Raw genomic sequence first — 277320 nt, 5'->3', positions numbered from 1 at the left:
CGCTCTATGCAAAAATGTTTTTACTTATCTGCTTTCTAAATGGCCTACCCCTTATTTGTAGACTGTGGCCCCCTGGTTTTGGACTCCCCCAACATCGGGAACATGTTTCCTGCCTCTAGCGTGTCCAATCCCTTAATAATCTTATATGTTTCAATAAGATCCCCTCTCAACCTTCTAAACTCCAGTGTATACAAGCCCAGCCACTCCATTCTTTCAGCATATGACAGTCCCGCCATCCCGGGAATTAACCTTGTAAACCTACGCTGCACTCCCTCAATAGCAAGAAGGTCCTTCCTCAAATTTGGAGACCAGAACTGCACACAACAGGTGCAGTCCCTGCCCTGCCCATGTAGATACAGTATTCATATAGCTATTTCAAAGAATGGCCAGGTGTTGGTGATAGGGAACTCAGTGTTTGTAATGTCATTGATTATCAAAGGAAGGAATCTCTCTTGATGGGGCTGGGCATTGCCGAGTATTCTTGTGGCAGGCTTGTTATTTGTCATTTACCATCCAGCACTTAAATGTTATCCCTATCCTGCTGCATGCAGTCATGGGCTACTTCATTTACTAAGGAGTTGTAAATTCAATAGAACATTGGGCAGTCATCAGTAAGTGACCCTCTTTCAAACTAATTGTAGAAGGAATCCTTTAATAAGGATTAAATCATTATTTAATCAATGAAATAACCAAGGATTATTTTACAATGTTCACGACAATACCATAAGGAACTGCCCTGTGACTGAGATGAGTAACCTGCAGTGACCGCAGTCCCTTGTGTAACCATGAGGTTAATCCCGGGATGGCGGGACTGTCATATGAGGAAACATTGGAAAGACTGGGCTTGTATTCACTGGAATTTGGAAGGATGAGAGGGTATCTTGTAGAAACATATAAAATTATAAAAGGACTGGACAAGCTAGATGCAGAAAAAATGTTCCCAATGTTGGGCGAGTCCAGAATCAGGAGCCACGGTCTAAGAATAAAGGGGAGGCCATTTAAAACTGAGATGAGAAGAAACTTTTTCACCCAGAGAGTTGTGAATTTGTGGAATTCTCTGCCACAGAAGGTTGTAGAGGCCAATTCACTGGATGAATTTAAAAGAGAGTTAGATAGAGCTTTTGGGGCTAGCGGAATCAAGGGGTATGGGGAGAAGGCAGGCACTGGTTATTGATTGTGGATGATCAGCCATGATCACAATGAATGGTGGTGCTGGCCTAATGGCCTCCTACTGCATCTATTTTTTCTATGTAGGACCAACCATTTGAAGTTTTCCCGCTTTGATGCCCATTGACATATTCCTTGATTCCACAAACGCAGCCTTGAAGTCAAGGTCAGACACTCACTTCAAGCCTGAAATGCAGCTCTTTGATCAATGTGGAGAAACCCAACCTTGATATCATCTTTAGTTGGTTTAGTTTAGTTTACTTTAGTTTAGTTTAGTTTAGGCAAACAATGTGGAAACAGGCTCTTTGGCCCACCAAATCCTCACTCCAACGATCACCCATACACTAGTTCTATCAGACACATTCGCGGCAATTTACAGAGGGCCAATTAACCTACAAACTTGCACGTCTTTGGAATGTGGGAGGAAACCCAGGTGGTCACAGGGAGAACGTACAAACTCCATGCAGACAGCACCGCTAGTCAGGATTGAACCTGGGTCTCTGGCGATGTAAGCTGTGTCACTACTGCTGTGCTACTGTGCCGCCCTAAAGGGAAGATTGCTTTGCCCAAATTGATGGTTGGTCTGTGCAGGAAGGAATTGCAGATGCAGATAAACTGAAGATAGACACAAAATGCTGGAGTAACTGAGCATGACAGACAGTATCTCTGGAGAGAAGGAATAGGTGACGTTTTGGGTCGAGACCCTTCTTCAGACTGGTTGGTCTCCTGCATTACAACCGGAGCGAAGCTGAGGATATTAAGGAACTACAAGTTGTTTGCGGGACATTTTTAGATTGAAAAATGTATTAATTGAAATGAACTACTTTTTCCCCAAACATTTTTGCTGTCAACAGATGCCCAATCTGTCCTCGATCCTCCAAGGATCAAAGGTCATTGTGGCCTTATATAAGAGCTGTACTTCAAAAGAGTTCAGAATGTAATGTAATAATATCAAATCTCTGTGGTTACAACCCACTACAGGTATATTTAGGATATAATGATGTCAAATGTTTATATATTCCTGGAGTCACTGTGGTCCATTCTGCATTGGGTGGGTGTATTTTCCAGTTACTGCCTGCTCTTTGATGAAGACATCGCTTTGTTTATTTGGTTGGAATTGTGGTTGGCAAACCTGTGCCTGCTTAGAACATTCACAAGCCACAAAGAAAGCAGCCAAATTGATATCGAAGGTAGACACAAAATGCTGGAGTAACTCAGCGGGACATGGCAGCATCCGTGGAGAGAAGGGATGGGTGACTTGATTGAAGTGACATAGGAGATTGATGAAGGTAGGGTGGTGGGTGCTGTATACATGGATTGTCGTAAGGTTTTGATAAGGTCCCTCCGTAGCGGCGACTACGGAGGGTCAAGGCCCCCGACCATGGGTGAACAAAGGAGGAAGACTGACTGAACTTTATTGCCTTCCATCACAGTGAAGAATGCTGCGGTGGATGTTTATGTTAAATTCTCTTGTGTATTGTGTTCTATTTAATTGTATGGCTGCATGGTAAAGGCCTGTCCCATTTGGGTGTCATATGCGCGTCACGCAGATGGCGTGCAAAGATTTTGTACATCCCAAAATCCTGGGGTGGCACACGCGACCGCGCGTCACTGCCTACATCATCACGCACCAGACGCGCGTAATGCACACCATGCGCGCATCACGTGCGCGTCACGACGCGCGCCGTGCGTCGTGACGCGTAAATTATGTCGCGTAAATGGCGCGCAAATGACACCCAAGTGGGACAGGCCCTTAACTAATTTCACTGTACCTTAGTGACAAATAAACATGAACCTTGAACCTTGATGGTATGCTGATCCAGAAGATTAAGATGTACAGGATTCACATTGACCTGGTCGTATGGATTCAGAACAAGCTTATTCATAGAAGATAGAGAATTGTGGTGAAAGTTTGATATTCTGGCTGGAGGCTATGACCAGTGGAGATCCACAGGGATCTGTGCTGGGGCCTCTGCTGTTTGTGATATACACAAATAACCTGGACATAAATGTAGGTGGGTTGATGAGTAAATTTGCTGAGGGCACCAAAGTTGGAGGAGTTGCGGACATTGAGGAAAGCTGTCAGAAGATGATGCAGAGTTGCTGCCTCACAGCGCCAGGTTTGATCCTGTCTACGGGTGCTGTCTATACTGAGTTTGTACGTTCTCCCCGTGGGTTTTCTCCGGGAGCTCCTGTTTTCTCCCACGTTCCAAAGATGTACTGGTTTGTAGGCTAATTAGCTCAAGTCAAGTCAAGTCAAGAGAGTTTATTGCCATGTGTCCCAGATAGGACAATGAAATTCTTGCTTGCTGCAGCACAACAGGATAATGTAGATAAATACAGATCAGATCAGTGTGTCCGTATACCATAGAATATATATATATATATATATATACATACACATCAGTAAACAGATAAAGTGCAATAGGTTGTTATAGTTCAGAGTTTGTTTGCAGTTGTGTTTAATAGTCTAATGGCTGTGGGGAAGAAGCTGTTCCAGAACCTGGATGTTGCAGATTTCAGGCTCCTGTACCTTCTACTCGATGGCAGCGGAGAGATGAGTGTGCGGCCAGGATGGTGTGGGTCCTTGATGATGCTGGCAGCCTTTTTGAGGCTGCGACTATGATAGATCCCCTGAATGGTAGAGAGGTCAGAGCCGATGATGGACTGGGCAGTGTTTACGACTTTTTGCAGCCTTTTCTGTTCCTGGACGGTCAGGTTGCTGTACCAGGCCATAATGCAACCATTCTCGCTACTGTGCACCTATAGAAGTTCGAGAGAGTCCTCCTTGACGTACCGACTCTCCGTAATCTTCTCAGGAAGTAGAGGCGAAATTTCGGTAAAATTGTAAAATTGTTCCTTGTGTGTAGGATAGTCTCAGTGTATGGGGTGATCACTGATCAACACAGATTCGGTGGATCACAAGGCATGTTTCTCGCTGTATCTCTAAAGTATGAAGTAAAGATACAGCGGCATATGAATCATCTACCAAAACAGGTGGAGAAATGGCAGGTGGAGTTTAACCTGAGCAATTGTGAGGTGTTGCACTTTGGGAGGTTGAATGTAAGGGGAAAACATACAGTTAATGTCAAGACCCTTAACTGCAGTGATGTGAGAGGGATATTGGAGTCCAAGTTCATAGGTCGCTAAAGGTGGTACCACAAGTGGTAAAGAAGATGTATGGTTTACTTGCCTTCATTGCAAGGGGCATTGAAAATAAGAGTTAGGAAATCATGAAGTGGCTATCTGGGACTTTAGTTACACTGCATCTGGAGTATTTCATGCAGTTTTGGTCGCCCTATTACAGCAAAGTTGTGGATGCTTTGGGGAAGGTGCAGAGGTTTACCAGAATGCTGGATCATTTTCTCTAAAATATTGGAGATTTATATAATTGATAGAAGCATATAAAATCAGGAGAGGCATAGAGGGGGTAGACAGTCAGAACCTTTTCCCCAGGGTAGAAATGTCCAGCACTGGAGGGCAAAGCTATAAGGTGAGAGGGAGGAAGTTTAATGGAGATATGCAGGTCAAGTTTTTTACACAGTGGAATGGGTGTCTGGAACGCATTGCCAGGGGTGGTGGTGGTGGAGGCAGATAGGTTTGTGGCATTTGAGAGGCTTTTAGATAGGCAATATGGAAGTGCAGTGAATAGAGGGATATGGATCATGTACAGGCAGATGAGGTTAGTTTAACTTGATATTGTGTTCGGCACAATCATTGCCGGCAGACGGGCCCATTCCTGTGCTGTATGTTCTGTGTCTATATCATGTCTCACCTATTCTAATCCTTTCTGGAGATGCTGCTGAGAAGCCGAGGCCGGAGACTCGGGGGGGCCAGAGCCGCGCAGTGTGGAGATGGAGCCTCGCGAGTCGATGAAGCCCGCAGCCAATGGCCCCTGCCTGGGTCTGCGGAGCACACGGCTGGCACCCAGGTCAGCACCACGGAGGCGTCTGGAGAGGACCGATAGTGGAGAGGTCGATGCGCCGGTCGATGATGGCGCCAACCGACGGACGAGGACGGACCACGTGGAAATGAGGACGCCGCTGCCGAGGACCCGGCGTGGTGGGACCACTGTGAGGTAGGGGATGGGGGGGGGGGGGGGAGGATGAACAAAGAGGGACCTGGTGCGATGGTACTTTGTAACTTTGTCAGCGCTCTTCATGGGTGACTATTTGCATAACTTGGGTATGCAAGCAAAGAATTTCAGTGTGATTTAAAGTATTCAATTCAATAATGAATTTTTTCAGGAGACCAAGAAGATGGTGACTGTTACCTCCATTGACCTTTGGTAGGTTGGAAGATGCGGGGTTCAGGGTGAGCTAGCTATTTAGATACTTTAGGATGGTGGTGAGAGACAACGTATGCTAGTGGAGGGTTGCTCTTCAGATTGGAGGCCTTTGACCAAAGATGTGCTTCAGGGATTGGTGCTGGGTCCCCTGTTGTTTGTCTTCCATATAAACTATTTAGACGAGAATGTAGGTGGCATGATTAGTAAGTTTGCATGTGACACTAAAATTGGTGGTACAGTGGATAATGAAGAAGCCTTTCTGAGGTTCCAACTGAGTTGATCTGGGAAAGTAGGCAAGGGTTAGGGTTAGGGTTAGGCCTCACCCACATAGAGACATTCTGTACAGCTGCATTCTTCATAAGTTCATAAGCCATAGGAGCAGAATTAGGCCATTTGGCCCATTCTGTCTACTCCACCATTCAATCATGGCTGATCCATCCTTCCCTCATTTTCCTGCCCTTTTCCCCATAACCCTTGACACTCATACTAATCAAGAATCTGTCAACCTCCACCAAACATACCTAATGACTTGGCCTCCATAGTCATTTGTGGCAATGAATTTCACAGATTCACCACTCTCTGACTGAAATAAATTCCTCCTCACCTCCTTTCTAAAGGTACATCCTTTTATTTTGATTCTTATGCCTTCTGGTCCTAAACTCATCCACTAATGTAAACATCCTCTCAGCATCCTTAGTTGTCTGATAATGACAAGCTAGGTGGATGTGTTGGTGATGAAGGCTTATAGAATGCTTACTTTCATCAGCTGTGGCATCAAGTGGAAAAGTTGGTATGTTATCTATAAAACGTTGATTAGATTGCATCTGGAATATTATTCGCTATTCAGTTTGCAACACCACAGGAAGGAAGGATACGATTAAGCTAAAGTGTGTGCAGAAAAGATTCACAAAGGTGACTTAATCTTGCTCCTATGTTCTGGTATTCTCGCAATTTATTTTCCTTGCCCGAGGGCTGAAAAACTACAGATCAGAGATAAACAGCAAATGCCAGAAGGTGAGGGAGGAGATGAGAGAAAAAATATTTCTCCCAGATGGTAATTGAGGTTGGGATTCACTGGCAGAAATGATGGTGCAGGCACAAATACTCATTTACACTTAGTTTAATTGGATGTGTTCATGAAAACTTGTGATCTGAAACGCTAATGACCTAGGCTGGAATTTGGAATCTGCCCACTTTCTATAAAAATTTATAATGGAGGCCTTGATTTTCTAGGTAGTTGACAGAATTAAGAATTTATTAATAAAGCACCCAAAGCATGCAGTAGATTGTCAATAGTAAAGTGGCAGCAAATCATGACATGTCATAAGTGATAGGAACAGAATTAGGCCATTCGGCCCATCAAGTCTATGCTGCCATTCAATCATGGCTGATCTATCTCTCCCTCCTAATCCCATTCTCCTGCCTTCTCCCCATAACCCCTGACACCCACTAATCAATTAGAATATAATTGGACATAAATCTGAATGATAAAGATTTTGTGAACTTATTTATAAAAAGTTGTCAAATCTTAGTGAAAGGTGATAGACACTAGAAATAGATGATAACAGAACTATTGAGAATTCAAAGAAGTAATGATTTTGAATTGGAATCCAATGTGCTTGCTTCAATAAGGAGAATACTGATATGCCTTCTAGGACCCCCAAAGCCCCCCGATGGCATTGTGATCTCTGCCACCTAGACTGATGTCAGAAGATCCTTCATGAGGATGAACCCTTGGAAAGCGTCTGTTTGCATCCTATTTGCATTCTCAAAACTACACGGTCCAGGGAACATCTTCAATCTCTCATGACTGAGGTCTGAGCTTTCCACCTACTTTAAAAATACATCAATATTGCTGGTGCCCGAAGAAGACTAAGATGACATGCCTCGATCACTGGTGGCACTAATATCTGTGGTGATGAAATGCTTCAAGAGAGAGGTTGGTGATGGCGCAAATCAAACAAATCCTACCTTACCAAAAATCTGGACCCACTACAATTTGCCTACCGCCACAATAGATCAAAGGGGAACGTAATCTCACTGGCACTCCACTGTGCACTGGGCCATAAAAATACATACAGTAGTTCATTAAGTTTAAGAAGGAACTGCAGATGCTGGAAAATCGAAGGTAGACAAAAATCGAAGGTAGACCAGAAAAATGCTGGAGAAAGTGGGTGCGGCAGCATCTATGGAGCGAAGGAAATAGGCAACATTTCAGATCGAGTCCCTTCTTCAGACTGATGTGAGGGTGGGGGAGAGGGGGGGGGGGGGGTGGGGGAGGAAGAAAGGAAGAGGCTGAGACATTGGGCTGAGGGAGAGCTGGGAAGAGGAGCCTCCTCCATGGCCTGAGTGAGGCTCATCGTAAATTGGAGGACCAGCACCTCATATTTCACTTGGGCAGTTTACACCCCAGCGGTATGAACATTGACCTCTAATTTCAGGTAGTCCCTGCTTTCTCCTCCCCTTCCCAGCTCTCCCTTCTTCAGACTGGGTCCAAGCTCGGGGAACTGGGTCTCTGCACATCCCATTGTAATTGGATCCTCAACTTCCTCATCAACAGAACACAATCGGTACGAATTGGCAACAAAACTTCCTCCTCGATAACACTTCCGAACCACGGGTACTTCAAGGCTGTGTACTCAGTCCCCTGCTCTACACACTCTATACCCATGACTGTGTAGCCGGACACAGTTCCAAGTCCATCCTTGAATTCGCCAATGCCACCACTTTTGTTGGATGAATTACAGGTAACGATGAGTCAGCGTTAAGGAGTGGGATCAATTGTCTGATTCAACGGGATGCACTGATGCAGCCAGCACCATCAAGAGCACACACCAATCCGGCTATGCTCTCATTTCAGTCCTGCTACAAGGAAGAAAGTGTAGTAGGCATCTGAAAACCGTGACTGGTATCAGGAACAGCATCCTCCCGCCATCCTATCAGCTTATGGAACACTACAAATGCCAACTAAACTCTGAACTACGAACTGTCTTGTGTAGGAAGGAACTGCAGAAGATGGTTTACACCAAAGATAGACACAAAATGCCGGAGTAACTCCAAGGGATAGGCAGCATCTCTGGATAAAAGGAATAGGTGATGTTTCGGGTCAAGACTGAAGTAGGATCTGGACCCAAAACGTCACCGATTCCTTCTATCCAGAGATGCTGCCTTCCCGCTGAGTTACTACAAACTGTCTTGTTTGCATGAGGGACTTCAGGCCTTTGCTTTGTTTTTGCACCAATATCTATATTACTAAAAGTCTGTTCTTGACCGGTTTTGGCCATCTGTGCTGCGATTTCCGAGAGAACGCCGCCACCTACGGCCGTCATTTTTGGCCACCTCGCTCAGAGCCCCCCTCCGCCGCATGTGTGCCAAGGATTTTTCCCGTCGATGAAAATTGACAGAGATATTAATATTTTTACAAAATTCCCCATTCTCTCTGCTGCCCCTGCTGCAAGAGAGGGGGAGGGACTATAAAACCAGGAAGTGGTGTGCCTCAATCAGTCTCTGCAAGTGGTGTGCCTCAATCAGTCTCTGCAAGTGGTGTGCCTCAATCAGGCTCTGAAAGTGGTGTGCCTCAATCAGAGCTCTGAATGACCCTGAACAAATGTCTACAGCACTGTGAGTACCCTTAATTTGGTTTGAAAATGAAAATATGGTTAGAGGTAAAAAAGCACTGCCTGCAAATGGTTGTTTGGGTTTGGGTTTGGGTTGAAGTAAAAAGGCACTCTCTCTCTCTCTTCCCCTCCTCCCTCTCCCCACCTCTCTCTCTCTCCCTATCACTCTCTCTTTCCCCCCTCTCCTCTCTCTCCCCCCCCTCCTCTCTCCCCCCCTCTCCTCTCTCCTCTCTTCCCTCCTCCCCCCCCTCTCCTCTCCCCCCCCCTCCTCTCCCTCTCCTCTCCCCCCTCTCCTCTCCCCCCCTCCTCTCCCCCCCTCCTCTCTCCCCCTCCTCTCCCCCCCCCTCTCTCCCCCCCTCCTCTCCTCCCCTCCCCCACCGACCCTCCCCTAAACACCCCTCCCCTCCACACACCCCTACCCCCTTCCCTCCACCCTCCCTCCCCCTTCCTGCTCCCCACCTCTCCCCCGCCCCTCATCTCACCCCCCTCAGCACCCCTCTCTCTCCCCTTCTCCCCCCCTCTCCTCACCCCCCTCTATCTCTCTCTCTCTCCTCCATTAGCGTGAGTGTGGGGGGGGGGGGGTAGTTAGTGTGTGACGCTGCATGCCGCCTTCCCCCCCCACAACCGCACGTTGGGGGAACAGACCCAACGGGTCTGCACTTGGTCTGGTAGCTTTTTAAAAAATGTATTGAACTTTTTTTGTTTGTTTTTTATTATGCCAACTATGGAGTTTTGTGTTTACAAAGCTGTTTTGTTGCTGCAAGTCTGAAGTCCAAAGTTGTGCCTCGGTACATAGGACAAGTAAACACACTTGACTCGTGACTTTATTCTTGGCTCAGCCAGTATGATGTTTAACATAGCATGTTTACTCTGTTTTGAGTGCTATACAAACTTAAGGCATTCACGTGATAAGCTAGAAGCTATATTATGTCTCTGCCATGAAATGTAATTATACTTGATGCTATTAGACATCGCCTCTTGTCCCTTGACCTTGTTCAACTTGGGATCGCAGTTTTTCATATGATTTGTATGGTATTATTTTCATTGTGGTCCCTTTGAGAGAGTACCAGCGATCATGCCATGTCGCCCAGATAATGCCGTCATCGAATCCACCTGTGGTCTGATCAGCTCTGTAAATTCCGCCTAAAATTGAAATGAACAGCATTCAGTTATAATTCCCCTGTTACACTGCTGTAATAATATCATGAGAACAGATGCCTGAGTAATAAATTATGAAGTCCCTAATTTTTCTCTGAAGCACACGACCCATCACAGTGTTACGGTGGCACAGTCAAGCAGCCACGGTGGCGCAGCGGTAGAGATGCTGCCTTACAGCGAATGCAGCGTCGGAGACCCGGGTTCGATCCTGCCTTCGAGTACTGTCTGTATGGATTTTTTACGTTCTCCCCGTGACTTGCGTGGGTTTTCTCCGAGATCTTCGGTTTCCTCCCACATTCCAAAGACACGCAGGTATGTAGGTTAATTGGCTTGTAATGTAAAATGTAAAAATTGTCCCTAGTGTGTGTAGGATAGTGTTAATGTGTGTGGATCGCTGGTCGGTGCGGACCCAGTGGGCCGAAGGGCCTGTTTCCACACTGTATCTCTAAAAACTAACAAAAAAAGACCCGGGTAGAACGGAGTATTAAGTACGGAGTTTGTATGTTCTCCCCCTAACTGAGTGGGTTTTCTGTGGGTGCTCTGGTTTCCTCCCACACTCCAAAGACATACAGGTTTGTAGGTTATTCAGGAGAAAGTGATAGAAATGTCAATCATGGTATTTTGGCACTAAGGTGGAGCGATTCAATTGACCAGCGTGGAGACATAGAATTAAGACAAGCATATGGGAGGCAAGCATTGAATTGGAAAGTTAAAGGGTTGGAGGTTCTTGCACACATCAACATCAACATCAACACTAACTCGTTGGGTTAATCAACAGTTTACTTTGCTGTCGGCTTTGTACAAGTGATGATGTGCTGGATAATGGACAAGGAATTCATGCTAGGATTATTACATTTTGTAGGATTATTAAATAAAATATTTAATCAGGATGCATCACAGCATGGTTTGGGAACAGCTCCATTCAAGACTGCAAGAAATTGCAGAAAAATGTGGACGCAGCCCAGACCAGCACACAAACCAACCTCCCTTCCATTGACTCCATTTGCACCTCATACTGCTTCAGTAAGGCCAGCAGCATAATCAAGGACCAGTCGTACCTTGGCCACTCCCTCTTCTCCCCTCTCCCATCAGGCAAATGTTTAGACGTGTGAAACCGCACACCTCCAGATTCAGAAATAGTTTATTTTCAGCTGTTATCAGGCAACTGAACTATCCTACCAACAACTAGAGAGTAGTCCTGAGCTACTATCTAACTCATTGGAGACACAGACTAACTTTAATTGAACTTTACTGGACTGTATCTTGCATTTAACATTATTCCCTTTATCATGTATATGTACACTGTGAATGGCTCAATTATAACCATGTATTGTTTTTCCGCTGACTGGTCAGCTTGCAACAGAAACATTTCACTGTACCTCAGTACACATGACAATAAACTAAATTAAACAAAAACATTAAAAATATCTTATCCACAATCTCATTCTTCATATCTATGTTATACTGTGAAAGTTGGCTGTTCATTATCCATCTTCATCTTTCGTCATCAGAGAGACATAGAGATTTTCCCCTCTCCCCTGACTCCCTGTCTGAAGAAGGGTCTCGACCTGATAAGTCACCCATTCCTTCTCTCCAGAGATGTTGCCTGTCCCGCTGAGTTGCTCGAGCATGTTGTGTCTATCTTCCATTCAAACCAGCATCTGCAGTTCCTTTCTACCACTATCCATCAGAGATAGGGAATAAATCCTAACAACCTAGAATTTCCAAGTTGCATTGGATTCATCTCCCTCCAGCATACAGGTTTCATACGAATCTAGAATGTGTTTCTAGAGAAGGAAGTCTGGAATGGTGAGGACCCTTGAGCAGTATGTACCATGTGAAAGGGACAAATTAAATCCTACCACAGAAATATTTTTACAGTAGGTCAACCCATGCGTTCAGGCTGAACCAGCTGTCAAACTATATGAATAGTTTTTTAAGGGACAATTAAATTCCTTCTCTGCTGCCTGTCTCGCTGAGTTACTCCAGCATTTTGTGTCTATCTCCGGTTCAAACCAGCATCTGCAGTTCGTTCCTACACAAATTTTTGTGACTGCCTCGAATATTCAAAACAAATAAAAGTGTTAAAACTAAATTACATTCTCATAGTTTAATAATTGTTTAAAAATTAAAAAATTAAAACACGAGAAGTATGTATTTAACTGAAATGAATGAATGCAACTGCAATGTAAAGTGCCTGCCGCACTTGGCCATCATTTGCGCGTCACGCAGATGGCGCGCAAAGATTTTGTACATCCCAAAATCCTGGCGAGCGTCGTGACGCGCAAATGATTTCGCGTAAATTACGCGTAAGTGACGGCCAGGTGGGACAGGCCCTTAAGTCCCTCTCTCACTTCTACTCCTCACCATTAAAATGAATAAAGTCGCTGAGTCTGCACCTGAGCAAACCTACAGTATCATGTTTCTGAAAGCAATTGAAACAATAGGCTGTAGAACTTCAAAAGGAGTCCAATGCGGGACTGAAGTTGGTATGCAAATGGTGAATACGTCTCTGAAAGCCCGGTATTTTGGGCCATACACATTTGAAGAGATATCGTGAGTTTCTGGACAGCTAAAGAGTCAAATACTGACAATTCCACATTAGCACAAGCTTTTCCCAGGAAAATTCAGACCACACCGTTACTCCCTGTGGAACTTCCAGAATCACCTGAGGTGACTTTCAAGATAACCATATAATATAACCATATAACAATTACAGCACGGAAACAGGCCATCTCGACCCTTCTAGTCCGTGCCGAACACATAATCTCCCCTAGTCCCATATACCTGCGCTCAGACCATAACCCTCCATTCCTTTCCCATCCATATAACTATCCAACCAGAAAGATCTGCCAGATATTTCCTAAGCAGGTGAAGTTTTGTAGAAAGGGCAAGGTTGTGTATTGGGATGAGAGGCAGGGAAACAATGGTTGGTTGTATCATTGACATTCAAGATCCTTCTAATAGAAATTTCAGGTGGGACTGTCATATGTTGATAGAATGGAACAGCTGGGCTTGTATACTGGAATTTAGAAGGATGAGAGGGGTTAAGATTAGTTATGTTAAGATTATTAAGGGTTTGAACACGCTAGAGGCAGGAAACATGTTCCCGATGTTGGGGGAGTCCAGAACCAGGGGCCACAGTTTAAGAATAAGGGGTAAGCCATTTAGAACGGAGATGAGGAAAAACCTTTTCACATAGAGAGTTGTGAGTCTATGGAATTCTCTGCTTCAGAAGGTGGTGGAGGCCAGTTCTCTGGATGCTTTCAAGAGAGGGTTAGATAGAGCTCTTAAAGATAGCGAAGTCAGGGGATATGGGGAGAAGGCAGGAACCGGGTATTGATTGGGGATGATCAGCCATGATCACATTGAATGGCGGTGCTGGCTTGAGGGGCCAAATGGCCTACTCCTGCACCTATTGTCTATTGTCTATTGTCAGGCAGACAGACAGTGCAAGTGGAACATCCCTGCTTATTTTGTTCCTCAGAATATATCCCGTGTTGTTACAAGAGCCAACATTTCAGAAGTTCCGCCAATATTTGTTTCAATTTCACTTGGCTGCAGGAATGCTACCAAAGGATTGGAGGACTGGAGAAGCTCATCAGGAAAGCTTGCTCCATCCTGGGTTTGGAATTGGATTCATTGGAGATGGTCTTGGCGGGGAGGATGCTCCTCAAACTGCGGTGCATCTTGGACAATACAGCTCACCCCCTCCATGACTCACTGGATCAACCAGAGGAGCACCTCCAGCAACAGACTGGTTCCACCAAGATGCAGGACAGAACGCCACAGGAGATCCTTCTTCCCTGTGGCTATCAAATTGTACAGTTCATCCCCCTTCTGTAGTGGGGTAAACTGACTCCCCTCTTCCCACCCCTCTCTACCATCTTGCACATCCCAACTTCACTCATCACTTTAATTTCATGTTTCATGTATCATGTGTTTTATGGCAGAACAATTCCTCTCCTGTGATTGTTCTGTCATATCGCACTGTATCGTATCGTATGGTAATGTACAGTCATAATAAAAATATGGAACAGATAACTTGATTAAATACAGACCAGTTAGTTCACAAAGAATCATGAGATTGTCCAGCATAGCAACAGTTCCTTTTGCCCATGACATTAATGCTAACTTTTTAATCTATCTAATGGTCTGATTTGTCCTCATTAGGATTGTATCCTTCTATGTCAAATATTTCTCAAAATATTTCCTTCCGAGGGAAATATTTCTCAAAATATTTCTTAAACGTAATGATGATATTTGACTCTACTGCCTCCTCTGACAGCAAGTTCTAGATATCAGACATTCTCCATGATAACATCTTTCCCTCAAACCCTTTAAACTCCTTCCTCTTACTTTAAACCTATGCCCTTTTGTTTTAGTTTAGTTTAGTTGAGAGATACAGCGTGGAAGCAGGCCCTTCGGCCCACCGGGTCCACCATGACCAGCGATCCCTGCACATTAACAATATCCTACACCCACTAGGGACAATTTTTACATTTACCAAGCCAATTAACTTACAAACCTGTACGTCTTTGGAGTGTGAGAGGAAACCGAAGATCTCGGAGACCCACGCAGGCCACGGGGAGAACCTACAAACTCCGTACAGACAGCACCCGTAGTCGGGATCGAACCCGGGTCTCCGGTGCTGCATTCGCTGTAAGGCAGCAACTCTACCGCTGCGCCACCGTGCCGCCCGTTATTGATGTCCTGATCAGATTATGACTATCAATCCAATTTATGCCTTTCATCATTTTAATATATCTTTATTAGGTCACCCCATCACCCTCCTTCACTCCAGGGAAAACAAATGCTGCCCGAAAACAAAATCCCCCAATCCAGGCAACAAACTAGTGAAATTGTGAAATCCTGCAGAGTGACGACCCGAATGGCACACACCACTCGCACTGTGGCCTAACCCCGTTTGTAAAGTTGCAATATAATGTTCCAAGTTTTCTACTCTGTACCCCAATCTCAAAGCCCTAATCTCAGTACCCCAGTCTCTGTACCCCAATCCCAATGTCCCAATCTCAGTACCCCAATCTCTGTACCCCAATCTCAGTACCCCAATCTCAGTACCCCAATCTCAATGCCCCAATCTCAGTACCCCAATCTCTGTACCCCAATCTCAGTACCCCAATCTCAGTACCCCAGTCTCAATGTCCCAGTCTCAATGCCCCAATCTCTGTACCCCAATCTCAATGCCCCAATCTCAATGCCCCAATCTCAATGCCCCAATCTCAATGCCCCAATCTCAATGCCCCAATCTCAGTACCCCAATCTCAGTACCCCAATCTCAAAGCCCCAATCTCAATGCCCCAATCTCAATGCCCCAATCAGTCTGAAGAAGGTCTCGACCCGAAATGACGGCCATTCCTTCTATCGATTTTACAAGCATCTGTTCTTTCTTACACATTTTGTCCACTCCACTGTGAAATTTCCTCAAGGTACGCCCACTTTGAAGAAGTTCTCTTCCTCTCTCCGACGAGAGTTCAGCAACACTCAGTCTGAAGAAGGGACTCGCCCCGAAACGTCACCCAATCCTTCTCTCCGTAGATGCTGCCTCACCCACTGAGTTACTCCAGCATTTTGTGTCTACCCCCAATCTCAAAGACAGGCTTGCCTCTTTTTCATTGATTTTACAAACCTTTATTCGGTTCCTCAGGAGAACCAACCAATTCGACAGAACCCATAACTAATTCACTTGGTTGTGGATTCAAGCCTCATTCCACAAGACTGAGCAAGAAAAGTTAGGCTAACACTGCAGTCTGTGCCTGAGAGTGCGCTTCACTGCTGCAAGTGCCATTCCCAATTAAACATGCCTGTGTTTGCCCTCAGTTAGATATAAGCATTCTCGTAACACTATTTTAAAGAATATGGGCATTAACTAAGACTCAAAGTAATGCATCTGGTAAAATTAAAATTGGAACAGAGACTTGGAATGAAGAACTGTTATTATTATGTTAAAATGATTTACACATAAAGATTATGTTAGCAAGCCTCTAAAAAACTCATTTCAGTTTTCTGCTCCTGTCAAAATTGTTATATTAAGTGCACTCCTGTAAATCGAGCATTGATGCAAGAACAACAATATTAATTTTACAATACATTTCTGTTCACAATAATCTTCCACACTGCTGCACTGCAAGGTTGTGTTCTCGTTACACACTCACAACTATACTATACTCGTTATACTCGCACAACTGTGCTGCCAAATACCAAACCAACTCAATCTACAAGTTTGCAGATGATACTACTGTGGTGGATAGACACAAAATGCTGGAGCAACTCAGCGGGACAGGCAGCATCTCTGGAGAGAAAGAATGGGTGATGTTTCAGGTCGAGAGTGGGGCCGATATTGAATAATGAGGAGGCGGGGTGCAAAAAGGAGATCGAGAACCTTGCAGCTTGGAAGCCAAGACAACAAATCTCCTTCAATCTCAGTCAGACAAAGGAAATTGTGACTGGCTTCAGGAAGTGAAGCAGTACACATTAATGGTGCCGAAGTAGAGATCGTCAAAAGATTTATGTTCCTAGGAATAAATATCACCAACAGTTTTTCCTTGACCACCATGTCGAAGCTATGGCCATGAAAGCACACCAACACCACTACAACAGCTTGAAGCCACGAACTGCGGGCGTGGCGGGAACTTACTTACTTACCGTCCGGAGCGGGATCCCTCACCGGGAATCCCTGGAGAAGAGCTCCGACCGCCGGCCTACGTCATCTTCAAGCCGCGGTCTCCGGTTGGGAGGCACCGATTCGGGACTTACCTTGCCTGTACATTTGGCCTGCAGCGGCGACTGCGGAGGTTTGTGATCCCGACCACGGGGAAAAATGGAGGAGGACTGATTAAATGTTGTGCCTTCTACCACAGTGATGAATGCTGTGGTGGATGTTTTGTGTTACGTTTTTTTATTGTGTGTTCTTTTTTGTTGTACCGCTGCTGGCAAATTCATTTCACTGTACTTCATTGTGTATGTGACGAATAAATCTGACTATTGACTATTGACTACTTCCTTAGGAGGCGTAGAAAGTTTTGTATGTCCCCAGAAACGCACACCAAGAGTCTTTTCTTTGATTGGATAGCACACAAACTAAAACTTTTCACTGTACCTCGGTACACATGACAGTAATGAACTAAACTAAAATGAACTCATGGGAACTGATTTCCAATCTTGTCTGTTTGCATTGCTTATGAAGCTGTAGTTATGCATGAGAAGCCTTACCTATGTGATATCGGCCATTAAGATTTCCTGCATGACATTTGTTCATCCACCAGCCAGACTGATCTTGGTAGGCACAGCTGGCCTCGTATTTGTCATTGTCAACGTCTGGTGTGCTGAACTGCATTCCATTGTGGGCTGTGTAGAATTTACTGCTGCTCTCATCTCCAAAGTCAAAACCATCAAAGGCATCTCCAGCGTCTCCTCCGTCATAGAAGCTGTAACGTAAGCGATAGCTGTCCGCTTCACTTCCCACTTTGAAGCCCATATAACGAGCAGTTCTGGATGGGGATAAAATAATGGTACACCAGGTATCTTCAGTGATCTTTCATATACCATTAAATCATGGAGTCATGGAAGGTGGAAGCAAACTCTGCGGCTTATCCTGTCCATACTGGCCATAAAGTGTTTATTTATCAAAATCCTACTTTCCATCATTTATCCCAATGGCCTTCTTTGTCAATGGCATTTCGTGATGTTAAAGATTACTAGTAATTCTAAATATCACTTAAATGTTGAGAGGATCTACCGCTACCAAATCTCAAGCAGTATGTTCCATATTTCAACCATTATCTGGATGGAAATATTATTTCTCGACTGATATCTCCTAACACTCCATCTTTAGGGTACCATAGGAAACAGACCTTAACGATCTATATGATCTATGAGTTCTTTAATTTTATATCCCTCTATCATGTCACTTCTTTGTTTGGTCCATGGAAAAAAAGCCTATTCAATGTCTCATTCAATACTCAAGCCTTCTGATCCAGGCCATCTTTTCTGCACCCTTTTTACCTTAATCACATTTATCTTGGTAAAGATCTCTCCTGGTCCCAGAACACTGATGCAATTACAAAGAAAGCACATCAGCGTCTCTACTTCCTGAGAAGATTACGGAGAGTCGGTATGTCAAGGAGGACTCTCTCTAACTTCTACAGGTGCACAGTAGAGAGCATGCTGACCGGTTGCATCGTGGATTGGTTCAGCAACTCGGGCGTCCTGGAGCGGAAAAGTCTGCAAAAAGTTGTAAACATTGCCCAGTCCATCATCGGCTCTGACCTCCCTACCATTGAGGGGATATATCGCAGTCGCTGCCTCAAAAAGGCTGCCAACATCATCAAAGACCCACACCATCCTGGCCACACACTCATCTCTCCGCTGCCATTGGGTAGAAGGTACAGGAGCCCGAAATCTGCAACATCCAGGTTCAGGAACAGCCATCAGACTATTAAACACAACTTCAAACAAACTCTGAACTATAACAGCCTATTGCACTTTACCTGTTTATTTATGTGTGTATATATATATTCTATGGTATGGACACACTGATCTGTTCTGTATTTATGCCTACAATACTCTGTTGTGCTGCAGCAAGCAAGAATTTCATTGTCCTATCTGGGAAACATGACAATAAACTCTCTTGACTTGACTCTTGGAAAATGGCAACTAGAACTGCATATAATACTCACGTTTGACATAATCAAAGGTTTGTACAACTGTAACATAACATGCCAACTCTTGTACTCAAAGTGCCAGCTTATGAACGTTATTCACCCCATCCCCCTCATGATTTTATACACCTCAATAAGATCTCCCTCAGCCTCCTGCATTCTAATAAAGTCTTACCCATCTCAATCTCTCCCCATAGCTCAGGCCCGGTGACATCCTTATAGGTCTTCTCTGTACCCTTTCAAACTTAATATTATATTTTCCAATAGAAAGGTGACCAACACTGAACACAATGCACCAAGGGCTGCCTCACCAATGTCTTGTACAGCTATAATATGTACATCCACTCCTAGATCCCGCTGCTCGACAACACTTTCCAGGCCCTACTATACATGGTGAAGGTCCAACACCACATCATGTAACACTTCACACTTAACTGGATTAAATTCCATTAGTCATTTTGGCACACGTGCCCAACTGATAAAGATCTCACAGTTTTTTTGATAACTATCTTCACTGTCTGTGATATCATCTATTTTAATGTCATCACAGATTCACTATCCTCTGACAAAATAAATTCCTCCTCATCTCCTTCCTAAAGGAACGTCCTTTTATTCTGAGGGTATGGCCATCCACTCTATCAACTCCTTTCACTATTCGGTGAGTTTCAATGAGGTCCCCCCTCATCTTTCTAAACTCCAGCGAGTACAGGCCCAGTGCTGTAAAACGCTCATCATATGTTAACCCACTCAGGAAACTTTCCTGAACATATATATAATTCCTCATGTCACTTGCCAAAATTTGTTGGCCATTGAGTTGGTGTGAGTGGGTTAGCATATGATGAGCGTTTTACAGCACTGGGCCTCTACTCGCTGGAGTTTAGAAGGTTGAGAGGGGACCTCTTTGAAACTTACAGAATAATGAAATACATACTGTAGATAGAGTGGATGTGGAGAGGATGTTTCCACTGGTGGGAGAATCTTGGACCAGAGGTCATAGTCTCAGAATTAAAGGGTGTTTTTTTAGAAAGGAGGTGAGGAGGAACTTCTTTAGTCAGAGGATAGTTAATCAGTGGAACTCATTGCCACAGAGGGCTGTGGAGGCCAAGTCAGTGGATATTTTTTAAGGCAGAGATAGACACATTTTTGATTAGAACGGGTGATAAGGATTATGGGGAGAAGGCAGGAAAATGGGATTAGGTGGTAGAGATCAGCCACGAATGAATGGTGGAGTAGACTCGATGGGCCGAATGGCCTAATTCTACTCCTATAACTTGTGAACTCGTGTCTCATGGCCTCATGACAAAACCAAAGCATTTAACTCCTTCACAAATATTTGTCAGAGGTCCAGCCTATTAGGGCTGTGTGGGAATATTAAGGAGGAGTAGAAACATAGGTGCAGGAGTAGGCCATTTGGCCCTTCGAGCCTACACCGCCATTCAATATGATCATGGCTGATCATCCATCTCAGTATCCTGTACCTGCCTTCTCTCCATACCCCCTGATCCCTTTAGCTACAAGGGCCACATCTAACTCCCTCTTAAATATAGCCAATGAACTGGCCTCAACCACCTTCTGTGGCAGAGAATTCCAGAGATGCACCACTCTCTGTGTGAAAAATGTTTTCCTCATCTCGGTCCTAAAAGATTTCCCCCTTATCCTTAAACTGTGACCCCTTGTTCTGGACTTACCCAACATCGGGAACAATCTTCCTGCATCTAGCCTGTCCAACCCCTTAAGAATTTTATAAGTTTCTATAAGATCCCCCCTCAATCTTCTAAATTCTAGCGAGTACAAGCCACGTCTATCCAGTCTTTCTTCATATGAAAGTCCTGACATCCCAGGAATCAGTCTGGTGAACCTTCTCTGTACTCCCTCTATGGCAAGAATGTATTTCCTCAGATTAGGAGACCAAAACTGTACGCAATACTCCAGGTGTGGTCTCACCAAGACCCTGTACAACTGCAGTAGAACCTCCCTACTCCTATACTCAAATCCTTTTGCTATGAATGCTAACATACCATTCGCTTTCTTCACTGCCTGCTGCACCTGCATGCCTACTTTCAATGACTGGTGTACCATGACACCCAGGTCTTGTTGCATCTCCCCCTTTCCTAATCGGCCACCATTGAGTAGGATCCTCAAAAGATAGCCACATCAAGGGACCAGATATCTAGTTTAATGTTGTGGTGTCAATAAAAGGCCCCGTGGCTGGAAATTGGTAAGAAACAATTAGAAGCTGGAAAAGGAAAAACGTAGATTGTATATATGTGACAAATTAAACCAAATAGCAAATAGCAGAACATCAAACATCGATGTTTTAAACGCGGAATCTGTACAGTATTAAAAAAATTATTTATGCATGATAGCACACGCAGTTTAGTGCTGATTAGAATAAAATCAAACATTACCTCTGTTCACGTGACCAGTCATTCAGAGTAATCTCGAGGATATAGGGCCCTCTGCCCTGCACAGTTATTAAATGTATCTTTTCATTGCCAAGCCAGAATTCCGTGCTATCATCAGGCGACAAGTATCCAAATCCTTCCTTATAGGGAATCCAGTTCTGAGAGAAGCTCACACTGCCATCGAGTCTCTGAAAAAAATGAGATCAAAGTTCTCAGTGGACTTAAAAAACCCCACCGGATGAACAGTTTAGGTGTGGTGACAACGTACCCTCTGCAGCACTGTCCAGCCTCTCCCAGCTGTGTCTATCTCACAGTACACCAGAAAACTACGGCGGGCTTTCAGTGGTTGGATGTAGTAAAGACCACTCGTTGTTGCACCCTTGTCAGCGATATCTTGGCAGTCTAAACAGAATCACACTGTAGCTCATTGACAGATTCCAAATTAGTTTATCATTTCATTCATATCAACTCAATATGTTTCAATGGCAAAACTCAGAAATTCATCAATGGCCAATTTATAGGAGCTTACTGTTCAACAATAACGCATTCAGGTATTGCCTCTAACATTGAGAAACATCACTAAGACCCTCGCAGCACTATTATCATGTACAATTTGTCACTTGAGGAAGGAGAGATTCAAAGAAAATGTGTCATTTAGAGGCTGAGTACAGTGTAGTGTTTACTGTGAAGACCATGAACCATGGATGGAATTTCTGATTCCTTGGGCAACTGAATGGATGCTTGGTGATGAAATATTGCAGATCAAAAATTGCAAAATGCAAGTTTCAACAAGGTTGTTAGATTTGCAAAGGATGGTTACGATACGATACGATACGACAGAACTTTATTTATCCCAGGAGGGAAATTGATCTGCCAACAGTCATTAAAACATTAAAAAAACACAAAATAGACAATAGAAAATAGGTGCAGGAGTAGGCCATTTGGCCCTTCGAGCCACACCGCCATTCATGGCTGATCATCCCCAATCAGTATCCCGTTCCTGCCTTCTCCCCATATCCCCTGACTCTGCTATTTTTAAGAGCCCTATTTAGCTCTCTCTTGAAAGCATCCAGAGAACCTGCCCCCACCGCCCTCCGAGGCAGAGAATTCCACACTCACCACTCTCCGTGTACATGAAACATGAAATTAAAGTGATGAGTGAAAAGGATTGAGAATGAGCAGAGATTGGGGAGGGGGGCGGGGGGCGGGGAGTCAGTCTACCCCACGACAGAAGGGGGGGTTGGGGGGGGGGGGGGGTTGTACAGTATGATAGCCTCAGGGAAGAGGGATCTCCTATGGAATTCTGTCCTGCATCTTGATGGAATATAATGAGTTTATAATTACATTAATATCAACTCAATATTTTTCAATGGCAGATATTCGACAATGGCCAATGTATAGATAATGGTGGAATATGGTGGAATAAATATAATGAAGAACTTGCCCATGGGAGTTGGAGACAGAACTGACATACAGGACAAGTATTTTAAATCCAAGTCATTGTTGGACTGAGGTTCATAGGATTTTGGTAATTTTAAGGATGTTTTGGGGAAAAAAGATCTTGAGTAACTGAGAATAAGTTAATAAAATAAAATATTAAGCCACCCAACTGGAGAATAAATTGAGTTCTGGGTGACCTTTGAAATACAAATAACAGTTGCTTCATCAAAGAACATTATTTATCTTTAGTTCAGAGGTGAGGATGTTCACTGATTATTACACAATGTGCAATTCCATTCCCAATTTGTTGGCAAAGGAAGCAATCCGTATTGTAGAAACAAGGAACTGCAGATGCTGGTTTACAAAAAAAAAGGCACAGAATGCTGGAATAACTCTGCAGTTCAGACAGCACTCCTGGGGAATATGGTTAGGTGATAGAGTCATAGAGTGAAAAAGTGTGGAAACAGGCCCTTCCACCCAACTTGCCCACACCGGCCAACATGTCCCAGCTACACTCGTCCCATCTGCCCGCATTTGGCCCATATCCCTCCAAACCTGTACTATCCATGTACCTGCCTAACTGTTTCTTAAATGTTGGGATGGTCCCTGCCTTAATTATTTTGTTCCAGACACCCACAACCCTTTGTGTGAAAAAGTTACCCCTCAGATTCCTATCAAATCTTTCCCCCTTCACCTTAAACCTATGTCCTCTGGTCCTCGATTCACCTACTCTGGCAAGATACTTTGTGCATCTACCCAATCTACTCCTCTCATGATTTTATACACCTCTATAAGATCACCCCTCATCTTCCTGCACTCCAAGGAATAGCGATCCAGCCTACTCAACCTCTCCCTATCGCTCACACCCTCTAGTCCTGGCATCATCCTCGTAAATCTTTTCTGTACTCTTTCCAGTTTGACAACATCTTTCCCATAACATGGTGCCCAGAACTGAACACAATGTGATGTTTTGGGTCGGGATAATCCATAAGCGCCTGCAATAAAACCCACACCGTGCTCGGGTATGAGGAGAGAGGTGGCAAAACCATTTGCACCGCCAAAGTGCCAGGCAATGACCACCTACATCGAGGGTGAATCAAAACCCTTGTCCTTGACCATCATCATAAATGCTTCCTTGCCAGCCTCATCCAGATTCAGAAAGATGAGTAAATATAAAACAAAACGAATAAATAGACAACTAATTATTTAAACGAGGATGCCAACCTTGACCTGTGATTTCATATATTTGAGTTGTGTCTTGACATGGCTCAATGCATCTGTTATGAAGCTGCGTGGTAAGTATCTTTAATCTTTTAATGTGTTCGTCATTTGATGAAACTATATGTTCCAATTGCCTGTTAAAAATAAAGAAATATTTAGGCATGTAATTTGTGCAGAGACAATAGGTATAATTACCTAATGACCAAGTGATGCTGTGCACTTTGGGTGCGAATTGTGTCCAACAGTACACCAGTTTCTGGAAACAAAACAGTACAGGAATGGTCCGTTCGGCCCACAACGTTTGTGCTGGACATGATTCCAAGTTAAAATGATCTAATTATTTAACCAAGTTAAAAGTCAGAAGGCTTCCCGACGGGCCACGGCTATGGACTGGGAATGCGGCTGGAGGACTTTATCGAAGCGGCGTGGTCTCAATGCCGTCCGAATCGCCGCATAAAAGCCCAGCCGGGGCCTGACGGGTCGGATGGAGGAGCCAGGACTCGCGGGTCGGAGTCCGGGTCGACGGAGAGGCTGACGGAGCCCGCGGCTAGGTCCCGGCTCAGCACCAGGGAGGTGTGAAGTGGGGCGTCGACAGCGGTGAGGCCTCAGTGGCGGTGAAGCCTTGCATCAATGGGGCCTTGCAACGGTGGTGAAGCCTCGCGGCGGCGACAATGTCTCGTGGTTCTACCCACGGTCGATGGTCGATGAGAGCGTGGAGGACCACCGTGAGGGAGGTGGGGGAAAGAACAATGGAGGAGCCGGTGTGGGAGGACCACCGTGAGGGAGGTGGGGTGAAGAACAATGGAGGAGCCGGTGTGGGGAAACCGCTGCGGGCGGCGAGGGAGAGAAGAACAAAAGGAGGAGCCGGTGTGCTTTGTAACTTCTGTCAGCGCCTTAGGTGGCTTCTATTTGTATACATTGGGTATGCAGCACCAAATATCACTGTGCCTTGTCATTTTCCATTCCAAATGATGTCCTTGCTCTCCATTAAGTTCTTCCCCTGTCAATTTATAGCTGTGATCTTTAGCGTTGGACATTTCCACCCTGGGAAAAAAGTTCTGACTGTCTACCCTATCTATGCCTCTCATACTTATATATACTTCCATCAAGTCTTCCCTCAATCTCCGTTGTTCTGGAGAAAACAATGCAAGTCTATGCAACCTCTGCTTGCATCTGAAACCCCTCTAACACAGGCAGCATTGTGGTAACCTCCTCTGCACTGTTTCCAAAGCCTCCACATCTTTCCTGCAATGGGGCGACCAGAACTGCAGGCCAAACTCCAAATGCAGCCTGGCCAAGACCTTATTGAGCTGCATTATCCTTCTAAACCTTTGATAAGGTCATGTGATAGGGGTAGAAAGGGGCCATTCGGCCCATCAGGTCTACTCCGCCATTCAATCATGGCTGATCTATCTCTCCCTCCTAACCCCATTCTCCTGCCTTCTGCCCAAAACCTCTGACACCCGTACTAATCAAAAATCTATCCATCTTTGCCTCCACAGCAAAGAATTCCATAGATTCACCTCCCTCTGACTAAAGAAATATCTCTTCATCTCGTTCCTAAAATAACCTCCTTTAATCCTGAGCTACGACCTCTAGTCCTAGACTCTCCCACCAGTGGAAACATCCTCTCCAAATCCGCCTATCCAAGCCTATCCTATCCATGTGAGTCCAAATCTAATTTAAATATTGTGATTGTCCAGCCTCAACTACCTCCTCTAGCAGATTGTTCCATACACCCACCACTCTTTCTGTAAAAAAGCTGTCCCTCAGGTACTCCCTTCACCTTAATCCTTTGTCCCCTGGTTCTTGATTCCCCTACTCTGGGATTCTGTGTATCTATCCTATCTATTCCTCTCATGATCTTATACAGCTCTGTAAGATCACTCCTCATCCTCCCTGTGCTCCAAGGAATAAAGACCAAGCCTGCTCAACCTCTTTCTGAAGCTCAGACCTTTGAGTCCTGGCAACATCCTCGTAAATGTTCTCTGCACCTTTTCCAGCTTAGCAACGTCTTTTCTGGAATAGGATGACCAAAACTGAACACAATCCTCCAAATGTGGCCTCGCAGGGCCTTGTACAGCTGTAGCATAAAGGGCCTGTCCCACTTAGGTGATATTTTTTGGCGACTGTCACAGTCATAGCAGGTCGCCGATAAAGCGCCGACTGGACCCCCTACGACAAGCTACAACAACCTACCACCTAGTCGACATCAAGCTACGGCAAGCTACCGACAACCGGCGACCCATTAGGATGTCCACCTACGACCACACCTACGACAACCTACGACCACACAGGCGACAACCTATGATAACCAAAGTAAACCTACGTCCACAAGCTACGACAAGCAACGACCCTGTCGGCGACAACTGAAGACAATTCAGTCGCCGGTACCTGTCGCCGGTTCATGTAGGTTGACGTAGGTCGTCGCCAATGGAATTCACTGAAGTCAGCACCCGGCGACAACCAACGTCACCTGGCAACAACCTGCGTCATCCTGGCGACAACCTATGACAGCACCTACGACAGGAGAAGATAAGCTACGTTAAGCCCACAGTCACCGAAACGTTTTGATCATTTCAAAATCCAGCGGCGACCAGAAAAACGTCTTTAGGCAACGTGAGGACACTACTCACGACCATACAGGCGTCACCCCGGCGACCATGTGGTGACAGCCTAGTCGCCTGTAGTCACCGAACAAATCGCCAAAGTGGGAGAGGGGCTTAACATTCCAACTTCCATACTCAATATTCTGACTGATGAAGACTAATGTGCTGAAAGACTTCTTGACTACCCCATCTATTTGTGGTGGCACTTTCATGGAACTATATGCCTACACTCCTTGATCCTTCTGCTATTCAACACTCCCTAGAGCCTTGCCACTCACTGTGTAGGTCCTGCCCTTGTTTGACTTCCCAAAATGCAATACCTCGCACTTCAGTCCCAGCCTGCTTAATCTCTCCCTATAACTCTGGCCCTCGAGTCCTGGCAACAAGCTCATAAATCTTCCCTGCACTCTTTGCAACATAATGCACAATACTCCACATGTACTCTACAATACTCTCCGCATCTTCAACAACTGTAACATAACATCCCAACATCTGAACACCTTCTTCACCACCTTATCTACGTGCAATGCCACTTTCAAGAAACTATGTACTTGTACTCATGGATATCTCTGCTCTGCAACACTACCCAGGGCTCTACTGTTCGCTGTGAAGATCCGGTCCTGGTTTGACTTCCCAAAATACAACATCTCACATTTACCTGAATTAAACGCCATCAGCCTGTCCACAGTCAACTTGCCCAGCTGATCAAGATCCCATTTTAATTCTTGATATCCATCTTCATTTTCAACAGTACCACCTATTTTATCGTCATCTCAGGCTTGCTAGTTATGCCTTGTACATTCTTATCCTACTCATTGAAATAGATGATGAACTACAATGGGCCCAACAGCCAGTGGCTGTCAACCCTGCCATCTTGTCTTCATAGGTAGCAAGTGCATTATATTGAAGATAGTAATGCTGGAGTAACTCAGCGGGACAGGCAGCATCTCTGGAGAGAAGGAATGGATGACGTTTCGGGTCGAGACCCTTCTTCAGACTGATGTCAGGGGAGTGGGCGGGACAGATAGAATGTAGTCAGAGACAGTAGGACTGGTGGGAGAACTGGGAAGGGGAAGGGGATGGAAAGGGAAAGCAAGGGCTATTTGAAGTTAGAGAAGTCAATGTTCATACCGCTGGGGTGTAAGCTGCCCAAGCGAAATATGAGGTGTTGTTCCTCCAATTTGTGCTGGGCCTCACTCTGACAATGGAGGAGGCCCAGGACAGAAAGGTCAGATTGGGAATGGGAGGGCGTGTTAAAGTGCTGAGCCACCGGGAGATCAGGTAGGTTAAGGCGGACTGAGCGGAGGTGTTCAGCGAAACGATCGCCGAGCCTGTGCTTGGTTTCGCTGATGAACAGAAGTTGACACCTGGAGTGCATTATATTGTTGGACAGAGCAAGTGTCTGCAGGATCTCCCTCACAGTCTCCAACCAATTCCTGGAACTCAACATCTTCTCAGCAACACACATATCTCTTCCTACATTTGTCCTTTTCTCTGGTGTGTGACTGTAGTCTGGCTATACCTGTCCATATATTTCGCCTCCACTCTTATACATCCATGTGTCTCCAATTCATATTCCAGCTCAATCACTCTGAGCTAGAGACTCCTGTTCTGGACATCTAGGTTCACAATATATTCTTCAGTCCACATCGGGCCCTCCTCACCTCCATACTATTGAGTATATTAATCCTGTTAAAGTGTCTGTTAATCGTGCAAGACTCATTTTGTTCTCCCAAATTTAATAACATTTTGCAGCAGTGGATCATTAAAAATATATTTATTGGCTCACTCTGAACGGCCATTCCAAGGGCTTCAGTTTTATGGAGACATCAGAGAAAATGATTGCAGCAGACAAAGGTAGGAGCAACAAACAATCTGCTGGAGGAATTGGTGTAAAAAGGAACTGCAGATGCTGGTTTACACCGAAGATAGACTGGAGTAACTCAGAGGGCCACCCAGCATCTGTGGAGAAAAAGGATAGGTGATGTTTCGGGTTGGGACCCTTCTTCAGACATCAAGAAAGGTCCCGACCTGAAATGTCACCCACCCTTTTTCACCAGAGATGCTGCCTGACCCACTGAGTTATTCCAGTACTTTGTGTCTATCTGCTGGAGGAAATCAGCAGCTTGAGTAGTGTTTGTGGGAGGAAAAGAACTGTTAATATTCCAAGTTGAAACAATGCTTCATTAAAGAGAGGAGGAAAGCTTCTTCAAGGTCAGCATGCCTTAAGAGACTTTGTGGTAGAAGAATGAAATGGAGACAGAAGAGGCTGTAGCTGCTACCTAATGGGCCTGTCCCACTCTACGAGTTCATTCAAGAGCTCTCCCGAGTTGAAAAAAAACAAACTTGTGGTAAGCACATAGAATGTACGTTGCGTGTACGTTGGAACTCGGGACGTCTCTTAGCGGCTTGTAACGCTAACAGCAGGTACTCGGGGCACGCGGTAAGCTCGGGAAGACTCGTGAAGATTTTTCAACATGTTGAAAAATGTCCACGAGAGCCCCGAGTACCTACGAGCAGCTATTACCGTAATTCTCCGAGTTCGAATCAGGGGAAACTCGGGAGAACTCTTGAATTACCTCGTACAGTGGGACAGGCCCTTTACAAAGGTGCTCCAGATCATCAATGATTTTGATAGATGTAATTAAGCAAAAGCTATTTCCAGGGTGAATGACCAAAGGACATTGACTTAAAATGATTGGGAAAAAGAAGTGGCATGAAGAAATTATTTTTATGTCACCAAATGTCGAAATAAATTGCCTGAAATAGTGACAGACAAGATTTACAAAAAGTAGTAACATTGCTTGGTTACACAGACAGCGGTGCAGAGTAAATGTGATAGCTCTTTCAAAGGCACAACATGAACAAAGTGGACTGATCAAAATCCTTCTGCAAATTAAAACTTCCTGGTATTGTATGTTTTTACACATAATTACTATTATTTCTGGCGCAAATGCTTCTCCGGGTATAATTTTCAGATTAGAAGCGGTAAGTTATTTTATCTCATTTATAAAAACACTTGCTGTATATTTCCACAAGATTATACTTTTACTTCAGATTTACAGATGGCCCCTTTTCAATAGCCTTTTGCAGTTCCTCTTTCGAGAAATAAATGTCAGAAAATTAAATAATTCTTAACACATTCAGTTGCTACTTAGCTGATTCATTACGCGCAGTTATTTAAAATATATTTTCTTCACGTCATCATTGTGACAATAAATAATGGTGAACTTACTGTAATTCATAATCTTTTTCCGAACTGATGGTTTCGAACTTCAGAATCTCTGACTGGATTTCGCTTATCCTTTGGATGTGATTATCTATCAAAATATAAGAAAGTAGAAAATTTCATGCGGTCTAGAAGGGAAGTCATTCTGTAAGAGTTTTATGGAAATAGATTGATATTTCATGTGTATGAAAGCTACTGGAGTTATTACCCGGTGATTGTTTCTTCATGATAGTATTTGTTTGAACGACGTTATCGATTGTATTTTTGGTTATCGTGGTCACATTATGAATACGATCCAAATAATTTTCCATATTCTCCAGTTCATTGTTCATCTCGCTTTGGTAATTTTGAAAGAAGCTACTGACACCACATGTTGTTGGGCAAAATTCTCCCTAAATTGTCACAAAAGAATACAAAAATGAATGATATATCGACACGTCTATCTCAAAAGATTGTGATAATATGTGAGAAAATGTCAACTTACAAAACGCTTGTCTAAGATGCAACAAGGATCTCCTGGTGAATCCTGTGATTAAAAACCAAGTAACAAGTTACCGTATGTTCTCTGTCACAAAATCAACCTTAAAAGAAAATGGGTACTAATTCCAGAAAGACACTTACAGCTTTAACAGATGAAAATGCAAGCAGTTGAACAAGCAGGAAAGGTAAGTATTTTCTCTTTGTTCCCGACATGATATGATCCAATAAAGATGCCCTCACTGTGCCCATTGAATGAACTGAGTCCCCAGAGCTGCTTTATCTTGTTCAGTCCCTGAGTATATATTAATAGCAGCTCACATTGATTGTGAAAGATGCATCACCGAGCACACATTGAATGAGTTCATGACCTCTGACTCACAGACATTGCTGCAAATAGCCAGAAGGATGGACAGAGCAATCCAAATATATACGTTCTCTGGGTGAAGAAGGTCCCCCTCATAGCCATTTGAATGATCTTCCCCTTTACCCTGAATCACTGGCAATGGTGTTAACTCCCTTTGAGGTGGAGAAAGGGTTCTTGCAATCTACCCTCTCTATATCCCTATTGTCTCCTCAACCATGTTCCCTCATGACCTTCTCCCATCCAGCGACAACAAACCTAGTTCCTCCAGTTTCTTAACTGAGCTGCTCCATTCCAGGCAACATCCTGATGAATCTCCTCTGCACCTTCTTCAGCACTATCACATCCTTCTTTTAGCATGGTGACCAGAACGGCACACTGTACCCCAGCGAGATCTGACCAATGTCTTACACAGTTGGAACGCAACCCAATTTCTGTGTTGAGTCCTCTAACTACTGAAGACCAGTATTCTAGATGTCATCCTAAACACATCCTATCTACCTGTATTGCCACCTTCAAGTACCTATGGATTTAAACTCTGAAGTCGCACTGTTCATCAATACTCTATGGTCCCCTACCATTCATGGTGGGTATCTTAACCTGAGTCAGCTGCCGTTCACATTGATGACACATGACTGTGTCGCCAGGTCCACTACTAACCATATCATCAAATACGCGGATGACACAACAGTAGTGGGCCTCATCCGCAACAACGACGACCAGGCATACAGAGAGGAGGTGGAGCAGCTGGAGAGCTGGTGCAGCAGGAACAACCTTCTCCTAAATGTGGACAAAACCAAGGAGATTCTCGTCGATTTCAGAAGGAAAAATCAGCCCAGTCACACTCCGCTGTGCATCAACAACTTAGCAGTGGAGCAGGTGAAAAGCATCAAGTTCCTGGGAGTGCATATAACGGATACCTTAACTTGGACTACAAACATCACATCTCTGGTAAAACGGGCACAGCAGCGTTTGTACTTCTTCCGCAGGATGAGAAGATCACACCTCCACCCTCCCATCCTCACCACATTCTACAGATGCACCATTGAATCAGTCATGACCAGCTGCATCTCTATGTGGTGCGGCGGCTGTACAGCTGCGGACTGGAAGTGCCTTCAGAGAGTGGTGAGGACAGCGGAAAAAATCATTGGGACTTCTCTTCCTTCCATCATGGACATTGGTTACAAACGCTGTCTGACAAGAGCTAAGGGCATTACCAGAGCCCCCACACACCCACAATATGGACTGTTTACACTGCTGAACTCTGGGAGGAGGTACCGCAGCATGAAGAGCGGGACAACCAGGTTCTGCAACAGCTTCATCCCCCAGGCCATAAGACTATTGAACTCACAATCAAACCGAGGCTAGAACATTTTTATACATTGCCACTTTTAAAAACTTTCCTACATATCTATTTTACAGAACTATGCATATGAAGCACTTTTTATGGACACACTAAGCACTTTTACTGATCGCTTGATATAAATGTTATATTCTGCTGCTACTTTGAAGAGTCAATGCAACGAAATTTCGTTCAATGTGCACTGTGTCTATGTGTATACCTGAATGACAATTAAAGTTAATCTAATCTAATCAAAATAAATCATCAGTCGCATTCATCTGGATTAAACTCCATCTGCCATTTGGCAGCTCATTTCACAAACCTCTTGATATTTCTCAGCAGCCAAAGACTGCCTTTCACACTATCAACAACTCTTTTGATCTTCGTGTCATGAGTGAACTTACTGCCCGTGCCTCCGTGTCCACATAACGTCATTCAAGTTTATTACCAAAGCAAGGGTCCCAGCACCAATCCGGTGGGGCATCCAATTGCTAAAGCAACCCTCTACCATCGCCCTCTGCCTCCTATTGCCAAACCAATTTTAGATCCAGTTTGCGGTATGTCAAAGGAGGACTCTCCCCAACTTCTACAGGTGCACAGTAGAGAGCATGCTGAGCATGCACAGAGAGTTGCATCGTGGCTTGGTACGGCATCCTCAGCGTCCAGGAGCGGAAAAGGCAGCAAAAAGTTGTAAACACTGCCCAGTCCATCATCGACTCTGACCTCCCTACCATTGAGGGGATCTATCACAGTCGCTGCCTCAAAAAGGCTGCCAACATCATCGAGGACCCACACCATCCTGGCCACACACTCATCTCTCCGCTGCCATCAGGTAGAAGGTACAGGAGCCTGAAATCTGCAACATCCAGGTTCAGGACAGCTTCTTCCCCACAGCCCTCAGACTATTAAACACAACTTCAAACAAACTCTGAGCTATAACAGCCTATTACACTTGATCTCCTTATTTATGTGTGTATATATATATATTAGTAAGATTAAACGAGAACTTACCAGTTTGAAGTTTGATCTTTATTTTATGAGGAGTTACGATGAGCGATTACGTGAAGAACCCCGCCAGTCCGCATGCACGTCAATCTTCAAAGCAGCGGTGTGAAATCACAGATAACAGTAAGTGAAATAACATAGTAAGATTATAAACCAGCCATACCAGATAACCTTTATGATATGAGGGTCGGGAGCAGTGGGCACGTAACTACTCATAAAATAAAGATCAAACTTCAAACTGGTAAGTTCTCGTTTAATCTTACTATTTTACTTCGGAGTCACGTGAGTGATTCCATGAAGATTTCAAAGCTCTGTGATTTCATGCCGTAGATACGAATCCAGGCGTCTCACACTGCATCAGTTGACTCAGGATGAGTGAGTAATGAGCAATGCATTGAAACATGGTACAGATTAACATGTTGATATTTTAATTCACAAAAAGAAAGAAAACACAATAGCAACCACTCTCTCCCAGGGGGAAGCTATAAAACAGAATTCAAAATGGAATGGGCGAATACCCCGGGTTCGATAAGTGGTTTGTTATAAAACCTCTAAAAAGTCAGTTCATTTGACCATCCTGCGGCCGCGAGGATATGGTCTAGAGGGACGTCCATTGCCCTCACTGCTGACGTTGATGCCGCCCTGGTGGAGTGAGATTTAAAATTGTCAGTATTAACTCCTGCACAAACCAGCACTTGTTTCAGCCATCTTGAAATGGTCTGAACCAACACTTTCATATGTGGCTTTTTGTGGCTAATAAACAATGCTACTTCCGAACCTCTGAGACTCTTGGTGAACTCGATATAATATTGCAAGTGCGCCACTACACACAGTCATAAATACGTGGGATATGCTGACAGTACAAGCTTGAATCCTGACACCCCTGGTCTGCTCTGTTTAATTAAATCATAGATGTAAAACATAACGTCATTCCCAGATGACACCATCCTGTCCAGTCGCAGCTTCTGCAAAGTCTGAACCTGTTGCGCTGAAACCAGCGCCATGAGCATGACCACCTTAAGGGTAATTTTGACCAAAGACAGGGATGTGGCTGGACCCCACAGTCGAAGCAGCGTGAGCACCACGCTCACATCCCAGATTTCAGAGTATCTGGGCCTGGGGGGATTGGAATTAAAAACACCCTTCATCAACCGGGATATTAACGGATGAGTTCCTACAGACTGTAGCTCCGACCCCAGCCATAAGTAAGATGACAGGGCACTCCTGGCACTATAGCTCAACCCTTCATCAAAATACAGCGTGGACAGAAATTCTAGCACATCTGAGATGCATGCTGTGTGATATGTAATGTTCCCACGTAAACAAAACTCCTCCCATTTCCTGACATGAGAGATGTACTGCTTTTTGGTATTATCCCTCCAGGACGATGTGATGACATCCACGGTACGATTGGATAGTTCCAGACCCAGGTATGGCCTCCTCAGAATCTGCAAATTAACAGATTATTACGATCATACAACGGGTGTTGATCCCCAGTCACAGGGTGCACCAATAGGTCATTACATTTCGGGACCGCCATAATAGGCTGTGTTATTATCTCGGAAATGAGAGAGAACCATGGCTGTGTAGGCCAGTCGGGGACCACCAAAACTCCTGAGGTGGAGTCCAGCTTGATCTTGAGCAAGCACCGACTGATGAGGCAGAATGGGGGAAATGCATATAAAAACACTCCGCCCCAATGTAGCGAGAACGCATCTACCGTTACTGCCCCTGGGTCTGCTTCCCATGAAACATACTTCGGTAACTGGTGATTGAGTCTGGATGCAAACAAATTGATATCTGGCATCCCATACCGAATGACAATATCATTAAATACATCATGATTCACCATCCATTCTGTGTTGTCATTGAATTTGCATTACCTGGTGTCTGCCACCATGTTAAATCTGCCTGGCAAGTAGACAGCTGAAACCCAAATGTTTCTTTTAATGAACCAGTGCCAAATAAGGTTAGCCAATCTATCACAAGATTCCGACTTGATTCCACCCATGTGATTAACATACGCCACTGCCGTGGTGTTGTCAATCTGAAGCTGAACATGTAAGTGATGCTTGGTGGTACAATAAGCCTTATGCCCATAAAATGCTCCCAATAGCTCTAAATAATTAATTCCATGTGATTGAAGAATAAATGCCTCATGCATATTCCATCTGCCTCCACAGCTAGAAATGGTATCAGTAGCACCCCAACCCAGGGCACTAACATCAGTCTGTAAAACAACTGAAGGTTCTTCAACCAGAATTTTGCTGGAGCAATTTGAAATGTTCCTTATCCACCACTGTACTTCAGCAATAGCTTAAGCTGGTAATTGCATGGGCCTGCCGAAATAACCTGCATGTATCCTGAGTGCCTGTACCTTTGCCTGTTGTAAATTTTGCTAATGCAAAGGTCCATACTGTGCAGCTGGAAAGGCAGCCACTAATTTGCCAATCAAGCTGGCCACATGTCTAATTGAAGGTTGTTACTTCCCCATGAGCTTGTTACAGCCTTCAATTAAATCTAACCTCTTGCCCTTGGGCAGAGTCACTGACATGTGAGTTGAATTAACAGTGAATCCCAAATAATCAATAACGTTAACTGGTATCAATTTTGATTTAGCTGGATGAATGAGAAACCCCAATCTCTCAACCATGAGTTTAACAGCTGCCTCCCGGGTCTTCCCAATTAATACGATATCATCCAAATAAGCCATTACAATATGACCCTGAACCCGGAGTAGCCCCAGTACTGGTTTTAGCAGCGTTGTAAATAATCTTGGAGCTGAGGTTAAACCATAAGGCAGTGCTTTAAATTGCCATTATTGCCTTATCCAGCTAAATTTCAAATATCTCCAATGATCCTTATGAACAGGCACTGAGTAATGTGCATCCTTTAGATCTATACATGCCATATAACAGCCTCTGGAAATCAATTGCATGGCAGTAGCAAATGTTTCCATTTTGAAATGTTTATACTGCACAAAAGGATTAAGGCTTGTCAGGTCCAGGATAATTCGACTCCCACCATCCTTCTTTGGCCTAGGAAAAATATTGGACATGAATTGGTGAGGTTGATAAACTGTCTTCTCAATTACCCCTTTTATATATAGTTTTTCAATTTCAGCTTGAACCTCCAAATTCTCTTTTTGTGAGTAAATGAGTGCCCGCCTTGGTGTATGCTGTGTGGGTGGACACAAATTGGGAAGGAGTTCAATTTGAAACACTTGTATACTGTGCAGTATAAACAAATCTGATGTTATCCCATAACATTCTTTCAGAAACCAGTGTAATCTCCCCCCAACTGGTAGGTGATTCTCACTCAATATGTTTCGACAAGAACCAGACCCACCTACCTCCATGGTTACCGGTAGAATTCACTGTCCCCTGGTTCTGGTGTGAAAAGGCATGTTTGCCCGTGCTCCTGCTGGAGTGCGCCAGCTGCGCACATTGAATGGCTGGCTTGGTCCTTGACCGGACCAGGTTTCAGCAAACCGCTTGTAGGGGTACTGCCTCCGAAGGGTTCTGCCGGTCATTGGTGCCTTAATGAGCCCGACGGTTCTTGCCTCGTCATCCAGCTCCTTCACCCGTTTTGCGAGGTCTTCCCCAAACAGCAGATTCGGTGGCTGGATGTTGCTAGGTCACACAGAGCAGCGAACTTCGGGGTGATGGTAGGGCGGATGGCGCTCTTCCTCAGGCAGTTTATCTCGAAGTGCGCATTGCACATGAGAGCCAGGGCATCCTGCTATACATCAGACAGGTGCCCACCATCCACCGACCTCCCGAATGCCGTAATGCCCGAAGCGAGCAGCTTCAGCACTCTTTGCAGCCTCATTTCCTGCACCCTGATGCTTACGCCCATATGGCCCCATATGGCGTGGTTTACTACCGGCACTTCAAGCAGGATACAATTAGCCGGGGTGTCGTACTTTTTGGCCATTTCATCCATGGTCAGCTCCTGAAGCTGGTGTGAGGCCAAGTAATTAATACTCGCAGCCAACTCTTCACCCAGCGGCTCTCCTGCATCTGTTGGGATGGCAAATCTTGCTGCCAGGAATGGTACCTCTGACTCGTGCCCTTCATCCCTTGGGGTAGCCTCCATTGCTAAACCCACAGACACGGCGTCAGAATAACACTGACCCCGCATACTCTCCTCCTCCAAGAGGGAGACATTAAGCAGCCCTGTAGTAGGTGCCGCTGGCACGGGCTCTTGGAGAGGCTGGCGCTGACACAACTCCTCCTGCTGGAGTGTATCTTGGTGGAGCATCCTCTCCATTAGGAGCTCCATCCTGGATAATCGACCAAACACGGTATCCATTCCCGGATGGGAACCCCCCTGGCCCGACTCGTCCGAGTCTATCGGCCATGCAGACTTTCTAGTGGCTTTGCGCCCCACAGGTGCAGCCACGGTGCTCTCAGACTCTCACCAAGTCTGCAGTCGCTGGTTGTACCATTAGCGACTCAGTAGATGAACTAGGCGGCTACCCGCTACCTACACTACCGCGGTCTTCTTTAGCTACTTTCGCGACGGCTCGCTCTCAATGCTTTCTCCATGCTTGGACTTGCCTCCTGAAACAAGAATTATCAAGCGCAGAAAACGACCTCTGATTAAGTTTGACACTTACCTGAGGCTTTTTAAACTTACAGCTCTAGGAGCGATGCACCTCCCAGCCGGTCGCTGCATGATACGTCAGACGTAATGACGCGCATGCGGACTGGCGGGGTTCTTCACGGAATCACTCACATTACTCCAAAGTAAAATCTATGGTGTACTAGACTAAGTGGGACCCGTTGGGTCCCAGCTTCACACGGGAGGGCTAGTCCCCCAACGCAATATTCCTCCTCTCCACCAATTACAATATTGCTGGCCAGTGGGGGGGGGGGGGGGGGTTTCTGGAGCGCTAGTATGTGTGTTGTGGGTCAAAGCGACTGGTTTCCAGAGGGCTAGTATGGACATTGTGGGCTGAATGGATTCTTGGGCTGGCAGCTCAGTCACTCTGGCCGGGCAGCTCAGTCACTCAGTCTGTTGTGCACTGAAGGGACAGGTTTCCAGAGGGCTAGTATGGACATTGTGGACTGAATGGATTTTTGGACTTGCAGTTCACTAAGTCATGGGTGGTGGGCTGGCAGTTCACTAAGTCATGGGTGGTGGGCTGGCAGTTCACTAAGTCATGGGTGGTGGGCTGGCACTTCAGTCACTTACAGCTGGTGCGCTGGCATTTCACTTACTCATGGGTGGTGGGCTGGCAGCCCAGTCACTCACAGCTGGTGGTGGCAGTTCACTCAGTCACCTCTTTTCCCTTCTCCCCCCACTCTGCTCCATGCCATTCCCCTCCCCCACGCGCATTCAGTCCATCTCCCCTCAATCTCCCCCCATGCACTCTTAGTGGCTCTCCGACAGCGCAACCATTCCTGCCTATTAAGTTTCTATTGTGATGAAGAGCACGCAGGCATGGCAAGTGGAAAAAGGATTTATTAAAGTTTAAAATGTGAATGACTTAAAATATAACAACAATTTAAATGTTAAAGATGAGATTTATTAAGTTATTTTTTGTTGTGTCTCTTGCTGTGTTCTGCTGCTCACTGCCTCTTGATATTAAAAAAAAGACAATTTTAATATAGAGAGATTAAGCGGTCAAATTAAAAAAAAGAAAATCTGAGAATTTACCTCAAAAGTCATCATGGAGTGCAGGTCGCAAGTCCAACCTCACAGCACTCCAAGCCAATTTCACAGCATTTCAAGCAGAGTGCACACACACACACACACACATGCAGCCAGACACACACACACAAAGACACACTCACACAGAAATACACACAGACACAAAGACACACACACATAGTCACAAACACGTACACACATTCAAGCAGACACACACACACACACAGATACTCAGACACTCACGCAGACATACAGACACACAGACACACAGACAGACACCCATACACAGAGACACAGGCAAACATTCACACACATACACTGACACTCACACATACACACACTCATACACAGACACTCACACAGACACAGCAACTCATACATACGCACGCACAGACAGACGACGCGCACACACACTTTAGAAGCAATAGAGATACTATCTGCAAGCATTTTAGAACCAATACATTTTTTTGCAAGCTTTAGAACCAAGACATTTTTTTGCAAGCTTTAGAACCAATAGGCATTTTTTGCAAGCTTTAGAACCAATAGTCATTTTTTTTTGCAAGCTTTAGAACCAATAGTCATTTTTTTTGCAAGCTTTAGAACCAATAGTCATTTTTTTTTGCAAGCTTTAGAACCAATGGTCATTTTTTTTTGCAAGCTTTAGGACCAATAGACATTTTTTTGCAAGCTTTAGAACCAATAGACATTTTTTTGCAAGCTTTAGAACCAAAAGAGACACTTTTTGCAAACATTGTAGAACCAAAAAAGACACATTCTGCAAGCATTGTAGAACCAAAAGAGACACATTTTGCAAACATTTTAGAACCAATAGATACTTTTTGCAAACATTTTAGAACCATTAGACATTTTGTTGCAAGCTTTAGAACCAATAGACATTTTTTGCAAGCATTTTAGAACCAATAGACTTTTTTGCAAGCATTTTAGAACCAATAGACTATTTTTGCAAGCATTTTAGAACCAATAGACTATTTTTGCAAGCATTTTAGAACCAATAGACTATTTTTGCAAGCATTTTAGTACCAATAGACATTTTTTGCAAGCATTTTAGAACCACATTCTGCAAGCATCGTAGAACCAAAAGAGACTTTTTGCAAACATTTTAGAACCTATAGACACTTTTTGCAAACATTTTAGAACCTATAGAGACACTTTTTACAAGCATTTTAGAACCAATAGATATTTTTTGCAAGCTTTAGAACCAATAGAGACACATTTTGCAAGCTTTAGAACCAATAGACATTTATGGCAAGCGTTAGAACCAATAGACATTTTTTTGCAAGCTTTAGAACCAATAGACATTTTTTTGCAAGCTTTAGAACCAATAGAGACACTTTTTTGCAAGCTTTAGAACCAATAGTCATTTTTTTTGCAAGCTTTAGAACCAATAGTCATTTTTTTGCACGCTTTAGAACCAATAGTCATTTTTTGCAAGCTTTAGAACCAATAGACATTTTTTTGCAAGCTTTAGAACCAATAGAGATACTTTTTGCAAGCTTTAGAACCAAATAGACATTTTTTGCAAGCTTTAGAACCAATAGAGATACTTTTTGCATGCTTTAGAACCAATATACATTTTTTGCAAGCTTTAGAACCAATAGACACTTTTTGCAAGCTTTAGAACCAATAGTCATTTTTTTTGCAAGCTTTGGAACCAATAGTCATTTTTTTGCAAGCTTTAGAACCAATAGAGATACTTTTTGCAAGCTTTAGAACCAATAGACATTTTTTGCAAGATTTAGAACCAATAGACCTTTCTATGCAAGCTTTAGAACCAATAGACACTTTTTTGCAAGCTTTAGAACCAATAGACATTTTTTTGCAAGCTTTAGAACCACTAAGGACACTTACATTTGAGTAGACATGTGTTCAGTGTTATTCACAGCTCAGAGAAACATGACCCTCTGCCTTCCTCCATCTTGAAGAGTGAGTGAGGCACACCACTTCCTGGTTTTATAGTCCCTCCCCCCTGCCGCCAGCGGGGGCAGCAGAGAGAATGGGGAATTGTGTAAAAACATTAATATTTATGTCATCTTTCATCTACGGGAAAAATCCTCGCCACACATGCGGCGGAGGGGGGCTCTGAGCAAGGTGGCCAAAAATGACGGCCGTAGGTGCCGTCGTTCTCTCGGAAATCGCAGCACAGATGGCCAAAACCGGTCAAGAACAGACTTTTAGTAATATAGAAGATAGATAGATAGATGGTCACACCGATCTGATCTGTATTTATGCCTACAATATTCTGTTATGCTGCAGCAAGCAAGAATTTCATTGTCCTATCTGGGACGCATGACAATAAACTCTCTTGACTTGACTTGACTTGACCATTTACCCTGGATCCCAAAAGTCTTAACCTTTTGAACCCATGGGACCTTGTCAAAGGCTTTAAGTTAATCTAAATCACACCTAGTGGTCTGCCTTCATCAATATTGTTTGTTCCTCTTTAAACCATTCATCTACATTGGTTAGACAAGAACTCCCCTTAACAAAGCCATGTTAGCCTTTTCAAATTAATACACGTGATCATTAATCCTTTCCCTCAGAATTTCCCCCAGAATCTTGTTGGGCTCACAGGTATATTGATATCAGGATTTTCCTGGCTGCCTTTCTTGATAAGGGAAGCATGTTTGCTGTTGGACAGTCATTTAGTTCCTCTCTTGTACCCAGCTGCAGTAAAAATCTGTCAAAGCTGTGGTAATATGTTCTCTTCCCCATTCCTCACCCCATAGCAGCCTTGGATAAATCCCATCCAGTCCTGTGAATTCATCCATTTTAACTTTGAACTTTGTACAGCACAGCACAAGAACGGGCCCTTCGGCCCACAACGTATGTGCTGAACAAGATGCCAAGACCAACTCTTATCTGCCTGCACGTGATCCATATCCCTCCGTATCCTGCATATCCCTATGCCTATTCCAAAGTCTCTTAAATGCCACTATTGTATCTGCGTCAACCATCACCCCTGGCAGTGTATTCCAGGCACTCACCACCCAATGTGTAAAGAACTTGCCCTGCTAAACCTACAAACTTTCCCCCTCTCACTCTAGAATTTGATTTTTCCTTTCTTGGAAAAAGGTTCTGACTGTCTATATTTATGCCCCCTCATCATATTATATCTATCTTCTCATATTATATACTTTTATCAATACAATACAATATCCTTTATTTGCCCGCACGGATGTCGGCGATGGAGGGACGCAGAACACTCACTTCTGCACCAGTGTCGACGAGGAAACGTCCCCCACTGCGGCGATCCCAAGCGAAAACGCGATGAATTGTGCCGGCCGCCAAAGGAATCACTAACGACCGACCCTTTTGTTTCCCGAAAACGATCAGGGTGGGCGACAAAGCCTGGCTGCAGCTCCCCAGCGGCAATGGTAATAGCACTGCACTGGTTGAACTGCAGGCAAATTAGGTTTGAGCGCCAGCGACCTCTGCTGGCTGGTTCGAACTGCAGGCTGGCCGTGCTGGAAGGACGTGCCTGCTGTGGAATGCGTAATGGCCGCCGGATTTTGCCGCGGGGGCCGACCGGGAGCAGCGGAGACGTGGTGGATAGCGGTCTCGACCTGCTCTGAGTCTCCAAACGCCTCGGGAAGGACGTCCACTGCTTCCAGGTTGTGATGGTGAGAATTCCACAGCTCATCGGCATGTTCACCCAGCGCCTGCATGTCGGTAAACGGATCCCTGGCGAGCTGCATGCGAATGTCGGGAGGCAGCTGCTGCAGGTAGGCATATTTAAACAGAAAGCACGGCTCATGGTCCCCCATTAGGGTGAGCATGTCTTTCAGGAGGGCAGACGGCCAGCGGTTGCCCAGGCCGTCCATTCTGAAAATGCGAGCTGCCCGCTCGGCGTCACCCAAGCCAAACCTCCTGATGAGAAATTCTTTAAGGCCAGTATATTTATTTGTTACCGGGGGGGGGGGGGGCCTGAGGAAAGGCTTAACTCGCCGCGCAGTTAGTCGGTCAAGCGAGCCAACCACGTAATAGTACTTAGTCTCATCCTGCGTGATACCTCTCACAGCAAACTGTGCCTCTGCCTGCTGGAACCAGGTTTCGGGTTCTTCGGTCCACAGAGTTGGGAGCTTCAGCGCAACAGCGTTATTATCCATCACGATGCGGGGTCACCAGTGTAGTGGCCTGGTCAAGGTCAGGAAAAGGCCAGACGCCAGGCGGATTCAAAAGAAGCTTTTTATTCCAACAGTCAGAGTACACACCACAACACCCTTGAGAGAACCCCTGACAGCGTCGTCAGGAAACCCCGTAGCAGAAGAGAGCACCCCTGACAGCGTCGTTGGGAAACCCCGTGGCAGACCAACGCCCCTGTCCCTCAATCGGCGAGGGGGATGATCCAAGGAGTGGCCAACCCCCCAGGGACCGCCACATTATTGTCATTCAAACAATAGTTTGAACGAAATTGTGTACCTTGCAGTCATGACAAAAAAAGCAACAAAACACACAATGAACACAATTTAACACAAACATCCATCACAGTGAGTTTCCAGGCACCTCCTCACTGTGATGGAAGGCAAAAAGTCTTATCTCTTCCTTGCTTGTTCTCCCGATGCGTCGAGGCGATCGAGGCTCTCGATGTTGAGGCCCCCCGCCAGGTTATGGTAAGTCCCGTGGCCGATTCCAAGCTCCGCGAATGGGCCGATTCAATCTCCGCAACCCGGGGCTGGCGAAGCTGAAGCTGTTGTTGCGGGAGCTCCCAAGAATCGGTCACCAACCTGGGACCTGCAAGCTCCTGATGTTACCGTCCACAGGGCCCGCGGCTGAAGACTCCGAAGTCGGGTCGCAGCCACAGCACCACCACAGCCTCCGAAATCAGCCAGCTCCGCGATGGTAAGTCCACAGGCTCTGCCACCAGAGCCTCAAGGTCGATTGCAGTTGGAGGCCGCCAGCTCCACGATATTACGCCTCAGCTCAGATGGAGACAGAGATACGACAAGGAAAAGGTTGCATCCTCGTGGAAGGAAGAGGTTTAAAACATTTTTTTTAAGTTTCCCCCACCCCCCACACAAACACAACTAAAAATAAACTAAAACAAACATCTACAACTAAAATAAGACTACAAAAAAAAAAAGGAAAAGAAGATCTCTCTGCAACCGCCAGTGATCCAGAGAAAACAATTCAAAACTGCCCAAGTGCTCCCTCCAGGTGTCATTTTGAGAAATCTCCTCTGCACCCTTTCCAAAGCCTGCACATTTTTCCAATAAAAGTATGACCAAAACTGCAGACAACACTCCATATATGGCTAACCAAAGCCATATAAAGCTGCAGCATGACTTCCTGACCCTTTTAATCAAATCCCTGACCTATGAAAGGGCGAATACCATATACCTTCTTTATCACTATCTATGTGTGTTGCCACTTTCAAGGAGTTATGGACTTGGTCCCAAAGATCCCTCCGTACATCATCGCTGTTTAAGGTCATGCCATTAATAGTATGATCTCCTCTTGACCTCCCAAAGTGCAACGTCTCATGCTTGCTCAGATTAAACTCCATCTACCATTTCTCCCTCCACTATTATATCAAGAGCCTCTTCTTTATTTATGGAGATATGCACCAGACATTTGCCTACCCCTTCACTCAGGCACGTGCTGTGAGTAATTACTCAGGGTAGGCACTAGGCAGTCAGTCGACTTTAAAAAATCTTAAAAATCCGTGCATGCCCAGAAAATTGTGAAAAACGCGCATGCGCAGATCGGTCCTGTCAAAAATGTCAGTCAACTTTTTTTTAAATCTTAAAATCGTGCATGCGCAGATTGGTCTCCTCTCCTGTGGGCATGCGCAGCACCTTGCATGCAGGCTGCGCAGCAACTTGCGCTCAGTCCACGGTGCAAAGGCAGAATTTCAGCTGCCTTTATGCCCGTTGTAAGTGAAGGCTTGAAGCAGTGTCCACGGCACGCGAGTTGAACATAGTTACGCGTATTACATGTTCTGCGGATAAAAAGCACAGGAGAATTATGCCTACCTCAGATAGATTATTAAAATAATAACCATTTAATAATAAATACTGAATTTAATAAACGAATTGGAAATCTTTACTATTTATATTTAATAATCACCTTATTATAATTTTAGTCAGGATCGGGACTGCCTACCTTGCCTACCCTGACGGCACGTGCCTGCCTTCACTACATCTCACACATAGCAAGTCTGTCAAACTCCTTTGTGAACACTGATGAAAAGTATTCATGTAGGATCTCACCTTTACCTTCTTCCTCCACAGACTGCCTATGTTATAGTCATAGAGTCACAAGCCCTTTGGCCCAATTTGTCCACACTGATAAAAACTGACACTACACTAGTCCCACCTGTCTGCATTTGGCTCATATCCCTCTAAACCTATCCTATATATGTACCTGTTTAAATGCTTCTTGAAAGTTGTGATGGTCCCAGCCTCAACTACTTCCTCTGGCAGCTCCTTTCATACACCCACCACCCTTTGTGTAAAAATGTTACCCTTGGGTTCCCATTAAATCTTTCTCCCTGGTTCTCCATTCCTCTACTCTGGGACAGAGAGAGGGAAAGCAAGAGTTACTTGAAGTTAGAGAAATCAATATTCTTACCGCTGGATTGTAAGCTGCCCAAACTCACTCCCTCCCCCATTCTAGTTCTCCGACTAGTTTCACTGTCCTCCTGATTAATTCCAAAGGTTTCAAATGTCATTTATTGTCACATGTACCACGTGTATCAGTGATATGCGAATTACCATACAGCCATACAAAAAAAACACACAACTATATAAAAGTTAACATAAACATCCACCACAGTGGATTCCCCACATTCCTCAGTGATGGAAGGCAAAAAAGTCCAAGCATCTTCCTCTTTATTCTCCCGTGGTCGGGGTGGTCGAAGCTCCGCGTCCCGAGCTTCCCGAGGTGTCTTGGGCCTAACTCATCGAAACACCAGTGAAGGGAGGTGCCCACTTGATAACCCCCAATTGTCCGCTCGTGTGTCAGACGATGTAGCTCGCTGTTGGCTTCTGTCGTCGTCCAACATGTTGGCAGAATCGTTGCCCGATGCGTCACAGAGTGCATCGCGTCATCGTTTCCAGGGATCGCCACGAGGAGACTTCTGTCATGATCCCCATAAACCCAATGCCATACTGGCATCTACACAATCAGTTTTCATGTGCTTGTTTACATGTAGATAGCTTATTATTGCATATGGAGTTAGTTATTGTCTTGAGCATAAGTGTGTATAAGCAGTTTAGATACTACTTTGTGCTTGGTTTTCTTGGTTGAGCGCATATCCTGCTGTTATAGCACATACTTTGTGTTTCAATAGTAATTTAATCGTTCTATCACCTGTTGACTGTTGTAGGGGAGGGGGGGGGGTCTATAATAAACCACAGAAAAGTTACACCTTTTTTGTTTCTAATCTCTACCTCGGGGCCTTGTTTGAGGACACGTCTAGGACATCATCTCTCAATGCTGAAGTAATGCAATCTTTGACTAACAGTGCAAGACTTTCTCTTTTATTTATCTGTCTCGCCTAATAATTCCATGCCCTGGCATGATGGGTTGCCAGTCCTACCTGCCCTTCATCCATGTGATGCCAAGAGAACCTTGTTGATTAAAACTTTAACTTTGTCACTAACATCTACTTTATTTGCTATGATCCTTCCATTAAAAATGATACAATTTAGCATTGACTTTCATTGATGTGACTTCCTTGCCTGTTAATGTACTTACTGGACACACTAACTAATCTCCTCTAGGCTTACTTTTTGTTTAGTTTAGTTTAGTTTATTCATGTCATGGGTACCAAGGTACAAAGAAAAGCTTTTCTTTTCATATTATTCAATCAAAGAAAATGTTACTCGTGACCACAATCAAGCCAGCCACAACACACAGATAAAGTGATCAAGGGACAACATTTAGTGCAGATAAAATCCGATAAAATCTGACTTAAGATAGTTCAACAAGCTGCAGTAGATGGGAGGTCAGGACCGCACATGAGCTAATAAGAGGGCCATTCAGTTACCTGATAACAGCTGGGAAAAAACTTTCCCCCTTTCCCCCTTATATGCTACGATACAATACGATAGAACTTTATTCATCCCAGGAGGGAAATTGATTTGCCAACAGTCATAAAAACACAAAATACATGAATCTGGAGCTATGCGTTTTCACACTTCACTACCTCTGGCCCGAGAAGAGGGAATGACCGGGGTGAGACTGGTCCTTGATTATGCTGCTGGCCTTGCCGAGGCAGCGTGGTGTGTAGATGGAGTCAATAGGAAGGAGATTGGTTTGCGTGATGGCCTGGATTCTACGTCCTCAACTCTGTGCAATTACTTGTGGTCTTGTGTGGAGCTGTTCCCAAACCAGGCTGTGATGCACACCAATAAAATGCACACAAGTTAGTGTGTGGGGAGAGTTGGTGGAGCCATGCAGAACTTCCTAAGCCTTCTGAGGAAGTAGAGGCATTGGTGTGCTTTCTGGGCCATAACTTCGATATGGCTGTCCGGGACAAATTGCTGGTGATATTTATTCCTTGGAACTTGAATCTTTTGACCAACTCTACTTTGGTGCCATCAAGGTATACCAGGATGTGTGTACTGCTTTGCTTCCTCAAGTCAATCACAATCTCCTTTGTCTTGCTGACATCGAGGGAGAGATTGTTGTCTTGGCACCAGGTTATGAGGTTCTCAATCTCCTTCCTTTCCTCCGTCTCATCGTTATTTGATATCCGTATATCTGGTCTGCAAACTTGTAAATTGAGTTGGATTGGTATTTGGCTGCACAGTCATGAGCGTATAAGGAGTCCAGTCGGGGGCTGAGAACGCATCCTTTCGGGGCACCAGTGTTGAGGATTATCACAGAGAATGATTTGACCCTTATCCTCACTGATTGTGGCTTATTGGTAAGGAAGTCGAGGAACCACTTGCAGAGGGTAGTGCTGACTCCATGATTTTGGAGATGAGCTTGGTTGGGATAATGGTATTGCCATTAATTGACTACATTCTCTGCATGCCAGAAGCTCTGGAGCATTGGTCCACAGCTCCAAATGCTCTGAGCGGCCTGCCAGGAGCTACCACTGGCCACACTTTATAGAGTCATAGAATCATACAGCACAGAAACAGGCTCTTTGGTACAACTCACCCATGCCAACCAACATGTCCTGTCAGTCCCACTTACCTCCATCTGGCGCATACCTCTATAAACATTTCCCATCCATTGGTCAGCCTCAGAATTAAAGGATGTTCCTTTGGGAAGGAGATGAGGAGGAATTTCTTTCGTCAGAGGGTGGTGAATCTGTGGAATTCTTTGCCACAGAAGGCTGTGGAGGCCAAATCTGTGGATATTTAAAAGGCAGAAATAGATAGATTCGCGATTAGAATGGGTGTCACGGGTTATGGGGAGAAGGCAGGAGAATGGGTTTAGGAGGGAGAGATAGAATGGTCATGATTGAATGGCGGAGTAGACTGGAAAAGGCTGAATGGCCTTATTCTACTCCTATCACTTATGGCCTCATGACCATGTACCTGTTTAATTGTCTGACATGTATTTTAATGCTACTCACCTCTACTCCTTCCTCTGTAGCTTGTTCCTCATATCCACCACTCTGTGTGAAGAAGTTGTCTCTAGGGTCCCTTTAAATAATTCCCCATCACCGTTAACCTGCCGCATGGTGGAATTATGCCGAAGATTGCGATGCATGGGATCCATGGTGACTAGGTCATGTGGACACTAAACTCAATAATTCATAAAACAACAGGAGGAAGATTGTTATTCAGGCAGGAGCTATGTGACCAGTGAGATTCTGCAGGGATTTGTGCTGAGCCCTCTGTTGTTTGTGATATCCGGTAAACCCTCATTTTAACAGACCCACTTATAACGGATTTTGGTTATTAGGCCATTCGGCCCATCAAATCTACTCAGCCATTCAATCATGGATGATCTACCTCTCCCTCCTAACCCCATCCTCCTGCCTTCTCCCTATAACCCCTGACAACCGCACTAATCAAGAATCTATCTCTGCCTTGAAAATATCGATTGACTTGGCCTGTGGCAAAGAATTCCACAGATTCACATACCTCTAACTAAAGAAATTCCTTCTCATCTGCTTCCTTTAATTCTGAGACTATAACCTCTAGTCCTATACGCTCCCATTAGTGGAAACATCCTCTCCACATCCACTCTATCGAACCTTTTCATTATTCGGTACGTTTCAATGAGGTCTTCCCTCATTCTTCTAAACTCCAGCGAGTACAGGCCCAGCGCTGTCAAAAGCTCATCATAAGTTAACCCAGTCATTCCTGGGATCATTCTTGTAAACCTCCACTGGACTCTCTCCAGAGCCAGCGCATCCTTCCTCAGATATGGTGCCCAGAATTGCTCACAATACTCCAAATGTGGCCTGGCCAGTGCCTTATAGAGACTCTGCATTACATCCCTGTGTTTGGATTCTAACCCTCTTGAAATAAATGCTAGCATTGCGTTTGCCTTCTTTACAACCAATTCGACTCTGGGCTGAAGGGGTGTTGTCACGCTGCATCTCTAAACTAAATTAAGCATTCTCCAAGGTCCTACCATTTACTGCGTAAGTCCTGTCCTGGTTCAACATCACAAAATGCAACACTTTGCACATGTCCAAGTTAATTTCCACCTGTCATTAGTTGGTCCCACTTTTCCCACGAATCTAGATCCTCGCAAGGCGTCGGAGGTCAGAGGCGTGTGTGCCGGAAGCACAGCCGAGAACAAAGAGGGGCCCGCTTGGGGGGTTGGGCCGTCGAGAAAACATATCGGGACCTGGCATGGGGAAGCCCACCGAGAACAAAGTGGGACCCAATGTGGGGGGGGCACCGGGAACAAAGGGGGACCACTGAATCATTGACAAACAACAGTGGACTTAACATCAATCTCTACGGGACACTGCTGGTCACGGGCCTCCAATCTGAAAAACATCCCCCATTACCAACCACCCTCAGATTTCTACCACCACGCCAAATTTGCATCCAATTTGCTAACTCTCCTTAGATCCCACGTGATCCACATCATTAGAGTAAATTGGGTGAAGATATCATTGACTACTCATTTCAAGGAGTTGTGACTGTGCTGGGCATTGTCGGTCTCACCACCATGGTCTCTATTGGTTTTATGTGAATATTGCTAGACTGGATCAACATCATTCAGGACAGCCAACTTCCCTTTCAGATACGGTAAGGTCCCAAACATATGAAGTTGTTTGCAGCCACAGGTGGGCTTGTCCACACTTGGTTAATGTTTGATGGTGCCATTCAGGGTTGGCAATAGATATTTTCCAAGCGGAAAAAAAGATAGTGAAGACATATGAGGTGGGGGTGGGGTGAAGTGACGAAAAGACAGCAGTTGTATAGGGCTCTGGCGAGACCACATCTGGAGTATTGTGTACAGTTTTGGTCTCCTAATTTGAGGAAGGACATCCTTGTGATTGACGCAGTGCAGCGTAGGTTCACGAGACTGATCCCTGGGATGGCGGGACTGTCATATGAGGAAAGATTGAAAAGACTAGGCTTGTATTCACTGGAGTTTAGAAGGATGAGGGGGATCTTATAGAAACATATAAAATGATAAAAGGACTAGACAAGCTAGATGCAGGAAAAATGTTCCCAATGTTGGGCGAGTCCAGACCCAGGGGCCACACTTAGAATAAAGGGAAAGCCATTTAAGGCTGAAGTGAGAAAAAACTTTTTCAACCAGAGAGTCGTGAATTTGTGGAATTCCCTACCACAGTGGGCAGTGGAGGCCAAGTCACTGGATAGATTTAAGAGAGAGTTACAGTGGCTTGCAAAAGTATTCATACCCCTTGAACATTTCCACATTTTGTCACGTTACAACCACAAACGTAAATGTATTTTATTGGGATTTTATGTGATAGACCAACACAAAGTGGCGCATAATTGTGAAGTGGAAGGAAAATGATGCATGGTTTTCAAATTTTTTTACAAATAAAAAACTGAAAAGTGTGGCGTGCAAAAGTATTCAGCCCCCTTTACTCTGATACCCCTAAATAAAATCCAGTGCAACCAATTGCCTTCAGAAGTCACCTAATTAGTAAATAGAGTCCACTTGTGTGTAATCTAATCTCAGTATAAATACAGCTGTTCTGTGAAGGCCTCAGAGGTTTGTTAGAGAACATTAGTGAACAAACAGCATCATGAATCCCAAGGACAGGTCAGGGATAAAGTTGTGGAGAAGTTTAAAGCAGGGTTAGGTTATAAAAAAATATCCCAAGCTTTGAACATCTCACGGAGCACTGTTCAATCCATCATCCGAAAATGGAAAGAGTATGGCACAACTGCAAACCTACCAAGACATGGCCGTCGACCTAAACTGACAGGCCGGGCAAGGAGAGCATTGATTAGAGAAGTAGCCAAGAGGCCCATGGTAACTCTGGAGGAGCTGCAGAGATCCACAGCTCAGGTGGGAGAATCTGTCCACAGGACAACTATTAGTCGTGCACTCCACAAATCGGGCCTTTATGGAAGAGTGGCAAGAAGAAAGCCATTGTTGAAAAAAAGCCATAAGAAGTCCCGTTTGCAGTTTGCCACAAGCCATGTGGGGGACACAGCAAACATGTGGAGGAAGGTGCTTTGGTCAGATGAGACCAAAATTGAAGTTTTTGGCCTAAATGCAAAACGCTATGTGAGGCGGAAAACTAACACTGCACATCACCCTGAACACACCATCCCCACTGTGAAACATGGTGGTGGCAGCATCATGCTGTGGGGATGCTTTTCTTCAGCAGGGACAGGGAAACTGGTCAGAGTTGATGGGAAGATGGATGGAGCCAAATACAGGGCAATCTTGGAAGAAAACCTGTTAGAGTCTGCAAAAGACTTGAGACTGGGGCGGAGGTTCACCTTCCAGCAGGACAACGACCCTAAACATACAGCCAGGGCTACAATGGAATGGTTTAGATCAAAGCATATTCATGTGTTAGGATGGCCCAGTCAAAGTCCAGACCTAAATCCAATTGAGAATCTCTGGCAAGACTTGAAAATTGTTGTTCACAAACGCTCTCCATCCAATCTGACTGAGCTTGAGCTATTTTGCAAAGAAGAATGGGCAAAAATGTCAGCCTCTAGATGTGCAAAGCTGGTAGAGACATACCCCAAAAGACTTGCAGCTGTAATTGCAGCGAAAGGTGGTTCTACAAAGTATTGACTCAGGGGGGCTGAATACTTTTGCACGCCACACTTTTCAGTTTTTTATTTGTAAAAAAATTTGAAAACCATGTATCATTTTCCTTCCACTTCACAATTATGCACCACTTTGTGTTGGTCTATCACATAAAATCCCAATAAAATACATTTACGTTTGTGGTTGTAACGTGACAAAATGTGGAAAAGTTCAAGGGGTATGAAAACTTTTCAAGCCACTGTAGATAGAGCTCTAGGGGCTAGTGGAATCAAGGGATATGGGGAGAAGGCAGGCACGGGTTATTGATTGGCGACGATCAGCCATGATCACAATGAATGGTGGCTGGCTCGAAGGGCCTCCTCCTGCACCTATTTTCTATGTTTCTATGTTAGAAGAAGGAACGCAGCAGAGAGAAGCAGCATGTGAGACAGTATAGACTGAGGGAAACACATTGGATATATGGTGACTGAGCGACAGTAGAGGGGCAGTGATGAAAGAAACTTGGTAGCGTGAGGCATCAGGGGGAGGAAGGATATTTTTAGTTTTTTAGAGATACAGAGCCCACCGCACCGACCAGCAATCACCACTTATTAACACTATCCCACACACTTGGGACAATTTTTACTTATACCAAGCCAATTAACCTATCAGTCTGAAGAAGGGTCTCGACCCGAAACGTCGCATATTCCTTCTCTCCATAGATGCTGCCTCACCCACTGAGTTTCTCCAGCATTTTTGTCTACCTTCGATTTTTCCAACATCTGCAGTTCTTTCCTAAACCTACAATCCTGTATATCTTTGGAAGGTGGGAGGAAACTGAAGATCTCAGAGAAAACCCACACAGGTCACGGGAGAACGTATAAACTCCATAAAGACAGCACCTGTGGTCAGGATTGAACCCAGGCTTACTAGCACTGTAAGGCAACAACTCTACCGCTGCACCACCATGCTGCCCTTAAGTTAACAAGATGGAAAAGTTAATGAAATCAATGGAAAAGGCATTGAGGGATGCATCAGATAGCAAAGTGGTAGAGGGGGAGCCACGGGCGGGGCGGATACTTAGCATCCGGAGCCTGCGATCCCTCGCTGGGGATCGCTGGAGAAGAGCTCCGACCGCCTGCCTATAACATCCTGAAGCCGCGGTCTCCGGTAGGAAATTGCCGATTTGGGCACTCCAAGTCGCGGAGTGTGTTTGACCGTCCCGACGTCAGAGTTTGGATCATCCCGACGAGAGGGCCTGTACGTCTGGCTGTTTGTAGCGGTGATTATGGAGGGTTCATGGCTCCGACCACGGATGAACAAAGGAGGAGGACTGATTGAACTTTGTTGCATTGAACCACAGTGAAGAATGCTGCAGTGGATGTTTGTGTAAAATCTTATTGTGTATTGTGTGTTCTTTTTAAGTGTATCGCTGCTGGCAAATTCATTTCACTGCACCTTTGGGTGCATGTGACTAATAAAATTGACTTTGACTTTGAAAACAGAGAGGCAGTGGAGAACAGAAAAGAAAGCAAAAGATGTAATGGGGATACGATTTAATAGGAACCTGATAGGCAACATTTTCCCTCAGAGATGGTGGCTATATGGATCGAGCAACCACAGGATGTAGTTGAGATAGGCATTCTTCTGCAGTTGTATAGGGCTCTGGTGAGACCACATCTGGAGTATTGTGTACAGTTTTGGTCTCCTAATTTGAGGAAGGACATCCTTGTGATTGAGGCAGTGCAGCGTAGGTTCACGAAATTGATCCCTGGGATGGCGGGACTGTCATATGAGGAAAGATTGAAAAGACTAGGCTTGTATTCACTGGAGTTTAGGATGAGGGGGATATTATAGAAACATATAAAATTATAAAAGGACTGGACAAGCTAGATGCAGGAAAAATGTTCCCAATGTTGGGCGAGTCCAGAACCAGGGGCCACATTCTTAGAATAAAGGGGAGGTCATTTAAGACTGAGGTGAGAAAAAACTTTTTCACCCAGAGAGTTGTGAATTTATGGAATTCCCTGCCACAGAGGGCAGTGGAGGCCAAATCACAATGGATTTAAGAGAGAGTTAGATAGAGCTCTAGCGGCTAGTGGAGTCAAGGGATATGGGGAGAAGGCAGGCACGGGTTATTGATAGGGGACGATCAGCCATGATCACGATGAATCGCTGGCTCGAAGGGCTGAATGGCCTCCTCCTGCACCTATTTTCTATGTTTCTATAAAAGCATTTAAAAGACATGGGGTCAGTTACATGGATAGGAAAGTTTTAGTGCCAAACTTGGGCAAATGGGACAAGCTTAGATGGGGCATCTTGATTGGCATGGACGAGTTGGGTGGCAGGGCCTGTTTCCATGCTGTATGACTAAAAAAAATAAGCTATAGTTTTAGATGATAAGGAGCAACTGAAAGCGGATGTCATGGAAGTGTGCGGAAGAAGCACTCGTTTGAATTTAGTTTAATTTAGTTCAAAGATACATTTGAATTGGGAGTGTTAGGGAATAGGGAATAGTTTAGAGATAGACAGCGGAAACAGGTCCTTCGACCCAATGGGTCTATGCCGGCCAGCGATGCCTGCTCACCAACACTATCTTACACACACTAAGACAATTTACATTTACACCAAGCCAAATAATCTACAAACATGTACGTCTTTGAAGTGTGGGAGGAAACCGAAGATATCAGAAAAAACCCACGCAGTCACGGGAAGAACGTATAAACTCCGTACAGACAGTGTCTGCAGTCGCGATCGAACCCGGGTCTCCGGTGCTGCAAGCGCTGTAAGGCATCAACTCTACTGCAGCGTCACCGTGCCAACCCTTAGTAAAGTTCAAACTCATGAAAAGCAATTTAGGATCCATATCAGGCCGCTTTCCATTTGAGGGGAGATCAGGCGGTTGTGCTAGAAGCTGATGTGAGAACTACGTCTTTTTCAATAGAAGTGTAAAGTGACCAAATAATCTTTCTCATTTTGATCAATTTGATGAATCAATTTTAAGTCAACTTGCTCATTTACTTGTATAGGAAGGAACTGCAGATGTTGGTTTAAACCAAAGATAGACACAAAACTCAGCGGGACAGGCGGCATCTCTGGAGCAAAGGAATGAGTGATGTTTCGGGTCGAGACCCTTCTTCAGAGATTAACTTACTCCAAAATAATAGAATAGTGAGAGTTTCGGATAATTAAATATTCCACTTTATAAACAACCTGCTCTTTGTAATTGCATATCTCTTCTCAAAGTACATTTTCTATCTTCCTGCCTATGTTTGCATTTAAACACTCAATCAGACTAAACCTGAATCGTCATCCTTCTCGCCAGAGATGCTGCCTGTCCCGCTGAGTTACTCCAGCATTTTGTGTTGTCCGGAGCTCCCGCGACAACAGCTGCGTCCGTTGGACTGGAGGATGGCAGCTTCGGCGGCTTCGACCATCCCGGGCCGCGGAGTTGAACCGGCCCGATCACGGAGCTTGGATTCAGCCGCGGGACCGACATTACTTACCATCACCCGGCGGGGTCACAACATCCGAAGCCTGGATCGCCTCGGCGCAGAGGGAGAATAAGAAGGGAAGAGACAAAGACTTAAGACTTTTGCCTCCATCACAGTGAGGAGGTGCCTGGTGAACTCACTGTGGTGGATGTTAATTTGTGTTTATTGTGTGTTTTTGTCATTTTTTACTGTATGTAGGACTGCAAGGCAACAACATTTCGTTCAGACTGCAAGGTCTGAATGACAATAAAGGCTACTTTACTTTACTTTACTTTGTGTCCATCTTCGGTTTAAACCAGCGTCTGCAGTTCCTTTCTACTATTCATTTAATTTCTATATTGCAGCATGACCTGGAGTGACAGCTGACCCTTCAGAAAATGAAGGCAAAAACCTTTAAAAAAAAAAAATAGTTGATTGGTACAACTGTGGAACTGTAAGACCTTTTGTGGGCAGATAGTTTATTTTTACTCAAATGGCCCTTTGACTGTGTTCATAAGTAGTCAAGGTTAAAATCCCCCTACGCTGTGAACATATTGCAAAATGAAAAGTGGACACAGCTTTATTTCATCTTAGATACTTCAGATGTTTAAATTGATACCAAGAAGATTGCTTAACTATATTGCATGTATTTCACTCCGTTGATTATGAACCCGTGAATGGTTATCTCGTGTGAACTTAAATAATAAACAACAATTAAAAAATAACCTCTAAGTTAGATTGAAAAACAAAGTTAAGGTGGTTTAGATATGCTTGTTAGGCAAATAGAGAAATTTGAGAAATACACGCAACTTTCATTGTAAATTGGATTCTGGCAGTTTGTCATAATGTTGAAACTAATTATCCATTCGTGACGACAGACACAAAAAGATGGAGTAACTCAGTGGGTCAGACAGCATCTCCTGAGAAAAAGAATAGGTGACGTTTCAGGTCGAGACCATTCCTCAGACATTAGTGAATTGCTTTCGTAGAAATCTATAATCCACAAACAATTATTAGAACTGATTATATAATGCTAATCATTACAATTATACATGTCAAAGCTGCGTCTTAATTTCACAGAGCTATAAAATGAGGATTATAATAGTGCAAGGTGCTTAGTCTGTGGAGGGGAAGTGTCTATGGAGGAGCTCTTTGGGAACTGTGACCAGAGTTCAGTGTGCTTCAATGTAGTCATGTAAAAAAATGACACAGGTCCTCAAGATAGCTCCCTAAATAGGGATAAGGTGAATCTTAATAGTGTACTAGACCAAGTGCAGACCCATTGGGTATGCTCCCCCAACTCACCCATTCCTTACCCGTAGCCCGCAATTGCACTTGTCCTGCGTGTTGCAATAGCAATTCGACCTCCCTCTCCTGTGAGGTGAAAGGTTCAGTGTTCCTATGTCACAACATTGTATCGAAGTGTGTTGGAAGCTGACAGGAATGATTTTAACAGTAAACATCTTGTGAAAGTTGGTCATTTTAAATTCAAAGTGTTTTGATTTTTTTAAACTTTAATCTGTAATGTCGAGAAATAAAGCAGAAAATGTTCAGTGAAGGTGCTCTCTGCCTAGAGGGGGAAAATGTGAATCAGAATATGTATATAATCTTGTGAAAGTTGGCATTTTTAAAGCTTTAATCGTAAATAACGTGAAATATAGGATCAAATCTTCAGTGAAGCTGATCACTGCTAGCCGAGCCATTGTGACGTCATCAGTGAAAGCTGGTTGTTTTAAATTCAAAGTCTTTTGATGTTTTTAAACTTCTTACTTACTTTTAATCAGTAATAAGTCGAGAAATAAAGCAAAAAATGTTTAGTGAAGGTGCTCGCGACCTCGAGGGGAAAAATGTCAATCAGAATATGTAATAATGTAATCGTTACCATGTAGTGTTTTTGCAAAGATGTAAAGACAACCACGTATATACACACATATACACACACATATACACACGTACAAGATCAGACTTTTAATAAGTACAGGCCTGTCGCTCTGACTTCTGTAGTCATGAAGACACTTGAAAGACTTGTGCTGGCCAAGCTGAAAAATATCACGATCCCCCTACTGGACCTTATGCAGTTTGCATATCAGGCCAATAGATCTGTGGATGATGTAGTCAACCTGGGCCTGCACTTCATCCTACAGCACCTAGACCGCCAGGGCACCTATGCAAGGATCCTGTTTGTTAATTTTAGCTCTTATTCAAACCATTGGGCCAGAGCTACTACACTCCAAACTTCATGAGTTGACTGTGCCTGAACCCCTCTGTTGGTGGATCACCAGCTTCCTGACAAAGAGGAAGCAGCCTGTGAGGCTGGGAAAGCACATCTTGGACGCGCAAACGCACAGCATAGAAGCACCGCAAGGCTGCGTACTCGCTCCTCTCCTCTACTCTCTCTACACCAACGACTGCACCTCCACAGACACCTCTGTCAAACTTCTCATGTTTGCGGACGACACAACCCCGATTGGACTGATCCAGGATGGGGAGGAATCTGCCTACAGACAGGAAGTGTCACAGCTGGTGTCCTGGTGCCATCGCAACAACCTAGAGCTCAATGCTCTTAAGGCAGTGGAATTGATTGTAGACTTTATGAGAGCTCCCCCTCCCCTCACCCCACTCATCATCAACAACACCACAGTCACATCTGTGGAGTATTTTAAGTTCCTGGGAACCATCATCTCTAAGGACCTTAAGTGGGGGCTACCATTGACTCCACAGTCAAAAATGCACAACAGAGGATGTACTTCCTACAGCAGCTGAGGAAGCACAATCTGCCACAGGCAATGATGGTCAAATTCTACATGGCCATCATAGAGTCTGTCCTCACCTTCTCCACCATGGTCTGGTTTGGTTCAGCCACCAAGCAGCGAATCGTCCGATCAGCTGAGTTTATTGGCTGCAACCTTTCCTCCATTGATGAACTGTACACTGCAAGGGCCAGGAAGTGAGCGGGCAAGATCATATCTGACCCCTCACCCCGGCCACAGACGCGGTAACGGTAACATTTTTACATATTCCGGTAGACATTTCCCCCCTGGTGTCCAAAATCGCCTTATCTGAATATTTCATGCTTTATTTCTCGTTATTAATCAAAATGTTCAAAAATCTGACAAAACTTTGAATTTAAAAATGACTGTCTTTCACTGATGACATCATAATGGGTCTGCGTGCCTTCTTCCTCACCCTCCCCCCCCCCCCCCCCCCACCCCCCGTTATTCCAATGGGAGATTTAAGTAAGTAAGTTTATTGGCCAAGTATTCACATACAAGGAATTTGCCTTGGTGCTCCGCCCACAAGTAACAACATGACATACAGTGACAGTTATGAATGACCCCGTTATTCCAAAGACGTAGCCGGATTTGTTTTATGGCTTTAAAAAAAACACTTTTCCTCAGACATCATATTGTGAATGTCTTTTCTATGTTTCTATGTAAAAGGGATTGTTACAAATTAAAATTCCTATTTTCACATTACTTTTGATTTTGGTTTTAATCAGGGGATATTTATCAAATTATAAGCAAAAGGAATGAGATGAGTCAATCTTTATTTGAAGCCCGGATGTATTTCTTAAAATGTCCTTCATTGTATTGACCTTTTGTCCTGTTTTTTGAACAAATATTTTGAAACATCCAAGCAAATGTCAAAGAACATAGATGAATGTAATAAAAAATGCAAATATTGACAAATGAGCCCCGTTTGCAAGAAAAGCAGATTAACTTTATTCTTGTCAGTTTTACATTAAGTGAACACGTTAATCATTTGTCTAAATGTTACGTTACGATAAACACAGCCTTGAAACCTGACCTGGTCACTCTTGCTTGACATAAACTCGCATGATTAGGACACAGAAGATCAATCAAAGAAATTACGTGTGGACGGATGGGAAAGACTTTTTGCATGCTGGCCTTCATCAGTAAGGGCTTTGAGCATGGAAGCTGGGATGTTGTATTGCAGTTGTACAAGACAATGCAAGGCCACACGTGGAGTATTGTATTTAGTTTTTGTCACCCCGTTTTAAGAAAGATGCCATTGGGCTGGAAAGTGTGCCAAACAGATTGACGAGGATGTTGCCAGGAATTGAAAGACTGAGTGAAAGGACGAGGTTGGGCAGGTTATGACATTATACCTTAGAGCGTAAGAGACTGAGGGAGGTGAATGCAATCATATGGGACACAGATAGAATGCACGCTGTCTTTTCCCCAGGGTTGGGAATCATAAACCAGAGGGCATAAGTTTAGGGTGCAATGGAAAAGATTTAATAGGAACCTAAGGGGCAACATTTTAATACAGAGGGGGGTAAGTATATGGTATGAGCTGCCAGAGGAAGTGGTTAATGCAGATACAATAATAAAATTAAGGGATACATGGATAGGAAATGTTTAGAAGTATATAGATCAAACACAGACAAGTAGAACTACCGTAGGTGGACATTTTGGTCAGCGTGGATTTGGGCAGAATGGCCTGTTTCCATACTGTGTGACTCAATGACTCTTACAATGGTGAAGCACTTTAATGACAAAGCTATGCATAACATTGATGTTTTCTATGCCAGTACTTTTTGTAACACATTTGCAATATGTGTCAACAGTTATCATGCAAGGTGGAATTAGGAAATTATAGGGTCCCAGGGTACACTGAGGATCAAAAGGACTTGGGTGTACGAGTTAGTCCTGAAGCTGGCAGCACATGTGGGTTGGGGTGGCGAAGAAAACATGCAATATGCTTGACTTTGGTTTGCCTGAGCGTAGCAGGGAGCAACTGTGTAAAACATTGGCCGCAATTAGAATGTTATGTGCAAGTCCAGTCACCACCAAAGATGATCCTCTAGTATCTTTGGTCACCACACTGTAAAAAGTATGCAATTGCACAGGAGAAAAGCCAAAGTCAAGCATAATATGGTTGTGTTCTTCATTAGGATGGAGAGTGACATTGTTAATTCAGAAACAAGGGTTCTGAACTTAAAGAAAGGTAACTTTGAGGGTATGAGAAGTGAATTGGCCAAGATAGACTGGCAATTGATTCTTAAAGGGTTGACGGTGGATATGCAATGGAAGGCATTTAAAGACTGCATGGATGAACGACAACAATTGTTTGTCCCAGTTTGGCAAAATAATAAATCAGGGAAGGTAGTGCATCTGTGGATAACAAGGGAAATCAGGGATAGTATCAAAACAAAAGATGAAGCATATACATTAGCCAGAAAAAAGCAGCCTACCAGAGGACTGGGAGAAATTCAGAGTCCAGCAGAGGAGGACAAAGGGCTTAATTAGGAAAGGGGAAATAGATTATGAAAGAAAACTGGCAGGGAACATAAACACTGACTGCAAAAATTCTTATAGATATTTGAAGAGAAAAAGATTAGTTAAAACAAACGTAGGTCCCTTGCAGTCAGAAACAGGTTAATTGATCATGGGAAACAAGGACATGGCAGACCAATTGAATAACTACTTTGGTTCTGTTTTCACTAAGGAAGACATAAATAATCTGCTGGAAATAGCAGGGGACCGGGGGTCAAATGAGATGGAGGAACTGAGTGAAATCCAGGCTAGTCGAGAAGTGGTGTTAGGTAAATTGAATGGATTAAAGGCCGATAAATCCCCAGGGCCAGATAGGCTGCATCCCAGAGTACTTAAGGACGTAGCCCCAGAAATAGTGGATGCATTAGTGATAATTTTTCAAAACTCTTTAGATTCTGGAGTAGTTCCTGAGGATTGGAGGGTAGCTAATGTAACCCCACTTTTTATAAAGGGAGGGAGAGAGAAAATGGGGAATTACAGACCAGTTAGTCTAACATCGGTGGTGGGGAAAATGCTAGAGTCAGTTATTAAAGATGGGATAGCAGCACATTTGGAAAGTGGTGAAATCATTGGAAAAAGTCAGCATGGATTTATGAAAGGTAAATCATGTCTGACGAATCTTATAGAATTTTTCGAGGATGTAACTAGTAGAGTGGATAAGGGAGAACCAGAGTTGGCGTTGGCGGCGCGACTCACGTTGCAGTGGCCCCTACAGCCTGTCTGTCTTTTTTTTTTTGGTCTAGTTAAATGCAGTTGTGTTTTTTTTTTAATTTATTTTTTTGTTTTAAAAAAATTTTTTTTTTATTAGAAGTAGACATATTATAAAGTATAGTTACATATTATAGTAAAAAGACTTTTCATATACATCAGTCATACATTATTAAAATTTTCAATTATCAATTACTTCTGCTTCTAGTGTTTTTATTTTTTATAGAAAGAGGGAGAAAGAGAGGGTAGAAAGTTACAAATTAAAAAAAACAGAAAAACAGAGGAGGTGGAATGGGTTACCTGTAATACGTCAATGGAGATAGGTTCGTAGATTATAAAGTATAGCTTTTCATCTGATCCTGAGTTCAAGTTTCAGTTGGGTCCTCGTGCTGTGCCAATCTATCCCTTCAGATAGTTAATGAATGGAGCCCAGATTTTATCGAAAATATCTTGTTTGTCCATTAAGACAAGTCTAATTCTTTCTAAGTATAGGGTCTCCGACATTTCCGTAATCCACATATTAATTGTGGGGGTTGTAGGGCCTTTCCAAAATTTTAATATTAATTTTTTCCCGATTATTATACTGTAGTCGAGGAAATTTCGTTTGGTTTGGTTTGTTGTGAGTGTTAAACTTTGTTCTGATATTCCAAGTATTATTAATTTTGTGTTTGGGTCCAGTTTTGTATTAATAACTTCTGAAGTTATTTCAAAAATATCAGTCCAGAAATGTTTAAGTTTTATACAGTTTGCAAACGTATGTGTTAAATTAGCCTCTAGATGTAGACATTTATCACAAATAGGAGAGATTTGTGGGAAGATTCTATTTAGTTTTATTTTAGAGTAGTGTAGTCTATGTAAGACCTTGAATTGTATTAAAGTATGTCTGGCATTTAATGAACATTGATGTATTTGTTGTAAACTTTCGTCCCACATATCTTTCGTTATAGGGTGACCTATTTCATTTTCCCATTTGTATCTATATGGTTCGGTCGGTGGTACCTCGTTGTTTAGTAGGGTGTTATAAATATAAGCTATTAGTTTTTCAGTATTAGGATGCTTGTTCAAACATTCATCAAGAATTTCTGATTCCCTACTCCTGTAGACTTGTGTATTAGATTTAACATAATCTCTAATTTGTAGATATCTGAAGAAATTATTTGAGTGCAGTCCATAATTCTGTTGTAACTCTTGAAATGAAAGAAAAGTGCCTTTCCCATAAAGATGTTCAATATTTTTAATTCCATAATTTTTCCATTGTGTGAAACCTTTGTCCATAAAGGATGATTTGAATGAAGGATTATTTACAATGGGAAGGCATAGTGGTATATTATTCAATTTTAAATCTTTTTTTATTTGTTTCCAAATTCGTATTCCACTATTTATTATGGGGTTTTCTTTGTAGGTTTTTTTGAGTTGTCGTGTTTTTTTAATACTGTTTTTAACTGTGTATATGTGGGAGGCGAGGGGGGGAAACTTTTAAAATCTCTTCCCTGCACAGGAGACCCGACCTTTTCCCTGTCGGGTCTTCGTTGTCGTTGAGGCCTAGCACCGTGGAGCGGCCTCCTGCGGGAATGACCTGGGGGCTCCAGTCACGGAGCCTGCGGACTTACCATTGTGGGGCTGGCCGGCCTCGGAGCGTGGGGAGCTGTGGTGGCTCGCTGTTGCGGCCCGACTCCGACGCTTGGAGGCTCTAGCTGCAGACCTGTGGACTGTGATATTGGGAGCTCGCGGGTTCGGGTGGGAGACCGCTTTTCGGAGCTCCCGCAACGCAACTTCTCCAGCCCATGTCGCGGGGTTGGAACGACCCAGAGCGGGGCCGTACATCGCCCGGCGTGGCTATAATGGCCGCGTGACATTCCAACGCCCGCTGGGGGCTCAACTTTATGGCATTTAAACCTGGAGTGGGGCCGTACATCGCCCGGCGCGGCCTTAAATGGGCGTGGGACTTACCATCGCCCGCCTGGGGCTTCAACATCGTGAGAAAAATGATGCACAGGGGAGAGAAAAGACTTTGCCTTCTATCACAGTGAGGAGGAGATTCACTGTGATGGATGTTTGTGTGAATTGAATTGTTTGTGTGTCTTGTAGGAATTGTTTTGTTTGTATGGCTGTAGAAACTGAGTTTTGTTTGAGCGTCACTGAGCTTCAAATGACATGGAATGAATATTGAATTGAATTGAATTGAATGTGTTATATCTGGACTTTCAGAAGGCTTTCGACAAGCTCCCACATAAGAGATTAGTATGCAAACTTAAAGCACACGGTATTGGGGGTTCAGTGTTGATGTGGATAGAGAACTGGCTGGCAGACAGGAAGCAAAGAGTAGGAGTAAACGGGTAATTTTCAGAATGGCAGGCAGTGACTAGTGGGGTACCGCAAGGCTCAGTGCTGGGGCCCAAGCTATTTACAATATATATTAATGATTTGGATGAGGGAATTGAATGCAACACCTTCAAGTTTGCGGATGACACGAAGCTGGGGGGCAGGTTACCTGTGAGGAGGATGCTAGGAGGCTGCAAGGTGACTTGGACTGGTTGGGTGAGTGGGAAAATGCATGGCAGATGCAGTATAATGTGGATAAATGTGAGGTTATCCACTTTGGTGGCAAGAACAGGAAAGTAGACTATTATCTGAATGGTGGCCGATTAGGAAAAGGGGAGATGCAACGAGACCTGGGTGTCATGGTGCACCAGTCATTGAAAGTAGGCATGCAGGTGCAGCAGGCAGTGAAGAAAGCGAATGGTATGTTGGCATTCATAGCAAAAGGATTTGAGTATAGGAGCAGGGAGGTTCTACTGCAGTTGCACAGGGCCTTGGTGAGACCACACCTGGAGTATTGTGTACAGTTTTGGTCTCCTAATCTGAGGAAAGACATTCTTGCCATAGAGGGAGTACAGAGAAGGTTCCTGGGATGGCAGGACTTTCATATGAAGAAAGACTAGATAGACTCGGCTTGTACTCGCTAGAATTTAGAAGATTGAGGGGGGATCTTATAGAAATTTACAAAATTCTTAAGGGGTTGTACAGGCTAGATGCAGGAAGATTGTTCCCGATGTTGGGGAAGTCCAGAACAAGGGATCACAGTTTAAGGATAAGGGGGAAGTCTTTTAGGACCGAGATGAGAAAAACATTTTTCACACAGAGAGTGGTGAATCTGTGGAATTCTCTGCCACAGAAGGTAGTTGAGGCCAGTTCATTGGCTATATTTAAGCGGGAGTTAGATGTGGCCCTTGTGGCTAGAAATCAGGGGGTATGGAGAGAAGGCAGGTACAGGATACTGAGTTGGATGATCAGCCATGATCATATTGAATGGCGGTGCAGGCTCGAAGGGCCGAATGGCCTAATGCTGCACCTATTTTCTATGTTTCTATGTTAAGATGCAGAGAACTCCCAGGATATTGACTGGGCTTAAATGTTTCAGTTATGAAGAGAGACTGGGATCGGCTGGTGATTCCTTAGAACAGAGGAAGCGACCTGATAGAAATATTCAAAATTCTGAGAGGCTTAGAGAGAGATTAAGAAACTTTTCCCCACAGAAGAGGAGTTCCAGCTTAGAGGGCAATGATTTAAGGTGGGGAATAAGAGGTTGAAAGGAGACCTGAACAATAACTGTTTCACCCAGAGGGTGGTTGCAATCTGCAATGCACTTCTTGAGAAGATGGTAGAGGCAGGTACTCACAGCATGCCAAGGAATAGTAGTTTACAGATCAAGTGGAAGTAAATGGGATCAGTATAGTTCAGTGCATGATGCTCGGCATAGATAAAGTGGGCCCAAGGACTGTTTGTTTGTTATATGACTATAACTTCAAAAGCTTCAGTCACAAATGCATACTTTATTTCCCGCATCTGAGTAGTCCGGGACATCAGAAGTGGTGACCATCTTCAAGAGACATGCCTGAATGTTGTAACTACAGGCAAATCTCCTTGCTGCCTGCCACAAAATATTCAACACCAGGGTCCCCTTAGTGGACTCCTCTCAGTGGTTGAAGAATTGCGTCTCAAATCACAGCATGTATTCCATCCATGCCGTGTATGTGACCTTCCTAACAGAACACTAGAATAGTGAAAGGCTTGGATAGAGTGGATGTGGAGAGGATGCATTCACTAGTGGGAGAGTCTAGGAAAAGAATGCCATATCCTCTAAAGACATTCTTTTAGGAAGGAGATGAGGACATTTATTTAGTCAGAGGGTGGTGAATCTGTGGAATTCTTTGCCACAGAAGGCTGCAGAGGCCAAGTCAGTGGATATTTTTAAGGCAGAGATAGATAGATTCTTGATTTGTACGGGTGTCAGAGGTTTTGGGGATAAGCAAGGAGAATGGGGTTAGGAAGGAGAGATAGATCAGCCATGATTGAATGGCTGAGTAGACTTGATGGGCTGAATGGCCTAATTCTATTCCTATTCCTTATGACCTTCACTGTGTAACGTCTCCAAAGAAAGATGCAGTAAACTGCGTGGAACACCTTCCTAAAATTTGGCAGTCCATTGAAATTTCCCCCCACTTTACCCCAAGATATTAAATAGAACCTTTCACGATGTCAAACAAGGTTGCATTATTCCCCAAAACTTGTCCCAATCTACCAAACTGTTTTATTTAATTTCCAACAAACTTGGAATGCAGTTAATTTTACAATCTAAAAGGTAGCTGATCAAATGAGATGACAACACTCCAGGTTTGCCCAAAGTTCAGTGGTCAAGTGACAGTCAGCAAATAATGATTACATTTGTGCAAACACAGAGGCCAAATTCCAATCCACGGTTGTAGCTTTAATTGAAGTATTTGAGAGGATGGGTTTTTCTCTGAAGATCTGCAAGACAAAGGTCCTCTGCCTTCATTGTAAAACATGTCCTCCAAAATTAAAGGTTCACTGTGAGATCTTGGAAAAAGTGAACTACAACCATTTCTTAAAAGTTACTGTCAGCTAAGGCAGATATTGATATTTAAATTCACCACAGCCCAGCCTTTGGCCAACTGAGGAAAAGAGAATGTGAAGATCAAAAATATAATTGAGAGATAAGATTAAGTTGATTCCAAAGTTCCACAAGTATGTTAAGAGGAAGGGATAATTAGCGTAATAAAGGGGCTATCTGTATGTGGAGCTGGGGAATGTGGGCAGTACAGTGGCTCAGCAGTAAATTTGGTGTCTCACGGTGCCAGATACCCAGGTTCGATCCTGACTATGGGTGCAATCTGTGTGGAATTTGAATGTTCAAAGTGTGACCATATGGATTTCCTCCCGTTGCTCCGGTTTCCTCCCACACTCCAAAGATGTAGGTTAATTGGCTTCAGTAAAATTGTTTCTATTGTGCAGGATAGTGTTAGTGTATGTGGTGATCACTGGTCAGTGCAGAATGGCCTGTTTCCACGCTGTATCTCTAAAATCTAAAGTAATGTCTTAAATGAACATTTCTCATCTATATTGCCTGAGGAGAAGAAAATAGTGGAGGGACAGTAATGTTCTGGAGCACGTTAGCATGAATAAAGTAGAGGTGCTGTCAGCCAATGTTAGGGATCAGAGCGGCATCCAAGGGAGGGGGCACTGTCACACAAGTAATATGGGCCAGTGGATCTTATGTCAGCAGGAGGAAAAAACTTTTTAATATGCAGAATTTAACTTCACTTGGAAATGCAGGAATGATTGGGAAGCCAGCATTACTATTCGGTGGAAATCCTGCCACACTAATTTAAAGGAATATTTTGAAATGTGAACTATACCAAAATTGACGATAGCAATGGGCTAGATGTTTTTTCGTGTACTTTGGCAATGACTTACATGGGTCGCTGATCCAAAATTTTAGAGCCTGTGAAATCCAAAACTGGCTGGCAAATTGGATCCAAAATTGGTTTGGCATTAAGAGGCAAAGCAGGGTTTCTTTCCTGACTGAGAATCTGTGCCCAGTGATGTACCACAGGGATTGGTGCTAGGAGTGTTGATGCTTGTGATTTACATTATTGACAGACAATCCAGAAACCAGAGGTGATAAGGGGAGACGAACAGTGAATCTAGCAGAATTACTTGGGTGGGTGAGGGAAAGAGAGCGAGGGAATGCAAGGGTTACTTGAAAGCCGAGAAATCCATATTCATGCCACTGGGTTGTAAGCTGCCCAAGTGAAATTTGAGGTACCACCTCTTCATATCCCTTTGTATTCACCTCCTCCACAATGGACCATTGTGGGGTTCTTGGCCATCGGTGCCAGCTCTGATTTGTTCTGTACCTTTTCATACCTCTAGTACCCCTCTCCCTTGACACCAAGTCTGAAGAAGGGCCTCAACCCAAAACATCACCAATTATTTTCCACCAGAGATCCTGCCTTACCCGCTGAGTTACTCCGGCATTTTATGTCTATATTTTGGTATATACCAGAGTCTGCAGTTTCTTCCTACATATTTCATTTATGGAGACAGACTTGGTTTGTTTTTATTTCATTGGAGAAGAGGAGGCTAAGGGGATCCTGATCGAGTTAGATAAAATCTAGGTAGATATTTTTCCATTGGCTGGTGCGTCTAAAACAAGAAGTAGGTTAAGGTGGGAAATAAGAGGTTTAGATGGGGAATTTCTTCACACAGACAGTTGTTGAAGTCTGGAAAATGCTGTCTGAAGAGTCAAAGACAGCTAGTCTTATAACAGTGAAGTAAGAGGCTTTAGGATAAACATGTGAATGGAGGATGGAGAGGACAGGGAATGGAGGGATGGATAGGGAATGCAGGGATGTCACCAACTGGAGAGTGGTCTAGAGCTACCATCTCTCATTGGAGACCCTCAGACTATTTCCAATTGGACTTTATTTTGCACAAAACATTATTCCCTTTATCCTGTATCTGGACACTGTGGGCGGCTTGATTGTAATCATGTATAGTCTTTCAGCTGGCTGCAAACACGCAACAAAAAAGCTTTTCACTGTACCTTGGTACACGTGACAATGAACCAAACTAAACTAGAAAGTACTTGAATCACAGAGGCTCACACAGGTCAGGCAGCATCTGTGGAGAGAATGGACAGATGACGCTTCGGGTTGGGACCCTTCCTCGGACTGATTGGATTAGGGAAGAAAATCTGGAAAAGAGAGTGAGGATGGAACAAAGCCTGGCAAGCAATAGGCAGAAATAGGTGAGGTGGGGTGGGGGGAGATTGGCAGATGGGTGGACATGCAAAGGCTATTTCTTCTTTTCGCCGTTCCTGTCCGGAAAAAGGCACAGAAACACACACCACACAACTCGGGAACACCTTCTTCTCCTTTGTTATAGTCTTCTGAATGGACCTTCCCTAATCTAGGGTACTGTCTGATTCATCTCTACCCCATTGTGGACATTGGACTTTGATTATAATGCTGAAAACTATATTCAGCACTCTGTATCCTCTCCTTTGCTCTTTTACCTATTGTACTTGAGTTTGACAATTGTATTTATGCATGGTATATCTGATCTGTTTGGATAGCACGCACACAAAGCTCTTCACTGTACCCCGGTACATATGACAATAATAAGCCAAAACCTGAGTAGGAGTAAAATGTAAAGCTGGAAGGTGGGAGAGAGACTAGGTTGGGATTGTTTACCTTCGAGAAGAGGAGGATAAGAGGGGTCCTGACAGAGGTAGATAAAAGTTCACATCTCCCATCCCTGAGTGCCCCTCTTTCCCATCCTCAGGAGGGAGGGGCAAGACAATACACAATAGGTGCAAGCCATTCGGCCCTTCGAGAGAAGGACGAGGACTGGAGATGAGTACACAAAGGTGGAGAAAGGAGCAGGTGACTAGTGAGGGAATGGGTGAAACATGTGCATTTCTGTGACACATATGGGCGAAGCACAAAATTACCCTCTCCAGTATTGTTATTGAACGCCTTAAGAATGTGCACCGGGAAACACTCTGAGAGAACCCAAAGTGTTACAAAGAATCACAGTACCTACAGCATTGTATATTCTCATGACATATACAAGGTTTCATCATAACCCCCAACACCTCTTAACCTCTTTCTTGCATCTTACCTCCAACAGGCTTCCCACTGGAGTGGAACTAATTTACAGGGCCAATGGGAAACTGTTCACTCAACATATCCACATCAGAACCAAGATCATCCTAACATCAGCAGCTTTGTTGCAGTATGCAGACAACTCTTGCACGTTTGTATTTGTGTATTTTTAGGCCAATCTCCAAGTTATCATCAGCTCCTTCACTGAAGTGTAGGAGTTGATGTGCCTTACACTCAAGATCCAAAAAACAAATTTAATCTGTCCTTCTGCCCCTGTGGTACTGCACTCCATGCCATGGAAAACATGGACCACTTCCTATATCTTAACAGCTGTTGCTCAGTGCAGGCAGATATCTATGATGAAACTCATCTTCACTTTCAAAGTGGCAGCAGAACATTTAGTCATCAGAGGAAATGGGCGTTTAAAGATCAAGCCATCAAACTGGGCACAAAACTCACGGTCTATTCAGCAGCAGTGATTCCTTGCTCCTTGTATATTTCTGATATATGGCCAACATACAGCAGGTATTTTAAAGCGCTGGAGGTACTGAGCCTACAAACCCTGTGACTTAAGCCTACAAAGAAAACAGAATAAACATGACTCAAATAAGAACTGCAAGATTTACTTAATTGTCAGCTTGACCAGGTCAGAAAACTGATTAGAGGATTAGAATACAGAAAGCAAAATAACAGAATTAACTTCTGCCTTCATTTATGTAAAAACAAGCAGCAGCGGGCCCTACTGGTGCTGACAGTCAGTTCTGGACCTGCCTTTCACTCCATACAGTGTATGCAGTCTGTCCAGAATTTCAATTTCGATGGCCGAATTATCGTACTTAAACAAATTCAGCATTGTATGACCCAGTGGGTTTTTTGTTTTATTCCTTTAACACTCTCCCAGTCCTGAATAACACCCTGCCCTCTAATGGGAAAGATTGTGCCAAGCAATGCTGATGACTCTCAGTCTGAAGAAGAGTCTCGACCCGAAACATCACCTATTCCTTTTTCTCCAGAGGTGCTGCCCAACCTGCCGAGTTACTCAAGCATTTTGTGTCTATGCTGATGATGGTCTCTTGAAAACATGGCTAATGTGAATTATTGTGTGGCCAGTCTCCAGAATATGATGAAGATAGGTACAACAAGCTGGAGTAATTCAGCAGGTCGGGCAGCATTTATGGGGAAAAGGAATAAGTAGCGTTTCTGTGGAAATCTGCTTTATCAGTGTAATTCTCTGCCACAGAGGTAGTGGAGGCCAATTCACTGGATGTATTCAAGAGAGAGTTAGATATAGCTCTTAGGGCTAACGGAATCAAGGGATACGCAGAGAAAGCAGGAATGGGGTACTGATTCTGGATGATCAGCCATGATTATATTGAATGGCAGTGCTGGCTCAAAGGGCCGAATGGCCTACTCCTGCACCTATTTTCAATGTTTCTATGGTGGAGACCTATCTTCAGATTTAAAGTCATCACCATTTATTGTCAGTCTGAAGAAGGGTCAGGGCCCGATACATCACCTAATCGTTTTCTCCAGAGATGCTGCCCAAAGATACTCCTCTAGTATCTTTGATGCTGCCTGACTTGTTGAGTTACTCCAGCACTTTGGTGTCTATCTTCAGTGTAAACCAGCATCTGCAGTTCCTTCCTACAGATTATCATCACTGAAGCACAGCGCACAGGTTGTCCATTCATACTCAAGATTTACAAAACACATTTATTCTGCCATTCAGCGGAAGTCATTTTTTTTTAACTGAAGTTCAAATGACAAAGAGAAAAACAATGCCTGGGGAAGTTTGCATCAAAGATACTAGCCTGCAGCTGCCATCTACCGTTTGTAAAGATTCATTACCGCCGAACCACGGCTGTACAGAGTCCACGCAGTTGCGTCCTTGTCGCTGCAAATTTTTCTCTCGACAAAAAGAGAGAGACGAGTTGGTCGGAGTTTTGACGGGTTGTACACGCCTGACGGCGCTAAGAGTGAAAGGAGGCGATGAACCGATGGTGTTGCTGGCGTCGACTGAGGCCTTGGCGGGCGGCCCGGGCCCGGGCATTTGGCGACCAGCGTTCCAGCGCCCGTTGGCCGGGCGGGCGCTGCCTGGCAACGGAGGCCGGGCCCAGACCCGTGCGGCTCGCCTGCGCCTCCGGCTTCTGGGGGGACACTGCGACCTCGGGTGAGGAGACGGCCACTGGACGCTTTGCAAACTCCCTGCACAACTTCTAACCGGCCAGTTAGTTATACACGACCCCCACCCCCCCTTCCAAATACATAGCAGCTGCAACCTCGGGTGAGGGGACGGCCACTGGGCCCTTTGCAGACTCCCTGCACAACTTCTAACCGGCCAGTTAGTTATACACGAACCTGTTTTATCCAAAAACAAAACAAAAAAACAACAGCAGCGTTTCCCAAAACCGAAAATGCTGGAGTAACTCAGCGGGACCGGGCATGATCTATGGAGGGAAGGAATGGGTGACGTTTCGGGTCTTCAGACTGAGCGTCAGGGGAGAGGAAGACACCGAGATATGGAAGGGTCGGTGTGAAAATGACAGTTCAAAGCAGAGATGCTGCCTGTCCCGCTGAGTTACTCCAGCATTTTGTGTCTATCTTCGGTGTAAATTAGCATCTGCAGTTCCTACACAGATCACAGCAGACGATGATCAAGGAAATGTGTACCTTGTTAGTTGAGGGGAAGATGACAAGCAGACATGCAATCTGTAAAATTAATCAGAAACTCCAGTTTAAATTCCATTTCAAGTCAAGTCAAGTTTATTCGTCACATACACATACGAGATGTGCAGTGAAATGAAAAGTGGAACATTTGGAATATTTTGGAGGACCAAGAAACCAAGAACCAAGAAGGACGGTGAAACGAGTCGGTAAACTAGAGAGGGAAAGCAAGGGTTACTTGAAGTTAGATAAATCAGTTTTTATACTGCTGGGTTGTAAGATGCCCAAGCAAAATGTGAGGTGTAAACCAAGAGAGTCAAGAGTGTTTTCTTGTCATATGTCCCAGATAGAACAATTACATTCTTACTTGCAGCAGCACAGCAGAATATGTAAACATAGTACCCTGTAAACATTATAATAAATGAGAGAGAAAAAAAAGTTCAGTGTTTGTATATACACACGCTTGCATACGTACACATAAAAACAAACAAACAATAATAGTGCAATAATAACAATAATAGTTTATGTAGTTCAGAGCTTATTTGAGGTTATAGTGTTTAATAGCCGAATGGCTGCAGGGAAGAAGGTGTACCTGAACCTTACAGTTTTCAGGCTCCTGTACCTTCCTCCTGGTGGCAGGGCTGAAATGAGTGTGTGGCCTGGGGTGGTGTGGGTTTCTGATGATGATGGCTGCCTTTTTGAGGCAGCGACTATGATAAATCCCTTTGATGGTGGGGAGGTCAAAACCCGTGATGGACTGGGTAGTGTTTACCACTTTTTGCAGTCTTCTTCGCTCCTGGGCATTCGGTGTATATCAGCATCTTTAGTTCCTTCCTACACATTTATCTTTGGTGTAAACCAGCATCTGCAGTTCCTTCCTAAGCATTTCCCAACCACTGTGGGGCAGCAGAGCAGCGCAGCTGGAAGAGCCGCTGCCTCACACTGTAGGGGATCAAGGTTTGCTCCTGACCTCAGGTGCTGCCTATGTGCAGTTTGCTGTGACTGCGTGGGTTTCCTCCCACATGCTAAAGACGCGCGGGTTTGTCAGTTAGTTGGCCTTTGCAAACTGTCCCACATGTGTAGGTAGTGGATGCCAACTTGGGATAACAAACTAGTATTTACGTTTATTGTCACGTTCACCGATGTGCAATGAAAAGCTTTGTTTTTCTTGCTATCTAACCAAATCAGATAATACTATCAAGAAATGTCCATATTCCACTTACACCCCCCTTTTTCTGACCACCCTTGTACGCCCCCATTCCTCCCCCACCATTCCTCCCCAACCCCTTCTTCCCCCTCCCCTTCTCTTTCTCCCCTTCTTTCTCCCCCGTCTACCCCTTCACCCCCCCTTCTTCCTCCCCTTTGCCCCCCTTTATTCTCCCACCCTCCCCCCCCCCCCCCCCCCCCCCCACACTTTCTTCCCTCTCTCTGGAGTTGTCGTATATACCTCTCCTGACACAATTCATGCTCCAGCTAAGGAATTCAGGTATGCTGTCAGCCTGCTACACAATCCTGCCCATCTGTGTTGTGACCATTCAGAGATCCTTGGACGAAGGTCCTTCTGCTCCTCAGTAAGGTCTGGGATCTGATCATTCAGTGTGTATGTCCTATCCTTATTAGTCATCCCAAAGTGCATCATCACAGTTGTGAGAGTAAAATCCAATGTGTTTTGCTCTGTTCATCTTGCCAGAAAATCAATATCTCCTGTAATGTACAACTAACCTCCATATTATCAAGTTCATCATCCATGTTGTGTCATCTGCAAACTGTATCTCTTGCATTTATATGCACATTGTTAATGTGAATAACAGTAATTAGGACTTTGGTTCGGCCGCATTTTTAGTATTGCATTCTCTTCACACTATTACAGGAAGGATGTAGAGGTTTGAGGTGGGTGCAGAGGAGGTTTACCAGAATGCTGCCTGGATTAGAGGGTTTTGGAGGTTTACCAGAATGCTGCCTGGATTAGAGGGTTTATCCAACCTCTCCCTACGGGGAGAGGTTGGGATAAACTTTGTTTTTTTTCTCTGGAACGTAGAGAGACAATATCATTATGAGAGGCATAGATAGGGTAGACAGTCAGAACCTTTTTTTACCAGGGTGGAAACATCCAACACAGGAGGACATAACTAATAGGCAATAAGGGGAACGTTTAATGGAGACTTGGGGGCAGTTTATATACAGATGGTGGGGGCCTTGTAAGCATTTCCAGAAGTGGTGGTGGAGGCAGATACGATAGGCTTTTAGATATGGAGGAGAAGTATGGAGCATGCTGACCGGTTGCATTGTGGCTTGGTTCGGCAACTTGAGCGTCCTGGAGAGGAAGAGACTACAAAAAGTAGTAACACTGCCCAGTCCATCATCGGCTCTGACCTTCCTTCCATCGAGGGGATTTATCGCAGTCGCTGCCTCAAAAAGGCTGGCAGTATCATCAAAGACCCACACCATCCTGGCCACACACTCATCTCCCTGCTACCTTCAGGTAGAAGGTACAGGAGCCTGAAGACTGCAACGATCAGGTTCAGGAATAGCTACTTTCCCACAGCCATCAGGCTATTAAACCTGGCTCGGACAAAACTCTGAACATTAATAACCCATTATTTGTTATTTGTACTTTATCAGTTTATTTATTCATGTGTTTTGTAGTCAATGCCTATTATGTTCTGTTGTGCTGAAGCAAAGCAAGAATTTCATTGTCCTATCAGGGACAAATGACAATAAACTCTCTTGAGTAAATAAAGGGATATGGATCATGCGCAAGCAGATTTAACTTGGCATCGTGTTTGTCACAAACATTGTGGGCCGAAGGGACCACACCTTGTTGTACTGTTCTATGTAAACAGTGGGAGTCCCAGCACTGAACCTTGTGGCACATTACTCCACACAGATTTCCAGTCACTGAGTTAGAGTCAAAGGATCATAGAGTCCTACAGCATGACATGGCTCAACTTGCCCATGCCCACCAAGATGCAGCATGAACACTTGTCCCACCTGCCTGTGTTTGGCCCTCATCCCTCTAAACCTTTCATATCCATGTATCTGTTTAAAGGTTTTTTCAGTGTTGTTATAGTACCTGTCTCAAATACCTCCTCTGGCAGCTTGTCCATATACCCAGCACACTCTGTGTGAAAAGTTGTCCCTCAGGTTCCCATTAAATCTTTTCCCTCCCACCTTAAACCTATATCCTCTGGTTCTTCATTCCCCTACTTAAGGGTAAAAGACTGTGCATTTACCCTTTCTATTCCCCTCGTAATCTTATTCAGCTCATTTTATATATGAGATCACCCCACCTCCTCCTACACTTCAAGGAATAAAGTCTGAATCTCCTACAGCTCAGGCCCTCAAGTCCTGGCAACATCCTCGTAAAGCTTCTTTGCACTCTTCCCAGCTTAACAGCATCCTTGCTAAAGCAGGGTGACCAAATGCAACTCACCAACGTTTTGTACAACTGTAACATAACATCCTAACTTCAATACTCAGTACCCTGACTGATGAAAGGCAAGGTACCAAAAGCATCTTGACCACCCTATCAACCTGTGACACCACTTTAAAGGAAGATATACCTGCACATCCTTCTGCTGTACAATACTCCCCAGGATTCTGCCATTTACTGTGAAGGACCTGCCCTCTGACTTCGTAAAAAGCTACACCTAGTCTCCTGTTTCATTTAGCACAATTGAATTGAATTGAAGTGAATACATTTTACTAGCCAAGTATGTATACATACAAGAAATTTGCATTGGTGCTTTGCTTGCAAGTACCAACACGATGTACAGTAGACAATTAAAAATAAAACATTAAAATTTAAACGTGAAGAATGAAATAAAATACCAGAGCACATGGAGGCTGCAGACTTTTGGCTGTTGAGTAGAGCTAATGCTCGTGGAAAAAAGCTGTTTTTATGTCCGGCTGTGGCGGCTTTGACAGTCCAGAGTCGCCTTCCAGGGGGAAGTGCTTCTCGGCTGATCGAATGATGCGCTGCAGCCTCTGGATGTCGTGCTTGGTGGCTGAGCCAAACCAAACCATGATGGAGAAGGTGAGGACAGACTACGATGGCAGTATAACGCTGGACCATCATTGCATGATTGTGTTTTCTCAGCTGCCGCAGGAAGTACATCCTCTGTTCGGCCTTTTTGACTGTCATTTTTGAATGCATTTACTGTCATTCACTAATCCAAATGGTAGTTGGATTCGTGAAATTAAACTAAATGATGAGAATTTCCTTGATATTTCTGAGTCTGGCTATTATAAACTGAAAGGAGGAGAAATTTCTTCACTCAAATGATTGTGGCCTATTGGAATTCTCTATGCAGAGTGCTTGGTGCACTGAATCATCAAGTCAAGAGTCAAGAGTGTTTTATTGTGATATGTCCCAGATAGGACAATGAAATTCTTATTTGCTGCAGCACAACAGAATATGTAAACATAGTACATAACAGGAGAAAAAAAAGTTTAGTGTGTGTATACACATGCACACATACTCAATAAATTAAAAAAATATTGTACAATAATAATAATGGTCTTTTGCAGTTCAGAGCTTATTTATTGTAGTGTTTAATAGCCTGATGGCTGTAGGGAAGAAGCTGTTCCTGAACCTGGACATTACAGTTTTCAGGCTCCTGTACCTTCTTCCCGATGGCAATGGTGAAATGAGTGTGTGGCCAGGGTGGTGTGAGTCTCTGATTATGCTGGCTACCTTTTTGAGGGAGCGAGTTCGATAGATCCCTTCGATGGTGGGGAGGTCAAAGCCAGTGCATTTGGGGCTCATAAGGTCATTCTTGAAGAATTAGGCCATTCGGCCCATCAAGTCTACTCCGCCATTCAATCATGGCTAACGTATCTCTCCCTCCTAACCCCATTCTCCTGCCTTCTCCCCATAACTCCTGACACCTGCACTAATCAAGAATCTATCTATCTCTGCCTTAAAAATATCTATTGACGTCCTTCACAGCCTTCTGTGGCAAAGAATTCCACACATTCACCACCCTCTGACTAAAGAACTTCCTCCTCATCTCCTTCCTAAAAGAACGTCCTTTAATTCTGAGGCTATAACCTAGACTTCTACACTGGTGGAAACATCTTCTCCACATCCACTCTATCCAAACCTTTCACTATTCGATAAGTTTCAATGAGATGCTCCTCATCCTTCTAAACTCCTGCTAGTACAGGCCGAGCAATGAAATTGAATTAAGTTCATAGATTGGCTTAGCTATTATACTTCTAAATGGAGGAGCAATATTGCCCATTTCTATTACTAATTGTGTTATTATAATCCTGAAAATTCAACATAGTTTTCAGTGCCATGCTATGCAAAATGTAGGATGATAACATGACTTCCACTGATCACCTAACATAAAGAATTAAAAGGTTCTGAATGCAACAGTGTTTCAATAAAATAAATTCAAGCAATTTTGTAGCATGACTGAAATACATGGTAAAATTACTGTTGCAATATCCGGTATCCTTCTGCATAGTAATGGTCCTGTCCCTCTTGGCAATTTTTTGGGCGACCACAGGTGACTGCTGCAAAATTTTCAACATGTTGAAAATTTTTCAGCGACAGTGGCAACAATTTTTGCTGTCGTAGGTTGTCGTAGGTAGACGTAGGTGTTGTTGTAGATTGTCGCCAGGTTTCGTAGGTGCTGTCGTAAGTTGTTCCTGGCAGTCGCTTAAAGAATCGCTAAAGTGTCGCCTAAGTGGGACAGGCCCATAAGAATACTTTTTTGGTGAAGGTAGGTGCTTAATAAGCGATTTTATATTACATTTCTCCATGTGGATTAAAAGAATGTATCTTAAAAGAACTCTCATTTGTCTCCCCTCAGTTCCACAGTTGGTGTCTGGTGGGAACCTGGATTTCCTGGTGTTTGACTACCTGTCTGAAATCACCATGTCTTTGCTCGCTGCTGCTAAAGCCAAATCACCCGTGAGAACATGTTTATTTTATAAAAACAACGTGCATGTGGTCAGGTTGCCGTACATAATGCATGCAAGAGATTATTTCATTGGAGGGAGGGTGGCAGAGGAAAGTGGGAATACCAGAATGCTATCTCTTTTAGTGGGACCAGTTAGTCCATTCTTGGACGATCTTCGCTCATGTTTCTTTGAAGCTCAGTGTTTTAAGAAGGGTGCCACTGGAGACGGATGAGTGAAAAATATTAACATTATGGTTTCAACTTACAGAGATGGTTGCTTGGAATAGTGTTATTTTTTTCTCCAGATCACTGGAAAGCACAAGTGAAATTGTAATCAGTAGGTTAGTGTAATTACAGACTGATTAGTCCCATTCAGGTCTTTGTAAATGAACAATGTGGTACGTGATGAGATAATAAAATCAGACTCTGCAGAAACCATCAAAATATACGGGCTCCCTGGGTTATGAATGACCTAACTTACAGAAATCGAACTTTTTCATTTTATTCATTAATGATGGAATTCAGTATAAATACTTGTCTAACTATGGGTAGCATTAGGGTGATTACTTGATGATTTTTTTTTAAGTGTAGCAGTGTACACCGAGTAATACGGTAATGGGTTACTATATAACTAATGGAGAAATCAGCTTATTGTTCCGTTCTCAGCAGTGCAACCGTATGTAACCCAGGGACGGCTGCTTTTTCAGTAATACGTTTTGTTGCCTTGTTGCTATGTGAATCTCCTGTGCCTGCCAATTCTCTTGAACATTCTGCATTTATGGCTGAACTTACTTGATGGTGTACTGTAATGAAATGAGTGCAGGATTCAAGGATTCGGATCAATGAATGGAGAAAGCGCATGCTAAAGAGCACAAATAACTATTTATTAAAGCAAAGTACATGTAAAACAGAAAGAACTATCAACTATCAATAAAGTAACAATACAAAATAGCAGGCCTCATGCCCCTCTGAGTATTCGATTCTCCATGTCTGGCTGTCACCAAGCTCGCTCGCTCTCTCTCCCCTTGGTGAAGCTCTTTTCTCATGGTAGAAGCATGTATTTATATAATTAATCTCTAAGAACAGCAGGTGATTATGTGTCAAGCTAGCTATCCTCCTTGGTACCATAATGGCGTGAGTTATGTGTCCTATCGGACACCGAGCTAGTCTCGGATGTCTCTGGGAAAGCAAAGCTTATCTCAGCGACCTCGCAGGTGTCCTCATGATCTACTGGTCCCTCTGAATCAGCCCAAGCATTCTTCGAAAACATCTAAGGTAGACAAAAATGCTGGAGAAACTCAGCAGGTGAGGCAGCATCTATGGAGCAAAGGAATAGGTGACGTTTCGGGTCGAGACCGTTCTTCAGACTGATGTGAGGGTGGGGGAGGGGGGGGGGGCGGGAAAAAGAAAGGAAGAGGCGGAGACAGTAGGCTGTGGGAGAGCTGCGAAGGGGAGGGGAAGGATGGAGAAAGCAAGGATTACCTGAAATTGGAGAAGTCAATGTTCATACCGCTGTGGTGTAAACTACCCAAGCGAAATATGAGGTGCTGCTCCTCTAATTTGCGATGGGACTCACTCTGGCCATGGAGGTGGCCCAGGACAGAAAGGTCGGATTTGGAATGGGAGGGAAAGTTGAAGTGCTGAGTCACCGGGAGATCAGGTTGGTTATTTCGAACCGAGGGAAGGTGTTGGGTGAAGCGATCGCCAAGCCTACGCTTGGTCTCACCGATGTAGAGCAGCTGACACCTAGAGCAGTGGATGCGATAGATGAGGTTGGAGGATGTGCAGGTGAACCTCTGCCTCACCTGGAAAGACTGCTTGGGTCCTTGGATGGAGTCGAGGGGGGAGGTAAAGCGACAAGTGTAGCATTTCCTGTGGTTGCAAGGGAAAGTACCAGGGGAGGGGGTGGTTTGGGTGGGAAGGGACAAATTGACTAGGGAGTTACGGAGGGAGCGGTCTCTGTGGAAAGCCGAAAAGGGAGGAGATGGGAAGATGTGGCCAGTAGTGGGACCCCGTTTGAAAACATCTACTTGTTTTCCTAAGCAGGGTTTGAAATGCTGTGCTGCTAATTTAGCTGACAACTACATTTTAGCTCACATTGTCTGTTTAACCATTACATTACATGTACCAGTTGCAGAAAAGTTGGTTATCATCTAAGATCCCTCATCATCTTGAGGTTTTGAAACCTTCTCCACTGCTTCTGCCTGAAGTTGATGTTCTCCAAGTTCCTTGCCTAACTGAAGGGTCTTTATCCTGCTGCTGAGGATTAGATTGTCAATGTGGTATATTTTCTAGTTCTATCATTTCTCACATCTTAAGCCGTGGTTTTATTGAACCGTAGACCACCCCGGGACAAAAAGGGGTGTCCGGTCACTTCCAGAAATACCCCTTGCCTGTATTTTCATTTTCTTTATTTCCGTCCTGCCCCGTAAAGGATGATTGGATATTTGGCTTTCTCTGGAACCTGCCTCGCATGAAAAGTCAAAATTTCTTTTCTCTGAAGGCATTGCAGAAACTGGAAATTGAAAACAGAAAACTGAATATGCTCAGCAAATCGGACAGCATGTGGTGAGAGAAAAACAGTTAAGGGCCTGTCCCACTTCGGCTATTTTTTAGGCGACTGCCGGCAACTGCCATAGCAGGTTGCCGAACGACCGGCGACTGGATCCACCTATGATATAAAATTTGAAATAGAATCATTACTTGAACAATAAAATAAAACAGAAGTCAGCACCGGCGACAATCTACGTCACCTGGCGACAACCTACGTTAACCAGGCGACAACTACGACAGTACCTATGTCAGGAGAAGTCAAGCTACGCTCATTGGCGTTAAACCCACTGTCACCCCCTGTCTCCGAAAATGTTCCAACATTTTGAAAATCCAGCGGCGACCAAAAAGACGCAACGATTCTTTGGGCGATTGAGGAGACGACTCACGACCATACAGACGACACCCCGGTGACCATGTGGCAACAGCCTAGTCGCCTAAAAAAATCGCCTAAGTGGGGCAGGCCCTTCAACGTTACAAATGAGCTGCTGGAGAAACGCAGCAGGGAAAGTGTACAGTCGGTGTTTCAAGTCAGACCCTTTATTTGAACTGGAAGAGTAGAGGGGACATATCCTGGAGCGGTTGTGCAAGAGGGAACGAATGGGTGAATTCTGAAGAAGGGTCTCAACCCGAAATGTCACCCATTCCTTCTCTCCAGAGATGCTGCCTGTCCCGCTGGGTTACTCCAGCATTTTGCGTCTATCTTCGATTTAAACCAGCATCAGCAGTTTCTTCCTACACAGAATGGATAAAGGCTCTTCGGCCAGACTCATTTATGCAGCATCCAAACTACTTCAATTTGCCCACACCTGACATATCCCTCTCCACCGTTCCTATCCATATATCTGAGTAAATGCCTTTTAAATGTTGTTATTGTACCTGCCTCAATTATTTCCTCTGGCTGCTCATTTCATATACCTACCATCTTCTGTGTGGATAAAGTTGCCCCTCGGTTTCCTATTAAATGTTTCCCCGTTAACTTTAACCGATGCTCTCTAGTTCCTACCCTGGGGAAAAAAAAGGATACCCCATCTATCTATGACCCTTGCGCTTCATAAGATCACCCCTCAGCCTCCTGCGCAACAAGCAACAAAGTCCTAGCCTTGCTATCCTCTCCCAGCAACTCAGGCCCTCTAGTCCTAGCAAGAACCTTGTAAATCTCCTCTGCACTCTTCCCAGCTTACCTGGCATCTCAGCTATGGTAGGGTGACCAATACGGAACACAATATTCCCAAGAGCAGTCTTACCAACATCTTGCTCAAGTCTTGCACACTACTGCAGCAAGGGGATCGAGTTGGATGAGCGTATGGGTGATGTACGGATGGAGTGGCTGGGTGAGGGAAAGAAACTCTAAAATAGGGGGACCATGGAGGATTGGGGGAAGGTTTGGAAGAAGATTGTGAGGGCCTGGGTAGAAAGGGACAGAGTTACATGAAATTAGAGAATTCAGTGTTCATGCCATTGGGTTGTAAGGGCAGAATATAATGTGCCATTCCCCTAGTTTGCATTTGGCCTGGCCCTGGCAGTGGAGGTTGCTGTGGACAGACAGATGGATATGGGAATGGGAAAGAATGTAATGTACAGACCATAATGTACAGAGCACAGGTGTTCAGCAAATTATCTAGTCTGCGCTTGGTTTAATCAATGTAAAATGTCTCCGTTTAACATTCTTGTGTATGGCGTGCACAGCCTAAAGTTGTAGGTCAACTTGTTCTATTTGATCTTATTTGATTGTGCACGCCGGGTTGATTGCATTCGTCGAAACAGGGCGGACCACGTGAAGGTTGCAATCTCTCACCCCTTCAGGTTGATGATCTGTTATCAGAAACCATTTCACAACTTGTTTTATATAAGGTCATAAGTGATAGGAGTGATATATCTCCCTCCTAACCCCATTCTCCTGCCTTCTCTCCATAACCTCTGACACCCGTACTAAACACACATATATGTGCGTGAACAGTCAGTATCCAGTGCTAAGTTTTAATTTCCGCATACCTCTGCTTTATGATTATTGAACAAAGTTTTTAGCTATTATTTATTCACAGGTTTTCTGAAATAATATCTACCTTTCTTACAGGATCTCGGTTATGTACCTGATTTTGTGCAGATAGCAATGGCTCCATTTATAAAGGAAATTCATAAAAGAGGTAACAAAGTTTCAGTTCTGATTTATTTTCTTTTGTTTCTTTTGAATTGATCTACGGTTTGAAATCTTTAAATCCACACAGCAGTATGCCTATAAAAAAGAAAAGTCTTAACATTTGAAGTGACTTTTATTTGTTACGTGCAATCATGTGTGATATCTTTCTAAATGTTCTAGAACAACACATTTAGAGGGGCATAGCGGTAGAGTGGAGACCCGAGTTCAATCCTGACTACGGCCGTCTGTACGGAGTTTGTTTGTTCTCCCTGTGACCTGGTTTTCTCCCACACTCCAAAGGCGTGCAGGTTTGTAGGTTAATTGGATTCTGTAATTAGTGTGTAGGATAGAACTAGTGTAGGGGTGATTGCTCGTCAGCATGAACTTGGTGAATCAAAGGACCTTTTTCTATGCTGTATCTCTAAACTAAACTAAACTAAACAACACGCTGCATTTAACACACATTTGTCTTGAATTAGAACCATTATTTACAGAGACATGAGGATTACTAGGAACATTTCGTTCACAGCTCAACAAGGTATTTTTTGAAAATATATTAAGATATCTATTTGGGACAGAATGTAGAAAACTAGCTCTGTGGCAGAGCAATTCTTTGCCTGAATTCTGACTATTGAACCATTTCGATTTTCTGAAGTTTGCAATGCTTTGTTATGCTGGTTTGAAACTTCTCATTGTGAAAAGTTAATAAAAAGTAAACATACAGTATGGCCTGAATTTCAATAATCCATTCAAAATTGAGAGTTCAATGACAGCCGATCAGCTTGAAGTACATCTTTAATTATAAATTCTTTATACTAAAGTTTGATGCACATACCCTTTTCTGCTCAGGCAGCTGCTTGAGAATTTAGGAAAATCTGTGGTGTTTGCCCTTGCGGTGATTAGTCGTCTTTTACACTCGTACCGAACACTACAGTGTCACAAGATAAGATAAACAAGTGAAGCTGGTCGACATAGGGGGACTGCAGATGCTGGGTTACTAAAAAATAACACAAAGTGCTCGAGTAACTTAGCGGGTCAGGTAGCATCTCTGGAGGACATGGGTAGGCGACATTTTGGGTTGAGACCCTTTTTCAAACTGATTGTAGCAGGTGGGAAGAAATCTGGAAGAGAGGTGGGGCAGGACATAGCCAGGCAAGTGATAGATGACTGCAGGACAGGGGAGAATGGTTGGTAGATAGATGGACAAAGGCCAACGATGAAAAGACCAAAGGCTGTAAAATAAGGAACTAAGGAAAGAAGGCAGAAAATACTGAACTTGATTCTCGTATCTTTAACTTGAATGAAATTGACTGTATGGATTTTTATGGATGAAAGGTTACCTAGTCAACAAAATCATCCAGTATTCAGTCCATACCGTTACTTGTTAGCACACAGACCAGTCCTAACAAAGTGTTGGGGTAACTCACTGAGTCAGACAGCATCTCTGGAGGACCTACTTCATGAAATAGCAGCAACATTTAAATAGTAGCCAATTTGCTACATGGAGCCTTATGGGTTCCTGAGTACAGGTGACCCCTGCTTTACAGCCATTCGAGTAATGGAAGATTGTGCTTACAGAATTCACAAATGACTGCTCAAATATGCCAGATGCAGAGTGACATTTTCTCTTGGAATTTATGTGAAAAAATAGTAAGTAATAAACATAAAATGAACAAAATTAATAAACAAACATGTGCAGATAATGCAGCTTTGCATGTTGCAAAGTCAAATATGGAGCACTTTTTAGGAAAACAACCTCCCCCAAGCCCCCTAGCCCCCATGCCTTAGTTTAGTTTAGTTTGGAGATACAGCGTGGAAACAGGCCCTTCCGCCCAACGAGTCCGCGCCGACCAGTGATCCCAGCACATTAACACTATCCTACACACAGTAGGGACAATTTACACATACACCAATCTAATTAACCTACAAACCTGCACGTCTTTGGAGTGTGGGAGGAAACCAAAGATCTCGGAGAAAAGCCACGCAGGTCACGGGGAGAATATACAAACTCCGTACAGACAGCACCCAGAATCGGGATCGAATGCGGGTCTCCGGCGTTGTAAGGCAGCAACTCTACCGCTGCGCCACTGTGCTGTCCTTTTTTGCAGAGATTGCCTGCACTTATCTCGACTATTAACTTGTTTATTCTTTCGGGATCATTATCCATCTGACTGTTGCAGGGGCTTTGCATACCTATACATTTTGAGCATTGATCAAATTGGTCAGCTATAAAGCCTGCATGATTGAGATCAGCTAATTTGCATTAGTGAGCGCTGAAGTGAAGAGTTACCTTTGAGACAAAGAATCAACTGGCTTTAATCAATGATGAACCAGAGATTTATTTTGGGGCAATGAAGATAGCCCATGTTTAGAGGTATAGAATAAGAATAAATTACTTAAAGTACTTTTTAATCAGTGTGTATGCAAAGGAAACAAATGTTTTCAAAACAAGTTCAAGTTCAAGTTTCAAAAAATTAGAAGAAGTTGTGATGATTGATAATGGAAGGTTTGAAAAGTGTAGGGATCTCTCGCAAGGCACTTACTTCATCATTGTGTACTTCAGGAATCCGTGTGGTCTGCAATGCTGGTGGTGTGAATCCTCTTGGTTGCGCAGCAGCTCTACAGGAAGTTGTTATGAAAGCAAAACTAGACTTGAAGATTGCAGTTGTGACAGGAGATGATTTAATATTTATGGTAAGTCTGGTATGTATGTTATGGTATGTATTTTCTTTAATAAATCAGTAATTATAGATACGGGTCAAATAGTTTCTCATGCACAATTCACTGTGAGATGCATATATATTTTTTAAAGGTAATTATCATTTTCAGTAATGGCTTATGTTCAAAACAGCTGCATTCATTTCATAATTTTGAATGAATGAATGAAATGAATGAATGAATGAAAAAAATGAATGAATGAATAAGTTTATTGGCCAAGTACATTCACATACGAGGAATTTGCCTTGGTGCTCCGCCCGCAAGTGGCAACATGACATACAGTGACAGTTAGGAATGACACATAAAACATTATTAACAAGTCACCTATTCCTTTGCTCCATAGATGCTGCCTCACCCGCTGAGTTTCTCCAGCATTTTTGTCTACCTTCGATTTTTCCAGCATCTGCAGTTCTTTCTTAAACATAAAACATTAAGCATTATTTGGCGTTTAGCAATCTATATTACTAAAAGCAAGATCTTGACCACTTCCTGTTTTTCTGTTTCATGATTTTAGAAAAAACGCTGTCACTTGCGGCTATGATTTTAATCCAGCTTACTCAGAGTCCCCCTCCGCTGTGCAGGACAAGAGGATTTTTCCCATCGATGAAACATAAAAGAGTTATTAATGTTTAAAAAATGTTGACATTCTCTCTGCTGCCCCTGCTGGTGGGAGGGGGGAGGGACTATAAAACCCGGAAGTGTTGTGCCTCAGTCAGTCTCTGCAAGATGGGGGGAAGTGAGAGGGTCACGTCTCTCAGTCTGAGCTGTGAATAACACTGAACACATGTCTACTAAACTGTGAGTGTGGTTTTACTGACCTTGAGTGCCCTTAACGTGGTTTGAAAATGGGGTTTTGGGTTGAAGTAAAGAGAACTGCAAATGGTTGGGGTGGGTTTTTGGGTTGAAGTAAAAAGAACTGCAAAGGGGTGGGGTGGGGTTTTGGATTGAAGTAAAAAGAACTGCAAACGGGTGGGGTGGGGTTTTGGTTGAAGTAAAAGGAACTGCAATGGGGTAAGGTGGGGTTTTGGGTTGAAGTAAAAAGCATTGCAAATGGTCGGTTGTTTAAACTTGACAACTTCCTGTTTGCACTGTACATTAAATTTAGATAAAACGCTACCACTTACTGCTGTGATTTTTGGACATCTTACTCAGTCTTCCTCCGCTCATCAGGTGCAGAGGATTTTTCCCATCAATGAAAAATAAAAGTGTTATTAGTGTTTCAAAAACGCTGAGAATCTCTCTCCTGTCAATCACGCCATGAAGGTCACACCTTTTCCGGTGGGAGGGGGGAGGAATTATAAAACCTGGAAGTGTAGATGTGGCTCAGTCTCTGCATGATGGGGGAGGGAGAGGTCACAATTCTGAGCTGTGAATCAACTGAACACACTGAATGTCTACTGAACTGAGAGTGTGGTGTTTTGTGTGGTTTTCTAGTGGTTTTCTGGTGGTTTCACCCTGCTTGAAATGGTATGAAACTGCATTTGAATGTGGTGGCCTTGCACCCTGCATGAAATGGTATGAAACTGCATTTGAATGTGGTGGTCTTGCACCCTGTATGAAATGGTATGAAACTGCATTTGAATTTGGTGGCCTTGCACCCAGCTTGAAGTGGTAGGACACTGCACTTGAATTCAGTGGCCTTGCACCCTGCTTGAAGTGGTAGGAAACTGCATCTGAATTTGATGGCCTTGCACCCTGCTTGAAGTGGTATGAAACTGCACTTGAATTTGGTGGCCTTGCACCCTGGTTAAAATGGTAGGAAAATGGATTTGAATTTGGTGGCCTTGCACCCTGCTTGAAATGGAATTTCAAGGAGGAGCCGTGAGTCAACTGCCAGCCCACCAGCCGTGAGTGAACTGCCAGCACATCAGGCTTGAGGAATTGAGCTGCCACCTCAAGAATCCATTTGGCCCACAATTTCCATACTAGCCCTCTGGAGACCAGTCCCTTCAGCCCACAACACCCATACCAGCGCTCCAGAAAGCCCTCACTGGCTACTAATATTGGAATTGGTGGAGGTGGAATATTGCGTTGGGGGACCAGCTCTCCCATGTGAACATGGGACCCAACGGGTCCCACTTAGTCTAGTTTTGTTATAAAGATTTATTGCAACCAAAGTATAAAATGGCAACTGTGTGAAATAGATGGGCAGGTATTCCAAATCTGTTGCTGCTCTCCCAATCTTATGGTTCAATTCCGTACAATGCATAGAGAAGCAAAATATACTGAAAATATGAAATTAAAACTGGTGTTAATAGAAATACTGAGCAAGACATGTAATATTGCGGTATGAAAAATAGGATTAACGTCTCAAGTTCATAAAAATCCTGGATCTTTGAAAAGTTGGAAATTAGATGCATACTGTAATTTCTCTCCCAAATACATGCCAGTATATTAGCCGACTAGAAAATATGTGTAAGAAGGAAATGCAGATGCTGGTTTAAACCGAATATAGACACAAAAAGTTGGAGTAACTCAGCGGGACAGGCAGCATCTCTGGAGAGAAGGAATGGATCAGGACCCTTCAGACATATTTCTTCTTCCCTTCTTCAAATATATTTGTTCTCTAAAGTTGTCCTCAATCACATTAATATGTAATGAGTAATAATTAGTGTTATAAATATGTTCAAAATGTCAATTGCCTACTAAACTGAACTTTAAGGGCCCCATTGCCAAGTTCATATTTTTCATTTCCTTAAGAAAGCAATGCTGGACAAGTAACAGTAAGTAGTTGTTTAGGATTAATTAGATATTTGTTGCGGTTTTCAATTAGCATCGCTGGAGGTGATGAAAATGTCAGAGGACAAAGTCCCCCTAGTCCTTACCTTTCACCCCATCAGCCGTCGCATACAACACATAATTCTCCGACATTTTTGGCACCTCCAACACTATTCACATCTTCCCATCTCCATTCCCTCCGCAACTCCCTGGTTAACTCATCCCTTTTTAGGGTTGTTGGTTGAGGCAGATAGAAGATTCTGTTCTTGTGCTGTACTGTTCTATGTTCTAATATCCGGAACTCACTAGCAGAGAAGGTAGTAGAATCAGGTACAATCATTGCACCTAAAGGACATTTAAGCTGGCACTTACATAGACAAGGCACTGATCTAAAGTGAGCAAATGCACAGTGTAGATTGGCAAAAAGGTGGTGGACGATAAAACCTGATTCTGCGCCGTATAACTCTATGACAATCAAGGGATGAGTCCGTGCCCAAACCTAAGGAATGAAGCCAGCCAAGTGGGTGAACTGTTAGTGGGCAGGGACTTTGGCGAGAATGACCATAACTCATTAAGTAAGACTAGAAAACTGTTTTAGAAAATTGTAGTAGGCGCATCACGTTCTCGAGGTTCAGGGTGAGCTGCCGGACGTCATTATCCACCTGCACATAATCCATATCATATTATCTATTATTATATAAAACTCTCGCCCCAGATTCCAAAACGGAACTCCGTCCGGCCGTCCGGCAGCCTGGCCCACTCCCTTTGCTGGCGCGCTCCCTTTGATTCTCCGCAACTCCAAAACCGGACGCAGGACCGCCCGCGTCTTTTCAACTTCGGCAGAGATTTCGCTTTTCTTTCTAAGTATGCGCTTCTCATTCCATTCCGTCGTGTTTAAGCGCACGTTTTAAATCAAAACCTTACCCACCCCCCCCCCCCCCCCCCCAAAAATCTCACAACTAAACTGGCTTCTCAACCACACAAGCCTCACCAGCACCAGCCCCTGCTGAACATTCCATCGTGTGATGTCACAATGCCCAATGCTCACAGATGACCAATCGGAATGGATCCATTTACATATGCCATCACCAGCCCCAGCCATTGGAGAACATTCCATCGTGTGATGTCACAATGCCCGATGCACACAGATGCCCAATCGGAATGGACCCATTTACATATGCCTATGCAGGAGCCCCAGCCAATGGTGAACGTTCCATCGTGTGATGTCACAATGCCCAGTGCTCATAGACATCGTTGCCATAGAGAGGGATTACAGAGAAGGTTCACCAGACTGATTCCTGGAATGTCAGAACTTTCATATGAAGAAAGACTGGATAGACTCGCCTTGTGCTCACTAGATTTTAGAAGATTTAGGGGGTATCTTATAGAAACGTATAAAATTCTTAAGGGGTTGGACGGGCTAGATGCAGAAAGATTGTTCCGGATGTTGGGGAAGACCAGAACAAGGGATCAAAGTTTAAGGATAAGGGGGAAATCCTTTAGGACCGAGATGAGAAAAACATTTTTCACACAGAGAGTGGTGAATCTCTGGAAATCTCTGCCACAGAAGGTAGTTGAGGCCAGTTCATTGGCTATATTTAAGAGGGAGTTAGATGTGGCCCTTGTGGCTAAAGGGATCAGGGGGTATGGAGAGAAGGCAGGTACAGGATACCGAGTTGGATGATCAGCCATGATCATATTGAATGGTGGTGCAGGCTCGAAGGGCCGAATGGCCTACTCCTGCACTTAATTTCAATGTTTCTGTTTCCCTCTCCTCACCCCTCTCCCCCACCCCCCTTCCCTCTCTACCACCACCCCCTTACCCCTACCCCTCTGTCCCTCTTTCACCACTCCCCCTACCCCTCCCTCACCACTCTTCCACTTCTATCCCCTTACCCGACACCTCTCCCTCCCCCACCCCTCTCTCTTCCGATCCCTTCCCCTCTCTCCACCACCCCTTCCCCTCTGTCCCTCTTCCACCACTCCCCCGTCCCTCTTCTACCACTCCCGCTACCCCTCTACCCTCCCTCCCTCCACACTCTTCCACTTCTCTCCCACTCTCTCCTCCCCCTCTCCTCACCCCTCTCCCATCCCTCTCTCCCCCACCCCCCTTCCCTCTCTCCCCCCACCGCCTTCCCCCTATCCCTCTGTCCCTCTTCCATCACTCCCGCTACCCCTCTCCTCCTCCCTCCCCACTCTTCCACTTCTCTCCCCCTTCCCCTCCACTCTCCCTCCCCCCTCTTTCCCCTCTCCCCCCACCCCTCTTCCCATCCCTCCCTCCTCCCCTCCCTCCCCATCCCCCCTCCCCCACATCTCTCTCCCCATCTCACACCCCCTACCCCGCTCTCCTTTCCCTCGAAGTTAGACATAAAAAAACCTCGATAAACTCAGCGGGTGCGGCAGCATCTATGGAGCGAAACCCGGAAGAAGGGGTTTCGGCCAAAAACGTTGCCCTTTTCCTTCGGTCCATAGATGCTGCTGCACCCGCTGAGTTTATCCAGCATTTTTGTTGTTGTACCAGCCTCTCTCTCTCTCTGCCCTTCTCTCTTCTCTCAACTCATGCACGCCCGCTCGAACCCCTCCACCCCCCCCCTTCACCTCTCTCCCCCATCCTCTCCCCCCCCCTCCCCTCCCCCTCTCCACCCTCCTCCTCCCCTTCCTCACACGATATTTTTTGTGGGGGCGGGTCCACAGTGTGTGTGACTGTTTGTGGAGGCAGCCACACGCTCTCCATTCAAGAAGACGCTCATCTGTTTGTGGAGGCGCGTGCTTAGTATGTGACCAAAGATCTTATAGCGGAGCTCTCCGCAACAAAATCTTTGTGTGTGACGACACACGCCCCCCCCCCCCCCCCCCTTTTGTGCAGGAGGCGCGCGCAGCATCTGAACGCTCAGCGATTATTCGAATTCTTCACTAACCGTCATTCTGACTTTGCTTGTGAAGAGAAAAGTCCTGAATTGCATTTGTCTGATGCAGGAAGATTGTTCCCGATGTTGGGGAAGTCCAGGACAAGCGGGTCACAGTTTAAGTATAAAGGGGAAATCCTTTAGTACTGAGATGAGGAAAACATTTTTCACACATATAGTGGTGAGTCTCTGGAACTCTCTGCCGCAGAAGGTAGTTGAGGCCAGTACATTTTTTATATTTAAGAGGGAGTTAGATGTGGCCCTTGAGACTAAAGGGATCAGGGGGTATGGAGAGAAGGCAGGTATAGGATACTGAGTTGAATGATCAGCCATGATCATATTTAATGGTGGTGCAGGCTCGAAGGGCCGAATGGCCTACTCCTGCACTTGATTTCTATGCTTCTATGTTTCCCTCTTCACCCCTCTCCCTCTCCCACCCACCCCTCTCTCCCCCACCCCCCTTCCCTCTCTACCACCACCCCCTTCCCCCTTCCCCCTACCCCTCTGTCCCTCTTTCACCACTCACCCTACCCCTCCCTCCCCACTCATCCACTTCTATCCCCTTACCCCACGCCTCTCCCACCCCCACCCCTCTCTCTTCCTCTCCCTTCCCCTCTCTCCCCACCCCTTCCCCTACCCCTCTGTCCCTCTGCCACCACTCCCCCATCTCTCTTCAACCACTCCCGCAACCCCGCTACCCCTACCTCCCTCCCCACTCTACCACTTCTCTCCCCCTTCTGACCTCCCCCTCTCCCTCTCCTCACCCCTCTCCCATCCCTCTCTCCCCCACCCCCCTTCCCTCTCTACCCCACCCCCTTCCCTCTCTCCCCCTTGCCCCATCCCTCTTCCATCACTCCCGCTACCCCTCTCCTCCTCCCTCCCCACTTTGCCACTTCTCTCCCCCTTCCCCTCCACTCTCCCTCCCCACTCTTTCCCCTCTCTCCCCCCCACCCCTCTCCCCATCCCTCCCTCCTCCCCATCCCCCCTCCCCCACATCTCTCTCCCCATCTCTCACCCCCTACCCTGCTCTCCTTTCGCTCTGGAATTCACTGGCACAGAAGGTAGTTGAGGCCTGTTCATTGGCTGTATTTAAGAGGGAGTTAGATGTGGTCCTTGTGGCTAAAGGGATCAGGGGGTATGGAGAGAAGGCAGGTACAGGATACTGAGTTGGATGATCAGCCACGATCATATTGAATGGTGGTGCAGGCTCGAAGGGCCGAATGGCCTACTCCTGCACTTAATTTCAATGGTTCTATGTTTCCCTCTCCGCACCCCTCTCCCACCCATCCCTCTCTCCCCCACCCCCTTCCCTCTCTACGCCACCCCCTTCCTCCTACCCCTCTGTCCCTCTTCCATCACTCCCCCTACCCCTCTCCACCTCCCTCCCCACTCTTCCACCTCTCCCCCTTCCCCCTCCACTCTCCCTCCCCACTCTTTCCCCTCTCTCCCCCACCCCTCTCCCCCTCCCTCCCTCCTCCCCTACCTCCCCATCCTCCCCCTCCCCCACATCTCTCTCCCCATCCCCCTCTCTCACCCCCTACCCCGCTCTCCTTTCCCTCCCAAATCTGTCCCATTTCCTCCACCTCCTCTCCCCTCCCTCCCCTCTTCACATCCCCCCCCCTCCCCCCACCTGTGTGTTTGGGGGTTGGTTAATATGAGTTTGATGCCGCAGCCCCCCCTCCCCCCCCCTGCAAAACGCCGTTGGGGAAACAGACCCAACGGGTCTGCACTTGGTCTAGTATACTTATTAAAAGTGTGATCTTGTACTTGTGTATATGTGTGTGTATCTGTGTGTGTATATGTGGTTGTCTTTACATCTTCGCAAAAACGCTACGCGGTAACGATAACATTTTTACATATTCCGATTGACATATTTCTCCTCGAGGCCGGGATCACCTTATCTGAACATTTTATGCTTTATTTCTCGACTTATTCTCGAGTTATTACTGATTAAAAGTCTAAAAAAAGTCAAAAGACTTTGAAATTAAAACAATCAGCTTCAACTGATGACGTCACAATGGCTAGGCTAGCGGTGATCAGCCTCACTGAACATTTCATCCTATATTTGATACGTTATTCGCGATTAAAGCTTTAAAAATGCCAACTTTAACAAGGTTAGCGTAGTAGGGGGGTCGAGTAACAGAGGACATAGGTTTAACGTAAGGGGCAAAGATTTAATAGGAACTTGAGGGGCTACTTTTCTTTATACAAAGGGTGACAGGCATATGGAGCGAATTGCCGGAGGAGGTGGTTGAGGCAGGTACTATTACAATGTTCAATAAACATTTAGACAGGTACATGGATAGGATAGTTTTAGAGGGATGTGGGCCAAACACAGGCAGGTCGGTCTCGTGTAGATTGGGCACGTTGGTCGGTGAGGGGCAGGGTGGGCTGAAGGGCCTATTTCCACTCTGTATGACTCTATGGCTCTATTAACGGATAAGGAGAGTCCAGAAATTAACTGTCTGAATCTATATGGTTTTACATTACATGTAAATTTATGAAAGGCATAGGTCGGATAACAATCAGAACCGATTTCCCAGTTTGGAAATATCATAGAAACATAGAAACATAGAAAATAGGTGCAGGAGTAGGCCATTCGGCCCTTCGAACCTGCACCGCCATTCAATATGATCATGGCTGATCATCCAACTCAGTATCCTGTACCTGCCTTCTCTCCATACCCCCTGATCCCTTTAGCCACAAGGGCCACATCTAACTCCCTCTTAAATATAGCCAACGAACTGGCCTCAACTACCTTCTGTGGCAGAGAATTTAATCAAATATTAAAGGCGCCTAGATTTAAGATAAGAGAGGCAAAGTTTAAAGCGCTGTGCTGGGCAAGTTTTGCTTTACTCAAAGGGTGGTGGGTGCCTGGAACGAACTGCCAGGGGTGATAGTGGAGGCAGATATGATAGTGGCATTTAAGAGATTTTTGGATAGCACCTGGAAAAAAGGGAATGGAGGGATATGGATTACATGCCCGCAGATTAGGGTTGGCCTTGGCATCATGTTATGCACAGACATTGTGGGCCGAAGGGCATGTTCCTGTGCTGTACTATGTTCATGCATAGATTGCTCCTTTGGCCCCTAGCCCTTTCCTTGGTTACCTCTTGCTCTTAGCATACTTATGAAAGTATTTTCTGGGATTTGTATATTTGAGGGATTTTCCTTTATATTTCATGACTGCTTTACCTTCCTAATTCCTTTTGAAGCATCTCACTACATTTACACTCCTCAAAGCCAACCCTTCCCGTTTTAGTTCTTCCTATTTTTCCTCACCAAATCCTCTATTTGGCATGCAGGGTTCCCTGGACTTATCCTCCTTACTCTTTCCCCTTATGGGAACATGTTAGCATTTTAATTTTAAAGAAAATCTACTACCTGAATGTCGATGTAAATGCAGTCTTTGTTTGCCAAGTCATGCCTAATAATATTGAAATCAACTTTCATCCTATTCAGCTGCATTATGACTTTCTGACTGAAATTCAATGCCTCGACCTGTAAAAGCCAAGCCAACCTATATGCCTTCTTTATCTACTTGTGTTGACTGTCAGGGAGTAATTGACTTGGACCTCAAGATCCCTCTGTATAACAATGGTGTTAAGGGTCATGTCATTAATTGTATATTTTTAATATATTTTCCCCTTACATTCCTTCTCCCAAAGTGCAACACCTCACCCTTGCTCGGATTAAACTGCATCTGCAATTTCTCCACCCAGTTCTGTCGCTGATCTGTATCCCACTGTATACTTTGGTAGCTTTCCTCGCAGTCTACAACCCCAGTAATCTTGGTGTCATCTGTAAACATTATAACCAACCAGTCTACATTAACGATGATAGACACAAAATGCTGGAGCAACTCAGCGGGACAGACAGCATCTCTAGAGCGAAGGAATGGATGACGTTTCGGGTCGAGACCCTTCTTCATAGAAACATAGAAAATAGGTGTAGGAGGAGGCCATTCGGCCCTTCGAGCCAGCACCACCATTCATTGTGATCATGGCTGATCGTCCCCAATCAATAACCCGTGCCTGCCTTCTCCCCATATCCCTTGATTCCACTAGCCCCTAGAGCTCTATCTAACTCTCTTAAATCCATCCAGAGACTTGGCCTCCACTGCCCTCTGTGGCAGGGAATTCCACAAATTTACAACTCTCTGGGTGAAAAAGCTTTTTCTCACCTCAGTCTTAAATGGCCTCCCCTTTATTCTAAGACTGTGGCCCCTGGTTCTGGACTCACCAACATTGGGAACATTTTTCCTGCATCTAGCTTGACCAGTCCTTTTATAATTTTATATGTTTCTATAAGATCCCTCCTCATCCTTCTAAACTCCAGTGAATACAAGCTTAACCTTTTCAATCTTTCCTCATATGACAGTCCCGTCATCTCCGGGATCAATCTCATCTTCAGTCTACATTAATTTACAAATCATTTATATGTATCACAAACAACAGAGATCCTAGCACATATCCCTGAGGAACTCCACTGGTCACAGTCTCCAGCCTGAATATTGGCTTTCCACCACAGCCATCAATAAACCAGTTAGTCAAGAGTCAAGAGTGTTTTATTGTCATATGTCCCAGATAGGACAATTAAATTCTTATTTAAGATTCCCTACGACCAATGCACTGTTAATCCCATGTCTCTTCGGCTTTTGGGTCAGCCTATCATGGGTGACTTTATCAAATTATTTACTAAAATCCATGTCGACAACATCCACCACTCTCCCCTTGTCACCACTTTACTGCTATACCTCTATACTGTATATTTAGAAAGCAGAATAGTTCATCCAAAAACTTTCCCATGGCAGAAGCGTTTAAGACCAAAGTTTAGAAGGGGTTCGAGGAAGATTCTTTTCACCAGTGAAGTTTACTGCCTGTGAAGGTGGTGGAGTGAGGTACTCTCACAATATTTAAGAAAAGTGCTTGAATCATGGTGTAAATGCTGGTAAATGGGATTAATATAGACAGGACCTGATGGTTAGCATGGACATGGTGGGCTAAAGAGCCTGTTTCTATTCTATGACTACTTGGACTGAATGTGGTAAGATGTATGCTATGACTACTTGGACTGAATGTGGTAAGATGTACATAGTGCAGGAACAGGGGCTGCCTGCACGTGATCAGAATACCTCCATTCCCAGCCTGTTCATGTATCTGTCCAAATACCTCTAAAACATTGCTATCATATCTGCTGGCACATCATTTGTGTTGAAAATAAATAAAACGTTTTTGGCAAATTATTTTCTTAATTTTTTGTAATTGCAAGAAAAAGTTCTATATATGAGGGGGATTATTGTTTTTTTTTAATTTGTGGGGAGCCGGTGGCTTGAAGTATCAGGAATTGGCATTTTACTTTAGTCCCTTACTTCAAACTTTACTTTAGAGCTACAGCGTGGAAACAGGCCCTTCACCCACCGAGTCTGTGCCAACCAGTCATCGCCTCCTACACTAACACTATCCTACACACTAGGGACAATTTACAATTTACAGAAGCCAATTAAGCTACAGACCTGTACATGTTTGGAATGTGGTAGGAAACTGGAGCACCTGGAGAAAACCCACGTGGTTGCGGGGAGAACATACAAACTCCGTCCAGACAGCACCCCCTAGTCAGGTTGAAACCCGGGTCTCTGGCACTGTAAGGCAGCAACTCTACTGCTGTGCCACCATGCTGCCCCATTTTGACTGTTGTCTTTGGTGAATGGTTGGGGAGAGTGTGGTTTTAAGACAAGGATCGGCAGCATAAATAGTGTTGGAGGAAGTGATAGGAAAGGAAACCATCAGATTCAATGGTGAGGGGGAGGAGGCTGTCAGATTGAGACCTGGAACTGAGGTAATTGCAACAGTAGGGAGCTTAGAAAGGAAACAACATTATCCTTGTGTAGAAATAAATTTAATATGGATTTCAACCGTGACGGAACACAGGAAGTGTCCTATTGAATTTCCAAATTCATCTGAAATGACGCGTAAGTGGTCATTTGTGAATTTAACACCAGTGAAAAACAATTCTATAAGTTTAAAAAAAGCATTACACAACTGAATGTCAGCTGACCTACATCGGTCAGACCAAGCGTAGGCTTGGTGATCGTTTCGCCGAACACCTCCGCTCGGTCCGCATTAACCAACCTGATCTCCCTGTGGCTCAGCACTTCAACTCCCCCTCCCATTCCGAATCTGACCTTTCTGTCCTGGGCCTCCTCCATGGCCAGAGCGAGCACCACCGGAAATTGGAGGAGCAGCACTTCATATTCCGCTTGGGCAGTTTGCACCCTAGCTGCTTAAACATTGACTTCTCCAATTTCTGGTAGCCCTTGCTGTCTCCTCTCCTTCTCAGCTCTTCCTCAGCCCTCGGGCTCCTCCTCTTCCTTTTTCCTTTCTTCTCCCCCCCCCCACCCACCACCCCCCCCCCCCACATCAGTCTGAAGAAGGGGTTCGGCCCGAAACGTTGCCTATTTCCTTTGCTCCATGGATGTTGTTGCACCCACTGAGTTTCTCCAGCACCTTTGTCTACCTTCGATTTTCCAGCATCTGCAATTCCTTCTCAAACAATGAATTTCTAGGCCATGGTGCCGAAGTTAACTTTTGCTCTGAGACGTTATCAGAACTACTTTAAATTGGGATTTGAAATTGCGGTTTACTTTCAGACATTAGATCAATGATGCAGCAACAATTAACAGAGCCTGGTTGGAAAACCTTCATGTATTTCTGCACTCCGGCCATTTGCAAGAATTGATGATGCTTCATACTTTATTGTCACTTGTACCTAGCTAGGTGCAGTGAAATTCTTTGTTTTTTGCACACAAATACACTAAAGAGTCACCACAATGGGGCCGACAAAGTTACAAAGTACTCCTCCGTACTTCGTCCCCCCCACCCCCCGCATGTCCACCTATGTTCTTGGCGGCCACCCCATGCCGGGTCCCCATTTGATCTCTGTAATGTGGCCCTTCCACCTCGACCCGACCTTGTCCATGATGCTTCATTCTCAGCCCGACTCCTTTCGAGTCTCCGAACCGACATCGTCCTTGGCCCAACCCGACCGCCAGGACTTGGACCACTCGCTCCGCTCCGGCTTCTCAGTAGGCCGCAGTGCCCTGTGAAGCGAGGCCTCCTCTGTCGTCTGACTGCACCGGGCGAGTTGGGTATGCTCCCCGGCAGTGTCCCAGCTCCCCGCTGCTCATCGGAGTGTCCCTGCTCACCATGAATGTTGATGCTCACTGGGACTGTCCCTGCTCACCGGACGTTTCCCTGCTCAACGGGAATGTCCCGGCCCTCTGTTCATCGGGCGTATCCCAACCTGCTGTTCACCGGAAGTGTTGGCTGATGTGTGAATTGATAGAGGAGTCCAGACCAAGTGGATTCAGTTGGCAAAATTGGATTGTAGTCTGGATTTAGGAACAGGGTGTGGCTGCACCGGTATTATTCAGTGCCTTCTAGGAGTTAAGGAATCTTGCAATGATGGATTGTTTACACCTCTTTGTCCTTTTGCCAGAAAGATTTGCTGAAAGAAGTGGGCATCACAGACATGTATAACGACAGTCATTTTCCTGCAAATGTCCAAAGCATGAATGCTTATCTAGGGTGAGTATGACTTGTTAATCACAGTGCCTCCATTTCTTAATTGCTGTCGACAGCTCAACCCTTTCAGTTCAAAATGAGCTAAGATGATGTAATTCTGTCCAAAATTAAATTGATCTGTTGAGCCCCCGCGCCACCATTTTAAGAAATAATGATGCAAACTATATTCATTGAATCAAATTTATAAGGAATAGGAGCAGAATTAGGCCATCCGGCCCATTAAGTCTACTCCGCCATTAAATCATGGCTGATCTATCCCTCCCTCCTAACCCCATTCTCCTGCCTTCTCCCCATAAACCCTGGCACCCGTGATAATCAAGAATCTATATGTCTCTGCCTTAAAAATATCCACTGACTTGGCCTCCACAGCCTTCTGTGGCAAAGAATTCCACAGATTCACCACCCTCGGACTAAAGAAATTCCTCCTCATCTCCTTCCTAAAAGAACGTCCTTTGTTTCTGAGGCTATGACCTCTAATCCTAGACTCTGCCACTAGTGGAAACATCTTCTCCACATCCACTTTCCAAGCCTTTCACTATTCTGTATGTTTCAATGAGGTCCTCCCTCATTCTTCTAAACTCCAGTGAGTACAGGCCGAGTATGTTAACCCACTCATTCCTGGGATCATTCTTGTAAACCTCCTTTGGACCCTCTCCAGAGCTAGCACATCCTTCCTCAGATATGGTGCCTAAAATTGCTCGCAATATTCCAAATGCGACCTTACCAGCGCCTTATACAGCCTCAACATCACAATTTGGTAATCGCAAAGGAGATGTTGGCCAGACATTGTCATATTTTTAAGAGAATTAGATATCCTGGATTAATCAAAGGCTGCTTAAATCATGCTACTTACTCTGCATGGCAGTATTCCAGGTTTCTGGGCTGCGACTGTGTAGATGAATGAAGAATTGATATCAACCTTTGACAATTATCCCAATTTTTGAGACGTGTTGAACTGAGAGAGAATATTTGATTGTGGATGATAAGCCATGATCACAGTGAATGGTTCGAAGGGCCAAATGGCCTACTCCCACACCTATTGTCTATTGTCTATTTGATATTGCTATGACATTAATTCTGGAGTGAATAGCAAATTCTGTAAAGAAATGTGAAATGTTACTCTCTGTGAAAGAAAATAAATCAGAAAAAGGAAATACTGTATGTCCCAATCAGTAATATTCTTAGAGTAAGATAAAGGTGTTCTTTTTTCATTCTTGAGATCTGGGCAATGCTCGCAAGCCCATAATTTCTTCAACATTTGTCATTGTGCCGGAGAAAGTTCTTCCAAAGTACAGCGTGGAAACACACTTCCTGCACTGACCAATATGTCCCATCGATACGGGTACCATGTATATCCCTCTAAACCTATCATATGTACCTGTCATCCGTGTACCTGTCTAAATGTTTATTAGGCGTTGTGATATTTCCTGACTTAACTACCTCATCTGGCAGCTCTTTCCATATACATAACACCCTTTATGCAAAAATAGTTGCCTCTCAGGTTCTTATTAAACCTATTCCACCTCACTTTAAACATATGTCCTCTGGTTCCCAATTCCCCTACTCTGGGTAAAAGACTCAATGCATTTACTGTATCTATTAGAGACATAAAGTAATACAGTGGAAACAGGCCCTTCAGCCCAACTTGCTTATACTTTCCCACACCGCCCAACACGTCCCAGCTACACTAGTCCCACCTGCCAGCAATTGGTCCATATCCCTCCAAACCTGTCCTATCCATGTACCTGTCTAACTGCTTCTTAAATGTTGGGATAGTCCTTGCCTCAACTACCTCCTCTGGCAGCTTGCTCGATACATCCACCACCCTTTGTGTGAAAAGGTTACCTCCCAAGATTCGTATTAAATCTTTTCCCCTTCACCTTAAACCTGTGTCCTCTGGTCCTCGATTAACCTACTTTGGTCAAGAGACTCTGTGCATCTACCCGATATATTCCTATCATGATCTTATACACCTCTATAAGATCACCTCTCATCCGCCTGCGCTCGAAGGAATAGTCCCAGCTTACTTATCATCTTCCTATAGCTCAGATGCTCTAGTCCTGACAACATCCTCATAAATCTTCTCTGTACCCTTTCCAGCTTGACAACATCTTTCGTATAACACGGTGCCCAGAACTGAACACAATATTCTAAATGCTGCCTCACCAATGCCTTATACAAATGCAACATGACCTCCCAACTTCTATACCCAATACACTGGCTGATGAAGGCCAATGTTGCGAAAGCCTTTTTGACAACCAGATCTACCGACTCGACCTTCAAGGAGCCATGCACCTGTACTCCTAGATCCCTCTGCTCTACAACACTACCCAGAGGCCTACCATTTACTGTGTAGGTCTTGCCCATGTTAGACTTCCCAAAAGATAACACCTCATATTTTTTCTGTATTAAATTCCATCAACCATTCCTCAGCCCACTTGGCCAATTGATCCAGATCCTGCTGCAATCTTACACACTCACTTTTGTATCATCAGCAAACTTGCTAATCTTGCCCTGCATGTTCTCATCCAAATCTTTGATATAGATGATAAACAGTAACGGGCCCAGCACCAAACCCTGAGGCACACCAATAGTTGCAGGCCTCCAGTCTGACAAGCAACCTTCCATCATCACCCTCTGCTTCCTTCCTTGAAGCCAATTTTCTATCCATTCAGCCTTCTCTCCTTGGATCCCATGCGATCTAACCTTCCAGAGCAACCTACCATGCGGAGCCTTGTCGAATGCTTTGCTGATGTCCATATATACAACATCTACCGCTCTGCCCTCATTGACCTTTTTGGTCATATCTTCAAAAAACTCAATCAGATTTGTGAGACACGACCTCCCACATACAAAACCCTGCTTACTATCCTTGATCAGCCCTTGTCCGTCTAAATGTCTGTATATGCTATCCCTCAGAATACTCTCTAGTAACTTACCAACTATTCAAACCTATTCCTCTCATGATCTCATACACCTCTATAAGATAACCCCTCATCCTCCACATCAATGTGCATTGGGGATGATCAGCCATGATCATATTGAATGGCGGTGCTGGCTAGAAGGGCCGAATGTCTATTGTCTATTGTCAAGGAATAAAGGCCCAGCCTACTCAACATCTCCCTATAGTTCAGCCCTCGAGTCCTGGCAACATCTGCACAAATCTTTTCTGCACCCTTTCCAGTTTAACAACATTGTTCCTATAACAGGGTGACAAAAACTGAACATAATACTCAAAATGTGGCGTCAGCAATGTCTAGTATATCTGTAGCATGAATTCCCACCTTTTATACTCAACATTCTGACTGATGAAGGCCAAAGTGCCGAAAGCCTTCTTGGCCACCCTACTTGTGATGCGACTTTCAAGGAACTGTGTACCTGCACTCCTAGATCTCTCTGCTCTACGACACTCCCTCGTGCCCTGCCATTCACTGTGTAGGTCCTGCCCTTGTTTGACTTCCCAAAATGTAACATTTTGCATTTCTCTGTATTAAACACCATTATCCATTCCTCATCCCACCTGCCCAACCGATCAAGATCCTGCTGCAATCTTTGACAACCATCTTTGCTGCCGACAATACCACCTACATTTGTGTCATCTGACAACTTACTAATCATACCTCGTACATTCTCATCCAAATTATTCAAATAAATAGCAAACAGCAATGGGCCCAGCACCCGACCCTGAGGCACACCATTAGTCACAGGCCTTCAGTCTGAAAAACAAACTTCCACCATCACTCTCTGCTTCCTTCCATGAAGCCAATTTTCTATCCAGTCAGCTAGCTCACCTGGGATCCCATGGGATCTAACCTTCCAGAGCAGCCTACCATGTCACATACCTTGCTGAAATCCATATATACAACGTCTACAGCTCTGCCCTCATCAACCTCTTCAAAAAAAACTCAATCAGATTTGGGACTCACAATCTCCCCATACAAAACCATGCTGACTACCATTAATGACTAGATGCTATAGGACTGAGTGCTTTGATCTAATCTGTTGGTTGTGAGATTGGTGAGCTCTGTGCATTGTATGCTGCTCTTGCCGTTTAGTATGTATTGCAGTATGCTGCTGACACCTTGCCATTTTTAGGTATGTCTGGTGCTGTACATGGCCAGTCCTTCTGTACTCATTGAATTCATGTTGATCCCTTGACTTGATAATAATCACCGAGTGATAGTTATTCCAGGGCCACGAGATCACAGATTGTAACAGCATACATTCCTGCCATGAATGATGATCCATTTATTCTCATCCATGTCCGGTTTTCAGTGGTCAGATCTGTTCTGTGCCTTTACCATCTAGCACATGTATAGTACCACACAATATGGTGGAGTGTGACTTCAGTATGAAGGTGAATGTGTCTCAGGGACACTGGCCGTCACACTCTCTTAAGAACTGCATTGCATTATGAGTCTGGATTCTGTGGGGTTGGGGGAGACTAGTTTAGTTTATTTTGAGATACAGCATGGAAACAGGCCCTTTAGGCCCACCGGGTCCGTGCTGACCAGCGATCGCCGCACATTAACACTATCCTACCACTAGGGACAATTTTTACGTTTACCGAGCCAATTAACCTACAAACCTGTTCGCTTTTGGAGTGTGGGAGGAAACTGAAGATCTCAGAGAAAACCCACGCAGGTCACAGGGAGAACGTACAAACTCTGTACAGACAGCACCCGGAGTCGGGATCGAACCCAGGTCTCCGGAGCTGCATTCACTGTAAGGCAGCAACTCTATTGCTGCGCCACCGTGCCGCCCTAATGAGTCTATGGTTGGGAACGCAGGTGTGAATCTTCCACAGATGAGGAAAGAAGTGCTTGAAGGGACAGGTGGTTGGTAGTTTGGGAACGTGTGTTCCTTCTGCCCTTTATTCTGGTCCGGAATTGCTCAATGCCATCCACACTGAGTGGAAGCCTCCTGCGAGTTCCATTACCTGAGCTTTGCATCCAAACATCCACAAAAGTAAGCATTGGCTGCTTACTCCAACTTGAACTCTGAGATTGAAGTAACATTCATTTTGAAGTGGAGATGTCTTGGAGCATTGTGCTGAACAAAATTGAAAAAACGATAGGAAAATGTTGCAGCCATGCTAGACACTAGTTTGTACTGAGATCGCCTCTATTATGGACCTGTTAGCCACATAGACTTTTCATCCTCTTGTGGAGGGATCATGTCGTGCAAAAGGTCATACAGTCATAAGGAATAGTAGAATTAGGCCATTCGGCCCTTCAAGTCTACTCCGCCATTCAATCATGGCTGATCTATCTCTCCCTCCTAACCCCACTCTCCTGCCTTCTCCCCATAACCTCGGACACCTGCATGTTATAACAAAACAAATAAAAGATTGAGAAGAATTTTGCAGATAGTTGAATATGAGGAGGGTGCTCTGTAATGCATCCTAATGGATGGACCCAAAAGCTTTGTAGAGTTTATTTATTTATTTAAAAAAAAAAAAAAAAAAAAATTATTAGAAGTACGGTAAGTTACAATAATACACAACACATATGTCTTAATACATTTTTTGTACCGCTTCATTTTTTGAGCTTTAAAAAAAAAAGATAGAAGTAAAGGAAGTAAGGAAAGTGCGCAAGAGTCGTGAAGGTGCAGGAGAATGTTGAGAAAAGAAAGACCCTTAGAAAAGAAGTTAGAGAAGGAAGTAAAGAAAGAAAGTAGACCCTAGAAAAGAAGGAAAAAGAAAGGAGAAACAATCGCTCTATTATAACATTAAACTCCGCAGAAAGGGGACTACCAACCAAGTCTGTTTTTGTTGTTTTTTTTACCCCCCGTTGCCAGATCCTGGTACCATTTATTTATTTATTTATTTATTTGTTTTTTAGATTACTATTGCACCTTATACTTGTAATAGTTCCAAAAACGTAGACCACGTCTTTTGGAAGTGGTCTGCTTTGCCTGCTAAGAGGAATCTCATCTCTTCCAGATGTAGTGTTTCAAACATATTTGATATCCACATTTTTATTGTTGGTGTAGGCGCATTTTTCCAGAATTTAAGTATGAGCTTTTTTCCCATTATTAGCCCGTAATTGAGTAAATTCTTCTGAAACACGTTTAGTTCAGGGTTACCTTCCGATATTCCAAAAATGATCCATTCTGATTTTGGTACCAGTTTTATTTTAATTAATTTTGTAAAGATGTCAAATATTTCATTCCAGAATTTTTGGATTTTTGTACAAAAAACAAAAGAATGCGCTATGGTAGCTTCTTGACACAGACATTTATCACAGATGGGTGAGACATTAGGGAAGAGTTTATTTATTTTAGTTTTTGAATAATATAGTCTATGTAATGTTTTGAATTGGATGAGAGTATGTCGTACGTTGATCGAACATTTATGCACCTGTAGTAAGTGATTATCCCAGCTCTCTTTTGAAATTTTTATAATCCTAATGGATGGACCCAAAAGCTTTGTAGAGTTTAGAATGGGCAATTTAAAGTTATTGGTATTGCATTTCTCTTGATATTATTGTAGGGGGAAACTCTTGTCCATCTTGTCTTGATATGGACAAATCCATGCTTTGATTTGGGGAGCAACTCTTCAGCCAAGTCAGGTTATAGAGTCATGAAGTGATACAGTGTGGAAACAGGCACTTCGGCACAACTTGCCCACACAGGCCAACATGTCTCAGCTACACTAGTCCCACTTGTCCTATCCATGTACCTGTCCAACCGTTTCTTAAACGATAGGATAGTCTCAGCCTCATCTACCTCCTCTGACAGCTTGTTCCATACACCCACCAACCTTTGTGTGAAAAAGGTTACCCCTCAGATTCCTATTAAATCTTTTCCCCTTCACCTTGAACCTATGTGATGTGGTCCCCAATTCCCCTCTGGACAAGAGACTCTGTATTTACCCAATCTATTCCTCCCATGATTTTGTACACCTCTATAAGATCACCCCTCATCCTCCTGCGCCCCAAGGAGTAGAGACCCAGCGTACTCAACCGCTCCCTGTAGCTCACATCATCTAGTCCTGGCAACATCCTCGTAAATCTTTTCTGAACCCTTTCAAGCTTGACAATATCTTTCTTATAACAGTACTGAACACAATATTCTAAATGTGGTCTCACCAACGTCTAAACCAACAGTTGGTGATTGTTTTTCCTGTGAAAGTCAGCATGAACCCCTCAGGATTTGTTTCCTTCCTTCAAGATGGTTATAATTATAGCCCCTCTGGTCCCCTGGAAAAACCTTTGCCATCCAGATGTAGACCATAATGGTCTCGACTCATGACTGAACCCCTTCATCACCAAGGTTATGAACCTCAGCAAAGGTACAGTCTGCTCCCGAGGCCTTGTTTATTCATTGTCATTTCAACCTCATGTGGATATAACAGCCCTCTGTGGGTTGACGTTAATGGTATTCAGGTCAAGGACAGGGTGAGGTGTCTTAAGTGTTATTGCCTCATTCTGTGATAACTTAACTTCCATTCTTGGCTTTCATTAGTGCGGACCTTGGATATTTGAGCTGCAGTGGCTTTAACAGCATTGAACACATACGTTCTTGCTGTAAAAGAGTTCCTGAGTTTCCATGAACTACATTCATTTTCTGCTGTAACTCGGTCTCCGGAAAATATTCTCTTCCCTTGAAATTTTGTGGAGTTGCCAATCTAAGAATTCCTTGCATTTGTAGTTAATTGACTCCTCAATCTCCTTATCAATGGTTCTATGTTACATTTAGGTGCAAGGTCATGGGGCACCTATTAATGCCAGGGAGAGAGCTGTATAGATGGCAGACTAGCGTGCTTCCTGACAGCAAGAAGATAGCAATCTTCTTCCATTTTGCCTGTCATTTCATATTCTTGAGCTGTGACAGCAGAGCAGTGTATAGCTGTGTCATTGTTGCGACTGTCCACAAGATTCTCCATGCCAAGCCTTGAAGTTTATACGGAAGAGTGAATTTTTCGTAATTTCTTTTAATGTGGCATAACTGGTGCACAACAGCTACAAAACACGTTCAATAGAGTGAGGATTTGATTCAGTACCAAGGAGACAGCAAGAGGTCTGGAAGATTAAGGTCTGCTGAATGACATTAATGCTTAAGCATTGGACACATTTGTAAGTGTTACTCGGCACAAATGCATTAATTACTGCAACTTGTGCACAGAGGCACAAATGCACACAAAAACACTCAAACTCACAGTCACAAGCATGCAAATGCTTACACGGATACATGTTTACTAAGAGTAAACCTAGCAATTATAGACCTGTTAGTTTGACTTCAGTGGTGGGCAAATTAATGGAAAAGATACTTAGAGATAATGTATATAAGCATCTGGATAAACAGGGTCTGATTAGGAACAGTCAACATGGATTTGTGCCTGGAAGGTCATGTTTGACTAATCTTCTTGAATTTTTTGAAGAGGTTACTAGGGAAATTGACTAGGGTAAAGCAGTGGATGTTGTCTATATGGACTTTAGTAAGGCCTTTGACAAGGTTCCTCATGGAAGGTTGGTTAAGAAGGTTAAACTGTTGGGTATAAATGCAGGAATAGCAAGATGGATTCAGCAGTGGCTGAATGGGAGAAGCCAGAGGGTAATGGTGGATGGCTGTTTGTCGGGTTGGAGGCAGGTGACTAGTGGGGTGCCTCAGGGATCTGTGTTGGGTCCTTTGTTGTTTGTCATGTACATCAATGATCTGGATGAAGGGGTGGTAAATTGGATTAGTAAGTATGCAGATGATACCAAGATAAGGGGTGTTGTGGATAATGAAGAGGATTTCCAAAGTCTACAGCGTGATTTAGGCCATTTGGAAAAATGGGCTGAAAGATGGCAGATGGAGTTTAATGCTGATAAATGTGAGGTGTTACACCTTGGCAGGACAAATCAAAATAGGACGTACATGATAAATGGTAGGGAATTGAAGAATACAGTTGAACAGAGGGATCTGGGAATAACCGTGCATAGTTCCTTGAAGGTGGAATCTCATATAGATAGGGTGGTAAAGAAAGCTTTTGGTATGCTAGCCTTTATAAATCAGAGCATTGAGTATAGAAGCTGGGATGTAATGTTAAAATTGTACAAGGCATTGGTGAGACCAAATCTGGAGTATGGTGTACAGTTTTGGTCGCCCAATTATAGGAAGGATGTCAACAAAATAGAGAGAGTACAGAGGAGATTTACTAGAATGTTGCCTGGGTTTCAACAACTACGTTACAGAGATAGGTTGAATAAGTTAGGTCTTTATTCTCTGGAGCGCAGAAGGTTAAGGGGGGACTTGATAGAGGTCTTTAAAATGATGAGAGGGATAGACAGAGTTGATGTGATCAAGCTTTTCCCTTTGAGAATAGGGAAGATTCAAACAAGAGGACATGACTTCAGAATTAAGGGACAGAAGTTTAGGGGTAACATGAGGGGGAACTTCTTTACTCAGAGAGTGGTAGCGGTGTGGAATGAGCTTCCAGTGGAAGTGGTGGCGGCAGGTTCGTTGGTATCATTTAAGAATAAATTGGATAGGCATATGGATGAGAAGGGAATGGAGGGTTATGGTATGAGTGCAGGCAGGTGGGACTAAGGGAAAAAAATTGTTCGGTGCGGACTTGTAGGGCCGAGATGGCCTGTTTCCGTGCTGTAATTGTTATATGGTTATATGGTTATACTAACACATGTGAGTTCAGCCATAGGTATCCCTGCCCATTATCTCTTCTTTGCTTCCCTTTGGTTCCACAAACCATTGCACTATCATGAACTTGTACAGCACAGAAACATGTCCTTGCTGAATATCATCAGACACATTTCGAAACAGTGGGAAGGCTTTCTGGCATGTGGGAATATTCATCCATACTATTACTAAAACTCTCATCTCGACCACTTCCGGTTTGCATTTTCTTTTAATTTACGCAAAAACGCTAACGTATATCACTCCAATTTTTCACCACCTTATTCACCGTTCTCCTCAGCTCCAAGCGCACCAAGTTTTGTTCCGATCGGTGAAATATTAGTAAATTTATGAAGGTTTAAAAAATCGTGAGATCAGCAGATTGGTCTTCTCACCTGTCAGTCACCATGAAGGTAAGGCCCTTTCCGGCACCCGCGGAGAATAAAGCCCCGGAGGCGAGGCTTAGTCCATGAGCAGCGTGAGCCGGGAGTTGTTAAGTTGAACCGGAAGCCTCTGAGTGAAGTTGGAGTGGGACCGGGAACTACTGCGTGAGGCCAAAAGCTGAAGGTGATCAGAGTGCGAGCTGCACCTGCTGTGACCACCCCCCCCCCCCCCCCTTCCCACACCCCCCCCTTCCCCCTCCCCTCCACACCCCCCTTCCCCACACCCCCCCTTCCATGCTGAAAATACTCCGCAGGGCAGATTGCATCAGAGTAGAGCGAAACAAATGTTTCAGGCTGATGATCTTACATCAAAAGGGTTGTTGATTATTATTAGAGAGGCAGATGTTTATGTCATCTGGAAGGGCTGTTTTGTCTCCTGGATGGATGTGAGGGGAGGTTAAGGGATGTGTTACACCTCCTACAGTTGCAAGGGAAGGTGCCAGGGCTTGGGGTAGGATGGGTGGGGGAGGATGAGTAGACCAGGGAGTCTTGAGGAGAATGGTCCCTTCAGAAAGCAGAAAGGGGGGAAGAGAAGATGTAACTGGTGGTGCAATCGTTGGAGCTGGCAGAAATAGCAGAGGATGATATATCGGATAGTGAGGCTGGAGGGAACCATGCAGGGACCATGCAGGTGGAATCATGTTGGAGCTGGCTGAAACAGCGGAGGATGATATATCGGATGGTGTATACTAGAGGGGTAAAAGGTGAGGACCAGAGGACATCCATTGCTGTTCTGTCTAGGGATGGGGGAGGTGAGGAGGGGGTTAGAGCAGACTCATGGCAAATGGATGAATATGTTCGAGGGCTTCACCAACTACGGCAGAAGGGAAGCTACACTTTCAAAAGGAGGACAATTTCAAAGCTCTAGAGCAGAAGGCCTCATCTTGAGAATAGAATGGCAGTGGAACGGAGTAAGTGGGATTGCATCCTCACGAAAGGCATTGTGGGAGGAGGTAGATTTGAGGGAGTTAGTGGGTTTTCAGAAGGTGTCAATGGATACTCTGTCCTTAGCGATGGAGACAGAGTGATTCAGGAAAGGAAGTGTCAGAAATAATTCAGGTGAATTTTGCGGTACGGCGAAACTTGCAGGAAGCAGCAACAATGTAGTTGTAGATATAATTTAAACTTTAGTGATACAGTGCGGAAACAGGCCCCTCGGCCCACCGAGTTCGCACTAACCAGCGATCACCCCGTACACTCTGGCTGATAAAGAATTCGAGGACTGGCGTGGGGAGTGTGCTGCTGGATGATTCTTGGATGAAAGGTCACAGGCAACAGAAAGACAGGCATAGCTAGGAGCTGTGCATGTGCCCTTGTTTACCACTTTAATCTGTAGAAAGTGAAAGAAATTAAAATAGAAGTTGTTGAGGGGTTTCGTTAGTTAACCCAGTGGCATCAACAGTGAATTTTCTAGTTTCAGATAATCCATATCCCCAGTGCACTCCTTTCAAACAAACTTTTCCCCTTCTCCTTAAACCTACGTTCTCGATTCACGTCTTTACTGGCAATCTTTGCTGTTAATGCTCAGGCCTGGTGCCAGGTTCAGTTTAGCAATACAGCGAGGAAACAGGCCCTTCGGACCACCGAATCCGCACCGACCAGCGATCCCCGCACACTTGCGCTATCCCACACACACATGGGACAATTTTTACATTTATACCAGGCAAATTAACCTGCAAACCCGTACGTCTTTGGAGTGTGGGAGGAAACCGAAGATCTGGGAGAAAACCCACGCAGGTCACGGGGGGAACGTACAAACTGCGTACAGACAACACCCGCAGTCTGGATCGAACCCGGGTCTGCAAGCGCTGTTAGGCAGCAACTCTACTGCTGCACCGCCGGTCTCAGCTTGAAACATCAATGTACAGAGATGCTTCCTGACCCACCATGTTCTTCCAACATTCTGTTTCTGTTTGAAGACGTTTTTGTTTGAAGGGTGGATATAGTCTTACATATAATTATTTTTAATAATAACCCTGTTGCACATGTTTATGGACTTCCGGTACAATTTGCAGAGTCTGTTTGACCATGTTTTTTTGCTTACATTTTAGCTGAAACAGCAAAACCATAATGACTCCACTTCAAGCACGTTTTAGAAACTTGGGAATGGTTGTAAAAATGTTAGAATAAAACTTTAATGCCTTTAAACTCATTCATCCCTATTAAACAGTACTTGGAATAATGAATAATTAACATAGTAAAGTTGAGCAGGGGAACAGGCCTTTTGGCCTGCAAATGATCCATACCCCTTCATTCCCTGCACATCCATTATTTATTCAATTTAGGTCATAAAGTCATGTGGTCATAAGTGACAGGAGCAGAAATAGACCATTCGGCCCATGAAGTCTATTCCACCATTCAATCATGGCTGATCTATTTCTTCCTCTTAACCCCATTCTCCTGCCTTCTCCCCATAACCCCTGGCACCTGTCTTTCTCTTTGTATAGAGCCCGACCGATCAGCAGAGCTCTGGATCTTGGTGCTGATGTAGTGGTGACTGGAAGATGCGTTGACAGTGCTATCGTTCTGGGACCTCTAATTCATTCTGTAAGAAAATCTTTACGTAACTATCATCCAAGCTTTTTTGAGAGAGCAAAATTGTGCATTTTCCAAATGGAATTGTTAACGGTACATTGAAGAAAGTATGTGTAAATAGGAAAATTGCATGCATACATTAACTATGTTTTCCCACAGATGTAAAATGTGTACACTTTTAAAGTGCAGACTTAAAACTTGTCAATTTTACATTACTGAAGGCTATTCCCAACATAAACACTGTGCCTTAAACATGCCACTAAAGTAAATGAGGGGCTCGAAAAGTAATTGTGTGCAGCACCTTTCACGATGTCATATTGTCCCAAATCACTTTACAACCTACAAAGTGTATATGAAGTGGAACTACTGTCACACTGCAACAAATGTGACAGCTAATTTGCACACAGCCAGTTGAAACATATATCAGATCATAAGGGACAGGAGCAGAATTAGACCATTCAGCCCATCAACTCTATTCCGCCATTCAATCATGGCTGATCTATTTTTCCCTCCCAACCCCATTCTTCCTCCATAACCCCAGACACCCGTACTAATCAAGAATCTATCTATCTCTGCCTTAAAAATATCCATTGACTTGGTCTCCACAGCCTTCTGTGGCAATGAATTCCACAGATTCACCACTCTCTGACTAAAAAAAATCCTCCTCATCTCCTTCCTAAGGAACGTCCTTGAATTCTGAGGTTGTGCCCTCTAGTCCTAAACTCTCCCACTAGTGGAAACATCCTCTCCACATCCATTCTATCCAAGCCTTTCACCATTCGGTAAGTTTCAATGAGGTCCCCACATATATGTAAATGATCTTGCCAGTGCTGTATTATTACACCTAATTGAACACCTTAGTGAAGTTGTGCCTGTGGAGGCATAGCTCTTTCGAGTTAAAGATTTGCTCAACAAGGCTATAATTTTTGCACACATAATTACATGCCTCTTCCCCAGGAAGTCTAACTTTGCCTTTGTTACTTTGGTCACCTATCATTAAACTCCTACTCAAAGAATTGCTCCCACGGTAAGGCCGGTGAGGCACCGTGAAAAATACATTAATCATGTATTAATTTTTTAAGTAAGCTTGAAATTATAGAATGAAGTGACTAAGAAGATTTGGAAAGTTTCTAAAGGGCCTGTTCCACTTTCACGAGTGGCTCACAAATTCTCCCAAGTTTTCTCCTTTTCAAACTCGGAGAATGTCCGTAGCGAGTCCGTAGGAGTCCGTAGATATATCGTAGCGGCTCGTTATGCCAGCCATAGGTACTCGGGGCATCAGGTAAGTCGGGACGTTTTTTCCAGCTTGACAAAAAAGTCCACGAGTAAAAAGATAGTCGGGAGGAGGAGTTCGTAGATCACAAAAATCTTGATTTTTCTTTTAAGGTCCTTTCAACTCAGCACAGGACTCGTGACAGGCCCTTAAGTCTGCCCAGGAAATGTCAAAGCCTACTGCAGCGTTTTGTATTATTAAATGAGGTGTCCTTTAAATGTCATTCCAATGGAACCCACTATACGTGGGGAAATTGCTTTAACAGTGACTAACAAATGACTAACAAAGTAATTTGGGCAACCTGTAACCTCCAATTTGTGTGGGCAAAACTGGAACTGGATGCAAGGTTATTGAATCTAAATGTGTGTCTGATGGGCTTAAACAATTTTAGATGCATTACCATGGATCCTGGCAGGAAATGCACTGTCAAATTTAACAATCGATGTTTCACAATCCAGAAGTGATTGTATTTACAATCAAGTCAAGTCAAGAGAGTTTATTGTCATGTGTCCCAGATAGGATAATTAAATTCTTGCTTGCTGCAGCACAACAGGACATTGTAAGCAAAAATACAGAACAGTTCAGTTCAACATACACATACATAAGCAGATAAAGTGCAATAGGCTGTTACAGTTCAGAGTCTGTTTGTTGCCGATCTTAATAGCCTGATGGCTGTGGGGAAGAAGCTATTTCCTGAACCTGGATGTAACAGATTTCAGGCTCCTGTACCTTCTGCCTGATGGTAGCGGGGAGATGAGTGCATGGCCAGAATGGTGTGGGTCCTTGATGATGTTGGCTGCCTTTTTGAGGCAATCAACTCCAAATAATACAATTTTTTCATCATGTAGCGGATAAACAAAGTCTCAGCAATGCTATCTTATTTCTTGGTATTTGTTTTTGGGGAATTTTAGTAATGGGTGTTCTCCTTGAACAACGATTGATCAGTCAATCTCCTCCACTTGGAATTTGTATTTCAGATTTTCACCACTTAATTTGAATCTGACAATTGGAAAATAACCTACCTCTCCGTCATAAAGTTATGCAGCACAGAAACAGTTCCGTCAGCCAAGCTCATCCATGCTAACCAAGATGCCCCATCTAAGCTAGTCCCATTTGGGGCATAGCCCTCTAAAGCATTCCTATTCATGTACCTGTCCAAGTGTCTTTTATGTGCCTCAACTATCTCCTCTGCCAACTCATTCCATACACCCACCATAGTTGTCCCTCAGGTTCCTATTAAAACTTTCCTTCTCACCATAAACCTACCGCCCTATAGTCCTTGATTCCCCTACTCTGGGTAAAAGTCGCTGTGCGTTCGCCCTATCATTTCCCCTCATGATTTTGTGCATCTCTATATGATGTAATAAATATTGTATTGTATTATATGTCATTTGAACCTCAGTGAGGCTCAAACGAAACTCCTTTTCCACAGCCATACAAATAAAGACAGTTTCCTACAGACATACACACAATTCAATTTACACAAACATCCATCACAGTGAACCTCCTCCTCACTGTGATGGAAGGCAAAGTCTTTTCTCTCCCCTGTTCTCCATTTTTCCCCCCGATGTTGAAGCCCCAGGCGGGCGATGGTAAGTCCCACGGCCATTTTAGGCTGCGCCGGGCAATGTACGGCCCTGCTCCCGGTCTAAAAGTCACGAAGTTGGAGCCCCCGGCGGGCGCTGGACTGTCCCACGGCCATTAAGCTGCGCCGGGCGATGTACAGCCCTGCTCCGGGTCGTTCCAACCCCGCGACATGGGCTGGAGAAGTTGCATTGCGGGAGCTCTGGAAAGCGGTCTCCACCCGGCCCCACGAGCTCCCGCTGTCACAGTCCACAGAAGCTGCGTTGCTGGAGCCTCTGAGCTCCAGAGTCGGGCCGCAGCAGCGAGCCACCACCGCTCCCCACGCTCCGAGGCCGGCCAGCCCCACAGTGGGTAGTCCACAGCTCCGCAGGACCAATCTCCCTGTAGCTCAGGCCTCCGAGCCCTGGCAACATCCTTGGCTGGTGTGTGCACTGAAATGTCATACTTGGCCCTTAAATGCATAACAAGAATGGAAAGGTTTTGTTATGAAGTGTTGGCATAAGTTGGTGAGCAAGTTGTGCCTATCTTCAGAAGCAGAATTTTGTGAAAAAGTTAGATATTATTCAAGGCTAGATGCAACTTATCATCTGGTAAATTATGTATGAATATTAAATGTTGATGTAAAAAGTTGCATGTCAAATATGTTTTCTTTCATCTTTGCTAGCTTGTTGCTCTTCATTTTGTTTCCATTTTTTTAGTTTTCTTAACATCCTAATTTAGTGTTTTATTGCAGTTTGGCTGGAAACAAAATGAGTTTGACCTGTTGGCTGCAGGAAGGTAAAACTTTTCTTTGTCTTTTATATAATGATTTCATGCTTCTGTGTCATTTCCTTCTGACATATTACCATTCACCTTCCTTTACCAAAGCTTTTTGCTTGAGAGATTATTTATTTTCATAATTAATTGCAATTTATTCACTGATTTGAATGTAATTTACACGAGACCTTTTATTGTATTACGATTTCTGTGAATGGATTAGAGATGTTTTAAAGAATATATAGAATCATACATGGAGACTTACAGTGTTGAAACAGGCCCTTCCACCCAACTTGCCGACACGGCCAACATGTCCCATCTACACTAGTCCCACCTCCTGCATCCTTCCAAACCTGTCCTATCCATATACCTGTCTAAAGGTTATTTAAATGTTGCGATAGTACCTCCCTCAACTACCTCCTCCAGCAGCTCGTTTCATACACCCACCACCCTTTGCGTGAAAAGGTTACCCCTCAGGTTCCTATTAAATCTTTATCCCCCTCACCTTAAACCCATGTTCTCTGGTTTTCGACTCCCCTACTCTGGGCAAGAGACTCTGTGCTTCTACCCAATCTATTCCTCTCATGATTTTGTACAACTCTATGAGATCACCCCTCATCCTCCTGCGCTCCAAGGAATAGAGTCCTAGTCTGCTAAATCTTTACCTATAGCCCAGGCCCTCGACTCCTGGAAACAACCTTGTAAATCTTCTCTGCACCCTTTCCAATTTGACATTTCCTGTAACACGGTGCCCAAAACTGAACACAATACTCTAAATGCGGTCTCACCGACGTCTTACACAACTGCAACATGACCTCCCAACTTCTATACCCAATGCTCTGACTGATGAAGGCCAATGTACCAAAAGCCTTTTTGACCACCTTATGATGCCACTTTCAACAAACTTAATATACTTAATACAAATATATTAGCACGTTTTTCTAATCATAAACCCCGATTGAAGCATAAGAAACTTAAAATGTTTGCACAATCTTATGATATGTAGGTGTTCATTCCGATACGATACAATATTACTTTATTTATCCCAGGAGGGAAATTGGTCTGCCAACAGTTATAAAACACAAGTGTCATAAGATAAATGGTTTATCAAAAAATAATATATATAATCATTTAAACAGTTTTAATTTTTATATAATCAATATTTTATAATTTATATATATAATCATGTAAAAAAAATCAATACATGTGTACCTTGAAGCGATCATTATTAATCTCTTAATTAAACAGATAACACTTTGACAGAAGTTAAAACATTCTTAACACTTACTTCAATGCTTCTTCCCATACCTTTGTGTGTTATAACCTTTTAAAGTTATTATTAATATGTGAGACATCTGAACCAAGTAAATGGTTTTGACTTGAACATGTTGAAGTCACTATTTAACCCATCTCTACCGCCATCTATCTACCTGGTTCCCTCACCTAGCCCCTCCTTGTCCCATCAATGGGTAGGCAATGATTGAGGGTGACATTTCTAAAAATCAAATAATCAGGAATTCCATCCTCAAGTTATTATGTAAAACTTGCTGCCATTTCTGCAATGGCCAGTAATGCAAGGTGATTTTTTTTTTTACAAAATATACAACTAAGGGAGTGGATGAGAAAGTGGGATGACATAGAAATAGTGTGAACAGGTAATCAATAGTCAGCGTGGACTCACAGGTAGTGGCATCACAGGTAGATAAGTGGGCCGAATAACCTCCTTCCACGTTGTGAATTGCTAGGCAATATATTACAGTGTGGTTGGGATTATAATCTGGGTACAAAAACAGCATTTTAGGTCATCATGATGATTCAATAGGAGTGTGGGATTCCTTCTATCATCTCCTCATGCAACTTCAAGACTCTCATGATCACAATCTTTACTCTCTGTTTATGCATCTAAATACATGCATTTAGGTGGACAAGGGCTGATTAGGGATAGTCAGTATGGGTTTGTACATGGGAGGTCATGCCTCATGAATCTGATTGAGTTTTTCGAGGATGGGACAAAAAAGGATGATTAAGGCAGAGCTGTAGTTGTTGTACACATTGAATTCAGTAAGGCATTTGACAAGGCTGCTGCCCATGGAATCTTTCACACACAGAGTTGTGAGTGTGTGGAATTCCCTGCCTCAGAGGGCGGTGGAGGCTGGTTCTCTGGATGCTTTCAAGAGAGAGTTAGATAGAGTTCTTAGGGGTAGCGGAATTAAGGGATATGGAGAGAAGGCAGGAACAGGGTACTGATTGTGGATAATCAGCCATGATCACATTGAATGGCGGTGCTGGCTTGAAGGGCCGAATGGCCTACTCCTGCCCCTATTGTCTATTGAATTCAAGGAAAGATAATTGAAGGGATAGGAAATTGTCTTCGAGGAAGGAAGCAGAGGGTAATCGTGGAAGGTTGCTTTTCGGACTGGAGGCCTGTGACCAGTGGTCTGTGTCAGGGTTTAGTGCTGGGCCCTGTTACTGTTATCCATGCCAATGATTTGGATGAGAACATACACGGCAAAATTAGCAAGTTTGCAGATGACACAAAAGTGGGTGGTATTGTAAATAGTGAAGATGGTTATCAAAAGTTGCAGCAGGGTCTTGATTGGCTGGGCAGGTGGGCTGAGGAATGGTTGATGGAATTTAATACAGAGAAATGTGAGGCATTGCATTTTCGGAGCAGGAACATGGGCAGGACCTACACAGTGAACGGTAGTGCTCTGGAGAGTGTTGTAGAGCAGAGGGATGGAGGAGTATACGTACATTGTTTGTCGAAAGTGGCGTCACAGGAAGATTGGGTCAAAAAGGCGTTTGGCACATTGCCCGTCATCAGTCGCACATTGCCCTTCATCACTTAGTTGCAGTTGTATAAGACGTTGGTGAGGTCACCTTTAGAGCATCGTGTTCAGTTCAGAGTGCAGAGTAGATTTACGAGGATGTTGCTTGGACTCGAGGGCCTGAGCTTTAGGGAGAGGTCAAGCAGGCCAGGTCTCTATTCTTTGGAGTGCAGGAGAATGAGGTGTGATCTTGTGTACAAAATCATGAGAGGAGTAGATCGGGCAGACGTACTGAGCCTCTTGCCCACAGTAAGGGAATGGAGAACCAGAGGACATGGGTTTAAGGCGAGGGGGGGGGGGGGGGGAGATTTAGTAGGAGCCTGAGGTCCAAGGTCAAAGGTCAAAAACTTTATTTGCCATTTGTGCTTACACACATAGGAACTCTTGTGCGGCTATTCAGAGAGTCAAGTTAAGTTAAAAATTAAAATTAAAAAATTTAAAAAAAAATTTTAAAAATTAAAAAGACACACAGAAGACACATAGAGCATTGTAACTTGCACAACCCCTATATCAGGACATCAGTTCATTTTGTTGTGTTTTGGCCAAGAGTCTCACTGTTGCAGGGAAACCTGTTGAGGGGTAACCTTTTCACACAAAGGGTGGAGGGTGTATGGAACGTGCTGCCAGAGCAGGTAGTTGAGGCAGGTACTTTTGCAACGTTCAAGAAACATTCAGACAGGACATGGATAGGACTGGTTTGGAGGGATATGAGCCAAATCTAAGCAGGTGGGACGAGTGTAGATGGAGCATGTTGGGCGGAAGGGCCTGTTTCCACTCTCTATGACGGTGTAATTGTCCCACGGTCCTCCCAGCTTATTCCCAAGCACAAGCATTGTTCCCTCCGGACCTCTGTTGTACCACCACCACCAACCAATGTCTCCCAAATATAGACACAAAATGCAGGAGTAACTCAGCAGGACAGCCAGCATCTGTGGAGAGAAGGAATGGGTGACGTTTCGGGTCGAGACCCTTCTTCAGGCTGATTCCCGTTGAGTTACTCCAGTATATTGTGCCTATCTTCGGTTTAAACCAGCATCTGCAGTTCCTTCCTACACACAATGTCTCTCAAATATTGGGATTGTCCGCAAGGATGTCCTGCTGTTATCTCTTAGTTTTGGTTTTCCCTGTCATTGTGGCTGGATGGCAGCGGAGAATGTCCATGATTTCCTTCCCGTGAATTTAGCAGCACACCAGGTTCCGTGTTTGGTGTGTTTCCCCTCCCCTAAGGCCACCTTCCTTCATATACATAACTGTACATAATTGTCTGAAGAAGGGTCTCCACTCAAAAAGTCACCCATTCATTCTCTCCTGAGATGCTGCCTGACCCGCTGAGTTGCTCCAGCATTTTGTGTCCATCCACTCTACGTCTTATCTTATGTACGTAGGAAGGAACTGCAGATGCTGGTTTATACTAAAGATAGACACAAAATGCTGTAGTAACTCAGCGGGACAGGCAGCATCTCTGGAGAGAAGGACGAGGTGATGTTTCAGGTCGGGTCGGGTCTGGTCTGCAGAAGGGTTCCGACCCGAAACGTCACCTATTCTTTCTCTCCAGAGATGCTGCCTGAGCCACTGAGTTACTCCATCATGTTGTGTCTATCTACTATTCTTGTTGCTTCTCTATTGTCCACATCATTCTTAATGATTTCTTCTAATGAGATTCCCGGATTATGTCCCTTTTAAGTGGAATTTGTCATTGTGTCGCAAGAACAAGGATTACACATCAATATCACACCAGATCTTGAAGCTAATAGAGGGTGAAGGTTTTCCAATCTGGGTTTGAATTAACATAAATCCCAGAGGCAACAGGAAACGATCGCGCTCATTACTTTACTGATTTCACTGGATTATGTATTTTGCATGCATGTGTTTCTGACACATTTCTAAGCTTTCTGAATACATTTTATGAATTAAGAATGCATTTTCTATTTGCCATCTAGTCTTGCAGGTCATCTGATTGAGTGTGGCGCCCAATGTACCGGTGGAATATTTACAGACTGGCACAAAGTTCCTGACTGGTATTAAACCAACTTTTACAATTTTTCTTTTTTATTCCAAGAATATTTGTATGATATAAATAAATATTATGTTACAATGTGGTACTTTTAGACGTTGGGTCCCAGCTTCACACGGGAGGGCTAGTCCCCCAGCGCAATATTCCTCCTCTCCACCAATTACAATATTGCTGGCCAGTGGGGGGGGGGGGTTTCTGGAGCGCTAGTATGTGCGTTGTGGGTCAAAGCGACTGGTTTCCAGAGGGCTAGTATGGACATTGTGGGCTGAATGGATTCTTGGGCTGGCAGCTCAGTCACTCTGGCCGGGCAGCTCAGTCACTCAGTCTGTTGTGCACTGAAGGGACTGGTTTCCAGAGGGCTAGTATGGACATTGTGGACTGAATGGATTTTTGGACTTGCAGTTCACTAAGTCATGGGTGGTGGGCTGGCAGTTCACTAAGTCATGGGCGGTGGGCTGGCACTTCAGTCACTTACAGCTGGTGGGCTGGCATTTCACTTACTCATGGGTGGTGGGCTGGCAGCCCAGTCACTCACAGCTGGTGGTGGCAGTTCACTCAGTCACCCCTTTTCCCTTCTCCCCCCACTCTGCTCCATGCCATTCCCCTCCCCCACGCGCATTCAGTCCATCTCCCCTCAATCTCCCCCCATGCACTCTTAGTGGCTCTCCGACAGCGCAACCATTCCTGCCTATTAGGTTACTATTGTGATGAAGAGCACGCAGGCATGGCAAGTGGAAAAAGGATTTATTAAAGTTTAAAATGTGAATGACTTAAAATATAACAACAATTTAAATGTTAAAGATGAGATTTATTAAGTTATTTTGTGTTGTGTCTCTTGCTGTGTTCTGCTGCTCACTGCCTCTTGATATTAAAAAAAAGACAATTTTAATATAGAGAGATTAAGCGGTCAAATTTTAACAAAGAAAATCTGAGAATTTACCTCAAAAGTCATCATGGAGTGCAGGTCGCAAGTCCAACCTCACAGCACTCCAAGCCAATTTCACAGCATTTCAGGCAGAGTGCACACACACACACACACACAGCCAGACACACACACAAAGACACACTCACACAGAAATACACAGACACAAAGACACACACACATAGTCACAAACACATTCACACAGACACACACACACACACAGATACTCAGACACTCACGCAAACAGGCACACATACAGACACACAGACAGACACTCATACACAGAGACACAGGCAAACACTCACACACATACACTGACACTCACACATACACACACACTCATACACAGACACTCAGACACAGCAACTCATACATACGCACGCACAGACAGACGACGCGCACACACACTTTAGATGCAATGGAGATACTATCTGCAAGCATTTTAGAACCAATAGACATTTTTTTGCAAGCTTTAGAACCAATAGACATTTTTTTGCAAGCTTTAGAACCAAAAGAGACACTTTTTGCAAACATTGTAGAACCAAAAAAGACACATTCTGCAAGCATTGTAGAACCGAAAGAGACACTTTTTGCAAACATTTTAGAACCAATAGATACTTTTTGCAAACATTTTAGAACCATTAGACATTTTTTTGCAAGCTTTAGAACCAATAGACATTTTTTGCAAGCATTTTAGAACCAATAGACTTTTTTTGCAAGCATTTTAGAAGCAAGACTTTTTTTGCAAGCATTTTAGAACCAATAGACTTTTTTTGCATTTTAGAACCAATAGACTTTTTTTGCAAGCATTTTAGAACCAATAGACTTTTTTTGCAAGCATTTTAGAACCAATAGACATTTTTTTTGCAAGCTTTAGAACCAATAGACATTTTTTGCAAGCATTTTAGAACCACATTTTGCAAGCATTGTAGAACCGAAAGAGACACTTTTTGTAAACATTTTAGAACCAATAGAAACTTTTTGCAAGCATTTCAGAACCACTAAGGGCACTCACATTTGAGTAGACATGTGTTCAGTGTTATTCACAGCTCAGAGAAACGTGACCCTCTGCCTATCTCCATCTTGAAGAGACTGTGAGGCACACCACTCCCACCTTTGCAAGCATTTTAGAACCAATAGAGACACTTTTTGCAAGCATTTTAGAACCAATAGACATTTTTTTGTAAGCTTTAGAACCAATAGACACTTACATTTGAGTAGACATGTGTTCAGTGTTATTCATAGCTCATTCTGCAAGCATTGTAGAACCAAAAGAGACACGTTTTGCAAACATTTTAGAACCAATAGACACTTTTGCAAACATTTTAGAACCATTAGACACTTTTTTGCAAGCATTTAGAACCAATAGACATTTTTTGCAAGCTTTAGAACCAATAAACATTTTTTGGCAATCATTTTAGAACCAATAGACTTTTTTTGCAAGCATTTTAGAACCAATAGACTTTTTTTGCAAGCATTTTAGAACCACATTCTGCAAGCATTGCAGAACCAAAAGAGACACTTTTTGCAAACATTTTAGAACCAATAGACACTTTTTGCAAACAATTTTAGAACCAATAGACACTTTTTGCAAGCATTTTAGAACCACTAAGGGCACTCACATTTGAGTAGACATGTGTTCAGTGTTATTCACAGCTCAGAGAAACGTGACCCTCTGCCTTACTCCATCTTGAGGAGACTGTGAGGCACACCACTTCCGGGTTTTATAGTCCCTCCCCCTCCCACTTTTGCAAGCATTTTAGAACCAATAGAGACACTTTTTGCAAGCATTTTAGAACCAATAGACATTTTTTTGCAAGCTTTAGAACCAATAGACATTTTTTGCAAGCTTTAGAACCAATAGAGACACTTTATGCAAGCTTTAGAACCAATAGACTTTTTTTGCAAGCTTTAGAACCAATAGACATTTTTTTGCAAGCTTTAGAACCAATAGACATTTTTTTTGCAAGCTTTAGAACCAATAGACATTTTTTGCAAGCTTTAGAACCAATAGACATTTTTTGCAAGCTTTAGGACCAATAAAGACACTTTTTTGCAAGCTTTAGAACAATTAGAGACACTTTTTTGCAAGCTTTAGAACCAATAGTCATTTTTTTGCAAGCTTTAGAACCAATAGTCATTTTCTTGCAAGCTTTAGAACCAATAGTCATTTTTTTGCAAGCTTTAGAACCAATAGTCATTTTTTTGCAAGCTTTAGAACCAATAGTCATTTTTTTTGCAAGCTTTAGAACCAATAGTCATTTTTTTGCAAGCTTTAGAACCAATAGTCATTTTTTTGCAAGCTTTAGAACCAATAGAGATACTTTTTGCAAGCTTTAGAACCAATAGACATTTTTTGCAAGCTTTAGAACCAATAGACATTTTTTGCAAGCTTTAGAACCAATAGAGACACTTTTTGCAAGCTTTAGAACCAATAGACATTTTTTGCAAGCTTTAGAACCAATAGACATTTTTTGCAAGCTTTAGAACCAATAGACATTTTTTGCAAGCTTTAGAACCAATAGACATTTTTTTGCAAGCTTTAGAACCAATAGACATTTTTTTGCAAGCTTTAGAACCAATAGACATTTTTTTGCAAGCTTTAGAACCAATAGACATGTTTTTGCAAGCAGTTTAGAACCAAAAAAGACACATTCTGCAAGCATTGTAGAACCAAAAGAGACACTTTTTGCAAACATTTTAGAACCAATAGACACTTTTTGCAAACATTTTAGAACCAATAGACACATTCTGCAAGCATTTTAGAACCACTAAGGACACTTACATTTGAGTAGACATGTGTTCAGTGTTATTCACAGCTCAGAGAAACGTGACCCTCTGCCTTCCTCCATCTTGAAGAGTGAGTGAGGCACACCACTTCCTGGTTTTATAGTCCCTCACCCCTGCCGCCAGCGGGGGCAGCAGAGAAATGTGAATTTTGTAAAAACATTAATATCTCTGTAATTTTTCATCTACGGGAAAAATCCTCGGCACACATGCGGCGGAGGGGGGCTCTGAGCAAGGTGGCCAAAAATGACGGCCGTAGGTGCCGTCGTTCTCTCGGAAATCGCAGCACAGATGGCCAAAACCGATCAAGAACAGACTTTTAGTAATATAGATAGATAGATAGTTGCAGTACTGTTCACCTGCCTTTTAAATGTTTTTTAGCCTCATAGAAAATAGATGCAGGAGGAGTCCATTTGGCCCTTCGAGCCAGCACCACCATTCATTGTGATCATGGCTGATCATTCACAATCAGTAACCTGTGCCTGCCTTCTCCTCATATCCCTAGATTCCATTAGCCCCTAGAGCTCTCATAGTGTCATACAGCATGGAAACAGGCCCTTCGGTCCAACTTGCCCAAGCCGACCAACACGCCCCATCTACACCAGTCCCACCTGCCTGCGTTTGGCCTGTATCCTTCTAAACCTATCCTATCTATGTACCTGAACAAATGTTTTTTAAAAGTGGTGATAGTACCTACTTCAACTACCTCAACTACCTCCTCTGGCAGCTCGTACAGTTTATATACCACCCATTATGTAAAAAAGTTGCCCCTCAGGTTTCTATTAAATCTTCCTCCCCTCACCTTAAACCTATATCCTCTGGTTCTTGATTCCCTTACTCTGGGTAAAAGTGTGCATTTAGCCTATCCAGCCCTATCATGATTTTATACTCTATAAGATAATCTCCTAATTCTCCTGCGTTCCAAGGAATAAAGTTCTAGCCTGCTCAACCTCTCCCTACAGCTCAGACCCTCGAATCCTGGCAACATCCTTATAAGTGTTCTCTGCATCCTTTCCAGCTTGACAACATCTTTCCTATAACAGGATGACCAAATCCTCCAATTGTGGCCTCACCAATGTCAATGTCAATGTCAATGTCAATGTAACATAACCTCCCAACTTCTATACTCGATACTTTAATATAGACCAATGTGCCAAAAGCCTTCTTGACCACCCTATCTACCTGTGATGCCACTTTCAAGGAACTATGTACCTGCACTCCTAGATGCCTCTGCTCTACTACACTTCCCAGAGCCCTGCCATTCACTGTGCAGGTCCTGGCCGGTTTGATTTTCCAAAATGCAACACCTGGCATTTCTCCATATTAAACTCCATTAACCTCAGCCCAGCTGCCCAAACGACCAATATCCTATCAGATTGTTATTGTATCTGCATACACTCGCCACCCTCTACGTGAAAAATCTGCCGCACTATTTCCTATTAAATCTTTCCCCTCTCACTTTGAACCTATGGACTCTCGTTCTTGATTGTCCTAGCCTGGGAAAAATATTATGTGCATTCACACCATCTATTCCCCTCATAATTTTATATACACCTTTATGATCAGCCCTCAGCCTTTTGCACCCCAAGGATTAAAGTCCTAGCATGCCTAACCGCTTCCTATGTTTAAGAAAGAACTGCAGATGCTGGAAAATCGAAGGTAGACAAAAATGCTGGAGAAACTCAGCGGGTGAGTGCATCCATGGAGCGAAGGAATAGGTGACGTTTCGGGTCGAGACCCATCTTCAGACTGATGTGGAGATGGGTGTGGGGGGGGGGCGGGAAGAAGAACGGAAGAGGCGGAGACAGTAGGCTGTGGGAGAGCTGGGAAGGGGAGGGGACGGAAGGAGAAAGCAAGGACTACCTGAAATTCGAGAAGTCAATGTTCGTACCATTGGGGTGTAAACTGCCCAAGCGAAATATGAGGTGCTGCTCCTCCAATTTGCAGTGGGATTCACTCTGGCCTGGAGGAGGCCCAAGACAGAAAGGTCGGATTCAGAATGGGAGGGGGAGTTAAAGTGCTGATCCACCGGGAGATCAGGTTGGTTAATGCTAACTGAGCGAAGGTGTTGGGCGAAGCAATCACCAAGCCTGTGCTTGATCTCACCCATGTAGAGCTGTTGACACCTAGAACAGCGGATGCAATAGATGGGGTTGGAGGAGGTGCAGGTGAACCTCTGCCTCACCTGGAAAGACTGCTTGGGTCCTTGGATGGAGTTGAGGGGGGAGGTAAAGCGACAAGTGTAGCATTTCCTGCGGTTGCAAGGGAAAGTACCAGGCGAGGGAGTGGTTTTGGTGGGAAGGGACGAATTGACCAGGGAGTTACGGAGAGAGCGCTCTCTGGGGAAAGCCGAACGGGGAGGAGATGGAAAGGTGCGGCCAGTGGTGGGATCACGTTGGAGGTGGCGAAAATGTCGTAGGATTATCTGTTGTATGTGACGGCTGGTGGGGCGGAAGGTGAGGACAAGGGGGCCTTTGTCCTTGTTACGAGTAGGGGGATGGGGAGTGAGAGCGGAGCAATGGGATATAGAGGAGACCCTGGTGAGTGCCTCATCTATAGTCGAACAGGGGAACCCCCGTTCCCTAAAAAATGAGGACATCTCCGATGCCCTGATTTGGAACACCTCATCCTGGGTGCAGATGCGGCGTAGACGGAAGAATTGGGAGCCCAACACCTCCGCTCAGTTCGCATTAACTAACCTGAGCTCCCGGTGCACTACAACTCTCCCTTCCATTCCGAATCCGACCTTTGTGTCCTTGAGTTTTGACAATATCCTTGTAAATCTTCTCTACGCTTGTTCCAACTTAATGGCATCCTTCCTATTACAGGGTGATTAAAACCAAACATAATACTCCAAATGTGACCGTGCTAACATGATGTCCCAACTTCTATACTCAATTATTGATACAAAATGCTGGAGCGTCTTCAGACTGAAGTATGTCTCCCATTCCTTCGCTCCAGAGATGCTGCCTGTCACACTGAGTTACTCTAGCAATTTGTGTCTATCTTCGGTTTAAAAACCAGCATCTGCAGTTCCTTCCTACACATCTTTCCTGTAATGGGGCAACCAAAAATGCCCCTAATACTCCAAATGCAGCCTACCCAAAGTAATACAGAGAAAAACACAAACAAAATTATGGAGCACCATCAGAGTAGGATCAAAGTTAAAGTTTGGTGGATATTAAGGATTATTATTTACACTGCTTGGATCTGATCCGTTCTAATTAAAACAAAAAATATTTTTACATCTCAAACTCATACTGGATAATCAGTTTATTGATTTCTAATCTAAATTGTATAGTTATTAATTTATTGTATTGTCATTGTATTTGTTTCAGATATTTGTGCCCCGTAATTCAAATGTACACTGATTACATCTGTCTTATCTATTTCCAGGGATAACATTGGTTTTCCAGTGGTTGAATGTTCCTCTGATGGAAGTTTCATCCTTTCAAAACCACCTAAAACTGGTGGCCTGGTGTCATTTGGTACCGTTACTGAGCAACTTGTATATGAGATTGGCGACCCCCGTAACTACCAATTGCCTGATGTTGTCTGCAACTTCTCTCAAGTTACTGTGTCTGAAATTTCAGGTCTGTTCCTTTTATTATCTCTTTCAAATGCACAAAGCATAAATAGACAGTATTGAAATCGATAAACATTCACTTAACATTCCAGGTTATGTTGACAAAAGACTACGATATCAGTTGGACTGAGGAATAGTTAATGAAGTTTAAATCAGATAAGTGCAAGGTGTTAAGGGCCTGTCCCACGTGGTAATTTTTTCGGGCGACTGCCGGCGTCATTGACTGACGTATCAGGGTCGCCGAAAGATTTTGAACATTTCAAAATCCACTGGCGACAAAAAAAATGTTGCGACACTTGAGGAAACGGTGCGCGTCAATACGTCATCACGCCGTGACAAACCGCCTCACGCTACGACTTTTTCGGTGACCTGATACGTCAGCCAATGATGCCGGCAGTCGCCGAAAAAAATCACCAAGTGGGACAGGCCCTTTACATTTTGGGAAGTCAAACTAGGCCGGGACCTTCACAGTGAATGGCAGAGCTCTAGCAATGCAGGCACACAGTTCCTTGAAAGTGGCATCACTGGTAGATAGGGGTGGTGAAGAAGGCTTTCGGCACTTTGGCCTTCATCAGTCAGAGTGTAGAAGTTGGGATGTTATGTTACATTTGTACAATATTTCGGTGAGGCCATATTTGGAGTATTCTGTTCAATTTTGATCACCCTGTTATAGGAAAGATGTTGTTCAGCTGGAGAATGTGCAGAGAAGATTCACAAGGATGTTGCCAGGACTTGAGGGCCAGAGCTTTCAGGAGAGGTCAATTCCTTGGACGGCAAGAGGGGTGGGTAATGTTATGGAGATGTATAAGATCACAAGAGGAATATATAGGGTAAATGCATGGTCTTTTACCCAGAGTAGGGAATCAAAATCCATAGGTTTAAGGTGAGAAGGGAAATATTTAATAGGAACCTAAGGGGCAATGTTTTCACACAGTGGGTGTTAGGTATATGGAACTAGCTGCCAGAGGAAATAGTTGAAGCAGGTACTATCACACCATTTATAAGACATTTGGACAGGATGTGGGCCAAATGCAGGCAGGTGGGACTAGTGTAGATGGGACATGTGGTCTGCATGGGCAGGTTCAGCTAAAGGGCCTGTTTCCGTGCTGTATGTCTCTGTGAGTGATAGTTGATAGAAACATAGAAAATAGGTGCAGGAGTAGGCCATTCGCCCCTTCGAGCCTGCACCGCCATTCAATATGAACATGGCTGATCATCCAAATCAATATCCCATACCTGCCTTCTCTCCATACCCCCTGATCCCTTTAGCCACAAGGGCCACATGTAACTCCCTCTTAAATCTAGCCAATGAACTGGCCTCAATTACCTTCTGTGGCTGAGAATTCCACAGATTCACCACTCTGTGTTAAAAATATAGGTCTACCACTGATACAGGTCTACCACTGATACAGGTCTACCACTGATACAGGTCTACCACTGATACAGGTCTACCACTGATACAGGTCTACCACTGATACAGGTCTACCACAGATACAGGTCTACCACTGATACAGGTCTACCACTGATACAGGTCTACCACTGATACAGGTCTACCACTGATACAGGTCTACCACTGATACAGGTCTACCACTGATACAGGTCTACCACTGATACAGGTCTACCACTGATACAGGTCTAACAACTGGTGGTCCGGCACCTCCTTTTCTATGGACAAAAATCCGAGAGCACACTTGAAATCCCCCAAGCCCCCTCCTCCTCTGGAAGTCCCCCTAGAAAAGGCGGCCAATCTCGACCTCATCAGGACTTCTGCGGCCGATTACCGGGTCGAATTTGCGCCCTGCAGCCGGGGCTCTAGAATTCCGGCCCGGCCAGAATAGCCGTTCCCATAGCCGAATTCTGAAGCCGACTTTGCAGGCTGGCATCTCAGCTACTCGGCTGCCTAGGTAGACCGTTACAGTACCATTGTGACTCCTCTCTGAGGCCGTGACCTCTATTGATCCAGCAAAATGGATAATATGGCCTGGCTCTGGTACCAAGGGTGCTGGCAAATTGGTTGTGCACCTGTATTTATAATAGACAAATTAGTTAGGTATTTTTCAACTTTGCTACAATTGAACAGAAATCTATATCACGGGTATTTCTCTGGCAATTGATCCTTTTTGATCAGCGATTCTGTGGACAATTTTAATTTGGGAAATTGGAGTATATTAAACTGTATGACATATTTTGGTTGAGTATGTTGTGACATACACATCTCGGGCAGGAAAAGTTGTATGTCTGAACCATGATCTAACTGATTGTTGCAAAATCAAGACACTGTATGACCTATTTATGTTCTTATATGGAAAAAACAATGTGGTTAGTTCTGAATTAGTTTGCATTAAGTTGCAGATGCTCCCCGATGTACGATGCTTCGACTTACGATATTTCGACTTTACGATTGGCAAACGCTCGCCAACGGCAGCGAGCCGCATGTCACTTCCGGTCACGTGATTGCATTGTATGCGATGCGTTTTCGACTTGCGACATTTTTGATTTACGATGGGTTTATCGGTCGAGCTGTAGCTGTATTGAAATCATCTCTCTCTCAGCTATCTGTGCTGGGACCTGGTTGTGCAAAGTTAAAAGCTGACGCATTCCTGAATAGTTAACGTTCCGCATAATGATGACATTCTGAAGTACTTAAAGGAATTCTAGTACAGGTTGAACACCGATTTTCTGGCACCCTCAGTTCCAGAGCCTTGCTGAATTATCCGTTATTTCTGGACCAACAGAGGTCACGTGATAATTAAATAATAATACACCCCTGGCTCGCTAATGACTCCCCTCCCATGTTTCTAAGGCACCACGGTGTGCCAGAAACTTAAATAAAACAAATATTAAATATAAACTGAATGTGAATGGAATGACCTGCGACCCATTCCCGGCTCCCACAGTCTCCACAACTGATTCAGTTTAGTTACTCCAGCACTTGGTATTTCAGTGGGCCCTCTAAGTCACCATGGAGTTCCCTCTACTCCCACCTGCTGTCACTTCCATGGTGGAGTTTGTCAGTGACTCCGGGGGAGAAGCAGGAGGTGATGGTGAGGAGGGGCGGGGGATGGAGGGGGTAGCAGCGGCTTACAACCTTTGGGTCTCTGCCTTCTCCCCCCACCACCTCCACCATCCCTTTCTCCCCCAGTCACTGACATACTCCAGCTTAGAAGCGACAGAAGGTGGGAGGGGAGGGAGCCCCATGGTGACCCAGGGAACGCGCTGAAACACTAAGTACTGAAGTAACTCAGTCGACTGAATCGGTCTGAGAAAGTGTCCTGATAGCACCTATACGTGTTCTCCAGAGATCCTGACCCACCGAATTACTCCAGTACTTTGTGTCCTGTCGGTGGGTGAAGAAGGGCTCGCTGGTGCACCTTGGGAGTCGGGAGTGGTGTCGGAACCAGGGCTCTATACGGGCAGGGAGACGGTGGGAGCCGGTGATGAGTCGACATGTCCGTCCTCTATGTCCAACATCTGTTATAAGGGGCTTGATAAAACGTGGGTTTACTGTATTGTCTTTGCGAAACAGAAGATTGAGAGTGTAGTTAACTCTTTCACGACAGAGGGACACGACCGGAAAGAGCGCACACCACTCGCAACGCCATCTGTGGCCGCTCAGGGAATTTCAACTGATCTCGTAATTCTGTCCGGATTAGAGTGGGGGGAGGGGGGGGGGGGAGGGTGTTTGGGGGGCGGACCATCAGGTGCAGGAAAATCGGTGTTCAGGAAATTACAATGAACTAACTTTTGGCTTATGGACCTTGCCCTTTCGCAGTTGCTTGAAAGGATGGGGTGTGATTCTTGAATTAAATTGTGCACTGAAATGGCGATTGGGCTCCCACAACGTGATTAGAAATGTGGAATGAATACACTGGGGTGAGATTGCATGCCAACCTCCTCAGCTGTTCTTGGATACTCTCTGAGTGGAGTGGGACAGACTGGGTGAGTGACTAGTGTCCATCTTTGTCGTATTTCTTAATCCATTTTATACTGGAAGTGTGAGATGCTGCAATGCACTATAAAAGCTACAGGGCCTGTCCCATGAGCATGCAACTGCATGCGGCAAGCGCGACCAAACCGGAAGCGGGGGCCGTGCGGAGATTGAGTGATCCCGAACGAGTTGACGTGAAATTCGAGCGAAGTCCGCGGGAAGTTCGCGCGTGACGTACGGCGTCAAGACGCTGCGTACGGCGTCGAGACGCTGCACACGCCCGTCAAGGCGGTGCGTACCGCCTCAATGTGGCTGCGGGCCGGCAGGCCGTTGCCGCGCGGAATTTTTGGACAGTGTCAGTTTTTCGGAGCCCCGCGCGATGTCGGGACCAGCTCCCCACAACTCCAACTCCTACGGCTTCAGCGACCACGTTAGGTCGCGCTTGCCGCATGCAGTCGCATGCTTGTGGGACAGGCCCTTAACAAACAGGTCAAATGATTGTGATTTGATTCTCGACCCGAAACGTCACCTATTCCTTTGCTCCATAGATGCTGCCTTTCCCGCTGAGATTCTCCAGCACTTTTGTCTACCTGTGATTGATTCTCATATCAGTCATCTTTCTGTAATCAACATCAGAGTCTGAACATGATATCAAATTCACTTTCATGTTTTTGAATCTTCAACAACAATAAAACCTCGTGGACTCCACAGTAAATAGTAATGTTTAATACTGTGTGTTGTCGATGTTGATCGACCTTATCATATACTTAAAAATAAGTCTTAGACTGAATATGTAAGAAAGAACATGTTCAAGAAGGAACTGCATATGCTGGAAGATCGAAGGTACACAAAAATGCTGGAGAAACTCAGCGGGTGCAGCAGCATCTATGGAGCGAAGGAAATAGGCAACGTTTCGGGCCGAAACCCTTCTTCAGACTGATGGGGGGTGGGCGGGAGAAGGAGGAGCCCGAGGGCGGGGGGATGGGAGGAGACAGCTCGAGGGTTAAGGAAGGGGAGGAGACAGCAAGGGCTAGCAAAATTGGGAGAATTCAATGTTCATGCCAACCGGACGCAAGCAACCCAGGCGGAATATGAGGTGCTGTTCCTCCAATTTCCGGTGTTGCTCACTCTGGCAATGGAGGAGACCCAGGACAGAGAGGTCGGATTGGGAATGGGAGGGGGAGTTGAAGTGCTGAGCCACCGGGAGTTCAGGTAGGTTATTGCGGACTGAGCGGAGGTGTTCGGCGAAACGATCGCCCAACCTCCGCTTAGTCTCACCGATGTAAATCAGCTGACATCTAGAGCAGCGGATGCAGTAGATGAGGTTGGAGTAGATACAGGTGAACCTTTGTCGCACCTGGAATGACTGCTTGGGTCCTTGAATGGAGTCGAGGGGGGAGGTGAAGGTACAGGTGTTGCATTTCTTGCGGTTGCAACGGAAAGTGCCCGGAGAGGGGGTGGTACGGGAGGGAAGGGAAGAATTGACAAGGGAGTTGCGGAGGGAGCGGTCTTTGCGGAAGGCAGACAGGGGGAGATGGGAAGATGTGGCGAGTGGTGGGGTCACGTTGGAGGTGGCAGAAATGGCGGAGGATTATTTGTTGTATTTGCCGGCTGTTGGGGTGAAAGGTGAGGACTAGGGGGACTCTGCCCTTGTTGCGAGTGCGGGGATGGGGAGAGAGAGCAGTGTTGCGGGGTATGGATGAGACCCTGGTGCGAGCCTCATCTATGGTGGCGGAGGGGAATCCCCGTTCCCTGAAGCGCGAGGACATTTCCGATGCCCTGGTGTGGAACGTCTCATCCTGGGAACAGATGCGGCGTAGGCGGAGGAATTGGGAGTAGGGGATGGAGTCTTTACAGGGGGCAGGGTGGGAAGACGTGTAGTCCAGATAGCCATGTGAGTCAGTTGGTTTGTAGTGTATGTCGGTCAGAAGTCTGTCCCCTGCGATGGAGATGGTGAGGTCAAGGAATGGTAGGGAAGTGTCGGAAATGGTCCAGGTGAATTGGAGTGCCGGATGGAAGTTGGTGGTGAAGTGGATGAAGTAAGAAAGAACTGCAGATGCTGGTTTAAACCGAAGGTGGACACCAAGTCTTAGATTGAATAGGGCTTTAGCATTTTCCTGATGCATGTAGTTCATATTTATCGTATCAGTAAAGGAACATAATGTGTTCAATAGATTTGAGGTGTATGTAATACTCCAAATGCAGCCTAACCAAAGTTCTAGAGAGCTGCATTATGACTTCTGATACCCCATTCAATGCCCCTAGCAATGAAGGCAAGCTTACCATATGCCTTCAGTGAGCTGTGAACTTAGACTCCAAGGACCCTCAGCACATCAAAGCTGGTAAGGGTCTTGCCATTAACTGTGTACTCTCTCCTACATTCAACCTCCCAAAGTGCAACACCTCACTTGCACAGGTTAAACTCCATCTGTAATTTCTCCACCTAAAATTACAATAAGTTCATTTTGATGATTTGAAAGTCGACACGAAGTTCAGGAACAGCTACTCTCCTGCAATCAGGTTCATGAACTGACCGGCAAAACCTTAACCCTATGGAACACTACAGGCCATCCCTTGCACTACCATGCATGGACTTGATTACAAATTGAGTATTTTACTTGTTTAGTTTAGCTTAAGATACAGCATGGAAACAGGCCCTTCTGCCCACCGGGTCCGCACCAACCAGCGATCCCCGTTTATTAACACTATCCAACACCCACTAGGGACAATTTTTTATTTATTTTTAACATTTACCAAACAAATTAACCTACATACCTGTACGTCTTTGGAGATATACTTGTTTATATCTTGTTTTTTCAGAACAAACCAAGTTCTGGTTCTCTTCACCCATGCACACTTTAAACTTAACACATCTGTTTTATGGTACTATTTCTTTAAAAAAAAAGTGAAATGTGTGTTGCATGTTGCAGGATTAATTAAAATAACATCCAATTGTTGGAAAATGTCTTACACTGAAATTCTGAGCATGTTAGATTAAGAGAGTTGTAAACTTATTTCTGCTGCCTGATCCATATCCATCTATTCCCTGCATATCCATGTGCCCTATCTAAATATATTTTGCATGCCGGTGTCATATCTGCCTCCATCCCTAACTGTGGCAGTGCTTTCCAGGCACCCACCACTCTGAACAAAAATGTTTCACTGCAACTCGGTACACATGACAATAATAAACAGATCCAATCCAATCTCTGTCTAAACAGACTTGGCATACACATCCCCTTTAAACTTTGGCCCTCTCACCTTAAAGCTGTGCCCTCTAGTCTTTGACATTTCCACTCTGGGAAAAAGGTTCTGATTGTCTAAACCTATCTATGCCTCTCATAATTTTATATACTTCTATCAGGTCTCCGCTCTTGAGAAAACAACCGTCTCCAAAACTTCTGCTCCCGTCCTGTAATGGGGCGATCAGAACTACACACAGTGGTTCAAATGCAGCCTAACCAAAGTCCTGTGTAGCTTCAACATGACTTCCTGACTCTTATACTCAATGCCATGAACAATGAAGGCAAGCATAACGTACACCTTCCTTATGACTCTACTTGTGTAGCCGCTTTCAGGGAGCTACGGACTTGGATAAGATACTCTGTACTTCAATGCTGTTAAGGGCCTTGCCATTACTCTATACTTTCTTCTCGTATTCGACTTCCTAAAGTACAATATCCCATATTTGGTCAAATTTCATCTGCTATTTCTCCGCCCATTTCTGCAGCTGATCTATATCCCGTTTTATAGCCTTCCTCGCTGTCCGGAGCTCCAACAATGTTAGTGTTGTCTGCAAACTAACTAAACAGCCCACACATTTACGTCCAAGTCGGTTATTTGTACTGCATCACACCAGAGGTCCCAGCACAGAACCCTGCGGAACTCCGCTGGTCACAGACCTCCAGCCAGAATAATAGCCCACCGCAACCCTCTGTGCAGGTTTACTGTCCAAAATGTGATCACTAAAGAATGGTAAAGTAGATCTTATATATAAACAGAAGGTAGACACAAAAAGCTGGAGTAACTCGGCGAGACAGTCAGCATCTCTAGAGAGAAGGAATGGGTGACGTTTCTGGTCGAGACCCTTCTTCAGACTGGTTAGGGACAAGGGAAACGAGAGATATAGACGATGATGTAGAGAGATAAAGAACAATGAATGAAAGATATGCAAATAAGTAACGATGATAAAGGAAACAGGTCGTTGTTAGCTGTTTGTTGGGTGAAAATGAGAAGATAGTGCGACTTGGGTGGGGGGGGGGGGGGGGGATAGAGAGAGAGAGGGAATGCTGGGGCTACCTGAGGTTAGAGAAATCAACATTCATGCCAAAGATCATAGAAGCTCTTGATCCATTATCTTTGATTCATACCACTGGTTTGCATAAACAATTCTCACAAGGCCCACTAGGTGGTGGCAAGGTGCAGGGATCTGACTGTTTTGCCTTTCATCAGGCAGGTTTAGGGTCTCAATCCAATATCCGCATCGTGCTTCCTTGCCTTGTACTACTCAGCTCCTCACCCAGGTGTAATACCTGAGGCTTGCATAGTCACTTAGTCATCTTTGAATAACCTAATTATAACGTTGATTAAAGGGCAATAAATCTTGATGCAACGCCGTTTATGGCCACCAATCAACAAAACTTGGTGTCGCGATGTTGTCGGGAGATGCAGCGCTCAGAAGCCATCATTCTGTATCATGGGAAATACTCCAGCATTTTGTGTCTATCTTCGGTTTAAACCTGCATCTGCAGTTCCTTCCTACACATTTCCCCTGTACAAAGCCATGCTAACTCTTTTTAATAAGTCCATGTATTTCCAAAAAATTCAAGTAAATTCTATTCCCAAGAATCTTCTCCAATAATTTCTCTCACCAGCCTAAACTTTGCTGATTTGTTCCTCTTGCTTTTCTTAAACAAAGAAACAACACTGCCTATACTTCTGGGACCTCGCTTGTTGCTTAAGAGGATATAAAGATCTCTGTCAAGGCCCCAGTAATGTCGTCCCTTGTATCCCTCAGTATCTTGGATTAGATTTCATCAGCCCCTGGGGACTTACCCACCTTAATTTTTTAAATCCTCTTTCTTATTATCTACATGAGGTAGAATATTAGCATATCCCCCATGTCCTTCTTAATTAATGCTGATGCCATGTACTCATTATAATCCACACCCGCTTCCTCGGGCTCGACACATTAGACCCCTCCTTTGTTCTTGAGTGGACCTATCCTCTCCCAAGTTATCCTCTTGCTCCTAATTTAGGTATAAAATGCCTGAATTCCCCTTGATCCTACTCACCAAGGACATTTTGTGGCCCCTTTTAGTCCTCCTAGTTTAGTTGTTGAAATCTTTCCTGTTTTATTTCCATTCCACAAGGGCCTTATCTCATTTCAGCATCCTAAACCTTACAAATGCTTCTTTTTGTAATCTACAATTACAATATCTCTTATCATCCAAGTTACCTGAACCTTGCCATCTTTCCCTTTTCATCCTCACAGGGACATGCTGTTTTTGAGTTCTAATCAGCTGACCTTTAAAAGACTCTCATATCCGATGCAAATGTGTAGGAAGGAACTGCAGATGCTGGTTTACACTGAAGATAGACACAAAATGCTGGCGTAAATCAGCGGGCCAGGCAGCATCTGTGGATAGAAGGAATGGGTGACGTTTCGAGTCGAGGCCCTTCTTCAGACTGAGCTCAGCATCTGAGTTACTCCAGCATTTTGTGGCTATCTTCAAATTTACCTTCAAACAGCTCTTTTCTGCATCTCCAACTGTTGTTATTATCCTTCCCCTGATTTAGCACTTTCCGCAGAAGACCAGTCTTATCCTTCTCCATGACTATCCTAAAACTTGCAGAATATGATCACTCTTCATAAATGCTTCCCCACTGCAACTTCCATCAGCTGGGAAGGCTTATTCCTTAATATAAGGTCTGGTACAGACTATCCATCGTTGAACTGTACTTGAATCTTTTCTACGGGCTACCTGGGATTCTTCTCTAGTAATAGAACGTAGTACAGAATATCGGTTTCGGGAGTCTGATGTCAGGCATACGATGAACATAGCCAATGCATTCTAGCCAACTGAGTTTAACTCAGGTTTCAGTACTTGGGACGTTGGTCTGGAAGAGGACACTGATGTTGGTTTGACTATCCTTCCAAACAATTTGGAGGATTTTGTGGAGACAGTGTTGTTGGTAATTTTCCAGATGTGATACATGCTAAAGATAGTCTGGGCCACAGAAGCACATAAAAGAACAGGGATCAGTTGGATTTTGGTAGACCTTATGTTATAGATGTTATAGCAGCGCATTTGGAAAGCAGTGGCAGGATTGGTCAAAGTCAGCATGGATTTACGAAGAGGAAATCATGCTTGACTAATTTTCTGGAATTTTTTGAAGATGTAACAAGTAGAGTGGATAAGGGAGAGCCAGTGGATGTGGTGTTTCAAAAAGCCTTTGTCAAGGTCCTGCACAAGAAATTAGTGTGCAAAATTAGAGCACATGGTATTGGGGTAGGGTATTGACATGGATAGAGAACTGGTTGGCAGACAGGAAGCAAAGAGCAAGAATTGACGGATCCTTTTCAGAATGGTAGGCAGAGACTAGCAGGGTGCTGCAAAGCTCGTTGCTGGGACCCCAGTTATTTAAAATATATATTAACGATTTTGATGACGGATTTAAAAAGTGACATCTCCAAGTTTGCGGATGACACAAAGCTGGGTGGCAGTGTGAGCTGCAAGGAGGATGCTATGAGGCTGCAGGGTGACTTGGATAGGTTGGGTGAGTGGGCAGATGCAAGGCAGATGCAGTATAATGTGGATAAATGTAAGATTATCCACTTTGGTGGGAAGAACAGGAAGGCAGATTATTATCAGAATGGTGTCAGATTAGGAAAAGGTGAGGTGCAACAAGACCTGGGATGTGCTTGTACATCAGTCATTGAAAGTAAGCATGCAGTCACAGCAGGTAATGAAGAAAGCTAATGCCATTTTGGTGTTCATTGCGAGATAATTTGATTTTAGGAGCAAGGAGGTCCTACTGCAGTTGTACAGGGCCCGGGTGACACCCCACCTGGGGTATTGTGTGCAATTTTGGTCTCATAATTTGAGGAAGGACATTATTGCTATTGAGGGAGTGCAGAGTAGGTTTACCGGGTTAATTCCCGAGATGGCGGGACTGACATATGATGAAAGAATGGGTCGACTGGGCTTGTATTCACTGGAATTTAGGATGAGAGGGGATCTTATAGAGACGTATAAAATTCTTAAAGGATTGGACAGGCTAGATGCAGGAAATATTGTTCCCCATGTTGGGGGAGTCCTGAACCAGGGGCCACAGTTTAAGAATAAGGGGTAGGCCATTTAGGACTGAGATGAGGAAAAACTTTTTCACCCAGAGAGTTGTGAATCTGTGGAATTCTCTGCCACAGAAGGCAGTGGAGGCCAATTCACTGGATAATAATAATAATACATTTATTTATGGGCGCCTTTCAAGAGTCTCAAGGACACCTTACAAAAATTGAGCATGTATAGGAAAAACATGTAAGGGGAATGAAATAAATAGTAGTGACATGACTAGTACACAAAGTAAAGACAGAATTCAATACAAAACACAGCATGAGGCAATTAATGCACAGATGAAAAGGGACGGGGACGTGGGGCTAAGGATAGGCAGAGGTGGGGAGTTCCAGAGCCTGGGAGCTGCCCTGGAGAAGGCTCTGTCCCCAAAACTGCGGAGGTTGGACTTGTGGATGGAGAGGAGACCGGCTGATGTGGATCTGAGGGACCGTGAGGGTTGGTAGGGGGAGAGGAGGTCAATGAGATATGTGGGGGCCAGATGGTGGAGGGCTTTGTAGGTGAGGACCAGGATTTTGTAGGTGATCCGGTGGGAGATGGGAAGCCAGTGAAGTTTTTTGAGGACTGGAGTGATGTGATGCCAGGATTTGGTGTGGGTGATGAGTCGGGCGGCTGCGTTCTGGACCAGTTGGAGTCGGTTGATGTAGGTGGAGCTGATGCCAAGGAGAAGTGAGTTGCAATAGTCCAGTCGGGAGGAGATGAAGGCATGGATGAGTCTTTCAGCAGCAGGCGGAGTGAGAGAGGGTCTGAGGGTCTGGATGCTTCCAAGAGAGAGTTAGCGTCACCCCCATACCTCCACTCAGCCTCAACAACAGTTTTGTTTCCAAAAAATATTCTTTATTTTTGAAGCACAAGATACTGGATGTGGCAGTGACGGGTGCGATTACGACATTTAAAAAAGACTTTCACAGGTATTTGAATGGGAAAGGTTTGGAGAAGTTTGGGCCAGACACAGGCAAGTGCAACCAACTCAGTTGGGCAGCTTGGTCAGTATGGATGAGCTGGGCTGAAGGGCCTTTTTCCGTGCCCATTGAGTATCCCTGGGAAAATAAAATATCTCGGCTAAGGATGTCAAAATAACTTTACATTAACTGTGCTCTGCTCCCTCGACCTGATCCCCTGATGCTCAAAAGTCTGCCACTGCCTTTTCAGTGACTCTTGACAACTCTCACATCTCTGATCCCCTCCACAACCTTCACTCACCCACCATTAGGAACGTTATAGGACATGTAATCACAGTACAGCTTTAACGGTCAAATCATAAGTGAGTAGGATGATATTCATTTTTCCTGTAATTAATGATATCCATTTTATGATCAGTAATTATTTTAAGTGCATCATTTGCTGGGATAATGAACAAGTTCAATGAATTTAATCTCTCTGTGAACTTGTGCATGAACTTTCTGTTTAGATATTGTTAATATAATTACTGGGAACCGAGCAGAAGCATTAAAACAAAACAGGATATGGTATCACTTGGTAAAGCAATGTGGTATCACTTGGTGGAGCAATGATATGTTTTGTGAGCTTTTAACTTGGTGAATTTCAGATAGAGTTTTATTTTATTTTATTCCATGTAAATAGTGACAAACTTGACATTTTTACAGATGTAAATGTCAAATGTTTGCAAATGACAGGGAAAATGGATGAATCTAATGGATCCCATGGTTAACAGAAGGATTAACGAGAAGAGATCCAGAAACGGAACATTTTGCTTTATACTACAGCTTTTTACAACTTTGGTTCAGGCTTAAGGGCCTGTCCCACTTTCACGACCTAATTTACGACCTCTGCGCCAAGTTTGCCCTTGACGCATACTCGCAGCATGGTCGTCACGAGGTCGTAGGAGGTTGTAGGTAGGTCGTAGCAGGCCGTGATGCTAGTTGTTGGTACTCGTGGTATCAAGTAGGTCGGGGTTTTTCCTAGCATGATGAAAAATGTCCACGAGTAATGAAGGTCGTGAAAGTGGGACAGGCCCTTTAATTTGACTATTGTGTACAGTTCTGGATGCACAAAGCATGGAGAATGCGCAGTAGAGGTTTACCAGAACGATGCCTGGATTACAGGGTATTGGTTATGAGGTTGGACAATCTTCAATTGTTTTCTCTGGAGCGTGAGCGGCTGAGCAGTGACCTGATAGCAGTATATAAAATCATGAGAGGCGTAGATCGTTTACAAAGTCAGAAAAGTCTGACATTCCCAGAATGGAAATGTCAGACCAGAGGGCATAGCTTTAAGATTAGAGGGGGAAAGTTTAAAGGAGATGCATGGGGCAAGTTTTTCACACAGAGACGTGGATGCCTGGAACACACTGCCAGGAGTGGTATTGAAGGAGAAACAAAAGTGGTGTTTAAGAAACTTTGAAATAAACACATTGAAATACAAGGAATGGAGGAATATGGATCACATGCAGCGAGGAGATTAGTTTAACTTGGTATCATGTTTGGCACAGATACCGTGAGACGAAGGGCCTGTTCCTATGCTGTTTACCATTCTGGTCATGATTCTCACGTAAGGGGTAGACTGATCGGATCACAATGTATTTCAACAGACTTCTCCTGGTCTGATTCCAGAATTCATTAAAGGCAGGCATTGTAAAGTCCCCTCAATGGAGGTCTTTGGACTGTCTTGACCAAACACTACTTGGAATTCAACCAGTAATATTTCAGGCCAAGTATCATTATCTAATGGTCTTATAAAGGTAATCAGACCTGACATAAACGTAGAGTGTGCATATGTGCATCTGTATTCTCAGTACATTTGGGAATTATGAAGTGTCAGTGGAGTTTAGTACTTACAAGTCCCTGTCACACGGGAGGCATGGTCCCCCAACGCAACCCGTTCCCCCAGTGCAATATTCCACCACTCACCCATAGCCCCCACGGGAGGGCTATTCCACCACTCACCCGTTCTTCCAACGCAACTCGTTCCCCCAACGCAATGTTCCACCACTCACCCATAGGCCCCAACTGTGCAGGGGCGGCTCATTTCCCCATATTCACCCTCCCTCATTTTAAACTTTTAAAAAAATGCAGCCAGGAAAAACATTTGGATTTCACTTGCTACCAGGACTCAGTGTCCTGTGGTTGCAACAGTGTTGCGGGCAGGGCCAGCAAGGATTTGGATTTTTGACACTGAGAAGTGAAGAGAAAAGTTACATTTTTAAAGTTTTAAATGTGAATAACTTGTACAATTCACCATCAATCTGAACAAACCTTGATACACCACACCACAGGGCAATGATGATTAAATTGGTCCGAAAATTGTAGCGCTATCGTATACGGTTTTGGCATAATTCAGGGCAGGAATCACACGCAAGCACACACAGACAAGATGAGAATTTTAGTAATATACTAGACCAAGTGCAGACCCGTTGGGTCTGTTCCCCCAACGTGCGGTTGTGGGGGGGGAGGCGGCATGCAGCGTCACACACACTAACTATCCCCCCCCCCCCGCACTCACGTTAATTACCCCCCTTGATATTATATTAATATTATTAATTTGCTCCTTTTACCCCATAACCACCCTATCTACTGACGCATAGGGTGGTTATGGGGTAAAATGGGGGGAAGAGGAGAGGGGGGGAAGAGGAGGGGGGGGAGGGAGGGGGAAGAGGGAGTGGGGGAAGAGGAGGGGGGGGGAGAGGAAAGGGGGAAGAGGAGGGGGGGGAAGAAGAGAGGGGGGAAGAGGAGGAAGGGGGGGGAAGAGGAAAGGGGGAGAAGAAGGAAGAGAGAAGGGGGAAGAGGGGAAGAGGACTAGGGGGGAAGCAGGGGAAGAGGGGAGAGACCGAGGGGAGAGAGAGGGGGGAGAGGAGGGGGAGGGAGGGGGTGGGGAGAGGGGGGGAGGGGAGAGAGGGGAGTGAGAGGAGAGGGGGGGAGGAGAGGGGGTGGGGAGAGAGGAGAGGGGGGGAGAGAGGAGAGGGGGGGAGAGAGGAGAGGGGGGGAGAGGAGAGGGGGGGAGAGGAGAGGGGGAGAGGAGAGGGGGAAGAGGAGAGAGGGGGAAGAGGAGAGAGGGGGAAGAGGAGAGAGGGGGAAGAGGAGAGAGGGGGAGAGGAGAGATGGGGGGAGAGGAGAGATGGGGGGAGAGGAGAGATGGGGGGAGAGAGGAGAGGGGGGTGAGGAGAAGGGGGAGAGGATGAGGAGAGACGGGCGGAGAGGGGGCGAGGACAGAGGGGGGGATGATGAGAGGAGGGGGAGAGGTGAGGGGGGGGGGAGAGGAGGGGGGAGAGAGGAGGGGGGGAAAGAGAGGAGAGGGGGGGAAGAGAGGAGAGGGTGGGAGAGAGGAGAGGAGGGGAGAGAGGAGAGGGGGGGGGAGAGGAGAGGGGGGGGAGAGGAGAAGGGGGGATGGGAGGGAGAGGAGGGGAGAGAGAGAGAGAGAAAGGAAGAGAGACAGGGGGGAGAGAGAGAGGTGGGGAGAGAGAGGAGGGGAGAGAGAGAGAGAGAGAGTGTGCCTTTTTACTTCAACCCAAACAACCATTTGCAGGCAGTGCTTTTTTCCTTCAAACTAACCATAACCATATTTTCATTTTCAAACCAAATTAAGGGTACTTACTCACAGCTGTGTAGACATTTGTTCAGTCATTCAGAGCTCAGACCTCCATCTTGTAGAGACTGATTGGGGCACACCACTTCCTGGTTTTATAGTCCCTCCCCCTCCCACCAGCAGGAGCAGCAGAGAGAATGGGGAATTTTGTAAAAACATTAATATCTCTTGTCATTTTTCATCGACGGGAAAATTCCTCGGCACACATACGGCGGAGGGGAGCTCTGAGCAAGGTGGCCAAAAATGATCAGGGGGTATGGAGAGAAGGCAGGTACAGGATACTGAGTTGGATGATCAGCCATGATCATATTGAATGGCGGTGCAGGCTCGAAGGGCCGAATGGCCTACTCCTGCACCTATTTTCTATGTTTCTATGTTTCAAATCAGCATAAGCATTGGTTTATTTTACAATTATACCGAGTCCTTGCCTTAATTTCCAGTGATAAGAGTAAAGCACTATCTTTGTTTACTCATTATATGTTTATTAATTGATATATGATTTGAATTAGCCTCGTAGTTTAAAGGAAATGTGCATGTATCTGATATTTATATTAATTTATAGATTTGAGCTTTTTATATTTCACCAATTTACTTAAAATATGCTAAATATTATAAACCAGCAGTTTTTTTGACACGCCCAAATGTTATTTTCTGAAACGTTGTACAACAGAAATCCATTCACACGTCTTGTGATTTTACACAAAAACTAAGCTGGCGGAATGCAACGTCAAAAGTATTTCACAGAGGGTGGTGGGCAAGTGGAAGGTGCCTCCAGGGATGGTGGTGGAGACAGAGACAATAGTGGTGTTTAGGAGGCTTTTAGAAAGGCACATGGACACGCAGGGAATGGAGGGACATACACTCTTCTATGTTGTAAGTTTATTGATATTGCCAAGTCTATTGATATTTAGAGGGGCATTTTACGAAGATAATCAGAGCTGACTGTTTTATTCCTTTATTTTCCAGTTACAGATGGTGGTGCTGTCCTTGTCCAAGGAGCAAAGGGATCACCTCCATCTGACAGTTACAAGGTGCTGTGGAAGGATGATTGGAAATTATTAAATCAGTTATACGGAAGTCACTGCTTTTATTGTAAAATATGATTTAGTTGGTTTCTTAAAATGAATGTCATGGAGAATAGTCATTATGGTGCTGCAGCGGTAGTTAGAAACATAGAAACATTGAAAATAGGTGCAGGAGTAGGCCATTCGGCCCTTCGAGCCTGCACCGCCATTCAATATGATCATGGCTGATCATCCAAATCAGTATCCTGTACCTGCCCTCTCTCCATACCCTCCATACTCTCCAGATCCCTTTAGCCACAAGGGCCACATCTAACTCTCTCTTAAATATAGCCAATGAACTGGCCTCAACTACCTTCTGTGGCAGGGAGTTCCAGAGATTCACCACTCTCTGTGTGAAAAATGTTTTTCTCATCTCGGTCCTAAAGGATTTCCCCTTTATCCTTAAACTGTGACCCCTTGTTCTGGACTTCCCCAACATCGGGAACAATCTTCCTGCATCTATCCTGTCCAACCCCTTAAGAATTTTGTAAGTTTCTATAAAATCCCCCCTCAATCTTCTAAATTCTAGCGAGTACAAGCCGAGTCTATCCAGTCTTTCTTCATATGAAAGTCCTGACATCCCAGGTTGCTGCCTTACAGCACTCACAGCGCCAGAGACCTGGGTTCGATCCCGACTATGGGCGCTGTCTGTACAGAGTTTGTATGTTCTCCCCGTGACCGCTTGGGTTTTCTCCGAGATCTTCGGTTTCCCCCCACACTCCAAAGACGTACAGGTATGTAGGTTAATTGGATTGGTATAATTGTAAATTGTCCCTAGTCTGTGTAAGATAGTGTTAATGTGCAGGATCGCTGGTCAGTGCGGACTCGGTGGGCCGAAGGGTTTGTTTCTGTGCTGTATCTCTAAACTACCACAAAAGATGACAGTTGATTTTCTTTAAATGTATTTATTCACTAGAGTAGGAAGGAACTGCAGACGCTGGTTTAAACTGAAGATAGACACAAAAAGCTAGAGTAACTCAGCGGGACAAGCTGCATAAAGTCATAAGGAATAGGAGTAGAATTAGGCCATTAAGTCTACTCCACCATTCAATCATGACTGACTATCTGTCCCTCCTGACCCCATTCTCCTGCCTTCTCCCCATAACCCTTGACACCGATACCAATCAAGAATCTATCTACCTCTGCCTTAAAAAATATCCACTGACTTTCTGTCATGTCGCAGTAGGCCAGGCAATGCAACATTTCGCAAATTTTACAACGTATGCACAGTCTTTTACCCAGGGTAGGGGAATCAAGAACCAGAGGTCATCGGTTTAAGGAAAGAGGGGTGGGAATAAATAGGAACCTGAAGGGCAACTTCTTCACTCAGAGGTTGGTGGGTATATGAAATGAGCTGCCAGAGGAGGTAGTTGAGGCAGGTACATACAATAGCATTTAAAAGATACTCTGGACAGGAATATAGATAAAAAATGTTTAGAAGGATATTGACCAAATGCAAGAAAATGGGGCTGTCTTAGATGAGGCATCTTGGTCGGCCTTGAGTTGGGCTAAAGGGCCTATTTCCGTATCATATGACTATGAAACCAAAAAGGTGCTTAATCTGATTTTAATTGCCCCTCAACTGGCATAATCCCATACCAACTCCCCCCACCCCAATCATACAGGTACAGCAGGCAAAGAAGAAAGCTAATGTCATGTTGGCCTTCATAACAAGAGGATTGAGTAAAGAAGCAAAGAGATCATTCTGCAGTGAGACCTTGGTGAGACCTCACCTGGAGTATTGTGTGCAGTTTTGGTCTCCAAACTTGTGGAAGGACATTCTTGCTATTGAGGGTGCAGTTATTGAGGGAGAACCAGGTTAATTCCCAGGATGGCGGGACTGTCATATGTTGAAAGAATGGAGCGACTGGGCTTTATACGCTGGAATTTAGAAGGATGAGATGGGATCTGATTGAACATAAGATTATTAAGGGATTGGACACGCTAGAGGCAGGAAACATGTTCCCGATGTTGGGGGAGTCCAGGGGCCAAAGTTTAAGAATAAGGGGTAGGCCATTTAGAACGGAGATGAGGAAAAAACATTTTCACCCAGAGAGTAGTGAATCTGTGGAATTCTCTGCCTCAGAAGACAGTGGAGGCCAATTCTCTGGATGCTTTCAAGAGAGTGAGATAGAGCTCTTAAAGATAGCGGATATGGGGAGAAGGCAGGAACGGGATACTGATTGTAGATGATCTGCCATGATCACATTGAATAGCGGTGCTGGCTCAAATGGGCTGAATGGCCTACTCCTGTACCTATTGTCTATTATCTATTGTCTATTGTCTATGCTCCACGGAGAATCATCAGGCCACCAATCCTCCCAATGCAAGACTCTGTTTGATTATTCTTTCCTACCTAATTCCCTCATCCACTTGGTTTATCTCAGCTGGCACCCATACTAGTTGTCTAATTGTTCCTCCCCCCTCTCACAGTGTAGGTACCAATATGTGCAACTACTATTTAGTGTCTTGGGTACAAACCAAATACTAGATTGAAATATTAGACAAACCGTTTTTTTTTAACGTACTGTCTTTACATCTTCTGAGATCAGATACTCCCAATTAAGGCATTTAAAATACATATAATCCTCCAACATTTTCGCCACCTCCCAACGGGATCCCACTACTGGCCACATCTTCCCATCTCCACCCCTCTCTGCTTTCCGCAGAGACCGTTCCCTCCGCAACTCCCTGGTCAACTCGTCCCTTCCCACCCAAACCATCCCCTCCCCAGGTACTTTCCCCTGCAAGCACAGGAGATGCAACACCTGTCCATTTACCTCTCCCCTCAACTCCATCCAAGGACCCCGACAGTCTTTTCAGGTGTGGCAGGGGTTCACTTGCACCTCCTTCAACCTCATCTACTGTATCCGCTGTTCCAAGTGTCAACTCCTGTACATCGGCGAGACCAAGAGCAGGATCGCCGATCGTTTCGCTGAACACTTCCACACAACACCTACCTGATCTCCCGGGTGCTCAGCACTTTAACCCCTCTCCCATTCCCAATCTGATTTTTCTGCCCTGGGCCTCCTCCATTGTCAGAGTGAGGCCCCGCGCAAATTGGAGGAACAGCACCTCATATTTTGCTTGGGTAGCTTACACCCCAGCGGTACGAACATTGACTTCTCTAACTTCAATTAGCCCTTGCTTTCCCCCTCTCTCCTTCCCCTTTCTCCCACCAATCTTTCTGTCTCTGACTACATTCTATCTCTGTCCCACCCACTCCCCTGACATAAACCGTAGTTAGACACAAAATGCTGGTGTAACTCAATGCCTTAGGTAGACATAAAATGCTGGAGTAACTCAGCGGGACAGGCAGCATATCTGGAGAGAAGGAATGGGTGACGTTTCGGGTCGATACCCTTCTTCAGTCTGAAGTCTAAAGAAGGGTCTCGACCTGAAGCATCACCCATTCCTTCTCACCAGAGATGCTGCCTGTCCCGCTGAGTTACTCCAGCATTTTATGTCTACCTAAGGCATTTAAAAAATACATTTCATTGAATTATAAACTTTAAAAGTGCTCAGTTTAAGAAGTAAAGTGGTATTTAAAAAAACTGATTTACCTGACCCTATATGATAGGATTGAACATTGATATTGATATTGATCCCACTGATAAAAGTACTAACCTGCAATACTGCGATTTTGCATAACACATTTGTTGAAATTTTACAGCACAGGAATAACCATTTGAACCATTCCACTACTACCTGTCCTTTTTTTTTCTTTCTTTATTATTATCCTCAGTTTTAAATTTAGATGAAGTCTAAATAACGCGGAGCCTGTTACACTTAGTATATAAGCAGTTGTATTTGACTTTGTTGCTGACATTCCACACTATATCTCTGCAGATTTGTGCCACGTATTTAGATGGCTACCGATCAATAGCGGTGTGTCCCGTGGCAGGACGACGATCTGTGGAGAAGGGAAGGAAAACAGCAGAGAGCATTTTGAAAAGGTATGTGCATTAGAAGGGTTAAAGTGAGCTGGGCCTAAACTTTCTTTATCTCATAAGATCATGAGATAGGAGCAGGATTAGGCCATTCAGTCCATCAAGTCTACTCCTCCATTCAATCATGGCTGATCTATCTCTCCCTCCTAACCCCATTCTCCTGCCTTCTCCCCCCATTACCCCTGACTAAATCAAGAATTTAACTATCCCTTAACTATGCCTTAAAAATATCCATTGCCATGGCCTCCGCAGCCTTCTGTGTTCATCTCCCTCTTCCACCCTTCCCTGTCCCTCCCTACCTCTATTTCTCTTCTCCTCAATCACCCCTAACCCACTTCGCTCACTACCCCACTTGCACCAATCCACATTTGTGCTGTTTTCTGACATCCCAATATCCCCATCCGCTTTCTCTTTCATTTTGTTTTTCAAGCTCACTTTCACCCATCCCCTTCTCTGTGCTCCCCCTCTTCTGCCACCTTCCTGCCTTTCCCTAGTCTCTCCCATTTTGTCATTTATTTTTTTACGCCCCTGACAGACATTGTCAAATGGAAAACCAACCACTTCCAAGAAGCCAAATTCTAACAACAAACTACTGCTGGAACTCAGCGGTTCAGGCAGCATCTGTTGAGGGAAATAGAAAGATGACATTTCAAGTTGGTATCATTCTTGGAGTAGAGGTGATATAGCTGGTAGAGAGAGGTGAGGGCAAGGATTGGGACAAGTGGAGGAGGACGAGGACAAACAGGTCAAGTTGGGAATGGGAAGAGGAATGGTTAACAATTATGCCGTCTAGCAGGTCCCTGTACACAGAGCGCAAGTGCTCGGCAAAATGGTTGCACTGATGCTGAACACTTCACAAAGGGAGCATTGAATGTGCTCTGGAGCATTGAGTCTGAAGAAGGGTTTCGGCCCAAAACGTTGCCTATTTCCTTTGCTCCATAGATGCCGCCTCACCCGCTGAGTTTCTCCAGCATTTTTGTCTACCTTCGATTTTCCAGCATCTGCAGTTCCTTCTTAAACATTGAATGCAATAGATGAGTTTGGAAAATCACCGTTGAACTGGAGAATTCAATGTTCCCATTGTTGGGTTATAGGCTAGAGAAGTGGATGGTTATTAATCATCCCAACTCCTATTTACATTCTTATACTGACCTTTCTGTCCTCGGCCCCCCCGCCATTTCCATAATGGGATCATATGTAAACTGGAGAAACAGCACCTCATATTCCGCCTGGGCAGCTGACAAGCTCACAATATGAACATTGAGTGTGTGCAGGAAAGAACTGCAGATGCTGGTTTAAATCGAAGGTCGACACAAAATGCTGGAGTAACTCAGCAGGTCAGGCAGCATCTCTGTAGAGAAGGAATGGGTGACGTTTTGGATCGAGACCCTTCTTCAGACTGAGTCTTGAGTCTGAAGAAGGCTCTCGACCCGAAACGTCACCCATTCCTTCTCTACAGAGATGCTGCCTGACCCACTGAGTTACTCCAGCTTTTTGTGTCTACCGTCACCTATCCATGTTCTCTAGAGATGCAGCCTGAGTTACTCCAGCACTTTATGTTTCATTTATAAACCATCATCTGCAGTTCCTTGTATTTATATTAATTCTGTTGCTATTAATGTACGTGTGGTTTGATTATTGTCATTTTTACCTGCTCTCATTATTTAAGGCATCAGAAGTTGCTGACCTAGAAATTATAATGTAACATGCTGGAGTGCTGCTGTTAGTTTTGGTCATGGGCCCCACCTGCACCATTGTAATGCCAGGGGCTGATCAGCCCAGCGGATTATGCAGGGCATACAAAGGCAAATCGAGAGTCTGCAGATGCTGGAATTTGGAGCAAAAAGTGGCTGGACACCTGATGAAAGGGAGGGAGAGATGGAGGGTGAAGGATGAGCTAGGAAGGTAAAAGGGAGGGATGAAATGAAGGCACTGATGGTGGAAGGAAGTTGGAAGAAAAAGGATCATGTTGGCCTGTCGACAAAAGTGCTGGAGAAACTCAGCGGGTGCGGCAGCATCTATGGAGCAAAGAAATAGGCAAAGTTTCGGGCCGAAACCGGAGAGTCAGGAGATTATTTGAAGAATAGAAACATAGAAAATAGGTGCAGTGGGATGCCATTCGGCCCTTCGAGCCAGCACTGCCATTCATTGTGATCATGGCTGAATAGAAGGTGAAAACATAGTTGGGAATACCAAGCAATGTGAAACAGCTGAGAAATGCATTTTTGCTTTGTTGCCAATATATTTTTAACACAATGCAATAAAATGGCCTGTACTGTACCAACAGATTTACGGGCCATTCTGTTTAAATATTAAACAGTATCAAACTGCAATGCAAGTTGTATCTTTGCTAGTTTTAATGATTTTAAACAAGTCTTTCAGTCGGTTTTGTTGATTCCATCAAGGACGCGACGTATTTTCAAAGAGGTTGGCTTAGATGACTTCAAATCGGTTAATGTGCAGATTCTGGGATCTGAAGAAACCTATGGAAGGCAAGCTGCAAAGACAAATAATGTAAGTGGAATTATCCAATTAAACTATGATTATAACTATAATAGTCAGATGCAGAAACAGTCAGGATAAATTTGACCATAAATGCGAGCACCTAATGCACAATATGTTAGTGATTGCGCATTTCAATCCGTTCTATTTATTTCAGTGAAGGTGAATTTTTGCATCGCTTTTAGTTGTCAATAGTGTTTTATTTATCACATATGGAACTGCACAGTGATATTCGTTTTGCACATATTACAAGTGCGGGTGCTGCCATTATTCAGAGTCCAATGTCTGGTCGGCCCGCACCCTGGAGCAGTTCCCGTGAACCGACGCCCCTCTCCTCGCCTCTCTTCGCCCGGCCATCCTTGTGTCCCGGGGACACCTCCTACAGCCTCCCTGGAGGTGCTGGAGGCATTACCCCAGTTCACCCCACTTACCGCTCCTTGCTCCTGTCTCTCCAGTTCCCTCCCAGTTACGCTGACCAACGGGCTTTCGGGCGGGTTATTCACGATCCCGCCAACCGACGAGCCTTCAAGCGAGGTCCCGCCGATCACTGAGCCTTGGGACAACTTCCTGATCTTGTCGACTGCTGAACCTTCAAGCGTTGCTCTGTCGACCGCTGAGCCTTGGGGCAGATTCCTGATCTCGTCGACCGCTGAGCTTTCAGGCGAGGTCCCGCCAACTGCGACCCTTCGGGCAGACTGAGACGAGCCTTCGGGCGGGTTCCTGGTCCCACCCCTATGAACAACCCAGGTGAAAATTCTACCACATTGCAGCCAACTCTTCAACAAATTTTGAGTTTGGACTTATGTAATTGTACAACCAACCATGTAGCAGGAAATGTCATAATTGAAATCTCTTCCCCATGTTGGAATGTTAATGGATTTATCACACATTGTAAATCACACCTTTTTATGCTGCTGTCATTATGTTTAACCAAATCATTCCCACTTTTCACCATATACTTTATCCTGCAGGTTTTTCTGATGTAACATGTTTCCATCACATGAATTGAATATAACTCGATTAATGAATTAGGGGAGCACTACATTCAGATTTAGGTTTAATATTGCCACATGTACCAGTACAGTGAAAAACTTAGTTTTGCATGCTATCCAAACAGATCAGATAATACTATACATAAATGCAATCAAGTCAAACTTCAGTAAAATAGATAGAGCAAAGGGGAAGATACAGTGCAGAGTATAGTTCTCAGCATTGTAGCGCATCAGTTCCAGAAACAAATTCTGTTAGAACGCATGTTTTAATCACGCTCTGAGTCCAGTGATAGGTTTCACGGTTTCTTTATTCATAGCTTTCAGCTCCAAGGCAAACAACAGACTGCTAATATCCTGCAGCACAGGGTTTCTTATCTATACAATGTCTACAATGGGGTTGAGGTGAATCAGACAGCTACCCGAGCTTGTAGATGGATAATTCTGAAGCATGATAACAGAAGGGAAGAAGCTGTTCCTGGATCTGATGGTGCAGGCTTTCAAGAACGTGTACCTTCTGCCGGATGGGAGCAGGGAGAAGAAGGAATGAACAGGATGGAACGTCTATTACCTTTCTCAGGCAACATGAAGTGGAGATGGAAGCAATGTCAGAAGTCTGGCCCACATCTATAATTCTGCAATTTCTTGTGGTCATGGGCGGAACTGTTTCTAGACCAACGATAGACACAAAATGCTGGAGTAACTCAGCGGGACAGGCAGCATCTCTGGAGAGGAATGGGTGACCTTTCGAGTCTCAACCCGAAAGATCACCCATTCCTTTTCTCCAGAGATGCTGCCTGCCCCACTGAGTTAATCCAGCATTTTGTGTCTATCCTTGGTGTAAACCAGCTATTTCTTCAAGATTCAAGATTCAAGAGAGTCTATTGTCATGTGTCCCAGATAGGACAATGAAATTTTTTGCTACATGTTTCAAGACCAAGCTGTGAAGCAACCCGACAGTATGCTTTTATGGGGTGCATCGATAGAAGTTTATGAGCGTTATAGGAGAAATGCTGTATTTCCTCAGTCACCTCTGAGAAGCACTTCTGTTACACAGACAGGATTGATCCTCATGTAATTTCGATCGGGAAGGAACCCGTACAAATCGGACACAGGCTATGACAGGTTTACTGCAGAAAAAAACTATCTTGGAAAAAACTCCTGATTACATGTACCTCCTCAAAGTAATCAGACACCATTGTCTCTTAAGAACACAGGCTGCCAGTTTCACAGCAGGAGGCCATTTAAGCATTATTTTGGAAATTGTGTTTTTCTCTCTAATGGCATAAGACCGCAATTGGTTAAAATTGTGAATGTTGCCAATTGCCAGAAGTGTTTGATAGCAATCAACAAATCAGTGAAGAGGAGACTGCATCATGATCACCAAATAGCTATGTTTTTGTAGCAAAGTACTCATTATTGGTAAGCTGCCGTCGTTTGCCCTTACAGAGCCCTCGGGAAGCTGTTATTTGGTTAGCAGTTCATCACATGCAGAAGAAAGCTCTGGAACTATTTTCCCGTGAAATTGCTCCAGCTGGCACTGGAATGGGTGAGTGGACTTTTTTTTCTGTGTCTGTTACCTCAGAAGAATATTATGTGGTTACATAAAGGGCCCGTCCCACGAGCATGAGACTCCATGCGGCAAGCGCGACCCAACGTGGTCGCTTGAGCCGTACGGCCTCGCGGGGCCGGTCCCACTTCGATCGCCGGAGCCGTATGGAGTTGTGCGGAGCTGGTCCCGACATCGCGCGGGGCTACGAAAAACTGACCGTGTTCCAAAATTCCGTACTGGAACGGCCTGCCGGCCCGCAGCCGCCGCTAGTTAGGTCGCTTCTGGTTGGGTCGCGCTTGCCGCATGGAGTCGCTTAGGTCGCGCTTGCCGCATGGAGTCGCATGCTCGTGGGACAGACCCTTAAGTCTGAATTTAGTTGGGGAGAGAATGATCACTATCGTATCTGTTTCCACCTCCAACCCTGACAACATATTACAGCCACCCACCACTCTGTGTAGAGCAAACCTTGCCTGGCACATCTCCTTTAAACTTGTGTAGGAAGGAACTGCAGATGCTGGTTTAGCCGAAGATGGACTCAAAATGCTGGTGTAACTCAGTAGGACAGGCAGCATCTCTGGAGAGAAGGAATGGGTGATGTTTTGAGTCACGAAATGTCAACCATTCCTTCTGTCCATAGATGCTGCCTCTCCTGCTGAGTTACTGTTCTCCAGTATTCTGTGTCTATCTCGTTAAAACTTTGCTGCTCTGACCTTAAGGCTGTGTCCACTAGAATTTTAGATAACCACCCTAGGAAGAAAAGACTTAAAATGTTATAGACTTTTATCAGGTCTCCTGACAACCTCCAGAGCTCCAGCGAGAACAATCACAGTGTGCACAATCTGAAGGGTCTCGATCCGAAACGTCACCCACTCCTTCTCTCCAGAGATGCTGCCTGTCCCACTGAGTTACTCCAGCATTTTATGTCTATCATCTTTCAGCTAAAACCCTCTAATCCAGATGGCATTCTGGTAAAAAAAAACAAAGTACTGAAGGCACTCAGAGGCACTCGGGTATCTCCGTTCAGTGGATTGGGGAAGCAATGTTTTGGATCAGGACCCTCCTCCAGACAGATGGAGTAAGGGGGAGAAAGCTGCAAAATAGAGGTGCATGGGGCAAAACCTGGCAAGTGATAAGTTAGACACAAAATGCAAGAGTAACTCAGCGGGACAGGCAGCATCTCTGGAGAGAAGGAATGGGTGATGTTTTGGGTCGAGTCGCTTCTTCAGACTGACGTCAGGGGAGTGGGCGGGACGAAGATAGAATGTAGTCGGAGACTAGGGTTGCCAACTTTCTCACTCCCAAATAAGGGATAAAAGGTCAAAATAAGGGACAAATTCCCGCCAGCAATTCGTTGACCGATTCGGCCATGGCTGGGTGAATGATGAGTTGGCCCGGGTGCTGGACTGCACACAAAGCCCAGCCAGCGCGCCAGCTGAGGGGTTTTGGCCCACGCGACATCGCGCGCAAAGTCCGGCACCCCATCCAACTCATGAACCGCCGATCGGCCATGAGAAGGAGGGGTGGTGGTGGTGTTGGCGGTAAGCGAAGATCCGAAGGTCGGACAGCTGGCCGGGCTGCCAGGGAAGGGGCGACAGGGCCACGGGTGAGGCGCTGCTGCTGCACTCCATGGGCTGCACTACGTCAGGCGAAAGCTCCTTTCACAGCGTTTGGGGAGTCTGGCCCGGGGTAAAGTGTCGGGGAGGACAGGAGCGTTGTGAAGGAGGGGATCGGGGACCATGCCAGTAACCACTTGCGATGCTCGGGCACGGAGCCACCGCATTGGTCAATTGGTCAACCTCAATTGGTCCCTTGATCGCGCAGTCGGAATTTAAGGATTTGCGTTGAAGCGGCTGACATGAGTGAGGCCGGCAAGCGGCAGGAGAGAGATGTTCAGACGGAGAATACTGCCAGAGGTAAGCGGGCCGGCAGAAAGCGCTGAGGTCCGGCGGCCCGCTCGCAGCCCCCTGAGCTGCTTCCCTCCCTGGCCACAATGCGGTGGCTCCACGTCCGGAGCGCCGCGGCAGCGCTGAGTGAGTGAGTTACTGGCATGATCCCCGACCCCCTCCTTCTCAACACTCCTGCCCTCCCCGCAACTTTACCCCTGGCCAGACTCACCACATGCTGTGAAAGGAACTCTCACCCCAATTGGTCCCTTGAACTAGTATTGTCACTTAATAAGATGACAACTAATTCAACTTGTCCCGGTGTGCTCCCGTTTTTCCCACCATCTCTCCACCTGCTCTTCACCCCCCACCCATTCAGTAATTCAAAATGAAAGCTGGCGAAAGTGTTGGAAGATTATATGCTGTCCGCGACGGCTGATGGGGTGGAAGGTGAGGACAAGGGGGACTCTGTTCTTGTTGCGAATGGGGGGAGGGAGATGACACCAAACCCTGAGGCACACCACTAGTCACAGGCCTCCAGTCCGAGAAGCAACCTTCCACCATCACCCTCTGCTTCTTTCCATGGAGCCAATTTCCATCCATTCAGCTATCTCTCCATGGATCCCATTGATCTAACCTTCCAGAGCAGACTACCATGTGGAACCTTGTCACGCAAACCTCTACATCCTCCTGCGCTGGGCCAACAAGGACGGCACACAAGACTCAAAATGTGGCCTCACCAGTTTTATAAAGCTGCAACCTAACTCTTATATTCAATGTCCCGACTGATGAAGGCAAACATTCCTTCTTTACCAGTCTATTTGCCTGTCATGGAGTCATATAACACGGAAACAGGCCCTTCAGCCCAGCTTGCCCATGCCGACCAAGGTGCCCAACTACACCTGCCTGTGCTTGGCCATTATCCCTGTAAACCTTTCTATCCATGTACCTGTCCAAATGTCTACTAAATGTTGTCATAGTTTCTGCCTCAACTATCTCCTACAGCAGCTCGTTGCATACTCCCACCATCCTCTGTGTGAAAATGTTGCCCATTTAATCTTTCCTTTCTCACTTTAAACCTCTGTCCTCTGGTTCGTGATTCCCTTTCTCTGGGTAAAAGACTGTGCATTCACTCGATCTATTCCCCTCATAGTCTTTTACACCTCTATAAGATCACCCCTCATCGTCCTGCGCTCCAAGGAATAAAGTCCTACCCTGCTCAACCTCTTGATCATATTTGTTTAGGGGTGGCACAGTGGTGCAGCAGTAGAGTTGCTACTAGAGTAGCAGTAGACTCTTTATAACGCCAGAGTCAGCAATCCTGACTATGGGTGCGGTCTGTGCGGAATATGTACGTTCCCCCCGTGACCGCATGGGTTTTCTCCAGGTGCTCTGGTTTCTTCCCATATTCCAAAGACCTGGTTTTATTGGTTTAATTGGCTTCTGTGATTTGTCCCTAGTGTGTAGAATGGAACTAGTGTGTGGGGATCGCTGGTCTGCGTGGAGTCGTGGGCCAAAGGGCCTGTTTCCACGCTGTATCTCAAAACCAACCTCCAGAGTTCAACATTTTTTACATCAAATTACCAAATTTGAATCACACTACAGATTTGCCAACTTAATGTAGTTACTTTAAAAGTAAAAGTAGCTGTCCTTCTTCTTTCTGTAACCCATCTTTACATTTCCAATGCAAAGATGATACAAGGGGAAGTTTCTTAACCAGTTACAATAAAATTCAAATGTAGCTCTGTGCGCCTTTCTGCCATTGATTTTCTTCAAGCCTTCTGGTTGGGCAAAGTTGCATGAATTGGAGTGTGTTAAAAGGATAAACGAGGCTTTATCTTGCTAAATCAAATGTGGTCGCTTCTAGTGGATGCTGAGCTGCAAGCTAGGGGGCATGTATTTAGGATTATTGCAAAATCAAAGGGAAAGTGGAACAGTTGTTTTCACACAGTTATTAAAAGGTGATACACATGTGTGTACTTGACTGAGAGCATTCATTAGAACGTTCTGTAAACCATCTATGAATTGTGGCATAGGTCCAAATTGTTCACAGTTGGTGTTTGCCGGTAATAAGGACAATGTTCTTATTGACATAGGCTTATAACTAAAATCCACGGAAGTCTTATTTTCTTTGCAACACTGAGAACAATATATTCCTTAGAATTTTCACACAATAAACCTTTCTAAGAAAGGGAAATACTTCTGCTAAATGAATTATGTGATGACTTATACAGATTAGATTTTTTTTTTAAACTAAACCTAAAAATATTTTCCAAGAAATTGAAGATCACCATTTTCGCACGCTAAATGTGTAATGCTGATGAAAAGCAAAATCAAAGGCAAAACGCTGGTAGAACTCAGCGGGTCAGGCAGCATGGTTGGAGGTGAACGGTGAAAGGCAACGTTTCAGATCGAGACACTGTGCTCTCAAGTAATGTGGCAACAGCGGCCATCTCAAACTCCTGGATGCATGTCTCCTTCCTACTCCTGCACTGACCTGTCTATCTTCAGCCTTCTCAGTTGCTATATAGAAGCTGAATGCAGGTTGGAAGAGCAACATCTTGCATTCCATTTTCATAGCTTACAACTCAATGGTATGAATGTTGAATTTTCTAATTGCAGGTGACTCACACACCCACTGCTCTCCTCCCTCACACACTTACCAGGACACACAGGTTTCTTCTCATTGTGTTCATCCTCCCCATCAGGCTCCATTTAACACTCGAGTGTTCAAAAGGGAACTGCAGATGCTGGAATATCGAAGGTACACAAAATTGCTGGAGGAACTCAGCGGGTGCAGCAGCATCTATGGAGCGAAGGAAATAGGCGACGTTTCGGGCCGAAACCCTTCTTCAGACTGATGGGGGGTGGGGAAAGAAAGAAGGAGAAAGGGAGGAGGAGGAGCCCGAGGGCGGGCGGATGGGAGGGTGGGAGGAGACAGCTAGAGGGTGAAGGAAGGGGAGGGGACAGCACAGGCTAGCCAAATTGGGGGAATTCAATGTTGATGCCATAAGGGCGCAAGGACCCCAGACGGAATATGAGGTGCTGTTCCTCCAATTTCCGCTGTTGCTCACTCTGGCAATGGAGGAGACCCAGGACAGAGAGGTCGGATTGGGAATGGGAGGGGGAGTTGAAGTGCTGAGCCACCGGGAGGTCATGTAGGTTAAGGCGGACTGAGCGGAGGTGTTCGGCGAAACGGTCGCCCAACCTACGCTTGGTCTCACCGATGTAAATTAGCTGACATCTAGAGCAGCGGATGCAGTAGATGAGGTTGGAGGAGATGCAGGTGAACCTTTGTCGCACCTGGAACGACTGCTTGGGACCTTGAATGGAGTCGAGGGGGGAGGTGAAGGGACAGGTGTTGCATTTCTTGCGGTCCACTCCCCTGTCTCACTCCAATCTTTCCCCCTCTGAACGCACTGCCATCGAATCTCTCCGCAAAAACCCAGACTGGGTCATCAAACCAGCCGACAAGGGAGGTGCCGTGGTAGTCTGGCGCGTCGATCTCTACAAAGCTGAGGCCACGCGCCAACTCTCGGACACCTCCTCCTACTTACCCTTGGACCATGACCCCACTGACGAGCACCAGGCCACCATTTCTAGCACCATCACCGACTTCATCAATTCCCACGCCCTACCTGACCAAGCCTCCAAACTCATCGTTCCCCAGCCCCGCACGGCCCGTTTTTACCTTCTCCCCAAAATCCACAAACCCGGCTCTCCCGGCAGACCCATTGTCTCTGCGTGTTCGTGCCCCACCGAACTCATCTCCACATACCTTGACACCATCCTATCCCCCTTGGTCAAATCCCTCCCCACCTATGTTCTAGACACCTCAGACACTCTCCGCCGCCTCCACGCATTCCACTCTCTGGGCCCTCACCCCCTCATCTTCACCATGGATGTCCGGTCACTCTACACCTCCATCCCCCACCAGGATGGCCTCAAAGCCCTCCGGTTCTTCCTCGACCAGAGGAGCAACCTTTACCCAGCCACTGACACTCTCCTCCGCTTAGCGGAGTTGGTCCTCACCCTCAATAACTTTACATTTGACTCCTCCCATTTCCTCCAAACACAAGGCGTAGCTATGGGCACACGCATGGGCCCCAGCTACGCCTGCCTCTTTGTCGGGTACGTTGAACAATCCTTGTTCAATGCGTACCAGGGCCCCATCCCCGACCTCTACCTCCGCTACATTGACGACTGCTTTGGTGCCACCTCCTGCACCCACACACAACTGACTGACTTCATCCACTTCACCACCAACTTCCGTCCGGCACTCCAATACACCTGGACGATTTCCGACACTTCCCTACCATTCCTTGACCTCACCATCTCCATCGCAGGGGACAGACTCCTGACCGACATACATTATAAACCCACTGACTCACATGGCTATCTGGACTACACGTCTTCCCACCCTGCCCCCTGTAAAGACTCCATCCCTTACTCCCAATTCCTCCGCCTACGCCGCATCTGTTCCCAGGATGAGACATTTCATACCAGGGCATCGGAAATGTCCTCGTTCTTCAGGGAACGGGGATTCCCCTCCGCCACCATAGATGAGGCTCACACCAGGGTCTCATCCATACCCCGCAACACTGCTCTCTCTCCCCATCCCCGCACACGCAACAAGGGCAGAGTCCCTCTGGTCCTCACCTTTCACCCCACCAGCCGGCAAATACAACACATAATCCTCCACCATTTCCGCCACCTCCAACGTGACCCCACCACTCGCCACATCTTCCCATCTCCCCCCATGTCTGCCTTCCGCAAAGACCGCTCCCTCCGCAACTCCCTCGTCAATTCTTCCCTTCCCTCCCGCACCACCCCCACCCCGGGCACTTTCCGTTGCAACCGCAAGAAATGCCACACCTGTCCCATCACCTCCCCCCTCGACTCCATTCAAGGTCCCAAGCAGTCGTTCCAGGTGCGACAAAGGTTCACCTGCATCTCCTCCAACCTCATCTACTGCATCCGCTGCTCTAGATGTCAGCTAATTTACATCGGTGAGACCAAGCGTAGGTTGGGCGACCGTTTCGCCGAACACCTCCGCTCAGTCCGCCTTAACCTACATGACCTCCCGGTGGCTCAGCACTTCAACTCCCCCTCCCATTCCCAATCCGACCTCTCTGTCCTGGGTCTCCTCCATTGCCAGAGTGAGCAACAGCGGAAATTGGAGGAACAGCACCTCATATTCCGTCTGGGGTCCTTGCGCCCTTATGGCATCAACATTGAATTCCCCCAATTTGGCTAGCCTGTGCTGTCCCCTCCCCTTCCTTCACCCTCTAGCTGTCTCCTCCCACCCTCCCATCCGCCCGCCCTCGGGCTCCTCCTCCTCCCTTTCTCCTTCTTTCTTTCCCCACCCCCCATCAGTCTGAAGAAGGGTTTCGGCCCGAAACGTCGCCTATTTCCTTCGCTCCATAGATGCTGCTGCACCCGCTGAGTTCCTCCAACAATTTTGTGTACCTTCCATTTAACACTCTCCAGCCTGCGTCTCACCCTCCAGCTTCTGTCCCACCCTCCGATGTACAGCAATACATTGGCAATCTTTCCTATTCACTCTTAAGTCCTGATGCAATGTCTCAACCCCAAACGTCAACATACACCTTTTGCTTCCACAAGTTCATAAGTTCATTAAGAGCAGAATTAGGCCATTCGGCCCATCGAGTCTACTCCGCCATTCAATCATGGCCGAACTATCTTTTTATCTCAACCCCATTCCCCTGCCTTCTCCCTGTGTAGGGGTTTCGTTTCCCTTTGCTCCACTTCGGGCCCAACTGCCCAAGTTATTCTCTCCCTTGTCGGAGGGTCAAATGGCCACCACTCCACTTGAGCGGTTTCCAAGAGAGAGAATACAACAAAAGGGATTCCCCTAGGTTCTAGACCTCGGAATTATGGTGGGATATGATAAAAGGTTGAATTGATCAGAGTGTGCTGATAAGAGAAAACAGAAACCAAGATGGACTCAAAGCAAGTCTAAAATTTACAGGCTTTATTAAACAATGAGAAATCGAATCTCACCAACACTACATAATACGTGGCTAAACTTACGCTTTAAACTAAGACTATGGACGGAAAACTATCGGGCACGTCGTAAAACTTACTTTACACAATTTTACTTGCAAGTATACTCCCCCTTTCCCTTTCTCCTCTCAACTATCCTATTTCGGGAACTTCACCAGGTCACCGGGATACTTACAGCTAGGTCGATCGGTTGGGCTCACGAGCCGTCCAGCAGAGCAGAAAGAGAGCAAGTTCTGGCTTGACTCCGGCTTTTATACCTGAGTTTCCTTTGAAACCCCCAGGTGGTCCTCTGGATAAAAGGGTTCTTTTGATGATTCCCAGTTTCGATCTGGCATGAACCATAGGCTTCCGATGATAAGGGGTTTGCTGATGTCATGATCCCTCAGCCTGATCGTTATCCCATCGCCTGGATGGGCTCCCATTGTCCCGATGGATGGGTCATCCACGATGGTGATTGTGCTTACTGCTGGCCTGTTTACCACCGTCTGCTGAGGCTTGGTACCTTCCTTTGTGTTTCCAAGATAATCTCGTTATCTCCGTCAGCCTTTCCTGCCCACACCATTCGCATAGTTGTGTGATGCCCAAGTCCACAGGCCAGACAAGTTTGAAACTTGAAACTGATTCTTTCTTTGTGGATTGGGGGTTTTTCCGTTGCAGCCAGCAAATCTGTCTTTTTAAAATGTCCATGTCCTTATCCGAGTTCTTCCATAATTTTGGGAGGATTTGCCCCAATAACTTACACCTGTAACCTTTGACACCCTTACAAATCAAGAACCTGTGAATCTCCGCCTAAAAATACCCAAAGACTTAGCCTCCACAGCAGACTCCTCCTCGTCTTCTTTCTAAAGGTACATCCTTTTTGTTATGAGGTGTGCCCTCTGGTTCTAAACGTTCCTACTAGTGGAAACATCTTCTCCACATCCACTCGATCCAGGCCCTTCACTATTCGGTTAGTTTAAATGAGACTCGTCCTTCTAAATTCCAGCGAGTACAGGCCCAGTGCCTTCAAACGCTCATCATATGTTAACCCAATCATCCCCAGGATAATTCTCTTAAACCTCCTCTGGATCCTCTCCAAAGTCAGCACATCCCTCCTCAGATTTGCAGCCCAAAATTGCTCACAATATTCCAAATGCGCCTGGCCAGTGCCCTATAACGCCTCAGTATTACATCCCTACTTTTATATTCTAGTCTTCAATAAATGCTAGCTTTGAATTCACCAATTTGACTTACAAATTAACTTTTTGGGAATCCTGCACCAGCACCCTCAAGTCCCTTTGAATTTCAAATTTCTGGATCCTCTCTCAGTTTAGAAGAACAGTCTACGCCGATATATCTACTACCAAATTGCACGACCATACACTATGCTAAACTATATTCCATCTCCCACTCCTCTGCCCATTCTCCCAACTTGCACAAGTTTGTTTCCATGCTATCAACATATCTTTATTGCCTTGTGCTTCAGCTCTTGTCAATAGCACTTTTTCAAAAGCTTTCTGGAATTCAATTAATATCATGTTGGCTGTGATACCCTTTCAACTTTATCTGTCACCTCACCCAAAAATTTAGTTTTGTTATATGTGATTTTCCCCTTAACAATCCATGCGGGCTTGCATCCATTAAGCCAGAGAACTAATAACCCTGTCCTGTATCAATGGTTCCAAGAGGTTTGCCGCCACTGAGGCTAAACTGGTGTTGCTGGGCTTATTCCTATTTTTGAACTAAGGATAACATTTGCTACTCTCCAAAACTCGTACACCAGCCCAGGTGGCAGACCCCTGTAAGAGCTAAGGTTATAAGGTCATGTCATAGGAGCAGAATTAGGCCATTCGACCCATCAAGTCTACTCCACCATTCAATCATGGCTGATCTATCTCTCTCTCCTAACCCCATTCGCCTGCCTCCTCCCTATAACCCCTGACACCCATACTAATCAAAAATCTACCATCTCTGCTTTAAAAACATCCATTGACGTGGCCTCCACAGCCTTCTGTGGCAAAGAATTCCACAGATTCACCACCCTCTGACTAAATAAATCCCTTCTCATTTCCTCCCGAAAGGAACGTCCTTTAATTCTGAGGCTATGACCTCTAGTCCTAGACTCTCCCGCTAAGTGTCAATGCCCTATCATCTAGGTTAATCTGCATTTAATCAAGAGAATAGTGCAATGTGTAGCTCTCACAGGAACACGAGCAACATAAAAGACAAAAGTATTTTACGAATCAATGCGGTTGAAAATCACAATCTTCACAACTTTCACAAATAGGATTCAAGTGACATAGAATGTTATTTTCATGCTATTAACATCTAATAAAGCAGTTTCTAGATCTCATTTACATACATTCTGCCTGGCAGATGATTTCAATTATGTTGTTGACTACATATGTTTAACATGTGTAGGATAAGAGTGGGAGACTTTCTGTAGTTACAGTCTCTTCTGTTGCAAAAGACATAAAGGTTGAACACTTGCCGGCTTTAAATTGAAAAGCACCTGTGAGTTTCTACTGCATAATAATAATAATAATAATAAACTTTATTTCGGACTCAAGGTCCAGACAAGGGACAACATTACATAAAAATACTTTGCATATTAAAAACATCATAAAATACATATAAAATCTTAGTATATCACAAAAGCATCATAAATTATATATTAAAAATAAACACAATAAACAAATTAAAATCCAGAATAAAAAAGAAAGATCAGTGTCCTACAGCGAGACAGCGATACCAGTGTCTCCACAACTGGGATTGGTAGCATGTAGTGCTAAACCTTATGTTTGGAAAGGCCACAATAATTACATTTTTAGTCAGTTATCCTGCAAATTAATTTATACGTATGATCTTACGATAGTTTCTAAAGTACTGACTCCTGCAGCCACAAACATGTTACTAGCACTACATCATCTAGGATTTCTTAGCAGTGTTCTCGTGGCATCATTATAGGCATAATTTCCAACCAAACAACATTTACATTTTGAAAAATGAATTCATGCTTACATTGATGAAAGTCTTCAAAACACTTTTTGTGACAACAAGAAGTAACTTGGCACTATCTCCAATTTATACAAAACTAAGCCTTGATCATGAACCTCCATTAAGTTTACATTTGAGATTATTTAAACAACCAAACAGTGTCACAGTTTTGTATATTTAAAAGTATTCTTTGTATATTTATGGTGCTGATGACAAATGACCATCCGCTGTGTGTATCAACAGCGTTGATAGTGCGAGTAATATCTGGCAATAGAGCTTTGCCTAATTATTTGTTTGACAAAACTGCTAAAAATGTTTATTACAGAGTTCATGTAAGTTAAATCTATTTTTAAGAGACATATAAGAAGCACATTGTTCTGTGTAACTTAAATAAGGCTTCATAAACTGGGCTTTGCAGGGACATCGAATGGATAAAGTAAGAGCTGTCATTTTTTGTTAATGTGCAATTATGACAGATGGAGTTTAATCAAGGTAAATATGATGTGCTGCGTGGAGGCAGATATGATAGTGGCATTTACGAGGCTCTCAGATAAGAACATGGATATGCAGGGAATGGAGGGATATGGATCACATGCAGGTAGTGGAGATTATTTCACTTAGCATCATGTTTGGCACAGATATTGTAGGCTCAAAGATCCTGTTCCTGTGTCGAAACAAAGAACTGCAGATGCTAGTTTATACCAAAGATTGATAGATATAAAGTGCAGGAGTAACTCAGTGGGTCAGGCAGCATCTCGCAAGAAAAAGCACAGGTGATGTTTTGGGTCGGGACCCTTCTTCAGAGCTGTTCCTATGTTGTACTGGCCTATGTTCTATGCTCTATATGTTTTGAAAGTGCTAATAACATATACCATGAATTGGTAGGAGCCCTAGGGTGTATTGTAGAACATAGAAATGGCTATGTACAGTTCCAAACGATTCCTGAAGGCGGCAGCACAGGTAGCTAACGTGATTAAGAAGGCAAAAAAATAGACTGAAGAAGGGTCTCGACCCAAACCGCCACCCATTCCTCTCTCCAGTCAGAGATGCTGCCTGTCCCGCTGAGTTACACCAGCACTTGTGTCTACGTTCGAAAGAAATAGATATTTCTGCTTGGGATCCTACTTCAGAACTGATTAAAAAGTCATCTGGGATATCGGCCTTCATTAGTCAGGGCATTGAATACAAGAGCAGGGAGGCTATGCTTTAAAATAATGTCATTCAAGATTGGTTTGATTTACAATACGATAGGACTTTATTTATCCCAGGAGTGAAATTGATCTGCTAACAGTCATAAAACACAAGGATACATGAAACATGAAATTAAAGTGACGAGTGGAAAGGATTGGGGATGTGCAAAGATTGGGGTGGAGGTGGGGGTGGGGGGTCAGTCTACCCCACGATTTCAGCCAGAGTACTGCAAAATATGTGATGGTGTTGGAGACGGTGCAGACCAGGCTCACCAGGACATTGCCTGGGACGGTGCGATTCAATTATGAGGAATAGCTAGGTTTCTTTTCCCTGGAGCTAAGGAGCTTAAGAGTTCAAGAGAGTTTTATTGTCATGTGTCCCTGATAGGACAATGAAATTCTTGCTTTGCTTTAGCACAGCAGAACATAGTAGGCACGAATACAGAAGTGTGTCCATATACCATTGCATAAATATATAAACACATTAATAATTAAACTGATAAAGTGCAAATAAACAGATTATAAGGGACACAACAGGTAGATAAAATTATGAAGCCGATAGATAGGAAAGACACCAGGAAACTCTTCTCCATGGCAGAGCGTGATAAAACTAGAGGACATAGATTTAGGGAAAGGGTAGGAAATTTGCACGAGAAATGAGGAGGACCTCATTTCATCCACAGAGTAACAAGTGCCAGTAATACACTGCCTGAGAGAGTGGTGAAATTAAGGTTGCTGACAGCATTACAAAATTGTTAAGACAAGCATTTGAATCGGGGTAAATGCAATAATTTTTAACCCGATAATGGTGCAAGTTAATACCAAGAAAATAATGGCACTAAAACATCTTAATTAAAAGATTTATCTTTCACTTCCAAGTTGGATGGAGCAAGATATCCATTGTGGGCATGTGGTCTGTTGGGAAGCTCAATAATAATAATAATATAATAATAATAATATCTTTTATTGTCATTGCACGTCAGTGCAACAAGATTTAGTATGCAGCTTCCAACCGATGTAAGAGAAAAGTAAAATAAATAAATAAGCCTTGTGACGTGACCATCCGAGGGAGACAGTCCAGGGGGGGTGGGGGGCACTCAGCAGGGCCAGTTCAGAGACGCTATAGCTCTGGGAATAAAGCTGTTTCTGAGTCTGGAGGTTCGGGCGTAGAAGGCCTTGTAACGTCTGCCGGAGGGAAGTAGTTCAAACAGTCCGTTACAAGGGTGTGATGAGTATTTATGGATGCTGACGGCCTTCCTGAGGCACCGTATGTGGTAGATGCCCTCCAAGGCTGGTAGCTGTGTCCCTATGATCCTCTGCGCTCTGTGGACGACGCGCTGAAGAGCTCTCCTCTCCGCCTCCGTGCAGCTGAAATACCACACAGAGATGCCATACGTTAATATACTCTCTATGGTGCAGCGGTAGAACGTTGTCAGCAGCTGTTGGGGCAGACCAGTCTTTTTTAATGTCCTCAGGAAGAACAGTCGTTGCTGTGCCTTCTTGACCAGCGCAGCGGTGTTGGTGGACCATGTGAGATCCTCTGAAATGTGAGTGTCCAGAAACTTAAAGCTGGACACTCTCTCCACACTTTCCCCGTAAATGGAGATTGGGGCGTATTCTCCATTATGGGACCTCCTGAAGTCAATAATCAGCTCCTTGGTCTTGGAGGTGTTTAGTGCCAAGTTGTTACGTGCGCACCAGTCCGCCAGGTTTTGCACCTCCGCTCTGCATTTTGTTTCATCACCATTGGTTATCAGCACAATCACTGTTGTGTTGTCTGCAAACTTCACGATGGTGTTGGTGTCGAATGCAGGAACACAGTCGTGAGTGAAGAGGGAGAAGAGCATGGGGCTTAGTACACAGCCCTGTGGTGTGCCGGTGCTCAGGGTGATAGTGGAGGAAATGTGCGGGCCCAGTCTCACTGCCTCCGGTCGCTCCGTCAGACAGTTCAGGATCCAATCGCATATCGGTGAGCTGAGGCCTAGCTGGTGGAGTTTGGTGGTGAGCTTGGTGGGGATGACCGTATTGAATGCAGAGCTATAGTCAATGAAGAGCATCCTCACGTACGTGCCCTGTCTGTCCAGGTGAGTCAGGACAGTGTGAAGAGCCAGAGAGATGGCATCCTCTGTTGATCTATTTGCCCTGTATGCAAATTGATGAGAGTCCAGTGAGGCAGGGATGCTGGATTTGATGTGGGAGAGGACCAGCCTTTCGAAGCACTTCATTGGGATTGGAGTTAGGGCAACCGGGCGGTAGTTCAGGTTGGTGACTTTAGACTTTTTCGGCACCGGCACTATGGTGGCTGTTTTCAGGCACTTGGGGACCGTTGCCAGAGATAGAGACAGGTTGAAGATTCTCGTGAACCATTGGCTATTGGTGGGGCTTAGGAGGGAGGAGATGGGAGTGAGTGAGGAGGAGAGTGCCAGGTTCTTTGAAGACCTCTCAGGGGTGCAGTCTGATTTGGACACCCAGACTTAGTTCCTTTGATTGAAAACGTTTTAGTTTGATACACTGCCTTAAAGTCACAGAATCAGCATGGAAACAGGGCCTTCGGCCAAACTGTCCCATGCCGACCAAGATGCCCCATCTGCCCGCAATCCACATACCTGTCCAAATGTCTTTCAAATATTGTTATAGTGCCTGTCTCAACTAACCCCTCTGGAAGCTTGTTCCATATACCCACAAACCTATGTGTGAAAAAGTTGCCCCTCAGGTTCCTCTGAAATCTTTCTTCTTTCATCTTAAACCTATGTCCTCTAGTTTTTGATTCCCCTATTCTGGGTAAAAGACTCTGGGCATCTATTCTATCTATTCATGATCTTATTCACTATAAGATCATCCCTCATCCTCCTGAGCACCAAGGAATAAAGTCCCGGCCTGCCCAAACACTCCCAATAGCTCAGATCCCAAATTCCTGGCAACATCCTCAAATATTCTTTGCACTCTTTCCAGCTTAACATCTTTCCTATAGCATTACTGAATACAACACTCCAAATTGGCCTTGCCAACGTCTTATACAACTATAACATAACATCCCAACTTCTACACTCAGTACCCTGACTGATGAAAGCCTATGTGCAAAAAGTCATCTTGACCACCATATCTACCCATGACAACACTTTCAAAGAACTTTGAACGTGCACTCCTCTGCTCTACAACCCTCGCCAGACCCCTGCCACGTACTGTGAAGGTCTTGCCCTGCTTTGAAATATATATTCAGTATATATTTGATACGTTTGATATATTTGAGTATATATCAAACATAATCACACTTATCTGCATTAAACTCCATTAACCATTCCTCAGCTCACTTGCCCAACTGATCAAGATCCTGCTGTAATGTTTGATATCTATCTTCACTATCTACAATACCACCCACTTTAGTGCCATCTGCAAACTTACTTCTCATGCCTGTACATTTTCACCTAAATCATTGATATAAACCAGGAATAGCAATGGTTCCAACTCTGATCCCTGAGGCACACCAGTCTGAAAAAAACCATCCATCATCATTGTCTACTTACTTCCTTGAAATCAATTCTCCATCCAGTCGGCTAACTCTCCCTGGACCACATGCGATCTAAACTTCATTTGGACTATATCTAGGACTCAGCCCTCATCAAATGTTTGGGCGGCACAGTGGCTCAGCGGTAGAGTTGCTGCCTCACAGCGCCAGAGACCCAGGTTCGATTCTGACCACAGGTGCTGTCTGTACGGAAGCTCCGGTTTCCTCCCGCACTCCAAAGACGTGCAGGTTTGAAGGTTAATTGGCTTCGGTGAGAATTGTAAATTGTCCATGATGTGTGTAGGATAGTGTCAATGTGCGGGGATCGCTGGTCGGCGAGGACTCGGTAGGCCGAAGGGCCTGTTTCCACGCTGTATCTCTAAACTAAACGAAACTTAACCTTTTTAGTTACTTTGTCAAAAAACTCAATCAGATTTGTAAGACAGTCTCACACACATAAAACCATGCTGATTATCACTAATCAACCCTGGTCTATCCAAATGGGCGTATACTCTGCAGTAACTTATTTACCCACATATGTTAGACTCACTGGTGTATAGTACCATGGCTTTTCCTTGCAACCTTTCCTAAATACAAACACAAGTCTTCTGGCACCTCACCAGTATCGAATGATGATTCATATATCTCAGCCAGGGTGCCGGCAATGTCTTCTCTAGCTTCCTACAGTGTCCTCAGATATATCTGATTAGGCCAGGGGATTTATCTAACTTCATACTGCGCCTTATGACATCGAGCACCTCCTTGACCGCAATACTGACTGTCCTCAAGACACTTCTGGCCCAATTTCCTCAGTCTTCACGTTTTTCTCCACAATAAACGCAGAGGGGAAATACGCATTGAGGATTTCGCCCCTCTAGTGCGGTTCCACACAAGGATGACTGTCTTGGTTTCTGAGCGGGCCATTCACTCTCGTCACCTTATTTCCCTTAATCTAGTTATAAAATCTATTTTGATTTCCCTTAATATTATCTGCTAGAGCTACTTTTTGCCCTCCTGATTTCCTTCTTAAGTATAATCCACAGTTCCTGAAACTCCTCCAGGGATAAACGTGATCCCAGCTGCCTATACCTACTTCATTTTCCTGACCTGCAGCTCAGTTCCTCTCATCATCCAACCTTCCTTATGCCCACCTGCTTTGCCCTTCACTCTAACAGGAACATTGATGCCCCAAACTTTTGTCATCCACACTGTTAGAAGCACCCTGCTCCCCGGACATTCCTTTGCCTGTAAACGACCTAATTCCCGTTGACTATTTGGGGGCCTGTAGTACACCCCCAACAATGTGATCATCCCTTTTTATTTCTCAGTTCCACCATATATAGCCTCACTGGACAAACCATTAGTAATGTCATCTCGAACTACTGCCGTGACATTCTCCTAAATCGATAAAGCAACACCCCATCCTCTTTTACCCCCACCTCAATCTCTGCTGTAGTAGCATCTGTACCCCGGAACATTAAGCTGCCAGTCCTGTCCCTCTCTTAGCCAGGTTTCTGTAATAGCTGGAATGTCCCCAGTGGCAGCACGGCGGCACAGTGGTAGAGTTGCTGCCTTACCGCATTTGCAGCGCCGGAGACCCGGATTTGATTCCAACTGTACAGAGTTTGTCCGTTCTCCCCGTGACCGCATGGGTTTTCTCTGAGGTCTTCGGTTTCCTCCCACACTTCAAAGATGTACAGGTTTGTAGGTTAATCGGCTTGGGTTTGTTTCCTTGGTATAAGTGTAAATTGTCCCTAGTGTGTGTAGGCTTGTGTTAGTGTGCAGGGATCGCTGGTCGATGTGGACTCGGTGGGCCGAAGGGTCTGTTTCCGCGCTGTATCTCTGAATTAAACTAAAACAGTCACGCATACCTATCCATACCTTCGCCTTACCTGTCAGGCCTCTCGCAATAAAATAAATGCAATTCAATCCAGCAGTACTTCCTCACTCCCTGCCAGACTCCTGTCCATTCTTTTTTTTTTTAGTTTTTAGAGATACAGTGTGGAATCAAGATTTTAGGCCCACCAAGTCCACGCCGACTCGTGGTCACCCGTACACTAGTTCACAGGTTTTGCATTCTATGCACAATTTACAGAGGCCAATTAATCATTAAACCTGCATATATTAGGAATATGGGAGGAAACCAGAGCACCCGGGGGAAACCCATACGGTCACTGGGAGTATATACAAATTCCACACAGACAGCATCCTAGTCAGGATCGAACCCGGGTCTCTGGCGCTGTAAGGCAGCAACACTACCGCTGAGCCACTGTGCCGCACTTTTGTTTTCTATATAAAGGAAAAAACGCTGAACTTTCATTCATCACCATTTCAAGCTTTCAAGGTCAGTTTTTTGTCACGTGTACCAATTAAGGTTCAGTGAAATTTGAGTTACTATACAGCCATACTAAGTGAAAAGCAACAAGACACACAACCACATAAAAGTTCACAAAACATCCACCACAGTGGATTCCACATTCCTCACTGTGATGGAAGGCAATAAAGTCGGGGCAATCAAACCATCTGCAGTCGGGGCCATCAAAGCCCCCGCAGCCGACGATCGAAGCCCCCGTTAGGGTGATCGAAACCCCCGCGTCGGGGCAGTTGAAACTCTCCACGGTATGGAGCTCCCGAGTCGGCCTCTTCTTGCCAGAGACCACGGGCTTCACGATGTTAAAGTCCACAGGCCCTGCGGTTGGAGCTTCGATCCCCGGCAAAGAGATCGCAAGCTCCGTGATGTTAAAGCCCCGCAGACCCCTGCGGCTTGGAACGCCGTCGGTCTCCAGGAAGGGCCACCAACTCCACGATGTTAGGCCGCAGTGCGACGGAGATACGATACGGAAAAAATCGCATCTCCGTCGAGGTAAGAGATTGAAAAAAAAAACAACCCCCTCCCACACACACATAAAACAAACCAAGGAACGCTAAAAGTTTAAGAAGGTACTGCAGATGCTGGAAAATCGAAGTTAGACAAAAATGCTGGAGAAACTCAGCGGGTGAGGCAGCATCTGTGGAGCGAAGCAAATAGGTGACGTTTCGGGTCGAGACCCTTCTTCTGAACAAGGGTCTCGACCCGAAACGTCGACTGTTTCCTCACCCGCTGAGTTTCTCCAGCATTTTTGTCTACCAAGGAACACTAAAATATACTTTTAACACATACTAAAAATAACAAAAATAAGAAAGGCAAGACAGACTGTTGGCGAGGCAGCCACTGCTGGTAGCGCCACCTAGTGTTTATACCGACTTCTACCCTCTCACTTGACTCAGTCCAGCATTGGATCCCAATCCCCTGCCAATCTTGTTGGAGTCAAGGAAAGAGCGTTCACGTCGCTGCCCTGTTTACACCAATCTTTCCACCACCACGCACAAGAAGCACAAGAAGCACAAGACAGACACCATTGTTTGCAGATGCCGAGAAATGTGTTTAGCTCTGGCTGAACAACTTCTAATCTTGTGTGTGGACTCGATAAGAAGAAGAAGCCAATCTAGTTTAAACCCACTTATGTAACACTAGCAAACCTGTCTACCAGGATATTGGTTCACGTCGAGTTCAGGTGTAACCCATCTCTCTTGTACAGGTCACTTCTGCCCCCTGCACCAACTCCTCACCAACACACTCATCTGTCCTGTTCTTATCCATACCAGTATGTGGTACTGGGAGTAATCTGGAGATCACTACTCCTGCATTTTAGCCTTTTGCCTAACTCCCTATAATCATTTTGCAGGACTTCACCCCTTTTCCTACCCATGTCATTTGTGCCAACATGTCATGCCGCTCCATGACATCCTGGACCATCGTTGAATCTTAATTGCAGCCACAGGATCTCCTGTCTGCCCCCATCCCCCCATCTAGCGAATCTACTACCACTGTGGCTCTGCCAAACATTACACTTCCCTGCTGTGCCTCAGATCCAGGCTCGCTGCCACAGCCCTGACTGCTACTGCCTTTCCCCCATGAGGGGTCATCCCCGCCAACATTATCCAAAAGGGTCTATCTGTTTTGATAGGGAATGGCCACCGGGCGTTGCTTGCACTCTCTTGTCTACTCCCCTTGTGGTCACCCACCTACTCTCTCCTGGATGGGTCGGTGAATAAATGTGCTGACTACACCAAAATTGGAGGAGTTGCAGACAGTGAGGAAGGTTATCAGAAAATACAGTGGGATATAGATCAGCTGCAGAAATGGGTGGAGAAATGGCAGATGGAGTTTAATCCAATCAAGTGTGAGGTGTTGCACTCTGGGAGGTTGAATATAAAGAGAGAGTATACAGTTAATGGCAAGACTCGTAACAGCTGTGATGTGCAGAGGGATCTTGTAGTCCAGATTCACAGCCTTCATTGCTGGGAGCATGCTAGGAGTTCCCTGTTTCCAGATTTTTGTAATCAGTATTTTTTTAAAGTACTCCGATGTACTTGAATTGCCCAGGCATGGAAGGCACAGAGAGTGGTGAATCTGTGGAATTCTCTGCCACAGAAGGTAGTTGAGGCCAGTTCATTGGCTATATTTAAGAGGGTTAGGTGTGGCCCTTGTGGCTAAAGGGATCAGGAGGTATGGAGAGAAGGCAGGTACAGGATACTGAGTTGGATGATCAGCCATGATCATATTGAATGGCGGCGCAGGCTCGAAGGGCCGAATGGCCTACTCCTGCACCTATTTTCTATGTTTCTATGCTAGGGACCTGATAGTAGAAAATGAATGAATGAATGAATACTTTATTGTCTTGTATGACAAGTCACAGTGAAATTCTTTGCTTGCAGACCCAAGGTATGCAAATAGTCATCACATAAAGGGCGGCAACAAAGTTACAACGTATTGGAATGGATTCAATTTATTGTCATTGTCTCAATTAAGAGACAACAAAATGCTATTTTCCTTACAGTCATACAAATAAATTTTAAAAAGCACAAAACACAGAAGTCCACGACACAACATCCCACAGCGGCACCAAAGTTCCCCACTGTGAGGGAAGGAACCCAAGTCCAGTCAGCTCCTCGCTGATCTTCCCAGATGCTTCACCCAATTGGTCGGGGCCTCCCGAGCACCCCGTAGTCGCCGCCACGGGTGGCCCGATGTTCAGGCCCTCTCGCCGGGAACGATGGAACCCCGACGTCGAACGGGAGAACATCCTCAGCATATCCATCTTTGTTCACCCTCACGGCGGTCCCCCCATGTCCAGTGTTCCTCCCCTCGGCAGCGGTGTCCCCACTTCCACGTGTCCGTCCTTGTCCGTCGGTCGGCGCCCTCATCGAACGCCGCACCGACCTCTCCACTAACGCCGCCGGGTCCCCTCCTAACGCCTCCATGGCGCCGACCCAGGCCCCAGCCACGGGCTCTGACGACCTAGGGGTCAGCTGTGGGCTCCGTCGACTCGCGGGGCTCCAACTGCGACCCGCAAGGCTCCAGCCCGGCATCTCTGCGGCCTTCCGGGAGGCGTCTGCAGCGGCATGGCATAAAATGGGGCAAAATGAGCACGAGGGTGCAGGAGGCAAAGACCCTGTTTCTGTATCTTATGACTCCAGGAGCTCAGTCACATACCTTGTACTGAATACCCTTATGTATGGAACTCAACTCACCAGTTTAACTACGTAATGTTAACAACATATTGGATTAATTTTTGCATTTAAACCCATAATTACATTTACCTGTCTTTAACCTTAAAGTCCAATGTACCATCATCCCAGTTTTTCTCTACGTCATGTTACAAAGCAACTTATGGTAAATTTCATTTCATTATTGTTATACTCTAAGTAGAAATTCACATTTAACTTCCCTAACCCAAAATTTCAAACCCAGAAATTTCTTGGACTCTATCCAATCCAGAGGTTGTGCCTCTGCTAACACCTCCCTGAATTCCTTCATTTCTTTCAAATGCATGCCATCTGGGCACAATTACTTTCTACTTTTAGTCCCTTTTGAAAATGTCAGTAGCGGCTCCTCCACATCCTGCTCAGGTATTTTACTGCCCCATTTCCTACCTTCCACTGCAAAAGCCCGAGGCAAAATTCTCAATAAATGCCTCTGATTCCTTTACTGTCAATAATTTAACTTAACTACAGGAACTATAGACCAATAAGCCTAACATCTGTGGTTGGAACGTTAGTTGGAGAGGATTCTGAGGGGTAAGATGTACATATATTTGAAAAGCGGGTTGGTTGGGGGTGGACAGCATGAATTTGTGCATTGAAGATCATGTCTTACGAATATGATTGAATTTTTAAAGTGACCAGAAGGTTGATGAGGGCAGGGGTATAGACGTGGTCTATATGTGCTTCCGCAAGGCCTTTGAGAAGGTTCTAGAAACATAGAAACATAGAAATTAGTGCAGGAGTAGGCCATTCGGCCCTTCGAGCCTGCACCGCCATTCAATATGATCATGGCTGATCATCCAACTCAGTATCCCGTACCTGCCTTTTCTCCATACCCTCTGATCCCCTTAGCCACAAGGGCCACATCTAACTCCCTCTTAAATATAGCCAATGAACTGGCCTCGACTACCCTCTGTGGCAGAGAGTTCCAGAGATTCACCACTCTCTCTGTGAAAAAAGTTCTTCTCATCTCGGTTTTAAAGGATTTCCCCCTTATCCTTAAGCTGTGACCCTTGTCCTGGACTTCCCCAACATCGGGAGCAATCTTCTTCATCTAGCCTGTCCAACCCCTTAAGAATTTTGTAAGTTTCTATTAAGATCCCCTCTCAATCTCCTAAATTCTAGAGAGTATAAACCAAGTCTATCCAGCTTTCTTCATAAGACAGTCCTGACATCCCAGGAATCAGTCTGGTGAACCCTTCTCTGCACTCCCTCTATGGCAATAATGTCCTTCCTCAGATTTGGAGACCAAAACTGTACGCAATACTCCAAGGTGTGGTCTCACCAAGACCCTGTACAACTGCAGTAGAACCTCCCTGCTCCTATACTCAAATCCTTTTGCTATGAAAGCTAACATACCATTCGCTTTCTTCACTGCCTGCTGCACCTGCATGCCCACTTTCAATGACTGGTGTACCATGACACCCAGGTCCTCGCTGCATCTTCCCCTTTTCCTAGTCGGCCACCATTTAGATAATAGTCTGCTTTCCTGTTTTTGCCACCAAATGGATAACCTCACATTTATCCACATTATACTGCATCTGCCAAACATTTGCCCACTCACCCAGCCTATCCAAGTCACCTTGCAGGTCTCCTAGCATCCTCCTCACAGCTAACACTGCCCCCAGCTTAGTGTCATCCGCAAACTTGGGAGATATTGCCTTCAATTCCCTCATCCAGATCATTAATATATATTGTAAATAGCTGGGGTCCCAGCACTGAGCCTTGCGGTACCCCACTAGTCACTGCCTGCCATTGTGAAAAGGACCCGTTTACTCCTACTCTTTGCTTCCTGTTTGCCAGCCAGTTCTCTATCCACATCAATACTGAACCCCCAATGCCGTGTGCTTTAAGTTTGTATACTAATCTCTTATGTGGGACCTTGTCGAAAGCCTTCTGGAAGTCCAGATACACCACATCCACTGGTTCTCCCCTATCCACGCTACTAGTTACATCCTCGAAAAATTCTATAAGATTCGTCAGACATGATTTACCTTTTGTAAATCCATGCTGACTTTGTCCAATGATTTCACCACTTTCCAAATGTGCTGCTATCCCATCTTTAATAACTGACTCTAGCAGTTTCCCCACTACCGATGTTAGACTAACTGGTCTGTAATTCCCCGTTTTCTCTCTCCCTCCCTTCTTAAAAAGTGGGGTTACGTTTGCTACCCGCCAATCCTCAGGAACTACTCCAGAATAGGCGAATTCTGCAAGATAGGCTGCTGGAAGGTCAGATCGCATGGGTTCTTCAGGGAGAGCTAGCCAACTGGATTTAGAATTGGTTTCATATTTGGAAGCTGAGGGTGGTGGCAGAAGGCCATTTATCAGACTGGAGGCCTATGACTAGTGCTGTACCTCAGGGACTGATGCTGGCCCAATTGTTGTTTGTCATCTACATCAACAATTTGGATGAGAATGTGCAAGGCATAATTAATAAGTCTGCAGACAAGACTAATGTATTATAGACAGTGAAGGGCATAAGGGATAGGAGTAGGATTCAGCCACTCGGCCCATCGTCTACTCCACCATTCAATCATGGCTGATCTATCTCTCCCTCCAAACCCCATAGTCCTGCCTTCTCGCCGTAACCCATGACATCCGTACTAATCAATAATCTATCTATCTCTGCCTTAAAAATATCCATTGACGGCCTCCACAGCTGTCTGTGGCAAAGAATTCCACAGATTCACCACCCTCTGATTAAAGAAATTTCTCCTCATCTCCTTCCTAAAAGAACGTCCTTTAATTCTGAGGCTATGACCTCCGGTCCTGGACTCTCCCACTGTTGGAAACATCCTCTCCACATCCACTCTATCCAAGCCTTTCACTATGTTTCATTGAAGATGGTTATCAAGAATTGCAGCAGGATCTTGATCCGCTGGGCAAGTGGGCCGAGGAATGGCAAATGATGTTTAATTCAGATGTGTGTGAGGTATTGCAGTTTGAGAAGTCAGTGAATGGGAGAGCTCTGAAAGTGTTGCAAAGTAAAGGGATCTGGGAATTCAAGTACATAGTTCCCTGAAAGTGGATGGGGTGTGATAAAGTATTTTGGCACTCTGGCCTTAATTGGGACAATATGTTAAGGGCCTGTCCCACTTAGGCGATTTTATTCGGCGACTGCCGGCGACTGTCACAGTCATAGCAGGTCGCCGAAAAAGACCTATAACAATGCCTACGACAAGCTACGACAATCTACCACCTAGTAGACATCGAGCTACGGCAAGCTACCGACAACCTGCGACCCATTTGGACGTCCACCTACAACCTCACCTACGACAACCTACGACCACACAGGCGACAACCTACCTCAACCAAAGTCAACCTACGTCCACCTGCGACAAGCAACGACCCTGTTGGCGACAACTGAAGACAATTCAGTCGTCGGTACCTGTCGCAGGTTGACGTAGGTAGTCGCCAATGGAATTCACCAAAGTCAGCACCCGGCGACAACCAACATCACCTGGCGACAACCTGCGTCATCCTGGCGACAACCTACGACAGGACCTACGACAGGAGAAGACAAGTTACGACAAGCCCACAGTTGCTGAAACGTTTTGAACATTTTTAAATCCAGTGGCGACCAGAAAAAAATGCTACGACTCTTTAGGCCACTTGAGACTACTCACGACCATACAGGCCCGCGACTGCTCACGACCATATAGGTCAGCCCGTGACCATGTGGTGACAGCCCAGTTGCCTGTAGTCGCTGAAAAAATCACCCAAGTGGGTCAGAGGCTTTACAGTTAGATAAGGCATTGGTGAGGTCGCACTTGGATTATTGCGTTCAATTTTGTTCACCTTGCTACAGGAAAATGCCGTTAAGCTGGAAAGGGTGCGGTGAAGATTTATGAGAATGTTGCCGGGCCACGAGAGCTTGATATAGGGAGAGATTGGGCAGGCTAGGACATTATTCCTTGGTGAGCGAGAGGCTAAGAGGGTGATTTTTGTTTGAGGTATATAAAATCATGAGGAGAATAGAAGGGGGAAATAGTATTTCACCCAGGGGAAAGCCATGAACCAAAGGGCATAGATTTAGGTGAAAGGGAAAAGATTTAATAGGAACCTGAGGAGCTTACTCCTCTTTGAAAAATAGTGCGGGTGATGCCTGGTCTGCTAAGTTCCTGCAGCACTTTGTGTTTTGCTTCTTCTTCTTGCGTATGACGTGCGCAGCCTAAGGTTGCAGGACAACTTGTTCTATTTGATTGTGCACACCAGGTTGATTGCATTAGTCGAAAAAGGGCAGACCATGTGAAGGTTGCAATCTTCCACCCCTGTGTTTTGCTGAAAAATTGTATTCTTTACCTTTCTTTTTAAAGTTCCAACTCCCTTCTCGGCCCTTTGAACCTAAAATCTATTTTTCAATTTTTCTAGCTTTTTGTTTTCCTCTTGGTTTTCATCTGGAATTCGTTCCATATATTTATCTTGTATTAATTATTTTGCACTCACACAATGCAGAGTACACCTAGATACTTAGAAAGGACACATAACAAAAGCCATGAAGGCTCTGACCTTAAGCATTATTAGTAACTCACTAGGAACTAAATTTGAGCACTTAACCAGGATTTTTTTTAGTATGTTACTGCCAAGCTCGATAGCCCACCTACCCTGTAATTACATAGGGATGAACTGCAGACGCTGGTTTAAACCGAAGACAGACACAAAAGGCTGGAGTAATTCAGCGGGTCAGACAGCATCTCCAGCATCTAATATTTTGTTTGGGCAGCTTGGGATTTCTCTAACTTCAAGTAACCCCTGCATCCCATCTTTCTCCGTCCCTCGCCCACTCTAGACATCATACTGGTTTTACTGTCACCCTGTACCTGTCACCTCAAATACTGGATGAACTCAGCGGGTGAGACAGCATCTATGGAGAGGAGAAATAGGCGACATTTCGGGTCGAGACCCTTCTTCAGACGAGGGGGACGGGAAAAAGAAAGGAAGAGGCGGAGACAATGGGCATGTGGGAGAGCTGGGAAGGGGGAGGGGAAGGAGGGTGAAAGCAAGGACTATCTAAAACATCCAGCATCTGCAGTTCTTTCTTAAACACATTTCAGATAGTCCTTGCTTTCTCCCTCATTCCCCTCCCCCTTCCCACCTCTCCCACAAGACTACTGTCTCCGCCTCTTCCTTTCTTTTTCATGCCCCCCTCACCCCCCCCGACATCAGTCTGAAGAAGGGTCTCGACCTGAAACGTTGCCTATTTCTTCTCTCGCCCGCTGAGTTCAGCATTTTTATCTACCTTCGATTATTCCAGCATTTGCAGTTCTTTCTTGAAACAGCTGCTGAGTTCCTCGATCTGTATATTCATTATCACCTATTCCGCAGCCATCAATGGCCTATTGTGTGCCCCCACATTTCCTTATAGTTGCTTTATTGCATATCTTACATTCATTTCTCCTAGGTACAGTCTATATATATCTTTCCCTTTTCCCCTGCCTCTCAGTCTGAAGAAGGGTCCCGAACTGAAACATCACCTATTCCTTTTCTTCAGAGATGCTGCCTGTCCCGCTGAGTTACTCCAGCATTTTGTGTCTACCCTGTAGTTATATTTGTTGTGGCCAATTGACCAAAAACCATACAGCTGCATTTATACGTGTCCTGTCAAAATAAAATATAATGCAATAGTATAAATGGATGCACAAAAATACAAAATGCCTTATTTTATTAGGTTTTTAAGTTTATATGCTATTCCTGTCTCATGGTTCAGTTGAACTACCTAGTTCATAAACTATGTCTTTGAAGAGGGTGACGTTCTGAACATGTTACATGTTAAGCATCTGTGATTTGATTGTTAAGTATGCAAGGAACGGTAATAAACAGGAAAACATTAAGCCCAAGAAGAACAAATATTGTTCTCCTGCACATTTTTATCTTTGATGAGAAGTAAATTTCAGAGAAAGATAATTAGAGTCATTGAGTGATAAAGTGTGGAAACAGGCCCTTCAACCCACCTTGCCCACACTGGCCAACATGTCCCAGCTACACTAGACCCACCTGCCAGCATTTGGTCCATATCCTTCCAAAACTGTCCTATCCATGTACCTGTCTAACTGTTTCTTAAATGTTGGGATAGTCCCTTCCTCAACTACCTCCTCTAGCAGCTTGTTCCATACGCCCACCACCCTTTGTGTGAAAATGTTACCCCTCAGATTCATATTTAAAACATTTTCCTTCACCTTAAACCTCTGGTCCTAGATTCACCGACTCTGGGCAAGAGACTCTGTGCATCCACATGATCTATTCCTATCATGATCTTATACATCTCTATAAGATCAACCCTGCTCTCCAAGGAATAGAGTCCCAGCCTACTCTACCTCTGCCTATAGCTCAAACCCTCGAGTCCTGGCAACATCCTTGTAAATCTTCTCTGTACCCTTTCCAGCTTGACAACATCTTTCCTGTAACATGGTGCCCAGAACTGAACACAATACTCTAAATGCGGCATCACCAACATCTTATACAACTGCAACATGACCTCCCAACTTCTATACTTAATACCCTGACTGATGAAGGCCAATATGCCAAATGTCTTTTTGTCCACCCGATCTACCTGTGACTCCACCTCCAGGGAACTATGCACCTGTACAACTAGATCTCTCTGCTCTACATCATTCCCCATAACCCCAACCATTCACTGTGTAGGTCCTGCCCATGTTAGACTTCCCAAAATACAACACCTCACATTTTGCTGCATTAAATTCCATCAACCATTCCTCAGCCCACTTGGCTAATTGATCAAGATCCTGCTACAATTTTTCACAACCATCTTCGAGGGACAATTTACATTTACACCAAGCCAATTAACCTACAAACCTATACGTCTTTGGAGTGTGGGAGGAAACCGAAGATCTCGAAGTAAACCCACGCAGGTCATGGGGAGAACGTACAAACTCCAGACAGACAACACCCATAGCCAGGATCGAACCCGGGTCACTGGCGCAGTAAGGCAGCAACTCTACCGTTGCGCCACAGTGCTGCCCCTGTGGTAAATTTTATGATTGTAATGTCCTTATCATGCTACACAAATTCATTTCTCTCTCCTGATGATTTATGTGCAAAGGGGACAGTTTGTTTAATACTTAACATGTGCTCCTAATGGAGACCTCTCTTTGACAGCATAGATACATAGAAAATAGGTGCAGGAGTAGGCCATTCGGCCCTTCGAGCCAGCACCGCCATTCAATTATGATCATGGCTGATCATCCACAATCAGTACCCCGTTCCTGCTTTCTTCCCATATCCCTTGATTCCACTAGCCCTAAGAGTATCTAACTCTCCTTTGAATGCATCCAGTGAATCGGCCTCCACTGCCTTCTGAGGCAGAGAATTCCACAGATTTACAACTCTGGGTTAATAAGTTTTTCCTCATCTCAGTTTTAAATGGCCTACCCCTTGTTTTAAAACTGTGGCCCCTGGTTCTGGACTCCCCAATATTGGGAAAATGTTTCCTGCATCTAGCCTGTCCAATCCCTTAATAATTTTATATGTTTCTATAAGATTCCCTCTCATCCTAAATTCCAATGAATACAGCAGTGGGTTGTAGATGTTCAAATTCCAAGATATTTAAACAGTTGAAGTAATTTGTTTCAGGTGTTTAACATGTGTGTTGTAGACTTCAAATGACGCGAAACTCTGCCCCATAATAACATGCAACAAAATGCAAAAAAAAAGCACTGCTCGGGACTCCAATTGGCCTGTCTGCTTTTAATATACTCTAATCATGAGTTGTTTCCCTAAGCCAATTGCTAGTATATGCGCACTGCAGCAGAATCAAATTGGAAGAACAATTAAAGTTTAATGTGTATGAAGGAACTGCAGATGCTGGTTTAAACCGAAGATAGACACAAAAAGCTGGAGTAACTCAGCAGGACAGGCAGCATCTCTGGAGAGAAGGAATGGGTGACGTTTCGGGTCGAGCTCCTTCTTCAGGCATTAACCTACAAACCTGTACGTCATAATCAGTCCGAATGTTCTTCAGTTTAATGTTTTGTACGGCATTCTTTACTTAAAACTGTAGTATCCAATGGTTTTTCTTCTTTAACTATTCCCTATCCCAACTACAGATTGAAGCATGTGTTCCAATGCATTTCCACCTTCTGCCACACATCTTTGCACAAAAAAAAAGTTTCAGTGATTGTGACCATTCTGCTGTCAAAGGAATCAAATGCAATCAATATGTGAGCATTTTCCAAAAAAATGTTTGAGACAAACTTTAAGCTTTTTAAAAATTGCCGGTGCTGTTAGCTGCTCATTGTTCATGCACCTACAAGTCCACTATTGTTAATCCTGCTTTAATGAGTCTGGGTCTTGTCTCCTTTTTAAGTTGAGGTATTCTTGCATTGCAGATAAGTCAGAGAAATTGAATTAAATACTTTATTGGCACATGTGACAAGTCACAAGCCCCTATCCCACTTAGGCGATTTTTTTCGGCGACTACAGGCGACTAGGCTGTCGCCACATGGTTGTGGGGTGAGTAGTCTCCTCAAGTCGCCTAAAGAGTCGTGACGTTTTTCTGGTCACCGCTGGATTTTGAAATGTTCAAAACGTTTTGGCGACTGGGCTTGACGTAGCTTCTCCTGTTGTAGGTGCTGTCATAGGATGTCGCCAGGATGTTGCAGGTTGTCGCCAGGTGACATTAGTTGTCGCCGGGTGCTGACCTCAGTGAATTCCATTGGCGACGACCTACATCAACCTACGTCAACCGGCGACAGGTACCGGCGACTGAATTGTCTTCAGTTGTCGCCGACAGGGTCGTTGCTTGTCGTAGCTTGTCGTGGGTTGACTTTGGTTATCATAGCTTGTCGCCTGTGTGGTCATAGGTTGTCGTAGGTGTGGTCGAAGGTGGACATCCTAATGGGTCGCCGGTTGTCGGTAGCTTGACGTCGGCTAGGTGGTAGGTTGTCGTAGCTTGTCGTAGACATTGTTGTGGCGGAGGGGTATAGTCTCCGCTTTTTCGACGACCTGCTACGACTGTGACAGTCGCCGGCAGTCGCCGAAAAAATCGCCAAAGTGGGACAGGCCCTACAGTGAAATTCTTTACTTGCATACCCAAGGTATACAAATATAGTAGTTGCCCGTAAAGGTTACAAAGTTACAAATCCGCGCCAGATCCCCCTTTGTTCTTCCCCTCTGCCCCCCTCCCCTCCACTCACGGCAGCTCCTCCAGGCCAGGTCCTCCGTTTTTTATATCTACATTCAAAGCAGGGGGATTACCAGGGAGAAGGTAGAACTGCTCAAGGATAAATGAGCACGTTTGTGCTGGGAGTCTGGGGATGCAGGCAAGGTACTAAACTAATACTTTGCATCTGTTTTCACCAAGGAGGATGACATGGAGAACAATGACCAGTGTAGAGAATCGTAATAAGCAAGGGAAGTTTGTGGTGAAGGAGCAGGAGGAGGCGTTTTGGCTCGTGAAGAACAATAATGTGGATAAATCCCCAGGGCCTCACGGAATCGATCCCAGGATATTGGATAAGGGAGGAGAGGAGATTGCAGAAGCATCCTCTCGCCACAGACAATGTCCTAGAGGACTGGAGAGAAGCTAATGTTGTTTCTTTGTTTAAGAAGGAAAGTTGAGAGGGAATCCAGGGAATTATAGGTCAGTGAGCCTCACATCAGTGATAGTGAAGTATCGGATTGAATTCTTTGAGATAGGGTTTACTGTCATTTGGAAGAGAATGCGTTAATTATGGACAGTCAGCAGGGCTATGTGCAGGGCAACTCACGTCTTACTAACTTGATCAAGTATTTTGAGGAAGCGACAAAGGTGATCAGTGAGGGAGGAAGGGAATGTTGTTCATAGATTTTAGTAAGGCATTTGATAAAGTTCCATGTGGTAGACTGACCCAGAAGATGAAGATGCACGAGATTGACTGTGACTTAGTTTAGTTTATTATTGTCACGTGTGCCGCAGAACAGTGAAAAGCATTTTGTTGCTTGTTATCCCGTCAACAAAAAGACTATGCATTATTACAATCAAGTCATCCACAGTGCACAGATACAAGATGAAGGGCATAACATTTAGTGCAAGGTAAAGTCCGATTAAAGATCGTTTAAAGTTCAAATGAAATTTAAAGAACGTTTAAAGTAATGAAATAAGCACAAACAGCTGGATAACTCAGTGGGTCAGGCAGCATCTCTGAAGAAAAGGAATAGGTGACGTTTTGGCTCGAGACCCTTCAGACTGAGAGTCACGGGAAAGGGGATTGAGAGATGCAGACGGCTCATTGAATAAATGAATGAAAGATATGCAAAAAGCAATGATGATCAAGGAAAGATGGAGCACACAATGGTCCATTGTTGGCTATGCGGTTGGTGATAACAAGTTATAAAGACAGTGAAACTCGACAGGATGACAGTGAAATTAGCACGGTGATGTTTATTTATGGCTTGGACATAAACGAGGATGAGTTGGATAATAAGTTTGCAGATGACGCCAAGGTTGCTGGAGTCACTGGCTGTGAGGAAGGCTATCAAAGCAGGATATAGGTCAGCTACAGAAATCGGTGGACAAATAGCAGATAGGAGTTTAATCTGAGCGAGTGCAAGGTGTTGCACTTTGGGAGGTCGAATGCAAGGAGAAATAAACAATTAATGGCAAGACCTTAACAGCATTGATGAACAGTGGCACCTTGTGGTTCATAGCTCCCTCAAAGTGGCAACACAAATAAATTGAGTCGAAAGGAAGACATATGTATGACACAGCTTTATAGGAATTAGGTTAGAGTATTGCATACAGTTCTGGCTGCCAGGTTGCAGGAAGGATATAGAGGCTTTGGAAAGGGTGCAGAGAAGGTTTACAAGAATGATGGCTGGATTAGGGGGTATTAGCTACAGAGAGAGATTGGACAGACTTGGATAAGAGTTCGCACCCCCCACCCCCCCCCCCCCCCGATCGGCCCTCCCCACTCCCTGCCTTGTGCCCAAACACCAGGATCGTGGGACCAATATGCAACCAGAACTTGATGAGCAGCCCCTTCAGATATGGGTAGAGGGGCTGCAACCTCGTTACCATTGGCAACATCCCATTGTGATGTCATTGTGGCAGTTGGCAACCAGCTTGAGAGCCCATTGTGATTGGTGCACTGTGAGAGGCATTGAGACATCATCATTGAGAGCCCATTGTGTTTGGTCCCAATGGCTCCCGTGAACCTCCCCCTGTTGACTTGGGTCCCTTGGCACTGTATGTGAAGCCAATAGTTTTAAACTTGGGTTTTAAGATGGACAGTGATTTTAAATTAGATCGTCAAATAGGCGCGGTAGTTAATTCCAGCTTCTTTCATTTAAGGCAGCTGGCAAAGGTGAAGCCCATTCTTGAGCGGCAGCATTTTGAAACAGTAATCCATGATTTCATCACGTCTAGGCTGGATTACTGTAACGCACTTTATTTTGGAGTTAGCCAATCTTTCCTTGCACGTCTCCAGTTGGTTCAGAATGCTGCTGCTCGCCTTTTAACTGGAATACGTAAGGGGGAGCACATAACGCCTATTCTGGCCTCCCTCACTGGCTGCCTGTGTACTTTAGAGTTCATTTTAAGATTCTTTTATTTGTTTTTAAATCTTTAAATGTTCTCGCCCCGCCTTACCTCTCTGAGCTGCTTCATCTCTACGCTCCTGCTCGGTGCCTCAGGTCAGCTGATCAGCTGCTCCTGGAGGTACCGAGGTCTAAGCGGAAGCTCAGGGGGGATAGAGCCTTCTCTGTTGCTGCTCTGACATTATGGAACACTCTACCTTTGCACATTAGACAGGCCCCTTCACTGTCCATTTTCAAAACTAAAAACCCTTTTCTATTCCTTGGCTTTCGACCCTGCATGAGACTTTGCTCTTGTTTTAGTGTTTCTATTATTGTTTTTTATTGTTTTTACTGTCTTTTAATGTTTTTATTGTTTTGTTTTATGTTTATGATTAGTCATGTACAGCACTTTGTTGCAACAGTGGTTGTTTTTAAAGTGCTCTATAAATAAAGTTCAGTTCATTTCAGTTCAGAAGGCTGGAAACTGTGGAAAGGTGGTTTTCGCTGTTTTTAAAATTTCAATGATTAATAACCGGAAATATAGGTGGAAATGCGACGGGAAGATGTTTATCGCCACCAGGGGGGAAATGTGAGTAGAATGTGTGAAAATGGGAAGGCTGTGTCCTAGCGTTTGGAAGAAGATAGGAATTAACCAGATTGGCACACACACAGACACAAACAAGACAAAGACTTTTAGTTATATAGAGATGTGACGGGCAAGTTTTTTACACAGGGGGTGGAAAGTACACGGAATGTGCTGCAGATGGTGCAGATAGATGTGATAGTGATGTTCAAGAGATCTTTGGATAGTCACATGGATGTGCAGGGAATAGAGGGCTCTGGATTTTGTGCAGGCAGATCGGATTTGGTTCAGGTTCAGCACAGACATTGTGGGCCAAAGGCCCTGTTCTGTGATGTGTTGTAAGGGTCTCGACCCAAAACGTCACCCATTCCTTCTCTCCAGAGATGCTGCTTGTCCTGCTCAGTTACTCCAGCTTTTTGTGTCTACTATGTGTTGTTTTTTGTTCTCTGTATTGAAGTGGTGGCCGTTCAAGAATAGAAGGGCCAGAATGTTCCTATACTCTCTGTAGTTTCGAAGAATGAGAACCATGGAGCATTGTTTCAGAGTAAGGAGTGTCTCTTAAGACTGAGATGAAAACCATTTTTTCTTTCCAAACTGGTATGAATCTGTAGAATTGTCTGCTTTAGAGAAATACTGAATCAATGAACGTACTCAAGCTTGAGAGGGACATGTTTTAGTGTATCGGGGGGAAAAAAGCAGAAAGAATCCAATATCTGCAGTTTTATTTTTTATTTGATTCATAGGGAAGTTGAATGTTATGTGAAAAGGCAGCAAAGTGGATGTGAAGCCACGTTCAGATTACCCATGGTCATATTCAATGGCATATTCTATCATTGGTGTAAACCAGCATCTGCAGTTCCTTCCTACACATTTGGTCAACTCCTGCCCATTGTTACTATGTTCTCTCAATTTACTACACTGTCTTCACTTTTCACAATCGCATGCCCTTTACCTTGTTCTCCAAATGCACATTGTGGACCAAATCCAGGGAGGTCTTCAGGCATGGCTTCAGGGGGTCACTGACCAAAAAGGTTAATGAGGGCAGAGCTATGGATGTATATATGAATTTCACCAAAGCATTTGACAAGGTTCCGCATGCTAGGCTGCTCTGGAAGATTCAATTCCTTGGGATCCAAGGAGAGATGGTCAAATGGATAGAAACTGGCTTCATAGAAGGAAGCAGAGGATGATGATGGAAGGTTGTTTTGTGGACTTGAGGCCTGTGACTAGTGATGTGCCTCTAGGGTTGCCAACTGTCCCATATTAGCTGGGTCATCCCGTATATTAGATTGTCCCATACGGGACCGCCCTTGTCCTGTATTTGAACATGCCAAAGTTGCCCATTCTTGCTGCCGCGGGGACCGCCAGCGATGCCAAGCGGGACACTCAGGTTAGAGGTGAACAGGGAGCCGTGCAATGGCCGCTTGGCAACGGAGACGGTGCCGGGCTCCAGCTGACTGACGGGCATGGCCTTCCCTGGGCCACTGTCCCGACCGCGACCTTGGCAACCGAAGCCGCACTGTGTGCCAGCTGCACAGTGGGTAATGTAGTTGGGATGGGGGCATCATGGGCATTGTAGTTCTTGCTGCGCTGAAGATAGGCACAAAATGCTGGAGTAACAGCGGGACAGGCAGCACCTTTGGAGGGAAGGAAGGTTTCGGTTCGAGACCCTTCTTCAGACAGTCAGGGGAGAGGGAGACACAGAGATATGGAAGGGTAAGGTGCAAAATGGAGTGATCAAAGAGGACGCAGATCAAGGAAAATTTAGCAATTGTCACACATGGCTGTGGAGGCCAAGTCTTTTTTTAAAGTGGAGATTGGCCAGTTCTTGATTAGTAAGGGTGTCAAAAGTTTATGGGGAGAAGGAAGGGCAATGGGGTTGAGAGGGAAAATAGATTTGCCATGATTGAATGGTGGAATGGACGTGATGGGCCAAATGGCCTAATTCTGTTCCTGTGACATGAACATACACTTAGGAGGGGAGGGGGGGGGGTTGATGGTAGGGTTGCCAACTCTCCTGTATTAGCCGGGACATCCCGTATATTGGGCTAAATTGGTTTGTCCTATACGGGAACGCCCTTGTCCCGTATTGACTGCTACTACTCTGTAATCAACAGAGGACACGCTTACAGACAGATCCTAGATCTGATACAACAGCGTGCGTGCGTGTTGCATGTGCTGACGCCACGCACGAGTGATTCACCTGTCATCCAATCACAGCCACCTTTATGCGCATCAGTTGTATGCTATATTTTACCAATTCCTGCCAAAACACAAAGTTTCAGTAACATCTGGTGTTGTTCGGTTGGTTTGGCATCTGCAAATATGGATAAACCTGCAAAAAAGGAAAGACTGTGCACCCAACAAGCAATGGGAAGCAAAAAAGACGTGGGTTAAGCCCGTCAGCGGTGACTCGACGAAGGCCTTCTGTACTTTATCCCGTTGGGAATTTGTCCCTTATTTTGACGTTTTGTCCCTTATTTGGGAGTGAGAAAGTTGCCAACCCTATGTGCCTCAGGGTTCAATACTGGACCCATTGCTCTTTCTGGTTTACGCCAACAATTTGGATGATTTGCATAATTAGTAAGTTTGCAAATCACATTAAAGTGGGTGGTATTGTAGATACTAAAGATGATTGCAAAAAAAATGCCGCAGGATATTAATCGGTTGGAGTTCTATCTATAAATCTCTGTCTAGATTGCCTTTAGAAATCTTAACTTCCAGAGGAATTTCTCAGACAGATTGCGATACAATAGACAATAGACAATAGGTGCAGGAGTAGGCCATTCAGCCCATTTGAGCAAGCACCGCCATTCAATGCGATCATGACTGATCATCCCCAATCTGTACCCCGTTCCTGCCTTCTCCCCATATCCCCTGACTCCACTATCTTTAAGAGCTCTCTCTTGAAAGTATCCAGAGAACCGGCCTCCACTGCCCTCTGAGGCAAAGAATTTCACAGACTCACACCTCTCTGTGAGAAAAAGTGTTTCCTCGTCTCTGTTCTAAATGGCTTACCCCTTATTCTTAAACTGCGGCCCCATTCTCTCAGCATATGACAGTCCCGCCATCCCGGGAATTAACCTTGTAAACCTACGCTGCACTCCCTCAATGGCAAGAATGTTCTTCCTCAAATTAGGAATCCGTCGTTTAAACCTTCTACTATAGATAAATCATTTACACAATGGGAAAGAATAGGAATCAAAATGCTCGGAGACTTGTATGAATTTGGAAAATTATTATCATTTCAACAACTACAACTGAAATATAATTTGAGAAATAATCAATATTTTAAATATCTTCAAATGTGTGACTATCTGAAAAAATACACAAAAGACTATCATAACATGCCTCTAGACTTACTGGACGAAGCAATGAAGACAAAGGCCGAATCAGCAAACCTAATATCATACTTGTATAACACTATTTTAAATATAGAAATACCTACAACTGACGGTATTAGAAGAGACTGGGAACAAGAACTAGCTATAAAAATTTCAAAAGAGAGCTGGGATAAACACTTACTGTATGTGCATAAATGCTCGATCAACGTAACACATACTCTAATTTAATTCAAAATATTACATAGACTATACTATTCAAAAACCAAAATAAATAAACTTTTCCCTAACGTCTCACCCATTTGTGATAAATGTCAGTCTCAAGAAGCTACCATAGCGCACTCTTTTGTTTTTTGTATAAAAATCCCAAAATTCTGGAACTAAATATTTGAAATTTTCACAAAACTATTTAAAATAAAACTGATACCAAAAGCAGAATGGATTATTTTTGGAATAACGGAAGGTAGCCCTGAACTAAACGTGTTTCAAAATAATTTATTTAATTACGGGCTAATAACGGGAAAAAAGATTATACTCAAATTCTGGAAAAACGCTCCTATACCAACAATAAAAATGTGGATTTCAAACATGTTCGAAACATTACACCTGGAAGATATGAGACTCCTCCTCGCAGGCAAAGCAGACCACTTCCAAAAGACGTGGTCTGCATTTATGAGCTTACTAGAAGCATAAGGTGCAATAGTAATTTAAAAAATAAATGGTGCCAGGATCTGGTAACGGGGGATGAAAAATATGGTTGGTATATCCCTTTTTGCAGAGTTTTTTATAATAGAGCGATTGTTTCTCTTTCTTTCTTTCTTTTCTAGGGTCTATTTCTTAACTTTCTTCTCTAACTCTCTCTCTAATGGGCTCTCTTTTTCCAACATTTTCCTGCACTTTCACGACTCTCACTTTCCTTACTTCTTTTATTTCTATCTTTCTTAAAGCTCAAAAAATGAAGAGGTACAACAAATGTAATAAGATATATGTGGTGTGTATTACTGTAACTTATTGTACTTCTAATTTAAAAAAAAATTTAAAAAAAATTAGGGGACCAAGACTGCACACAATACTCCAGGTGTGGTCTCATTAGGACTGTACAACTGCAGAAGTTGCTCCTATACTCTTTGATCCTATACTCAACCTGTTATAAAGCCAACATGCCATTCGCTTTCTTCACTGCCTATTGTACCTGCATTGACTGATGAACAAGAACCCCCAGATCCCGTTGTACTTCCCCTTTTACCAACTTGACGCCATTTAGATAGTAATCTGCCTTCCTGTTTTTGCTACCAAAGTGGATAACCTCACATTTATCCACATTAAACTTCATCTGCCATGCATCTGCCCACTCCCCCAACCTGTCCAAGTCACCCTGCATTCTCATAGCATCTCCTCACAGATACGACCATGGTTTGTGAATGATTGTGCAGGATGGAAATGCAGATGCTGGTTTAAACCGAAGATTGACACAAAAAGCTGGAGTAACTCAGCGGGACAGGAAGCATCTCTGGAGAGAAGGAATGGGCGACGTTTCGGGTCGAGACCTTCAGACGGAAAGACATGGGAATGGGAAACGAGAGATATAGACGATGATGGATTTGGGAATAGATTCCTCTGGCAGGATCCCTTTTCCATCACCCTTAGGCCTCGCTAATTGTGCTTGAGACTCAGTTGGATTGTAACTAATGAGCTTATGCTTTAAGAAAAATAGAAAGGTTCACCTTCAAAATAGGTTAAAATCACCAGAAGCATTCCAACTCCAGATTTCTGGGCCCAATGCGCAATCTGCCAATTTATTCCCCTACAAATTTGGAAGTATTTGATGATCACTTTGAAATAGGTGGGAGTCCAAACTGTTCCTGATGTTGACACTTACATTCATGTGCACGACATTCAATATTAATGGCGTACTCTTCACCCTTCATTGATTGTGAATTGCACAAGAAACTGATGCCACCCCATCCTGCAGTGTATGCGTTCGGCATGTGAAATCCTATTTATTGTGCACAGGATATGGTGCAGGCTACAATTTGCAAGTAAAGAGATGGTATGATTCAGTGCAATACATTATAAAAATATTCAGAACACTTTAATTTCTAACTGTAAGCATTTGTAAGTGCCGTATAAATTATGGCATCTACAAGGAACTTTGCACCAAATGTTCCATGAAGTTCTTTGAAAAAATACAGAACGTCAGCGAGAAAAAAGATCATGATTAATCCAATACTGTTTGTGCCAGGACAGAGAGCTGGATAAACTACTTGGCTCTTATTTTGTGTTTTAATTAGTTTGGATTATTTTATTCCACTGAAAGAATGTGGAAAAGTACCGAACTGGTAAATAGTGTGTCATTGTGGTTGGTCCCAAAACATAAAACTCGACAAAGATCAATCCAGCTTGCTCCAAGATCTTACCATGCGATCCAAACACATGGGCGGCACGGTGGCACAGCGGTATAGTTGCCGCCTTGCAGCGCCAGAGACATGAGTTTGATCCCGACTACGGGTGCTGTCTGTACCAAGTTTGTACGTTCTCCCCGTGACCGTGTGGGTTTTCTCTGAGATCTTTGGTTTCCTCCCACATTCCAAAGCCGAACAGGTTTGTAAGTTAATTGGCTTGGTATAAATGTAAAATAGTCCCCAATGTGTGTAGGATAGTGTTAATATGCGGGGATTGCTGGTCTGTGCAGTATCGGTGGGCCGAAGGGCCTGTTTCTGCACTGTATCTCTAAACTAAACTAAACTAAACCTCATATTCACTATCCAGATATTTGTGCCCTTCCAGTTCCTGTTCTATAGTTCTAATCTTGAATGTGGTGAGAATTGCTTTATATTATCCTCATTTTGAATGCTTTCTCTTATCCTGAGTAAATGGTGCCAAGTCACTTCATCTCATTGTGGTTCAGATACCTTAAATTATGTTCCCTTTTCCACAATTCCCTGATATTCGTGCAAAAATACAGAGCAGATCACCAGCATCTTCAATTTCATTGGGTCATTAGGGGGATAAAAACGTAAACGGTAGTTTTCAGAACCAAGGATAACCGAGTGGTAATGTTAACGTCCGACGAGCTGCACAGCCGTGTATCTCTGGCTTCTTAAAATTTGGCTCCACTCCTTCTCCCCCCTTCCCCTTCCCTTTTAAAGGATTTACATGACCCTTCCCGTACACTGTGCTTTCACTGTCTTAATTACAGCGCCAACCTTCCTGTTCATTGCGGTGTGTGTCTGTATCACCTTGGCTTTGCACCGTGTGAATTTCACTCAGACAGCTCCCCCCGCTTGCCCTGTCCCCGCCTGCATAACGGGCTGGTGAAGGAAGCGATGTGTGTGTGTGCGTGCGTGCGTGCGTGTGTGTGTGTGTGTGTGTTCCACTCTGACATTCGTCAGAAAAATCGCCTAAATGGGACAGGCCCATTAGTTTACATGTTGTTGGATTACAAAGTCCTCTCGAAACTTTTCTTTAGATTTAGAAGACTGCTGTGTACCGCGAGAGAGGATTTGCGGGTTTTGGCAGAAACAAGATTCTCCAGCTTCAAATGACCTGTATAACTCAGCCAACGTGATTGGGACCGTGTTGTTCAGGCACTTCATATAAGCCAACAGTTTAACACGTATTAATCCACTAATAAGATGAGCCCATCATGTGACCAATAAAATTCTCTGCCGCATTTCCTTTCAAAATGTTCTTTCTTTTCAGTTAGGTTGTCTCCAAATAATGTGACTAATTAAAATACTCGCTCGAATTTATTCTTGAAACATTCAAGAAAAATCTTGTTAAACTTTGTGCAGAGTTGATTGAACTCCAACAAGCCATCGCCACGATTACATTCTGTTTTCCAGTCAATCTGCCCAACATCCCACCATGATAAAGACATAAATAGAAAGGCATTTGGCTTCCAGTGAGTTTCCCTGAATATAAATTAGTCAGCTGGAAGCCTTGCACTCATTTTAATTACCACAATCATTTATGGGTTGGAATCTATGAATCAGTTAGATCATTCTGCTTAACGCTTTTTGGATCAGACATTATAACCAAACCTATTTTCCTTACCTCTCTAACCAATTATGAGGTTGCATATATATAGTTTAAATGACTGGAGTATGCCAATAAGAACCATTACCTGGGTATGGCACTGCTTCAGAGCGGGGGGGGGGGGGGGGGGGGGGGAGTAAATCAGAAACTTTAAAATATTACGCTTGAAGGGATGACCTGCTCTGTTTCTGAAGAATATTCTCACTTGAACTTGGAATGTAGTTGGGAAATTGTCCTCTTTAGATTGTCCTGTGTGTTCATGTTAAAAATCATGTACACAATCACGAACTCACACATTTCCGTGAATCTACACAATCAGCAATAGAATTTGATGTCTGAAGGGTCTCGACCCGAAACGTCACCCATTCCTTCGCTTCAGAGATGCTGCCTGACCCGCTGAGTTACTCCAGCATTTTGTATCCATCTTTGGTGTAAACCAGCATCTGCAGTTCCTTCCTACACAATAGAATTTGATTGTTTCCTTTCATTTAAAATATAATTTTATGGATTTAAATGCCTCGTGGCATTTTATGAATCCAAAATAACCACAAAAAAAGTTACATAAACCATACTTTCTCTCTTAGATTTTTAGAAAGTCTGGTATACTTTGAAATTTAAAAAAGCTTTTAAAATATGCCTGTTAGTGCCTACATGCCTCAGGAAATGAACACGGTATGAAGAATTTTCCCAACTTGACAGGATCCCACAATTTAGGTCACGCCTGATTCCGAGAACTGGGCATGAGCCAGCATACACGAATCCAGAAAACTTGCGTTTCATTAGCTGCGACTGTTTTTTGAGTTCCTTGATCAGTTATTGCTTCAATTCATTTGGCCCTGATTATGTATGAATCTGCGAAGTAAATGGAACGATCTTCAACTCCTGTTCGAACTACCTCTCCTCTCCCTCACACACACACACACACACACAATGTTAATTAAGTTTCTCTTGAAGTAATGCACTCGGAAGTCTGCATCTCTTCAAAATGTTTCCAAAGATAGTAAGTAGTGACCCTTGATTGACTTCAGAATGTCCGCTAGGTTACACTACAGGAACTGTGAGTGATTCTGTCTATGGCTAATTACTGTTCTAATGACCAAATTGTCTAAATATTGAAACAAGATGGCCTGCAGTTACAAAGAACTCACAGCTAATATGCCTGCCATTACAAAGACAAACCAGTTCACAGAAACAAATGATTTCCTTCTTTTTGTTTGGGCCGTTCCAGAGGGCAAATATTATTTGAGCTAAGAATTTCAAATTGAAGACACAATTTTTTTGTAAATAAACACCAAGGAAAAGTATAAGCATTACTTTTCCTCTAGAAAATGGGGGAATAAAATGTTCCATTGCCTTAATCATGGAAAAGGCAACACAAGACTTAATGTGACTGTATCACTGAAGCTCCTAAATTGAAACGCTGATTTCAATATTGAATACATTTGACAGTGGTGTGGTGCGTGGGTCTCAAAAGGAAGCACGAAGTCCAGTGTTTTGAGAGGCACCTTTAATTATGTTCCTCCCGGTTGTAGGGAAGACCAAACAAGAGAAAGATGGCACCCAAACCCCTGCCTTTAAACCCTCTGGCTAAGGGCCGCCTCCGGACTGAACCACTCCCGTGCCGAGGGGTTAGACAGTATGATGGCACGACCCTTGGGAGCCGCCACAGGACCCCCCCCCCCCCCCCCCCCAGAACCAGAGGCACGAAACGCACCGGTGGGTGCAGGACACGGCCGGCCCGCGTGCGGAAGTCAGCCGATCGTGGGGCTGGCGGAGGCATAGGTGGAGGGACAGGTCGAGGGTATGGTCGAGGGACCGGCGGGAGGACAGGTGGAGTGACAGGCGGAGGGAGCCGTGAAGGGGGGCGCCCTCGAGGCCGAGGTTGGGCAACCAGCACCGGCTGGTCAATGTCCAGGTGTGCCGGCTTCAAACGGTCAGTCGACACTGCCTCCGGCCGGCCCCCCATGTCCAGGACAAAAGTCGACTGCCCGTGTTCCAGCACCCGGAACGGGCCCTCGTACGGCCTCTGGAGTGGCGTCCGGTGGGCATCACGGCGCAGGAAGACGTATGGGCAGTCCCTGAGGGCTGATGGCACGTGTGGGTGAAATGTCCCATGGCGGGACGTCGGGACGGGTGCGAGCCTGCAAACTCGCTCGCGAAGGCGCTTTAGGGTGGATGAGGGCGTTCCCTGCTGCCCCGGCGCCGACGGCACGAACTCCCCGGGCACCGTGAGTGGCGACCCGTACACGAGCTCCGCCGATGATGAGGCCAAGTCCTCTTTGGGAGCAGTCCGGATGCCCAGCATAATAATAATAATAAATTTTATTTAATGGGCGCCTTTCAGACATCTCAAGGACACCTTACATAGTAATCGGAATAACATATAATCGGAATATAACAAGTAATAAAGACATCACAGAGACACAAATTAAAAACAGAATTCAATCCAAAAACAGAAAATCAAAAACACAGTGTGAAGAGAGAGCAGCGGCAGCCAAAGCGCGCCAGCGTCCACTCTCTCTTCACGGCAGCCATCTTGGACACAGACCTACAGGACTACAATTAGACAAAAAAATCATCCCCCCACAGTGGATAGCACTGTGGAGGAAGGCACAATGTCCAGTCCCCACCCCATGTTCACCCCAAAGTCAGGCCGATTGAGGCCACCGCAATTGCCTCTACGGAGGCCCGATGTCCCTGGCCGTTCTCACCGGGTGGTCTTTCCCCGGCGTCGGGAGAGTCCTTTCGGCGGCTGGGCCACCTGGAACGGCCGCTTCCTGGTTGGAGCCCGCGGCTGCCGAAGCCGACAAGGCCGCGCCGGTTTGGAGCTCCCAGGCTCCCGATGAAAAAGTCGGCGCCGCCTCTGCGCACTGCCGCCTCTCCGCACTGCCGCCTCTCCACACTGCCGCCTCTCCGCACTGCCGCCTCTCCGCACGCCGCCTCTCCGCTCCGCAGACCCGCAGCCCGGAGATGTTGCTCTTGGCGGTCCAGTTCGCCAGAGCTCCAGCGCGGCGACCCAGGCAAGGCATCGCCCGCTCCACTCCAGCGCTCCAACACTGTGCCGCCGCCGAGGCCAAGGTGCTGGGCGGTCCCCGCCAGGAAACGGCGCTCCAAGCCCGCTGGTAGGCCACGAGGACGGGTCGACGGGCAGCCCGGAGAAAAGGCTGCCACACCGACCAGGTAGGGACCGAAAAATATAGTTACACCTACCCCCCCACATTAAAAAGACCATATCCCCTACAAACAAAAAAACAGGACTCACTAAAAACTATAAAAAAAACGAATTTAAAACAGACGGCTGCTAGCAGCCGTTCACCAAGATGGCTCCTCCCCTGATGACCCACAGCAACTCATCCATCCAGTCCGGGCCGGAGAGTCGTGCCTTCAGTGCTGCCTTTAGCTGCCGGTGGAACCTCTCCACCAGACCGTTAGCTTGCGGGTGGTAAGCCGTGGTGTGGTGTAGCCGCACCCCCAGCAAGCAAGCCATGGCTGACCACAGCTCGGAGGTGAACTGTGGCCCCCGGTCTGAGGAGATGTGCGCCAGCACCCCGAAGCGAGCAATCCAGTGCGCGGACAACGCACGAGCACACGTAGCCGTTGAAGTATCGGCCAGCAGAATGGCCTCCGGCCACCGCGTGAAGCGGTCCACCATTGTAAGAAGGTGGGTGATGCCCCGGGACGGCGGGAGAGGCCCTACAATGTCTACGTGGAGATGGTCGAATCGCCGGTGAGGTAGACCAAACTCCTGGAGAGGCGCACGGACATAGCGCTGGATTTTTGCCGTCTGGCATGGAATGCAGGTGCGATCCCAATGGCCAACCTGCTTGCGCAGACCGTGCCACGTGAAACGAGCGGCCACTAGTGCCGTTGTCGCCCGGATTGATGGGTGAGCCAGTCCGTGGATCACCTCGAATACCCTCCGGCTCCAGGTGGCAGGGACGATGGGGCGCGGCTGACCGGACGACACATCGCACAGGATTGTCACTCCCCCAGGACCGAGAGGGACATCCTCAAGGCGGAGGCCGGAGATGGCAGTCCGGTAGGCGGGCACCTCATCGTTCGTGAGCTGTGCCTCTACCAGAGCAGAATAGTCAATTCCGGGCGCCACCTCGAACACGGCGTTGATAGCGGGGCGGGACAATGCGTCGGCCACCCGGTTCTCTTTCCCCTCGATGTAGCGGATAGATGTTGTATACTACGAAATGTAGGCCAAATGCCGCTGCTGTCGTGCGGACCAGGGGTCCGTGTAGGCGATGAACGGGCGGCCCTCCAGGAAGTAGCGAAAATGGCGCACTGCCAGGTACAGAGCCAGGAGCTCGCGATCGAACATGCTGTATTTCGTCTGCGCATGGTTGAGGTGACGGCTGAAGAAGGCCAGGGGCCGCCAACCTCCGCCCGTCAGTTGCTCCAGCACAGCACCAACCGCCGACTCCGAGGCGTCCACTGTGAGAGCAGTCGGGGCATCTTCCCGCGGGTGCATCAGCAGTACGGCCCGAGCAAGGGCCTCCTTCGCGCCGTCAAAAGCTGCCCCTGCCTCGTGGGTCCATTCAACGTTCTTGTTCTGCCCACCCGCCAGAAGTTGATACAGAGGCCGCATGATGTGGGCCGCGGATGGCACGAAACGATGGTAAAACGCCACCATGCCGACAAACTCCTGCAGGCCACGCACCGTGCGTGGGCGGGGAAACCGACGGATGGCGTCGACCCTGTCAGGCAGGGGAACCGCGCCTTGCGCAGTCACGCAGTGGCCGAGGAAGTCAATCTCGGTTACACCAAAATGGCACTTGTCGAGGTTGATGGCCAAACCATGCTCGCTGAGCCGCTGACAGAGCTGTCGAAGGTGGGCGCAGTGCTCCTGCTGCGAGCGGCTGGCCACCAGGATGTCGTCCAGGTACACAAACACGGAATCGAGGTCGCGACAAACCCCGTCCATTAGGCGTTGAAAGGCCTGCGCAGTGTTCTTGAGGCCGAACGGCATCCGCGTGAACTCGTAAAGTCCGAATGACGTGATGATCGCCGTCTTGGGTACGTCATCCGGATGAACCGGGATCTGGTTATAACCCCGTACCAGATCCACTTTTGAAAATATTGTGGCCCCAGTCTGTTAGGTTAGACAAGCACACCTCTTCAACCCTCACCCTGAACACCGGCGTTCCACAGGGCTGTGTGCTGAGCCCCCTCCTCTACTCCCTCTTCACCTACGACTGCACACCTGTACATGGTACTAACACCATCATCAAGTATGCAGATGATACAACGGTGATTGGCCTCATCAGCAACAACGATGAGTCTATAGGGAGGAGGTCCAGCTCCTTGCAGCATGGTGCACTGACAACAACCTGGTCCTTAACTCCAAGAAGACCAAGGAGCTCATTGTAGACTTCAGGAAGTCTAGGGGCGGCACACCCCCATCCACATCAACGGGACGGAGGTGGAACGTGTTTCCAGTTTCAGGTTCCTGGGGGTCAACATCTCCGATGACCTCTCTTGGACCCACAATACCTCAACTCTGGTCAAGAAGGCTCACCAGCATCTCTTCTTCCTGAAGAAGGTCCATCTGTCTCCCCAGATTCTGGTGAACTTCTACCGCTGCACCATCGAGAGCATCCTTACCAACTGTATCACAGTATGGTATGGCAACTGCTCTGTCTCCGACCAGAAAGCACTGCAGAGGGTGGTGAAAATTGCCCAACGCATCACCGGTTCCTCGCTCTCCTCCATTGAGTCTGTCCAAAGCAAGCGTTGTCTGCGAAGGGCACTCAGCATCGCCAAGGACTGCTCTCACCCCAACCATGGACTGTTTACCCTCCTACCATCCTGGTTGCGCTACAGGTCTCTCCGTTGCTGGACCAGCAGGTCCAGGAACAGCTTCTTCCCTTCGGCTGTCACACTACTCAACAAAATACCTCGGTGACTGCCAAACACCCCCCCCCCCCCATAGGAAAAACACTATGACTGTATGCATGTAAATAGATTTATTTATTGAAATCATATTCTATGTCGCTCTTCCAAGGAGATGCTAACTGCATTTCATTGTCTCTGTACTGTACACTGACAATGACAATTAAAGTTGAATCTGAATCTGAATATTACTGAAGAAGGTTGCCTAAGATTACAACAGTATCTTGATCAAGCAGACCACTGGACTGAGGAATGGTAGATGGAGTATCATTTGAATAATTTCAATTTCATTATGGTAAAACAAACCAGAACAGGACTGCGTCCTAAAACATGATAGAAATAGTAAAGACATAGAGGTAAATGTATGGGAGGAGGTATGTCATGAGAGAATCATGTAGCTGGAACTCAGGTATCATGTGCACCAGCTTTGTTCATCTCAAAGCACAAGTGAATTTGTTGCGGTTTATTGGGAAAGTTTTAAGCTAATGTTACAGGGAAAGACCAACGGGGTGAGAAAAAGGCAAGATGAGAGTGGAGAAGGCTCCCGACCTGAAATATCTGCAAGCTATGTTCTCCAGAGATGCGGCCTGACCCGCTGAGTTTGTGTCGAGATACAGCATGAAAACAGGCCCTTCATGCTGACACACTGGTTCACAATAGTTCTATGTCATCCCACTTTAGCTCCCACTCACAATACACTTGGGGCAATTTTCAGCGACCCAGGTTCAATTGGGGCATTTTACGGAGACCCAGGTTCACTCCTGACCTTGGGTGCTGACTATGAGGAGTTTCCATGGGAGATCATGCTCACTCCTCACAGACAGCACCCAAGGTCAGGATTGAACCTGGGTCTCCGGTGCTGAGAAGCAGCAGCTCTTACAGCTGCACAACTGTGCTGCCCTGCTGCGCCCTGGCTCTGTGAGACCCTTTCTCACTGCTCCCCCTCTGTAATTCCTGCTGTTCACCTCCCCTTTGATCATGTTCTGACCCAGACTTGCTATAACAGCCACATTGACTAATGAAGGCTCCCAACCTGAAATGCCACCTATCCATGTACTCCGGAGATTCTGCCTGATCCGCTGAGTTGCTCCAGCACTTTGTGTTTTTTTGTAACTGCACTGTACAGTGTGTGATTGTACGATACTTTCTCATCCATTTTGATTAAACTTCTTATCCTTTTCACTCTGCTAATTCTTAACTCTGCCTGATATGTTTAAATCTCTATATGTTTCTCTAAACCTTCTCTCTTCCCTCAACATCCGGAAGTGGCGGCGCTGGTGAACGGCTGCGGCTCGCCTGCAGTCCGTTTGTCTTTACTTTTTTGTGTTGTTTTTTTCGTTTTGTCTAGTTAAGTTTTTGGTTTTTCGGTTGTGTTTATGTGGGGGGGTGGGTGGGGGGGTGGGGGGTTGAAACGGGGCTTGCTGTCTCTCCCTTCGGGGGAATGCGACTTTTTTGTCGTATCCCCCTTCTCTGCCTCCGTCTGCGCTGAGGCCTAATGGCGGAGCTGGCGACCTCGAGACTCCGGAGGCAGCCAGTCAGGACTTGCCCTGGGCTCGCTCCCGTGAGGGCGGCCCAGCTCGGGGCTGGAACGGCGCTCCCGTGAGGGGCTGTGGCGCTCCCGTGAGGACGGCCTAGCAAGGGGCTGAAACTCTCCCGTGAGGGGCTGTGGCGCTCCCGTTCTGGCGGCGGTGACCTGAGTCCGGGGTTCAGCCGCGGGCCAGCGGTTGTGTCCGCTGGACTGGAGGGCGCCAGCTTCGACCACCCCCGGGCCGCGGTGTTTGAGCCGGCCCGTTTGCGGGGTTCGGTGAGCCGCGGGACTGTTTGTACCATCGCCCGGTGGGGAATCGCCTCAGCGCAGAGGGAGAAGAGGAGGGAAGAGACTGCAGCCCTAAGATTTTTGCCTCCACCACAGTGAGGAGGTGCTTGGAGGATACACTGTGGTGGATGTTAATTTGTGTTTAGTGTTGTTTATTATTGTATGATTGTATGTATGACTGCAGGCACGAAATTTCATTCAGACCGTAAGGTCTGAATGACAATAAAGGAATTCAATTCAATTCAATTCAATTCAACAAAGATATTGTTCCTATACTTTGTGTAAAACCAATACTTCACGGATGAAGTGCTGAAATCTGAACTGTTAATCTTAACTTTGACACAAAGTTGGCTTGCAAGAAGGAGTGGAGGCAGAGTATGTGCTGTTCCAGGTGTGGACTCCTATATATCGGCTAGACCAAGCACAGTCCGCCTAAACCGACCTGATCTCCCGGTTTCTAAACACTTTAACTCCCCCTCCCATTCGCACACTGACCTTGCTGTTCTGGGCCTCTTCCATTGTCAGAGTGAGGCCCAGTGCAAATTGGAGGACCAGCACCTCATATTTCGCATTTATAGCTTACAGCAGGCAGTGAAGAAAGCGAAAGGCCTTCATAACAAGAGGAGTTGAGTATAGGAGCAAAGAGGTCCTTCTGCAGTTGTACAGGGCCCTAGTGAGACCACACCTGGAATATTGTGTGCAGTTTTGGTCACCTAATTTGAGGACGGACATTCTTGCTATTGAGGGAGTGTAGCGTAGGTTTACAAGGTTAATTCCCAGGGTGGCGGGACTGTTATATGCTGAGACAATGGAGCAGCTGGGCTTGTATACTCTGGAGTTTAGAAGGATGAGAGGTGCCAGGGGCCACAGTTTAAGAATAAGGAGTAAGTCATTTGGAACGGAGATGAGGAAACACTTTTTCACACAGAGAGTTGTGAGTCTGTGGAATTCTCTGCCTCAGAGGGCGATGGAGGCCGGTTCTATGGATACTTTCAAGAGAGAGCTAGATAGGGCTCTTAAAGATAGTGGAGTCAGGGGATATGCGGAGAAGGCAGGAACGGGGTACTGATTGGGGATGATCAGCCATGATCACATTGAATGGCGGTGCTGGCTCGAAGGGCCGAATGGCCTACTCCTGCACTTATCGTCTATTGTTTATTGTCTATTGTCACCCCAGAGGTATGAACATTGACTTCTCTAACTTCAAGTAACCCTTGCTTTCCCTCTCTCTCCATCCCTCTCCCTTCCTAGTTCTCCGACCAGTCTTACTGTCTCCGACTACATTTTATCTCTGTTTGCTTGTTACCTTCTCCCAGCTAACAATGATATATTCTACATTTTCATTGATCCCTATTTCCTTTGTCCTGTTTGCACACCTTACACGTCCTCACCTATGTATCTCCCTCTCCCCTGACATCAGTCTGAAGAAGGGTCACGACCTGTAACGTCACCCATTCCTCCTCTCCAGAGATGCCGACTGTCCTGCTGAGTTATTCCAGCATTTTGTGTCTATCTGTGGCGGTAGAGAGGTGTTTTCCAGACTGGAGGCCCCTTAACAGGTGCTGTGCTGCAGGAATTGGTGCTGGGTCTGCAGTTGTTAGTTATTTATATTAACAATTTGAATGAGAATATGTGGCATGGTCAGTAAGTTTGCGGATAACAATTAAATGAGTGATATTACTGAAGAAGGTTATCTAAGATTACAGCAGTATCTTGATCAAGCAGACCAGGGGACTAAGGAATGGCAGATAGAGTTTCATTTGGATAATTTTAATTTCATTATGGTAAGACAAAGCAGGACAGGACTGGCACAGTTAATAAAAGGGCTCTGGGGAATGTTGGAAAAACCGAGAGACCAGGAGGTACAGATACATTTCATTAAAGTTGTGTCACAGATAGACAGGGTGTTGAAGAAGGCACTTGACATGATTGCCTTCATCAGTCAGGGTATTGAATACTAGGGTCAGAACGTAATGTGACAACTGTGTACGACATTGCTGAAGCTACATTTGGAGTACTGTATACAATTCTAGTAATGCCGTTATATGATGGTGTCATTAAACTGCAAAGGGTGCAATATATGTGAATATTACTGGGTCTGGAGGCTCTCGGAGTCCAATTAACCTGCAAACCTACAGATCTTTGAAATGTCAGTGGAAACTGGGGCATTTAGCAAAAAACCCAAGCAATCAAAACTCAAGAAAGAACATAGAAACTCCACACAAATTGCATTGGAGTTGAGCGTTGAACCCGTATGCGCCACTGTGACGCTCCACGATGAGATCGTAACTTTTTTGCAGTTTGACATTACAGATTCAGCACAAAATATTTTATTTTGTTTTAAACAGCACCTGGTCTAACAGGAATTGTTGGCGGAAGACCCAAGGTGTGAGTATGCTTTGTTGGCCAATAGACACAAAAATGATTCATTTGAAGACATGACATAACACAAATATACACAACTGAAATCAAATCAGTATTGCAGTATTTTGGTCATTACTTTCAAACACTTTCAAATGCAAACATTTTGTTTACTATTGTTACATTTTATATTCCACTGCCTTTGAAGTACCTTCCTTCTTAGTATTATGTCATGTGCCCAGAGTTCAGCAGCCAAGTAGTCATTATTTATTTATTTGTTTGTTTGTTTGTTTGTTTGTTTTTAATTTATTTTATTGCATAGTCAATTTCTGGTTCTTGTGTTCCGTTCATTACTTCATATGTTAATTATTCTGGTAAACATCTTTATGTTTTTACCATAAAGGATTCATATGATCTGTGTGGAGTTCGTACCGAGCCTGTAATGCAATTGGAGTTTGAGAGATAAATAAAATAAGAGAACAATTGTAACAAGTTATGATACCCCCGATATTTTGTACAAATGCTCTCCTTAGCTTTCAAATGCTCTCAACTTTTCCCTCGTTTGTTGAGATACCACTTTTAAAACTACCTCTTTAACTATGAAATGCATTACATTGATACATTTTTATTGACTTAAGCAATTTTTGTTTGCTGCCGATATCTTTTCCACGATTCTTGAATTTTGGCGGGTATAATTCCAGACTGTAGCATGGCCTTTAGTACTTCAGCCTAATGTTACAGTTCTGAAAGCAAGGCACTGGCCCAAGAGGTGTGTCTCTGCTGAATTCAATCTTACTTGTTAGTATTAATGTTAGTGGGAACTGCAGGGTAGTAGTCATAATCAGGATCTCGGCCAACTTGTGTAGGAGGGAACTGCAGATAGACACAAAATGCTGGCGTAAATCAGCGAGACAGGGAGTATCACTGGATAGAAGGAATGGGTGACGCTTCGGGTTGAGACCCTTCTTCAGACTTGCATGCCTGGAGAGTGGTGAGACCAGTTATCATTGCCCAACCACTAACCAGTTGAGATCATTTTCAGTTTATTTTCACCTGCACTGAGGTAGAGAGAAAATCTTTTGTTGCGTGCTATCCAGTCAGCAGAAAGACAATACATGATTAAAATCGAGCCATTTACAGCGAAGAGATACATGATAAGGAAATAAGGGAATAGTGCAAGATAAAGCCAGCAAAGTCTGATCAAGGGATAGTCCGTGGGTCACCAATGAGGTAGATAGTAATTCAGCACTGCTCTCTGGTTGTAGGATGATTCAGTTGCCTGATAACATCTAATTGCCAGATCAGATCACATAATCCATAGTGGTGATTAAAGACCTGGATTACGTGATTTAAACTGTTTAATTCTACAGTGCTATATATTTTTTTAATGAAAATGAATACTTTCCATTAAGATTAAATTAATAATTTGGTGGAACTCTAAATTTTCCTTTCTTTTGTTCCTAGGTCTCCTGTTCTGAAGCCATTCTTCTTTTTGTATCCAAAGCAGAATGTTACGGTATAGTAATAATAGAAATTCAGAGAAACCCAACAGTCTAAGAAGGACCATCATTTTAATTGATAATACCCACATTGTACCTTGTAATCAAATCAGCAGAGTAATCCTAAAACTCACTCTTTTATGCAATAATAAATTATAATTTCATCTATGGTATTAGATTGCACAGTAACTCCCAGACACAACATGATCGCATTATATATTTAAGCAAAATTCACTTTAAATCATTGCAACCTATACAAAGAAATGTAGAAATAAATGTAAATTGCATTTGCGTTTTTCAAGGTCGGCACGGTGGCGCAGCAGTAGAGTTGCTGCCTTAAAGCGCTTGCAGTGCCGACTGTCTGTACGGAGTTTGCACGTTCTCCCCAAGACCTGCGTGGGTTTTCGCCGAGACCTTTGGTTTCTTCCCACACTCCAAAGACGTACAGGTTTTTAGGTTAATTGGCTTGGTATAAATGTTAAATTGTTCCCTCGTAGGGTAGTGTTAATGCGTGGGGATCGCTGGTCGGTACGGAATTAATGGGCCAAAGGGCCTGTTTTCTCACTGTATTTCTAAAAACTACATCTCAGAGAAATTCAAAGCTTATTAATTTATGAATGTCACTCTAGAGGTGTGCCTTAGCCACAAAGGTTACACTGCGAATAAATTAATCTTCACTGGGAGCCTCCACCAATTCTACATGGTTATAAGTTAATTTAAAAATGATCAGTAAATTAAATCTTTGGGGGTAGAAATCACGTAAGGAGTGTTATTAAAGGCTTAAGAAAAACTCACTGCCTCAGCACATGTAGAGTATATTTAAGAAATAATCATCTTCAGTAAATAAAATTCATGTTCGGTATCAGCGTCGGTAAAATGTTATCTTATGGATATTGATTGAGAGTAGTGGTCAATAAATTATTTTCAGATGAGACAAAGGGTGGTAATCTGGAGGGCTGTGCTGGGACCACTGCTACATACATGGGTATACTGTGTATATATTTCAACGCATGTAGCTTGGCAGGGTAATAAGCATTGAGAATAATATTAATAGACAACTAGTGGCCACAGATTAAATGCAAAATATTATCTTTGGTTCCCTCATTCAATTCAAATTATTGATTATTTGTCAGGATTATAGTTAAATAAAAAAAATTCCAGGCTTCCAACATACAAGTTTGCAATTGGACAGATGATGTCTGGGCCTAAATATTTTCTGACCTGTGCTGAATTTGAGAACAGCTTCTTGCTTAAACTGCCCAAAGACTTTAGTGTCCTCAGTATGTTACAATATGGAGATGGACATGGATTGGAAAGATTTAGAGGGATATGAGCCAAACACAGGGATGGGATGAGCTCCGTAAATAAACTGTACTGAAGTTAGTTCAAAGGGCCTGTTTCCATGTTGTATGGCTCAATGGCTATGTTGTAATGGATACATTTAATTTCTCTGCAGATTGATATATTTATGAATGGAAAGCATGCTGAAACTTTGAAAGAAGACTTTAACTTTACACATTTGCCTGCCTCAGAAGAAAACGCAGAACAGGAACAGGATGATCTAAATGGTGCGTGAATAGTATTTCATCTCTTCTATTTTACCGCATACAGTTTTATAAATGTGTGCATTTTTGGCATTGTTTGTTCAGAACTTCTGTGAAACAGATGGTGTGATATATAAAGCTACTTAATGGGCCTGTTCCACTTGGCGATTTTTTTTAGGCAACTGCCGGCGACTGTCATAGTCATAGCAGGTCGCCGAAAAACCGGCGACAACCTACGACAGCAACTACGTCAAGCTACGTTCATTGGCGTCAAACCCACTGTCGCCGAAAAATTTTCACCATGTTCGGCATCAAGTTGGGAAAAGGGGAAGTACAACGGGTTCTGGGGGTCCTTGTGCATCAGCCTATAAAAGTAAGCATGCAGGTACAGCAGGCAGTGAAAAAAGCGAATGGCATGTTGGCCTTTATAACAAGAGGAATCGAATATAGGAGCAAAGAGGTCCTTCTGCAGTTGTACAGAGCCCTATTGAGACCACACCTGGAGTATTGTGTGCAGTTTTGCTCCCCTATTTTGAGGAAGGACATTCTTGCTATTGAGGGAGTGCAGCGTAGGTTTACAAGGTTAATTCCTGGGATGGCGGGAATGTCATGTGCTGAGAGAATGGAGCAGCTGGGCTTGTACACTCTGGAGTTTAGAAGGATGAGAGGGAATCTCATTGAAACATATAAGATTGTTAAGGGCTTGGACACGCTAGAGGCAGGAAACATGTTCCCGATGTTGGGGGAGTCCAGAACCAGGATTAAGCCATTTAGAACGGAGACGAGGAAACACTTTTTCTCACAGAGAGTGGTGAGTCTGTGGAATTCTCTGCCTTAGAGGGAAGTGGAGGTGGGTTCTCTGGATGCTTTCAAGAGGAGCTAGATAGGGCTCTTAAAGATAGGTCAGGGGATATGGGGAGAAGGCAGGAACGGGGTACTGATTGGGGATGATCAGCCATGATCACATTGAATGGCCGTGCTGGCTCGCAGGGCCAAATGGCCTACTCCTGTACCTATTGTCTATTGTCTATGTTGAAAATTTAGCGGCGACCACAAAGACGCTACGACTCTTTGAGCGACCGAGGAGACTACTCCCGGCGACCACTGACAAACTAGTCGCCTGTAGTTGCCTAAAATATCACCTAAGTGGGACAGGCCCATAAAGCTTTATTTTAAAACTGAGAAACGTTTGTTAAACCATAATCAAATTTCTAGTCAAAGCAATGTAAACAAATAATTATGCATTATTATAAGTACCTGAAATAATTAAGTAATATTTTATTTATAATTAACTATTAAATTAAGATAATTAAAATATCATAACGTACTCGTTCAGTATATTCACCGAGTGAAATATAACTGATCCTGAAGGTGTATCCTCTCAGAAGAGAATGTAAAACGGAGGTCACTGTTTACAAATCTTACAGTCCCGATGCAGAGTCTTGGCCCGAAATGTTAATCATTCTTTTCCCTCTATAGATACTGCTTGATCTGGGCTGTTCCTCCAACAGTATGTTTTTTGCATCAGGCAAAATGTTTCTCCTATTCTGTTTGGAATTATTTTTCTTAAAGGCTGATGGAGTCTTTTTTTTAAAGGCAAAGATAAATACGTGAAATGTTAACACATCTAACTGGAAATGCAGTGGGCAGGTAGATAGTTCCAAGAAAATGGTGACACAAGTAGGGTGGTGAAGATGGGGTTTGGCACACTTGCCTTCATCAGTCAGTGTATTGAGTACAGGAGTTGAGACGCCAAGCAGCACATTATCCTCCGACATTTTCGCCACCTCCAACGGGATCCAACCACTAGCCACATCTTCCCATCTTCACCCCTTTCCGCTTTCCACAGAGACCGTTCCCTCCGCAACTCCCTGGTTAACATCCCTTCCCACCCCCTCCCCAGGTACTTTTCCCTACAACTGCGGGAGATGCAACACTGGTCCCCTTGGAACTGATTTCTGAATCCTTTCCCTATTTAGAAAGTAGTCCATGCCTTTATTCCTTCCACCAAAGTGCATGACTGTACACTTTGCCAAGCTCAATGCCATCTGCCACTTCTTTGCCCACTCTCCCAACCTGCCCAAGTCCTTCTGCAGCCGAAGATAGACACAAAGTGCTGGAGTAACTCACCGGGTCAGGCAGCATCTCTGGAGAATAAGGAGGGGTAATGTTTTGGGATGGAACCCTTCTTCAGACTAAAAGTAGGGGGGGGTGGGGGGGGGGAAGGAACTGGAGGTAGGAAAAGGACAGAACAGATTAGGGCCGGCAACAGATGACCAAGGAAAGGCGGAGCTCATAATGGCCCATTGTTGGCTGGGAAAGAGGTGATAATGAAAGGATACAGGGATATGAACAGTGTAACGAGTAGGACGACGAGGATGAGAGAGAGCAAATTCAGCGGTTACTTGAAGTTAGAGAAATCAATGTAAGCTGCTCAAATGACATAGAAGGTGCTGTTCCTCCAATTTGCACTGGAGGTGGCCCAGGACAGAAAGGTCACTATAGGAATGGGAAACATAGAAAATAGGTGCAGGAGTAGGCCATTCGGCCCTTCGAGCTAACACCATCATTCAATATGATCATGGCAGATCATTCACAATCAGTACCCCGTTCCTGCTCTTTCCCAATATCCCTTGATTCCATTAGCCCTAAATCTAACTCTCTCTTGAAAACATCCAGTGAATTGGCAGAGAATTCCACAGATTCACAATTCTGGATGAAAAAGTTTTTCCTCATCTCCATCCTAAATGGCCTATCCCTTATTAACTGTGACCCCTGGTTCTGGACTCCCCCAACATGGGGAACATTTTTCCTGCATCTAGCCTGTCCAATCCCTTAAGAATTTTATATGTTGCAATAAGATACCCTCTCATCCTTCCAAACTCCAGTAAATATAAGCCCAGTCGACCCATTCTTTCACATTATGTCAGTGCCGCCATCCTGGGAATTACCCTGTTGAATCTACGCTGCACTAATGCCCTTGCTTCAATTAGGAGACCAAAATTGCACACAATACTCCAGGTGTGGTCTCACCAGGGCCCTGCACAACTGCAGTAGGACCTCCTTGCTCCTTAACTCAAATCCTCTCGCAATGAAGGCCATTAGCTTTCTTCACTGTCTGCTGTACCTGCATGCTTACTTTCAGTGACTGATGTACAAGCACACCCAGGTCTCGTTGCACCTCCCCTTTTCATAATCGAACACCATTCAGGTCTGAAGAAGGGTCTCGACCCGAAACGTCACCCATTCTTTCTCTCCAGAGATGCTGCCTGTCCCGCTGAGTTACTCCAGTATTTTGTGTCTGCCATTCAGATAATAATCTGCCTTCCTGTTCTTGCCACCAAGGTGGATAACCTCACATTTATCCACATTATACTGCATCTGCCATGCATCAGCACACTCACCCAACCTATCCAAATCACCCTGCAGCCTCATGGCATCCTCATCGCAGCGCACACTGCCACCCAGCTTTGTGTCATCCACAAACTTAGAGATGTTACATTTAATTCCCTCGTCTAAATCGTTAATATATATTGTAAATAACTGGGGTCCCAGCATCGAGCCTTGCGGCACCCCACTAGTCACTGCCTGCCATTCTGAAAAGGACCCGTTAATTCCTACACTTTACTTCCTGTCTGCCAACCAATTCTCTATCCATGTCAATACCCTAACCCCTAATACCATCCCTAATTTTGCACACTATTCTCTTGTCAAAGGCTTTTTGAAAGTCCAGATACACCACATCCACTGGTTCTCCCTTATCCATTCTACTTGTTACATCCTCAAAAAATTCCAGAAGATTAGTCAAGCATGATTTCCCCTTCATAAATCCATGCTGACTTTGACTAATCCTATCACTGCTTTTCAAATGCTGTAACATCTTTAATAATCGACTCAAGCATCTTCCCCACCACCGATGTAAAGCTAACGTCCTTAATTTCCCATTTTCTCTCTCCATCCTTTCTTAAAAAGTGGGGTTACATTGGCTATCCTCCAGTCCACAGGAACTGATCCAGAGTCAAGAGAACATTGGAAAATGATCACCAATACATCCACAATTTCTAGGGCCACCTCCTTGAGTACTCTGGGATGCAGACCGTCAGGCCTTGGGGATTTATCTGCCTTCAGTCCCAACAGTTTACCCAACACCATGTAAGGGACCTACATTTGTTTTCACTAATCTTTTCCTCTTCACATATCTAAAGAAGCTTTTACAGATAGCTTATATATTCCCTGCAGGCTTTCTTTCATGCTCTATTTTCCCAATCTTAATTAACCCTTTTGCCCTCCTCTGATGAATTCTAAATTTCTCCCAGTCCTCCGGCTTGCTGCTTCCTCTGACCAATTTATATGCCTCTTCCTTGGATTTAACACTATCCTTGATTTCCCTCGTTAGCCACAGTTGAGCCGGCTTTCTCGTCTTATTTTTTCACCAGACAGGGATGAACAATTTTTGGAGTTCATCCATGCGGTCTTTAAATCTTTGCCATTGCATCTCCACCGTCAACCCTTTAAGTCTAATTCACCAATCTATCACCAAATTCCTGTCTCATACCATCAAAGTCTCCTTTCTTTAAATTCAGGACCCTAGTCTCTGAATTAACCGTGTCACTCTCCATCCTAATGCAGAATTCCACCATATTATGGTCACTGGTGCACAAGGGGCTTTGCACAACAAGATCGCTAACTAATCCTTCCTCATTACACAATACCCAGTCTAAGATGGCTTGCCCTCTAGTCGGTTCCTCTATATATTGGCTTGGAAAACCATAAGTAGATTAAAAAAATGCTGGAGAAACTCAGCGGGTGAGGCAGCATCTATGGAGAGAAGGAATAGGTGTTGTTTTGGGTCGAGACCTTTCTTCACACTGAAAGAGTGAAAAGGGTGGGACAATGAAAGGAAGTAGTCGGAGACAGTAGGACTGTGGGAGTCCTGGGAAGGGGGAGGGGAAGGAGGGAGAAAGCAAGGGCTATCTAAAATTAGAGAAGTCAGTGTTCATACCGCTGGGGTGCAGTGACTACCCAAGCGAAATATGAGGTGCTGTTCCTCCAATTTGTGCTGGGCCTCACCCTGACAATGGAGGAGGCCCAGGACAGAAAGGTCAGATTGGGAATGGGAGGGGGAGTTGAAGTGCTGGGCCACTGTATACGTTCCTCCTCAACATTGTTACCAAGTTGGTTGCCCAATCTATATGTAGATTAAAGTCACCCATGATAACTGCTGAAAGGGGAGTTAAAATGTTTGGCAACCTGGAGATCGCGTAGGCCAGGGCGGGCAATGTTCAGCTAAATGATCGCCATTCACTGTGTGCTTGGTCTCGCCGATGTATAGGAGCCCACACCAAGAATATGTTTGTATCCCTGTCTCCTTTTGTTACCACCACTTCCCCAGCCAACAATGGACCATTATGAGATCCACCCTTCCTTGATCATCTGCTACCAGCACTGATTTGTTCTCCTTACTGTCCGTTTAAATGCTTGTTTCTAGTTTATAAATTGTAAACAGTGCTTGTTTATAGTTTATTAATTCCTTAAAAAAAATTTGATGTGGTTTGAAGAATGGAAATAGGCTCGTTAAAAAATATAATGTTTCAAGAATGTCCTAACATCAGCCTGCTTGCAAAGTAGCCAATACTTTGAATGTAACATTCCTCACCATTGTGGCTGGCTATTCCTATTTCCTGATGACAGAACACAGCAGTTAATGTTATGTTATTAAATCTTAGTTCATAAATGAGGGTCTTAATCTCCTAAACACCAACCTGTTGAAATACAGCAGTTCAGGCATAATTGATAGAGGGAAATAGAGTTCATTTAAGGTCAATAATTAAAGTCAACAGAAGTTCAGTTTAGTGTATTGTCACGTGTACCGAGGTACAGTGAAAAGCTTTTGTTGCGTGCTATCCAGTCAGCGGAAAGACAAGACATGATTACAATCGATTCATTTACAGTGTATAGATACATGATAGAGGAATAACGTTTAGTCAGCAAAGTCCGATCAAGGATAGTCCGAGGATCACCAAAGAGGTAGATAGTAGTTCAGTAGTCGTCATCGGCAGTACAGTTTTGGTACTCAGGTAGTGGAGAGAGTAAACATGATATTTAAGTCTGCCTATTTTCAGCATTTTCTGTTTTTAGTTAAGATTTCCAGATTTTAGATAGAATAGATAGATAGAATGCCATTTATTGTCATTTAAACAACAAGGTTCAAACAAAATTTCGTCCCTGCAGTCATGACAGCAAAAAACCAAAACACTATCAACACAATTCCACACAAACATCCATCACAGTGAATCTCCAAACACCTCCTCACCGTGATGGAAGGCAAAAGTCTTATCTCTTCCCTGTTCTCTGTTCTTTATTCTTCTCCCGCAGTCAAGCAGTCAAACTGCTGCATCGAGCTGATAGAGGCTCTTGATGTTAGAGCCCCTGGTGGACGATGGTAAGTCCCACCGCTGTTTAAGTTGCGCCGGGCGATGTAAGGCCCTGCTCCGGGTCGATTTAAACCCCTCGATTCGGGTGGGCAAAGTTGCCGTTGTGGGTGCTCTGAAAAGCGGTCCTGCGAGCTCCCGATGCCACCGTCCACAGGGCCTGCGGCTGGAGCCTCCGTAGTTCCGAAGTCGGGTCGCAGCCGCGCGCCACCACAGCGCTCCGCAGTTAGCCAGATGGTGAGTCCGCAGGCTCTGCGACTGGAGCCCCAGGCCGATTCCGGTTGGAGGCCGCTGGCTCCACGATGTTAGGCCGCAACGACAAGGGAGACTCAACAGGGAAAAGATTGCCGTTCAGGGAAGAGATTAAAAAGTTTCGCCCACCCCCCCCCCCCCCCCCTCCACATATACACAGCTAAAAATATAGTAAAACTAAAACCAAAAACATACATCTAACAGGACAAAAAGAAAGAAAAGACAGACGGACTGCAGGTGAGCCACAGCTGTTTGGGCAGCGCCGCCAATGAATTGTGAACTAGCAGTTTTGAAATGTGCTGGTATAGATTACATGCATGTATATTGGCAGAAATTGATGCTCCCAATATTTGAATGTTTAGCATTATAACCTGATCCATTAACATAAAACTTTGTTTCCAGTGCTGAAAACATATTTTTGAATTCATATTGAATGGCTAAAAATCTGCTTCCACCTCAAAAGTCTTAAGTTTCATTATTATACTTTAATTTTGCTTATTTCAGTGGATGACATTTGTATGAAATTTAGAGCCCACCGCCTACTAAGAGATATTGAAGCATTTGAATTTAAAAAAATGACTTTTTAATTACTTAGGTTTTCCTATCTTGTGACCCTTGCTTTTATATATAATCACATTTTTAGATTTACCAATTGGGGCTTGCCGTTATCGATTAGAAGAACTCGCATACACCAGAAGTGGTGATAAGGGCAACACCGCAAACATAGGTAACTCGTTTTTGTATGATTAAGTTAAACTGTCTGAATATACATTTTCTGAAGGATTCCTCTCACTACCATCGTCATTGATTCCCTTCATTTCATGAAAATGGGGTCAAGGAAAGAGCGTCCACGTCGCGGCTCTGTTTGCACCAATCTTTCCACCTCTACGCACAAGAAACGAAAGACGCCATTGATGCAGATGCCGAGAAGTGTGTTCAGCTCTGGCTGAACAACTTCTAATCTTGTAATGTGGGCTCAATAAGAGGATCTGATGAAAATGAAAATATCAGTTGACACAAGCTTACAAATGCCAGATGCATCATCTACAATGACTTGGAGAAACAAGAAATTGCAGATGCTGGTTTATAAAACAAGAGACAAAGTGCTGGAGTAACTCTGCAGATCAGGCAGCATCAACGTGGATAGGTGATGTTTTTGGTTGGCACCCTTGTTCGGACTGAAGAAGGGTCCCGACTTGAAACATCACCTATCCATGTTCTTCAGGGAATCTGCCTGACCCACTGAGTTACTCCAGCACTTCTCCAGTGTCTTCATCTAAAATAACCTCTTGTGTTAATTCCTCAAGATGTCTCACAATACCTCAATACATTGAAGTGTTTTCTAATCCGATTATTAGCATTTGCCATACTAAATAGAGGAATAGATTGGTTAAACTCTTGCCCAGAGTTGGGGAATCGAGAACCAGAGTACATAGGTTTAAGGTAAGGGGTAAAAGATTTCATAAGAACCGGGGGGGTAACTTTTTTACACAAAGAATGGTAGGTGTACAGAACGAACTGCCGGAGGAGGTAGTTGAGGCAGGCACTATTGCACCATTTAGAAAACATTTAGACAGGTACATGGATAGGATAAGTATAGAGGGATATGGGCCAAATGCAGGCAGGTGGGACTAGTGCAGATGGGACATGTTGGTCGGTGAGGGGAAAGTTGGGCCGAAGGGCCTGTTTCTACGCTGTATGACTAAATCGAATTGAAAGTGGTTAGCAACTTTTCGGGACAATCTTAAGATCTCTTTTATGCACTGTGACTCGACAATAAAGTACTCAATTCACTTCTCAAAATATACACTATCAATAGGGAAGCCAAATGGAGACCCCAGTCAATCTGTAGGCGTTCCAAAGATGTTTCACCCTTTGTGAGCCGCAAAGCGAACACAAATAATCTAATACATAAATACAGTGGCTTGCAAAAGTTTTCATACCCCTTGAACTTTTCCACATTTTGTCACGTTACAACCACAAACGTAAATGTATTTTATTGGGATTTTATGTTATAGACCAACACAAAGTGGTGCATAATTGTGAAGTGGAAGGAAAATGATACATGGTTTTCAAATTTTTTTACAAATAAAAAACTGAAAAGTGGCGTGCAAAAGTATTCAGCCCTCCTGAGTCAATACTTTGTAGAACCACCTTTCACTGCAATTACAACTGCAAGTCTTTTGGGGTATGTCTCTACCAGCTTTGCACATCTAGAGACTGAAATTTTTGCCCATTCTTCTTTGCAAAATAGCTCAAGCTCAGTCAGATTGGATGGAGATTGTCTGCGAACAGCAATTTTCAAGTCTTGCCAGAGATTCTCAATTGGATTTAGGTCTGGACTTTGACTGGGCCATTCTAACACGTGAATATGCTTTGATCTAAACCATTCCATTGTAGCTCTGGGTGTATGTTTAGGGTAGTTGTCCTGCTGGAAGGTGAACCTCAGCCCCAGTCTCAAGTCTTTTGCAGACTCTAACAGGTTTTCTTCCAAGATTGCCCTGTATTTGGCTCCATCCATCTTCCCATCAACTCTGACCAGCTTCCCTGTCCCTGCTGAAGAAAAGTATCCCCACAGCATGATGCTGCCACCACCATGTTTCACAGTGGGGATGGTGTGTTCAGGGTGATGTGCAGTGTTAGTTTTCCGCCACACATAGCATTTTGCATTTAGGCCGAAAACTTCAATTTTGGTCTCAACTGACCTGAGCACCTTCCTCCACATGTTTGCTGTGTCCCCCACATGGCTTGTGGCAAACTGCAAACGGGACTTCTTATGGCTTTTTTTCAACAATGGCTTTCTTCTTGCCACTCTTCCATAAAGGCCCGATTTGTGGAGTGCACGACTAATAGTTGTCCTGTGGACAAATTCTCCCACCTGAGCTGTGGATCTCTGGGTGCTTCTCTGATCAATGCTCTCCTTGCCCGGCCTGTCAGTTTAGGTGGACGACCATGTCTTGGTAGGTTTGCAGTTGTGCCATACTCTTTCCATTTTCGGATGATGGATTGAACAGTGCTCCGTGAGATGTTCAAAGCTTGGGATATTTTTTTATCTAACCTAACCCTGCTTTAAACTTCTCCACAACTTTATCCCTGACCTGTCTGGTGTGTTCCTTGGGCTTCTTGATGCTGTTTGTTCACTAATGTTCTTTAACAAACCTCTGAGGCCTTCACAGAACAGCTGTATTTATACTGAGATTAGATTACACACAAGTGAACTCTATTTACTAATTAGGTGACTTCTGAAGGCAATTGGTTGCACTGGATTTTATTTAGGGGTATCAGAGTAAAGGGGGCTGAATACTTTTGCACGCCACACTTTTCAGTTTTTTATTTGTAAAAAAAATTGAAAACCATGTATCATTTTCCTTCCACTTCACAATTATGCGCCACTTTGTGTTGGTCTATCACATAAAATCCCAATAAAATACATTTACGTTTGTGGTTGTAACGTGTCAAAATGTGGAAAAGTTCAAGGGGTATGAAAACTTTTCCAAGCCACTGTACATAAGGGAGAAAAAGGTAACTAGAGACAGAGTGGGACCTCTCAGGAATAAAAGCTGTCACCTCTGTGTGGAGCCACAGGAGATGGGCAAGGTCCTCAATGAGTATTTCTCCTCTGTATTTACCGAGGAGAAAGACAATAGGACGGAGGAAATTGGAGCAGTCACTGGAAGTGTCTTGAGAGCAGTGTGGGTTACTGTTGAGGGAGTACTGAAGGTACTGCCATGTTTGAAGGTAGACAAATCTCCGGGGCCTGATCAGACATATCCGAGGACATTGCGGGAAACTAGAGAGGAAATTGCAGGAACCCTGGTTGAAATTTATGAGTCGACCTTAAATACAGGAGAGGTGCCGGAAGACTGGAGGGTGGCAAATGTTGTGCCTCGTTTCAAGAAGGGCTGCAGGGAAAATGCTGGGAACTATCGGCCGGTGAGCTTAACATCTGTAGTTGGTAAGTTACTGGAGCGTATTCTGATGGATAGGTTATAGAGGCATTTGGATGGGCAAGGGCTGATTAGGGACAGTCAGCATGGTTTTGTGCGTGGGAGGTCGTGTCTCACAAATCTGATTGATTTTTTTGAAGACGTGAGCAAAGGATTTGATGAAGGCAGAGCTGTAGATGGTGCGTACATGGATTTTAGTAAGGCATTCGACAAGGTGACACATGGTAGGCTGCTCTGGAAAGTTGGATCTCATGGGATCCAGGGAGAGATAGCTGAATGGATGGCAAATTGGCTCCATGGAAGGAAGCAGAGGGTGATGGTGGAAGGTTGCTTCTCAGAATGGAGGTCTGTGACTAGTGGTGTGCCACAGGGTTCGGTGCTGGGCCCATTACTAGTTGGCATATACATCAATGATTTGGAGAACATACAGGGCAAGATTAGCAAGTTTGCTGATGATACAAAAGTGGATGGTTTTGCAGATAGTGAAGATGTTTGTGAACGATTGCAGCAGGATCTGGATCGATTGACCAGTAGGGCAGAGGAATGGTTGACGGAATTTAATACAGAGAAGTGTGAGGTGTTGCATTTTGGGACGTCGAACAATGGCAGGACCTACACAGTCAATGGTAGGCCTCTGGGTAATGTTGTAGAGCAGAGAGATCTAGGAGTACAGGTGCATGGTTCCTTGAAGGTCGAGTCCCAGGTAGATGAGGTGGTCAAAAAGGCTTTTGGCACTTTGGCCTTCATCAGTCAGAGTATTGAGTATAGAAGTTGGGAGGTCATGTTGCAGTTGTATAAGACATTGGTGAGACTGCATTTAGAATATTGTGTTCAGTTCTGGGCACCGTGTTATAGGAAAGATATTGTCAAGTTTGAAAGGATTCAGAAAAGATTTATGAGGATGTTGGCAGGGGAGAGGTTGTGTAGGCTGGGTCTCTATTCCATGGAGCGCAGGAGGATGAGGGGAGATCTTATAGAGGTATACAAAATAACGAGAGGAATAGATCGGGTAGATGCACAGAGTCTTTTGCCTAGAGGAGGAGAATCGAGGACCAGAGGACAGGTTCAAGAAGAAGGGGAAAAGATTTAATAGGAATCCGAGGGGTAACTTTTCCACACAGGTGGGTGTATAGAACAAGCTACCAGAGGAGGTAGTTGAGGCTGGGACTATCCTATCATTTAAGAAACAGTTGGACAGGTACATGGATAGGACAGGTTTGGAGGGATATGGTCCAAATGCAGGCGTGGAACTAGTGTAGCTGGGACATGTTGGCCGGTGTAGGCAAGTTGGGCCGAAGTGCTTGTTGCCACACTGTATCAATCTATGACTATCTATGACGCCAGTTTTAAACAACTGCTCCCTTGTAACTACAGAGGTTACAATGGGGGTTCTGTTCCCAAGAACTGTTTGTAACCCAAACAGTTTGCAAGTTGGAAACGTTGCTGCCGGCGATATACTTTGATAAAAACATGAGTCAATCAAGGGCATTGTGTACTTAAACCAGGGCAATGAACTCAAATAATTCAGATGGTGCAGCAAAACAAGCCCACATAGCAGCAACAACAACGGGAAAGTCCATCATGTGTAAGAAGGAACTGCAGATGCTGGTTTAAACCGAAGATAGACACAAAATGCTAGACTAACTCAGCAGGACAGGCAGCATCTCTGAAGAAGGGTCATGACCCGAAACGTCATCCATTCCTTTTCTCCAGAGAGGGCAAATCTATCATAGATAGACACAAAATGCTGGAGTAGCTCAGCAGGACAGGCAGTGTCTCTGGAGAGAAGGAATGGGTGACGTTTCGGTTCGAGACCCTTCTTGAGGCAAATATATCATGTTGGTCTCCCAATTGCTCCTTCATAGGTACGGTCTGTACATCATGGTTAATTGAGTTTTTATCTTCTTAATGAACCTTTTCGATTATTGTATTATCTATTGAGTATTGTGTTAACAAACCGGTTGTGCTGCTGCTTTAAGTAAGAAATTCATTGTTCCATTACTGAATTATAATTGTAATTAATTTATCAGGCAAGTACAGTGGCTTGCAAAAGTTTTCATACCCCTTGAACTTTCCCACATTTTGTCACGTTACAACCACAAACGTAAATGTATTTTATTGGGATTTTATGTGATAGACCAACACAAAGTGGTGCATAATTGTGAAGTGGAAGGAAAATGATACATGGTTTTCAAATCTTTTTACAAATAAAAAACTGAAAAGTGTGGCGAGCAAAAGTATTCAGCCCCCTTGAGTCAATACTTTGTAGAACCACCTTTCGCTGTAATTACAGCTGCAAGTCTTTTGGGGTATGTCTCTACCAGCTTTGCACATCTAGAGACTGAAATTTTTGCCCATTCTTCTTTGCAAAATAGCTCAAGCTCAGTCAGATTGGATGGAGAGCGTCTGTGAACAGCAATTTTCAAGTCTTGCCAGAGATTCTCAATTGGATTTAGGTCTGGACTTTGACTGGGCCATTCTAACACATGAATATGCTTTGATCTAAACCATTCCATTGTAGCTCTGGGTGTATGTTTAGGGTAGTTGTCCTGCTGGAAGGTGAACCTCAGCCCCAGTCTCAAGTCTTTTGCAGACTCTTAACAGGTTTTCTTCCAAGATTGCCATGTATTTGGCTCCATCCATCTTCCCATCAACTCTGACCAGCTTCCCTGTCCCTGCTGAAGAAAAGCATCCCCACAGCATGATGCTGCCACCACCATGTTTCACAGTGGGGATGGTGTGTTCAGGGTGATGTGAAGTGTTAGTTTTCCGCCACACATAGCATTTTGCATTTAGGCCGAAAACTTCAATTTTGGTCTCATCTGACCAGAGCACCTTCCTCCACATGTTTGCTGTGTCCCCCACATGGCTTGTGGCAAACTGCAAACGGGACTTCTTATGGCTTTTTTTCAACAATGGCTTTCTTCTTGCCACTCTTCCATAAAGGCCCGATTTGTGGAGTGCACGACTAATAGTTGTCTTGTGGACAGATAGTCCCACCTGAGCTGTGGATCTCTGCAGCTCCTCCAGAGTTACCATGGGCCTCTTGGCTGCTTCTCTGATCAATGCTCTCCTTGCCCGGCCTGTCAGTTTAGGTGGACGGCCATGTCTTGGTAGGTTTGCAGTTGTGCCATACTCTTTCCATTTTCGGATGATGGATTGAACAGTGCTCCGTGAGATGTTCAAAGCTTGGGATATTTTTTTATAACCTAACCCTGCTTTAAACTTCTCCACAACTTTATCCCTGACCTGTCTGGTGTGTTCCTTGGGCTTCATGATGCTGTTTGTTCATTGGCTATATTTAAGAGGGAGTTAGATGTGGCCCTTGTGGCTAAAGGGATCAGGGGAATGGAGAGAAGGCAGGTACAGGATACTGAGTTGGATGATCAGCCATGATCATATTGAATGGCGGTGCAGGCTCGAAGGGCACAATGGCTTACTCCTGCACCTATTTTCTATGTTTCTATGTTTATTTTTATTGGCTTTCATTGTCTATTTTGAACAACTAGGAGTCATCGCTCGGCACCCTCTCTATTATCCTTACTTACGGAAATTATTGACTGCCCAGGCTGTTGAGGAATACTTCCAGCATCTTATAGAGAAGACAGATTCTGACACTATGATGGTCACCAGGTATGGACTCCCACTACAATTATTCTTGCTTTAAATCATAATGCGGTAATAAGTCATGCAAGTGAGAGCATGATACATTTGTAGATATATTGTCAGTCTATCAAATATGTAAATCTAACTATAAAATCTAACCATAGCTCAAAAAATGGTTCAGATCATGGTTTGAAGATCCTGGTTCAGAAACGGTTTAGGTTGGCACAAAGGCACGGTGGCGCAACAGGACAGCACAGAGGCACAAAGGCTGGCACAGTGGCATAACTTGTAGAGCTGCTGTTTCACAGCGCCAGTGACTTGGGTTTGATCCTGACTACTCCTGTGGAGTTTGCACGTTCTCCCTGTGACAGCATGAGTTTCCTCTGGGTGTTCCGGATTCCTCCCACATCCCAAGGACATAGGGCAGTACAGTGGCGTACATCGAGCGACACAGTGCCGCTGCAGTAGAGTTGCTGCCTCGCAGCACCGTAGACCCAGGTTCGAACCTGACGACGGGTGCTGTCTTTACGGAGTTTGTACATTCTCTCTGTGACCATGTGAGTTTTCTCCGGGTGCTCCGGTTTCCTACCGCACTCCAAAGATGAACAGTTTTGTAGGTTAATTGGCATTGGTAAAATTGTAAATTCTCTCAAGTGTGTAGGATAGTGTTAGTGTATGGGGTGATCGCTGGTCTGCGTGGACTCGGTGGGCCGAAAGGCCTGTTTCCACGCTGTATCTCCAAAGTCTAAAGACGTGTGGGTTTACAGGTTAATTGGTCTCTGTAAATTGCCCCTAGTGTGTATGGAGTGGAAGCTTAAGTGAACTAGTATGAACTACATATCTATGGTCAGCATAGACTCACTGAGCCAAAGGGCCTGTTTCCATGCTGCATCTTTAATCTATACTAAATAGTAAACGGCCACCTATACCAGGTGTGACCAAATACTATGAGGTTATAGACAATAGACAATAGGTGCAGGAGTAGGCCATTTGGCCCTTCAATGTGATCATGGCTGATCATCCACAATCAGTACTCCGTTCCTGCCTTCTTCCCATATCCCTTGACTCCGCTATCTTTAAGAGCCCTATCTAACTAGCCCTACAGTCTCCCAAACAGTCTGAGGCAAACCTTACCCACTCCACCCCTATTCCTAGAAGGCTCTCAGCGCATTGGCCTTCACCAGTCAGGGTGTTGAGTGTGGATGTTGGAATGTTATGTTACAATTGTACACTACATTGGATGAATCCACATTTGGAGTATTGTGTGCAGTTTTGGTCAACCTGCGAGAGGAAAGATGTTGTTAAGCTGGAAAGAGTGCAGAAAAGATTTACGTGGTTGCTGCCAGGACTTGTGGGCCTGAGCTACAGGGAAACATTGGGCGGGTAGGACTTTATTCTGTGGAGCTCAGAAGGATAAGGGGTGATCTGATAGAGGTGTATATGATCTCACCCCACATGTGACGATCATGTAGAGTGGCCAGACGGAAGCCACTCCTCAGTAAAAGGCACATGACAGCCCGCTTGGAGTTTGCCAAAAGGCACCTAAAGGACTCTCAGACCATGAGAAACAAGATTCTCTGGTCTGATGAAACCAAGATTGAACTCTTTGGCCTGAATGCCAAGCGTCACGTCTGGAGGAAACCGGACACCACTCATCACCTGGCCAATACCATACCTACGGTGAAGCATGGTGGTGGTAGCATCATGCTGTGGGGATGATTTTCAGCGGCAGGAACTGGGAGACTAGTCAGGATCGAGGGAAAAATGAATGGAGCAAAGTACAGAGAGATCCTTGATGAAAACCTGCTCCAGAGCGTTCAGGACCTCAGACTGGTGCGGAGGTTCACCTTCCAACAGGACAACGACCCTAAGCACACAGCCAAGACAACGCAGAGTGGCTTCGTGACAAGCCTGTGAATGTCCTTGAGCGGCCCAACCAGAGCCCGGACTTGAACCCGATCGAATATCTCTGGAGGGACCTGAAAATAGCTGTGCATCGACGCTCCCCATCCAACCTGACAGAGCTTGAGAGGATCTGCAGAGAAGAATGGGAGAAATTACCCAAATACAGGTGTGCCAAGCTTGTCGCATCATACCCAAGAACTTGAGGCTGTAATCACTGCCAAAGGTGCCTCAACAAAGTACTGAGTAAAGGGTCTGAATACTTATGTAAATGTGATATTCCAATTATTTATTTTTAATTACTTTGCAAAAATTTCTAAACATCTGTTTTCGCTTGTTCATTATGAGGTATTGTGTGTTGACTGATGATGAAAAAAGTAAATTTAATCCATTTTAGAATAAGGCTGTAACGTAACAAAATGTGGAAAAAGTGAAGGGATCTGAATACTTTCTGAATGCACTGTATGGGGAGAAGGCAGGAGAAAGGGGAGAATAGATCAGACATGATTGAATGTCGGAGTTGACTTGATGGGCCAAATGGCCTAATTCTACTATCACATGACCCTATGACCTGAGTGCATCAAAAATGGCTGAAATCCAGCTACTAAGATATTCTTTACCTCTGTATTCAGATATAAGTTGAAAATATGCAAAAATGTTTGGATCACAGCTTCTTAATTTAAAAAAAACCTTGGAACATATCAATGTATGAGCAATGAGCATGATGCTGGAGGCATTCGAAACATGAGACAATAAATTATTTTGTAATATGAAGAATGTTTTTCTCACTCTGCAGAGAACACCTAACTAAATTGGCCTGCATATTGCTACCTGTAATCGTCATATGGATTGCACAATACTCTAAATTAAGTGTGATTACTATCATTATCTGTGTCAGTATAAGTCATGAGAATATTATGTTATGGTGCAACGAAGTATCTGCGCTTCATTATTTAATTTTTACCATAATCAAAGTTTTCAAGTTTAAAGAAGCCTCCTGCATAATTCCTATTCCATTTCTCCAGAGATTCTGTCTGACCCGCTGAGTTACTCCAGCTTTTTGTGTCTATCTTCGGTTTAAACCAACATCTGCAATTCTTTCCTACACATTCTGTCTGCTTAACTGCAAAATCTCCTTAAGGCATGCCTACTTTGAAGAGGTTCTCCTCCTCTCTCCGACGAGGGTTAACATCATCTCTCGCTGCACCCCCTCTGTGATTCCTCCTGCTCTCTGTCTCTACGCTAGACTCCCTCTCCCCTGACTCTCAGTCTGAAGAAGGGTCTCAACCCAAAACATAATCTATTCCTTTTCTCCAGAGATGCTGCCTGACCCGCTGAGTTACTCCAGCTATTTGTGCCTAGCTTCAGTTTAAACCAGCATCTACAATTCCATCTTAAGGGCCTGTCCCACTTTCACGACTTAATTCAAAACCTCTTCTGAGTTTAAAGGACCTAAAAAAAAATCAAGATCGTGGTAAGCTACGAACTCCTACGACCTTCCACGACTATGTTCACAAACTCCTACGAACTCCTACGAGTATGTCTACGAATTCCCACGACTATTTTGATGCCCTCCTTACGAATAAAAAGTTGCAATTTCTTTCATCCTGACCATTTTTCTACCTGTGAACATTTTTTATCGGGCTAGAAAAAACGTCCCGACTTACCTGATGCCCTGAGTATCTACGGCTGGCATAACGGGCCTCTACGATATATCTACGAACTCCTACGATCTCTTACAGACTCGTTACGAACATTCTGCGAGTTTGAATCAAGAGGAAAACTCGGGAGAATTTGTGAATTACCTCGTGAAAGTGGGACAGGCCCTTTACACCTTTAGTTCACTATTCACTACCTCTCTTAAATTGGTCCCCATTGTGACTGACATTAGACTCTTATCCCTAATTAAAATTTGTCTTATGACTTCTCCTGAAGACTTGAGTAACCTCTCCTGCGCTGCCCTTCCCTTCCCTTTATCCACATCTGTACATTTCCAATTTGTTTCCCACACACACTGCCAATCCTCCTATGTAATTGTAGTGTCTTCTTTAGAAATAGAGTCAAACTGCTTATTAATTCAAAAGGAGAGCAGCACCCAGTTCGGACGGGAAAAGGTTTAATTGAAACATTGAGCAAGATAAATAAAATTTAAGGTATCAAATAAACTAAAGATGCTGGAAATCTGAAATAACAACAGAAAATGCTGGAAACAGTCAGCACATCAGTGAGCATCTGTGACAGAATAGTAAAGTTAATATTTCAAAATTGCAAAGTTAATTCTTCTTTCCCTTTTCACTGATGCTATCTGAACCACTGAATGTTTCCACCATTTTAGAGTCATAGGGGTCATAGAGTGATACAGGGCAGAAACAGGCCCTTCGGCCCAACTTGCCCACACCGGCCAACATGTCCCAGCTACACTAGTCCCATCTGCCCGCGTTTGGTCCTTACCCCTCCAAACCTCCTATCCATCTACTTGTCTACCTGTTTCTTAAATGTTGGGATAGTCCCAGTTACCTCCTCCAGCAGCTTGTTCCATACACCCACCATCCTTTGTGTGAAAAAGCTACCCCTCAGATTCTTATTAAATCTTCTCCCTTCATGTTAAACCTCTGTCCTCTGGTCCTCAATTCACCTACTGGGCAAGAGACTCTGTGCGTCTATCCGAGCTATTCCTCTATAGAGTTTTTCCATTTTTTTACGGGTAGTGGTATGGCGACACATGGAATATTGTGCACAGTTTTGGCCCCTTACCTAAAAAAGGTCAAAATAGCATTGGCCACAATACAAAATGAGAACTTTATTCTGAATTCTGTACTTTCTCCTTTGCTGCATCTATTATACTTGAGTTTGGTCATTAGGTCATAAGTGATAGGAGCAGAATTAGGCCATTCGGCCCATTCAATCATGGCTGATCTATCTCTCCCTCATAACCATATTCTCCTGCCTTTTCCCCATAATCTCTGCCACCCATGCTAATCAAGGATCTATCTATCTCTGCCTTAAAAAATATCCATTGATGGCTGCCACAGCCTTATGTGGCAAAGAATTCCACAGAATCACCACCCTCTGACTAAAGAAATTCTTCCTCTTCTCCTTCCTAACCGAACGCCCTTTAATTCTGAGGCTATGACCTCTCGTCCGAGACTCTCCCACTAGTGGAAACATCCTCTCCACATCCACTCTATCCAGAGTTTGTCTTGATTGTACTTATCTATGGCATATCTGATCTGGTGGGAAACATGCAAAACAAAGTTTTTCACTGGTATACATGACTGCAACAAACCTAAACCTAAACCAAAAAGAGATAGTCAAAAAGCTGTGCAAGTCCTTTGGTGCAACCCAGCTGACCCACATTTTCATCTAAGCTATGTTTAAGAAAGAACTGCATATGTTGGAGAAATCGAAGGTAGACAAAAATGTTGGAGAAACTCAGCGGATGAGGCAGCATCTATGGAGCGAAGGAAATAGATGACGTTTCAGGTCGAGACCCTCTGAAGAAGGGTCGAGACCCGAAACGTCACCTATTCCTTCGCTCCATAGATGCTGCCTCACCCGCTGAGTTTCTCTAACATTCTTCTAAACTCGACAATTAGGTCGCCGCAGTGGGACAGCCCCTTAACTCTCTAGACCTCGACCCACTCCTATCCATGTACCTGGTCAAGTGTCTTTTAAAAGCTGTTAGTGGCGGTACCTGCCTCAGCTATATCTATTCTGGCAGCTCATTCCATATATCCACCACTCTCTGAGTGAAAAACACAGCAGGCTAATTCCTGACATGAGGACAGTCCTATCATGGGAGGTAAAGCAGTTAGAGACTGTATTCCGCAGAAATTAGAAGAGGTGAGGAGTGACCTTATTCAAATAATAAAATCCTAAGGGGAACTTGATAGGGTAGATGTTGAGATGGTTTCACGTGAGTTATGAACAAGGCGACATAGTTGCAAGATGAGGGGCAGTCATTTAAGAATGAGGGGCTTAGAAATGTATTCTGCAGAATTCAATGACCCTGTGGATGGTGGAGCCCAGATCATTATATGTATTTAAGGTTGAGACAGATAAATATTTAAAAAATCAAGCAATTGAGGGCAATGAGGAACTGGTGCAGAAGACGAGTTGAAACCAACACAGATTGATGAAGGTCGGATGATAAATGTTGTCTACATGGATTTTAGTAAGGGTTTTGATAAGATCCATCATGGTGGGCTGATCCAGAAGAAAAAGGTATGGGATTCACGATGACTTGGTCGTATGGATTCAGAACTGGCTTATACATAGAAGACAAGGGGTTATGACGGAATGTAGATATTCTGGCTGGAGGTCTGTGACCAGTGGCGTTCCGCATGGATCTGTGCTGGGACCTCTGCTGTTTGCGAAGTATATAAATAACCTAGCCATAAATGTAGATGGGTTGGTGAGTAGGTTTGCTCATGACACCAACATTGGTGCAACTGCAAAGAGAGAGGAAGACTGTCTGAAGATACAAGTCTGAAGGATATAGGTCAGCTGCAGAAATGGGAAGAAATGGCAAGAGCAGTATAACCTGAGCAAGTGTGAGGTGTTGCACTTTGGGAGGTTGAATGTAGACAATAGACAATAGGTGCAGGAGTAGGCCATTCGGCCCTTCGAGCCAGAACCGCCATACATTGTGATCATAGCTGATCATCCATATTCAGTACCCTGTTCCTGCCCTCACCATATCCGCCATCTTTAAGAGCTCTATCTAACTCTCTCTTGAAAGTATCCAGAGAATTGGCCTCCACCGCTCTCTAGGCAGAGAATTCCACAGATTCACAACTTTCTGGGTGAATCTCCGTTCATCTCTGTTCTAAATGGCCTACCCCTTATTCTTAAACTGTGCCCCCTGGTTCTGGACTCCCCCAACATCGGGGACATGTTTCCTGCCTCTAGCGTGTCCAATCCCTTAATAATCTTATATGTTTCAATAAGATTCCCTCTCATCCTTCTAAACTCCAAAGTGTACAAGCCCAGTCGTTCCATTCTATCAACATATGACAGTGCCGCCATCCTGGGAATTAATCTCGTGAACCTACGCTGCATTCCCTCAATAGCAAGAATGTCCTTCCTCAAATTTGGAGACCAAAACTGCACACAATGCTCCAGGAAGAGTATACAGTTAATGACAAGACCCTTAACAGCATTGGTGTGCAGATGGTTCTTGGAGTCTAAGTTCATAGCTCATTAAAGGTGGCAGCACAAGTGGATAGGATTGAAAAGAAGGTGTATTGTATGCCTGCCTTCATTGCTTGGGGCATTGTGTATTAGAGTCAAGAAGTCATGATGCAATTCTATATGACTTTGGTCAGGTTGCATTTGGAGTATTGCATGCAGTTCTGGTCACCACACTAAAGGAAAGATGTGGAAGCTTTGGAGAGGGTGCAAAGGATGCAGTTTGCCAGAATGATGCCTGGATTAAATGGTATTAGGTCCAGGGAGAGGTTAGAAAGACTGTGATTATTCTTACTGTACGCAGGAGGTTGAGGAAAGACTAATATAAATGTATATTAATATGATAGACATAGAGACAATCAGACAATCAGAACCTTTTATGCAGTGTCCAACACTAGATAGAGGGCATAGCCATAAGATGAAAGGTGAAAAGTTGAATGGAGATGTGCAGTGCAAATATTTTACACGGTGTGGTAGGGGCCTGCATGTGTACTAATCTTATGCACATAACAACACAGAAAGAGACCAGTAGGTCCTTCAGTGCCTAATGCCTCTCTAGGGAAAATTCCCATCAGTCCCCCCCCCCCCCCCCCCCCCCCCCCCCCCGCCCCCCCTCCCCCTCCTTATTTCCCTATATCTCTACAACATTCTTCCTAACACATGCTCATGATTTGAATCTTTTTCTAAATAACCCACAATCAGAGGGTGGTCAATTAACCTCACATGTCTGAAGAAGGGTCTCGACCCGAAATGTCACCCATTCTTTCTCTCCAGAGATGTTGCCTGTGGAGTTACTCCAGCATTTGGTGTCTACCCTCACAACACATCTTTGGGATGTGTGAGCAAAATGGAGTAGCTGGAGGAAACTCATGGAGAAATCATGCAATCTCCACATAGACAACACCAAGATTACGATCAAACCCCTGCTCCTTGGAGGTGTGAGGCAGTAGCAGTAGATGTTGCACCACCCTCTTGCCACTTTGGATCTACATTTGCCTCCATGCTACACAAAGTCTTTATTTTTTTTTTATTGTATGCCAACTTTGTATTTTTATTTTTACTTCTACTATCTTGCACTATCGCTATGACCAGACGCTAAACTGCATTTCGTTGTACCTATACTTGTATTTGTGCAATGACAATAAAGTTGAATTGAATTGAATTGAATAGATGCAAACCACTGGTTAGGCGCAAAAACAGGATGGCCGGGTTACAGTTTGCCAAGAGCACTTAAAAGAACAACAACAGTTCTGGAAAAAGGTCTTGTGGGCAGATGAGACAAAGATTAACTTCAGAGTGATGGAGGAGAGAAGGAACTGCCCAAGATCCAAAGCATACCACCTCATCAGTGAAACATGGAGGTGGGGGTGCTATGGCCTGGGCATGTAGGTACTGAAGGTACTGGCTCACTTATCGTCATTGATGATACAACTGCTGATGCTAGTAGCATAATGAATTCTGAAGTGTATAGACACATCCTATCTGCTCAAGTTCAAACAAATGCCTCAAAACTCATTGGCTGGCGGTTCATTCCACAGCAAGACAATGATCCCAAAGCTAAAGCAACAAAGGAGTTTTTCAAAGCTAAAAAATGGTAAATTCTTGAGTGGCCAAGTCAATCACCCGATCTGAACCCAATTGAGCATGCCTTTTATATGCTGAAGAGAAAACTGAAGGGGACTAGCCCCCAAAACAAGCATAAGCTAAAAATGGCTGTAATACAGGCCTGGCAGAGCATCACCAGAGAAGACGCCCAGCAACTGGTGATGTTCATGAATCGCAGACTTCAAGCAGTCATTGCATGCAAAGGATATGCAACAAAATACTAAACATGACTACTTTCATTTACATGACTCTGCTGTGTCCCAAACATTATGGTGCTCTGAAATGGTGGTGTTATATATAAACATTGATGTAATTTCTACATGGTGAAACCAAAATGTATAAAAATACCCTTTAATAAAATCTGACAATGTGCACTTTAACCACATGTGATTTTTTCTATTACAAATCTCAAATTGTGGAGTACAGAGGCAAATAAATAAATGATGGGTCTTTGTCCCAAACATGGACGGCACTGTACAGGGTAAATGCACAGAGTCTTTTACCCAGAGTTGGTGAATCTAGGACCAGAGAACATAAGTGCAAGGTGAGAGGGGAAAAAATTAATAGAAACCTGAGGAGAAACTTTTTCACATCGAGGGTGGGGTATATGGAACGAACGAGCCTCCTGAGGAGGTACTATAACAGCATTTAAAAGACATTTGGATAGATACGTGGATAGGAAAGGTTTAGAGGGATAAGGGCCAAACGCGGGCAGGTGGGACTAGTGTCGATGGGGCATCCTGGTCAGCATGGGCATTTATTATATTGTTTACAGTGTACTATGTTTACATATTCTGTTGTGCTGCTGCAAGTAAGAATTTCATTGTTCTATCTGGGACACATGACAATAAAACACTCTTGACGAAGTTGGACCGAAGGACCTGTTTCCATGCTCTAGATTTTCTGCTGCATTAACGGTGAATGCCTCATTTAAGTTGCCTTTCCTTTCTACAGGATGGTCCCATAGTGCCCACATGTTCCAGGATGCGCATTCCATGAGTTTGAAGTGTCCGATCATGCCTCCATTATTAAATTAACTCTTAAGTCGTAATAGAATGCCAGCTTGCATTCCTTTCCTCTGCTGCACCTAATTACCCATTCACTAAAATCCTGAGCTTCATCCACTGCAGGCGCAGAAATCTGTCAGCCCGGGCTTCATTCTACTCACGCTGAATTAACTAACCCTCCCAAGTTGAGCAATGTTCTAAAGAAACAAATAGGTCCTCAGGATAGCGACCGTCAAGTTTTAGTTATTGTGCAATCATCCTTGCAATTGCCCAACATTTTGCAGGACTGCCAACTGTAAAGCAGCTCGTCAAATCAAGTCAGATCATACACACAAGAGTCAAGAGTGTTTTATTGTCATGTGTCTCAGAGAGAACAATGGAATTCTTACTTGCTGCAGCACAACAGAATATGTAAACATAGTACACTGTAAACAATAGAATAAACAAGAACGGTGAAGTACAGCTACAATGAAAATCATGCTCATAGCAGCATCACAGGCTGGTAAATTAGAACAAGGTATAAAACATAAATGCTGCATTACTATGACTTTGTTAGTGCAAAACATATTATAAAACAAATTCATGGTAGTGCAAGATGTTCGTTCGTTCGCTGGTGTGTCAGATGATGTAGCTCGCTGTTGGCTTCTGTCGTCGTCCAACACGTTGACAGAATTGTCGCCCGACGCGTCACAGAGTGCATCGCGTCGTCGCTTCCAGGGATCGCCACGAGGAGGCTTCTGTCATGATCCCCAAGTGCAAGACGAAGGGCTATAATGTTCTGTTGCTGAGATAGGATTAGGGTAGTGCACCAGATAGCTCCATGAACTGCTCCACAGAATATAAATGCTGACTATGAAACTTAACTACATCCTCACAAGAAACCAACCACTCAAACCCTTAAAATTCCTTCACTCACTGAAATTATGAATCCCAAGTTCTGGAAGTACAGGTGGAGCTGAATCTTGTGGCACTTTCCATTGAATGTAGCTGGTTTGGGTTGCTGTCGTGAAAATAACCCAAGCATTTGTATAGCATAGATATTAGTTTCTGTCACTATCTTGTATAGCATCGATCTGTCACACTTGCCACGCCTCCAGACACTTGAGCAAGCCTTCCACACTCCTCCACTGAGCTATGTAGAGTTACTCCTGCATTTAATCTGCTCCTCTAATCTATCACTTGGTATAAATACCTGAGATCATCACCAATTGAGTGCCGACTAATCAGTTCTGCGTTCTGTTGGTTCAATAGCAGTTCTGAGTTGTGTCGATTCCAGGTTTATATCTTTCGTTTCCATTTGAGTTTGGGTTTTCTTCAGTACTTCTCGGTGAGCCTGCATTCGAGTCCTTTCCATCTCTGAGCCTTCTGACAGATTAGTCGGCCAATATGGACTTGGCAGGCAATCCTGGTCAGCTCGACCAGAGTTTGGATGTCCCCAGTTCCAGGACTGAGAAGATATTGGCTCATCTTTACAAGGCTGTTCAACACCAAGGCTCCACTCTCGGCACCCATGAGGTTCGAATAGACCAACTTACTGGTCGAATAGACCTACTTACATATACCGTCGAGCAGTTAGCAACCAGTGTCAACCAGCTTCTGGTACACCTCGCCAATTCCTCCCGTCTCTGCTGATGCCTCTCTGCCTCCGTCCACTTCCAGCCGTTTCCAGCCCAGTCTGGAACCAGTTCTTCCCACCCCAGAGAGGTACCATGGCAATCCTTCTACCTGCAGGTCATTCCTATCCCAGTGCGCTCTGGTTTTTGAGCTACAACCGTCCTACTTCTGCGCTGAAAGCTCCAAAGTAGCCTATGCTGTCTCCCTGCTGTCAGGACGTGCTTCAGCCTGGGGTACAACAGCCTGGGAGAGACAGCTTAACCTGCCAGGACTTTGCCCGTTTTTCGGCAGAGCTGAGAAAGATTTTCGACCACCCTTTAGTCGGAAGAGAGCAGCCCAGAGGATGCTGCATCTCTGCCGGGGGTACGCCCTGTTGCTGTTTACGCTATTGATTTTCGAACCACTGCTTTAGAGAGCGGTTGGTGCGATACTGCTCAGCTCAGTATCTTCATCCCTGGCCTCAAAGAGAACCTGAAGGATGAGTTGGCCTCTCTGGACCTCCCTCGGATCTGGGCGCGCTGATTGATTTAACCATCCGGATCAATAACCTGCTCTGAGAGCGAAAGTGAGACAAGCTATCAGCAGCTCTCAAATAGTGTCCTTAAAGCCCTGTCCCACGGTACGAGTTCATTCCAAGAGCTCTCCCGAGTTTGCCCTGATTCGAACTCGGAGATTTACGGTAATGGCCGCTCGTCGGTACTCGGGGCTCTCGTGGACATTTTTCAACATGTTGAAAAATCTTCACAAGTCTTCCCGAGCTTACCTGCCGTTAGCGAGTCATCCTGAGTACCTGCTGTTAGCGTTACGAGCCGCTAAGAGACGTCCCCGAGCTCCGATGTACCCGCTACGTTCATTCTCCGTGCTTACCACGAGTTTGATTTTTTTTAAACTTGGGAGAGCTCTTGGAATGAACGTACCGTGGGACAGGGCCATTACCCATCACACCCCTCTCTTCACGGTGTGCCGATTGTCTCGCTTCCCTCGGGAGGAAGAAACCCCACGCATCCCGGTCCTGATCCAGTGGAGGGGAGCCTATACAGATAGGCCGCACCAGGCTGAGCGAGGCCGAGTGCCAGAGACACATACGGGAGAGGTGTTGTCTCTACTGTGGAAGTCCTGGACACTTCATCGCTGCTTGCCCGGTAAAAGCCACCGCTCCCCAGCTAGAGAGGGATTATGGGTAAGCACGGTTTATTCCCCTCCTATTTCCACCAGACTCACTCCGATTACGGTACGCTTTGGAGACACGCTATTGAAACTTAATGCTCTGATTGACTCGGGGGCAGATGATAGCTTCATTGATGTCACTGTCGCTCGAAAAGTTCTGATTCCCACCGTTAAAGTCGAAGTGCCCCGCCAAGCCAGTGCAGTTGATGGAAGAATAATTGGTATGGCTTCACTCTCTACTCTCCCTCTATAACTTTGTGTTAATGGGAACCACAGGGAGAGAATTCAGTTGCTTCTGCTAAACTCACCTCTTGTCCCTGTCGTTCTGGGTCGGCCTTGGCTGACTACTCACAACCCCACCGCAGACTAGTCCACTGGCAAGATCATCACTTGGGGGAGGATTGTCACGTTAATTGTCTTCGGTCTGCTTGTCTTCCCCTCACCTCTGTGTCTGTTGCTCTGAGTGACAATCCTGACCTGTCCAAAGTACAATCCGAGTTTCATGACCTGAAAGAGGTTTTCTGCAAATCCCGAGCCACCTCTTTACCTCCTCACCGCCCTTATGATTGTGCCATTGACTTATTATCCGGTACTTCTCCAACCCGCGGTTGGTCGTCTGTACTCCCTCTCTGCTCCTGAGATCAACGCCATGGAGAGATACATTTCGGAGTCTCTGGCCGCTGGTTTAATTCCTCCATCCTCCTCTCCCGCGGGGGCAGGATTTTACTTTGTGAGTAAGAAGGATGGCGACCTTCGCCCTTGCATTGACTATCAAGGCCTGAATTACATCACTGTCGAAAACCGTTACCCCATGCCACTCATCTCCTCTGTCTTCAGCTGCCTGCAACATGCCACCATGTTTACCAAGCTGGATCTACGCAATGCCGACCATTTGGTTTGCATCAAGAAAGGAGATGAGTGAAAGACAGCCTTCAACCCACCATGCCCTTCGGCCTGACCAACGCCTGGCTGTCTTCCAGGCTCTGGTCAATGATGCTGAACCGGTTTGTCCGTGTATCTGGATGACATCCTCGTCTACTCTGCATCGGAACATAGCCGCCCATGTCCGTCTCGTCCTGCAGTGGCTATGGGAGAACCAGCTGTTCGTCAAGGCAGAATAGTTGAGCTCCACCAGTGCACGTTGTCCTTCCTGGCATTCGGCGAAGCGGCTCAACCCCATCATGCCCGGTGGGCCCTGTTTTTCACCCGGTTTAACTTCACCTTGTCGTACCGTCCTAGGTCCTAGAATGTCAAGCCCGACTCCCTCTCCCGCCAGTTCCTTTCCGACCAGGACAACCATTCCCACAAACCCATTCTGCATCCCACCTGCCCGGTGAGCTTTGGGAGATCGAGACCACAGTTCGCAATGCCCAGCGTCATCACCCGATCCTGGTTCTGGACCCCCCAATAAGTTATTTGTCCCAGTCTCTGTCCGCTCTGAAGTGCTCCAGTAGGCCGATTCCTCTAACCTCGCCTGTCATCCTGGCATCGGCTGCACCCTCTACCTGCAGTGCCAGCGGTTCTGGTGGCCCACCGTGGAGGCCGACACCCGGTCTTTCGTCTCCGCCTGCTCTGCCTGTGCACAGAATAAGACGTCCCACCAGCCTCCCTCTGGTCTCCTTCATCCCCTGCCTGTTCCCCACCGTCCCTGGTCCCACATCGCCCTGGACTTCATCACTGGCTTGCCTCCGTCCATGGGTAATATGGTTATTCTCACCATTGTGGACCGTTTCTCCAAGGCTGCTCATTTCCTTCCTCTTTCTAAGCTCCCATCTTGTGTAGAACTCGCTCACCTCATCATAAACCAAATCATCAGACTCCATGGTTTCCCTTGAGACATCGTCTCTGACAGGAGTCCGCAGTTCACCTCACAATTTTGGAAGGCTTTCTGCTCCCTGGTTGGCTCCTCCGCCAGCCTCTCTTCTGGGTTCCATCCACAATCTAATGGTCAGTTGGAGAGAGCCAACCAGGACCTGGAGCCCACCCTATGTTGTCTGGTATCCCCCAAGCCTGCCAGTCTAGCAAATTGGTATGGGTCGAATATGCCCACAATTCTCTGCCCAGTTCTGCCACCGACTGGTCTGTCGCCATTCCACTACTCCCTTGGTTATCAGCCACCTCTGTTCCCAGACCAAGAGGAGGACGTCTCCGTTCCCTCTGCCCATTGTCGCAGTCTTCGGACCTGGAAGGAGGCCCGTTCTGCCCTGCTCTGCACCACTTCCAGGTACAGACAACAGGCAGATCGTCACCGAACCCCTGCCCCTCGCTATCACCCTGGTCAAAGGGTATGGCTGTCCACCCAAGATCTCGGCTTCCGCGTTGAGTCCCGTAAATTGGCCTCCCGGTTTATTGGCCCATTCTCGATTCTCAAGATCATTAACCGGTCTGCACTCCGCCTTAGACTGCCCCGGTCTATGCGGATTCACCCCACCTTCCACGTATCCCGGGATTGTCCTCCAGCTCCCTGTCCCCCGCTCCTCTGCTACCTCCGCCACTCCTCATCATTGACGGTGGTCCGGTGTACACCGTGAAGCAACTGCTGAAGTCCCGGCGGCGTGGCAGAGGGATCCAGTACCTGGTTGTCTGGGAGGGCTACGGTCCAGAGGAGAGGAGCTGGATTCCTGCCCGTGACATCCTGGACCCCTCCCTAATCCGTGACTTTCATCAGCAGTATCCGGACCAGCCAAAGAGGATGCCAGGAGGTGTCCGTGGGAACGGGGCTCTGTCACACTTGTCATGCCTCCAGACACTTGAGCACGCCTTCCACACTCCTCTCCTGAGCTATTAGTAGTTAAACCTGCATTTAATCTGCTCCTGTAATCTATCTCTGGGTATAAATACCTGAGATCATCACCAATTGGGTGTCAACTAATCAGTTCTGCATTCTGTTGGTTCGATAGCAGTTCCGAGTTCTGTCGGTTCCAGATCTATCTCTTTCAGTTCCATTTCAGTTTGGATTTTGGGTTTTCTTCAGTACTTCTCGGTGAGCCTTTCCATTTCTGAGCCTTCTGACAACTTTACACTAATCAGCCCATACCTGAATATTGTCTAGGTCATGCTGGATGTAACCACAAACTGTCTTATTTTACTGAGGAATTGCATTAGAATTGAATATTGTGCAATCACCAGTGAAGACTCCCATAACCAACCTTACGGTCTGAGGAAGGTCAATGATAAAGCAGCTAGAGAAATTGGGTGCAGCCCTGGGGAAATCTTACATTGATGTCCAAGTCATGATAGACATTGAGAGGGTTCTTGACCAGCAGAATATGAATAAGATGATGTGAACAAGTGTCAGAGCAGAAGGGAAAGAAGCAAAGTGCTGGAGTAACTCAGCAGGTCAACAGCATTTCTGGAGGACATGGACATGCGACGTTTCAGGTCAAGACGATTCGGAAGGGTCTCAACTTGAAACGTCGCCTGTCCATGTTTTCCAGAGATGGTGCCTGGTCTGCTGAGTTACTGCAGCAGTTTGTGTCCATTTGTGAATTAACCAGCATCTGCAGTCCCTTGTTTCTACCAAGTGTCAGCAGGTTTAAGGTACTGAGTTGCCTACTCCTGATGAAAGATCTTCAGTCTAAAATATCAACTCTGCTTCTATGCCCACAGATGGGACCTGACCTAGAGTTATAGTCATTCAGCATGGAAACAGGCCCTTCACCACCAACTTGCCCATCCTGACCAAGATGCCCCATCTATAGTTGTCCCACCTGCCTCCCCCGGCTTTTAAATCCTCCTCTTATTCACCTAAATATAATTTCCCGCTTTTTCGGCATTAGATTTAATTTGCAATGCAAACATCTATTCTACCTGTCTGTCCACGATCAAAAAACTGCTGCAAATCTGAAATAAAAACTGCAAAAGCTGACAACATTCAAGCAGGTTGTACATAGAGAAATTGATTTAACATTTTTTGATTCAACATCCTTATCCTTCCTGTAGTTAATTACACCAACGAGTTATGCCATGTAAACATGCAAGAGCAGGTTTTTATTAATTTGCATATAATGACACAGAGGGAGGATATTTGGCCCATGAATCCAAGCTGGCTCTCTGCAGAGCAATCCCACCAGTCCTGTTTCACATTTGCTCATCTCCCAATTAAGTTAGCAGTATGTGGTTGAGTTAGAGTCATAGAATGATACAGTGTGGAGACAGGCTCTTCGGCCCAACTTGACCACACCGACCAACATGTCCCAGCTACACAAGTCCCACCTGCCTGCGTTTGGTCCATATCCCTCCAAACCTGTCTTATCCATGTACCTAGACAACTGTTTCTTAAACGTTGGGATAGTCCCAGCCTCAACTCCCTCCCCTGGCAGCTTGTTCCATACACCCTCGTGTGAAGGATGTGGGAGGAAAACCAATCCCTGGGTGGAATTCACATTATAGATGCAGGAGAACATGCAAACTCCGCACAGACAGCACCAGCAGCTGTGGGGCAACAGCACTAATAGCACCCCCCACCCCCCGAGCCAGCCTTGTCTAATCATAAATATTAAGAAAAATTCTAGTTCCATTTCCTCAGAAGCTCTGTTGTGCAGTTCCCTCCAGTTTGAAAAATACTTCCATTCCACTCCACTGTGAAATCTCCTCAAGGTATGCCTACTTTGAAGAGGTTCTCCTCCTCCCTCCAAAGACAGTTTAACAACCTCCTCCCTCACTGCCCTCCCTCTGTGATTCCCCCTTCCCTCCAACTCCACGCTTCTTCCCGCCCCCACCACCCCCACATCAGTCTGAAGAAGATCCTCGACCAGAAACGTCACCTATTCCTTCGCTCCATAGATGCTGCCTCACCCGCAGAGTTTCTCCAGCATTTTTTATCTACCTTCCATTCTTATTCCTATTATTTAGCCACTATCCAAGGTGCTGCAGCCCTTATTATTCTTCAGGTTACAACCTTGATACCAAATTGTTTTGAGGCAACTTATCAAATATCTTTTGGGAATATTGTTGTGGTAAGCTAATTGGAAATGCATAGCAACCCTGAAGTTGCAAAGATCTTCTACAATTAAAGCCGCTCCTCTCTCCTCCCTAAAATCTTAATTATGGATTTTCCAGCATTTCTTTCATCATCAATGTGGTTTGTCATTTGAACTGTCCTTCCTGATTCATCCAATTCACATCACGCCAGAGTTTAATGTAGAGGTGAGTTAAGAATTTGTGCAAACGCCCAGTTGAGGCCAAATCAAGCCACAAGTAGCGTAAGAAGGAACTGCAGATGCTGGTTTAAACCGAAGATGCACATAAAGAGTTGGAGTAACTCAGCGGGACAGACAGCATTTCTGGAGAGAAAGAATGGGTGACATTACAGGTCAAGACCCTTCTTCGGAAGGAGGTCTGAAGAAGGGCCTTAAGCCGAAACGTCACCTATTCTTTTGTCCAAAGATGCTGTCTGTCCCGCTGAATTACTCCGGCCTTTTTGTGTCTTATCAAGCAACAAGTATCCCAGCCGAGCCTCACTTATGCTAAATTCAGCACACGGTGAAATTAAACAAATGTAAGGAGAACATTGCTATTTCATGCATAATATCAAATTCAACTCAACAGCATTTTCACAGGGTCTGTGAAGCATATACTGTAAATGTGTCTGAATACATTTACTTAAAGCACAAAGCATTGTGCAGCATATATTTACTGTAGAGTTTAGAGATATAGCGTGCAAACAAACCCTTCGGCCCACCGAGACTGCGCTGCCCATTGATCACCCATTCACACTAGTTCCTGTTAGTCCACTTTCACATCCACTCCCGACACATTACATAAGTCATTTAACCTACGAGCCGGCACGCCTTTGAGATGTGGGAGGAAACCAAAGCACCCGGTGGAAACCCACGAGGTCACAGGGAGAACATGCAAACTTTACAAATACAGCAGCTGAGGTCAGGATCGAACCCAGGTCTCTGGCCCTGATAGTGATCAGCTCTTGACAGAGCTGACAGCTCAGCAAAGTTGACAGCTCTTGTGTTGATATTCTGCTGAGCCAGTCTGAAAGCAATAGCTGAAGTGTTGGCTTCACATGCCTGGGAACAATGGTGTTGCTAGCAGGAATAATATTCATTCACTCCAGTGTCTCTTCTGTCATTCCTAAGATGGAGACCCAGCTGGACCAAATCCAACCAAAGTTCTGGATGGTCTATGAAGCACATTTTATTCCCATCATGTTCCTATGAACTCCCCCATACATTACCACTCACTAGCAGAATAGGGGAATGTGGCCAATCAGCCTACCTATCCACACATCTTTGGGACAGGGACAGTGTACTAATTGTGGATGATCAGCCATAATCATATTGAATGGCGGAGCTGGCTCGAAGGGCCGAATGGCCTACTCCTGCACCTATTTTCTATGTTTGGGATATGGGAGGAAACCGGTGCATGCCGCAAAAATCGGTATGGTCGCAAGGAAAATGTTCAAACTCCACGCAGACAAGGTTTGATTCCTCACAGTGACTGGAGCTATAAGGCGTGGCCTCCCTGCTCCCCACTACTATCTATGTGATCCAGCTGCACCTCGGTTTCATGTTCCACCTAATCTCCACACCCTGGGCCAACGTCGATCAAGCTCAACTCTGAATACACCCAAAACAGAAAACCCGTAGCCTTAGGACGTAGTTCATTCTGAAAGTGTACCACCTTCCCTGCGATTAAAATCTGCCCACCTGTCTTTTTGTGGGAATCAAGCTAAGCGGAAAATGCTGAATAGACAACATGTGCGTCACATTCTGGGAAGATGCTGGATCGACATAACATGTGCGTCACATTCCGGGAAAGGTGTTTTGGTTGCAACACTTGGAAATAAATGCGTCCGTGCATGGGGACCTGGACGATTAAATGCCACGTCAACCCAATACCTAAACATGTTCAGCCACGCTCAGCTTGATGTCAGAACCTTATTGAAGTAACTTACAGTAAACGTTTTAACGTGTATTCATGCATTTGGCTTGTTTCAGCATTTTGCTTTGTTCTCAGGTTTGACCTTCCGGGGATCCAGGGATTAAATTTCGTGCTGAGAAATTCTTTGGGCGGCGGAGGTGTTGCATCTTTGAGGATTGACCCGCAGGTATGAAACCGTTTCCATGCTTATAATAATAATAATAATAATAATAATCAATGTATTTGTATAGCACGTTTAAAAACAACTCACGTTGACCAAAGTGCTTCACATCAGTGTAGGTACTAATTTGATACATACAACGGTGGACAGACCCAACAATACATACATAAACTGTTTACAGCGTCCCATCAGAGGGGCTCAAAAACGCTAGGGAGTAGAAATAGGTTTTGAGTCGATGGTGGGGGCAGTTCTGATGAGGAGCGGGATGCTATTCCACAGTTTGGGTGCTGCAACCGCAAAAGCAGGGTCGTCCCTGAGCTTAAACCTAGACCACGGGATAGTCAGTAGCCCCAAGTCGTCCGACCTGAGGGACCTGGAGGTAGAATGGTTGGTTAGAAGATGTTTGATATAAGGTGGGGCAAGCCCGTTAAGGGCTTTGTAAATGTATAAGAGGAGCTTGAAGTTGATTCTATACCGTACTGGGAGCCAGTGGAGAGAGGCCAGGATGGGGTGATGTGGTCCCTTTTACGGGTACCCCGCAGAAGTGTCGCTGCGACGTTTTGGACCAATGCAGGCGGGACAGGGATGATTGGCTGATGCCAGTGTATAGGGAGTTGCAGTAGTCAAGGCGGGAAAAGGTGAATGCGTGGATGATCTTTTCAAGGTCGTCGAATTTGAGGAAAGATTTGATTTCAGCTATTGTACGAAGCTGGAAGAAACCAGCTTTTATTACAGAGTTGACTTGCTTGTCAAACCTTAATGCGGAGTCAAATATCAAACATTTTGTTTCGGCTCCGTTAGTTGTTGCCATTTGAGCAGGCAATTTTATTTCGATAAGCACACATTATTGTAGCACCAATGCTTTTCCAACCGGATACTGCTCAACGACTGGGCAGAATTGCTGGAAAGGTCTTTGCCAATACTGTTGAATTGTATTGTGAGCCGTATTGTGAGCCGAATTCGTTACGTTTTCCTAAAGGAGTGCGGCAGTTTATTAGCGCTCAAAAGCGCTCACTGCCAGCTTGTCATCCATCCTCTTTGTAAAACCTGAGTCCTGTGGAAACAGGCCCTTCGGCCCAACTTGCCCATACCGGCCAACATGCCCCAGCTACACTGGTCCCACCTTGCCCGCCTTTGGCCCATATCCCTCCAAACCTGTCCTATCCATGTTCCTGTTTCTTAAATGTTGGGATAGTCCCAGCCTCAACTACCTCCTCTGGCAGCTTGTTCCTTACACCCACCCCCCTTTGTGTGGAAAAAGTCACCCCCCGAGATTCCTATCACCTGCCACTGGTTTTGGGGCAGCACGGTGGCGCAGCGGTGCAGACCTTGCAGCGCCAGAGACCCGGGGATCCCACTACGGTGCTGTCTGTACGGAGTTTGCACGTTCTCCCCGTGACCTACGTGGTTTTCTCCGAGATCTTCGGTTTCCTCCCACACTCCAAAGACGTACAGGTTTGTAGCTTAATTGGCTTGGTATAAGTGCAAATTGTCCCTAGTGGGTGTAGGATAGTGTTAGTGTGCGGAGATCGCTGGTCGGCGCGGACTCGGTGGGCCTAAGGGCCTGTTTCCGCGATGTATCTCTGAACCCAAAACTAAACAGAATGGTCGCGTATGTAACCGGTGTGAAATGTCGTCGTACTGTGTTGACTGTGGTCACGGGCTCTCTGCCGAGCACACCGCTGCCCGAATGTTCATTTTGAACACAGCGGTTGCAAAGGAAGCCACAATAAATGACAATAAATATTATTTTACAGGGTAAAGCGTATGGACAGATGTTGTTGGATTTTCAATTGAGGAATCTCCCTGATCTAAAGACGCTTGTGGATGAGTAGAGGAGACGTGCGGAAGGCCGAGTTTCGGGATCCTGTGCTGCATGCCTGCACAAGCACATGATGTCGATGCCTCTGCTGGGATGCCTTTTTACACAGTGACAAATGTACGCCATATAGAAACACAGAAAACACATAGGTGCAGGAGTAAGCCATTCGGCCCTTGGAGCCAGCACCGCCATTCGAAATGATCATGGCTAATCATCTAAAATCAGTACCCCGTTCCTGCCTCATCTCCATATCCATTGATTGCGTTAGTCCCAGGAGCTAAATCTAACTCACTCTTGAAAACATCCATTGAAATGGCCTCCACTGCCTTCCGTGGCAGAGAATTCCACCGATTCACAACTCTCTGGGTGAAAAAGGTTTCCTCATCTCAGTCTTAAATGACCTACCCCTTGTTCTTAAACTATTAATAATTTCTACGTAGTAAACTAAAACAAGTTGATTTTTTAAAATTCAGTCTGAAGAATGCCCGACATGATACGTCGCCTGACAGACGCTGCCTGACCCACGGAGTTACTCCAGCACTTTGTGTTTTGCTCAAGATTCCAGCATCTGCAGTCTCTCCTAACTTCGGAATTTTCCATTGCTATTTTTAACCATTTTAACCATTTTCTCATTCCGATGACTTTACGAGTAAATATAAATACATATATATATAAACTGCTGGAGGAACTCAGTGGCTAAGCAGCATTCATTCATCTGTGGAGAGCAAGAGACATATTCGGAGTTTGGAAACACAGACCTTCCCTTTGCCTTCAATGATGCTGCTTGACCCGCTGAGTTTCTCCGGCAGTTTATCTTGTACTCCGGATTCCAACTTTTTTTACAACAGAGACTGCACTGAGATAGTAAATAAAAAGCAAAAAATGGTGCCAACACTCAGCAGGTCGCGTAGTATCTGGGGAAAGAGGGACGAAGTTAAAACTCGCGTCGAGAGGGTTCCTCGACTTTGTGAAGTAGTGAAAGGCGTTGTGGGTTTAACGGTGTCAATGGATAATAGCGAGTTCGTGTTTAATTAAGTTTACCCTACAGTTATAACACAAGTATTTTGTGTTTTAATTGTAATTTAGTAATAAATCACTTTCTTTAACAGTAATGTGTGATAATTTATGAAAATCAAATGTTACGATTGTACAATTAATTTCTTTTGCCGCGATGTTTAAATGCCTTATGTATACTTGTGCTACAATTTGTAAGCCTGCTTTAACGGGGAAAGCGTGCTGTGGCCCGTGTACTTCCTGTGTCTGACCTTTACAACAGCAGTGCATGTCAGATGTAGCTCATTATTTTAATCCACAGATGTGAAGTGCCGGAATTAAACAGACACCAACTATTCGTGGAGACAGAGGCTGCTAATGGCATCATTAAAGTAACAGATGTGCATTTCCTGTCGGGGGTTATAACAGCTCAACGTGTAGTAAGGAACTGCAGATGCTGGTTTAAACCGAAGGTAGACGCTGGAATAACTCAGCGGGGCAGGCAGCATCGCTGGAGAGAAGGGATGAGTGGGTGGTATTGTGGGTCGAAACCCTTCTTCAGACTAGAGTCAGGGGAATGGGAAACGAGAAATATAGACGGTGATATAGAGAGATATAGAACAAATGAATGAAAGATATGCAAAAATGTAACGATGATAAAGGAAACAGTCCATTGGGCGTGGGCACCGAAGCATTTAGATAATGTCCTGAATTGGGCGTTAGGTCGTTTCATCCTGGTCATACGATAAAATACTATTTGAAAGCAATTCAAAAGGTATAAATTTACTCATTATTAGTATTTACGATATAGCTTTGTTGTAAAGTTCCACAGAGTCATACAGCATGAAAACAGACCCTTCGGATTACTGCGTCGGCGCTGGCCATCAAGTGCCATTTATATTATTCAATAGAAACAGATAGAAACACTCGGCAGACCGGGAGCATCTGCTGAGATAAGCATAAAGCTCTTACCGTTTCAGGTCGAAGACCATACTATCTGCATGGTTTTATTGTAAATCAGTCTTCCTTGCTTCAAATATTCATCTAATTATGTCAATATGAGATCACCTATTCCCAGCAGTCTGGGCAGTGTGTTCCAGATTTTAACCATCTCAGCGGTTGGGGAAATAAATCTTCCCTTCACTTTAAACCCACGTCCTCTTATCGTGGGCATGTTTAGAAAACTTAAGAGGACTTGCCCTTTGCAAGGCAGTTGAATCTCAAATGAAGTAGCACATTCTTTTTTATTTTATTTTTTTAAACAAAATAAACTTTATTCAGTATTTAACAAATATATACAAAACAGGTACTGTGCAAAAACAAAAACCTTCTGACATTCTCGGAGGCCATAGGTACATTGAACGAGTCCTCTCCACCCGGAACCATGAAGCCGTAAATTCTACCACGGTGTTGAATTCAATATTGCCCGTCTCGATATCACGGGAGGCGATGGCCGGGAAACGATATTTCTGGGGCCTACGGCCACACTTTACAGATATCCATCAAATTACGTCTCCAATGACTTGACTGCTGGAGTAACTCAGCGGGACTGGCAGCATCTCTGGAGAGAAGGAATGGGTGACGTTTCTGGTCGAGACCCTTCTTCAGAACTGTCCCTCATTCCTTCACTCCAGAGATGCTGCCTGTCCCGCTGAGTTACTCCAGCATTCTGTGTCTATCTTCGGTGTAAACCGGCATCTGGAGTTCCTTCCTCCACAAATATTAACACGGATTCGTTAAATCTAAACGTAATGCGAACACATCCTTTCTTTTTCGTTAACCATAGCTGGTGAATATTTTACCGACCTTTCCTCCGTGGAATGATGTCTGAAGTTTTCGATCGCACGATGTTGATTTCAGTGCAAATCACGTTGACGGTCTAATCTGATTATGTGTCTAGTAGATTCGCCAAGCGATGCCCATCACACATTCAATGCTGATTTATTTGTTTTAAAGTAAGTTTCTGAGAAGCAAAGAAACAGACGCAAGTGTAGGCCTCGCGAACCTGCCTAGTACTCTGACGCCTCCAGTCTCAAACACCACGGATCTCACATCCCTGCATTCACACACGCTTTCAATCGCAACCTTGTGAATATTTAATTTCCCGACATCCGCAGACTTGGGTCGGCAAAGAATTCCAAAGATTCACAACCTTCCCTCAGAAGAATTGCTTCTGACCACAGTCCTAAACGGCCCACTCCTTTTTGTGAGAACATGCTTTTTCGACCTCTCGTCCCTCGCTCCCTGCAACATCTACATGCATTCAGTCACTCGTCCACGTATATAATCAATAACAATATTCGCATTTGTTAAAGATTGATCTATTTCATAGGTGTAGTTTAGTTTAGAGATACAGCGCGGAAACAGGCCCTTCGGCCCACCGAGTCCGCGATGTCCGGCAATCCCCACACATTAACACTATCCTACTACACACACTAGGGACAATTTATAATTTGAAAGAAGCCCATTACCCTAAAAAATGTCTGCGTCTTTGGAGTGTGGGAGGAAACCGGGGCACCCGGAGAAACCCCACGGGGGGAACTTGCAAACTCCATACAGACAGCACCCGTAGTCTGGATTGAACCCGGGTCTCTGGCGCTGTTGGGCAGTAACTCTACCGCGCCTCCGCAGTTCTTTCTTAAAATATGTTTTGCTTAATTCCACGTACTCTGGTATGCTTATTGCGCTTTGTGTATATCAAGAGTATTAAATAAAACTCACAAAAGATGGAGTATCATTAAACTAATTCGGTCTAAATACATGGCTCACCATTCTAATAGCCAATAGCCTGCCTGTGACATATTCCATGTGATACAAATTTAATCAGAAACAAATTATTCATTTTTGAAGGAAATGTTCACCCAATACTGTAACTGCCCCTCAAATTTTCTTTCAAGGTAAATATTTTTAGTTCAAAGTCTGAGTGAGGCTTTTGAGGACTCAACTCAGAATGTTAGAAATATTTCCACATATGCACATTGATGCTAAGTCGGTTGCTCATTTAAAATGTGAGCTCATCTTACGAATTGGTGAATTCTGAGGTGTCTAGGAAGGAACTGCAGATGCTGGTTTACACCGAAGCTAGACACAAATGCTGGAGTCGCTCAGCGGGACAGGCAGCATCTCTGGAGAGAAGGAATGGGTGACGTTTCGTGTCGAGACTCTTCCAAGCTGCATCTTCGGTTCCTTCCTACACATCTCACCTAGCCCACAGCTAACAATGGCCTAGAGTGATACAGTGTGGGAAAAGGCCCTTCAGGCCAACTTGCCCACACCGCCAATATGTCCCGGCTACACTAGTCCCACCGGCTGCGTTGGTCCATATCCCTCCAAACTTGTCCTATCCATGTACCTGTCTAACTGTGTCCTAAACGTTGGGCTAGTCCCTGACTCAACTACCTCCCCTGGCAACTCGTTCCATACACCCACCACCATTTGTGAAAAAGTTACTCCTTAGATCCTACTAAATATTTTCCCTTTCACCTTAAACTTATGTCCTCTGGTCCTCGATTCTTTCATCCTTTTATCTGTTCCCTTTATTGCATATCTTTCATTAATTTGTTCTATATCTCTCTACATCTCCGTCTGTATCTCTCGGTTCCCTTTCCCCCGACTCTCAGTCTGAAGAATAGTCTCGACCCGAAACGCCACCCATTCCTTCTGTCTAGAGATGCTGCCTGTCCCGCTGAGTTACTCCAGTTTTGTTTGTATCTACGGTATAAACCAGCATCTGCAGTTCCTTCTGACTAAAATTATGGAACAGGTACGCGAGGAAAATTGCCTTGTTTTCCTCTATAACATTGTCATCAGTGCAGTTGACCCGGTATAATTGGTGAATCCATCAAACCTGGACAGATTGCCTGTACTCAAGACCGTGCCGTCCAAATCCAGCTGAGAAGTGGCAACGATATTAAGACTTGAAACTCTTGATAGCGTCCTTGAAATAAAAACGGAAAAAATAAAACACGAAGGACAAACTAGTAGCTAAACGCGTAATGTAAAACGTGTACCTCGTTATTTTTTAAATTATTTGCCATTTTAAAAGCCAATTTAGATACGATAGCGCATTTTAAGAGACTTTGTACAGGCGTATGAATATGCCGGGAATAGAGGGTTATGGATTGTGTGCGGGTAGATGCGAGATGGTCTTGGCATCATAGATAGACACAAAATGCTGGAGTAACTCAGCGGGACAGGCAGCATCTCGAGAGAAGGAATAGGTGACGTTTCGGATCGAGACCCTTCTTCAGACTGATGTCAGGGGAGTGAGCGGTACAGAGCAAATATCCGCTATAGGATCTTTGGTACAGAGATAAAATGTGATCGGAGACAGTAAAAGACTGATAGGAGAACTGGGAAGGGGATGGGATGGAGAGAGAGAGAGGGAAAGCAAGGGCTACGTGAAGTGATACACATCATCACATACACATGATACACACCCTACACATATTGTCTGGTCTTAGCATCTTGTTCGGCACTGACATTATCGGCTAGAGGTCCTGCTCTTGTGCTGAACTGTTCTATGTTCTAGTGCCTGCCAAAAACAGAGCGCAAGAAAACATCTTTCCAAATTAAAAGGCAGCCAGAAAACAGATGGGAGCTTTCTAGAGTCGAAGTGATGCAAGTGCAAACAAGCTACGTTTACACGGTCCAGCGGGAAATGTTGAAAGATGTGTTATGAAAAGCGAGATTCGACAGGTAGTAAATGTACATCATGGCAATAACCCCATGTTTAATAAATCCAAACTGCAGATGCTGGTTTAAATCGAAGATAGACACAAAATGCTGGAGTAACTCAGCGGGACAGGGAGCATCTCTGGAGAGAAGGAATTGGTGACGTTTCGGGTAGAGACCCTTCTTCAGACTGAGAGTCAGGGGAGAGGGAGACATAGAGATATGGAAGGGTACGGTGTGAAAATGACAGATCAAAGCAGATGATGCTCAAAACATATATAGAGTGGTGCATGGCTAGCTGAGGGGAAGGTGACGAGAAGGCATACAATCAGTAACACTTTAATCAAGAGGACTATACAACTAGACGGGGAACTTGGGTGGGGGAGGGAGGGAGAGAGAGGGAAAGCAAGGGTTCCTTGAAGTTAGAGAAGTCAACATGTCCATTGCCTTGCTTGGGCTCGTTCGTATCAGCCTAAAGCGTCACATTCTAGGACCTAAAAAGCTACTCTGCGTAGAGCAAACAGCGAATGCTTCCATCTGCAATGATAAAAGGCTAACTCAAAAATGTTTACTTTTCTGACATATGTTGCCTGACCCACACAATTTTTATTTCCATGGTTCCGGCATCGTCAGATACTTCATACATCCTCAGAGCGGTTTGAAATGTAAACATTTTATGCTTTTTAAATTAAATTCATCTTAAGATAGGAAGACGTTGCCACAAGGGGCAATGCTACAGGTGCAAAACATAAGGCCCGTCGCTTCCGACTGAGTCACTTTATTTCAATAATCTTTAATCCTGGTCCATTGCAGTAAAGTGCGTTGAAAGGAAACTTAATTTAGCCGGAGATAGACACTAAATGCTGGTGTAACTCAGCGGGACATGCTGCGTCTCTGGAGAGAAGGAATGGGCGACGTTTCGGATCGAGACCCTTCTTCAGACCCGAAACGTCACCCATTCCTTCTCTCCAGAGATGCTGCCTGTCCCGCTGAGTAACTCCAGCATTTTGTGTCTATCTTCGGTTTAAACCAGCAGCTGCAGTTCCTTCCTACACATACTCCCCCCACCCACCCTCCACCGACAATTACTGCCATTCTTATCCCCACTCCACACATAATCTTTGTCTTGAATTTTACTGATGCTACACATGCATGTATGTGCTGGTTGATGCTGGTTTAAAGCGAAGATGGACACTTTTTTGTGTGTGTCTATCTCCATCAATATTTCCCTTTTTACCACGAGATGGATTATCGCCATGCTGTGGTTCTTATCTTTTCGCAGCATTTTTGGAACATAATTCGTCGATCAACAGTTTTCGCCGGTTGAAACTGAGATTATTTTCTCATTATCTGGCGCTTTCTCCGCCGTGGAAATAAAAGTTTCGCTCCCGTGCGAGTTTAGAAAGAGTCCCTACTGCGAGGCGTATTCCACTTTAATTGGAATAAAATAATCCAATTAGAATATCTAAGGATAAATGATTTCAAGTGATTCTCTCGATATCAGATATGTTTCCACCTTCTCGCTATAATGGAGTAATCTGTGCAATCGACAAAGAGGAACATATTAGCAACACGCTGTCAGCCGCACAATGTGTATTCCATACGAATAACAATCGAAGTAAAATTGCCCGGGGGGGGGGGGGGGGGGGGGGGGGGGGGCTATATGTGAGTCAAAAGATTTGTAACCGGACCTTGCCCTATGCAAATGTTGCTGGCTGAATTGCCAATTCAAATGATTTGTTACATTGGAATGCAGGTCTTTAGCGGGCAAGAAATATAACTCGAAACTGTAATTAACCACTTTTATATTACCCAAACCCGCATTCCCCAGTCCTGAGGACCTTGCTGAGGTCTGTTAGCGCCCAGAGTAAAAGCTCAGACAACGATAAAGACGGTGGGAACGAGCCACTGAAGCTTTTCGAAGGAACACAATGGTGAATAGCACAAATTCTTGGCAGCGTGTAATATGCAAAGCTCCAGCTAAGGCTGCGAGCGATGAGAAAAGATCGGAGCTATCATTTTTTCTCTTTCTCTCTCTCTCTCCACGTAAGATTAATGCCATGACATCCATCATTACACTAAACAGAAGAAATCGGGAGACCCAGGGCCGTAGTGGGTCACAAGTCAATTAGCCGCTTTACTGAAGAATGTTGGTTACAAGCTGTGAGCCATTGTCGGATTAAATGTGTCCTCTCCTTTGTGGACCTTGTTTAAGAATTCTGCATTTGCATGATGAATTACGAAAGGCTAAACACAAAAAAAGGCGCTCTTTCTCGTTCTCTTGCTTCTTGTAGCTGTCAAATCTGACGAATTCGTATTTGTGGTTTGTCCAACTAGAAAGATCAATCTTTTAATGTAGGAAATGGTCTCTTATCGCCTGCCTGAACGGACCACGACCAGTTAATTCTAAACATTTTAATTAATCACTTGAGTCAAGCAAGCAAACATATTTATCCATCCTAGATGATAAAGTGGGAGGGTTTGGGATGTGGGACAAAATGCACGTATTTAACATTAATTTCGTCGTGCTCCAACCTACAAATGGCAAACGTGTATTTTTTAAATGCATGCTAAATATATTAATAAAACACGCTATTGTTGTGTTCATGTTTAATAACGTGTATAACTTCTCTGGTTGAATGCAAAGCAAAATTCATCCAATTATTCCTTAATCTAACCCCTATACTGACAGCTGCCTGAAGGAACAGAAGCGGTGACTTGGTCAATCGACATTTAATTTAAGACATTCCTTGGAAGCTTGATACTGAAATTGGAAATGGTAAACTCTTGTTTAATTTGGTTTGGTTTATTGTCACGTCTACCGAGGCACGGTGTTTCTTGTTAGAACAGCTCAAACACTAAAATTGGCTCGGATGTATTATAAATTGTGGTTTTATGTTGGGATTATCTGTTTAATCAATTATCACAGAGATCGGGGAGCGCTGTGGGCAAATGCGTAACGCAGCCGCCTTGTGCTCGCCATCCATTAGATCAGTGGTTCCCAACCTTTTTTAGCTCATGACCCCCTTGGGATCTTTTAATTTTTCGGTGCCCCCCCCCCCCCCCTGACATTATTAGCGGAAAAAAGTACTTCAATATTATAATACCTTCCATAAACATATCAGTGTCTATTAATTGCACATATATTCCCTTTTATTCTATTCCACAAACATCAAAAATATTTAAACTACATAGATTTAAATTTATTAGAACTGAAATTTAGGAGGCAACAGGGTGGTAGCTCTGTGGCCCCATTCATTGAACCTGTGGCCCCCTAAATCCCCAAAATGTTCTGTGGCCCCCCTGAAATTTGCCATGAAATATGGCCCCAGGTTGGGAATCACTGCATTAGACGGCCTGTGCTCAGTTTGAATGTGAAGATACAATTAACACCAATAATTAATTACTTACAAGGATAATGTATTTATTGTAACATATCCTTAAAATGTTTCTTAGCAATCAGAAGACATCCAATATTTCCTACAAATTAATCTAGCAGCGAGTCAAACAAACGTTAATTTATGGATACAAGGAACTGCAGATGCTGCTTTACAGAAAAAAGACATCAAATGCTGGAGTAAATCAGCGGGTTGGTTAGCATCGCTGGAGAACATGGATGTGTGACGTTTCGGGTCGGGATCCTTCAGACTGAAGAAGGGTGCCAACGCGATACGTCACCTATCCATGTTTTCCAAAGGTTACACCGAAGATAGACACAACGTGCTGGGGTAACTCAGCGGGACAGGCAGCATCTTTGGAGAGAAGAAATGGGTGACGGTTCGGGTCGAGACCTTTCTTCAGACAAAAGTTAATTTGTTATTCAATGTGATATTACCTCGTCCATATTCATGTACATGGTTGATATTCAATAATAGTATGCGTCCCTGTATAACAGTATGCGCACCTATAAATAACGCAAATGAGAGAAAAGTAACGGGATACGCACACATATGGGTCTGAAGAAGGCCGGGACCCGAAACGTCATCTATACCTTCTCTCTAGAGAATCTGCCTGGCCCGCTGAGTTACTCTGGCATTTTATGTCTATTTGGCTTTGGGTAAAAGAACATTTCAACCCAAACCAGGTAGCACCTTGGAAGCGAAAGCTTTCAACAGACAAACAAAATAGAAGCTTGGAGGATCAGCTATCATCGAAATGACGAAATAAAATCATATTTAGATTCTCATAAAGACTCTACTGAACATCGCTGCAGGTTGTACGTGGTACGTGGTTGGGTATATTGGCAAAACATCGCAAACAACAAGAGTGGAGTTACGCCCCCTCAAACCAGGCCATCGCTACATGGCTGACGTAGAAATTTGGTTACAATTTTCCTCGTCGAAATATTCCACCAGTTCACTTCACTGACTCCCTCTTTAAGAGGTTAACGTTGGGTATATGTGTTGCCCTTTTCCAGTGAATTACTCATCGTTAGCTACCATCAGGAAAGTTGCCTCGTTTTATATACTGATGCAACTCGTCTTATTCTGTCCTCGGTCTGAAGAATGGTCTTGACCCGAAACGTCGTCTGTCCGTTCCCTCCACAGATGCTGTCTGACCCATTGAGAATTGCCTATCCTTTATATGCTGGCATCTTGATCTGAGAATCAACATCTAAGATCGAAGAGGTTATAATGTTTCATTAGTGCAAATGGGGAATCAGTATATAGATTGGCAGGATATCTCGACACAGTACATCCGCTCTTTAGGCTTGCATTGAGCATGTTGTGTCTATTTTCGGTTTAAACCAGCATCTGCAGTTCCTTCCTACATTTCGGATGTACCGACACTGTATCGGAGAGTTGCTATCTGCGTGGATAACATATATAATTGGATATCATGGGATATGGACCTCCAATTGCGCGATGCCTCGGTTGCCCAGCGTGTCAGTTTGAATGTGTGGACTTGCAAGGTCTGGCTTCCGCAACAACTACGCTGGTATTAGAACAGCTAGTGTATGGGGGTTGAGTTTCGGTCGTGGGAATCAGGGTGGGATGGAAGCAGTGTGGTTCTGGCTGTCTGGGTGAGAGCTATTGGGTTTGGTTAGTCCGTTTGGGGATCTGGGTGTGTATGCCGGGGTGGGATCGGGTTAGTATGAAATTGGGTGAGGGGCTTAGTGCGGGGGCGGTCGGCAGAGGGGGGGGGGAGCAACTGGGTGAGGGGGTCTGCTTCTGAGTCTAGATCTGAATCTGCACGGCGATGTCTCGATCTGTGTGGTGGGGCTGGATCAAGGTCCAGATCTGGGTTGTGCCGGGTCTGGTCCAGGTCTGGGTTTGAGTCTGGATGGTGGGGACTGGGAGATGGGGACTGGGAGTGAGTCACGGGGACTGGGTCCAGGTCTGGTCTGGGTCCAGGTCTGGGTGGTCTGGTCTGGGTCCAGGTCTGGCCTGGACTAGGTGATGGGGACTGGATGCGGGGACAGGTCTGGGTCCAGGTCTGATCTGGGTCCAATTCTAATCGGGGTCCAGGTCTGGTCTGGTTTAGGTGCTGAGGACTGGGTCCATGTCTGGACTGGGTGCTGGGCACTGGGTGCTGGGTGTTGTGGACTGGGTGCTGGGGACTGGGTGCTGGGGACTGGGTGTTGGGGACTGGGTGCTGGGTGTTGGGGACTGGGTGCTGGGTGTTGGGGACTGGGTGCTGGGTGCTGGGGACTGGGTGCTGGGTGCTGGGGACTGGGTACTGGGTGCTGGGTGTTGGGGACTGGGTGCTGGGGACTGGGTGTTGGGGACTGGGTGCTGGGTGTTGGGGACTGGGTGCTGGGTGTTGGGGACTGGGTGCTGGGTGCTGGGGACTGGGTGCTGGGTGTTGGGGACTGGGTGCTGGGTGTTGGGGACTGGGTGCTGGGGACTGGGTGTTGGGGACTGGGTGCTGGGTGTTGGGGACTGGGTGCTGGGTGTTGGGGACTGGGTGCTGGGTGTTGGGGACTAGGTGCTGGGTGCTGGGGACTGGGTGCTGGGTGTTGGGGACTGGGTGCTGGGTGTTGGGGACTGGGTGCTGGGTGTTGGGGACTGGGTGCTGGGTGCTGGGGACTGGGTGCTGGGTGTTGGGGACTGGGTGCTGGGTGTTGGGGACTGGGTGTTGGGGACTGGGTGCTGGGTGTTGGGGACTGGGTGCAGTGTGTTGGGGACTGGGTGCTGAGGACTGGGTGCTGGGTGCTGGGGACTGGGTGCTGGGTGTTGGGGACTGGGTGCTGGGTGTTGGGGATTGGGTGCTGAGGACTGGGTGTTGGGGACTGGGTGCTGAGGACTGGGTGCTGGGTGCTGGGGAATGGGTGCTGGGTGTTGGGGACTGGGTGCTGGGTGTTGGGGACTGGTGTGCTGCGGACTGGGTGCTGGTTGCTGAAGACTGTGTGCTGGGTGCTGGGACCATGTCTAGAATGGGGACTGGTTCTGTTTCTAACCACAACCACAGCTCCTTGAGTACGAGCATCCACCAATGGTGGCGAGGACATTGCATCGCCGCCCAATGGGCGTGAGATTGTGGTGCGGTTTCCCGGGACTATGAATATGCGCTGAGCAGCCGCTGATGGATGTGAATGAAGGTCGAGGCTTGCAAGGCGGCCGGAGCCCAGGGGACATCCTCAATCCCAACAACAATCACACGCGGAATGGCCTCGGAGGCGGACAGCAACGCAAACTACTGCGAGACGTGGTCGCTTAAAAGGGGGGATCTCCTGGAGGTGCCGCGGACACTGTTTACCCACTACGGCATCTACCTGGGAGACGGGCAAGTCGCTCATCTCATGCCCGACATCCTGCCCGTGTTCACCGAAGACCACAAGCTGATCCGGGACGTGGTGACAAACCAGCGGCTCATTCTGGGCGTCATCTCCAAGAACGCCAGCATCAGGGTGGACACGGTAGACGACTTTGCATACGGAGCTTGCATCCTCGTCAACCACATGGACAGGCTGGTGTGCAAGAAGCCAGCACTTCCCAACGAAGAGGTTGCCAGAACAGCCGAAAAGCTGGTGGGAAGCACAGAGTACAGCCTGTTGTGGAATAACTGTGAACACTTTGTTACCCACTGTAGATACGGCATTGCAATGAGCATTCAGACTGACAAGGTAACATTCACCCTTCCGAGCGAGCATTTCTGATTAGGTTTCTAAAGCTCCTTTTATCTTAATATTTCTAAATACGTTAAACATTTGATCATAAATCTGATTATAAGTCGCTGTTTGAAGAAGGGTCTCGACCCGAAATATCACCCATTCCTTCTCTCCAGAGATGCTGCCTGTCCTACTGAGTTACTCCAGCATTTTGTGTCTATCTTCGGTGTAAACCAGCATCTGCAGTTCCTTCATGCACATGTGATTCTATCATATTTATTCTAGCAAAGGTCAGTTTTTAAATCCACAATCTCGATGATTTAGATTGGTGATTGAAGTAAGAGTTTAATACAGTTAACTTTCTACCCAGTGCAAATGAAATCCACAACTAACCCTACAATAGACCGAGGCTTGTACTTGTAAATACTAGTGGTATTGTCAAAGGTTTAGTTTGAGTTTTAAGTAGCGCGCACTTTTAAAATGGCTTCTGGAGAAGTTAGAGAAAGTACCTACTGCCTTTACAGACTGTCTCTCACTTCGGAGCAGTGGCGAAGTCAACAGAAACTTCAGTATTGACAACAAACGCGGGCCATTAGAGAATGTGGGCAAGCACACACAGGGGTATCCTGTACACTCGCTTTGTCCGCAGCTTGGGGCAGAACTTCCCCGAATGGTGAATTCCATTGTTTATGTTGTATACAAAGCGGCGGTCGTTGTACCCAACTCGGCAATATTCTAGCATCGATTCCCGCTTGCACACCAATCCAGATCCGTTCTTTTCAAAGGAGAAGGAAATTAACTGATTTATCAAAATCAAAAACGTGTATTAAAATTTAAATCATTTTTTGCTTTTAAAACTTGGTTATTTGACGACATTTTCCTAGCTCCCATAACGTCCCGAACATGATGCAGCGCCTGCTGTTCATACCCATTGAAAGACTCAATGTTTATCCGGCCTGTGATCAAGTTCATTCGTCTTGTTTTCCAGCAGCCTAGCCCTACATGTCCGAAGCACACGATGCAGCTCCTAAATGTTGCTACAAGCGCCCCCGAACTATTAGCTCGGAATAGAGTACCTTCCCAACGCCTTGAGGCTGTTGCTGCTACTGACATATTTAAAACATGATTAGATTGCGCACGTCAACAGCCTGAGATTTTCTGGCATTTCTGCTTTTTTGTTTCAGATGCCATCCTCTGCAGTTTTATTCGCACCCGTGGTTTTCCAGTTACATTAACTCACCTGGTCATTATTTTGTACCTCTTGCCCTCTAATGTCGGGCTTTAGCGTTTTGACCTGTTCGTGTCATAGTCAAGGAGATTTACAGCATGGAAACGGGCCCTTGCCCATGCCGACCAAGTCAGCTTTAGATGCTTGGCCCATATGCCTACATGTGGCCCGCATCCTTCTAAGCCAAGAGTCAAGAGTGTTTTATTGTCATATGTCCCGGACGGGACAATAACATTCTTACTAACTGCAGCACAACAGAATATGTGAATATGTAAACATTGTATATAATGGAGAAAAAAAAGAAAAAGTTCAATAAATAACAAATATAGTGCAAATAATAAATAATAATATAGTCTTTTGCAGTTCAGAGCTCAGAGCTTATTCGATGTTGTGTTTAAATAATCCGATGGCTGTGGGGAAGAAGCTGTTCCTTTCCTATTCATACTTTTCTGCAAATATTTTTTGAAACCCCTATCTGCTTCTGTAGCTTCCTCTGCCAACTCAATCCAGATGATTACCATCTGAGTGGAAAAGTTGCCCCCAGAGGTCCCTCTTAAATCTCTCACCTTTTATCTCAAGCCTATGCATAGTTTAGAATCCTCTACCCTGGAAAAAAGATCTGTGCGCCTTCACTTTATCCATGCCCCATTAGATTTTGTACCTGGGTCCAGGAGTATGCGGTGACGAGACGGGTCTCGACCTGAAACGTCACCCATTCAGTCTGAAGAAGGGTCTCAATCCGAAACGTCACCCATTCCTTCTCTCCAGAGATGCTGCCTGTCCCGCTGAGTTACTCCAGCATTTTGTGTCTATCCAGAAATGTGGAGATGACTTTGGTTGGAATGAATGCGTTGAAGCAGAGCTGTAGTCACTGGAGTCTGGCATCTGTGTCCTTGTTGTCTAGCTATTCGGGGATGAGTGTCAGCTCAAGGAAATGGCAACTGCCACTGAATTGTTGATGTGGTAAGTGATTTGCAGTGGATCTAGAATGTCTGCTACGCTAGAGTTGATGTGCTAACGACCAGTCTCCCAAAGTGTGGTTGTTGTCAGAGCCACTGGGCAGTGGTCTTTAAGGCACACTTGCTAGTTTATCTATATTTAATATATCTTGCTGACATCCGTTTCTTTGCCAGAAAAAGTTTTGCCTTCATTTTCGTCAAGCTGGTAACCATAATAGTGGCTCCATGCTAGGACCTCAGCACACGCTTGGCTAATTATTCCAGTGGAGTTCTTTTGGTCTGTTTTGCAGCAAGACAAGGAGGGATGACATATATGAGCAAAGTTTAGACCTGATGTGACGCCATTTAAGCATTTATATAAAAATCCCAACAGTCCTATAAATCAGTCAAATTTCCAAAGTGTACAAATTTTATTAAAACGTTTAAACCAGTTTGGTAAGCATTATGTGAAATTGAACAGGGTTAACTAATATTTTCGGTAACTTCATGCTTTGCTAATTGGCAATTTGCTTTCCCCAAAGTATGTTAATTATATGTGGAGTACTGGAATTGTTGATCCAGACATTTCTAAACAGTTAATAGGCACAAAAAGCTGGAGTAACTCAGTGGGACAGGCAGCATCTCTGGAGAGAAGGAATGGGGTCGAGACCCTTCTTCAGTCTCAACCCGAAACGTCGCCCATTCCTTCTCTCCAGAGGTGCTGCCTGTCCCGCTGAGTTACTCCAGCTTTTTGTGTCTTATCTTCGGTTTAAACCAGCATCTGCAGTTCCTTCTTACACATTTCTAAACAGTTAAAATGTTCTCTGACTATTGAGGACTAATATTTTTGTTCTATCTTTACAATTAAACAATATACATGGGACCCAAACAAATAATTTGAATTGTGCATCAAAACTGCAGTGCAAGTTTTATCATTGTTTAAAATAATTATATTTAGTGTAATGTTACTGGAGAAGCAAAGTACACGATATCAGGCATTTATTTGCAATGTTAACTAAATGTTGAATGATTGATGCTTGTAACTAAAGAGCTCCCTTAAATGTATGTGAAAAGGTTAATTACATTATTGAAATTAATGCAAACAACATGAGGCTAGCTGCTAATCATCCGCAAATGTTACTTTTAATTTAGCACTTAGCATTTGGTGAAATGTTATCTTAATCTGAAAATACCTATCCATGAAAAGAAATGGAAAATTCAATCGGATAAATTCAAAAATATTTATCTTTTCATCCCTAATATTATAAAAGAAGGCCAAGCATTTCTAATTGTCCTTGAGAAAGTTGTTCACAAGGCAGCTTCTTGAACCACTGCAATACTTTGGACAAGGCACTCCCATTGTGTTCCCCCACCCTGAGAAAATGATTATCTGTCCCAAATCAAATCCCATTAGTCATTTTATAAACTGCCATAAGGTCACACATCAGACTCCTACACATTCCACTGAGAATAAAGTTGTGCAATCCAATCACTGTTTATAACCACAGCAATGCAATACCCTGATGAAATTCTTCTGTGCTCTCTTATTGCTACCACATCCTTCCTGTAGTGTAGCGACTAGATCTGTGCTCAATGCTCCAAATGCACTCCAGCCAATGTTCTGTAAAATTGCAGCATGATGTCCTAATTCTCACAGCAAATTCCTCTGCCCATGAAGGCAAGCATGGCAAATGCTCTTTCTCCCTACCCAATCCATCCGTGTTCCACTTTCACCGAGCTATGGACTTGCACCCCAAGGTCTCTCTGTATATCAACACTCCTAAGAACCCTGCCAATTACTATGTATTTGGTACCAGAATTTGACCATTCAAAATACTTCATTTCGCACGAGTAGAAATTAAATTCCATCTGCCAGTGGTCTGCCCGTTTTTTCCATCTGATCTACTTAAACAATCTTCTTTGCTATGTAATCTGAGGAAAGACATTCTTGCCATAGAGGGAGTACAGAGAAGGTTCACCAGACTGATTCCTGGGATGTCAGGACTTTCATATGAAGAAAGACTGGATAAACTCGGCTTGTACTCGCTAGAATTTAGAAGATTGAGGTGGGATCTTATAGAAACGTACAAAATTCTTAAGGGGTTGGACAGGCTAGATGCAGGAAGATTGTTCCCAATGTTGGGGAAGTCCAGAACAAGGGGTCACAGTTTAAGGATAAGGGGGAAATCTTTTAGGACCGAGATGAGGAAAACATTTTTCACACAGAGAGTGGTAAATCTCTGGAATTCTCTGCCACAGAAGATAGTTGAGGCCAGTTCATTGGCTATATTTAAGAGGGAGTTAGATGTGGCCCTTGTGGCAAAAGGGATCAGGGGGTATGGAGAGAAGGCAGGTACAGGATACTGAGTTGGATGATCAGCCATGATCATATTGAATGGCGGTGCAGGCTCGAAGGGCCGAATGGCCTACTCCTGCACCTATTTTCTATGTTTCTATGTTTCTATGTATCAATAATTGAGCTCGTCAATTTTTTATGTCATCTGCAAACTTAAGGGCCTGTCCCACTTGGGCCATCATTTACGCGACAGGCCGGTAGTGACGGACGCGCGGCGGTCGCGCGCATCATCATGCGTCCGCACAGCCATCTGGAGCGCGTGGCGTCATTTGAAGATGGACACAAAATGCAGGAGTAACTCAGCGGGACTGGCAGCATCTTTGGAGAGAAGGAATGGATGCGGTGCAGGCTCGAAACCCTTCTTCAGTCCGAAGATGGGTCTCGACCCGAAACGACACCCATTGCTTCGCTCCAGAGATGCTGCCGGTCCCGCTGAGTTACTCCTGCAGTTTGTGTCTATCTCCAATCGTCTTGGCCTTGCTCTGGGAGTAGGAGTGGGGGCGGATCCGGATCCGCAACGGCCGTGAGCCCCAGGCCGAGCTTGACGATCGTATGCCTGCTTCTGCTTCTGTTGGAGGTGAGAAGTTGTGCCGCCCCTGGGTTACTAATCAGATTACTTAAAGTTATTTATTTATCTTACAAACAACACCAATTAGCACCAATTCCCACTGTACAGCACTTGCTGAAGATTTGCAGTCAGAGAAATGTCCAAACACCACTATTCTCTGTGTCCTATTACCAAGCCAATATTTTATCCAAATTTCCCAACTTGCGTCAAAACCCTTGTACCTTAACCTTCTGGCCAAGCCAAGACTGTGTCAAAAGCCAAATAGAACTACCATGAGATGTCATCAATTTTCCTGTTAGATGTTCAAAAAACACAATCAGATTTGTGAGACATTATTTCCCCTGAACAAAACAAAGTTGATTCTTCCTAATCATCCCTTGCCTTTCTAAGAGAACATCAATATTATCCCTAAGAATTTTGATCTTCTGGTCCCTTAAGGGACAGAAGTTTAGGGATAATATGAGGGGGAACTTCTTTACTCAGAGAGTGGTAGCGGTGTGGAATGAGCTTCCAGTGGAAGTGGTGGCGGCAGGTTCGTTGGTATCATTTAAGAATAAATTGGATAGGCATATGGATGAGAAGGGAATGGAGGGTTATGGTATGAGTGCAGGCAGGTGGGACTAAGGGAAAAAAATTGTTCGGCGCGGACTTGTAGGGCCAAGATGGCCTGTTTCCGTGCTGTAATTGTTATATGGTTATATGGTTATATGGTTAACTATGGCTGATAAAGATGCAAAAATCTCTGTCAAAGCCCCATCAATCTCCTCCTATGCCTCAAAAAGGCAGCCAGCACCATCAGAAACTCACACCACCCTGGCCACACACTCATGTCACCCTGCCATCGGGAGGAAGGTACAGGAGCCTGAAAATGTAACATCCAAGTTCAGGAACAGCTTCTTCCCTACAGCCATTTGGCTATTAAACACGACAACCTCAAATAAGCTCTGAACTACATAGACTATTATTGTTATCATTGCACTGTTATTGTTTGTTTTTTATGTATGTGCACGCGCGTGTGTATATATATATATATATGTGTGTGTGTGTGTGTGTGTGTATTTGTGAGTATGTGTATAGATACACACTCTGAACTTTTTTATCTCTCATTTATTATATTGTTTACAGTGTACTATGTTTACATATTGTGTTGTGCTGCTGCAAGTTAGAATTCCATTGTTCTAGCTGGGACATATGACAAGAAAACACTCTTGACGCTTGACTCATAATATCCTAGGATAGGTCCGATGGCCTCTGGATAATTATCCACCCTAATGTACTTCACCATTTCAAACATCTCCTCCTTCTAATACTAGGCATACTCTTACCTGAACTCTCCAGCCTCAGTTCATTTCTCCCTGGTGAATACTGATGAGAAGGATTCATTTACAATTTACACACTGGCTCCATGCATAGATTACTCCTTCCTTCGCTAGTAATATACCTATAAAAAGTTTTACAATTCTCCTTAATCCATTTGCCAAGGTCATTTCATGAATCTTTTTTGTACTCCTAGTCTCTTTCTTAAGTTATTTCTATATCCTCTATAAAACCTCAAAGGACTCAATCTATACATAGCAATCTTTTGTACCGACACGTGCTTCCTTCTATTCCCTGATCAAACCTCCAATGTCCTAACCTGGGTTCCCTAAACTAACCATCTTTTCTTCCTATTCTCACAGGGACATGCTAACTGAACTCGTATTGTAACGCTTTTGATTGCCTCTTACTTACCAGATGTTCTTTTCCCCACTGGCAGCTGCTCCCAATCTGTTGCAACCAGGTCCTGTCTTAAGCAATAGAAATCTGCCTTTCCCCAGTCTAGGCCCCTAGCTTGAGGAGCAATGTGTAGCAAGGAACTGCAGATGCTGGTTTACACTGAAGATAGACACAGAATACTGCAGTAACACAGCGGGACAGGCAGCATCCCTGGAGAGAAGCAATCTAACCAGATATCCAGATCTGTATCTTCTCTCCAGAGGTGCTGCCTGTCCCGCTGAGTTACTCCGGCATTTTGTGTCTTAACCCAGAGGATCAATCTCATGTTTTGCCGCGACAACATTGAAGCTGACGGAACTGTGGTTACTGTTCTCATTAGGTTCCTCTACAGGCAGGTAATCGCTTCTCCAAATGATAGACACAAATTGCTTGCCCATGGTTGTAGATGGATGAGAGCTGTTTAGGGATAGTCAGCATTGTTTTGTACGTGGAAGATTATGTCTCACCAAACTGTCTGAGTTTTTTTGAAGATGTGACCAAAAAGGTTCTGACTGTCTACCCTATCATAATTTCATATACTTCCACCAACTCTCCGCTCAGCCTCCAACATTCCAGAGAAAATAATCCAAGTCACTCCAACCTCTCACTGTAGCAGAAACCATCTATTCCAGGCAGCATTCTGTACCCTTGCCAAAGCCTCCACATCTTACCTGTAATGGGGCCACCAGAATTGCACACAATACTCCAAATGCGGCCTAACCGAAGTCCTATAGAGCTCATCATGAATTCCTGACCTTTGTATTCAATGTCTCTATCAATTAAGGCAAGCACATCATATGCCTTCTTTACCACCCTATCTACTTGTGCTACAACCTTTAATGAGTTATGAACTTGGACGCAGTATATCAATGCTCTTGTATATCAATGCCCTCAGAGATCTTGCCATTAACTGTATGCTTTCTCCTTAAATTCGATCTCCCAAAGTGCAACGCCTTGCACTTGCTTGGATTAAACCAAAGATCCTATAACAAGCAAGATAGCCCACTTGACGAAAAAGACGTAGTACGGTCATGGGCAGATTCATGGGTAATGTTCGGCCCCATTTCCGTAATCGGCTTCCGTCTCCGCACCAAGGATCCCATAGCGGAGCAAAGATACTAGTGCGGAGACGGAAGCCGGTTACGGAAACATCCTCGTAAAAATAAAAGTGCTTTGGTAAAAATTTTCTCCTCATTTTCAGAATTATAATTTATTAACACAAACTGTTCCCCCGCAACGTTTTCAAGAAGGAACTGCAGATGCTGGAAAATCGAAGGTACACAAAAATTCTGGAGAAACTCAGCGGGTGCAGCAGCATCTATGGAGCGAAGGAGATAGGTAATGTTTCGGGCCGAAACCCTTCTTCAGTCTGAAGAAGGGTTTCGGCCCGAAACGTTACCTATCTCCTTCGCTCCATAGATGCTGCTGCACCCGCTGAGTTTCTCCAGCATTTTTGTGTACCCCCGCAACGTTGATTACACTGCGAGACGGGTCGGGTTGGGTTACTGAAATGGATGAAAAAAAGGCGCACATTCCGCTCCGTTGCGTACTGCACGTCAGCCCATTGCATTTAGCAGAAATGGTCCATCTTACTCCGCTATAGGATCTTTGGATTAAACTCCATCTGCTATTTCCCCACCCATTTCTGCAGCTGATCTATATCCTGCTGTATCTGATTGCCTTCCTCACTGTCTGCAACTCCTCCTATTTTAGTGTTGTCTACAAACCATCTATATTTAAAGTATGAACATCGACTTCTCTAATTTCAGGTAGTCCTTGCTTTCTCCCTCCTTCCCTGCCCCCTTCCCAGTTCTCCCACATAGCTGACTGTCTCTGCCTTTTCCTTTCTTTTTCTCACCCTCCCCCCCGACATCAGTCTGAAGAAGGGGCTCGACCCGAAACGTTGCCTACTACTTTTCTCCATAGATGCTGCATCACCCGCTGAGTTTCTCCAGCATTTTTTGTCTACTTTCTTTTATATTTACATGCAGGTCGTTTATATATCCCTGAGAAACTCCACTGGACCTCCAGCCAGAATATCTACCTTCCACCACAACCCTCTGTCTTCTATGAATAAGCCAGTTCTGTACCCATACGACCAAGTCATCTTGAATCCCATACCTTAATCCTCTGGATCAGTCTACCATGAGGGACCTTATCATAAGCCTCACTAAAATCCATGCATACAACATCTACTTCCCTCCGTTCATCAATCTCCCATTGTCACCTCCTCAAAAAACTCAATCAAGTTAGTGAGACATGACCCTGTGGGTTGTATGAAGCCATGCTGGCTACTCTCAATTAGCCCATTCACTTACAATTGTAAGCTATATGGTAATTCACAACCCAATGGTATGAACATTGAATTCTCCAATTTTAGGCTATAACCAACCCCACCCACCCACCACCCCCTCATTTCCTTTTCTATCACCTCCCAATAGACAATAGACAATAGACAATAGGTGCAGGAGTAGGCCATTCAGCCCTTCAAGCCAGCACCGCCATTCAATGTGATCATGGCTGATCATCCCCAATCAGTACCCCGTTCCTGCCTTCTCTCCTTATCCCCTGACTCCGCTATCTTTAAGAGCCCTATCCAGCTCTCTCTTGAAAGTATCCAGAGAACTGGCCTCCATGGTAAAGAATTCCACAGACACACAACTCTCTGTGCGAAAATGTGTTTCCTCGTCTCCGTTCTAAATGGCTTGCCCCTTATTCGTAAACTGTGGCCCCTGGTTCTCTCCCCTGTACCCCACCTGGACTTGCACCTATTGCTCCCCTCCCCCTTCCCTTCCATCTACATTCCTTCCTCGAGCTTCACAATTGGCAACTCTTCAATCCTTTTGTCTCACACCTTATGTCGATCCATCACTGGCCTTTGGTCAACAATCTGCTTCTACCAAAAGACCACCCTCATTTGCATTCACCCTAATACTTGCTAAGCTCACCCTGCCCCTCCTCTCTTCCAGTATTCTTACCTCCCCACCCCCACCACAATCAGTCCCGACCTGAAACATAACCTAACCACATTCACCAAAGATGCTGCTTCACCTGTTAAGTGACTCCAGCACTTTGAGTCTTTTTTTTGTAAAATAGCATTGGCAGTTCCTGCTTTCTACTTATCACTTCCCTATCCTCACTCCTGAAGATAACATTGATCACCTACCCCAGCCCGCCCCCCCCCCCCCCCCCCCCCCCCCCAGCCTCCCCCCATCCACCCCTTTTTTGGACTCTCTACAAACTGCTTCAATAAAGCCCTCGTGAATGCATTTCTGAATTCCAACCCTTCTAAGCCCCTTGTACTAAGGCAATCCCTGTCAGGATCAGGAACGTTAAAATTGACCACTACTAGAACCTTATTACTTTTAATACCCTTCTGGAACCTAGCTACACAAATTCTATGTTCTTAAAAGATAGACACAAAAGATGGGAGTAGCACAATAGAATAGCGGCAGAGTTGTTGCCTTACAGCGCTTGCAGCGCCAGAGACCCGGATTCGATCCCGACTACGGGTGCTGACTGTACGGAGTTTGTACGTTCTCCCCGTGACCTGCGTGGGTTTGCTCCGAGATCTTCGGTTTCCTCCCACACCCCAAAGACGTACAGGTTTGTAGATTAATTGGCTTGGTATAAATGTAAATTGTCCCTAGTGTGTGTCGGATAATGTTAGCATACAGGGATCGCTAGTCGGTGCAGACTCGGTGGGCCAAAGGGCCTGTTTCCGTGCTGTATCTTTAAACTAAACTAAAACAAAATGCTGGAGTAACTCAGCGTGACAGGCAGCATCTCCAGAGAGAAGGATTGGGTAACGTTTCAGGTCGAGGTCCTTCTTCAGACTCATGCTGCCTGTCCCGCTGAGTTAAGGGCCTGTCCCACTGTACGAGGTAATTCAAGAGCTCTCCTGAGTTTAAAAAAAATCAAAGTAGTGGTAAGTACGTAGAATGTACGTAGCGGCTACGTCGGAGCTCGTGGATGTCCCGTAGCGGCTCGTAATGCTAACAGCAGGTTCTCGTGAAGTTTTTTCAGCACTGTGAAAAATGTCCACGAGAGCCCTGAGTACCTACGAACGGCTATTACCGTAATTCTCCGAGTTCAAATCAGGGGAAACTTGGGAGAACTCTTGAATTACCTCGTACAGTGGGACAGGCCCTTCACTCCAGCTTTTTGTGTCTATCTTCAGTGCACACCACCAGCATCTGCAGTTCCTTCCTACACTATATGTTCTTCAAACTCTGCTTGACTGTTGGGTTACCCAAACATTACGATGCCTTTCTTATTAACAAGTCCTGTCCGTAGAGCATCATGATTAATCCCAGCAGGATATTCCCTCCTGAGCACTGTCAGAATTCTCTCCCTGATCAGCATTGCAGTGCCCACTCCTTTTTAGCACCCTCCTCTGTCATGCCTTCACTGTCTACACCCCAGAACACTGAGCTACCAGACTTGCTCTTCCCTCAACTCCTTCCGTCATTGCAACAATATCTTAAACCCATGTGCTGATCCAGAGTTGCACCTTATCCACTTCACCTATGAGACTCCTTGCAAATAAGCAAATTCTGTTAAAATCTACCAGCTCCCTCGTGCTTCCCTACTGTCTCTGCTTGGACTTGCCTGTACTAGTTACATACATGTCAGACTCCCAATTTATGCATTATCATTCTGGGTACCACCCTTTTTCTCATTATATTTAAATCTTCTAATTGCAATTTAACCTCTCTGCAAGGATATTGTTCCCCTTCCAGATAAGGTGCCATCAATCCTTCTTCTGCACCCTGCTGAAGAAGAAGGATTGATACATCCAATGATCTAAAAACTGCGAAGCCCTCCCTTATTTACCAGCTTCTTAGATGTGTAATTATTTGTTCCAATAGACAATAGGTGCAGGAGTAGGCCATTCGGCCCTTCGAGCCAGCACTGCCATTCACGGTGATCATGGCTGATCATCCACAAACAGTACCCCGTTCTTGCCTTCTCCCCATATCTCTTGACGGCTATATTTCAGAGCTCTATCTAATTCTCTCTTGAAAGCATCCAGAGAATTGGCCTCCACTGCCTTCTGAGGCAGAGAATTCCACAGATTCACAACTCTGTGGGTGAAAAGGTTTTTCCGCATCTCCGTTCTAAATGGCCTACCCCTTATTCTTATCTTCCTATTCAAACTGTATCTTTCCCTTTGCTCTACCTGTTGAATTGAGTTGGTCCTGATGGTGTTTAACTGGAAAACAACATTTTACTGTACGTCGGTATACATGACAATAATAAAACTAACCCTAGACCAATTATTATACGCACGAGAGTCATAACGTCATACAGGCCCTTCAGCCCAACCTGCCCACACTGACCAAGATTCCCTATGAACACTTGTCCCACCCCGCCTTGCATATCATACTCCAAACCTATCCTACCTAGTTACAAGCCAGATGTCTCTTAAATGTTACGGCAGCACCTGCCTTAACTACCTCCATACTCCAAACTCGTTCCATACACCCATCACACTTTGTGTAAAACAGTTTTCCCTCAGGTTCCTATTAAAAATATTTCCCCTCTCACCTTAAACCTATGTCCTCTCGTTCTTGATTCCCCTGCTCTTGGTGAAGGACTCTGCATTTAATCAACTGTATCTATTCCTTTCATGATTTTGTACACGTCTGTAAGATCATCCCCTCAGCCTCCTGCAGCCTGAAGAATAGAGTCCTGGCCTGCTCAACCTCTCCCTCTAGCTCAGGCCCTCGAGTCCTGGCAACATCCTCGTGGGATGGAGCCGGTGACGAGGATGACGAGCCAGGAGCGAGGCCAGTGGGAGAGGAGAGGGGATCGGGGTCTGGCCCACCGCACCCTCACGGTCGGCTGGGAGACGCACCAACCAGGAACAAAGGTGGTCGGGTGACGGGAGGGATGTGGCGTCCAAGGAGGGAGGTGGCTGGATGTCCTCAACTGCCCGCTCCCCTGACTCTCAGCCTGACCTGAAACGTCACCCATTCCTTCTCTCCAGAGATGCTGCATATCCTGCTGAGTTACTCCAGCTTTTTGTGGCCATCCACAGCCTGGGACTTACCGCTTGTGAGAACTGGAACGTGGAATTTGAATGTGGAACATGCATGCAAAGAATTCACTTCTAATAACTTCTCATTTACTTTACTATCTCAACTTATCACTTCTTAAACTTCTTAAACTAAATCATAAAACTCATGACTTGGTGTCAGGTATTACTCATATGGATGAATTGGCCAGGTTCACTCTGTTGGTGGGGAGTAACAGACAATAGACAATAGGTGCAGGAGTAGACCATTCGGCCCTTCGAGCCAGCACCGCCATTCAATGTGATCATGGCTGATCCTCTACAATCAGTACCCCGTTCCTGCCTTCTCCCCATATCCCCTGACTCCACTATCTTTAAGAGCCCTATCTAGCTCTCTCTTGAAAGTATCCAGAGAACCGGCCTCCACCGCCCTCTGAGGCAGAGAATTCCACAGACTCACAACTCTCTGTGTGAAAAAGTGTTTCCTCATCTCCATTCTAAATGGCTTACCCCTTATTCTTAATCTGTGGCCCCTGGTTCTGGACTCCGCCAACTTCGGGAACATGTTTCCTGACTCTGGCGTGTCCAAACCCTTAATAATCTTATATGTTTCAATAGGATACCCTCTCATCCTTCTAAATTCCAGAGTGTACAAGCCCAGCCGCTCCATTCTCTCAGCATATGACAGTCCCACCATCCCGGTAATTAACCTTGTAAACCTACGCTGCACTCCCTCAATAGCAAGAATGTCCTTCCTCAAAATTTGAGACCAAAACTGCACACAATACTCCAGGTGTGGTCTCACTAGGGCCCTGTACAACTGCAGAAGGACCACTTTGCTCCTATACTCAACTCCTCTTGTTATGAAGTCTTCTCCGAGCTTTGAACTTTGAAAGTAAGCATGCAGGTACAGCAAGCAGTGAAGAAAGCGAATGGCATGTTGGACTTCATAACAAGAGGAGTTGATTATAGGAGCAAAGACACATTGGCAGCGACAGTCCGGGAACAACTGTCGCTGCCGATGTGTCGGACCACCCTTCTTTTATATTAATTTCCCTTCAATCTCCTAAAGGAAGCCTTTGTTCTAACCCAAGGCTCTCACAATTCTGAAGTCAATCATTTTGAATTGTCACCCATCCAAGTGCTGTCTAAACAAAACGCATCTTCATTCCTTATCAGGCTTGGGAGTTCATTATTCTCATCATACAGTTCCTTTGCAAAATGGAAAATTCCCAGCCACCTTATCATCTCAAGGCCATACTGCCTGGCCACAAAGTTACCTTCAGTTCTGTTCCCACCAGATGTCCATCACGTGACCATTATCACAGTGCTTCTTTCTTCTCCTGTTCCCAGCGTTTCTTTCTAGCTGGCAGCTTACTCCCAAAGCCTGTTGGGATACTTGACATCAAGTCTCCGACTACCCTGGGAATAACATTTTGTGCAAGGTAATGCCAGCATTATGAACTATGACCTCTGGCTGCTCACCCTCCTCTGTCACCATATCTTGTTCCCTCTCAGACATGGCAACACTCCATCATAGAGTCTTGCTTGTGGTCACCTATCAGGCTCCCTGACTAAAGAGTCCTGTCTTGCCACTGCTCAGCCATACTTTGTCCATCCTTGCTGTGCATCAGAGCCGGTTGTGGTGCCACCAATGTGGCTGCTGCTGATTTCCTCTGGTTTCCCACTCAATGGTACACCAGTTGGAGAGGGGAATAGCCGCAGGAGTCTCCTCCTGTAGTGCACCGGTAGTGCCGCACCACCCCGGTAGTTCATCGGGTAGGTGCGCAGAGTCTCTTGCCCAGAGTAGGTGAATCAAAGACCAGACATAGGTTTATGGTGAAGGGGAAAAGATTTAATAGGAATCTGAGGAGTAACTTTTTCACACAAAGGGTGGAGGGTGTATGTAACAAGCTGCCAGAGAAGGTAGTTGTGGCTGGGACTATCCCAACGTTTAAGAAGCAGTTAGACAGGTACAGGGATAGGACAGGTTAGGAGGGATATGGACCAAACATCCATATCCAGCGGGTGGCGCTGTCAGCGATGGCAGCCTCGTCAATGGTCTGTCTGTCTTTTCGCCTTTTTTGTTATTTTTAGTGTGTGTAAAAAAGTTTGTGTTGATGTTCTCTGGTTTGTTTTATGTGGGGGGGGGGGGGGGGCGGTCAGATCGGGGGAAACATTTTTTAAAATCTCTTACCGTGCCGGAGATGCGATTGTTTTCCGGATCATATCTCCGGTCGTTCTGCGGCCTAACATCATGGAGCTGGAGACCTTGCTCGAGACTGACTTTGAGCCCCACCACGGGGCCATGGACTTACCATCGGAGCCTGCGATCCCTTTACTTGGATTGACGCTCGAACCGCTGCCTGCGGATTTGAACATCGAGGAGCTCGCAGTCTCGGGTAGAAACTGATGTCGGGAAGCTCCAAGCCGCAGGAGGTTGGACCAGCCCCGACCCGGGGTCTGATCGCTCAGCGTGGTGGAGCTGAGATCCCCCCCGATGCGGGAGCATGATCGCACCCACGTGGAGGGCTCGACTGCCAGTTGCGGGAGCCAAGATCGGCCCGACAACGGAAGGTTCGAGGCACCAGCCTGCGGGAGAACAAAGAAGGGACGAAGATTGAACTTTTTTTGCCTTCCATCACAGTGAGGAATGTGGGAGGAGTCGCTGTGGTGGATGTTCATGTTAAAAAATTATTTGGGTGTCTTGTTGCTCTTTCTTGGTATGTGAATCTTAATTTCACTGTACCTTAATTGGTACATGTGATAATAAACTGACCTTGAAACCATGAAAACCTGGGCAGGTGGGACTAGTGCAGCTGGGACATGTTGGCTGGTGTGGGCAAGTTAGGCCGAAGGGCCTGTTTTCATGATGTATCAATTTATGACTCTCTGACTGTGACTCCTGCACAGGGCCACCTTGTGGTCACCCTTGCAATGACCTCCAGCCTGAAGCTCCTATGCTTTCTGCCTCCTGAATGCTTCTCAATTAGTGAAACTGCATCTCCCACCGATCCAGGCGATCTGAGAGGAGTTGCAGCTGGACAAATTTATTTTAAGCATAGTTGTAAGGGACATTTGACTTCTTCCTGATCTCCCACATTGCACTGGGGGAGCATGCTACTCCAATGATTTCCATTACTAGTCGCTCTAACTACTGGTGTAAATAAGAAGGTCCGATCCAACCTTGCCTTATCGCATTGGACCTAAACTATTTTGCTGATGCTGAAGCCTCATTAAACCTCCTGCATTTTTGACCTCATCTTCACCATCCACAATACTACGCATTTTAATGTAATCTGCAAACTTATTAATCACGTACGACTTCCCCCTTAGAGTACAGCCGCTCACAAAATGGCTACTGCAGTAAGGCCTCTCCTGCTCCACCTACCTCTATTTTCATAGTTCTTGCAGAACTTACCTCGCTTGTTCTCACTTCCTCTTTCCATCTTTAATAGGGTGGCACAGTGGTCGAGTTATTGCCTTACAGCACCAGAGATCGTGGTTCGATCCTGACCTTGGGTGCTGTCTGTACGGGTCAAGTTATTTACACAGAGAATGATGGGTCCCAACTAGATATATTATAACAACAGCTTTATTGCTAATCTCATTGTCCTAAATCTTTTGTGGCGTAGTGACGCAGCGGTAGAGTTGCTGCCTTACAGCGCCAGAGACCCGGGTTTGATCCTGACTGCAAGAGCTGTCTGGACAGAGTTTGCACGTTCTCCCTGTGACTGTGTGGGTTTTCTCCGGGCGCTCCAGTTTCCTCCCACATTCCAAAGACATGCAGGTTTGTAGGTTAATTGACTTCTGTAAATTGTCCCTAGTGTGTGTAAGATAGAACTATTGTACGGGTGAACATTGGTCCGCGCGGACTCATAGGGTCGAAGGGCCTATTTCCATGCTGTATTTAGAGATACAGCACAGAAACAGGCCCTTTGGCCCACCGGGTCCACGCCAACCAGCGATCCCCGCGCATTAACACCATCCTACACCCACTAGGGACAATTTTTGCATTTACCAAGCAAATTAACCTACAAATCTGTACATCTTTGGAGTGTGGGAGGAAACTGAAGATCTTGGAGAAAACCCACGCAGGTCACGGGGAGAACGTACAAACTCCGTACAGACAGCACCCGTTGTCAGGATCGCACCTATAGCACTGCATTCGCTGTAAGGCAGCAACTCTACAGTTGCGCCACCGTGACCGCTGTATTGCTAAACTAAACTAAACTCTCAGGTAAAAACTGGTGTTGCTGCTTCATGTAGGTCTTATCTTTCTCCCTCGTGCCTTCATTGATGGGCATCTGAGGATTGTCAGGTCAAGGAACCTTAAAGAACTACTGTAACGATGCTCTGGCATTACTGTTTTACAACCACAACCAGCTTCCTTGTACGGCGTTTAACTCCAACCCCCGAAGTGTTTTCCCATTGATCTCAGCTTTATTAGAGAACTTTGACCTCATCAGCTCTGGGATGAGGTCAAGGATACCTCATCTCATCCGTGGTAACACACCCACCACCATATTACAAAATCACCAAATTATCCAGACACTAAATTTTCAAGCAACCATGTTACAATCCTTACAAATATATTAAATAACTACGATACAACTATGTTCCTCTCTAACACCACCCGGGCGCGGACGTAACCTCGGAAAAGGGGCAAGCCGCGGGCTCGGGCAGAGCCCTCTTCCACCTGGCGAGGTGACTCGCGGATGGCCAGCTTGGCCAGGCCCAGGAGCAACCCAACCAGGACATCCTCGGCCATACCCTCTCCCTAGATCCCGTCACCAGTCTTCCGGTCGCTGGCAGCAGAGCCATTCCTCCCACTACGGACCCTAGATGGAGTGGCGGTGCTCCTTGTCCTACTGGTCCCTGAGCCAGGGGCGGAAATCCCGTGGGGGACAGGGGGGCCATTTCCCCCTCCCCCCCCGTGTTTTGAGCCCCACCTCACTGTATCCGCGAGACAGTGGAGGTGGGACTGCTGATCGAGGGCGCCGATTGGACGAGAGAGACGTCGGTCAGCAGGCAATGGGGGCGGGACATGATGATCCAGCGCGATGATTGAAGGAGGGAAGTGTCGGTCAGAGGCAGAAGTGGGGGGGTGGGACTGAGGATAGAGCGCGGTGATTGGAGGGAGACGTCCTGGTGGAACAAAGATCATAGAGCGGAGCTTGAATTGCATGCCCAGGTCATCGGCCACAAGTGAAAAACACTCTCGGCAGCTCTGGACACAGACCTGCGCCTCATCCACAGCCAGGATCGATCCTGGGTCTCTGGTGCTGCAATTGCTGCCGAACCGCCACTGGACCATCCCCATCCCGAATGGCCTACTCCTGCACCTATTGTCTATTGTCTATTGTCTAACTCAGTGGGAGCATCTTTATGAGAAGATTTACAGCAGGAATACAGCACTTTCACAGGGATGAATCGGGGTGGGGGATGTATCACTGATTTTCCAAATAAGTTCATGTTCATAAGTCACAGGAGTAGAATTAGGCCATTCGGCCCATCAAGTCTACTCCACCATTCAATCATGGCTGCTGTATCTTTCCCACTCAACCCCATTCTCCTGCCTTCTCCCCATAACGCTTGGTCACCCTGACATAAGCAAGAACCTGTCAATCTCCACTTTAAAAATACTCAAAGACTTGGCCTCCTGTGTCCGTGGCAATGAATTCCACACATTCACCACCCTCTGAATAAAGACATTTCTCCTCAGCTCCTTTCTAAAGGTACATCCTTTAATTCTGAGGCTATGCCTTCTGATCTTAGACTCTCCCACTAGAGGAAACATCCTCTCCACATCCACTCTATCCAGGCCTTTCACTATTCGGTAAGTTTCAATGTGGCACCCCTCATCCTTCTAAACTCCAGCGAGTACAAGCCCAGAGCATTAACCAATCAACCCTGGGATCATTCTTGTAAACCTCCTCTGGATCCTCTCCAATGCCAGCACATCCTTCCTCATATATGGTGCCCAGATTTGCACACAATACACCAAATGCAGCCTGGCCAGCACCTTATAGAGCCTCAGCATTACATCCCTGTTTTTAATTTTCAAGTCCTCTCAAAATAAATGCTAGCATTATATTTATCTTCCTTACAACCCATTTGATTTGCAAATGAACCTTTTGAGAATCCTGCACCAGCACTATTGACTCCATCTATACCTCACACTGCCCTGGCAAGGCCAGCAGCATAATCATGGACCAGTCGCACCCTGGCCACTCCCTCGTCTCCCCTCTCCCGACAGGCAAAAGGTATAGAAGTGTGAAACGCACACCTCCAGATTCAGGGACAGTTTCTTCCCAGCTGTTTTCAGGCAACTGAATCATCCTACCACAACCAAAGAGTAGTGCTGAACTACTATCTACCTCTTTGGTGACCCTCGGACTATCTTTGATTGGACTTCACTGGCTTTACCTTGCGCTGAACTTTATTCCCTTATCGTGTATCTGTACACTGTGAATGGATCGATTGTAATCATGTATGGTCCCTTCGAGAGTCTGATAATAATAGGGAAGTTATTAAAGAATAACCGCTTATTACAGTTGCAGTAGCAATTTATAATGCTTCAGAGTGGGTTACTTTCTACATAGACCATAGGACAGTACACCACAACAATGGGCCGATCAGCCCACAATGTTTGTGCCAAACATGATGCCAGGTTAATGTGATCTCACCTGCTTGTGAATGTACAGTGCATCTATTGAAATTGATAGAGCCCTTGGAGTCATGCCTGATGTAGTTGGGCCAGGTCAACATCTTACCTGCTATGGAAGCTGTAAACTCTCTTTATTTGCTCACACATCTGTATGGCAAGTGATCTGGATTGGGCTTGTTAACATGGACAAATCCCTGAATTTGATATTTTTTTAGTTTAGAGATACAGCACAGAAACAGGCCCTTCAGCCCACCAAGTCCACACCGACCAGCGATCCCCGCACATTAACACTATCCTACACACACTAGGGGCAATTTACACTTAGACCAAGCCAATTAACCTACAAACCTGGACCTCTTTAGAGTGTGGGAGGAAACCAAAGAATTTGTAGAAAACCCACGCGGTCACAGGGAGAACGTAAAACTCCGTACAGACCGCACCCATAGTTGGGATGGAATCTGGGTATCTGGCGCTGTAAATGCTATAGCAACTCTACCGCTGCGCCACTGTGCCTCTGGATTACAGTAGAATGGGGGTGAGACAGCAATCCCCAGCAAACATACCCAGCAGGGGGTGATTAGTGAAGCCTGTATGGTCGTGAGCAGTCGCCCAAAGTGTCGCACCTTTTTCTGGGCACCGCTGGATTTTCAACGTTGAACATTTTCGGCGACCTGCTGCGACTATGACGGGTGCCGGCAAGTCGCCGAAAAAAATCGCGTAAGTGGGACAGGCCCTTAATTTAACCGGTTGGTACAGTCACTGCCAGTCCCCAGCAAAGCCCACAATCACCATTGCCAGCCAGGATTTGATTGCTGAGCCCCCCACTGCCCAGTGTTAAATAGCTTTTGCCTTCACCCATCCCTCCCAACATCAGACCTCACAGGCAGTCTCTCCTCATTGTCAAATGCTCATTCCTTGCCCTGATAGTGCCACAGGATGCTACCAGATTCACCGCACCATTGCCCCTCGCATAGTGAGAGCAGGGGGCTCCCATTAAGTTCCTGGTACACCAGTGTGCACCCCAAGCACTAGACCTTCATAAAGTATAGGGGCGGTCAAGGTGGCGCAGCGGTGGAGTTGCTGCCTTACAGCGAATGCAGCTCCGGAGCCCTGGATTCGATCCCGACTAAGGGTGCTGTCTGTACGGAGTTTGTACATTCCCTCCGTGACCTGCATGGGTTTTCTCCGAGATCTTTTCACCGGGCGCTCCAGTTTCCTCCCACACTCCAACGACGTCCAGGTTTGTAGGTTAATTGGCTTTTTATAAATATAAATTGTCCCTAGTGTGTGTAGGATAGTGTTAATGTGCGGGGATCGCTGTTGTCGGGGACACGGTGGGCCGAATGGCCTGTTTCCGCGCTGTATCTCTAAATTAAAGTAAACTAAATACCTGAGAGGGTTCCAACTAGAGAAGTAAAATTCTTCATCACTTCATCAAATCTGTGGGTCTGTGCTAAGTGGAGTACTCGTACAGTCAGCAGGTTCTAAACTTCATTCAACTCATTGCAAATGCATTGTTATTTTTGACATTTTTGTAAAAAGCGTAAAAAGAGTATTTTCAACGCAGCTGACTGAGCACTTTTGGACAATTCTCCGGACTCTTCTCTGAAACGGGCGTCACGGTGGCACTGCGGTAGAGTTGCTGCCTTACAGCACTTGCAACCTCAGTGACTCGGGTTTGATCCCGACAACGGGTGCTGTATGTACGGAGTTTGTACGTTCTCCCCGTGACCTGCGTGGGTTTACTCCGAGATTTTCGATTTCCTCCCACACTCGAAAGATGTACAGGTTTGTAGGTAAATTGGCTTTGTAAATGTAGAAATTGTCCCGAGTGTGTGTAGGATGGTGTTAATGTGCGGGGATCGCTGGTCGGCGCGGATCCGGTGGGCCGAAGGGCCTGTTTCCGCCCTGTATCTCTAAAGTAAATTAGCACTTTCTGAATGCCCAGTCAGAATACCTATTCTAATTCTAGTCTCATAGATGCATAGATACATAGAGCCGTGTGCGGACGTGGCGTTGAAGGACGAGAAGCCGAAGCAAAGAAGTGGAAGCCAAATAACCGAACGGAAACAAAGCCAAAATGCCAAATAACCGAACGTTAGTGTGGGAGGAAACCAAAGTCACGGGGAGAACGTACAAACTCCGTACAGACAGCACCCCTAGTCGGGATCGAACCCGGGTCTCCGGCGCTGCAAGCGCTGTAAAGCAGCAACTCTACAGCTGCACCACCGTGACAGCCCTCATTTTTACAATGTTTGCAATGTTACAATGTTTTAGGGACGACAGATGGCACAATGGGCTAAGTGTTCGGCTGGCAACCGGAAGGTAGCTGGTTCGAATCCCGCTTGGAGTGCATACTGTCGTTGTGTCCTTGGGCAAGACACTTCACCCACCTTTGCCTGTGTGTGTCCTTGGGCAAGACACTTCACCCACCTTTGCCTGTGTGTGGGGATGTAATTATGTGAAGCACTTTGGGGTCAATGCAAGTTGACTAAAAATGTGCTATATAAATAAAGAAATTATTAATTAGTAAAATTTTGATTTTTGTTTTACAGTTTTGTGAAGCAGTGAAGACTATCATAAGAGACCAGAGGAGTATTTTTGTCACTACTGCATTGGGACTGGCTGGTATATTTTGTTTGGGCTTTGGTCCCTCCACTACTCTTCCTACCATCCTTATACCTTTCTTACTGTGGATGGCTAGCTAATGTGCGGGATCTCAAACACATTGTAAATATGTGACATAGCATACTAATTATGTACAGAGTGGTAGGGTATGATTTATAAATGTTCAGCAATTTCCTTAAAACCATTGCTCATTTTTGAGATGTCGTTCCATCAAAACTTAGAATAATTTTTTAGTTGGCTTACCATGTAAGCCCAGGTGATCTTTTAATGGAAAGCCTTATTCTAGAATCTTTTTTTTTTAAATGTGATTTTATTCTTCTTGCCTCATAACAATAGTAATATGTTATTATAGAAACGTAGAAACATTGAAACATAGAAACATAGAAAATAGGTGCAGGAGGAGGCCATTCG

General features: G+C 45.0%; 3 protein-coding genes across 3 annotated transcripts in view; 2 read left to right on the top strand and 1 right to left on the bottom strand.

The window, feature by feature from the left end:
- Positions 1–9868: 9868 nt before the first annotated feature.
- fgg (fibrinogen gamma chain) lies at positions 9869–30714 on the bottom strand. Its single transcript, XM_033019669.1, has 9 exons — positions 30437–30714; positions 30300–30341; positions 30024–30207; positions 29822–29906; positions 23981–24111; positions 21585–21718; positions 21320–21504; positions 17464–17741; positions 9869–10215 (listed from the first exon to the last, which is right to left on the bottom strand). The coding sequence occupies exons 1-9, from the start codon at positions 30542–30544 to the stop codon at positions 10037–10039; spliced, it is 1326 nt and encodes a 441-aa protein (XP_032875560.1). The 5' UTR covers positions 30545–30714; the 3' UTR covers positions 9869–10036.
- Positions 30715–71075: 40361 nt separating this feature from the next.
- Positions 71076–243220, top strand: LOC116972209. The gene is made up of 20 exons (XM_033019644.1): positions 71076–71416; positions 77733–77833; positions 82450–82519; positions 85076–85206; positions 98352–98440; positions 110946–111045; positions 114624–114667; positions 119415–119492; positions 126594–126790; positions 143575–143639; positions 147522–147628; positions 150028–150136; positions 152563–152662; positions 203374–203413; positions 204851–204902; positions 206342–206453; positions 213756–213839; positions 220569–220692; positions 240123–240213; positions 241965–243220. The coding sequence occupies exons 1-20, from the start codon at positions 71236–71238 to the stop codon at positions 242040–242042; spliced, it is 1953 nt and encodes a 650-aa protein (XP_032875535.1). The 5' UTR covers positions 71076–71235; the 3' UTR covers positions 242043–243220.
- A 10962-nt stretch (positions 243221–254182) lies between these two features.
- lrat (lecithin retinol acyltransferase) overlaps positions 254183–277320 on the top strand; it is a 23940-nt gene continuing 802 nt past the window's right edge. Inside the window, exons 1-2 of the mRNA XM_033019657.1 lie at positions 254183–254762; positions 276837–277320. The exon at positions 276837–277320 is cut by the window's right edge and continues 802 nt beyond it. Coding sequence (XP_032875548.1) covers positions 254232–254762; positions 276837–276989 — 684 coding nt within the window. The 5' untranslated portion in view covers positions 254183–254231 and the 3' untranslated portion in view covers positions 276990–277320. The remainder of the gene's footprint in view (positions 254763–276836) is intronic.

This window comes from Amblyraja radiata, chromosome 1, assembly GCF_010909765.2.
Source record: "Amblyraja radiata isolate CabotCenter1 chromosome 1, sAmbRad1.1.pri, whole genome shotgun sequence".
In the NCBI taxonomy this organism is placed as follows: Eukaryota; Metazoa; Chordata; class Chondrichthyes; order Rajiformes; family Rajidae; genus Amblyraja; species Amblyraja radiata.
The sequence above is the reverse complement of the archived record's forward strand: the minus strand, read 5'-3'. Positions and strand labels throughout refer to the sequence as shown.

Coding starts and splice junctions, on each gene's coding strand:
- fgg (XM_033019669.1), bottom strand. CDS start 30,544: ATGGGCACAGTGAGGGCATCTTTATTGGATCATATCATGTCGGGAACA. Junction 24,112..29,821: donor GAAAAAGATTATGAATTACA/GTAAGTTCACCA, acceptor TATTTTTAACAG/GCAATTGGAACATATAGTTT. Junction 10,216..17,463: donor TAATGGCCGATATCACATAG/GTAAGGCTTCTC, acceptor TTTCAATTTTAG/GCGGAATTTACAGAGCTGAT.
- LOC116972209 (XM_033019644.1), top strand. CDS start 71,236: ATGAACCGATGGTGTTGCTGGCGTCGACTGAGGCCTTGGCGGGCGGCC. Junction 150,137..152,562: donor AAGCTGCAAAGACAAATAAT/GTAAGTGGAATT, acceptor TTGCCCTTACAG/AGCCCTCGGGAAGCTGTTAT. Junction 204,903..206,341: donor ATCCAAAGCAGAATGTTACG/GTATAGTAATAA, acceptor ATTTCTCTGCAG/ATTGATATATTTATGAATGG.